At 39.2% G+C, this 235,168-nt stretch overlaps 7 protein-coding genes across 17 annotated transcripts; 3 read left to right on the plus strand and 4 right to left on the minus strand.

Annotated features, from left to right (window-relative positions):
• The first annotated feature begins 2,233 nt into the window (after positions 1-2,233).
• On the plus strand, positions 2,234-10,923 carry LOC120734065 (myeloid protein 1-like). Of its 2 annotated transcripts, XM_040032626.1 has the most exons (6): positions 2,234-2,298; positions 2,551-2,624; positions 5,881-6,187; positions 6,623-6,710; positions 7,040-7,185; positions 10,218-10,923. In XM_040032626.1, exons 3-6 carry the CDS (start codon positions 6,181-6,183, stop codon positions 10,382-10,384), a joined length of 408 nt encoding a protein of 135 aa, XP_039888560.1. In that variant the 5' UTR covers positions 2,234-2,298; positions 2,551-2,624; positions 5,881-6,180; the 3' UTR covers positions 10,385-10,923. The 2 variants fall into 2 exon arrangements, with proteins under 2 accessions (XP_039888560.1, XP_039888561.1); XM_040032627.1 differs by lacking the exon at positions 2,551-2,624 and having other exon boundaries at positions 2,240-2,298.
• A 1,526-nt stretch (positions 10,924-12,449) lies between these two features.
• Positions 12,450-47,921, plus strand: sh3pxd2b (SH3 and PX domains 2B). Of its 4 annotated transcripts, XM_040032212.1 has the most exons (15): positions 12,450-12,899; positions 15,660-15,740; positions 22,913-22,988; positions 29,386-29,462; positions 33,273-33,364; positions 36,114-36,139; positions 36,509-36,544; positions 38,480-38,611; positions 39,537-39,638; positions 40,399-40,482; positions 41,877-41,994; positions 42,129-42,337; positions 42,629-42,675; positions 42,790-42,915; positions 43,009-47,921. In XM_040032212.1, exons 1-15 carry the CDS (start codon positions 12,828-12,830, stop codon positions 44,530-44,532), a joined length of 2,802 nt encoding a protein of 933 aa, XP_039888146.1. In that variant the 5' UTR covers positions 12,450-12,827; the 3' UTR covers positions 44,533-47,921. The 4 variants fall into 4 exon arrangements, with proteins under 4 accessions (XP_039888146.1, XP_039888148.1, XP_039888147.1 ...); XM_040032214.1 differs by lacking the exon at positions 40,399-40,482 and having other exon boundaries at positions 12,454-12,899; XM_040032213.1 differs by lacking the exon at positions 36,509-36,544 and having other exon boundaries at positions 12,456-12,899.
• Positions 47,267-86,796, minus strand: stk10 (serine/threonine kinase 10). The gene is made up of 20 exons (XM_040032211.1): positions 86,250-86,796; positions 75,073-75,237; positions 70,650-70,698; positions 69,915-70,064; positions 67,100-67,172; positions 66,108-66,302; positions 65,395-65,476; positions 61,057-61,191; positions 57,390-57,743; positions 56,919-57,299; positions 53,819-53,943; positions 52,949-53,072; positions 51,604-51,783; positions 51,254-51,346; positions 50,632-50,761; positions 50,376-50,500; positions 50,067-50,255; positions 49,860-49,985; positions 49,587-49,700; positions 47,267-49,047 (listed from the first exon to the last, which is right to left on the minus strand). Exons 1-20 carry the CDS (start codon positions 86,406-86,408, stop codon positions 48,907-48,909), a joined length of 3,090 nt encoding a protein of 1,029 aa, XP_039888145.1. The 5' UTR covers positions 86,409-86,796; the 3' UTR covers positions 47,267-48,906.
• Positions 86,797-88,855: 2,059 nt separating this feature from the next.
• Positions 88,856-91,282, minus strand: zmp:0000001268 (CYTL1 domain-containing protein). The gene is made up of 4 exons (XM_040032217.1): positions 90,945-91,282; positions 90,663-90,707; positions 90,284-90,430; positions 88,856-89,627 (listed from the first exon to the last, which is right to left on the minus strand). Exons 1-4 carry the CDS (start codon positions 91,095-91,097, stop codon positions 89,583-89,585), a joined length of 390 nt encoding a protein of 129 aa, XP_039888151.1. The 5' UTR covers positions 91,098-91,282; the 3' UTR covers positions 88,856-89,582.
• A 2,246-nt stretch (positions 91,283-93,528) lies between these two features.
• Positions 93,529-158,014, plus strand: stk32a (serine/threonine kinase 32A). Of its 3 annotated transcripts, XM_040032218.1 has the most exons (13): positions 93,529-93,853; positions 94,811-95,321; positions 100,195-100,250; positions 102,142-102,293; positions 114,475-114,648; positions 130,050-130,087; positions 136,865-136,954; positions 139,667-139,770; positions 141,895-142,011; positions 143,077-143,202; positions 144,561-144,689; positions 152,556-152,620; positions 155,333-158,014. In XM_040032218.1, the coding sequence occupies exons 2-13, from the start codon at positions 95,270-95,272 to the stop codon at positions 155,448-155,450; spliced, it is 1,221 nt and encodes a 406-aa protein (XP_039888152.1). In that variant the 5' UTR covers positions 93,529-93,853; positions 94,811-95,269; the 3' UTR covers positions 155,451-158,014. The 3 variants fall into 3 exon arrangements, with proteins under 3 accessions (XP_039888152.1, XP_039888154.1, XP_039888153.1); XM_040032220.1 differs by lacking the exon at positions 155,333-158,014 and having other exon boundaries at positions 152,556-152,624; XM_040032219.1 differs by lacking the exon at positions 93,529-93,853 and having other exon boundaries at positions 93,884-95,321.
• A 2,513-nt stretch (positions 158,015-160,527) lies between these two features.
• Positions 160,528-202,040, minus strand: dpysl3 (dihydropyrimidinase like 3). 3 transcript variants are annotated; one of them, XM_040032222.1, is made up of 14 exons: positions 201,660-202,040; positions 180,623-180,711; positions 179,258-179,442; positions 177,718-177,882; positions 177,503-177,564; positions 176,459-176,539; positions 174,278-174,346; positions 173,060-173,180; positions 172,133-172,289; positions 171,580-171,721; positions 170,588-170,758; positions 167,446-167,625; positions 165,668-165,821; positions 160,528-162,332 (listed from the first exon to the last, which is right to left on the minus strand). In XM_040032222.1, the coding sequence occupies exons 1-14, from the start codon at positions 202,023-202,025 to the stop codon at positions 162,238-162,240; spliced, it is 2,037 nt and encodes a 678-aa protein (XP_039888156.1). In that variant the 5' UTR covers positions 202,026-202,040; the 3' UTR covers positions 160,528-162,237. The 3 variants fall into 3 exon arrangements, with proteins under 3 accessions (XP_039888156.1, XP_039888155.1, XP_039888157.1); XM_040032221.1 differs by having other exon boundaries at positions 165,650-165,821; XM_040032223.1 differs by lacking the exon at positions 201,660-202,040 and adding an exon at positions 192,710-192,933 and having other exon boundaries at positions 165,650-165,821.
• Positions 202,041-208,926: 6,886 nt separating this feature from the next.
• jakmip2 (janus kinase and microtubule interacting protein 2) lies at positions 208,927-233,509 on the minus strand. 3 transcript variants are annotated; one of them, XM_040032227.1, is made up of 24 exons: positions 233,376-233,509; positions 222,049-222,296; positions 221,592-221,846; positions 221,197-221,439; positions 219,743-219,952; positions 219,225-219,323; positions 218,925-219,071; positions 218,677-218,817; positions 217,045-217,101; positions 216,619-216,741; positions 216,255-216,383; positions 215,533-215,616; positions 215,349-215,411; positions 215,159-215,257; positions 214,017-214,118; positions 213,832-213,885; positions 213,683-213,748; positions 213,526-213,594; positions 212,930-213,007; positions 212,670-212,720; positions 212,094-212,246; positions 211,901-211,966; positions 211,502-211,578; positions 209,624-209,730 (listed from the first exon to the last, which is right to left on the minus strand). In XM_040032227.1, exons 2-23 carry the CDS (start codon positions 222,175-222,177, stop codon positions 211,528-211,530), a joined length of 2,469 nt encoding a protein of 822 aa, XP_039888161.1. In that variant the 5' UTR covers positions 222,178-222,296; positions 233,376-233,509; the 3' UTR covers positions 209,624-209,730; positions 211,502-211,527. The 3 variants fall into 3 exon arrangements, with proteins under 3 accessions (XP_039888158.1, XP_039888160.1, XP_039888161.1); XM_040032224.1 differs by lacking the exon at positions 211,502-211,578 and having other exon boundaries at positions 208,927-209,730; XM_040032226.1 differs by lacking the exons at positions 211,502-211,578; positions 233,376-233,509 and adding an exon at positions 222,602-231,909 and having other exon boundaries at positions 208,927-209,730; positions 222,049-222,104.
• Between the last annotated feature and the right edge of the window lie 1,659 nt (positions 233,510-235,168).

The raw sequence follows: 235,168 nt of genomic DNA on the forward strand, positions 1-235,168 counted from the left end.
TTGTGAGATGTTCTTTCTACCTAAGCAGCAAAGAGGTGCTAAAGAAATCAAATGAAAGAGTAAGAGTCAGGCTCATGCACATTAACCGCTCACCGTGTAAAAGGTAAAATATTGCTGCATTCTTTTAGTACTTTGTCTGCCAACACTTCTCAGTTGCAGTGCCTTCAACCTTCACAGGGAATAGCCTGGCTGTATGCTTTTTCTTTACAGATGACAGCGGCCTGAATGTCATTTGATGCAGGCCTGGCAGCGTGCTGAAGGGAACTGGAGGGAGAGGGAGGGAGGGTCAGGAGAATTAGAATGTATTTCAGGTCTAAAGCAAGTGCTGCATTGCTGCAACTCGTATCTCAGGGATGGAGGGAGTTCTAGGGGGAGGCGAGCGGAGGAGAGAAGGTGGGAGGAGGAGGAGGAGAAGGGTTTTGCAGCGAACTGTTGCTAGGAAACACTTGTGGCATCTCTTCTCTGTCTCCTTGAAATGCCAGAACTAACTGACAGAGAAGCAGGAGTGAAATGTCAGTTCTGTCCTCCCAGGAGTTTGAAGAATGTGATACATGTTTTTATTTAAGCAGCCATGTTTATCAAAGGGTTTTCACTGAGTCAACACCAGCCTTTCTTTCATGTTTGAGATGCAGATAGGCTAGCTGGAATTTCTGCTGCTTCATTCTCATTTTCTGTTTGCCCAGTCGACTGTCTTTGCTATTTCCCTCACTTCCCTGTGTTTTTTTTTTTCACTTGTTCCCTCCCTCACTCGCTCAGTCTTGAGCACTACCACTTCAGCTCTAATTATTCTCTCCTTTTCTTTTCCCTTGTCTTTTATTAGTCTCCCTAATTCCCTCTCTTCTTTTTCAAATTCCAAGCCATATGGTCCATCAGTGTAATCCTCTGCCCAGATATTTGATTATCAAAGCTGTCTGGCTGCAAAAGGCTCAACTCTTTACCGGCTGCTATTGAATCCATTCCTCTGCTCTCAGTAAATTGTAAATTCAGAGAGAGCAACCAGCTGACCACAATACATCAGTAGAGAAAAATACACTTGGACGTACATACAGAGATATAGCCCTTCATTTTTGAAATTAATTTTGACTGGTTGCTGCCACGAAAGAACCACACATTTATCTCTGTGACTCATTTAAACAGATGTTTGAGTTGTACATCTGTTAACTCAATTACTAATTATTTATTATGAATCAACTCTAAATTCATCACAGCAAGGCCTATTCTGAGGGCTTTTACTAGTTTTTGTAAGTGCAGTAACCACATTTTGGGCATTCCCAGTTACTCAAGACAGAACACTTAGCTCCTTTCTTTGGCTTGAATACAATGTGTGTAACCTCAATTAAACCCTTTTTTCTCATCTCTGGCTTTCCCATTCTCTATTCTGCACAAAGCAATGTCTAAAATAGCCTACATTCACGTGTTTATCCATCCATCATTCATCCATGTACGTCTTTTTCACTCTCCCGGAGGGAGAGGAAGAAATTCATCATTGATTAACTTCCATTGCCTCGTGGAGGCAAATTATGCAATGAAAGATGCCAGTCTCACGGTATGAATATAATAATTTTTCTTTCTCCTTCTTTTTTTTCTTTTTTCTTCGTTGTTGTTGTCTCATTAAGCTTGACACAACAGTCAAGCACCTGCTGACTGCACCACATATACTAATGAGTTTATTGGAGGGGTGTAATTGGAGCCATGCTAGGAGTCAGAGTTCAGTGCAACTATGCATAACCTAATAGTGCCAGCGGTTGTTCCCACTACTGTGAAATTGGCAAAACAGTATAAACTTTATTTCTTGGAGACAATAAAAAGAACTTTAAAACAACATTTTTTAAATATTATAAGCATTTCATTGTTATATCACCTGTTGTATATTTAGATTAGCCATAACAGCTGGTGCTTTTCCCAAGTTACTGTTTACTGTCTAATACATAAAACGAGTTTTTAACTGAAAGTTCTCAAGTAGATTTAATGTTTACTGAAGCCCAGCTGTGTGTGTGTGTGTGTGTGTGTGTGTGTGTGTGTGTGTGTGTGTGTGTGTGTGTGTGTGTGTGTGTGTGTGTGTGTGTGTGTGTGTCCTAATCTTTAGCTTTTAGTGTAGCAGTAGAAAGTAAGTAAACTTGAGCTTTTTGAGCCAGTAAAAGGGTATGCTTTCTAGCAGCCAATGTCAATATTGACAGTTGGGGGATGTCCTGTGGCTCAGGCGTGTAGCTTCCACAGCAGGCTGGTTTTCCAACAGTCCCTTCTTTGTGTTCCTTCCCACTGAGCTGGGAGCCACTCTTCAGCATCTGCACATGACTGGTAAGTCTAGTTCAATTTTCTATCTCTAAAAAGTCTCAGTATTATTCCATCATTTCCGTGTGTTCCTTTGAGATTTGAGACAGATTTCCTAGTATTATATTTTTTTAAAAAAACAAAACCCAAGCTATATTTTTAACTTTTTTTATTGAAGGATTTAGCCAGCTAGTTGATATTAATACAAAGATTACATTTATCGGACACTTGTTTGATTAGATTAAAAACATTTTCTGTTGTTCATTCATCATTCTACAGATTTTTTTTTATTTCTGACCTGATGATGGGAAGACTGTTTAGGATCTGTGTCATATCTGCGCTCTTATTATGCTGTACGTAAGTCACTTTCGTATAAAATTGCCACCTGCAAAATGCACACTATTCTAGCGTGCATCATAGTGTATGGAATATGTCTGGGATATATTAGTAATTGTATTAAGTAGATCATACAGAAATGGACACGTGCATTCCCACAAAATACTTGAATCCACATGCTAAAAGTATGCATTGGGGTACATAGGACACAAATTTTCATTCAGCAGTGTAATAAGATTCCTATTATGGAAACAATAAATGGTGCATAAACATCTGCTTGGCCCTGCAAATTACCATGAACTGAGCCCTATTAGGAGACTGTAAACTCCTGTAAACATGAACCTTGGGGGGTTCGAGCCTATTGCCAGAGAGACTATGAGTTGGCGCAAGTGGATGACACATTTAAAGCATGACTGAGTGCTTAATGCAACATTACATCATTGCATCTAACTAAAAAGCTTAAGGCACAGTAACTCTGGGGGATTGCTGAGCGACATGAAAATGAGACAGCCATCTTTCTACTGAGATGAAAATGATTCGTGCGCCACAGTGGACACAACCCTGCAGTTCCATGAGAGGTATCCAGTCAAGAGGAGTTAATGGAAATGTGCTTGCCAATCAGTGCTGTGTCTGTCTTTGCATGTGTTCATCTCTTCAGGTTAACTGTTAGTACCTTAACTGTTAACAGCCTAACACTGCAGCTGCTTTAAAATGTAGTAGAAGCCTGGCAATACTTAAAAACAAACATTTAGTAAAACTGCAGCAAACCTTTAATGCTATCTAATTTTGCTGAGGCAAAAGGCACACTTGCACATGTCAAAAAAATTTAGTCTTTTCTAATTTAGTTCACATGCTGAGGAAAATTGCTTTTCCATGCCACAGCCAACCATTCTGCCCACTCATTAAGGCCTTCTAGTGATAAGCAGCTTCTTTCAATCACTGAACCCAATGTGTGTTCTTGTGCCAGGGCAGTGTGATTGAAATATTTTATGTGCTTCTGAGGTTAATGAAGATCAAAGACTCATGCCTGGGCAGGATAATTAGTATGCTGTCAGAATTAAACATACTATGAATAACTGAACTATGACTCTGTCTGTCTATATAGACAAGTAACACCATTCAACCCTGAAAAAAGGCGTCCTACAGTGTGTTAAGACTTACTTGGTGACTTTATTAACTAATCAAGAAAATGCAAGAAAAGTTTTTCCCTTAATACCTAAAAACTGCAATTTTGAAGGTGATCCTTTTAAAATAGTGTTTTTGTGGGGGCATTTTGAAGCAAACATCTATGTGAAGTATGACAGAATGTAACTGGTATCCCTAATATCTAAATCTAGTTGTAATATAAATAAACAGTCCAGTGAAAAAGTATTTATCCCCCTTCATGATTTCTTCTTTTTTTGCCATAGTTGTCACTCTTATGTGTTTCGTATCATCAAGCAAATTTTAATATTAGACAAAGGTACAAAACAGTGGACTGGACCGAACAGGTTTGAGCTGTGAAGTGATGTGAAAGACATTGTGGATTTAATCTGGGCAGTAGTCAGATGGGACTACAGGTGGGACCGAGGGTGAATGGGAGTCTGAAGAAGTGGGGAAGGTGGGGAGCTGGAGGACTTATTTCCCGCTAAGCATTCCCTAATAGAGACTTTATTTCCCAAGCCAAGGAACTGATGATGCAAATAAGTGGAAGGATGGTTTTATTCTCTGAGGTGGAATCAGAGGTGGAGAATTAATGGGACATTGTGTCAGGCTTTAAATTATGGGAGCCAGGTCTGTAAGTGATGGTTAGGCTGAATCTGGTAAAAGCAAAAGTTTCGATGTTTGGTGGTCTGAAGGTAATGGGGGTTGTCATGGTCGGTAAATACAACAAAGAGATGCTCAGCTTGCTCCATCCAGTGTCTCCGTTCTTTGAGGACTAACTTGATGGCCAGCAGTTCATGGGCGCCAACAATGCACTGAGTGAATTTTGCCATTTTTCTGTTGAAATAAGACAACTCCTACCTCAGAATCTGACGCGTCCACTTCCACAATGAACTGCTGAGATGGGTCTGGTTGAATAAGAACAAGGCCATGGCAAAGAGTTTGACTGGAAGGCAAACTTTGGAGAAGTCAGTAATAGACAAGGAGGTTTTCCTTAGGTCATGGATAGAGTGGCAACATTCAAAAAGCATTAGAGCTCTTCTCTCCATTAACATACAGCTTCTCCAGAAGGCATTGGAGGAGCTGCTGGACTTACAGTGTTCTGAGATGGACTTAAAAAATCAAATTGTCATCCAGGTAAACAAGAATAAAACAAAGAAAATCACATTTCAGAAAGTCACAGAGAATGTCATTGACAAGCATTTGGAAAACAGTAAGACCATTGGTAAGACCAAAGGGCATTACCAGGTATAAGAAGTGTCACAGGTGAGTACTGAAGGCTGTTTTCCTTAATGCACAACAGATGTTATGCATTATGGAGATCCAGCTTGGAAAAGAAAACTGTAGCCCACTGCAGGAGTTCAAAGGCAGATAAAAGGAGCAGTAATGGTACTTATTTTGTGCAAATCTCTGAAATCAATGCAAGAATGGAGAGTTTTCTCTTTCTTCTCGACAAAGAGGAAGCATGCGCCAAAAGGAGAAGAAGACGGATGAATACTTCCATCTACAAGAGAGTCCATGATGTACTTTTCCATTGCTTCACATTCTAGTTTAGTTAAACTGTAGAGTCAACTAGTGGGCAGTGAGGCTTCTGGAAGTAAATCTGTAAAACAATCAAAAGGATGGTGAGGAGGGAGAAAGAAAGCTAGATCGTTTCCGAACACTTCTGCTAAATCATGGTACACTTCAGGAACAGATTATAGGTTAGGTGGTTCAGACTGAGGAGAGAGATTTGGAGGTGAGGCATACTTTAGGCAGTTTTGGTGACACCATGGACTCCAGCTTGAGATACTTTGCAGCCCCGGTCTATATTGCAATTATAAGTTTTGAGCGACTCTGAATTGGATAAGCAGATGCAAATGGATGTAGCAAAAATGAAAAAAAAAAAAAAAAAAAGTAGAAATCAGGAAGGGAGCGTATACTTTTTCACAGACTGTAAGTGGTATTAACTGAACAGAAAGAAAATCTGCTGCTTCATATTCCAAATACTGCATAACTCATTCCAAATATCAGTCTCAGAAAAGTTTGATTTAATCCTTCAACCTGGAAATTTTCTAGCCATTCTCTTTTTTAATCCTTTCTCCATTACACTCTTAACTCTAACTCTCATTACATTTCATCTCTCCCAAGATGTGGTGTTAAGTGGCGCTTTAGAACATGGAGAGAGAAAAAAGGAACAAATTCAAAGCCCTGACAAGAACAGCAGCAGACTCAAGGTGAAGGGAAATTTCACAAGTTCTAATGACAGGAGGCCAAAGGCTGTGACTCCAGGAAAGAAAGTCAAATCAGGAAGCAAAAGAGTGTTCATGGGACTCTAGAAGTGACATCAGCTGCACTAGATTGGGAGGCATCTGCCAGCCAGTCCGTTACATCTGCCAAGACCGATACCTCAAAGACAAGTGTTCAGGGGCCAAGACGCGCCAGTGCTGCATGCCAGGTATGATAGAAATATGCATCTGCCCATATCGAAATGTTACAATAACACAAACCTCCTGCAAACTTCTTCAGATGGTCACAAACACACAGTTCGTTCTTTTTTTCTGCCAAGAAGGAATTAAAATGGATTTGCAGAGTTTTTTTCAAGTCTGACTCATGAAAACGTTATTGTGGAGTGAGGCTGTATGTGTGGGTAACACAAAACTGATGGAGAAGACATCAGTAAATGACATTTGAATAGTGCCTTTCTGCTGTAATTGGCCTTATTTCCACATGAATAGAGCATGAGTCACAGTCAGTGGATGTTAAAACATATTTTTAAAAATATCGTCTTTATGCTTGGCCTTTTGGCGTGCAGTGCTGCAGCTTTTAATATGGTGCCTATTTTGGAAGGAGAAGTATTATCTAACCTATTTCATTTTCCCTCTCTCTGTAGTCCAAGCCTGGAGCATGCTTTGTGCCGGTCACCACAACAGAGTGAGGGCCTGTGATGCGTACGGCTGTGGAGCTTTTAACTCCCAAAGGTGACTAATCCTGATCAGATCTTTATCTCAGAGCCCTCAGAGGATTACTCATACTGCAACATGCAGACGCTGATACTGCCCCATGTCTAGTTTTGTATAGTATCCAAGCCTGATCCCTACAATGACAAAGCACATTTTTACCAAACCACTTGGAATTAATGATGAGTGAAGCTTTGTCTGGGTAGAAGGCTGACTTTCTGTAGACAAAGATGATGTCCAAATAACTAATCAGACATTTTTGTTCTGGCCAGATTAAGATGACTAATTGAATCTAGCCTTTTCTGATGGCAAACTAATGCCAGTCTCCTCTGTCACATGTCTTTTTACAGAGGTAATGGCCTTTATAAAGCCGTGGACCTTGTATGTGATGACTATTCGATCATCAACACACCATTTTCAGGCTCTCTGGCCGGTCCAGTGAGTCGGAAAGACCCAGCTGGTTATCAGTTTGATGGAGTCAAACTCCTCAGTGATGGTAAGAGGGACAAGATGCTAGCACAATACCTGAAAGTTAGCAAAGCAAGGAAAATTAGTGTTTTTAAAACTGTAGATGTGAGTCTCAATCAAAATAAACAGGACAAAGATTTGCGGGTCTTTACCAGTGTTGGTCAAGTTACTTGAAAAAAGTAATCAATAACTAATTACCAATTACTCCCCCCAAAAAGTAATCCCGTTACTTTACTGATTACTTATTTATTTTCAAAAGTAATTAATTACTTAGTTACTTAGTTACATTTTAAAAACACGATTTACAACCTGAATAGGTGATAAAGTGATAGCTCTTTCAGCCCAATTCTACTTTTTCTGCATAATCCATCATATAAAATGTAATCAAATGGAAAAGTCTCTTTTTAAAACTTGTTTTATTAGTTTTAATCTTTTAACTTTATGCATCAAGCAAAAATTGAATTATATGCAACATTCTCTGACTGGAAGAAATTAGTTTAACATTTAAACCTATTTTCTGCACATTCCAGCACATAAAATATATTTTTTGTGTGTGTGTTTACACTCAGTCTTTCAAATAGATGCAAGTAAAACACAGCAGAAAATAAATAAAGTCAAAGACTCAGCGGTCCTGTTGCTCTATTTTCACCTGTAAAGCAGGAGTTAGGTAGGCGGAGGTTTACCCTGGTGCAGGTGTGCCGCAGCGGTCAGTGGAAGGATACGGCAGTTTCTCTGAGTTTCCCATTATGTCGTAGCTACTCGGTGCTTGCTCAGAAGTTTAGAGGTTTTTTCGCTTTAAAAAGAAGTTTTCTTCCCACGCACAACGGACACTAATGTTTTTGTCACTTTTTATGGAATCAAACTCAAAGTAAGGTCAGTACTTCCACGCTTTAAACGCTGCATGCTCATACTCTCTCCCACACTCGATATATGATCATTGTTGATCTGCACACAGCTGTTGTCACAAACGTCACACTCGCTTACGTCACTGTCCTGAGACATTCTTGCAAAAAAAAATCACGGTTTTAGTAACGCAGTAACGCAGCGTTCCTACGGGAAAGTAACGGTAATCTAATTACCGTTTTTGCAATAGTAATCCCTTACTTTACTCGTTACTTGAAAAAAGTAATCAGATTACAGTAACGCGTTACAAGTAACGCGTTACTGCCCATCTTTGGTCTTTACCGATTCCTGTACCAGATAAAGACCTATTTCAGTAGATATTTAGCACATCATTAGGACGAATCAGTGACTGCATGAATAGCTGTACCCAAACATACGTCAAATCATCCAGTACTTGTCTAAATATTTCAGTTGGAACCAAAGTGGCAGACCAGTCAAATGGCCTACCAGAATATCATTCAAAGACCCATGTTGTTAGTATGGCCATAAGTCGGTGTGCAAGTCTGTTTCAATTTCTAAAAAATTCAATTTAGAAGTCCATTGAGATATTTTTATAACTGAAAATAAGCATAAACCAGGTTTAATTAAATCCTTGTAACCTTGTAGTGTTGCCTGTGAATTCCTTTAATCTACTGTATAGTTCCATGGCTAGGGCAAAGGCGAGGCTATGCTATTATGATAGAGGCATTGCATGAGAATGAAAAGGAATGATTTAAAGGGATTAGTTAAGGTGCTGAAAAGCGAGCGGAGACTGCACTGACCTCCTGATAGCCCCTAAGATCGGGGTCTATGTGAAACCCCACTAAAGGCTGTTCATGAGTAATGACCCCCCATAAGGGCCATCATTAGAGAAAAAAGGGAATGCATCTGTGTATGTGCCGAAAATACCCATGTATTCCTTTGCGGTGTATACCTATTTGTATGTGTATATGTGCTCATGCGTGGTAATGTGTTTTGAGACCATCCTGAGCTGATAAGGTGCTGGAATGATGAGTAAACATCATTAGTCCTCATTCTGCCTCTCGCTTTATAATTGAACTGTATTATCAGAAGAACACATGTACTGTCAGCTCCTTTCATCTCTGGGTAAAGCACAGACATGATTAGACATCACAGAGACACATTACCTCACCGTGATGCCCACATTAATACTGAGACACTGATCATTAAGTGCTTTTAAGATTTAATGATGTTGGTGAGTTTGCTGTAGAACTACTTTTAGGTTGTTTGTTTCTAGGTTGGCAGCCAGCTTGTTTAGGTGGATGGTAAAGGCGAGATCTAAGGTTTTTTTTAGGGTCTTGAGCCTGCATTTGTAACATTTGTAAATGCTGGAAGAGGATTTTAGCTGCACAAGTGAACTATTCATATGCCATCGATAAAGTGAATGCTAAACCCACCTTACCACAGCTATATCCTTCAGCCAAACTAGGGAAATAAGCTAACAGGGTAAAACCACAAGTTGAAAGTCTTGGAGTTTCAGGCACGAGCTTATTACCAAGCCAACCTTCTTCCATCTTGGGAATATTGCCAAAATCCACCCTTTGCTCAGTCCGAAAAACTTGTTCATGCACTCATCTCTTTTAGTTTGGATTACTACAATGCACTTTTTTTCTGGTCTGCAACTTAATCAGAATTCTGTTGCAAGCTTAGTAACTAAAATGCATAACAGAGGGCACTAGTTTTATTAGAGCTACACTGGCTTCCCAATTCTACAGACTTGATTTAAAAATGCTCTCACTTATATAAAATCAAAAAGCCAGACTCACACTCATATCCCCCACACCCATCTGTCAGATATCCAATACTCCTCACAGAGAAAAACTGGAAATACAGCCATTTTGCTCTCAATTTCTGGATCAGACTGCTGGAAAACATTAAGGAAGCAAACTCTACAAATAACTAGAGTTAACAAGCTCAAAATGAGGCCGTCACATTCTGACAGATACAGAGCATTTTCCTCAGTTTCATATGATTGACATGTGATTGATAGCAAGTTATAAAACAGTAAACTCAAACTCTTTGGTGTGTAGTCAATAAGCACTTTATTCAGCTGAGTTAGCTTAAGTCATTGATTTGTCTGAGCATTTTTTAAAGGGTGATATTAAGGGATTAATGCCCACAAAATAATTCATTTATATTTGTTTTGGTCCCATTTAGTACACTGCGTGAAGATCTTCAACATCCGTCCTTATCGTTACTCCGGCCCGGTAACTCAAGGAGAGGCCTTGGGCTATTTACTGCCACTGCAAGAACAGTTCCCTGGCATCACATCACACCTGGAGCTGCAAATGTGTGATGGTACTGATCCTTCACCCTTCATATAAACCTTTATTTCCATGTGTTATACAACTGAGGCACCATGCGTCCTTGTCTTTTTTACGTGGTGCATGCCCCTGCATATAAAATCCCTAATGCTAATAAGAATTTATATAGACTTATTTGCTTTCCGATTTCTTACTATGAGCAACTTTTACTTGGCTACTCTGACACTTTTTGTAAGTGTTAATTCTTCTTATTCTCTATTATAGCCATAAAAAAATGTTGGTCTCTATTTTTACAATAACTTAACAAAGATGCATTGTGTTGTTTTTCTTACAATAACACTTATTTAAAACACATTTCTACAAACTTGTGATGACCAGCGTTACTATACTTGATAACTGTCTGTCTCCATTTCTCAGTTTTTACAACCATTTAAATTTTTTGTAATACTTTATATCGACTACAAACAAAAGGATGTTTTCTAAAAAGTCACGAGTCATATGTTTAACATTTTCCTTCTCCTTTTCTGTGAAAAATGTCCCATCTCACATCCCATCACTCATAACCGTTACTTTATTTTTCAACAATGGAATAAATATAAAGTTTCATTTCTTCTTTTGTCTGAAGTGCTTTCTATTTCAAAGTTAAAAATGAGGCTGTCAAATATTTTCCCCATCTTAAAAATAGCAAGTTTATTCAACACAAACTTTATTCAATTTTTTTTAATTATATTACCAATATCTTCCATCATAGTCATCTGATATCTACAGATGGGGAGATTTCCACATGTACAGTACTAATGTAATGAGTATGGCACACCAAAAGATGGAGCTATTTTAAAACAAACCTGACACTGGCCCTCAGCAGTCATCCTGGTCACATATCAGCAAAGAAATGTTGACCGTAACTGCAAGTATTCTGAGTTTGTACAAATCTAAATACTAAACAATAAACCATAGAGTGATAGTGTTGTGTTACCAGGATGGAAAAATAAATATTAACACATTTCCAGTTTACTAATCACATCATCTTATGACTAATAATCACATCGAGACACAGGATATCACATCATGTTTTAAAGTCTGATGTGTGCGTGTTAAGGCATTTCCCACTAACATATGACTCATTCAAGCATTTAAGGGTTTCTACCTTTGCATTAACAACTTGTTGGTGATTTCCAAACATGGCCTCCCCATGTTTTACACCTTCTCTGTACCTGCTGACAAGGATTTCATACAAAAGTGTTCAGTTTAGGTTCATAATGCCATAAGGCCTGCTACCACTGGTTTTCAGAGTAATTCTTGTGTTATTTGGCATCCCTCAGCCTTTTCTCCCCGGTGCTCTTTCTCACCTTTCCACTGAGATCATTTCTTGCGAGACCTCTGCAGACAGTAGATGTATCAAGTGAGGGCCAGATGGATTTCCCACGACCTGTGTCAGGTCTTTTATGGATTTCTTTCTTTTTTTCCCCTGTTTCCTAAAGACATAACTTTCAGACACTCAAGTCGAGATATTTCTAGGCCTAACACTTCAATTTTGTGTTATCTTTGGCAATTTTCAGAGATTTAACTAAAGAAATGGAAGAAAATTATGTTTTGCTAGTAACTAAGTGTCTTAAAAATACAATTTAAAACTGTTTTTTTTTGGGGGGGGGGGTTGCTAAATTTAGTGTTATATATAGACAGGCACTCTTGGGATGAACCAGTGCTATCTCTTTGATGATTGACTCAAGACTTTTGCACAGCACTGTATATCTGAACGATGTCCTCTGTAGTTTGTAGTTAGCATATGAGTTGAAAAGTAAGCTCAGACTCAAGCCAACTGATTCAGACATCTGCAGCTCAGCTGTACGCACAGTGAGACAACATCCACTCTTAACTGTCATTTAAATTGCATCAGTGTTATTATATTGCTAATGGAGAGCGGTTGGTCGCAAAGAAGGCGAACATTCAAAGTTGCGACAGAGAATTGAAATAAATAGAATTCCAATTTAGTGAGAAATGGGCAAAGTTCGCTCTCCTTAAGTGCTCTTGAGCACGCCGTTTTTGAGTGCTGTCATATTGATTAAAGCCTAACATCTAGCTCTAAGTGTGCAGACTGAAGCCCGAGTGTTCCTGCAGACTGTGGTTTTGCTCTGAAGCTGGAGGGTTGGTCCACGAAGCGTCCCAGTTTCTCAAATGGGAGTAGGCGAGCTGGGATAGGCTGGGAGTTTGGTCGGGGCAGTCAGCGGGTCGGGACAAGGCATGAGAAAGGGGGGGAAAGGAAGAACCGATTATTAACTTCTGGCTTGCGAGAGTCTGAATGTTGGACAGGAAATTTTGACGTGGGCAGCTTTACGGGGAGAAAAAAGGCGTTTGTTCAGATCGATCCCAGCCATTCGGATGACAAAGAAGCGTCGCAGTGTAAACTTTTTCAGCCGGGTGTGATCGCTCGAAAAAAAACCCGACAGGGATATCTGCTTCTTTTTTTTTTTTTTCAACGGATCCGTAAAAAGAAGGGGACATCATGCCACGGCGCACCGTGCAAGAAGTAACTGTTCAAGATGTCCAGAAGCGGAGGAATCCGAACAAACACTACGTAAGCCTTTTGTGTAATTACCACAACCGTGTGATTTGTTGCGTGAAATGTGCAACAGATCGCGGATATTCCGCAGTCTCCCCCTTTGTCCTGTCGGGAAAAGTAAAAAACAAAGAGAGTGTCAAATTACAGCTGACCAAATCAGCCGAAACGGTCAAGCAGACTTTATTAGAATATGATTTCTGAAAACTTCAGGTCATGCTCCGACTATTTAAATCTGTTGGGATCTTTATTCTTAAGACCAGTAACGACCGACATCAAGATTTACGCTGTTATATTTCAGCAACCTGTACAGTGACCCAAAGTCAAAAGCTCTTGTGTTGTTATCGTTTTTCAGATTGTTTTTGACCTAATAAAATGCTCATTTGAAAAAACGTGAGGATATCATTAAGAAGCACTCGAGTGGACCGACTCACGTGACCTATGACCCCTTTTCTCAGTGTGCATTTTTTTTTAAGTGACTCCCAGAATCACATGCATGTGACCGTAGCCATTGCAGCACCTTACCACTGAAGCCTGCAATGGTGGAAGAGCCCAAGAAACATAATATACAGTCAGCCCAGTCCCCTAACTATCCACACTGGCTAGTTGCCACTGGTAACCAGGAAGTAGGCTATGACTAACATTTATGACAGGGTTTAAAGGCTGAACCCCATGTAGCATTTATTGGTTTTAAGACTGTGTCAGATATTGTCATTTTTTTATTACTATTTAAAAAAAAAATAATAATAATTTTAGTTTAGAGAGTTGTGTGTTTCTTTTCCAGTCAACAGTTGGCGAAAGGGAGGGAAAGAAGACGAAGAACTTGGGAACAATTTTCTTTTCTTAATAACCAGACCTTGTGTGGGAGACGAGAATGTCACCAGGACAAAGCCTCTTTTTTTCATAAACAGTAGAGCTTTTATTAGTGAATAGTGAGAGCTAAATGTGGGTGTATTTGCCTGCAATCCTGCACTTAGTATAAAGTCACACATATGACATCACTTGGTGTAGTTGGCCGGAGAAAGAGAAAGAGTCGCAGCCAAGGCCTTAGCAGGTGTTTGTGTTAGTTCCGTGTACATGTTGTGTCACTGTGTGTGTGTGTGTGTGTGTGTGTGTGTACTTGTATGCATCCATATGGGTGTGCAAATTTAAACCGGGGGCTGAAGGACCAGCAGACCTTGTACCGCTGTGAGTGTTAGTGGTCAAGGGCGCAGAGTTCTTGTGGTCCTGTGTCTTCTCCATCTGTTCGTTCAGTCTCTGGTGTACTGTTATTTTATGCCTTTTCTCTCTTACACAGATCTCAAGGTTCCGGGAAATTTAAAGTCTCAGGTCTGAACATGTAGCTTGAATAGCAAAAAGCTGCGTAAGGCTTGTCTGCTCACCAGAGTTCAGTATATCCTATAGAATTTCTAACACAAATCTCTAATTCTTAAGCGATATCTGCAAATATCTAATGGCTGAAGTTTTTTTTTTGAACTTGGAACTTTAATTAGGAGGGTTAGTTATGTTTTTTGTATCAGCTCCTGTTTCCTATGAGTTGCTGCAAATTAGTTTGGATAACAAATATTTCTTAATTAGTTTTATCTGCAGCAAGGACACAACAGGATATCTTTGCACTGATTAGTTTTTCTTCTCATTGATGAGTAATTTAATTCTAGTAGTTGGTCAGACAGAACCTGAACTAGTCTTTTTGGGGAATCTTCTTTTGTTTAATGAAGATGGCCTTGCTGCTTGTCTGTATAGCTCCCGTAGTTGATCAGTCCATCGTAATATCGGATTCGAGTCCACCGAAAAAAGAGAATGAGGCCTGAAAGGGTCTGGGATTGGGGCCAGCAGCATTTAGCCAAACACAGCAAGCCGCAAGGGTGTTTCCAATCACCTCCCTGCCTCTCCCCTTTCATTCTTTAAAGAACCAAATCAAAATCTGCTGCTGTCCCCAAACTCTTGACATTATTTAAAGTGCATTATGATTTACTGTTTTAGATATATGTCTGATTGAAGTTGCAGCTGCACCTACACGGTCAACCTCTTTTTATCTAACCTAGTGCTGCCCATGTTAGAAAGGTAGCACAAACTTTGTGGGTTTTTTATGATTATTATTATTATTATTATTATTTCACTCTTCTGCATGTATACAATTATGACAAACAATTATGTTTTCTACAGCAGGAAGGGATGTAACTGCACTAGGAAGTGAAATCATCTGATATCCTTGTTCTTTTCATGTGAACGGATGATGACATTGGGGGCTTTTCATTAGCATGACTCCTGACTTCCCGCACTCAAGTCTGTCTTAGCTCCTCCCAGCTATGGCATGTGCTAGATGTGATGGAGGAAAGGAGAAGTTGGTGGTTTCAGGGTGTTTTAAGTGGAGCAATTTGCTCACAATGGATGGAAGTGTGGCATTTAAATGTCACGACACAAGACGGAAGACTTCTGTGTAGGATGCACCTGTGTTTCCTTGTGCAAGGTTTCTCTGAAAGCCTCCTCTTTCTTTATCTCCTTGAGGTGCATTTAAGGGACCGGAGAGCAATTCTTGGGTCGCTGGAGGCAGTGGGATGTGGGGAAGCATATGTTACAGTAATGAAAACCACTCAGTGACAGCTGCGTGATGCTGGCAGAGAAATGGGATGTCTGCTATATGCAGCCCTCTCTAGGATTCATAACACTCCCAAATAATGGTAGTGACTGAAGAGTGATGCCCCAAGGGCTTTAGTTTATCACAATAATAGCTGTGCATTAGTTTCAATGTTATTTTCCTTTATTTTGCTTTGCCAGGTTTACATCATCAAAGTGTCCTGGAGCGATGGCAGTACAGAAACCATTTACAGACGCTACAGCAAGTTCTTTGACCTGCAGGTGAGTGAGCCACTAACTGTGTGCGTGTGTGTCGTCATTTTTGAGTTTCTTTTAATAGTCTTAAATGTGTTCTTTCACTTTTGTCTTTTTGGGGGACTTTTTTGTTTTGTTTTGTGCTAGCGGACAAGTGCACAGGGCAGGAAAGGCATGGAAGCACTGTCTCAGTCATACAAGACTAGTACTTGTAGCCAGCCTCTCCCTGCTCCACCCTTATAACCCTGGTAATTATATTGTGCGAGACGAGTCGGAAAATTCCAGTGAAGTTAATAGAGGACAGTGATGAATGCGACTGTGGCACTGATGACCACAGAAATGTCTGAATCATTCTCAGACGTCATGGTGATGGTGCACGCTACACAATGAGGGAGTCTTATTAGTATCCTAGTTTCCTTTTGTCTTTTTGAAGGTAATGGATCTGAGGGAGGTGGTGGTGGTGGGGGGGGGTGGCCCTGGCTGCATCAGAGACCAGAACATGGACTCCAGGAAATTCAGAAAGGCAATTACTTTTAATGAGCATGTAGTCAATTTCGGAAAGGCGTACTGTCGGCCCTAATTGGATTAAATTCCTTTTAATTGATTAAGATGGTCAATGCATGGGTAATGAAGTACAGAACTATAGTGCCTCACTGAGTTTTCTGAGGCTGCGTGTGTAGCATTTAACATACGGATGTGAAGTATTCATTTCATTCATTTGACTTGACCCCTAGTAAAGCTGCTAATAGAACCATTATCCATTAATTTTGTTTAATCCATACCACCTTTCTGTTGTTGACACAGTATAAAAGCATGGATAAATATGAGCATAATATTACAGACAAAGTCTAAAGGCTGCTCCTTAAACATCATCTGTATTGTATAAATGACTGTATATATGTTAGTCGCATTACAGTTGTGTAATTGGTCAACTACTACACACAACAGGCAACACTTTATTTATAACTCAGACTGTATCAGATCAGTGTTTTAGAATAAGAGCGTATAAGATGTGTTATACATAACAGATAATGGCTCATCTCTTGTATCTCTGTATGGTTTGGTACTAATATATAAAAGCCACATTAAAGTTTTGGCATTTCTTGGAGACAAGTAGAAAATTGTAATACTCTAAATATCATCAGTGTCACTATAAGTTTTATATGCAAATAAAGAGGCACCAAGTGCAACTGCAATGGGTGATTCCAGCTTTTTAAAGTCACCATGCAGCATTTATTCCAAGTTTTCTTTGACCAAGTTTAAACTGTACATTTTGTCCACCGCTGCATCAGGTTACATGACCTGCTGTCATGCTCCAGGTTATTGGGCTGACATTTTTTTATACAAATAAAATTCAAAATAAATAGAAAAATGAGCTGCAGAATATTTCAATTTCTCTACCATCTGTTATAATTGCATTACTCTTTAATTACACCCCCAAAACACTAGTTGGTGGTGGTATTATTGGGATGCTGTGTGGAGTATCTTAGTGTAATTCTCAGTGTTACAATGCTGACTAAGCTAACCTTGTTGAAGTCGAATAGCTGAAATTACTACAGCACAAAAAGAGAGCAGATTTGGAACAAGCTGGGTTTATACATGGTGGCAGTGCTATGAAAACAGCAGATGGTTGCCCCAGCAGATTACTCACTGCTGTGCGAGTGTCAGCATTAGCAACATTAGGAAGCCAATCAGTCCCAGCCCATCACATATTAACATGCATTGTGTTTTAAGGAAGAAAGGTCTCTGTGGGTATTAGTATGCTTTATATTGATTTCCATGATCACACGGTGTCGGTGTATTTGTATCAACTAAAGCAATCACACTAGCTGTTGTCTGCATTGCAGCGTCATGTTGCATAGCTGGAGAGGTGCATGTCAAGCTGCAGGACATGTTAATCAGATTTCCTTGAAATTGAATATATCCAGTGACCAGTTGTGGCTAATCAGCTGGCTTATTCCGATCACTAGCACACTGATACATCCCCCATGTGTCTGATATATTTTTATATTATGTTATCATTTTTCTGTAATCTGTCTAACAGGTCCCTTCATAATGTCTTTCATTATGTGGCTTTGGCTTGTCTTGTAATGCAGATAATAATACATCTCTGGTAATTCCATAGCCTTAGTATTATGCAGGAAGTGCTAGTCACCACATCCTGTCAACATAACTGCCCTAAGCAGCTGATTCTCTTTCTGCAAACACAGCAGCATGTGCTTTTTGTGTGGCTGGCACAGACTTTGTTGATTTTGCTTCACTAAGGGCTGAAACGAGATATAAAAGCAGTTTTCTCTATTATAAATGTAAGTCTTTTGATGCATGCGCAAAATCAACAATAGCAAGGCTGTTATTTACATATTGAAAATAAAGAACAAATCTTAGGATTAACCATGCAGCAGTAACAAAATAGCAAGTATTTCTTGTTCCTGGCATTCTATCTTTGATCTGACAGATCAATAGCTCAGTTCTCTAAGGAAGAGAATAGCTGAGCAAGAGCCAGATGTTCTTGTCACTGAGGATATTTCTGCTACTTTTTTTTTTTTGCACCATCTAGAAATGGAGAATTTTTCTGTTTAATTAACAGCTTTTTTTAAATAGATTTTTAACCGTGTTCTCATCAGACAGATTCATCATACTCACAGTTTAAAAACATCAGCTGGGCTGTGACTTAAGCTATATTTACATTGAAAATTGTTACTCAGAGAAAATTAGAAGCCACAGAAAGCCTTTTTTTTTCACATACAGTAAACATCCTCTGTCTGGGTAACAAACACTGAGCATGTGCAAACAGTTACTCACTGAACAGACAGAGGTGTGCCTCCGACAGGAGAGAAAGGCCTTGCACTTGTGCTGTTTTTGAGATTTTTTTTCCTCAGAAAAACAAGAGGGTAAAGTTGTTCCAAAAGTTAGTAGTTGGCAGTTGTTCCAGAAGTGAGAGGAAGGCCAGAAACGTCAAAAACATGTTTAAAACTAAAAATTCTGTTTATTCTATTTAAAATCATGAATTGACCTAAATTCAGTCCAATTGTAAGAAGCTTAACATTCAACCACGAAACTTAATGTTTGTGTTCGGGAATGCAAGTAAACAACTTATAATGCATCTTAATCATAAATAACAATGTGCTTTACGATTGTTTCTCCGTTTTTTGTAAAACATCACATTTGAAAATGTACAGATAATAACGGTTATTATGTTTTAGCATTAAACAAAACATTAAGCAAAACATCACTTAGAGTGTACCGTCTTGATCTTTGTCAGTTAGTGTGTCTGTGTGTGTGTTTGTGGAAAATATCATCCTGGATACACAATACAGTTTAGGGGCTTTTTTTGTCTGTCTGTGGATACGTTTTTGTCAACATGATAGTGTCACAGCCATACAAGACACAATCTTGAAACATGACACATCTGCAGCTGAGCTCATGATCAGAGGGGGTGGGGGCACTGGGCCTGGTGTGAGCCCATCCCATGGTGGCTTCTAGTTTCTCTCTTTTTTTTTCAGTACATTCATCCTAGCAGCTTTTCAGTTTGCTTCCATGTCACAAAGAACAGTTTCCATTCTGCACACGTGTCCATCGAGCTCTACAGGCTTCCTGCATTCCCGCTCGCCTTGGATAGTGGATATATTTCTACTTTAAAGCTTAAGGGGGGAAGAAAAAGAAAACATTATTTGCTTATTCAGAGTTGCACAGCTGTCACATATTTTCCATCTGCAGTAATAAACTTAGCTTCTTGAAACGGGGGTTGGGGGGGGCAGATTATTTGACTTTGTAATATGAAGTTGCCTCTTGCGGTCATTTCACAAAGCAGCAACAATGTGATCATTTCTGTGTACTGTAACTATGGCGATATTTTTAATGTCCTCAACAGTTCATTTGAAAGAAGTAAACTGATGACCTGAGAGAATGAGATGGCTAAAACAAAAGAAGAAAAGTTTCATAAAAATGCTGAACTGAGTGTATCAGGATTATCTTGGGTAGATGAAAATAGACTGTTTTCATGTATATAGTCTATATAATCTTCCGGGATTCAGCTAAATGAATGCTAACAAAGCTATACCAAATGTTATCATATTTGTTAGCTTCATTATGTTCTTGTGCAGATTCATCATTCTTGATAATGGGAGAGGTTTCTTTAGCAGCATGGCACAGATCTCCAGAAAGTGAAGCTTTGAAATGGGAGCTCTACTCTGAACTTTCACCCCTGGCTTCTTGTCCATGTTGTTGTCTGTGAAATCACTATCTTTGTTCAGGATTACTCATTTTTGAAAAAATGGCCTATTGTTAACTGCTGAAGAGATGACGAGCACAATTGAAACCACTTATTTTTCCCATGTCGTGCATGTTTTCACTTTATACATTCGAGAAACTGAGGGATCAGAAACAAACAGAGCCTCTGAAAATTGGTATTGCTGTAAATTATGAATGTTTATAAGGCATTATCTGAAATTTGTTATAATTTTTTTTTTTTAAATGAGACACATCATGGTGAACATTGCATTGATACTGCACATACCTTCTATTTTGCCCATTGCCATCTTGATGTTTTTGACAAGCAAGACGAGGATCTGAATGTGAAGCTGCATGTTCATTGAGTCAGTCACAAGTGATAGGAAGCAGAAGTTACAATCATCCTTTATATTGCTTATGGCTGAGAGTGCTAACAGTAGCCAGAGCAGGTCTGCTGAGTAAACTAAGCCATCACACATAGTTACCGCATAGTCATTACCCCAAGCATCTTTTTCTGCATTAGAGAACAAGTGTTTATCTGTTGGGATTCTTCATTTGCCAAGTTACTGTGTTAACATGTTTTCCTGTAATTACTTGGTATTAATTAGTCAGTGTTAGTGCTAATTACTATCGCATAATACCGTGGTTAACTTAAATACTTAAAAAAACACCAACAGGTTAAAGAACTCCACAAATGTGGATGGTAACAGTATGTTGCCATGAGAACAGTTTCCCCCACAAAGGGTTAAAAATGGTTTCAGGCTTAATTATGCAGTGAACTGAGTCAGAGAATGTCAGGACTATTGAGACGGGCAAAGAGAGCAACAATTGTTCATGGAGCTTTTTCATGCTCAACAGGTCTTAGGTCTTCTTTATTTGGTCTTCTTTATTTGGTTTTTGATTAAATACTGGTGATGTGGTTTAAAGGGACATAGACAAGACAAATTACAGTCCCTTGAAACATTATGTGACTGTAAATCTGCAAGCAAATGCTGGATGAAATAACAGTGTTTAAAAGATTGCAGGATCATAATAGCCTGGGAATGTAGCATGTAGACAATGTAGAGTTCTGTTCAACTGAGACCTCAGAGCACTTGTGATGCTTGCAGCCGTTACCGGTGTGTTAGTTTACTATTAATATTATTATTATTCTTAACAGGGAGTCTGATTTAATAGCTTAAGAGGAAGCCTGTTACACAGTGGTCTGGATCTTGCAAGATATATTGGCATGATTGTCTGATCTGAGGGGTTCGGGTGCAGAATAAGGCATTAAGACTTTGGAGCTACAAAGTGGGGCCATTTCATCTAATGATTTACAAGTAATCAATGAAATCTTAAACGCGTCTGTGTTGTGAATGGGACGGCAGTGTAATTCTGCTAGGACTGGAGTAATGCGTTCTCTGTCTTGCTGGCTGCATTTAACTGAAATCCGTTAAATACATCAGTTAGGCACGTATGCAGTGAGTGGCAATAATCAGCAAACAGGAGAAAATGGTGCGGGGTTATGGATAGGATGTTCAAGTATGTCATTGAAGAGTATTGGTCTGACCTTGGAAATATTTCTAATCTGTACCAAAATGAACGTAAGATATGTTGTTTGAAGTCAAATTGTAGACCAAGAGAGTCAAACTGTATTCAGTGTTTCCATTAAAGAGTTTCCTGACAGAATGTTTGCAGGATTTTTCCTTAAATTGTGGAGAATCATAATATTTTCTAAACACTTTTTTTATCAGGTGAAGAAGCACGTAGATTTGGTTGGGGGTATTTTAGATTTTGAAATGAACTTTTAAGTAAATAAATGAATATATTCATTGTATTCCGAGTGCAGTGGAACAGGCACAGAAATAAAGTGCTTAATGTAGAATTTTGGACTTGCATATGTCTATCTATACAATACTAACACATGACTGAGATAAACTCCATAGCACATAACTGAAAAAAACACATTTTAGAAAGTTAAAACCATATGCAGCTTTCTTCTCCTCTGCCTTAGCCTGTCATCCTCACCACTGTCGAGGATGGATATTTGATGTTGAGTGCATGATGTAAATGGTATGTTGAAGAGATGACTTTACTCGCTCCATATGCCTTTTCTTGTTTGACTGCCTCTGATTACAGAGCAGATCCAAGTCTTAGAGTAGACACAGGGACTGGGGTGTGTCTGCACTCGCAGTCAGACACATGGGAACAATTACAGTGTGTGGGGTACTCTGTTTCTCTGTCTCCTTCCCTCACTCTGTCTCTTTTGTCTATGTCAGGCCATCTTTTTGTTTATACAATCCTACTCAAGGTGGTACTGATTCACCGACTAAGCATCTGACTATTTGTCTTGTGATGCATTTCAAGAAAGTACGGAACTCCAGTAACTTGCTTGACTCATGTTCTCTTACTATTTCTGCTTTTGTAGATGAAAGGGATCATTTTTCGGTTCCTTTTATTCGTTTTCATCATATAAAATACAGATTTAGCTTTATTGAGTAAATTAGTTAAATTGCTGTAGCACAGTATTTTGCTTTGTAATTAAGCTTGTATTTTATGAACCAGTTTTTGGATTGACCTTCTTGTGATTTCAGGTTTTAAATTAAGGAGAAAAAAAAGCTATAAGAATAGGCTGAGTTTCAGTAAGGTAAATATAAGACTGTTAAACTTCTTCGCTGCCACTGCTTTCTAGCCTTTTAAAAATCATGGCAAAGGAAATGTTCCACTATGTCAGCGGTGGTGCTCCTTAGCTACAGCTACAGCAACATGTGAAGTAGAGGGGGGAAAACCATACCATCTGCTCAGTACATTTATAATTATTGGCAGATCTGCATTTATTGGCCAAATTCCTTGTTGGAACTGCTGATTTGTTAAAAAAAAAATCATCAGTTTCTCTTAACCACCCTCAGCTGTCCTGTGTATGTATCCTGTTTGTGTGAGAATGTAAAAACCTTACATGCTAATAACTTTGATTAATCATCGCGTTTCAGATGGAATTGCTGGACAAATTCCCAGTGGAGGGAGGCCAGAAAGACCCTAAGCGCCGGATCATTCCATTCCTGCCAGGTAAGAGTTGAACACACAGTCCCTCAACGACCAATCACAGAAAAAAAAGAAGTGGCACATAACTGGGCATTATTAGGAATAAATGGAGAATACATCATTTTTACAGGCCATCCCAATTAAACTTACCTGATTTAAATTTGTCTAATCTTCCCTTCAAGGCTGTCTTCTGAAGGCCTTGTGATCCACTTCTAGTGCTATTTTTAGAGTCCTTCCTGAAAATCCCATCATGACCACTTATTTTGGGTGCTCTGTGACTTCGTCATGGACCTCAAATGTGTGCAGACAGCAAAAATTTACTTCCATTCAGCAGTTTTCAGTTGAAAGGCCCACGTTTCCCAAACCACAGTGGATCAGGAAACCAGGGTCATGCTCGTCATTTTGTTTGACATTCACTGGTTGTGCAGCGTGAATTTGTCCCTTTGTGTAAAGCTGAAGGTGTCAAGCTGTACTTCAATGTCCCGAGGCGTCCTTAGTCCATTAGTTTTCCATTTATGTCCTGACGAGTCTGGTCACGCAAACCTGTGTCAGTTCCTACCGGCCCTACTCAACCAGATTTGCTTCCCTGTCACTTTCTCCATAAAATCAAAATCACATTTAAGGATCGCTGTCTTGACATACTGACGGAGATTCAGCATGCAACACAGAGGTAAAAGTGCAAAGGCACAGAATGAGATGTCCATAAAGTGATTGAGGGATAAATCGGCCAGAATTAAATCAACAAAGTTTAGATTTTTAAGGGCTGATTCACACGGAGCGATTTAACCACAGCTCATGTGCTTATAATACGGAAAGGTTTTTGAACTCCTGTGTCGTGTCCTTGCTGCAGTGTCATGTCCTTGTATTATGTGTGCTCCCTTTGATCCTTCAACCAAACACACTGGGCAGCAATGACTTACTGATGATGACCTTTAAATGAACTGGAGGAAAGCCGAGTTAATCTTTTACACGTGCGCTTAGAAACCAACTAGAACAACCTGAAGCAAAGGTGTTGGGCATAAGCATATTGTTTCTGCCACTAAGCAAGAATATTTTAATGCATGTACTTTTTAAGCATTGGACTGAACCACATTATCTCAGGAAATGGCCTAAAGACACATTATACCATCTATGTGAATCAGTCCTGGAGCCTTTTAGAGAAACAGACTATTTGCCAGTGTTTCATGTATTTTTAACAGAAATCTGAATGTTATACTCCATATTCATTATGATAATCCCAACTGAGCTCCATCATTCTCCTGGCTGAATCATCATTGAGAGAACTGGCTAAAATAACTTCTTCTCTTTAGTTTTCACTATTTTTCTTTCTCAAATACAAATGGCAACAAAGTTTGTTTTGAAAAGGGGGCTTTGGGTGTACTTGACCAACTTTTGAGATCCTGCTGAAAGTAATCCTTTATGAAAGGAAGAAAATCCTTAATGTCAACCCCACCCACATCTTCCCCACCAGGCTTGGGATGTGTGGGGGTTAGGGTTTTCTTTTTTTTTTTTTTAAATGCCCATGCAAGTCTGGAACTCATTGAGAGAATGCTCATACAAAAACACACACGCATTCACCCCGTTTGATGAAATATAAGTAGGAAAGGAAGGAGAGGGAGATTTTTTTTTTTTTTAAAGATTGCTTTTCATACCATCCTTTTTACATCTAAGCACCCCATACTCCATACTGATACATTAAACATCTACATTGAACTCTGAGCGTGTGCTTCCTGTTTTTATTGCCTGAATAAATTTTGTGCCACTGAGGATGGCACTAAAGTGCTGCTTCTTTGGTGCTGCTAAGGCACCACAAGTAAAGGTCTGATTGGACTCATGGACATTTGCATGGGACGTCCTCTAGGAATGCTGCTGTGAAGCTGTTTGCATGCTATATGAAGGTTTTTATCCCGAGTGGCTGAATACATGGAGATTCAAATGAAGGACCATTACTAGCATCAGATCACACCTCTGTCTGAGAGGGATCCCAAGCAAACAGTCTTCTGAACTGCACAGTATTCATTGACAGCCAAGGAGAAATAAACCCTAAAACATTCACTTACAAAGCAAAAGTCTGGAAAAAAGACGGGGGCCAATCTCACAAGGTACGGAAGTGGTTTTCCCTTTCTGGTTTGGTTTGTTCAAGGCCCCAAGTTGTTTTTACTCCTTGGTATCTCTGCATCAGCAAAGTGGTTTGTCAGTAAGAGTACACACTGTAGAACTTGTGCTTTCTTCTCTTTGACAAGCATTGACAGCATTTTTACTCGGAGGTCAGATTTTGGCCTTTGGAAGGAATATGTTAGAAGTCCAATAAATACATAACTTTATGTATTTTTCATTTACGAAGTCAACTCTTTATCTTTAGATAGATGGTGCCATCATGGTTTTGTAGATTAGTTCATAAATGACATAAAGATAAAATGATACATTTGATGTGTTAATCCCACCATTCAGAGTCAGGTTGGCTTTTAAAAAGTTAAGATAAATTGTGGGTCTGCTAATTCAAGCTACTGAATATGGACATAGTTGTTCACAGAACTGCATAGAGTCCTTTCGAAAACATTCTTTTTTATGTTTTGTATTCTCTGCGCACTCTATTGCCTGAGGAGCTATCTGCCTGACATGGCAGGAGGTGCTGCATGCTGCACAGGTCACATACAATTCTGGAGCCGAGTAACTCACGTTTCCTCCTAAGTATGCTGTGAAATGCAAAGAAGCGCAAAAAGTTGGGGCTTACTTTGTCTCTGTCCTCCTCTTCCACCAGTAACACACCTGTGAAGGAATGTGCACCTGTGTAGTAATTACAACATAGGCGCAAATCAGTATTTCTTCTTATACTCTGTACACGCCTAGATGTTGTGTTATTTAAAACCTTAGTGGCCAAGTCATTTTGTACAAGCCCGATTTAAATACAAAACAAAAAAAAGTCACAGAAATATCCTCAGTTTTCTTAGCAACTAAAGTGATGTAAGCCATGTCCAAGCAAAGTCCAGAAAATTTCCATTTAGTATGAAAACACGTGGATTTGGAACATTTTCTTTCACGCCGTTGGTGTGCATAGGTAGAGAATAGTATTTATTTAAAAAAATTTAAAATATATGCCTTTTTGCTGCTTACTTAATTTATTTTTTCCTCAAGACCGACCCTACTTTTACTAAGTCCCGACTGAATATATGCACGTGTCAAGTAAAACCCGAATACGGTCTCGAGTACGCAGTTTTGTCACAAGATCCCAAGTCCTTTTGTGTTTTATGAAAGTATAAGCAGCTCAAAATCTCCCCAAAAAGGCTAATTAGGTTGGTGAATGTAGTCATTAAGATGTGAGGGATTCTGAGAACAGCTTTCTTTGGGTGAGGTAACAATAACCTCTCTATGTATGCCCATCTTAGCCTGCCTTTTTTCTCCATCTAGTTCGCTCAGTTTTCCCAGGAAACAAAAGCTGTTTGATACTTTTGGTCACTACTGACTCTGAGATTTGCCAAAATGTCCACCGTGCCTCAGCCATGGCTCCAGGGTAGCAGCATTCCACCCTGCCCAAATAAGCCCTTTTCATCGGCTGCATCCATGAGCTGCCGTGCATACAAAGTGGGCAGTGTTGAGTCAGTGCTTCTCTCCTGACCCCAGAGAGCTTTGGAAAACCTTCAAGAACACTTTCTGCTTGAGGAGTGATGAGGGGAGGAGAGGAAGAAAGAGACAGAAATAGAGAAGGAGAAGTGTGTCTGAGGGTTGACTTTCAAATCTCTTTAGTTTTTCAGTGCTGTCCCGACAGCGTCCCCTCGACTGCTCTGGCAAGAGCTTGCCAATGCCATAGAGATTCGGAATGTCTTCTCTAATTCTTCTTCTAGTTAATCTCATTTGTAACAGTCTCCCTTATGTAGTATGATCTTGTTGTCCTTTGCAGTGTGGTAAAATATTAAAGTCTACTGTTAATCAGACCACGCTCGTTAACACTAGATTTCATGTCTTTATTTATTGTTGCGATGCATTTATCTGCAGTATGGGAAGCAGTAGTAGCATAATAGTTAACAGCCTTGGTAAAAAAAAACATTATGGATGCATTGCTTATTGTACACATTTTTAAACTCTGCCCAAACACTGAACCTGTGGGATTCACCGAGAGAGATGAACACACCGTTTTTAATAACTGTTGTTTTAGTAGACTAAAACTTACAACTGACCATTGGCATTACAGCAAAAAAACTGCCAAAGTTACTATGCTGTGGCTATCTATTAATTATGTACAGCTTCCATACTGTCCTCATGGGCATGAATGTCGTGACAAATTTAGGATTTTTAATGAATTCTCTGAACTGTTCTTTTTCCAGAGCGGAATGATTTTACAACAAGAATTGGGTGGACAAGCTTGTGTTTATTTTGGACTTTCTCTAATCCACACAGGGTCAGAAAGAAACGTATAGGCTCAAATATATACATACATTCACTTAAATCTTTTTAAAAAGTGGTACTATTCTACAATGTCTTTTAACTTGACTAGACCAACTAATTGTTAGTGATCTTGATTGACTATAGCTTGTAGCTTGTCTATGCCAACATAAAAAGGATTTGTTTGGCAGCACTCATTGGATTGACCAATGCTCACTACAATGGGGAAAGTCCAAGGAACTCTGTGAAGATCTAAGAAGAAATTGGGAAGTTCTAAACAACTGCGGATTCCAAGATCATCAGTCAAATCATTCAAACAATTATACATAAATACAAGGTATTTGGATATACAGTATTACCACTTTGCCAGGGTTGGGAAGGTAAATAGTAAATGGCCTGTATTTGTATACGCTTTACTAGTCCCTAAGGACCCCAAAGCACTTTACACATCCAGTCATCCACCCAGTCACACACACATTCACACACCGGTGATGGCAAGCTATAGCCACAGCCGCCCTGGCGCGCACTGACAGGCGAGGCTGCCGGACACTGGCGCCACCGGGCCCTCTGACCACCACCAGTAGGCAACAGGTGAAGTGTCTTGCCCAAGGACACATCTGGTAATCATACCAAATCACAACAACAGTCGCCTAAAGACGCTTTAAATTGTAAGGTAAAGTTAAGGTAAAGAGCCTACAATCATACAGAGAAAACCCCAACAATCAGACGAACCCCCCTTTACTTATTATTCCCTGATGGTTAAATTAATATCCACACAAATCAATTTTCCTTTTAACTGATCATCCGCAGGTTTTTTTTATTTTTTTTATTTTTTTATATTATAGTAAGCTTCACTGTCTTACTTTTGAGCTTCCTTTTATTGTGTTCTTTATACAATATCCTGGGGGGGTTTCCATTTGTTTTGTCTACCACCTGAGTCAGCTTGTAGGTTGTAGTGAGAGCAGGGATAGCTGGGTAGGGTGTGGAGGTTGTTTCTTTGAACGTTGGGTGTTGGTAGTTTTCTGTAAAATGTGCAAGATCTACTTTTTGTTTGGTGCGAAGTCACCACAAATATCTACTCCAGTCAGCAGTATACACTTGTACAACCTTTTATACTTCTGTCTCACCTTGGCCCTTCCTTTCATGATTACTTCTTTTCTTGAATGCTTCAGATTCACAGAATAAAGAGAAAAGTATTAGCATAAACAGTTTTAAGCTGCGTGGGTTAAAGAAGCAGCCACTTTTTTTTGTAACAATAGAGCTTTTATATATGGATGGATGGATGATGTGTCAGCAAGTCTGTTTCAAAAGCAAACACCAGGACTCCTTGATGGCGGTAATATTGTAATCTGTCACCTGCATTTAGGATCTCATTACATACACAACCTTTTGCCCTGCTATACTGTATTTTTTAATTAATATGTCTCAGTGTGTCTATTGCCAAATGAGAACGAAGAAAATATTCACTCTTAAGTTTTTCACATGCCTTTGAATAGAAAAGAGGGCTATTTGTAGCCCTTTCTTGTTATTGTTATGGTGAACTAGCTTGCCCGTGCCTGTGGTAATGCGTGCCTAGCGATAAGAATAAGGGAGCAGTGTTTAAACTGTCAAACGGGCACTCTTTGCCTGTCCTAAATCATTTATTAACTTGGAAAGGCCAGCTATTCACCCACCTCCTTAGCCTCCTCATTGTGCTGTCACTGTTATTGATGATGCGACTGTGTTGTGTCTGCATGCTAATTCACTAACTACATTTTGGAAAAAGCCACGGTTTTCACTGTCCTTCAGTCTACCTGCAAGTTTTTCTTTTAAGTCACTACTTAAAGAAATCAATCAAGGTTTTGTTTGGGTGGGGGTTTTTTTTTGTTTTTGTTTGTTTCGTTTTTCAATATAGCTTTTGTGTATTTTATATGAACACTTGCTGTGGAAAAGATTAGAATTATTATTTTTTTCTAAGGTATATGCACATGTTAACTTGACATATGTAAAGGTAGGTTGCAGTATTTAAGTTCCTAAATCTGATTTTCCTTGTTTGTTCCAGGAAAGATTCTGTTTAGGAGGAGCCACATCAGGGATGTGGCAATGAAAAGGCTAAGACCTATTAATGAATACTGCAGGGTGAGTATTCGTTATGCAATTCTCTACTTATTGCTAAGCATCAACATATATACGTTATAAAATGCATTTGTCAAGAGAAAAGAAACCACAATCTGTGTACATTACATCACAGCTAGCTGGGTTTCCCCCCCCGTTTTTTTCCTCCATCACATTCAGGCCCATTTTTAGTCGTCCAAACACATGCTTATATTAAGTAAAGTCAAGCTTGTAGTCAAACTACAGCATTTGCATAACAGAAAGATTTATACGTTCACTTTGTTGCAGCTTTATGAATAATGCTGCTGCCCTTGCGATCTAAATTGGCACTGTGCGGTGTGTGGCATGCTAAACATCCCGGAGCAAGTCTTTGTGACCGCAGGCATCCACTCTGCCGATGTGTTCTAAAAGGTCCCCAGGTGCTCTGTTGTAGACTCTGACCTTCCTGCAAAAAGAAACACGCCAAAGGAGAATTTTTCTCAAGGGATAGATGTGTATAAGGGGGGAAAAAAGTTTCTATGTAGCTAAATGAGAAGAGAATGTCGTTACACCACACAAAATGTAGGCCTTATGACCCCCTAGAGCAAGACAATTGATGAATGTTGCCAGGGTGCAAGCATGCTGTAATGTATGTATGTGTGTGTGTGTGTGTGTGTGTGGTGTCTGTTTTGTCATTTTGAAATACCGCAGCTCATTCCATAAGTGAAAAAAAAGGATGATGCAAAACTTGTGCCTTGTCCAGCCCATTACATTGCTTTTTACCAGAGAGATTATTATTCACTTAACCTCAAGAAAAGGAAAATCATGCAACTCTACATTCTCAAGCTCCACTGTAGATGAGGTTAAACCGTATAACTGCCAACAGCTAGCAAGTAATTGCTTCATTTCAACAGGAACGCAACCACCACAGCCTACATAAAATAATCATGATTGATACTCATCTTTTTAGCCTCTGAAGTAAAGTCGAATAGCAGTTTAAAGATTTTCATCTTTCTCAGTGAGGTGCTTTTTTATGGATACATATCTTCAAGGCAGATATCTTCTGGAGTTGTGGTGGTTGCCACAGGCAAAGCATTTTCCCGTTGCTGAGCTAGCTCCAGTCAGCATATCCACACAACCACGGGCTATGTTTTTGTTAAATTTTACAGGCGTGACTTGAGGCTTTAAAACATGCACAAACATTTCCTTATGTCTCTCTCTACGAAGGAAACTTTGCTTCTGACTTAGCCTGTACTCGCGCTTTTACGATTTTCAGCTGCCTTATATTTTAACTGCTTTACTTCTCTTACTCCATCAAGACCCTTGTGAAACCATTACGGGAAAAAAATTGCTTCCTAAGGTGGAACTGACTGGTCACTTCTACACCAGTAAAAACAGCAATTCTTCAGGCCTGAGAGTAAAGCTTTTATGTATGATGAACAATGCAGAGGACCGAAGGGGCTCTGTGTCATCAGGGGTTAAAGGAATGTGCAGCTGGTAGGCAACATCTTTAACCACTTATGTGAAAAATAAAGGTAGGGGAGGAAAGGGTAGAGTTGCTGGTTCATGTCTGAGGGTGTGGGTGTTTTATGGGAATGGCTGAGACAATTTCAGTGGAATTGCCACAGTCAAATTTGAAGTTGTGCAAATGTATGAAAAGCCATAAAATACACCTGCTTAGCATTATTGGTTTAAGGATGCCTGCCTTTAAAATGTTTCAGTGCATATAAGCTTTGTTAAAGTTATGTTTAAAGACAGAAGGGAAGCAGAGTGAGACTTAATGTGGTCCAGGAGTGACTGTGGCTCAGGAGGTAGAGAAGGGCATCTACTAACTGGAAGGTTGATGGTCCAATCCCCAGCTGCTCCAGTCTGCATGCCCAAAGGGTCCTTGGGTAATTGCTCTTGATGCGTTCATCAGAGTGTGAATGTTAGCAACACTGACTTGCAGTGAAAAGCACTAAATAAGAGTCAGTCCCTTTACCATATTGCTTTTAAATTCAAGCAATATGGTATCTGTGTCCCACACATTTGTTAGTGATTTAAAACATCCATCAGTCCTTTGGCAGTATCATACATGTCAGAGCTAAGCACTGCCAGCGAAGAAGTTATCGTAGTAGCGGTAAAAACAAGTCAAAACTTTACTGGAGGATCAAAAATGGCATTTCATCCACCCCCACATGTAGTCAGATTGACAAGGTACAACTTTGTTGTTCTTACAGAAGAGCTGAGTCATCTCTTCTGTTGTACAGCTGAGGCTTTGTACTGACTCATTTCAAATTTCCCTGGTTATGAAACCTTGTTTTTCATATTGGGAAGCAAAGTTGGATGAAAGGTTGGATTAAAAAAACAGAAAAAAAGAGATCACTGGGAAGGTCAAATAGCTGATAAAAAAACAATCACATAAAAAGTCTCTTTAGAGATTTATTTAGACCTCGCTTATACGTGTGGAACAGTACAAAAATCACTTATGCAGATAACATGAGCATCAAGATTTTTTTTTAATATATGGCTAAGATGCCCTTTATTCTAATTAAACATTCACTATATGTATGTACATGTGAGAGGATACTATACACTGACCCACACTGCCACAGTGTATTGTACCTTCTGAGAGGTTGGTCTTGCATTTCCATTATATATTTTTCCTTGGAGAATACACACAAACACACACAGACACACACACACACACACACACACACGCGCGTGCAATTACCTTAATGCTGCCTTCTATAAAGAACACCCATAAAGTCCATTTGCCGTAATGTACCCTGAGCCTCCCTCTTGTCTCCTCCCTGGGGAGAATTGTAATGAGCGGTCAAGCCACATGCTCACACGTGGATGGAAATAAATCTAAGGATTGCATCCTCTGCAGCAGGCAGAGATTTTGCACTCTGACCTCAGTTACGGCTCAACATCCTGGGCTGCATGACTAAACGTTGTGTGGGTCCTCTGAAAGTCTTAACAACACAAGATTTTTTTTTTTGAAGCCTAATAGTTTTGAAGCCTAATATTTACCATGAATCAGCAAACAGGAATGAGGACACAAATCTCATCTTTTCTTTAACACAAGCTGCCGGACCCATAGTCCTACATATGACAAGGAAAACATAGTGCATGGGACAAGGACACTCTGGTTACGTCTTTGGCTTCCATTCCACATCCGTCAGTCCTGACGTTACATCAGCATGTGTCAGAGAGTCCAGGAGCTAGGCTGTGCTTCCTGGAAGGACAAAGCTGAAACACTTAGGAGTATTAAAATTAGAGGTAGAGACCAGAAGAGGAATCTTGATGGGTAGCACGGAGCTGATCTTGCCAGCAAATGGAGGAGTTGCATATTTTCTTCATAGCTAAGAGGGATAGTCTCCACAAGGTCATTGATGGGAGTTGTTTTTTTTCTTCTGGTTTGCCACATCAAGCTGGTGAGGTGATTATTCGTTCTCCTGCTCCCCCTTTAGAGGGTTGATTGAGAGCAAGTGGAAAACAGCCAGATAAAAAAAAATGAATAGCTGCGCATGAGTAATGACTAATAAAGAAAACTGAATGTGGATGTTTGTCTTTTATCTGTTGTCAGGACTCATCTCTCTGCTGCCGGTGATCCTAAAAAGAGGAATAAAGATTTTACCAAAAAAATAAAGAATGGAAGATTGCGATTTTAGGATTTTTTTAATACAGCTTTTGTTCTTTCTATTGGAAACCAAGCGTTGCAGGGTAAAATAAGTATGAGAACAGACATAAAAACTTGAGGCCAGGTCAAATGAACACCGTTTTTATCCTCTGGTTGACCTCCCTGTGCACTGAAGTGATTATGCGTGTCAGTTTGTGTGTTTAAGTTTCCTGAAATCTTTGTGCACGCAGGCCCTCATTCAGCTGCCAGTCTACATCTCCCAGTGCGAGGAGGTCAGAGTGTTTTTTGAGACCAGACCTGAAGACCTCAACCCACCCAAGGAGTGAGTAGCACACATGTACCCAAACACACCCTCACATATCTCCTTAACTATTAAAAATCCCTTCCTCTTGTATACAATGGTAAATCATTGTTCCACTGGCTCATGGTATGCCATGTCCTGTGAGATCTGCTGGTAATGAACATTCATTATACCCTCTAATGAATATGATTTCATACTCCCGCTCAGCCTTCTGTTGGGGTTTTCTAGCAGAAACACACTTAATAGGTCCTGTTTTTAAAGCTGAGCTTGCATTTTTGCTGGAGCGGAGTGCGGACACCAGCCTCTACACAGCTGAGTCCACATAGTTTCTTGATAATCTCACTCTCAACACATTAGCGCAATATCCAGCACTAAAAGTAACGCAAATGTGTCGTTATTAAGCTTACATTTAGGGCTGTAGGGGTTATGGATGGCTGCCTTCAGCCAAACCGTAGACCCTAGAGATGTTTTATTTAATTAATTAACTTTGCTAACAGCTGCAGAAAGGCAGCGTAGTTATGTCCTCTCCGTCGAAACATCTTGACGTGTGTTGTCAGCTGTTAGGAAATCCACTAGATAAGGCCTGTGACTATATTTATGTATAAACCTATCACATCCTGATGTTTTATAAATGCCATAATGCCATTCAGGAGTGGCATGCACTGAGTGAGCAGCTGGGGGTTCACGCCCAAGGACAATTAACAGGACAAGAAGCTGTTATGAAGATTGAATGTGAAATGAGCTCCTGCAACAGCCTGCCATGTTGTCATATATAATGTGGACAGATTTAATCTTCCTTTGAAGTCTGCTGTGTGCTGCCGTCAAGTACTTTACTGGGGCCAGGTTTTAGGAAGACTGCTTGATTATATTTACTTCACTCTTTTGACAAGATGAGCCACTTTCAGTATAAAATGTGATGAACGTTAGCTAAATAACTGGAATTTAAAACAGCCCTAACTTGTGTGTACTTACTCTTACTTTAAATAGTGAATTCCAGTAAATTTGTGGGGGGAAAAGATCTCTCCCAAAACTGGAATTATCACAAGGATTTGGGTGTTATTTTCCACATGCAGCCCCTCTGTATGAAGAGTTTGCATTTGTGTTCTCTGATATTGGAAAACTTTTCACTCTATTGGTGGTATCAGGATAGCAGATCATGGCAACTGTAAGCTGATACCAAACAAAAAGTGTGTCTAAAAGTTTCCGAAGCCTGTCGGTGGAATATGAATCTATATTTATAAGTTATGACACCCAGTCCGCACTCTTGTTTGTTCTCACACATCTCCACATCTTTTTTTTTTCCCCTTTCTTACCTCGGGGAAGGTTGCCAAGGACCCATACTTCCCTACTCCTCATACAAAGCCCCAAGCATGTATCAGTAGAGACGGGGGAGAGAGAGAGAGAGAGAGAGAGAGAGGGAGATGTGATTCCTTGAGGCAGATGAATATAGGAAGGACCTTGGTTTGTCTTTATTGAAATTGGATTACTGCTTTCTGCTAGTGCAGCCTGTTGCTTGGCTGACTGACAACAAGGCTGCTGTACAGCAGCTGTAGGAGAAGATTTATCATGGCCTATAAATCTACTGCAACGAGTAAGACATGTTATACTTTCTTCTTAAGAGCAGCAGAGAGGAGAGGAAAGGAGAGGAAAGGAGAGGACAGGAGAACTCAATTGTAAAGAGGAAGTAGATGGTCAGTGAGTAAAAAGGAAGAAAGAAGTACAAAAGAGGAAGTGTTGCAAGAAGAAGGCAAGGAAAAGGAAAGAAAATGCAAGGAAGATCGTTATAGAAAAAAAGGACGTCATATAACCTAATCCAGAGAGAAGATTAGGCACAGGGAGGGATGGAGCGATTTTCTCTGAGCAGTTGTTTACTGTAAAGTTTAGTTTGAGGTTTCAAAACTTCTTCACCTTTATTCTCTGTATGAAAACAAAGTATACACATGCAGTGCACGCGCAGATTCATCTGTTGTAGTCCATTTAGTCGGTCGCCCTGAGTATTTCTTTTCATAATACCCTAATTGGCAAGCTTGGAGGTAAACATTCACAGAGATGAGGTCTCTGCAATTAACAGTTCTATCAATCCAATAATCCTTTATGTGGCTGAGAGCATTGATGTTGATGCAGAGAAATGGACACAGAGTGGCTGCCAAGGAAAACAATCAAGGGAGATAAAGCAGTAGGTTGAGCAGACGTGGAAGATGTGAGATGGAAAAAAGGAAGGCACTGGTAGGCTATAAAGTAAGGGTGCGACGTTTAGATAATGAGGAACAAACAGAGCAAATGCTGAGCATTAGCCACCAGTGACTTTTTGAGGCATCTGGCCATTGAATCAGTTCCTGACTCTTGCTGTGGAGTGATGGTCTATTTATCTGGATAATGTCTAAACCAGACACAGCAGATGCTGTATTGAATTTAACATCAGCCCGGATTTTCGGGATCAGCTATCTCAAAGCTTTTTATTCACATTAGCCTGCGTTGCAGACATGGATCTGTTTTCTCTTGCGTGACAGTTTGTAGATCTGATGGGTAAAGATCCTTTCTTTTTCTCTTGTATTTAATTCCTCCAGCAGTACACGTGTTAAATGATAGTGAGATTAAGTATAAATGAATAATTGGGGATGCTGTTCTATTGCTGTTGATGTTTGTTTTTAAGTTATTTAAGTGGGACCTTCATGAATTTGTGAATTATGTTAAATATTATTAGTATGCTGGTTCCATTCCATTTTGGTATGTATGGTGTGGTCATGTAATGTTTTCTTTTCTTTAACAGGGAACCCATTGGGAAGAAGAAATCAGGTGAGATAGCTTTGATTGTGTATTTGAAATGAAAGGTAGGTTAGTTAATCATGAGAATCTTGGCTTTTCTCTGATAAACTATGTATTGAAAAGAATAAAAGCAAGTCTTCAGTAATTACCTCTGTGTCATATGATAGGACGTTATCTCCATCTAGTGGTCACAGGTTGAACAAACCAAAACAATGACTTTATTAGAAGACATTCCTTCTATACTGATGTTACAGTACTGGTGAACCAAGAAACAAACATTGTCCTTCTCTGTTCCTCTTTATATATACTCTGTATCCCCTCAGTTCATCTTTTATTCTTAATTTTGCATCCATGTTATCTTTTTCAGTTTTCTTCTCCATTCATTTTCCTTTCCCTCAGGGTTTGTGGAGAGAGCAACTACTTTCCTAAAGCGAGGTAGTAAACACACTGTCATGCTTGGTCGTGCTGTGTGTGTAACCCCAGTGGGTCGTTAGTGGCCCGTCCCCCCTCTCCTTCCCTGGTCTGGGCAGGTGGGATGTGGCTCTGTTGAGGCTTGGGGCTTGCATTGGTTCTGTTAATGATAAATTGTTGGTGATTGATTTTTGGAACTGGTGTGGGTCATATCTCAGCTCTATTTATATATGTTGTGTTGGTACAGGGTAGTAAAGTTATGCTCTACTATGAATGTATGACCCTGTATAGTAAGCTTGGTTATGCTAACAGCAATACATTGAATCAGGGAGTTAGAAATAGAAAAATTATATTTTAATCGCTAGATTTAAAGATGCATTGAAATGTAAAGGATTGAAGAAGTTGATATTATAAAGGAATCCTTTAAAATTTATACCAGTATGTTTCAGGATGCCATTGTCATTAATTAAGAAATTACAATTAATACATTTGTCACTTACATTTTTAAATATGGCTCTGTTTCAAATATATCAAATATTATGTTTAAGGTGAGCTAATTACGCTAACCGACTTAAACTGGTTTAGCTAGTGGCGCCATAGTGTAGTGATTTACAAATTTGCCAGAGATCTTTGGTTTGATCCTGGGAGGGAAAAAAAAGGTTTGAGGTTTTGTTTGGAAAGGCATCTGGAGTAAAAAATGGGGAACTCAAACATACAGTGACTAAGGGAATAGTTGAAAATAGCTTGTGTTAAAAATGGCTAGTGTTCCTCCAGTTCTGCTTTAGAGAAATTTGCATTACTAATATTCAAATCTTTAACTGGCATAATGGAGAAATTGCAGATTAAGCAGTACTAAATTTGGCTTTGATCAGATTATTTTCTTAGCTAGCTGCTGCTCACTGAAGGAGGCTAATGTTAACGTATTTTTAAGCTGTCCGATCAAGAAAATCTATTTTGTAATTACTGTACATACTTAATGTTATTATTATTTTGTTATTTTAAATCTGAACTTTTTGTGTGCCATAAACGCATTACTTTAGAATGTGTTTGATAGCACCTTCAGTGATTAGCATGCTGCGATTGATGCTAATGTCCCTTCATCGTGCATTTTATCAGTCAGCCAAGTTTTAGTGTGTGCATTTTTACACAACAAACGTCAATAGAAAAAGCAGAGTTGTTAGAGTTTTTATTTATACATTTTTTAAACAGTGATTATATTGTGAGCCCTCGTTTGTTACTTTATTTTTTTAGTGATGTAGCGCTAACATTGGTGGTGGGTCTTAATGATGCTGGTTTGTTTCTATAGACATGTCACAGTCATGGTGAGAAATAAATTAACCATCTACGCTTTTCAATCCATCCCCTTCACTCCCATTCTCCAAATCTTCCTTTATTTCTCTCTCAGCTCGTTGTTTCCCCTCACGCTCCTTTCCAATCACGTACACTGCCTCCTCCGTCTGGACTCTGAGGGAATCTCAGTAATGTACATAAGCCCCCTCTAACAAAAAAACTTTTTACTTAATAGCTTTTGCACAAATTGCGACCTTGGAATTATTCTTGGCATTTCATCAAAAGGCAGTTTTTTTCCCTCCCACTTAGCCTAAAATTGAATTCTGGCTGTTTTGTAAAGGCCTGCTTAAATTGGGTTTTAGTGAAGTTATTCAAAGCCCATATAAAGTCTGACATTTTAAAAGGTCATATTACATTTGGTCAATGAAATGCAAAACCTTTAAAGGTCAATACCTTAAACCCACACTGATGCAATCTTATAATTCCAAGTTCATAGACAGTCCTTTGATATTATGCACATATGAACAGAGCTCTTCAGCGAAGAACAAAAGATATTGAGTGGAGGCTTTTCTCACATTATTGAGATTTCATTCGTGACTTCCCTAAGAAAGATCAAAGAAGATGTGCTAAACTTCTGTTATGATTTTTTTTTTATTCTTCCCTTAATAGGAGACTCCTCCTCAGCAGACCCTCTTGTACTCGACCAGTATGTGGCAGTAACAGACTATGAGAAGCAGGAGAGCTCTGAGATAAGCCTGCATGTGGGGCAGGTGGTGGAGGTCATTGAGAAAAATGAGTCTGGCAAGTTTCATACAGAATTAGAACATATATTCTGTACATTTCTCTGATGTTTTCATTGTGGCAGATTGCTGCTTTCACTGTTCAGCAAACCTGTTACGTTAAGTGTTGATGTGGAACTATGCAATTACTTGAAACATTATGGGGGTTTGTGGGATTGTTGCTACTGCTGGACTTGGTCTGTTGCCAGCTATTAAGGTTGAGTTAAATAGGTTTGCTAAAAATACTCAAGAGAAATAGCAGTTGATATATTAATAAAAATATATATTTTAAAAACCTCAGAGTATGCCAGTAATGTCATCTTGTTTTGTAAATCATAGCTATTTATTAACTTTTTTAAATTAATTAATCAAATTACTAAAACAAATAGTCATTCAAATATCGGAATATCTGCAATGGTAACATGTACACCCAAGAACAGCGGTCCCCAACCTTTTTTGCGCCACGGACCGGTTTATGTCCGACAATATTTTTACGGACCGGCTTTTAAGGTATCACGGATAAATACAACAAAATAAAACCAGTACTGGTACCAAAAAAAGATTTATTCATAACATACAGGAAAAGACCCAGGGAATCCAAGTTAAGGATAAAAACATTAAAAAAATAACGATAAAAAACCCGAAAACCATAAATTTCACACCCGAGCCTCAACTCTCTCGTACCAAACAACGCCTGGGGGTTGGGGGCCGCTGCCCAAGAAGATTAATAGCAATGCATAATAAAAGAATAATTGTAATACATCACATAAACTATAGGTTACGCATACTTAAAAAAAAAGCAACATATAGTGGTGCTTTGCAACAATCGCAGCAACAAGTCAAATATCAGTCGTGCGTTTTACTGATGCATATAATCCCTTAACTGAATAAGCATTGCATGAGGTGCAGTATCTTGTATATCAGTTTTGTTTTTCCTGCCTGTTTAGGGTGGTGGTTTGTGAGTTCAGAAGATGCTCAGGGCTGGGTCCCTGCCACCTGCCTTGAGGCCCAGGATGACCCTGATGACTTCAGTCTTCCAGGAGAAGAAGGTACATCAAGCTTTACATTTGGGTGCTACTGTTTAGATTCAATGTTACCACAAGGAAAGGTTTAGGGTGCAGTGCAGAAGTGCAGAACACACCACGTCAGAGGCACATCTTTTGTTACACACAACGTTTAACTCCTGTAACTCACTCAGTACTCTGTTGATGGTTAAAAGTCAGTCTGACAAAATAGGTTTGCTTATTGAGTTGAAGACTGTTGCTGCTAAGACTCTGTGTGTGTTTTGCATTCTAGAGAATTGGCAAAAGAAAATCCAAAAGGATCAGTAGAAAAAAATTACAATTTCATTGCCAAAGCCCTGGTAAGGATATGCTAAAGAAAGGAATATTGTACAGTAAATGACAGGATCTCAAAATAGGGTGCTCTGCCAATATGCAAATTATAGATCTTAAAAGCCTGAGATGTATGAGGTGGCTGGCTGCCCTATCAAAGTCTGGAGAGTTTGTTTGATTCAAACATTCACAGATTTTATTCCGTAAGAGAACAATACAAAATCAACAAACTTCATTATGCTAATCAGCATTCAATTTAAAATGCCACATTAATAAGAAAAATTTTAAAACACCCCAGAGATCCCTATTAACCATTAGATGAAGGAACTATTTGTCAGTTCAAGTAATTAAAAATACCAATTATTTCCCCATAGATCCATCAATACCGAAAGTGTTTTAGGATGAAAATATCCTCCAGATTGCATTTGTAATGTTCACTTCCTATTTTGCCCCAATTACTGTGCTGGGATGTCAGTGCCACGGAGATTCTGGTCACTGCCAAGGCATATGGGTCGTCGCAGAACTTTAGGGGATCTATTCAGCACAGGCTTTGGGCAAGGTGGAGCGCACGCCTTTCTTTTCCCCCTATAATGAATATATGCGTGTGTGTGTGTGTGTGTGTGTGTGTGTGTGTGTGTGTGTGTACACACACGCATATAAAACTGTGTGCACGTTTGTCCATGTGTGCGCATGAAGAAATGTTGCATGAGTGACCTCAGCATGTAAATAAATCCTCGCATGCAAAGTGAACTGCATATTTGTGTATAAATGTATTTGTTATAAATAATATATATGATAAAAATATATATTTATTTATATATCAAATAAACAACTAGAACAATTTAACCAGCATTAATAAACGCGTGATTGTTCACTGTGTGTAGTATGTAATAGTAGTAGAAATGGTGTTGACAATAGACAAGGCTTCGTTTGATGTTGTAACAAGTTTGTCCTGTGTGTGCGTTTTTGTGTCTTACATTTTCACTCCACAAGATGTTGCTCAAGCCTTGCCTCACTAGATAAGTTATAACAGGTAAAACTAATGTGTGCCTATAGCAACCACAGTATCTCATCTGAAATCTCAATATTAAATTGCTGAGCAGTTTCTGTTAATCAGAAAGAAGTTCCTGTGGTTTTTGCCCTAACAAGAATCTTCGCCAACTTTGTGGGGGGAAAAAAAGGATGATGGTCTTTGTCTGGTGTTTTTGAAGTTTTGGTCAGAAGCAAAATTCCTCATTTCCTTCTGTTTTCAGTCTTAAAAAGAGAAGGTTTAATTTAAAGTCTGTTGAGGAAAAAGTTGGTCTCAAAAGGCAGCTCAACATCCAACCACCCAGTGCTTGCTTCTGCGTAAATATGTGAAGCTAGAGCTTGTTGTGCCAGTCGTTAGCAGTGGCACAACAAGCTCCACTTTCAGCTTTGTTGGCAGTGTGTCACTCGATCTCCAAGTAAAAGTGGCAACACACTTTTACTTGGAGATCACACCCATTAACCTATGTCGACTGCCAGTACTGCCATTAGAGGCGAGTGGGAATAACAAAGATGGCATTCACTCCTATTAAATCCTTTTGAACGCTTTATTTTATTTTAGACTGGTTGCATTATTACTTGAATTAATTTTTTTAAAGTGCTGTAACTTTTACTGTCATCTTTGATTCAGTTTCACATTGAGAAAAGTAAAAAAAAAAAACAGATCCAGGTAAAGGAAATCCCAGACAGTTGACTCTTTTCCAGTCACTTGGTTAAGTGACAAAATGTTTCTTCCACTGAAAACGCTGCGTCCAGATGACCAGAATCAGCTCTCTGGGGATAAATACTTTAGGCCATTGTAGTTTAAGTGTGTCATTATGTGCTATACGTACCCAGCCTACATTATGCGTTTATTTGTGGCACCCTAACTGTGAACTGATAACGTGTTCTGATACACGTAACAATATTTCCTTTTTCCACGTTCAGAAGAGAAGTATTCAGTGATTTACCCGTACTCGGCCAGAGACCAGGATGAGATCGACCTGGAGAAAGGCATGATTGTTGAGGTTATTCAGAAGAACTTGGAAGGCTGGTGGAAGATCAGGTAACAACAGCCACATTTTTGTTATACAGTGCAAAATGTTCAAATACTTCTTAGTATTACTTCTTTTTTTGTTTTCGTCCAGCTTTATGTTCATTATATATCAGCCACTAACTGTCCATCTCTCCTCCATTTAGGTACCAAGGCCGCGAGGGCTGGGCCCCAGCGTCCTACCTGAAGAAGGCTGACACGCAGAAGCAGTCAGCAGGCGCTCCTCCTCATGCCAGTACAAATGACCTAGATGGGCTTTCTAAACAACTCCAGCAAAACAACGCCGCTAGAGAAAACCGAGAGAATAGCCAGAAGGAAAACAGGCTCTCGGTTTTCTCTGAGAACAACAAAATCAGTAAGTGAATTTAACAAAACAGTGCCTCTGAGATTTAGTTTTAAAATATTAAAGCAACCAAAGCATGCAAAAGCTTTGCAAAGATAAGCTTGCACACAAGTGACTAAAACCTTTTTTCTGGCAAAGCAACAATGTGCCAAATAATACAGTTTTACCTAATGACAGTCAAAATATTTATTGTGCCAGTGGAGAAAACCTGAATGGAGACGTGTAACAATTTCCCAGAACACATATTGCTAGTTTTCAGTTGGGCTGCGAGCTACTAGTGTGATTTTGTTTTGTTTTTTGCAGAAGTGGGATCAAGACACAGACCTCCTCCACGCAGAGATCTCACCATTGTAAGAATATACCCAGTGGTGATTCTGTATATCTGAAGATAGCTTTCAGTGGCTTAATAAATAAATAAGGTTTTCACCAGTGCGACCTTTATGTGTGCCTCTCACATCCCACAGCCACGTGGTACAAACTTACCCAAGCCACCCGTCCCTCCCCAAGTTGAGGAAGAGTTCTACACCATAGCAGACTTTCAGACCACCATCCCTGATGGTATCAGCTTCCAAGCTGGAGTCAAAGTTGAGGTGGGTTAGACACGGCCTAAAGTTTTGCTCCTCTGAATTAAGAAAAATGGTTTTTCACTAACATTTGGTTTAAACTACATTGATACATTCTAGGTGATTGAAAAGAATGCAAGTGGTTGGTGGTACATCCAGATCGATGACAAAGAAGGCTGGGCACCTGCCACTTTTATTGACAAGTACAAGAAGACCAGCAATGCCTTGCGACCCAATTTCCTCGCCCCGTTGCCCAATGAGATGGAGAAGCTGAGGCTGGAGGATGGTGGTTGTTCGAATGTTTCAGGTACAGATGACAACTGGTCCAAGCCTTTACCAGATGAGCCAAATGCAGCCTCTGAGTCCTCTACGCGCCCTAAGCTCAGAGATTGGAAGTCCAATGCCAGCAAGGGGCCCTCTTTCTCTGGGCCTTTGCCCCCAGCCCCAACTGCACCTCCCGCTGAGGAGAAACCTGCTTTGCCGCCTCGAAGAGAGTCTATTAATAAGAGCTTTGAATTGGAGGTAGCAGAGAAATCAAGGTCAGATAACTCCAAACCTTTGCCTCCAAAACCCCCAGCTCCTGGGGTCATCATGCCACTGGTTACACCTAAACCTCCCCCCTTCAAATCAGACAAACCCCCAGAGACCAAGAAAGATGAAAAGAGCAAAGCTCTTCACCTTCGAAATGAGATGGGTCTTGAATGTGGCCACAAGATCTCTGCCAAAGAGGTGAAGAAGTTTAATCTGAAACCTGTACCTAAACAGCCACCAAAACCCAAGCCAGAATCACAGGAGGAGAAAACCGAGGCACCAGGCCCAGCTGTGTTTATGAAAGCAAAGCCAGTGGTCCGACCTAAACCCGTTACAGCTGCCAAGCCAGATCCCCCAGGGGAGAACAAAGTAGACATCACCAACTTGAGAAGCAAGTTGAGACCATCTAAGCCGGCAGATGCTAGCTCAACAGAGGTGAACCATCAGAATGACGCCTCGCCAGCAGTAAATAGTTCCCACACAAGTTCACCCCCTAGCTCTCCTCCAGTGAGCATCCCACCTCTGAATAACGGTAAGTATTCTAATGAGCCAAAACTTCCACCAAAACACATCAATGGTCATGGCCAGGAGAGCTCATCGCCTCTTGCAAAACCAGCAGTGCCTCCCCACAAGGAACCCCCTCAGAGACCGCCGGCCACGGTTCCAAAAAGACCACCCCCTCCAAAGAAAACTGTTCCATCAAGTCCAACTGAACTTAAATCTCCACCAACTCTTAAAGAAACCCAGGACGTTCCCAAGGCTGGACCACCACAGCTCAGCAGACCACCTCCCCCAAAACCCAAAGGGTTTCAGGCACCAGCAAGCAAAGAGAAGGAAGAGCCCAAGGTGAATAAAGTCCCAATTCCTCCAAAGCCCCAGCTGAAGCCTGGGCCACCCAAGGATAGGCTTCCACCTTTACTCAAGGAGCCCAGCAAGGATGAGCTGTATCTTGCTGTGGCAGACTTTGAAGGGGATGAGCAAACATCCAGCTTCAAGGTGGGCACAGTGTTTGAGGTTCTGGAAAAAAACAGCAGTGGCTGGTGGTTCTGTAAAAACGTAGGAGAAGAAGTCGAGAGCTGGATCCCCTCGAATTACCTGAGCAAGAAACCTTAGGAAGTAAATGTGCTCGCACACATCGCCATATGAACATATAAGTAACTTAATGATCTAAATGAACAAGATCTCACTAATTTCTTGCTACTTAGCCTGTTTTTTGTTTTTTTTTTTAATTTATAGGTACATTTTTTTTATTGACACATTTTGTTTTGTTTCATTTTTATACAAATATTTTACCTACCAACTGAACCAGCAATAACACATGACCTTGTTGGGTTTTGTAATGTTTACTTTTTTTGTTTTATGTCAACTATATATGAAATCTTAGGTTTAAAAAAAAAAGTATCTTGCCTTTGCTGCCGTATGTTAGTCACCGTGTCAGTCTCGCCATTTCTCGGGCTAGAAACTAGAAGAGCAGTAAATGTATCTACACCCTTGCCTTTTAATATATGGTGCCTCAATATTATATGCGAAGTGCTTCAGCGCTTATTAAACGGTATGCAATGGTAGACATAGTCCTTGTTGGAGTCTTGGAGTCATTTTACTATAAAATCAAGAATCGCATTATACATCGCAAGAGTACAGAGTAGACGTTTAAATTAACTCACTGGGGGAGTTCATTGACTACATCTGAACTTTCAAGCGCTAATAGTTGGTTATCTCTTTGCCCAGTGCTGTTTGTTACCTTGGAGACGTGCATATTAGCGTTTCTGTGTTGTATTGCTTTTATTCTGACTGCATAATTAATGTTGCAACGAATTGTAACAGATGTGCACTTTCAGTCATTTCAGCTGAAGTTTAAGGTTTGCACACACTGAAAGAAAGGGGAGAATGCCACGGTGCATTTAGTTTTATAAGCCATTTTCAGACTGCTTTCTTTATTTTTGTTATCCTCACTGTAGCAAAGAGGCTATATTATCCAAACTGAGAAGGCAAGAAGGGTCTATATATCAAAGTATTTTAACATAACTGTTCTCAGAGCCATCAGTGGGATTTGCAAAATGTGAACGGCAGAGCACATCTGCCTATCTGACATAGCAATTGAATACCTACAGTCATTTGTGCAATGATTTACAGTATTGTAAATGTACAATCTGTTCGTAACCGAAGTGTGGTGCTCAGATAACAAAGTATGACCGTTGTATAAGAATAATGTTTTACATTGACGCTTGACTGGTCTCAAGTATGGTCGGTGAAACAAATTATTTTTTATTGTACAGAAATGAGTCATATCTTAACTATTGTCACTTTTTTTTTGATGTTCCATCTATTTTATCCCCCTCTGTGCTGATCAAAAGGTTAGAAGAAGAAAGTTTCAAGAAGGTATTTGGTTGTTGATTTGGTTGATGATAGGATTTAAGTAATTAAGGAAAGGTTTGGGGAAACAACTGGCTGGTAATCTAACAATTGGTCCATATCTCAAGTGTTTACAAAGTACCAATTGTCTGACACTAAAAAAATAAATCTGTTCATAGTTATGAAGATAATTAGACAAGGCTGCAAGCTGTATAACACTAATTCTGTTCTGCTTGTAGTTGCTATAATGTTATACCATCTTCCAATCATACCAAAGTATGTTACAAACTTTAAAAAAAAAAAAAATCCTAAAGTGAAATTGTGGGAAAGGACAGAAGTACAGTACAATGCAAGGCAAGTGTATAGGTGGATGGGGTTATTTCAGTATTGTAAACTGTTTACTTTTTTGCTATGTGTTTTCATTACAGTGTATCTGCTTTTGCTTTAAGTCAATAAAAGTTTTGTGATTTTTCACTTCAGATGCCCCACTGCTTCCACTCAGTGTTTAGAGTTTGATTTATTTGGGTTGTAGCTCCTTCAGAACTGCTTAAATTCTTCATTGCACAAATTCTCAGAGATTTTGATCCGTGTCGACATGGTAACATCAGTCATACTTCAGATTTGTCAGCTTCACATCTGTGATGTGAATCTCCCATCGCAAAATGCCATCTACTGATTTGAGATCTGGTGATTGTCGAGGGATTTTCCTGTTCAAGAAACCCTCACCACTATGTGTCAGACAGTATGGATCCATGATTTTGTGGTGTTTAGACCAAGTTTTGTAGCATAATTGAGACTCCTTACAGCAGACAATGTTCCTTCAATCTTCTAAATCTGTGTGAATTGTAGCCTCAGTTTTCTGTTCTCAGCTGGTGTGCTCTTCTGCTGCAGTAACCTATTTGTTTCAAGGTTACATGTCTGAGCTACTGTTGCTCTATCAGCTCAAAGGAGTCTGGCCATTCTCTCACCTCTGGCATCAGCTGGGCATTTTCTCCCAGAGTACTGCCGCTCACTGGATATTGTCCTCTGTCCACTCTGTAAATGCTAGAGATGGTTGCATGGGAGATTATATGCTACCATGTGATTGGCTAATTAAACATTTGGATTTACAAGCAATTGAACATTTGTATCCAATGAAGTGCGTGGTGAGTGTAACAAACTGGAATGTTCTCGCTTCAGTTCCAAGCTTAACCACTGCTACAATGAATGACTGAATTTGCTATACTATCTAGCATAAGTTACATAAAAACATCCTGTATATAGTCACACTCCTGCGTTCTCCACAATACTTTCTTTTTAATAACCTTTCCTTGTGTGTGTGTTTATATATAGAGGAGTTGACACTGGATTTTTAATCCCATAAATCTTTTTTAACCAACTGTTTAAAAAAATAAAATAAAAAAAATAAAAAATTATATCATCTGACAGTCTTGATGTGTTTTCCAGTAGAATAGGTGGGATCATGTTACAAAGAATCTCCACAACAATCCAGCAATTATAAAATCTGCATTTATTTACAACAGTGGTTCCTTCTGAAAAGAAATTTATTCATACAGTCCCTCCACACAAATAATGTTATGTAAACTAAGGCAGAGAGTCAGAAATACAGAGCCAGTAAACAGTAAGAAAATTGTAAATGTAAATACTTCTGATATAAGAGAGATTAAGCTGTACCTGATTGTGGACCTGATTCAGTGTAAATCTGCAGGCCAACTGCAGTTAGCTGATGCAAACTGCTCCAATAAAACCACTCCTCACTCAAGAAATCATGATTTTGAGCTGCAAACTTTAAGTAGAAAATTAAACAGCTAGAGGCATCTTACAGCAGACTGAATTGTTGCACCCCCTTCAAATGATGTGAAGAACTAATGTGTAAAAACCTAAATTATTGCTATTGAATACCTAAAAATTATAAAATGGTTAAATCACTCTTAACCAAAGGCTTTTATTCACCTCCCAAAAAAAGTTAACATATATATTTTTGGGTTTAAGCTCTTCATGTTATTCTCGCTCTCAGTGCAAAGGAAGGCAAAGTTTATTTTTCTTAAACCTCTGTAAGCTTAGCAAAAACATATAATATTGCACATTGGTTAGCATTTACTGCATGTTGCATAACAATTCAAATTTAACTCCCCTCTATAACATCCTGGGGGGAAAAAAAAAAAAAAAAAAAAAAAGCAAACAGCTCTGGCTTTGTCAGTTCCCATCCAGTGTGACTGATTTCTACAGTAATGATACAACAGAAAAAAAATAACTGAGCAATACTGAAAAAAACAAAAACAAAAAACAAAACTTGAGTTCCCTTATTAGTTAACAACGAAATCTTAAGAGAAACCATTAAATTCAAAGATACATTGTATTCAGCCTTATCCCTCATTTAAAACAAAAAAAAAGATACAAAATCATCGCATCCTTCATACCATGATTAAAAGACAAAGTAAATCAAAACTATATAGGGGTAAGCTGTATAATGTCCTTTGAGTAAAAATAAATAAAGGCAAACTTTGGCAGCAAAGGCAAAGTAAGGCACAGAACAGGAAATAAAAAAAAAAAAAAAAAAAAAAAAGATTCAGTAAATCAAAACATTTCTAGAGGAGTTTTTGGTCTTATTTGAAGGATAACCTTGAAAAATTAAGGTAAGCAAGTACTCATTTACTAGGTCGTTAATATTTATAGCATTCCTTGTTATCGTGGAAAAAATGATCTCTGGCTGGGTGCTTTGGAAAAAAACAAAAAAACCTGTTGCCTAATCATAGGGTGGTTTTTCTGAATATTTAATCATTAAAACAGATAATTTGGTATCTTCAGCTCACCCCAATAAATGGCCTTTGTATCACATTATTGAGAAATCTGAAGCATGCTTGAAAAGAAAAAGAAAGCAAACACTGTATGGGAGTAGATATTATGTCAGGGTGTCTAATGACGCACATCAGAACATGAATAAAAACATAAATATTTACTAAAACAATAAAGAAACCTAATGGAAGGATCAGTATTCTGCCATTACTGGTAAAGCAAGAGAAAAGAAAAAAAAAAAAAAAAAAAAAAAAAAAAGGCCAGCAGGCAATGGTACCAGTGGGTGTGTATACGTTAGTGGGCAGAAGATAATCTTGTGTAATGTCACAGCAGCTGTTCTCATGTGGTAGTCTCGTCTTGATACGGCATAAATTTGGAGACTCTGTTGGGAGAACTGGGGTTTGGACAGTCGGAACTGTCACTCATCCTGAAGAAAGCCTCCTGCTCCCTTTTCCTGGCATTCAGTTCATCTTCAAGGGCCTGGGAATGTAAAATGCACAAGTTTACCTCACAAAGATGTAAACTTTTGCAATGTGAACAAAGTAGAAAACAAAGAGCACTAAAATCATGAATTATTTGATATGTCAACGTTCCTGTTATATGATTGGGAAAGCAGTTATTACATTGTGTCTTGTACATTTAAGTACTTAACTACTATTTTGCTTATTGAATTGCATGGCTACAGCAAAATATGTTTTAAGAATGAGCCTGGAACCAGAAAAGTGGAGCTCAGAATGAAAACACTCCCAAAACACCCGAGCAAAAATACTGTAACCATAAATGTTTTACAATTGTTTGCATTTATTACAACTTTAGTAAGAAAAAGGGGGCATTTTTTTATCTGTATCTCAATTCACACAGAGCACATTTCAGTGTGTTTTTGATGAAAATTCCCAGTAAGCCTGCTCTTAAAAATATAGAAATTACTATGATGGTAGTATTTTGGGAGTATCTGAGCCACAAAATAGACTCCAATACATTTTTTTTTATGTAAGAAATTGTGAGTGGAGACAACATACCTTCTTTTTGGGCTTCAGTTGTTCCCTCCAGTCCTTCATCATATAGTTGTGTTGCTCATCCAACATTTTGAGCCTCTGAGTCTCATTCTCAATCAACAGGTGACATTTTTCATTCTGCAGCAGAAAATGTGCTTGTTAAGCAATGTGGGCTAGTTATTATGTTCATTAAGTGTCCTCTATATTCTTGAAAAGAAAAAAAAAAAAAAAAAAAAAAAAAAAAAACTACAAATAGATTTGTAATAAAAATGTTTTATTAAATTTGCCCTCACTCACCTGTAGCTGCAGCAGCTCTCTGATATTGCTTTCACACTGACCAGTCATCTCCCTCATCTGGTTCTCGTGCTTCTGCTGCTGATGCAGCCTCTCCGCCTTCTGCCGCTTCTCCTCCTGTTGAGAAAACTGGAGAGCCATGCATGGAGAAAGTTAATAAATAGTTAACTGAATGTGTGAATATGGAGTAAGAAAGCCCCTCTGTCTCACCAGTTTGATCTTCTCCTTGTCCTCTGCAGCACTGCCCGATGAGGTAATGCGAAGGCTCTTTTTGAACATGGTCATTCGAGTCTTTGACTCACTGCGCTGAATCTTAGGCAGTCGGCTCTTCTCCAGCTGCTGGTTAGTTTTCAGGATCTCAACCATTCGCTGATTGTAACTCTGCATCTGTTCCTTTTCCTGCAGGAAAAAACAACAACACAGAATTGGTTAACTTGATTTTGTCATGTAATCATGATTTAGGTGTTACCAAGTTGTGTGTGCAAACTTATTGTGGCAAGATGATATCCACTAGTGTACCTTCTCATGCTTTTTGAGAAGCTGATGCCTCTGGAGGAAGTACTGATCTTTCATCTGCTGCTTCACCAACTGATGTTTCTCATAAAGGTTCTTCTGCTCCATGTCCCACATCGTATTTTCACGCTCTAATCAAATTTAAAAAGTTGACACTGAATGAAATCAAACGGTAACTACAGCAAGGATGGAATAAACACAAAATGAAGAAAACAAAGCTGAAATTGTTACTGTGATTCTGTTTGGTTTACAGATGCTGTACCTCTGATTAGGCTTTGCTTCTTGTTAAGACAATCCCTCTCCAGGTCTGCAATCTCTCTCTTGTTGTTGGAAATGATATTCCTCAGTGTGATGTGCAGATAGTTTTTCTGAGCTACAAGGAATTTCTCTTCCTAAACAAAGGAGGAGGAGGAGAAATTGAGGAGTGGGTGAATAATCAGACAAAAATCAGCAGTGTCATGCAGGTGCCGTTTCCCTTCAAACAATCTACACATGCCAATTACCAGAAGCCTGCAACCAACATAACTCAACTGAGAAGCATGCCATCAGTGTTTACATCTAGTCTATTTCCTGGTAGATGTATACTTCTATTTGCAGTGATAAAGTTGGTAAGTAGTTTGATAGCAAAAGAGTAGTTCTTAGATATAGCAGCCATTTAACCAGGTTCATTGTTTCTGAAAAAGGAGCTTTCTCCAGTGCATTCAACATATTTTTTATGATCACGTCACAATTGTAAATATTTCCAAAACTGAGCAACTTGCACCACCAAAGCAATATAGACTGAAAAATAATACTAAATTTAAGAGTTAAAAAAAAAAAAAAAAATTTGTTTTAACTGAGCTGTAATTATGCATCAAAATGGCACAAATGACCTAGCATCATACCTCTGACATCTTCATTTCTTGGAAGGAATTCATCTTCTGTTTTAAGGTTTCTTTACGCTGACTTCTGGGCAGCTTATCAACAGATTGTTTTACCTAAAAAGAAAATACACTTCAGTAATTAAACCTCAGACATCAGAACTTCAGAAAGGTATACAAAAATCAACACAGCTGTGCAGTCGTTGAGGTTGAGCACTGAAAGCTTCCTTTGACTTGCACCCTTTCTTTATGTCCTATTGTGAATCAAGTGGGCTTAAATAAATGCAAGAATATGTGAACTGATTACTGGTTATTTTGCTTAGGTGCACACACACACACACACACACACACACACACACACACACACACTTTACCTCCTTTTTCTTTAGTTTTACTTGGTCCAGGAATTTGTGATAGTCTCGTTCCTGTTCTGCTTTGATACGCCTGGTTTCTTCTTTCAGTTTAACTTTGTGTTCTTCCTCCATTTTCTCAATTGCCTGCTTCTGGTTCCTCTCCAGATTCTCCAGCTCTGTATCAAAGTGCTTCTTCTTGGTCTAGGACACACCAACAGGAGATATGCACATTATAATTTTAGCTGATGGCAAACAAGGAAAAAGTTTCTAGTTCAAAAGTTTATTGCAACTGAAACCATCCCGATTTCAGAGTGTTTTGCATATTTGTCACACTTACATGTTTCAGATCGTCAAACAAATTTTAATATTAGATAAAGATAAGCCAAGTAAATACAAAATGCAGTTTTTAAAGGATTTCATTCATTTATTAAGGGAGAAAAGTTATCCAAACCTGCCTGGTCCTGTGTGAAAAAGTAAAAAAGTAATTGCTCTTTGACCTTCTTAAATCATGATTAACTGTGATTAACCACATTTTTTGGAAAATACTCTGGAGTGACGAGACAAAAGGTTTGAGTTCCATTACATCTGGCATAAAACCAACAAAGCGTTTTACATCCTACCAACAGTAAAATGTGATTATAGTGTGAAGGTCTGGGGCAGTTTTGCTGCCTCAGGACTTGGAAGACTTGCTGTGGTAAACAGAACCAGAATGAATTCTGCCGTCTACCAAAACATCCTGAAGGAGCATGTGTGGCCATCTGTTTGTGACCTCAAACTGAAGCACACTTGGGTTCTGCAGCAGAACAATGATCCAAAACACACCAGCAAGTCCACTTCTGAATGGCTTAGGAAAAACAAAAAGCTTGTTTTTCTTGAAGACTTTGGTGTGGTCTTGTCAAATTTCTGGCCTGAATCCGATTGAGATGCTGTGGCACGACCTTTAAAAGGAGGTTCATGCTCAAAAACCGCAATGTGGCAAAATTACAACAATTCTGCAAAGGTGATTCCACAGTGCTGTAAAAGACTCACTGCTAGTTATTGGAAATGCTTGATTTTTGTTGTTGCTGCTAAGGGTGGCTCAACAGTTATTAGGTTTAGTAAACAATCACTTTCTCCCCCCACACACAGGGCTATATAGGTTTGCATTTTTCCCCCTTAATAATAAAACACTTTCATTTAGAAACTTCATTTTGTGCTTTCATATGGTATATTTGTCTACTATTTAAATTTGCTTGATGACCTGAAACATTTAAGTGTGACATACATAAATACATACGACCATAGAATTAATGCAACAACTGTCTGACTAAGTTTTAGCTAAAGACGAAAATGCTGTTGTTAAAGCTGTTAGAGTAATGTGACTCACATTCATCTCCTGGTCAAAACGTCTTTGTATTTGTTCCCTTTGTGTTTCCAGTTTGGCATTCAGAGCAGCCAGGGCTCGCTGCTCTTCCTTCTGCAACAGACGGAGCTCGCGCAGCTCCTGCCGCCTACAAAAAAAACAAAACAAATGTATGTATGTAGCTAAGGACACCTAAAATAAATGAAACTATGTCAGGTAAGATCTACTATAACTGGTATCAAAATAACAAGTGCTTAAATTACAGGTTAGAACTTTATCACAGGTTAGATCAGGCCACGGCAGCAGAAAAGTAATGAATAAGAGTAGAATAAATTGAGCTTACTTTATAATAAAAACAATGTTTATGCTGGCAGACCACTAACAACACTCTGAATGGTGCAAACCCAATGGAAGCAAAAGAAAATGCAATTTTTGTTCAGCACCGAGTTTCTGAAGATTATTTTCACCAAATTTAAACTAAGAATGATATCGAAATATTACTGCAGCCATAGGTGCAATATCATAGTCCCACCACTAGATGGCAGGAGTAAAACACAGGAACTCACTATGCTTCAAAGGAAGTACAGAAATCAGTTGTTTCAAATGCCAAATACAGATCACCTGAACTTTGACTTAACGAATAAGTAATTTCAGAAATTAAATTTTCCTCTCAGACCAGAGACCAAATTAGACTTTTTCCAATAACAGTTCTAATCTCAAGGGACTAAAGTCCCAAAGAGCAGGATGACTTAAATAGTAAGAACTAAAACATAAAAATAAATAAGTCCCAATCCAGTGTTCACTGTGTCCTGAGAACACAAGAGTCCATGCCTCTCATTTAGAGTGAATGAAAAATGGCTTAGCTACAAGGGAATAATAAGATCACCCACATACCTGAGGAATCTCATCTCCTCATCCTTCTTCTCATCGTCACTGATGATCTTGGAGGTGGTCACACTCACCTCCACACCGTCAACAACAAACTTTCTGGTCCGCCTCAGAGTCTTATCTGAAAAGTTCTGATAGGTAGACAAAAAACACAGAAAAGCCTGGTTTTAAACTCAGAATTGAACCTTTTTTCATGTACTTTGAGTTTAAATGCTGGTTTTTTTTAGTAGTTAAAAGGTCAGTACTACCAGATTCTTTCACTTCCATAGCATAATTAGACTCTCGCAATAGACAGGTTTTCTTTTTGTGTGTGAAAAACAATTTGCAACTTTACTTGTACTTGTGCTTATATCAACCGCAATATAATTTAGTCACAGAGTTGTTTTGTGACTCTTGTGTACTGTGACTGTAAGGAACTACAAACACCCCAATATCGCCCCCCCCCCCCCAAAAAAAATCTTCAGATCACTCATAGAAACTATTTTCATGCAAATTCCTACGAATTAACTTCAAATATTTCAAATGTGTCAAGGTTTATCTGTAGTGTAGTCTTTATCTGTTAAAGGAGAGGCTGAGTAAGTATGTATGACAGTGTGTATGTTTACATGGCACTAATATCCTGTAAGGCAGGTTCTACTGTAACAAGAAGCAAGATGCTGATCTGTTAGCATAATGGAGAGCGCCATGGAGGTAGTAACAACATCGTATACCAAATATGGCACCATGTGACTTGACTTCTCAACCTTCTTCAACAAGAATACTGGTTAAAGGCCTTCTTTATCCAGACTTGTGGATCTTCACATTGTCTGAAAGGACATTTCTAGACATTCGCCCACAGAGCAGATGACCTTTTTCTTAGCCAACGAAGGTTTGTTCAAGTTTGCTCTAGCTCAAAAAGCACAAATCAGGCAGTTCAACCAAACAATGTGCGGTGATGTAAACACACATTTCCTTTCAGTCAGTGCATGAGCCATAGCATATTGTAATTGCAATGCAAAACTGTCACGGTTAACTGGAGCATGTGTAACTGAGAAGTTACGCCTTCTTTGTCCCCTGTCCAAGTCATCCTCCAGGGACAATATTTGCAAAATGATATGACGGGGTTTACTCAGCAAACACTGGGAAGTTCTGAATGTCGTCACTTCCTGGTGTATAAATAGTTCATATATAATGAAGAGGAGATGAGACCAGAGAACTAAAGAGAGCGTGAACGCAAGACAGAAGGTATGAAGACAGTAAGAGAAAATCCCAATACTCTCAAAGTTATTTGTGCTTCAATTAAAATAAAAATGAATACAAAACTAAAACAAAAAGCTAATGACAGTTTTGCTTTCACTGTTACATAGTGAATAAGAAGTTATCTCAACTCTTCCTCTTGAGAGAATGATATAGATCTGCCTTGAAATTAAAAAAAAAAAAAAAAAAAAAAAAAGAATGATTTTATTACAAAAAGTAAATCAGAATTATTTTATGTAAACAATTAAGTTTGTTTTATCTTTTAATGTAACAGGAACTTTCTTGTTTGAAGTACTTGTCTTAGATGTAGGCGAGCAGTTTTTTTTTGTTTGCTTTTTGTATTTGTCGGCTTATTTCTGGTCTTTTCTCCATTTTGTTCGAAGAAAACAAAACATTTGGCTGAAGATTTTAAAAAAGAAAAAAAAAAAAAAAAAAAAAAAAAAAAAAAGTGTAAATATATTAGGACAGAAGGACCCTAGGAAGGTGTTCCCCACTCAGAGGGAATTATTTTGGTTTGCACAAACTGCTGTTCACCATAACAAAGCTTCCCCATGAAGCCAACACAGCTGAGCAAACACGCTCCATATGAATCTGTGTGAGGCTCCTGTCATAGCTGGCAGCTACCAGATGCTAATGTCGCACTGCTGAGTACTGTTGAATCGTTTTCTACGCAACTGACACACTAACGATGACAATAAGTCTATGTGCTTGTGTGTTCTGGTGTGTTATTAATCGCACATTTACACCAAGATGAAAGGATATATATTCATCACTCTGCATTTCAGCTGTGGCGTTTATGTTTGAGTTCATCTGTGACTGTGCTGACTCCCTGTCACTCTTCATTCACACAAAAACAAAAAGAGTAAACAAACAAAAGAAAAAACATGTAGCTTTCACACACGCCCCATGGATTTATAAGTGCATGTGCACACTGACGTTTGCACTCATTCTCTCATGCAGAAACATAGAAATCATATTAAAAAAACAAAAAAAAAACAAACAAGAAAATAATAAAAAGAAAAAAGCTTACAGGCAGACTCACCTGGTACATAATCTATTATTTAAAAAACAAAAACAAAAAAAAACCCTGACATGTCGAACAGCCATGACTCCACACCCAGTTAATAGGATTTTAATCATGCTCAGTCCATAAGCCTCCAGAAGCAACTCACTGACAATGGGCTGCATAGAAATTTCCACTCACAATAGTGAATGCTGAACTGTGCCCACACAAAGGCCACCACTGGTCTAGATGAACTGAAAGTGTTGCATATTTGGCTTCTCTTTCCCAACGTCTAGCCTCCCAATCGTCTCACTTACAAGGACTGTCAGACATGGATTTGGTGATTCTTAAGCAGAGATAACCTAATATCCTTTTTCAAGCTGGTAAATCAAATAAATAGTCATTTTGGAGATGCCCCAATATGCTTTGTCACCAATTCAGTCCAAACTTGAGAAATAAATCCCAGCAAACCTCACAGTCAATAGAAAAAGTTACTTAAGTCCTCATGAATGTAAAACTTTGAGTTTCCCTAAGTGCAATGTGCGTGCAAACCTAATGGGAGACAGGCAATATTCTGTGTCAAACTCCCACACCCTAAAACGACACAATGCTGTTTCAGTTCCGCTATGAGTGCAAAGAAACACTTCTTTTTTTCCCCCCAGGAGGGGTTTTCCTACAGAGCTGCCCTCTGTACATCTTTAACACTTGAGCACTGGTTTTGCCATAAAGATATGTTCTGCAAAAACACTTTAGAGAATGAGGGATCTATCTTCTCTGACCATTCCTTTCTGGCATTTTAAAAAGTTTGAGTAAATGAATCATATGAATTCCTTTAAGTACAGAAAGCTTTGATCTGTGTTGGCTCACCCGTGCACTAATGGATGTGTTCTCCCTGTGGACAGACAAATCCATGCTCTCAGATGCCATGCTGCCTGAATAGGACAACTGCTCAATAATCCCTCCATTGAGATCAGATGAACCAGGGTCAGTGTTTGCTCCCATTGGTTTCTTCTCAGGGGAATCCTCTATTAGGCTGCCGTTTGCTACCTGGGTGGGAGCAGAGGAGGATGCAGGCGAAGGTACAGGAATCGAAACACCACTTGAAGTTGGCAATTCTCCATTAGCTGGGATCTTGGGGACCTCTGGTTCTGTTGAACCTATAAAGTTTATCGTATGTTCCTCAGATCTCTCAGATTCCATATCAAAGAGAGATGGTGGCTGTTCTGTCTCTGGGGTGTCTCCGGCAACCTAGAACAATGATTTTAGTATTAATACTAAAAATAAATAAATAATCCAACTTCATAAATATACACGAGCAGAACAACTTTCAAAAAATACCTTTTCCTCCTCAAGTGTGGGTGTACTCTTCCCATCCTCAATACCAGAGTCTGAGAAGGTAGTCTTGGTTGAGGACTCACTCTCAGATTTCTCAGACTCTGATTTCTCAAGGATTTCACCCATTTTGTCTCCCACCTCATCTGGATCTTTCTTATGGAGATTCTGCCGTGGCAGGGGTACAGGGACTGCCATGGTGGAGCCTGGCTCTTCCTCCGTTGATGTATCTGGCTGGTTCAGCTTCCTGGGGAATGGTACTGGTGCAGGTGAAGAAGGTGTGGTAGGGCTTGGGGTGTCCGGGGGCTGGTCACCTTCCAAACTGGTCTGACTAGTCTGGCATGGCTCCTTGGCTGAGGACTAAAGGAACAGAGAAGTGCTGTTAGGCACTGGTGTGACAAAACATTTCATGTTCGTAAGACATTAAGTCATGGGTGGTCTCCAAAATGTTAATGTTTTCAACCTTTGCTTCTGGTCCAAACACTAATGGGGAAAAAAAACATTCAGGCCGTCCACCTTTTTGCTAAGTAACTTCAATCTTTGCTTTAGTATGAATGCAGTCATTCCTGTTTTATACTTGCACATTGCTACTTTTAAGTGTGGCTTAGATAGCTATCTAATCTGCAATGGCGAGGTAATAATTACAGGAGGTGAAAAACCTGTGTAAGTCAGGACAGACTGCCAGGACCTGAGAGTTAACGGCATTATCATTGCTATTATGAAAATCTTGATGCGAAATAATTCAGTGTGCACTCTTTCATTTTTGCATACAGCAGTGCATTAAATGTATTTTATTATGCAGACAAAGCTGCACTTTACAGTGTCAAAAGTATGTGAAACACCTGCAAATATGCTGCAAAACCAAAACCCAAGACTAACAATCTTAGATAAATTATATTACTGCAGTTAGCATGTACACAGGTAAGGGAATCACATCTCAGAAGCACCCTATCAAATCAGACTAGGAAAGAATTAACTGATTATGCAGCTCAAAGAAAGCAAAAAACAAACAAACAAAAAAGCCAATCATTTAAATGATATAAATTAATTTTTTAAAAAAGAAAATTGTCATGCAACACTCTAAACATTAACCAGAAATAACGTAATGTTTATGTGCAAAAAGAAGATATTGCACAACTATGTATAACTGCAGAGTCATATCTCAGACATGTGAGACAAGAATTCTACATATGTGCACATCTCTAATCAGCAGCTCTGTATCAGGAACAGTCTCTTCTCCCTCAGGTAAAAACAAAACAAAACAAAAACCTGTCTTGATGATTCACAGCTTCACTAATGTCTCAGCAAACATCACTTTCTCACTTTGTGAGATATATATAGAAAAAGAGAAACTGTCTGGTTGTTTCGAAGTCAGCAATTTGTTACTGTATGTGTGAAAATGTTCCTGCCTGCAAATGAGAGGGAGCTTTATTTGTGCTTTCTAAAAAGAGATAAAGTAAGTAATGATTTTATAAAAAAAAAGAAAAGAAAAAAAAAAACAAAAAAAAACACAAAAAAAACAAACAGCTGGCGTCATACACAGAGAAATAATAACACAAAGTAAGATTTTAAGCAAACCATCTTGTTCAAGTACCATGAAATGTGGACCAGTGTACTTTGGCAGCATTTTAAAGGGTGGTCACACAGATCATTGATTTGATTTAGTTACTTTATATAAAGATAACTGATTCATCACACCTGCTTTTAAATAATAACTTTACTTTCAATGATTAATGTACAACAAGGTGCATAAAGAAGACCTCCTACAGAAAAGCTCTGAATGGTTTAGGACCAAAATACATCAATGACCTCCTGACCCAGTATGAACCATCCAGATCCCTCAGGTCATCTGGATCCGGTCTTTTATCAGTTCCCAGAGTCAGAACCAGACACGGAGAAGCTGCATTCAGCTTTTATGCTCCTAATATCTGGAACAAACTCCCAGAAAGCCTCAGATCAGCTGAAACACTCAGTTTATTTAAATCCAGGTTGAAGACTCACCTGTTCTCAGCTGCATTTGAATAAAGCACCAAATCCACACTTTAAGCTTAAATTTCAAAACTTACATTTAACTACTGATTTTATCTACTGTTCTGATTTTATCTGTTTTGATTTTATATACTGTTTTGTTTGTTTGTTTGTTTGTTTGTTAATTAGTTAGTTAGTTTATTTGCTTGTTTTAATCAATTTTAAATCATGCTTTTTATTTGTTCTTGTTTCTAATGTCTCTGTAAAGCACTTTGAATCACCTTGTTGTTGAATTGTGCTATACAAATAAACTTGCCTTGCCTTGCCTACAGAAAGCTATTCCAAATACCTGTCCAGGTAAGACCTACACCAGAGGTCCCCAACCCCCGGGCCCCGGACTGGTACCGGTCCGTGAGTCGTTTGGTACCGGGCCGCGAGAGTTGAGACTCGGGTGTGAAATGTATGGTCTTCAGGGTTTTTATCGGTTTTCAGCGTTATTTTGTTATCGTTTACTCTGTTTTCCTGGGTCTTTTCACGTGTGTTCTGAATAAATCTTTTTTTCGGTACCGGTACTAGTTTTATTTTGTTGCATTTATCCGCGACACCTTAAAGGCCGGTCCGTGAAAATAATGTCGGGCATAAACCGGTCCGTGGCGCAAAAAAGGTTGGGGACCGCTGACCTACACTGTTCAATTGTCTAGATGAGAGTGTTTACTGTTTAACGCTTAAAAGCTGGCAGTTTATAAATTTCCACCATTTTCCACCAATTTGCACCATCAGTATACTAGAGTCACCCAAATAAAATAAAATAAAAAGACCCTTGAATACCACAACATGTACAATAAGGAAGTACAATGTAAAAGGCCATTTGTCTTCATAGAGAAAGGACAAAAATGTATGAAAACATTTGTCTGATTACAGCATTTGCAAGAGTATTTCAAGGATCCTATAAAGACCTGCTATTGCTATGTAGAAATCCCCATGTTTTTGATTAAGGGTCAGAGTATCTTGGCTGAACAATAAGCAACCTAAAATAATTTACTCCTTTAGGGATTATGAGGCAATAGCTGTTTCTACAGGCCAAAAGCAGCACCTATATTTAACCACGTGCGGGTGTGGGTGAATGCCTGTGTTCCGTCTTCTGTTCCTTTGTTTGTGCTCAGGGCAGGCAGCAAACTGCACTTTCATCCTATGTTACTGTCTAATCTCCAGTTCTCTGTGAATTCATGAATGACTTCAGTGGAATAAACCATCAATCCTTCTGCAGAAAGGCTATATTTAGCAAAATATGCTTTAAGAGGAGGTCAACGAGTCAGGACTACAAACGTGAGGCTCGGTGGTTAAGAAGGAACCTACATGCTGGGGAACACATGCAGGTAAATGCACGCCTTTTTGTCATTATGTGTGCAAGTTGCAACTTAATTACACAGTCTGGACACTGAAATTAAGGGTAATTTCCATCTCACTGTGTGGTCTGACAGGAAAATGAGAAACGTCACAGAAATGCATTTACTTGTAAAGTCAATACCACTTCTACGTCAAAATGCATCCATTTTCTGTGCCATTATTATGTTTTTAATTTAAATCACAACATTAAAAAATTAACCTATAAATTAAACCAACTGAATGGAAGAGCATGGACTGCCCACTCTTGTTTTCGAAACACCAAAATAAAAAGGACAATGATAATGAACAGGTTTGGTACCACAGTAAGGTCCATGCCCTCGTCTTCCTCTCCTTCCTCTCTATTGTCTTCGATTTCCTCCATGACTTCAGCCTTGACCTCAGCCACCAGCTCTCTCAGCGGACGGTTGGTCGTCACCGATTTCACAAAAGGGTGCTGTAGATATGAGAAGAGACAGTTATTAAGGCTGATCAGAAATTTATTTTAGGGATAAATAATATAAACACTACGCATTTAGTTATTGCCTAAGAGTGAGGCTGACTAAAAGGCTTACAACCATGAAGCAATATTTGCACAAAACACAAGAACAGTATTTTCCACAGGTTTAAATAATTAGCAGATGACACCACTGATGAATGTTGCAGCATTCTGCAACATCTCAACTTTCAATGATATCAATTTCTTTTCAAATAATCTGTAAAACTTTAAAATACAAAATGATGGATCAAGTGAAATAAAATTCTGGTGCTTAAAAACGATACACTAAATGGAACCGGAGGAGAAGACAAGACAACATACTTTCACTGCTGGGAAATTCTATCTGACACCTGCCAGTTCCTGCGCAGCATTAACAATGGGAACATCACAATACAACTCTCCACTTGAGGCAACAGTTTATTCCAACAGAATGCACCTAAAATAGCAACCAGTCTTCAACTCTACTATGTCTAAAAAGAAAATGCATGTTTCCCCGTGCTTCAAGTAAGGCAATAAGAACACTGTAACAGGAATATAAAAAAGGCAAATTAAAAGTTGAGTGCTGCAAGGATAAAAAGCTGATCATCTATTATTTAGATGCTTTGCACTCCTGTGTAATTTAACTGGAACAGCTGACAAAGGGGAAAAGTCTGCAAGGGGTGCTGGACCATGAAGTGTGTAGAAGTCAGTGTGTGTTGTGGGCCTCCACAGTTGTAGGTTCAGGAGCTTGCTTGTCCTTGAGGACAGCATTACGCTTGAGTTTTAAGCTTCTCCAATGACAAATAACAGTCAGCTATTGCCTAATGAGATGTACACAAATGAGTGCCATTTGACTATTTGTGAGGCAAAATATGAATGCATGGATAAGTTGTATGCTTAAATGCATAGTGTCTACATTTGGATGTCATGATTCTTTCTATGTCAGCCCATTTTATGGCATCAATTGACAACATGAGCAACACAAGATAGAGTTTTTAAATCTCAAACTATTGCTTCACAGCCAGCCCTTTTTGATTTAGAGATATTTGTAAGAAGAACATCAACATGACTGATGCAGCAACGCTGGTTAATTAAAGACAAACTTCAACTGAAATGGCTCCGATTTCAGCAACCACACGGCCACATCCTCTGTAATCAGCCAACAGATTTATCTTAAAGCCATGTAAACCTGTGGCGTAAACAAGTCACATGAACATATGGTGATGGCAGTGAATGCTTCAATAATAATTCAGTTTGTCATGTTTGGTAGAGGCAGTGTTGCAATAAATGCACGTTTAAAAGTAAAAGGAGCTAAAATAAACCCAACTTCTGTTTCCACCATCTCAATTCGAAAATTGCAGAGAGAGACTTTTTGGAAGTAACATTTCAGACATGTTTTAGATTTACATTAAGCCTAAGCAAGGTGAAACGTTGGAGAAAAGAGTTTTAATGTGAGAAGCACTACATTAGAAGAAGTACTCCAATTCTGAGAAAAATAAGGCATCTTATTTTTTAATATGTTACACATCCAGCAAGGTATTTAAGGCTGGGAACTGGCAACTAGTTTCATAATCAACTCATGGTTGTTGCTTTCTAATTAAATTAGAGAACTATGAGAAATGTCCAGTTACAAATTCATGAAACCCACAGAAATATCAAAACATCTTTATATCAACTGCTTTAACTAAGAATCCAAAATTTCTGATTTAAAAATGTTTCTCAAATGTTAAGAAAATCAAAACTAACTTATAAAGCCATAAAAATGACTTGAAATAAATTCAATTATGTCAATTATCTAATCATTGTTGCTTTAGTAAAGCTCTTTATTTCATTTGAATGCCTACTGAAGATTATAAAAGATATTTTTCTCCCATTGCCATTGAACTTATATGAGGAATGAGTATGAGTAGCTAGTAACTAAAAAAGTAGGAGTAACTGTAGCGTCAAGCACCTACAGCAGTAAACCTCTGAGAAATCTGCTTTAAGATGTATAATCCAATAAATTATACCAGACCTCCCATACTCCAGGTAAACACATCCTCACTGAGGCAAAACACAGGGCAAAAAGACTAAGTGTTAGCACTGGTGCCTTGTTACACAGATATAGATGTGTATCAGTGGATATATGCACCATTTTATAAGTTTCGCATTGCTTTAGACTGAGAGAGGGGGGAGATTTGGTGCGCATGGCTTTGTATAAAGATTAAATGTGCACAATATGGACCATTAGGTGACTAGAAGAGAAACCTGCAAAAAGGTCAGGTGTACATGCACAGGAATAAAAATAAAGTGTATGCTTTTGTCCCTCCATCTTTATGGACAGTTGTAGATCTTGAATGATGGAAATTCTTTAACTAGTTATAAAATTTTCATTTTTGAAGGAGGGTTTGGCAGTTAAGACCGTTTTTAGGGTTAGTACTTTAATAAGTTAAGTTAGGGGTAAGAATTTTACTGGGCAAGGTGCAATTTTGGTACTCAACTGACTTGACTTTTATTAACCCAAATTTAGTAATTTAGGACAGATTTCTGTCTCAAAGAAGTTGTTTGCAGAATTAGAAGATTACACTTTTGTTTAAGAAGTACTCTATTAAGTTTAGACAACCAAGATTAACTCAAAGTTCAAAATGTGCTACATTGTTCTACTTCAGAAATGTTTATATGCTTTCCAGGGCAGCTCTGCCAAAAACACCATAAAAACCCTGCACATGAGAAACTATGGGAGGAGACGCTGGATTCAATATAATACTAGTCATCCAGATGGTCTCCCGGCCAGCCACACACCCACAGTGACTGATACTGTGTCATGTTTTTTTGTATACATTCCTTACAGCCGCATATGTGGGACAGACGCAGAGTAATTATGGCAAAAAAAGGGAAGAGGTTAAAAAGATGTTTATAACCAATTCTTGTTTCCTGTGAAAAGCTTAGTGACAAAGACTTTGCAAAGCTTTATTTTTATATCCCTTATCTATCCAGCACCAGGGATATTTTTTCTGACTTTTTTATTCACCTGTATTTTTCCACATCTGCTCACTTCACCCTAAAGCCTGTAACATAAACTGACGGTAACTCCCGGCAAAGTGACATGATGCAACATCCATCACAAAGCCTCAATCTGACCACGCCCACAAGTGCCTACAGCTGTTAGGAGGCAGCGGACATGATAAACATCTAAAACTTGCAGCACAGCACCAAAAACTGGGCCGCGCCTGTCTCTTTCCCTCCCCACTAGAGAACACATGGAGAATTCCCTGCAGGCCTGACTAGGGTTTTCATCTTTGCCTCGCTCTAATTGGCCAAAGGTGGCAAACTCAAGTTAATCCTCGCACACCATTGGCTGAGAGCAGGAATGTAAATAGCTGGCAGCTCCTCAGCTATGGGATGCAGACAGGAAACTGTGGCTCTGAATTTTAATAGACATTGCTCTTGTTCTGTAATCCACACCCTGCTCATGGCTTTGCTCATTCTACTGGCTCTGAAATCTAGAGTCTGATTGAAGCTCGTCTTTAGATATTTGCATTTCATTGCCACAACTTAGAATTACCATATGATGATGCCATTAACAATCAGTCAAACAGCTGCTTAGAACCATGTCTGCCCAGGATCATATGTATAGTGAAGTCTATAAAGGCATCAAATAAGCTTGCTGACGAATACAAAATATGGTCAGAATCTGAATTCTGTTTCTGAGATGAATAATGTCGAAAACATTTTTGTAGGGTAATATTTTTTTTGAGGGTAGGGTGGGGGCATTAGCGAAGAGGCCAAAGTTTCTTATTTCTTTTGTCCTTCCCATCTAAACCTTCAAGGATATTTTATGATAGTGTCTTTATTCAGGATCCTTTACCATTACATTTTGGCTACTGCACATTTTCTACCTAATAATTTTTCACTTTTACACTATCAATTTCTTATAAAGCGTTTCATTTTCACCTGCATGCCTGTGCCCGCCATGGAACACCAACCTGGCACAGATCACTGTATTCAGGTCTTAAAATAGAAGATTAAACTGATCTCTGTGTGTGTGTGTGTGTGTGTGTGTGTGTGTGTGTGTGTGTGTGTGTGTGTGTGTGTGTGTGTGTCAGTACAAGACAAAGACAGAGTATGATGTTCCATTGTATGTCAAAGTGCAGCACTGTATAATATTCACTGCTACTCAGTTACACACAGCATCAAGCCTACCTCCAACATTTGAGCTGCAGTTGGGCGAGTCTCTGGGTTTTTATCCAAACATTTCCGCAGGAAGTCATTAAATGCCTGTGACCTTGAGTAAATAAAAGAGAAAAGAAGAAGTGAAGTGAAGAAGTGAAGAAACAGTTAAAACAAAAAAATAATTTTAAGTAACATTTCCAACCATTTTAGACCATCTTTGTACGCAGCTTTGTTGTGCAAAAAAAAAAAAAAAAAAAAAAAAAAAAAAAAAAAGTCTCAGCAGGAACAATGAATCAGTGGCCCTTTCTAAATCTCCCTCTACCTGATAACTTCACTTTCACAGTAATAAATTCACTGCTACAGCGAATTTAATCTCATTAAAGAAAAAGGTAGGAAAAAATTATAGTTTGGCACTCATTTAAGTGCAGCCTCTGCTGGAGAATGGTTGGCAGGTGGAAAAAGGGAAGGGCAATTTGATGCATGACTGTCTAGAGCAGATTACAGTATACCAAGTGTGCAAAGTACTTGGAAGTGATTGAAATTAAATGACTTGTTGAAATCTAGACAGGGAAATAAAAGTCCCCGTTGACTCCACTTGCCATTTTCTATCATGTAGCTTATGAATCATGGAGGCAGGTTTCAAACTCCCCACTTTCTGGTTAACAAATTCCTCTTCGCAGCCTGTACATATTATGCTAGACAGTTGCAGGCCAAATGTGCAACAGCTGAATTCAGATTCTCACCATTTCTTTGGCTGCTCCAGGCTAGGAGGCTCAGACTTTGCGATCTTTAATAGCACCCTCATGGGATTGAGCTCGTGGTGTGGGGGTTCAATCTGCGCAAGCTCGATCAGAGTGATTCCCAAAGACCAGATGTCGGCCTTGTAGTCATATGGTGCATCCTTCATTGTCTCACACATGACCACCTCTGGAGCCATCCTGAGACAGATAAATAAGGTTAAACATTAAAGATTGTGGCATGCAAACTCCTCCACAAACGCATCACATGGTTCAGCACATAAATACTCTGTTGACTAAAAACATGCAGCTCCCCATGGGTTAAAATAATAATAATAATAAAAAAAAAACAACAACTAAAGAATCTAAAATAACCATCAAGATGTAATTAAGTAATAACACATACATAAATGTAATATAAATAAGATACAAATTTTGAGTGTAGTCAAAAAAGTAGCATTTTAGATTAAGTTTTTTTTCCCCTGATCTGATCAGGACTGTGCACAGTTATGATTTAATTGAGCTGGGATGGTGGGGATGAATGATAACCTGTTCTAGTAAATGTTTAACTGTCATATTGGTATAAAGGAAGGCTCAATGGAACAAGGTTCACTGGGAATCATTTCAATTTGGAGGAGCACTATTTGACAAGAATGAAGGACTGTAATGAATACTGACTGTATGCACAGTATCATTTTCTCTCAGGTATTAAGTGCTGTGAGCAGTCAAAAAGGGTTGACCCACCAATTTTAAAGTTCATAGATGTCTTCACAAGTGCTATGTATATGAATTATATTAAAGTAAACATTTAATATAGTTGTTTTGCATAACAGTAATAGATTTACAGATAATGTTGCAAATCAGGGAGCAGGATTGTTATATGATAATATGGGATTTAGAAAAAGTAGAGTGTAATTTATATAGTCATTGAAGGCATTGAATGTAGCGTACTAAGCCAACCCCCCGCCCCCAGTGTTGCTGACTGAAACTAAACTTACCAGTATGGTGTTCCAATGAAAGAATCTCTTCTTTGCAACGTTTTGGTATTTTTTGCAGACACACCAAAGTCAGCTGCATGAAAAAAAGAAAAACGAAAAGAAAAGTCACGTGATGGAGGAAAGATGTTCACTGGCATTTCACAAAAGGAAGGAATGAAACCAATTCAAAAACTTCCGGCTTTTTTTTTTTTTTTTTCAAAACCACACCCATGAGGTAGACAAATACTTTTTAGCTTGTAAAGCCATCCTGACTGTGTGATCTTTGGAGTTACAAATCCAGAAACAGTAAATTTATAGCAGTCCAGTTTCCTTAAAAAGGTTGCCAGATTTCCAGATTACAGGGGTCTTGTTTTCACTTTAGTTTTTTCCTCCCGCCTGTCAGAAGGAATATCATGTGTACCATGCCGGGGTTAGAGAAGTGCTTGGCAGTAGCACTTAGTTTTTGCACACAAGGCAGCAGGGTCACATCTTCAATTACAAACTGGCATGTTCTATTATGGGTTCTTAAATGACTTTTGGTTTTGTAGACTACAATTCAAAATCTTTGGCTTCACTGTCAAATGCATCACTTGAAACAGTCTGAGCTTTTGCAGCAAGGATTTCTACATCTCAGAGACACTGAAATTAAGCAGTCCTTTTATTTTACATTGAATAAGAGTTAACACTATTGTTTCGGTAAAAACAACACAAAACAGATTATATAGTTGTTCATTACCTACAACAGGGCTCTCATTATGTTCTACACTTCCAAGAACTAGTGCACAATAGCAGGTTTTAGCAGGAGAACAGAAGTAATGTTAGTGGCAACCTCTATGCTTTTATCTTTTACCACTTCAATTATGCCCATTAGTCAGAGTTTATACTCATCAAATTCGAGGGTCTTAGTGTCAGATGCTGCTTGTTGCCTCTTGAAGCCAATTTCTGAGTTTTTCCTTTGTTCCCGCTGCCGCATGTCTACTACATTAGGGTCCAAGATTAACATCACTAGTTCAGTATTCGACAAAATATGTAATATGCTCATCTTCCATTACAGTGCTGAACAATGTTTTCTTTGCATAACATTTTGATAGCAAAATGAAGTAGACCATTGACTTTAGAATTTATTATGACCCAAATAATTGTTACATGAGATCACATTGACCTTTAAACGTCAAATTCTAATCAGTTGATCCCTGGATCTAAGCCTATTTTAAAGACACGTCTCAAGGATTTCCTGATGAGAATAAAATTACAAGATTGTGATGGGAGACAGATGTAATCACTGACTCACAAGCCCTCACTGTTCACAGGTTATCATCATCATCAAAAACTGAATTGAAATCCACTGAGAACGACAAATGTGACGTTGTGTTTGAGAAAAATCTGTGTGAAGGTCATCACTGTAGCAAGTCTCTTTAAATTCTGACCAGTACTGTAGGGAGTTGTAGCGATTCTTGTGAATTGACGGACAGACGATGGATACAACAACATGGCATAACCGGATTGGCAAATCGTATAGGCTAAAAATAATGTTCCCTTCATGACGATAGCAGGAAGGCATGATACCTCTGATCCAATATTCATTTGCTTTTGTTTTTATCGTTACCTGGATACAGCAACAGGAATTACGAGCAATTTTTTTTGCCATCATCAACAATTCTTGGCACTGGTCACAACTGCTGTAAATAAGTTCATAAAAGTCAATAAAGACTTTTTTTACTCCAAAAAAAAAAAAGAACTGCATGAGTGCTGCATGAAAATCAGACATTTTAGCTGACCTCAAAGATAGTTTAATTGCTGTCTTGTTTGAATTAACATGTATTTAGATAAGTTTGAAGACTGTAAATGAGTCCATGTCATGACATAATGGGTTTACAGAGGCAACTCCCAATGATTATAGGCAACTGTGGTGGAGCTGGAGAAGAATGTAAGCAGGAAAGATTCTTGGCATGCAGCTTAATGAGCACAGTTTTTGACAAAAATGTGTCATATGAATTTTTTTTTTTGTCTTAGCTCAGTAAAAATTATCAGAGAGCCAATCAGAGTAAAGAAGGTAAAACATCACGCCACAAACAGTTATCTAAAGTTTCATATCTGAGGATCCTAAATGTTATGCAATCATTTAGACAATTCAGCACTTGCTTACCTGGCACTTAGACAAAGCACTACACTAGAACACCACACTTCAATCTAAAACAAACTAGAGTGTGGATCCAACTTTTGTCGTCCAGCCATAAAATTTGAAGAATGTGAGGAACGCTTCAAAAAGCCAATAAATGAATAAAAATATGCAATGTTCTCAGATCACAGTTTTCCAACACAGCACTTGCAATTCTCTGACAGCAGCAAAGGAGGAGTGCAGGACCTCTTACTGTGCATGTTATGTGTGGCATGCATTTATGTCAAAGAAACAATGAACCTAAAGATTAGCCAAGACCCCAGAAATAACCTTCAATGAGCAATGTGAATGATACATTAATCTGGGAATTAGTTCCACAATAATTAATTTAGCAGTAAAATGCAACAGTTGCAATTCACAAATGTTTTTTAAGAGTTAAAAAACTGCTCTTGAGTCAAATAAGAAAAGCAACCAATACTTTATATTAGTCTGTACTATATTTTCTGCCTGAATATCAAATAAAATCTGAGTTTTCAAAACAGTACTGCAGTTTTCTGACTGTTCATACAAATGTGGTTGCAAAAGCAAAACATCATTTTGTCCACCTTGATGCCTCTATAATTAAAAAAAAAAAAAAAAAAAAAAAAGGATCAATGCATTACACTCTGCTAGAAATGAAAAACCTGAACATCACAACATCTAAAACTAAACACTTACCCAGTTTGATGTCACCATCCAGCATTAGGAGGATGTTACCAGCCTTCAGGTCTCTGTGGATGATCTTCAATCCATGGAGGTAGTCTAGCGCCTCCAACATCTGGCGACAAACTACCTGAATCTGTGGCTCTGTCAGCCCCCGATCCAACTCTGATATGGGCAGGAGAGGAGGAGAGGTTAGAGCAACAGAGACGGAACACTGCATCCTTGTAATTCATACAATCATGGCAAAATAAAGAGTACAGAGCTACCGTGTGAGCTCCATGAGAAAAAAAACACTAAACCCACCATAGCAGATCAGATAGTATTACCCGATAAGTAATCCCAGATTAGAAAAACCTTCACACATCCAAGATAATCCTGCCCTGTAGACTTCGTTTCATCTCTGTCTGTGTTTGGTTAGCTGCAGATGGGGTGCAGGCAGTTACAAGGATGTGGATTACCCAGTGAAAACACCAGGGGGATTTCCCACACAGGAGGACTCCACTATGTCTGACTGTTTCAAGGCTTCAAGGTCAAATTAATAAAGTTGTAGTATGATGCTGTTTTTCAGGATTTTCTGCCTGATAAATTTGAGATTTTTAAATACATATACGGTTATGAAAGCTAAGAACTAATTTTGACTTAAAAAAAAAAAAGACAAAAAAATAAAAACACTCTCTGAGGTTTGGAAACCAACTGTTGTTGTAAAGGAAAAAGATTTTTAAATGAAAATACAGAGACAGAATGGCCTACCTAGCATGGCGGCATCCACAGCGCCTCCAGGGCAGAACTCAATCATGATCTGGGGGGGGGGGAGGAAAGAGAAACTGGTGTTAAACTTAACCCAGGAATTATAAGTAATAAAACTGACAGCTGAAAAACAGTCAGTGAAAGTCTGTGTTTCATGAGTTTGAACTTAGCTGTTGATGAAGCTTTTAATGTGTCTGTGATAGCAGAGACATCAATATACTTTAAGATGAAGGATTTTCAGTGGGACATAAAAGCAGAAAATCTAAATTTATATCAGAAGTGTGTCCTTCCTGTTAAATGATGTCATCACTCCCTGTAGAGAAAAACTGCCAAACACACATCAGTTCAGCAGTAAAGTAAAAGCAAAGGCAGATGGAGGAGGTAAAAACTGAAGACGTTTCCTAAATGGAGTCTTATTAGCCATGTCCTCAAACACACCTATTAGAAAACAATAGTAAGATTGAACTTCTTTCACAGCACATACTTCATTTATAATTATGTTTTGAATCCAAAATTGAACTCTTTGTACTACGAAGCATACCTGCTGTGTGATCTCATTTTTTTTTTTTTTTTTTTTTACAATCATCAGTCTTTCTTGCTATGACAACACTGTCAAAGCATCAGCCAGGCGCTGAACAAGGCGTGGAGTTTCAGCCCAGACAAACCCGCACAATGAATGACAAATACCAAAAGGTGAAACCACACCATTGCACATCTGACGGTATGAAACTATGCATACCTCTGTGTACACGCGGTCACGTGAAGGCGCACATACTTTGCAAAGAATCAGAATATGAGGACTGCCATTCTTGGCATTGAACACCAGGTGGAACAATGCTCTTCTGTCACGCTGACAAACTTCATTAGTTTGGGCTCTGCCATGTGTCATCAGCGATCTTCCATTTTGCTTAGTCTGTTTAAAAGTTAGTTTCATATCAGATTTTTAGTTTTTTAAAATAAACAGCTGAAAGACTGTCTGGCCTGTGTATGACGCATGTTTCCAGCTTTTATATCTTTGAACTAGATCGAAGTTTTACCACGTGTTTAAGTTGTTTTACAGTAGCTAAAAACCTGTTTTAAGATTCCACTATTTGATCATCAAAGAAGAAACAGAAATCTAACATAGGTCAGGTTTAGCATTTTATTCTTCAAGTAAGAAGATTATTAAGAAAAAAAGTTTCGCACACACTTCAAAAATTAACATTTCCTGTTGATTTGCATCCTTCCACCATTATGATCTGCTAAAGTTAAGAACAGAATGTATTATTTTAAAATGTGTACCAACTGATGTGAAGTTTCTTCCCATCAATATTATCAGTATATATACACACTCTAAAAATATTTTGTTTATTCTACATATTCTCAACACTACAGAGGGTGGTTAATCACACCTTTTATTACAAACCACATCCCTGTTCCTGCTCACCACTGCCCATTTTTTTTTCACTTCTGTTTAAAAACCACTCTCCAAGTTAAACGAACTGCACTTTAGTGGTAGCACAAAGCGCTGGCCAAACTAAACAGCTGTACATTACTCTGCTGTGACAGAGGCAACTGGTTTGTGTAGTCATCAGTGTGTCTGCAGCAAAGATTTCTACTCGCTGCGTGAAAGAATCTGGGATGACGTGTGATGCTGTGGGTAAAGAATGCGCTCCAACTGGTCAAGCTGCATGATATTCATAACCACTGTGGGCTGAACACACACATGCACTCAGTGTCCCTGTGTATCTGAGTCAGAGTGAGACTTAAAAAAAATAAATAAATAACTAAACAATAAGCCAGTGTATTTCATCCCCTGTTTAGAGATATATCTCACATTTTACTCTAAAGGGGTGATTTTTTTTATCTTCATGTGTCTTAAAAAAAAACATTAGGACAATTTATGAGTGTCTTTTTCTTCCGAGTACAGCTGGACGCAACTTGATAAAGTCTACAAACCCCTAAAAGCTTTAAAATAAATGGAGCAGGCTTAGCTGACACTGCAGTGTTCCTCCAGTTCGCCACTCTGTACCTTCACAGTGATTTCTTACCTCAATTTAACAGACGGCAAAGGAAAGTAAAAGGCTATTTGCCAGCAAAAAAATGTTATACAATCAAGGATAACTAAACCTTCAAAAACGCAGGCAAGGTGGTGTAAAAAAAAAAAAAAAAAAAAAAAAAAAAACAAAAAAAAAACCCTTAGAAAGTCTTCTTTCTTTGTCAAACAGTACAGCACTTGACTAGAGTAATGCACTTACAATTTCTCACTGTATCTAGGACTAGGTACTGTTCAATGACCTATTTAAGATTATATATAATATTATGAATTCAATATAATCCAGGCCTACAGACTGTGGGTGATCTTGATTCCCTCAACCTAGCCATAAGCCTGTCTTAATGGGCAAAACTTGAGTGTAGTGGCATTTAGGCTGCACCCGGTCCACACACACAAAAAAAAAAAAAAAAAGACTTGACCCATTACCCACTTTAAGCCTACCTCATGAGTTTCTGACCACTGACACATTTGACAGCGCCAAGTTGCACATGCCTTAAGTAACACAGATTTTTGTAGTATTAGACCGTTTAGACAGAGCGCTCATTAGGGGGAAAAAAAGAAAAAAAGAAAATTTGCATAGCTAACTATGAGTAATACTAAGGGGATAATGTACTTTTACATGCTAAATGATATGAAATATTCTCTTAGCTATCTGTTTAAATCCTCTCTTCTCCTGCGTCTTTCTTTGCCTCTCCCTGTTTGTTCTTCTCAGTGCTGACATCAGCAGTCCCATCTCCACGTTAAAGGCCCCGTTTTTCTCACGCTGTGGGCCAGACTGCCTTGCTAACCTCCAGACCAGATTGGAACAAACAGCCTCTCACTGTCTTCTCTCTTTGTGGTAGAAAGCAGAGCGGGTGGGTCGTCACTGGAATGCACTGACTTACACTGCCCAGTCCACCCAATTGGAGGTAACCAGGGCCTGACCACCAGTAACTACTGGGCTAATTGTTGTGCTTACAGCAATGAGGTGTAGAAACTTTTCCAGATTGTGCTCTTGTAAAGACTAATTACAGACAACCAGTTGTCACTTCAGTGACAATCTTTAACACAGATACTTCACATACATTTTAAAAACATTTCCAATACTTTTAAGACACTGAGTGTAATTATGTGTTAGACAGAGAAAAACATTAGTTACTGGAGACAGCTCAGAATTCACATGACAAACAAGGCCCGTTACTCTGAAGCCACAAAACACAGGAAACATGTGGTCTGAAAGCAACAGGCAGAGAGGTTTGTACATTTAACTTATCAAGCTAACCTAACAGTTGCACAGGGTCCAGCTTTGACTCATGGGCAATGTTCAACCCCCTCCACATTTTATTTAGGTCAACTACTAAATTCATTGTTGATTTAATGCATGTATGCAATAAAGCATAATTACATTGTGAATTAGCAATTTTTAGTACATTAATTCTTTATTAAAACATAAGTTTGGCTTTGTTGCGTTACACCGCTGGTAAAGTTTTGACTGATCAGCAGTTAACTTGAATTTTAATAGCTTACGAGTTCTGTCATGCTTGATTTAAGGCTTACAATTCTAATGCTTAATAATTAACTGATAACTAACAGAAGAGTCACAAACATGCCAAACTAAACATCTACATTTTGCACTTCTAGTAACCGCAATAATCTTTATCTTTAGCTTTAACACTGCCTTGTAATTCTTCAAATATTTAAAATCATGCCCCGACGTGAGGTCACCATTTGTCTTGGCCAGATAGAGTGGGAGATTACAGAGGGAGTTGAAAAGTTTACACTTGACCCAGTGTATGTGTGAGAAGAAGGAATGATTCAAGAGCAGGGGAAACATAGCTGAGATTAATCCTCATTCTTGTAGTATCATCAGGGTCATTTCTGATGCATTATGTCAGCCAGGGGTTCTTCTGTCATTCCTATTTAGGCAATAGACTCTTCTTATCACTATTTTTACAACAAATCTTGCATACGGAAGAGAAATGTACTCAAGATAAAACTGTTGCAATAAAAACAGTTGTCACAGAGTGAAACGGAACATCCCACCAGCCATTCAACATGCACAGTGAAAATATTTGTTTTGACCCTCTTCACTGACTGTTGAGGTTTGTGTGTCATGGCTTTTTTGGGTCCTGGTTATGAGTGGTTTTGAGAGGAAGACGACTGAAGTTCCTTTAGTGCATTATGCACCAATCTAATTTCAGCCTAAAATCATTGAAAAAGGTCTAATTTATTTAATTGCTTTGTTTTGTTTTTCGCCATCCAGATCATGTTAAAATGTGTAAAGATAGTGTGTCAGTGTTTGTGGTTAACCTCTTTGACAATGTTCAGCCAAAGAAAAATAAAACAAAGAGCCAGAGGGCAGCAAGTCTGTGGTTTGTCTGATTTGCTCATTCAGATTTCAGCATTACCTACCCAGAGTTTATTCTCATAATAGAAAGCATCAAGCAGCTTGACAATGTAGCGGTGGTCACATTTAGCCAAGATGTCAATCTCGACTATGTAATCTTCCAACTCTTCCTCAGATTTGGTCTCAATCACTTTGGCAGCAGCCAGAACTCCTGTCTCCTTGTTTCTGGCCTGTGAAAGGAAAACAGATCAATGTTAAATGAAACATGCATGAGTAATGGCAGACATTTTTTTAAATTCAGTTTACTCCCGTTTTTGTGCTCAAAGACTTTCAAAGCAAAAGTAACCAACCCTGTGAATTTAAGTGTTTCAGGTCTCCAGAGAGACCAATTTTTATCATTTAGTTATACAGAAAACATCAACAGTGCGGGAGGTTATTGCCAACATTTAATTTTTCATGGCCCATATAACAGGGAAAAATAAATAAATACACAGTATGACCAATGTTAAGATTAAGGGCCACATTTACAGTTCAAAGGCCCCCTTTTTCTTTGAAAATCTACAGTTGGTGATTAACTAAAGAGATGCAGTGTCATGGCGTAGTCAGAGGTAGTTTTCCAGCTAGCCATAATTAATACAAAATGTGTTGGTAGATGATTCTGTAAATTTTCCACAGTACTTAAAATCATACAAATGTGAATTTTGCAACGTGCAATTTACAGTAAAATGTGCTAGGGGCGCGTCTCATTTTGAGCCTCATGTGACTGTGATAGTTTCCTGTAAGAGTGGTAATTTATTTGGAATATCAGGCGGTGAAATTATCAAAATGAGCTCATAATTGACAAAGATGGATGGCTCAAAGCTCGGAGCTCGGTGCTAAAGCATTAGCTCCTTCCTTAAATGAGTCCCTCAATGAGTTCTCACTCTGAGTTTCTAGAGACAGAACAATGCCTGAGATTAGGCACACAGCACAGGAACATCTAATGATAAATAAGGTTTGGCTTGGACGGTCTCAGTAGTTGTGTCCTTGGGCAAGACACTTCACCCGTTGCCTACTGGTGGTGGTCAGAGGGCCCGGTGGCGCCAGTGTCCGGCAGCCTCGCCTCTGTCATTGGGGCCCAGGGTGGCTGTGGCTACAATGTAGCTTGCCATCACCAGTGTGTGAATGTGTGTGTGAATGGGTGGATGACTGGTTGTGTAAAGCGCTTTGGGGTCCTTGGGGACTAGAAAAGCGCTATACAAATACAGGCCATTTACCATTTTTATAACCCTCCTTTGGATAAATGCTGGACTCCACCTGAGTTGTCAGTTTTATGCAGAGATAAGATGAGATGCTCAACAGCGAATTCTAACAGTAGAGCTTCTTATATCAAAAACATATTGATTCTCCTTCTCCAGTTGCCTCTCTTTTATTTGAATTACAGTTTCCAGAGAGAAACACATGTGTAAAACCTGAGCATACACTATATTATCTTACTCACTACCTTGTCAGGTCTGCTCATTTTTGGCAAAACTAATTTGCTCTGCTCTTGGTAGACTGCATTAATAATCTTTTTAAATGAACTAGCTGCATTTATAAATTAGTACGTAACTTTCCACTCCCATCAATGCACTGGGGAATCATGGTAACGTGCCCTGCATAGTTTATCTGGCACCAAGAGTCTCAAGTCTTAGTTTGTTCAAAAGAGATAACTTTGATCACAATCTGTGCTGGACTTTATTGTCCATGCTGTAGCCAAACGGAAGAAGACACTCCAAGATCCACACGACAGCAATTAAAATGCTGACTAACATTCACAGGCAAAACTGGAAAGGAAGCTCCACACCCTCCCCTGAGCAACTGAGGAGTCAGAGGAACTGAAAAGAAGAAAATGCCACTTTAGCCAAACCCATCACACGCATAGACAAAGAATTCCTCATCGCTGAGTGGTAAAGAGAAGAAAATAAAGCAACAAAACATTCAAACGGTAGAGTGACTCAAACAGCATCAAACACATGACGCTCTCTCGTGTATGAGGCAGGCTTTTTTCAATGTGTTTCTACAGTCAGAAGTAAATATTCACTCCAATCATTGTTAGTGCTCAACTGGAGACAAATGAAGACTTAAAGTGAAGTCAACAACAAATAGCTAAAGGCGGGGTCATCTGCTACACCTCATTTAAACCTGCCCTAAAAAAATATCAATTCAATTTCTTTGCTGTAAAAATCTAATATCTAGGAAGTGATGGTTTCATCACAATCATGAATGTTGTCTGATTAATATGGTCAATGCATGTGCATATAATGAGCACAAGTGTTTCATTTTATGACTAAATAAGGAAAAAACAAAGAAAAAGAAACAACTGCCTATCCTGGTGAAATCTGGACCCTGTTGTGGTCTACATCCACCCAGTGGCCTGCAGAAACAGACTATATTAAGTCTGGTATCTGAATCCTTCATGGTTTACAGAGGCTGTGGGAAAACATCTGAACAAACACATGAGGTTCACAGCGACACATCCTCATCGCAGTACTCCTTGGACTATGCGCGTTTACCTAACAGAGCTCCGGAGAAGTTAAAATTTCCCCAGCAGATTAACCTAAAGTGTGACTCAACAGGATGCGATCTCTTGCCATCAAACAATCAGTCTGTTAACAAGTCTCAACAGTAAACACAGACACCAAACTCTTGCAACTGCTTTGCTAACATTACAGCTCTCTGCAATAGCGCTGTATCAGCTTCAACAAAGTCACTATCTGGGGTCAGATTTCCAAAGAAATGCATGTTTTGACAAGCTAACAATTCCAACTACATGTCTGTGGAAAACACATCTGACACACACAGTCAACACTGTGTGGGTAACCTTATTTTTAGTACAACAGATTTTTTTTTTTTTTTAATTCTTAACTTCCTTGTACAAAATGAAACTCTCCAGACACTTAAGAAATTCGAAACAAGATATTTTGTTCTCATTTAGTACAATTCTTCCTTGTCAGACCTGCCTTCCTTGTTAAGTAAAAGGTAACTTGAATTCCAGAAGGTTTATTGGAGTTCTAGTTACTAGTAGAGTGTAAAGTAAAATGATTCAGAGAAAGGTTAAACTTACACACTCCTTGAGCATTTTTTTAATCCATCTAGTCCAACTATTACCCATGTTGGGATATTTAAAATTCCAATATTTCCTTTTTTTTCTTTTTTCAGATATTTGCAACTTCCCTGTTGGCAACACAAATGGAATATGTGTTTGGAATATCCCAACACACAACAATATCGCAAACACGACAACAGGGTAGACAAGAACAGTCGGGCAAAGCATAACCGAGTGAGCAAATAGCTAAACATGACAAATATTAGGGGAGTCGATGGAGTTTTTATGTGTTTGAAAGAAAAAGAATACAAATATTGACCAATACATTGAAACATTTAATTTTTAAGTCAAATATCCATATCAATCGTTTAATTAAAAAAAAAAAAAAAAAAAAATCATACATCAGACAGACTCTACTCAGAAAGGCCTGTCTCTCATGCACACATACACACCCCTTTACATCTCAGTGGGAGCAAGGCAGAGGAATGTGCCTCTGGGCTTCAGCTGGTTGGGGGTAGACTCAATGGGCAGACTGAGAGAAGTGAGTGTCCTGCAGTTATGTGGTCCTTTTTGTGTGGAGTGAGGAATGCATTACGTCAATGAGGATCCTCAAGCATGGTATATAAACACAAACGTGTTTATATATGCACCTTACCATCTGTATACATTCCACTAAAAGGAACAAACATCAAATCTCAAAGGACAAGCTGAATTTCTGGAAACTAGCATCACATCAGTGCACAAGTGTACGCAGTCATATGTGCACGTTTTGGTGTATAAATGGTAATGTGCTTATTGCACCCAACTAAAAAATTGAAAATGTTTTCCACCACATCATCCCATATAAGAAGGATTGTACCCTTTTTTTGCACTTTATGCAACAAATATGACAACATTTTCTAACTTGTAACAGTTTTCCAACTTGCAACTCCTACACAACTCATCTGTTATAGAGCAGATGACACACACACTGATATCAGCTGGCCCAGGGGCCACCTACAGCATTCTTAACATGCTCACTCATGACATAATTAAAGTTCCTCTACTTTTTAAAAAAGCATACTCGGGCACCAGATGTTAAAGTTGAATAGGGAAAAATATCACGCTTTATTGAAAACATAAATATCTAATTTATTACATAACGACGGCACACCCACAACCCCTTAAGGAGAAGAAATATAGTCAACTTGATACTGTAGCCGTTGCCATCCCACGAGACAACACTGTTTCAAACCCGATGACTCTTTACTTCCTCTGACTCTACTCCAGAGGAGAACAAATGTCTTAGGCTTTGTTTTGGTCTGGTTTCCATGGTTTCTACCTAAAGAACTTGTTTCTTGTCTGTCCTCATGGTTCAAAGCTCTCTGTCCGTTTTACCATTTGCTCTTGTGGCATTTCAACAGACGGCCTAAGCATTTGTTCACTTTGAATTTTGTAAATTCTGAAAATATCTGATTAAACCACACATCAACTAACAGACTACAGAATGCCGAGTTATTAACCTGGACCACAGACTTATAATTTGAGCTGTTGGGCAATTAAATACTGCCATTATTTAATCTGCAGATTAATTTGGTCTATTAAAAACCAAAGAGTTGCCAAAAAATATTTCATTTACTCCAACATTGCATAACTCCAAAGAGTGCAACAGAGTTACCATTTGTGAGCCTGTTGCTATCAAATTCTTAGCATTCAGATTGGAAAAATTATTATTTCCCTATCAAAATAGTTTCTGGCAACCTTTAGATCAATAATATCTCAGAGACTGTGAAAAGAAAACATTTCTTCTGCATCTTTTCATTTTCTTTATGTTTTTTTTAATCAATCATCCACTAGCCTACTATCAGAGTGCCTCTGTACCCATCTTTCTGAAGGTGATTTAAGTCTCTCATATGGTTTTCAGTCTACTTAATGTAACACATGTGCAATAAACCCAGTCCATCCTCCTCACTTTGTACGCAAAGCTGTAAATATAAAATGTGTCTGCCAAACCTGCCTGACTTAGTTTCCCCATACTACTTTCTGAAGCTCCTGCTAGACAAAAGAATTAAAAAGGGGCAAGGACAGATGTTACTGTCCTGTGTGTCCACCTCCACACATACTGTAGGTACTGATAGACTAAGTAAACATAAACATACAAAAGCACACACTTCCAGTCTCCTGTGTTTGTGTGGCAGTCTTTTCAAAGTTAATCAGGACTGGAAGCAATAATGTTAAATATCCTGTGTTGACTAAAGTATTAATGATTAATGTGGATGTTTTGATTCAAAAGCACATGCCTGGATAATACAGCAGCTAAAACCCTAATCTCAACCTTAAAAATAAACTTAGATTAACGTTTTCCTCATTTTTAAAATGTATCTTTGTTATTGTTAAGAACATAAAAAAAAAAACTAATTAAGTGACATGTCAAGGGACGAGGTGACCTTATGTGACTGATTACACAGAGAACTTTCTCTGGGGTCACTCACCTACAGGCTGAACAGGCATTAAACAGATACAGCTCCCTTCAGGAGAATGTGTGCACGGTAGACCTTTGTCCCTTTATAAACCTGTGAACCGCCTCGCCCCTACAGGCCCTTCCCACATGTCTGCGAGCAAGAATGTGGTTCTTAGCTCACATATATAACTCACACCTCTTATTGAGATGCAAAGTATGGCACAAGCAGCACATGTTAAACAGCTACATGTAGGATGTTGACTTATTTATCTCTTGTTCTGTGATGGCCGTCTCAAGTGCCAAGTGGAACATTTGAGTATTTCTGGTTAGTCAGGCAACAGTGTCAAAATCAAAGGTGTCATTACTGCTGGGGATGCCTTTGACTCACTTTCCTTTTTATTGCCTCTGCCACCTTCACATTTCCAGTATGAATCAGAAAGCAAATGCTTCTAAAGTGGGCTTGACACTCGCTTAAAGGTGGGAAAGAAATGAGCTGATCAAAATAATTAAAGCTCGCCTGAGTCACCTTTTGCTATTGTTTGCGTACAGCAATTAGACCTTATAGGAAGTAGAAGTGACTGAATAGTGCATTTGCCTGGATTCATCCACCCAGTCAAGTCACCAGCTCTCCTATCTTCTTGGTAAAGGTTGTTTTTCGCAGCTTTTGTGAAGGGCCCAAGCCACTATCTTGGAGCCCCCCATCCCCAAGCTCCCTACACTTTAGGCCAAACTGACAAACCACTACGGAGTAATGGATTGTGTTTTTTGTGATAAAAAAAAAAAAAATAGAAAATACTGATTGGGCGTAAAGGTCAACAGTATAAATGGTTTATGTGGAAGTATGTTACCCAGTAAAGTATGAAAACTAATGTAGTCATCTTTTATTTACTGGATATGATGCATTCATGTGACATAGTAAAAATGTTCTTCCAAAAAAAAAAAAAAAAAAAAAAAAAAAAAAAAAAAAAAAAAGGCACAAGGAAGCATACCTATAACTCTCACATGACATATTTTTAACAGGAAAGGAAATTACTAATTTGCCACTGCTACTGTTTATTAGGTTTTTTAAGTTCCAAGACAGTAAAGATGAATGATAAAAAGCCTTCAGTGGGGTTGTCACTGCTCCTAAGAGCAGGGCTTCTCTGGGTCTAATCTCAAGAAGAAAGTAAAGTAAGTAAAATAAGTTTACTTATTTTTACAGCAGAGAAGAAGAAAAGTGACTAAAATGTTTCAAGGCTGCGTAGCCAGTGCTTACCTTTCACCTAGACATGTGAATGGCTCTGCAAACCCAATCATTATGGCTAACCCCTACCTTAAAAAAACAGATTAAAGACATGAATGTAGCTATGGCTCTATTGTGAAATACCAGAAGCTCTTACAGCGAAACGCATCAGTGAAGAACAAAGATTGTTTGACATATTTTCTTCTTTCAACGCCAGAGCATGACTCTTCCTCCTCTATCAAAAGCACTGACTGTAAAGACAGCACAAATGTATGAATTTAGACTACTACTGGGACTACTGGGCAAAGGATACCTGACTGGAACAAATTTGTACAAAAACTGCCTAACAATGAAGCAATGAGCCTTTTCAGGATGTGAAAGTTGTGATCAACATTGCAACATGCCCCAAATTCAACCCCAAAGTCACAAAAACAAAGCAGGTCAGGGAGGCAGGAAGTTATAACATACAATACCACAGACAGCCTTGGAAGAAAACCTGTAACACTTAATTCTTTAATCAGTGATACACCGGCCTTCAAACCTTGACTTTCATGACAAAGGAGTCAAACTTCCTGAGTGCAGACTAGAAGAATTTAAAGCACACCACAAAACCAAGCTCGGGCAAGTACTGCATGATTACCAGATTAATCAGAAAAAGTGTACAAGTGACACAAATGTAGAAAATCTGATATAACTGAAAATTCTAAATCTTTCATTTTCTCGATTGCTAATGCTGTCCGAGTATGAACTCACACATATCAGAAATTATCATGTAGATCATTAACCTCAGACCTACAACTAGAAACACAGATCACGGCTTTTGTAAATGCCGATGACAATGTCATCATGAGGATAACAGGGACTCCAACCATTCTGAGCCCACACCCAACCAGCTGGGCTCTTATCAGTCACCGTGGGCCCAGCTGCTCCCTGAGATTAGACCCAGGGAAACCCTGCTCTCGGGAGCAGTGACGACAATGCCACTGAAGTCTTTTTAAACATTCGTCTTGGAGCCATTCTTGATAACTGTGAGCATTTCATATGAACCTTGCGGCTTTCCTTCACAAAAAGGAAGTTGCAACCTTTGCCCCCTCCTACTCACCATGTGAGTTTCTCTTTGACTTCACAGTAGATGGTAATCATATTTTAAGTGATTTTCTGAAAGTCTTACAAAAAAAAACTACATAGAAGAGAAATGTCTTGTTTTATGCCTTTAACCAGTCCAGGATTTCCCACAACATTTTGGCCCGGTGTATGACCACATTTCTCCAACCTAATGTGCATAAATAGAGTTTTTTAAAAGTTTCAAAGATGATCAGATCCGTTACATTAAGTACTGTGGCCTAAACACTTGGCCGACTACCGTACTCGTTTCGTTTTTGCCATAGTTGAGGCCACCTACACACTTTCTACTACACAACATCCAGGCTGAACACACTGTCAGACCAACAGGGACAAGATTCACTGCGCTTTTCATCCCACAAAGGGAATTTGACAGCGCGTAACCTTAAAGCCTGTGTGTGTCTATGGAAACATTTCACTAGCAGCAGCAGGCTAGTGTGCTCAGTGGCACGTGGCTCATTAATTAGTGAGAAGGGCTATACAACTCAATTGTTTCATGCCTCACTTGCAGCCACAACACCTTCATACACAAGCGCAAGACTCCTTCCAACAAGTGCAAACACGCACAGAGAGACAGAGCAAAGACATCATCCTATGACACACTGGATCTGCAGGAAGTGGAATATGAGACTTGATTAGCCAGTGATGGTTTAAAAAAAAAAAAAAAAAAAAAAAAAAAAAGCCTACAGGGAGACAGAGGTGTCACAGTGTTGTGGGTGTTTGTGGGTGTGTGCATTACATTGCGAAACAAACCAGCAAGTAAACGACTGATAACAAGCATCAAAATGCAATTTAGCATTTAACTAGTGCTAATAAAATTTAACTGCAATTTGAATCTAAACGTAGCACTGATTGCACACAGATTTTTTGTGGTCAAAACTAACTTACTGACAAGTAAAATGTGCTCTAAGGTTAAAGATATGTTTGGCCCTCGAGTGATAAATGCAGTGTTAGAAACATCGGCTTTCCATTTAGCTGCTCTATAATCCCATTTAACTGCTGCTGGACAGTGATACTTTAACCTCATTAACAGAGCACCAGAAGGTGTAAACAACAGCATGTTTGAGTACATGTTTGTATCTGTAGCGTCCTGTGATACTCAGACTCATTAACAAAATGAATATTCTGCATTTAGGTAATTTATGCATCAAAGTATCAACCAACACAAGTGCACGCTTGTACTTATAGCACTTGGATGACAGATATTTGCACAATATTTTGACCCTCAATCTCCAGCAATAAAAAAGTTAGAAACACAGGCTTAAGTTTTATAGACAGTCATATTTTTTTTCCTAGCAGCCTTTCAATAATGGAAAAGTACAGTTTCACCTACAGGGAAGAATATATTCGATAACTGGGGGAGTACATTGCATTTTATGAGATCCTTCTTTCACACTGTTCCTGGGTTACAGCCACGCACACACGTAGATTGATTTGTCCTTAGCACTACCCTTAAGCCTGGGAGTTGTTATTCTCCTGCTGGTGACATTAACCTTTGGAGAATCAGCCTGTGTGGAGCACTCGGTACTCTCTAGCAAAACTGCACAATTACACAAATCTGTCCTCAATCTCAAAGACCGAAACAAAAAAAAAAAAAAAAAAAAAAAGCTCTACAAGCAGCGGTGTCCAACACATGAAATTTATACTTTCTTCTCCTGCTGCCCATTGCACATCAACAGCCATCTTTTTTGTGACTCCTGCCCTCCCCCAAACAGTTTGACAAGTAGATGATCTCACAAGTGACAGGACACAGAGCCTCCTTCCCTCACGCCTGCTCTATCAAATACTTCTAACATCTGAAAGCATGTACAATTCACCACACAAGGCCTTTCCCTCCCACAGATGGGCCAATTATTCTGAGGTTTGGGAGCTGCGAGAGGAAGCCGTCTCCTGATGCAGTCCCACAGTTTCCTCTCTTGGCCATCGTCTGCTCTTGCTCTGCCTCCCTCCACTCCATCTGACAGCTGCAGGTGTGGAGCTGTCCTCCTCCAACCAACTGAAGGAGGAGAAACAGGAACCCAGGCAAATATAGTGTGGAAGGGACATTACATGTTGTAAGCTTGCCAGTTGTCTAAGTAGCACTTAATCACACTAGATGTACCAGCCACTTTCATTTGGCTTTAGCTTTAAACACTTTGGAGCTGAAGTGGACTCTGTGTACTTCTGCACTGAGAAACCTGAGTAATCCTTAAAACCTGAGTAATAAACAGCAGCTTATTAAAGGTTTCTTCAGATTTAAAGAACCTTGTACCGGGTCCCTGCCTTAGCATCTCAGGAAGAAAACTCAAAGCACTGTGCGTTTTCATAGTATGCTTCACTGTTAAGATAAATTATGCAACTTCACTTCTAGCTATAACTTGATCGCCATGTTACCATTTTCTTTTCATTAAATTGCATCCGTGGCAATAGCTTTGCTGGAATAGTGAGCATTATGGTGCTCTTCACACCCATTTCCCCACATGTATGTAAAGTTTCCAGTAAAAACAAAAAAAAGAAAAGTCTAAACAAGGTGGGGTCCTCTGAAAAGACTGCGCTCTCTGTTCAGTGCAGAATTCTGCTTAAAGCATCACTTCTTCCACTGAGGCCCCTGATGTGTCAAAGACCTTCACTGTGCTCCACTGGGCTGTGTAGACACAGAAGGCCTGTGCCCCGCGTTGCAGAGGGCAGTGAATGTCTTACAGAGCCAGATTAAATATCTCCACTGAGTCAAAGTGCTGATGGTGGTGGTGCTGCTGCTGCTGGTGGTGCTAAGGTGCTTTCACTGTCCCTGCAGGCTGACTCAACAGTGGAGTCACATCATGGCATTTTTCTAAATCCTCCACATGGCATACATAATTTCAACTGCATTCACACAAGTTCTGAGAGGTCAGACCTGAGAGAGAAAAGAAGAGAGGTGCATCGAGGAGCCACACAGAAGTAGTAGTCACCCATGCTGATTCTAAATATTTAGCAAAACTTTCACACGACAGCCAAAGTTAACAATGTAATGACTGCATGGGTCTGTTTAACATAAGAACTCTTGACCAGCAACATAGTTCAGATATCTGTCATATTACAGCAATGCTGGGATGGTTCAGCACCCACAGGTGAATGGAACTAGTCCACACCCAAAGGATGCAAGGCTTTAAAGTGTGTGACAGGTGGGGGAAAAAATACACAGAAACACCCATTTGAAATGAAACTGGTATAAAGTGTATATTAGGACGTTTACTACATTTTGTCAGAGTAAACTTAAGTAACTTTTTGATATTCAAGGAAGTTTTCATAAGCACAAACAGGCAACTTATCAACATTTCGAGAGGACTACTTCATTTGAGGACAAATGGGGTTCTTGGTGTTCCACAGCATTGTCAGACAACAGGTGCCTCGTGTCTTTTGAGAACACACTTACCTTGTAGACCTTTCCAAAAGCACCGTCGCCCAGCTCGCCAATAATTTCCCAAATGTCGTTGGGATTGACGTCCCGGTTGACGTGCTCGTACTGTTTGGCTTTCTTTTTCATATCCATGGTGGGTAGACGAAATAGTTTACTGAATCTACCGAACGCCATTATTAACAATGTACTAACTTCAACTTTAAAAAGAAAAAAATATATTTAAAAAAAATAAATAAAAACTGTCAACAGTCTTGAGCACGCGAGCACTAGGCACGCAGAAACGTGCAGTCCGCTAAAAAGAAAGTCTTATCTACCAATTTACAGCGTCACTTTCAGCGTCCTTGAGAGAGGAAAAAGAGAACTGGGCTGGTTCACAAAAAAAGAAGAAAAAGTTAATCTATTCCGTCCATTTCAGCCCGTGGGGCTCTGACGTGAAAACTTGGCGTAATCCAATTAACAGGCTGTGGTTAAGTGCTGGGCGCGCGGTGACCACCTGCTGCTACGAAGACACGATGGAATTGCTGCTCGCCTGTCTGGCTGGGCAACTTGTTGATTCAAAATAGCCCCACCTCGTTTCTGAACAGCGCTCGCGCTGCCGACATGGAAATGTAGGAAATGTAGTTCCTTGGGTAGAACGAGTCGGTTGATATACAGCGTCGAGGCGGTAAAACAGGACTTCATGTCCGGGTTGATGCTCGGCGTGCTCTCTGACAGCGGCGGCGTCTCCTTCAACTTCAACAGCTGTGCTGTATACCAAAGTATAACCCCTGTAAGAACATTTAGACTGCATGCATGAAGTTAGGACTCCATTATATACAAATTTTGTCTTCTCGTTCTCCTGTTTAGGTGTTCTGTTTGCTTTTTAAAAATATATCATTAAAGGGCAAAAAAAGAAAACAAATTTGGGTGATTTTTTTATTACAGCTCGTTTACAGTTTTTAAAGCTCATTAATCAATATTAAAAAGAAAATGCACTGGTTTCTTCTTACTTTCGTTTGTATTTCCTTTTAAGCTGCATGCTGGTTAAACTTCACTCAACTGAAAAAGCAAGGCCACACCGCCCTCTAGTGGGAAAGTCATTGTTTTTCTGCGTAGTATGTGGGAAATTTGACGTCAGGAGATGTGCAAATGAAGAAAATGATGGACATATTATCAAGGAGACTTGTCGTCAATCTTGATATTTGTATAAATACGTAATTATATAATTGGTGTCCGTGGGGCCCTTTCCCAAAAGAAAAATAATGTAATTTATTATTATTTCAACCTCTAATTCACTGCCATTATCTCATTTTCTCTGAAGATCCTATCACATGACACATTTTCCATGACTTCGCATTATCGTGTGAAAGAGAATGTTTACAACATGGTAGTGTGAACTGTTATAATGTAAGCTTGGAGACGGTGGCACTGATAAAAAGAGAAGAGGTGGACTTGGGGGTGGCAATCAAATCACTCATAATCAAGATCTGATCGTAAATTGATATCCAAGAATTGTGCGGTCACTTTTGCAATCAGTCTGACACACAGCCAGCTGTTTACATCAAACAGAATATCAGGGAGGTTATCTATGTTCCTTTCCATGACAACTGAGCAAGATTGTTTTAAAGATTATTGTATGAGTATTGTAAAATTTCTTTGAGTGTTGAAATATCGGTGAGAAATAAAACAAGTAATATATATAAAAACGTGTAAACATACATGGAAATGCAATATTTAAGGCAAAAACAGAGTGTGTATAATTCTAACAAGCTTAAAAGTCAGTATTTTATTCATGAACTCTCTTAGCCAGACTTTCTACTAATTTCTTTAAATGGTCTTCAAGATTAGTTCTCCATGCTTCTCGCAGGACATTCAAAGCTCTTCCTTGGATATTGGCTCTCTTCTGCTCTGTTCTCTGTCCCACACAGCTTCAATAATGTTCAGGCTTGGGCTTTGGGGAGACCAATCCATGACTGATGTGTGTACCATTGTGTGTTTTTCCATCCATGTATGCTTTTACTGCAATGGCAGTGCGTTTGGAATCATGTTGAAAAATTAAACCTCTCTTGAAACCTAGTCATCTTCTTTTTTATTTGCATGGCTAGAGACATAAGGAGAATACATTTTTGGACAACTCAACTGATTTAACTTCTATTCTTAGGAAGCCAGCTTGCATCTTCTTCTTTCAGCGGCTCCCTTTAGGGGTTGCCACAGCAGATCATCTGCCTCTATCTCGCCCTGTCCCATCCTCTTCTGTCACACCAACCCTCTGAATGTCCTAGAAAACCAGCTTATATATTACAAGAAAATGTGTCTTATACTTAAAAGTATAAGAACTAAATCACCAGTTTTGAATAAATCAGCTTGTTTCACACAGTAGATAAAACAGAGGGATGTTTGTTTCAAAAATGTAATGACTTATGAAGTGAAAAAGACCGGTGCACTGTCTTACTGGGGCACAAATGATATTTTCCTGCTATGGCAAATGAAAATGACGGTTGCAGATACCTCACAATCCTTACTGTTGCATGTCATGTGTTCCAGTTTTGACTGTATTTAAAACATGTAAGGCACAAAAGAATTACTGTGATATTTCCATCGTAAGATGCAATAAAGCTTACTGCTGGATCATGCTGGAGCTTACTTTTAATACCAAACCTTATATTGTGCTGCAAAGTCCATTTTACACATTGGGAACATATAAAAGCAGAACAGTCACACCTCAGTGTCAATTTAGTAGCTTGTTTGTGGCTATTACAGATGTTTTTAAAGACGACAAAAGCAAGATAGAAGTGTCTTGGCTGACAGATCTTTTACTTGTCTGTTACTGTTACTTAAGCGCTGCCCTAATACAGTCAGTATGACCGCCACAATGCACTATGCAATATGCTTATCTGGCACCCTGTGTGTGAAAAAACCCCTGCAAGAAATATAATGAATGCTGTCTTTTATCACATTTGGCAGATCAAAGGTACTCAGAAGGCTCAGTTTTAATTTGCTTCCATAGGGGTTTAACTCATTAGTCAGCATTAAAAGTTTTTGCATAATTATTCAAACAACTGTCTATCAACCAAAAATGTGACTATATTCATTCTATAAGAAGCCTGTGTAATATTAAAAAAATAATGCATCTTATTCTGTAAAATATTTTGCTTTATCATCTGGTTGGTAATAAATGTCATTACAAAGAAAATGCATGCTTATAACATCAGAATCACAATATGGTTTACTGAGGTGATCTCATACTCATGTCTTCCAGGTTTTTTTTTTTTCTGTCATTACTTGAAGAAATAAAGAATGTCCACTGAGACTCTCGCTGTCTATCAACGTTCTCGGTGAGCAGCTTGAAATATTTCAGCATCCAGGATGTCAGCGCTCCAGGGCAGAGCAGTCAAAGGCTGTGAACACCAAGTCCTATGAAAACAAAACACACCATGGGACACCGGTGAGGGAGGTGTGAACATTTTAGCAGTGACTTGTTTTTCACTTGATAAATAATGTTTGTATATGCTTTATGTAAGCCACAGCAGAAGGTTACCTTTCTCTCTAATGTAAGTGAATTTACTCTGACCCTTCTCTGAGGCATTGTGGCCTCGGCTAGACGGGCAGATCAGTCATGTCAGGACACCAATAGCAGACCCAGATGGGTCTGACATCACAGATCAGGTGAGTGGGATCAAATGCTCACAGAGCACAGAAGGTTATTCATAATCTGCATCATAAACCCTGCTTAATCCTGCGAAATCACCAAGTGAGTGACCCAGTAAACAGCAGTTAGTTTGAATGCATCTCATCACTGTTAGCCTGTTTTCAGTTTATGAAACTATATCAGGTGCATGGGTGAGTTAAAACGCAGCTCAGTGACTACATATTCAATAAAAATCTGGTTTAATCAGAGCTATACGTTTGATCTTAACTATGAATTGTAATTTACTTTATGATGTTTCTAGAGTTTCCAGGCAAAAATGCACTACACCACACTTAAGTCCCACAAGATGGGATGTTAATATCTGATATATGATTGAGTATGGCACAGTTTACACTTATTTAGACAGCTTGTCTTGTCTTACCCCGTGGCATCTCTCTGACATGATGATGAAGAGCTGTCGCATAGTGACACCCAGCTTCCTTACGTCTCTGGTGTAAGCACAGCGGCGCTGTCGCAGGCCCTCCACCATTTGGAGGTAGGTGCTCATTTTGTACATCACACAACCATTCTGTCATGAGTAACAATTAGTGTCCCTGCGCATGATTTACTGCAGCTAAAGTTTGCAGTCAAAATACCACATAAGTGAGCGTCAAAAATGCAGGGACGGCCAGATTACTCAAAACAATGTGTGTAGATCATCGACAGAACGGAGAGCGCAGAAAACATTTTCTTTTCGGAATGTTATATGGCAAAAATCATGCCATTTTATTATTCTTTTTTAATAATAAAGACATACTTACATGAACATCAATGTAGAGATTTGGCATGCGTGCCATGCAGTAACTCTGGATGAAAAGAATGACAGCTATCAAGTCTCACAGATTTTACAACCTTTCCCGACTTTCCATGATTTCTTTGAAATGAAATCATGTTTCTTGTGTCACTAAAGCCAGCTGAAATAATATACAATTATTTATGTAAAGTACAGAATCTTTATTATTTACAAGTTTTTAAACAGTTAGAATAGTTATAAAATACCACTTAAGTGTAAAGTAAAATAAAAAATTACCAAGCTGACTTACAGTCTCTGGGTCCCTTTTCAAATCTGCTGCCCACTGGGTGAGGTCCCGGGCCATGCTCAGCACCTTAGTATAGCATGTTGGAGGGTAGAAAGGGTAGCTCAATATCAGCGGCATCAAAGATGAGATAAACAACACGTGTTTAAAGATCGCCATGACTCACTGACACCTAGTGTACCAGCAGAGCTTTGGTTTGGTTGTGTGACCAACGCTCACATGGAGCCACGTATGCATCTGGATGGATTTTAACACACCCTTTGTTTACTCCAAAATAACTGTGAAGGAATGACAGGGGAAGATCCTTTGTGATGCAATAACGCAGATTTGCATGCATTGTGTGCATTTGAGTTCAGCATCGATTCTCCTCTTCTAATGGATACAAATTTAAAATAAAGTAAAAGATACAACTTTGAAGTTGTATCTGCATTACTGCTCAGTAGCTAGAAAACATTTTTTTTTATTGTTATATATGAATCTTTAGAAACAGTGTTTTTTTTTCACTGACAGTGATAACTGTTGGGAAATGAACTACAGATTCTGATTATGTGTAGCATTTGGTAAGTGTTCTCTCCACCACAGGTGATACATTTTCATACATTTTTTTATGTCAACAATTTTTATTTGTATGATACATACAAACTGTGAAGCTAACTGCACACTATGAATTTTCCAACTCAGCATAGAGTACTTTTCGCATTAAATTGGCGCATGTCTTAGTCTATATATATGTTTTTAATATCTTCTATGCAGGAGGAGAGGAGTCCAGATAGTTTAGATGTTGAATATCCCAATGAAGACATTGAATTAGTTTTCCATTAATGGCTGGAGCATCAGCTTCACAATGATTTTTTACTAATTGCCTCATCAGAACTAAACTAAAATACCAAATAAACAAATGAATAAGTGAAGAAGCAACAGAACAAACTCTTCTTTAACAAGCTAATGTAAGAGCTAGTGATGGACTTTTAAAAAAACATCACTATATATTACAGGTTAATTTAGAAAAAAAGCATCTGTTTATGAATATGGGAACAAGTGGGTGTTAATGTCATGTGTGGTCATACCAAATAGCTTCACTGCAACAACTATCAATTTTCAAAATATAAAGCAGATGAGTTGTACACTTTTTTAAAGCTGGCATATAACAGTTACTTAGCCTAGCCTTGCCAACTACCCTTGCTGTATAAAGTTTGACTGCTGTTAGGCAACAATCTCATTTTTATCCATTAGATGGGGCTAATTTCACAGACTTGTAGGCTCTATAGTTTCTGCATAAAAGTTCTGCAAAAAAAAAAAAAAAAAAAAATCACCACTCCTCTATTCAAATCTGTATCCAGTATAAATGGGCATAACAATGACAGCTTCCCTTTTCCAAATAAAAATCTCCCATTTTCACTCACAAAACTGGGAAAACAGGGATGCATTTTATGACCTCAGGCATGTTATGTAGCTTGACTTCATCTCTGCCCCTGTGTGATCTGAGCCTGCCGTTATTCATCACATCTAAAAAACATGTAAACTTCCCAATGCTGTCAAATGCCCAATAAGGGACTGGCCTGGTTTTGAATGATATCTGCTCCCACTTCATAGCGTGGGGCGATCTTGTCAGTAAGATGGATGACCAACTCTGAGCGTCTTAGCATGACGGGCATAAAGAGGAAGTGCAATGTAAGCATGTCTTGCATGCCCCAGTCCCACTACTCAGCCATTCTCCTCTCGACCTTGGCTTGCTCAATTAGCAGGGGGAGGCAGGAAATAGTGCAGTCCTGACTATGGATGGATGTGTTTTACAGTTAGTAGTTAATGGCTGCAAATGTTAATATATAATCAGTGGCTGCACTAAAGAACTATGGCCAAAAGGAAATCCAACTGCATTGCAGTAAGCAACATACTTCACATATTTAATGAAGATCATCATCTACATCATCATGTATAGGTAAAGATGTAGGTCTCTGCATAACTATATATTATAAAATGTGGAAAGACTGTCACTACCTATGTGTCTGTTCTCACAGGTAGGCAATAAGAAAACTTATAACGCTTTTGACTATTCAAGAATATGAACTCTGTATTGATAGCTGGCATGAAACAATACAATAAAGTACACTAAGATCTGCACAGACTCAGAATGGAACACTAGAGGGACATTATACATGGAGAATTATGGACGCTAATTACTATTTCCATATAATTTTAAAAGCTATTATGGTGCAGCAGGCTCAGCTGGACTATAAAGAGACTTTCACCTGGGGCACCTGGTGGAAACAGTTCTGGTGCCAAGAAGTGGTTACAACTTCTTGTCAACACAGTATGAACACTGACTCCATGGTGGCAACTATAGGGAAATGAGCAATATGAGGCAATTTCAAAGTGATGGTCTATACAGTAAGAGAAGATCAGCATTGGGTGATTTTTAATAGCTGAGCGGGGGGGGGGGGGGACTGAATAGGAAATCTGATTTTTCTTAATGTGGAAATTCACTAGAGAAGTATTAATGAGTAAAGATTCGTGGAAAAAAACAGAGGGAAACCTCAGCCCCCGCTACAGCAGCCCACGAAACGTGCCTCTCTCAAGGCGCACGCGGGTGGCCAGCTCTTGAACAGGAGGTCAGCCGCTCATCAGTGTAAGCAGCCCAGTAGCAGCAACCCCCCCCCCCCCCGCCGCCAAAATATCTGTGTTTCGTCGGCTCTGTCGTCTGTCCTGTTGTCCTCCAGAAGCACAGCGCAGGATTTCGCATTGTCGGCACATCCCGCAAGTCACGTCTTCCCGTGTGGTACCATTTGTTTCCCGTGGCAGATGTCCCGGTGCGTCGTCGTCCGAACACGGGACTACAAGTGATGCTTTGAGCAGCACTGTTGCTCTTCACCTCTCTGCAGCAAAGCGGACTAGAAATGGTCCTATGCTCAACTAAGGTAGGTAGGTGCCCACGGCTGTCCTGCATGGAAGCGTGGGGATACTTTATATTCAGCGCATGCTTTCCTATTTGATCAGATAAGGGCTCCCGGCACAATGTCCTCTGCGGGGTGCTCAGCACTGCGGCTTCCCGCACTACTTTTTTGAATATTTCATATTTACCCAAGAGGGACATTCACCTTCGCGGTGGTGACCTTATCACGCAGTCTCAGGATGACATTCATTAACGGGCTTCCCCAAAGGACTGCATGCAGGCAGTTTACCTACATATCACATTTTAGACCCTCGTTCTTCCTGAAGATACTGACAGGCACTAAAGCGTGACATTAAAGGATTTAATGGAAAACCACTGAAATATGATACGATGTGTTAGGAAATTATCATGCCATTTAATCACTTCAAGTCACTTCTTTGCAACTCATAATTGCATTGTGCATAACTGTTCTGTAAAAACTGAATTTTTCTTTTCTTTTCTTTGTGGAAAAAAAAAAAATAGAGAAACTTTTGAAATCTCCTGTCCTAAAAAGGCATCTGAATGGATTCCATTCACAGTACATAACACCACCCTAAATCAAGCCTGCAGCTTTTTTGCTCTTAATGGAAAAAACCTTACCATTCATCACACTTGCACTGTTCTGTGGGATGTGCTTATGATTAAAATATTTAAATTCAATTATTGATAAATGATGGGATAAGTAAAGGAGGAAGGAATGAAGGGGTAGGAAGTGGAAAAGAGATCTGGATATGTAAGAAATGCAAATAGCAGTTATTTTTTTACCTCTTTCACTAACTAAGTAAATTTCCTAATCAAGCCTCAGCGAGTTGTTTATGTACTGCTGCTATTAAAGTTTGTTTATTGGTATCTTTAAAGTCTGCTGCCTCTCCCCCCTCTTCCTTTCTGTCCCGCCTTCTCTCACTCCGATGGTGGTGTCATGTTTGCCTGCCTTCCTGCACAGGTTAGACTCTCAGTCATCAGAGGGTCAGAGGCAGAGGCACATCACCCACCTGCCTCCTGGCTTGGACGAGCTGCCGGTCTGCCTGCAGTCGCCTGAACAGCAGCGAAGACAGACAGGGAACGTACGCTGTAGTTGTGCTGCCTGTGTGTGTGTGTGCGTGTGTGTGTTTATGTGTGCGTGTCAGCACTTCAGTGCCTTTAGTGTTTTCCCAAGTCCTTCACTCTCTGTGGGCGCGTGTATGGATCCAGTGATGTGTGGTTGTGTCGAGGTGGGCAGTTAAGAGGAAGACGGGACCTATTCAAGTCAGCAAAACGCAATCGAGCACGTGAGGCTGTCTGTGTGTATGTGTGTGTGTTTGGGGCCAGTTGTTGACCAGGCTATGAGTGAGTCTCAGAGGGAGAGCTGTTCGGTGCTGAGTTGAGTTGAGCACAACAGGAAAAATCCACAAGAGAAGCAACCATGGGGCTTGGCCAGTCCAGCAAGGCTCCAGTCACAGAAGACACAGATGAGGGTGAGTATTAAACCTTTAAAATAGTTCTTGTTTCACTTCTTTTCTACTTTTAGTGTCTTTGCTTTGAGATTAACATCTAAACGAAACCAAAGACAGCAGAGGATGGGAGCAGGATTCACCACCACTGAGTGATTGGCTTAACCCGTCTTTTCTTCAGCTTTTTTTGATGTGCAAAGTTGTTTCCATCCTCTTTCCAAGATTAAGAGCACTTACAGTTAATGCATAGAAGTGTAACATGCTGATTAGGTCTGCAGCCACTCCTCATCAGTAAGGAAAAAGAGGAATACCTCTTGATATACAACTGTTTAGCTTTAATATGACCACAACAGTGTATATATTTTTTTGCAAATATTCTTATAGTTAGGCGTACAGGAGAGAAAAACAAAAGCTGTTTACTGAATGCCAAAGACATTCATCTGTTTTTTTCTTTAATTCTTTATTCTTTACATCTATCATTATTGATCACCCAAGTCTTGCATGGTTAGGAATTGTTTTTCTTTTTCAGGCTGATTGCAGTCAAGGGAGCCTTTGATAGGACTAGTACTTTAACTGGGGAAGCTCCTGGTTTGAATAAATTTTCTTTTTCTTTGTGTCCTGAGTAGATAATAGTCTGTGATGTTATTGATCTGAGTCAGTCTCGGAAATTAATTCCACTCTGGCGGAACCCCAAGGCCTTCAAAAAAGTCTGTGTTACATGAGTCAGTAATTTAGTCAGAAGTGGAGTGGTTTTTCCAGGTTTTCTTACCTTCTTCTCTATATCCAGTATATCAGGTGATGTGATACATTTGTGTCTTTTTATAAAGTTGCAGACTAAGGCTGCATTTAGCCAAAGGTTTAAGCCAGGGCAGGATGCTACTCTACTCTCCTAATTATCATTAGAATTTTAGAAACGTAGCTATTATGCGACCAACCAGAGTCAGATTTTTCACTCTGGCCCACACTCTCTAATGAAATCTGTTGTTTTCTCTTTTTCAATCGAGGCAACCTTTATCAAAGATCAAGTAATTATTCATGGTTAACCCTGATGCTTAGTCATCTCGTGTGCTATTCTGGAAATGTCATTCATATCGGAGCTCCTCTGGACTCTCGAGTTAATGCCATAGTGTACCTTCTTTGACACTTCTCTTTCTCACGAATAAAGCGTGGGTTATGAAGCGCCTTGAGGCGACTTTTGTTGTGATTTGGCGCTATATAAATAAAATTGAATTGAATTGAATTGATTTCACTGAGAGAGGGTGAATATAAAACACATTGTTGAGAAACATTGTTTTGATTTTTTTTAATAGCCCTGCATCCTCGAAAAAAAGTCATCCCGTCACTGATGAAAGTCCCGTGAGCGACAGGAAGAGATAGGTGTCCCTTACTTTACTTTTGTATCCCCTCATTGCTCTATACTGTCTAGATTACCTAAGATACCTGAAACCCAGTGTAATTAGGGGAACAAGGGGGATATTAAAGAAGGTGAGGAAAGATTATTGGAGAGACAGAAAAGTGAGAGACTGCTCCACATACAATGGTACAAGTTGGGTTTTTTTGGGGTTTTTTTTGCATGGCTTAAAGGTAGGGCAAGCACGACTTCCAATATTATTCGACCTCCTAACCTGCCAAGAATCTCCACTTCTAATCTTTTCTTTTGACAATGGTCCGCATGTTAAGTATACATAATGTGCTTGCTGCTTTGAGTAGCAATAAAGATGCAAATTGAAGTGTCGCTTCATGCTTCAGAAGCGTCAAAGGTCACTGTGAGGTGATACCAGTCACAAACCAGTTTGTTTGTAAAGTGAACATTTATAAATGGTCATATTTCAAAATCTTAGACTATCATTGTGTGTCAGATAAAAAAATAATGTGTTGATTCTCTATACATTACACCTGTATATAAAGAGATAAATGATTTCTCGTTTATTCTGTTGTTAGCCTTAAGGGAGCTAACAGTAGTTTGGAACTTCTAACACTGCCAACAAATATCAGGCCCAAGGCTTCCTGTTGTGTCTGTTGTCACTGTTTGCACATGCAGCTAATTTACATTTAAAAACCTATTAAAAAACTAAATAGTTGCTAGATAACAGCTGATGGTTTCAAAAGTGCACTTAAATAGATGCAATCTGTTGTTTGCTCTCAGTTCATGCAGCTGAAGCCTGGTCAAACATGATTGGTCAGTGCAGCCCAGACTGCAAACGGAAACCAGAAACCTTCCACTTATCTACAGGTTATTTATACTCACATGCAGAGATTTATGGAGATTAGTAACTGACACAAATGAATGTGAGATTGCGCGCTTAATCGAAATACGCAGCTATGCAAATATAGATATATTTCAGTTTGTGCCATTTTCATGTGCATCCCCTTTCTTTTTCCACACTCAACCGCAAATGCATTTAAAGCAACAGTAAGAAAACGTAGAAAAAAATAGACATAAACTAAACACAAACATTTTTTAAATGTATTTTTTGCTCATTGATAAATCCGACCCTGTAATCAATTTATCTGTGGAATAATCTGTTTTCTGTGCTGGCGTCAGTGCATATTTTCTAGCTTACACTCAACCCATATTAGGTGATTTACACAGAGGTGTGTGCATGAAGGTGAACTCTGTCAAGACATGTTTATCTCCCCTGGGGAATGATGGGTGTACTTCATGTGTCCCTTATGACACGTGCACGTGCTACCTTGTGCAATCCGGAGACTCTAGTATATTGATGAGTCCTGTTTACACCTTCCCGTACTTTAGTGAGATTAGAGCAGACTGACCAGCTGATTCTGTTTCAGTTGTCAGAGCAACTGTTCTAGAAAAGGATGATATTTGAAATGTTCCCAGCCTGGGCACACTCGGACCGAGTAAGAAAGAGTACGTAGCAGTCATGCTGAGAGTGTGAGAGACTGTGCGAGGCTCAAACTGACCAAGCGTGATTATTTCAATCCAAACTGATAAGCACATGTCAGTCAGATTCAAATTGACTAGCAGATGAGTGCCAGAGTCAGTCACATGACTTCCTCAGCTAGTTTAAGTCATGGAAACGCTGTCAATTTGCCAATTCCACTCATATGCAGACTTGAATCATTACATGCTCTGTTACTCATGTGTCCATCACATTAAACCATTCAAAGCACTGCTAGTAAATTATGAGTCTCCACCTTGCTCTCACAGCCTCTCTTTCTGTGTCTGCCTTTGTCTCTATCGCTCAATCTCTTGCTCTCTCTGTAGTCTGTCTGCTTCCAACCACGATCACAGCTGTCTTTCTAAAAAAATAAAAAAATAAATAAACAAAAAGCATAAGCTCAGCAGAAAAAAATGACTATGTTTACTAAAAGCGTGGCTTTATATGCTGAGTTCATGCAAGTGCATCAGTATATCGGCTGCTACAAGCATGCATGTGCATCACAAAGCAGACCTCATATGGAATAGGTTGTGTAAACACTCCAGTGCCGATAGTGTGAGACGAGGATGTGCCAGATATACGTGACTAACAGAGCATAACATTAACTGTCACATCCAATACATCTAGTGACTGCAGGCTGAGTGAGTGCGTGTACGCACGGTACACTGCTGCAAAAGAGGCAGGTAATGTTTTAGGTCAGCGCTATATGTCAAAAAGCAAGCGTGTTTTTTATAATGATTGTGAATGCAGCCGATAATTCACGTGCGCGTGCCTCTTCCCTCTGTCTGTGTGTGAGTGTGTGACCACGCTCGCGCACAGACAGATGAGTGGAAAGAGTGGGCAGCAGCTGTTCCATCCTCGGGGAAACAGCGGAGAGGGAAAACCTTCTGTCCTGGTTGTCATGACAGCAAGAAACAAACATCCCCATCCGGTTCCAATTGGCGATAAATGTTGCTGATAAATGGATACTGAGATATGGAGTTAAGCTGCGGTTCAGGTTGCGTCTGTCTTTGTGTGTGGATGAGACACAGGGAGCGAGGGAAGGACGCAAAAGCTGGCAGCAAAGAAGCAGAGCTACTGAAATGCTTAGGTTGTCTGAAATGGGTGTTTAGGAACAGACATCATATCAGACATCTTTGTGGCTGAAGGTTATTTCATTTCTCTGTCACATTAGAAACCTGCGACTTCTGGTTGCCCGGGAGACCTCCATCTGTTTCAGCATGACTGGTGCATTGTTCTAAAATGAGCTTAAAGCAAACCTCACAGTGAACCTACTGTAACTGGTGTGACACATGCAGGTTTTTGCATTTATAATACATCAGTGACCTAGTTTTAAAGGATGCACACTTGTAATTTCACTTCCTAAAGGTTTGTATCTGCCCCTAAGTTATTTGCAAGTAGTTCACTTTTAGTCCTCCAGGAGCAAATTCATGAAGCTTTCTCAAGCACAGTTCTTATCATGTTTACTAGCCCACCTATCATGAAAACAACAAAACAGAAATGCTTTAGAAATCTGCCAAAAACAAGCTTTGAATTTTTTTTTATAAAACAACAAATTTGGAAAATTCTGGATAACTACAAATATATTTTAGTATTAAAAATAACATTTTAATTTAAGAGTGTTCGCATACTTGTGGCTTAACCTTTACAGAAAAATAAAAAAAGTTATTTTGGTAATTGTCAATACTGTAAATTTAGGGTATAAACCTTACAGGTTGTGATCCAATGACTTTCATGAACACAGCTCTGTAACCGAGGATACAATGTCATGCCACAGATTCATTTTGATAGTGAATGAGTAAAAACAACACAGGTGTCTAACTCAGGTGTCTTAGCTGAAGAATTACTGGGGTGATTTAAAGAAATCCCCTGTCACAAATCTATAACACCATCTTGTTACAGTTACATACATAATATTTTAGGTCTTAATTTCTGTTTTAGTTTTGTGTTGATTCTAAGAAACTGTTTTTTTTTCTCCTTGTTTATGCCAACAGTTAATTTCGACCATTTCCAGATCTTAAGGGCAATAGGAAAAGGGAGCTTCGGAAAGGTAAGTTTCTTTTCATAAGAAATTAGATGGAATATAAACCCAGATTAGCTGGAAACAACAGTAAAACACACACACACACACACACACACACACACACACACACACACACACACACACACACACACACACACACCTTGTTCTGGAGTTGCACTATCTGTCTTTGTTTTGTTTTCTTGCAATTTTTGCACACTTGCACTTTATGTTGTCCTGTGTTGATTGTCTGTTATATGTACCGCCATGGTCTTGGAGGAGCGTCTCGCTTCACTGTACACTGTACCACTGCACATGGTTGAAATGACAATAAAGCCACTTGACTTGACTTGACTCAACTTGACACCTTGACAATACACACTTCCAGAAGACTGGTGTTGCTTAAGATGTCGCCCAGCCAATAATTTGAGAGAAAACTGCAACAACAAATATATAATGGAACTATAAAACTATCAATTTTATGATTGGATTATTGAAATGTAAAAAATCAGTCACAAAATGAAAAAAAAATAGTTATTACATATAAAACTAAGTCTGTGTTTGTTGTGACAGCATGCAGGCAAACCTCTCAGGTTGTTCCTAAGTTCCATGTAATCCTAGACCTGCAGCCACTGATTAGTGTCATGGCTTATTAATTTGCTAATTTTCTACATTATTCACTGTGAAATTAATGGCCATTTTAATTCCCTAAAGCCAAAGTAGATGGATGTTTTTTGACCAATAGTCCATCCAGTTTACCGTCAGATTATCTGATAGAATCTGCACAATGTAGAGGCTGAAATGAGGAAAATTTGATGTTTTGCTTACAAACTGATAACAAAACTAATAATGAATTCTCAGTATGGCCCCCATTTTTCTTTCAGCAAATCAACCACTTGTTTGAGTTCTGCATGATTTAATTTCCTCTAAGCACAGAGCACAGCATGTTGTCGTAAATAAAACCACACCCCGAGACGTGGTAAAAGTTTTAACAGCAGCACCATGTTAAGCCAAGTGCCGCATAGTAATTCACATCAGCACCTACGGTACATGTAAGCACATATAGAGATGCAGGCACTCCCATGCACATGCAATAACCTTCACACACAACAGAGACCCGCACAATATCGACACTGTGTCCAGTGACAGATAAGCAGTCTAATCATAGTAGATGGCAAGCTGTTCAATGGGAGGAGTGATGTGATCAGGGTTTGGCTGATTAACTGTGCCAGCTGGTCCGCAGATCACTCTCTTAGCAGCAATCACTGGCTTATTGACGCTTGTAGCTCAGACAAACATGACAACAAAAAAGTGTAGTGTTATTACAACTCTACATGTTAATAAAAATGCATGTGTTTCTCTGTTTGAGTCGTCATATACCGTCTGTATGCATTTGATACACAACAGCAGCTTTTCACATCGTAATGGGTTGTTATATTCCGCTGTTTCTTTTTGCTGGATCATATAATTAATGCTATTTATTTGAGAAAACTGACTGCATTCCCCACTGACACACACTAGCAATTCTAATGAGTGCTAACCTGATGTTTCCCATCTCTAAAATGCTAAATATGCTGGTGTGAAAAGTTAAACATCTTAAGAGGGGATTAAATTCTTGATCACTGGCTTAAAGACAAATCTTTTCCTCCCCAACTTTCCATCCAACCTTTTTTGGTAGACTGTGTTTCTGGTTATTGCAGAAGTGTTTCAAATGGTCCACCTCTTCCTTTGTTGGTGGAAAAAAAAAGTTTTTAGATAAGTATGGATGAATGATGGAAACATAAGTCATACTGTAAATTTGTTAGTTTGAGTATTTTTAAAAACAGAATGCGGTTTTTTGATTCATATCACAAATAATGAATTAATAATCAACAGGAATTTACCTTACGCCATGTTGTCACATGTGATCTTGTCACTTAAGGTCTGCATTGTGCAGAAGAAAGATACCAAGAAGATGTATGCCATGAAGTACATGAACAAGTTAAAATGCGTGGAGCGGAACGAAGTGAGGAACGTCCTCAAAGAACTCCAGATCATGCAGAACCTTGAACATCCTTTCCTGGTCAACTTTTGGTAAGTCATCATGCTGTAATAAGTGCAGTTGTGGTCAGAAGTTTGCATGCACTCATTATGGGCAATGTCATTGTAATAAGCATGCATCAGCACACATCCTTAATGACTTTGAACAATAAGAATTGGGCGCACAAGTTTAAATTCATTTTGGATTTTCTCTAAGTCACAACGATACATTTTACTTTTATTACGTGATGCTTAAGGTTCTGCAGTGTCTTTTAACTTGTCAGGGCCGATTACAACTGGTAGTTGCTCTTTGCTAGCATAAAAAGGATTTGTTTGACAGCACTCATTGGATTGACCAATGCACAGAACAATGACAATGTCCAAGGAACTCAGTGAAGATTTATCTATATTTTATATTTAATCAAGTTGGGAAGGTATTTTAACTGGAGCTTTTTCCAAATGAGTGCCGATTCCAAGACTGAGCGCAGATGGGTGTTTCAACAGGACAATGATCTCAAATACACAAGTGGATAAAGCATTCTTATATTAAGCTTACAGACTTTTTCCAAAGCTCCGACCTGAACCCTGTTGAAAATTTGGGAATTATACTTAAAGCTGAGTCCATGCCAGGAACCTGAGCAGTTTAAATGCTGAAAGAATAGTGGTCAAATATCCAGGCAGAGTTCTGCCAGACACTTGTTGAAGGCTACCAAAACATCTAGTCAGGATGCAACATTCTAAAGGCGATCTAACCAAATAAGAGTGGAGGTGCGTGTATATATTTTGAGCCTGTATACATACTTTTGATCCAATGTGGATAAGAGAAATGATTTCAAACTCGTGCATCCAATTCGTCCTGCTTAAAGTCGGTAAAGATGCATGCTGTACAATCATTCCACCCTGGTAGAAGAACATTTCAAAGGCATCATTAAAAACCCCAAATTACCATGACATTCATGCCCATGATTAGTGGATAGAAACTTCTGTAAACAACTGTATTTAGATGCTTGGTTGGATCTTACTTTCATTCTGTATGTGTGTCTGATAGATTCATGAATGCATGAATGAATCTTCCCAGGGTCATTTCTGTCAGAGATTTTGGGGACTCTGACAGAAATGTGTTGTTGTTGTTTTTTTAATTCTGGCTCAGAGTGTATTGAATTTAGCACTAAGTGACTTTAGCAGAATACTGCTGAATTCATTAAATATGTACACAAAAGGCTGCTGTGAAATTATGAATGCTTTCCATTTCAGCAGCTGATCTCAAAGGCTTGTGTTTCACACTGGTTATTGCCTTCAGCTATAAATGCCCCGTCGTTGGTTTAGTAATGCATTCTTTCTCACTCATTTATTTTATATGGTGACTGGATCCTATCAAATCAGTAAATGCGCAGACCCAATGAAAGAGCGTCATCAATTAAACAAAACAACAAAAACAAACCCTTTTTACACAGTCTTGGAGTGAGCCTGCAGATTCATCCAGAAAGCTGTTGACCACTGAAGAACAGCAAATGTATCTCCTCTCTTGGCAGCTTCCCACTTGCCTCACCGCATCTCGGTTTGAGGAAATCTTTTACTCGACAACTGTACAAGCTCATTCAAACTGGGAATGCTAATCTAGGATGACTCATCAGGTACCTTTAACCAGCCATTCGTCATAATTTGAAAGCTTTAGAGTTTATTGAGCACCAGGAATCGTACTGAAGATGCCTGATAAGTATAGCTTGTTAAGTTTTCTTCTGAAAGGCGTCATTAATTCTTGATAAGCACTCCCACACTGCAACGTTTGAAAGGAAGCCACCCTGGTCTTCTGTCAAGCTGAGAGGCAGAAAGATGTCTTTCCAAAGACGAAGAAAAACAGCAACAACACACACAGTCTGTTTTTTAAAGATTGAAAGATAGTTGTTTGTTCAGTTCTGTTACAATGATAGTGATGATTATTATTATTATCATTTCCTCTTACATATTTTTTTGATTTTAAGGTATGTCCTTCTGAACACTTGTGAGGTATCAGGTATTTTGTTTTCTACTCTTTATCCATTGTGTCACTTTTATATAATTGATTACTAGTTTGGCAAAATTAATGCTTAATTTTTAATTACCTATATGATGGAAATAAAAACCTACTTTGGTGAGAATGAATAACAAGTCATTTAAGCACATTTTTTCAAAAAAGGAGAGGAGGAGAGGATAGATGGACACATGGAAACAGAAAAAGAAAAGAAGACACAGGCAGAGTGCAGTGCAGTCTGTGCAGTGTACGGACTCATCAGACAAACAATACCAGTGCTTGCTTTCTTGCTTGATTGCATGCTGTGTTGGATGAAAAAAAAAATTGGAAGTTAATGCTGTTGGCAGTGTAAGCCCCTCAGGGTGGGGTTGATATCCTCTAGAGATGTGCTTGGGTCAGCGCTATGCCCACTCTCTTTCTTTCCCTCCCTCTCTCTCTCTCTCTTTCATGTTGAGTTGGCATAAGTTATGATTGTCCTGAGGTAAGTGCTCAAGGTCAGAGAGAGGGAGAGATTACCTGCAAGCGTATGAACTGCACTGAGCCAGTTAGATGCAGAAAGCTGCCTCCTGGCTGTCCTCTCCTCTTCCTCTTTTCAGTCACCTCTTACGTGTCTTCTCTCACCTCTCCTATTTCACTCCCTCACCACCTGCTATACTTCCTTTTTGCTCCTCTTGCTGCCACTGCACTTGCGACTGGGCATTGCCTCAGAATGTCTGGAAACTGGGCAGCCAAACTGCAATGCATTTGAGAGACAGGAGTGAAAACAAAGCTATTTATGCCATGTTATGCATTTAAAATGTAAAAAGTATTGGTTTTGATCGCACCACAAACAGTAAAGCAGCCAGTTGGGCACGAAAGTCATACATTGTGGTGTCAACCACTCGTTGGCATTACAATCCTTTGACTAAAAGGGAAGGGATACTGTACAGTCATGCTGCGAGGAACACAGAGAGGCTGCAAGTTTCAGCTTTTAGGCTTGCTGCCTGTTTAACTGTGGATTTAGCATTCGATTTGTTTGTTGACGAGGGTATAACACAGAGGAAGAACTTTTTTCAAACAGCTTGTTTGTTGCTTAGTGTATTGGAAATGTTGAGCACTGGTTGCGCACTCGTTTTGTTTGTGAGCAACACTAGCCTCAAGCAGAGAAAGTCAGTCATGCAGTAATTTTGACTGTTGTGGGCTTACTTTAGTACTTCAGAAGTCTCCATAATGACATCTAGGGCTGATCCAATATCCCCGCAATAATACTGGTATCATTTTTTACAAATTTAATAAAAATGTCATATCGCTGTATCATTGCTATAGCAATGCTAATTCGCACAACAATGAGACCAGCCCAGGCATGTCTGAGAGCCAGAGCGGCCTCTGATGGCAGTTTAGTTGCTAAGAAGGGAGCTACTTCAATAACCTCCAGCAAACCACATTATGCTGCAAAATATGCAAGAAAATTGTTCCAGCTACAGGTGCAAACAACAAACTTGTTTCACCACTTGAGGCAAGAACACACACTAATGAGTACAGTCAGCCTACGAAGGAGGAGATACTAGCACTAGTTATACTCCATATGACAGAAAGGGCAAACAGTAGGCGGAAAATACTGCTGTGGTTACGTGGTGGAAAAACAAGGCTTCAGGCAGCTGGTTAAAAAGCTCAAACTAAAATGTAACATCCCAGGCATAGATAATATTTTTCAGTTTTATTAAATGACAATATCGTGCAGACTCCTGAAGAGTTACAAGGTTAGGCTACTGTACTTTAGATATTGAAGTGTTTGTCGGTGATGTTACAATTACTTAAAATTTCCAGGGAAACAGGCTAGGCCTTAGGCTATGTCACTGGAGATAATGTTGTTGTTTCTCCTGCTGGCACCTCGTTTCAATTACGAACTGTGTCATCAGTGACAGAAGCTCATGGGAAAGAAGAAAGGAAAATGCTCTTCATTTACTTACACTTACACCTGTAAGTTGCCTGCATCAATAAAATGTTATTACAAATTTAATACCTTGATATAAAGTTTGACCTCTAATTGACATTGCTAAATTCTGGAACCAATACCTTCATGATATAACATGCCAATTATAAAAAAAATAGTTGTATAACAGTCAAAGGCAGAAAGAAAGAAGTACATTAGCAAAAGTCTGAGACATTGTGAAGTAAAAGCTTCATTTGCTTTAGGGAGTCCCTCTTTTGCATTATGTAATCTTACTAATGCACTAGATTTCTATGCAGAAAAAGGCATCATTCATCATTTCTCATTCATGTGCATCTTTGTTCTCAGAAGCCACGATGTCCTCCCACACACACACAGAAAAAGGCAAAAAAGAGGACTATTCGTCTAAGAATCCTTATATAAAAGGTTCCGCAAACCAGACACATTGTATTCTGCAGAACTACAGTCTGCTTAGAAACAGGATGCATTTTAGAAGATTGGCACAACCAAAGAAAAGCCCAGCTCCAGACTCGAATATCACGATTACCGTAATGAGGCCTTCTTGAACGTCAGGTACAAACAGTATCCTCGTGTATCTGCGAAATTTGTGTGTGAAATCCTCAATTTACTTTTAACACTGCAGCCATCGCTGAATGCTTGAAGGCAACATGTCAGCATGTCAATTATTTGGTCTTCAGTCAAGGTGACCTGAATCAGAAAATATGATAATCAAGCACGGTTGCTGATTCCCTGAAGACTCAAGCACACAAGTAGGAAAACCTGCTGATAAAAAAATGCAAAAAAAAAGTTAGTTGATTAATATTTTTATCATTTGCTAAATTATTGAAGTAGTATTTCTTATTGCTTGTTTAAGTGTAATAGTTTATATATTTGAGGGCAAGAATTTAGCAATGCACTTCTTTTTTTTGTATGTGCTGAAGGAGCATTAGACGCAGACTGATGGAAGCTGTCAGTCACAGGGAGGTGTTGGAAGATTGGGTGGGAGGAAGGTCGGAGGGCTGTCGGCATCGATCCCGCATGTCACAGTCTGAGCGGTTGACTGTCTCTGCCCATTTCAAACAAGGTGTGGTGGTCAGATTAGACGTGTGTGCATCTGTATAGTATTTATGTCTGATCACTATAATTGCATTACTCTGTGGTGAACAACAAAGTCCTGATTAGGCATTTTATCACTGAGATTCACTGGTGTGGTTGTTATGCTGCGGGCATTCAATAGATAAATGTTAATGAGCAAAAATCACTCAGCAGTTTAGAGGGAGTTTTAGTTCATTAACTTCACAAAAGGTGCATGGAAGATGGATTACTGCAAAGACCAAAAGTCTGTTGTAAGTGCTTCAATATTAAATTTAGTGTTAGAAATACAAGTGAGGCAGTGGCTATATTATTTTTCTTTTATTATTTAAGTATGTACTAGATGAGAGTTTCATTCAATACCGTATAGAAATTCAATTCAGTTTTATTTATATGGCTCTGATTCAACACAAAAGTCATCTCAGGGCGCTTTATATTGTGATGAAAATATAAGGCCTTTGGAAACTGCAGCATATTCAGTATTATTTCATTAACTGTGTAGCCTTACATGTCATAACTGTTACCTTTGACAGAGGGAAAAGGGAGTCTTTTTGTAAGGACACGTTACCATTAGGTTGTGAGCCCCTGTGGTTTCTTCCATTACTAAAATGGCCCGGGGTGTCTTTGCTTCTAAAAGCTCCATGGCGGATGCTCTCCCATCGGACCGGCTGCCTGGAAGCCACCAAAGGGTCACATTGAAATGCATGTGTGGCACAGTAGAGCTAGGCACAGAAAGAAAGAATATTATGGAGGTGGGAGCGGTTAAAAGACAAGCTGAGGAAACAGAGAGAGCTAGCGCGCCACAGAGACACCAGGCTCGATGCCAGAAAAGCGAATGAAAAGTTTTTCACAGTTTCAACGTAATGTACAGGTGCTAATCTGCAGCCTGATGACTCTTGGCTTCTGTCAGCCCACAACTGTGGTTGAAGCATCAACAGCGTTATTTGCGTGTGGATGTCTGTTCTTTCTGCAGGTGCAAAGGCAAATGGAGACGGGACTCCCATTACTGGCTGATTATTTTCCATTTCATTCTTGTACAGCTTTTCATCTTCATGCCATTATGTTGTTTATGTCATCCATTATTAACAAGTTTTGTGAAACTTTATCTGTCTAGCTGCTATTAATCTAGGATACAACAAAAAAATGTGTTCAGAAAAGAAAAAGCAAACAACTACAGCTGTGATTGGACTACCACTTTTAAAAACAAGGTTATTTAGAAGGGGGGGGTTCTCTAAGTTGTTAGGATTGTTTTCGTTTACATACAGTGATCAGCGCAATGCACAGTTTTAATATGAGACAGCGTCAGTGGTAACTCAGGTAGCTTCTGTGACCCAGACTCTACCTGTGGCAAACAACATAATCAGTGCCATTTCTAATTCATTTTGACAGCAGTGGCAGCAGGTCACTAAAGACTTCATTCATATTCAACTGCCTTCCAAGTACCAGCTCCCCATGGTCAGAGAGCGACTGAGAGGGAGAGCACATTCACAAGCACCGTTTCTTTCTTTCTTTTTTGAAGAGACAGTGCTGAAATAGCTGAATTATAGAGCTGTATTAGTACTAAGTCAGTCGTCTCCAGATCGATGTTGATTATTTTCAACTATCATTAAAAAACAAAATACTTAATGCACTCTAATCGCAGCGCAAAAACCACAACCATAAAAACAGATAGGTCTGTGTGAGTGTACGATGGTTTGTCTCTTTTATGTGGAAGTCTTTGGCAAGTCAGTCACTCCTCCATTTCCACCCCACCCCCCAATTATGGCTAAGCCCTTTCAGTTTTTACCACCTTGTCTCTTTGACGGAAATCCTAGTGGGACAGGAAAACATGGAAACCTCAGCCAAGCGTGAGAGTTGGTTTTCTACTCGATTAAACTGGTTTCACGGACGGCTCTAGAGTGATATCGATTAACTTGATGACCTCGCTGCCCTGAAGCCAACACAAAGTTGTGAACTCATCAAGTAGTTGAACAAGTAATACATTGAACTTTCATATTAACGTATGTGTTATTACAATACATGGTTATACTGACCATTGATAATCTACCAACCAACTGAACCTATCCCTCAAAAAACTCTTGTATTTCTTTTTCCTTTAACAAATGACAGGAACATTTAAATCCTGTAATGCAGGTAAAGTGAGAGCGCCATCCACAGTTTGATTTTGAAACATTTAAAAAAATGCATTTATGCTCACACACTGCTTTATTAGATACACCTTAGTCCTTCTGTTACCTGCTTTAATTCTTCATGGCCTCGATTCTGGAAGGTGCCGGTAACATTGCTGCAGATTTTTAGCTGCACATCCATGATGCAAATCTCCTGCTCTACCACATCCCAAAGGTTCTCTGCTGGGTTGAGATCTGGTGACTGATGCCGTATGAGTACAGTGAACTCATTGTAATGTTCAATATCCAGTTTGAGATGATTTGAGCTTTGAAACATGGTGCATTGTACTGCTAGACGCAACAGAAGATTAGCACACTGTGGTCATAAATGGAGGCACATGTTCAGCAACAATACTCAGGTAGGCTGTGGTGTTTAAATGATGCTCAGTTGGTAGTAAGGGGGCTAAGCATTTATCCCCCACACCATAACCCCAACGCCAACATCCTGAATACAAGATACAAGGCAGCATGGATCAATGCTCTCATTTTGTTTTTATGCCAAATTCTGACACTGCTGTTCAAATGTTGAAGCAGAAACTAAGAATGACCAGAATATGCAACAATCTAATTTTCAGTTGTCCAGTTTTCCTTTGACGAGTAGTTATTTGAGTTATTGTTGCCTTCCTATCACCTCACTGCAATCTCATCCAGAGATCTATGCTCATTGGATATTTTCTCTTTTTTGGACCATTCTCTGTAAAACCCACAGATGGTTTTTCATGAAAATTCCAGTAGATCAGCAATTTCTGAAATACTCAGACTGGCCCATCTGGCACCAGCAGCCATGCCACATTCAAAGTCGCTTAAGTCCCCTTTCTTCCCCATTCGGATGTTTACTTTGAACTTTTGCAGGTGATCTTGACCATATCTGCATGCCTAAATGCATTTGGTATCTGGCATGTAATTGGTAATTAATGAACTATTTGGATGTATAATGAATTAAATGCAAAGAATAGGAATGTCCAATATTTGTGACCCTTTTTTCTCATATTTGTATTTTAGCCTATTAAAATATACCTAAATCGACACAAACAGAAATCCATAAGATTGGCTCATGATATCTCTAGTATACATGACATAAAATAAATAATTATTAAATAGTTAGTAGTAATGAATAAATTAGCAAGAAGCACATTTAATTCAGATGTAAAGATCAATTCCCCTGTCTTAAAAAAAGTCGCTGAACTCAGCACATTAGAAGAAATCATCTCTTTGTATACATATTAAACAAGTAACTCCTTTTCTTGTTTTGTGGCCAAGAAAAATGAGCAATTAATGTCCCGTTTGTGTCTCCTAAATACTTGTGACAGAGTCCTGTTGTATTCTTTACCTCCTTAAATTGGCTCAGTTAGAGGTATTTACACTCCATGTGTGTGTGACAGAAAGAGAAAAACACTAAGGTAGAATAAGAGAGAAGGGATGAGAGAAACAGGAGACAGCAGGAGAGCAAATGAGAAGCAAAGACAGTCAATCAAACGATTAGTAGATGGAGTAAAAATAGAGTCCATCCGACAAACACTAAAAGTTGTCTGGCGCAAAAAAAGGCCTATTTTTCCTCTATCTTGGTTTGGAGTCTTTGGCAAGATTTTCAGATTTTCAGTCATCAGTATTTCACACATTTTCAGCATCACATTTAAAAATTTGCATACTTGTTCCTGCTATTTAACTCCTTACAGTTTATTTTTCTATAATTCTTCTGTAATTGAGGTACGCAGTAACAGGATAGCACCTAGACTGGCATATCCAAATGTGTGGTTCATTAGTTCTTCACATATCTTTGTAAACAGAACTAGAGCAATATAATTAGCTAGAACATTTTTACTCTCCATGAACACAGTTGGAGTTGTGTCATCCGAAAAAACTACAAATCCTGCATCAAAGTCAAGCAATGCAGAGAGTGTGGTGTTAATATGATGCGGGTTTGATGTGTGTCTCTTCCTTCTGTGCCAGACTTAAGCGTCATATCGTTTTCCAACTCACTCTTCCTTTCTTTCATCTTTATGCACACACACAAGCATACATGCCAAACCACTCTGTCACTCTAGTTATATCTGCTGAAACTTTTCTTTTCCAGAATAAAATCTTGGTAGACTCCTTTTAAAGGTCCTCTTTTCTGAATACATTTTTATTCTCATTGTCCCAGCACAGCTATGTTTTGTACAATGCGTCATTATTCATTATGACCAGTTTTATTCTTCATCGCAACCTGAACTCTGTTAGACAAGCTTCTCTGTAATTTCTTTAAGACATCGTTCTTTAGAGTTTTTGAAGGACTTTCAAAGTACTTCTTTGACGTTTGGGTGCCTTTTGTTCTATTCTGTGCCGGATGACCCCCCACATTATTGAAGTCCAGGCTCTAGGGAGACCAATCTTTGACTGATTGCGTTCCATTGTGTGTTTTTCCATCCAGCTATGCTTTTACTACATTGGCAATTTGTTTGACATCGTTGTTATGCTGAAAAATGAAGCTGTTAACAAAGAGATACTTTCCAGATGACATTATTGTTGGATTAAAATCTGATGCGTTTCTGCCTTCGTAGTTCCATCAGTCTTAAAACTATGACAGAGCATCCACTGTGTTTTACAGATGGCTTTAAACACTTGCTGTTGTACCTCTTGCCAATTTCAAATATGGGTTTTTCACTCCATAAGAACTGTTGCACTGATTTTCACTAAAATTCTTCTGTAATATGACGTGCGTCAGCCTTTCCTACATCTACACACACTGAGACTTTCTGATGAGGCTTTTATTTTCTTATTCATAAGGACATGACTTCCAGATTCTGTTCATCTGCTGTAGATTTGTTTTTGGCTTGACACATTTTTAAGGATATGTTGCACACGATACTGAGACATGACAGGTTTTTGGCATAGATCTCTTTTGGAATCACCTTGTTGGTGCAAAAATAACATATTTTGCCTGATTCAATGTAGTTGACTTTTGGGTAAATAGGATATCCTAAAGAGAGTCAGAAATAGGATTATCTTTAGGATAAATATTTATTGTTGCATATAAATATATGCATCTCCAGGATGTCCATGCCACAGATAGTATTTCCAAACTCGGAGGCTGCGGCAATCAGATGTTGAGTGGTCTCAGCATTATCTGAGCCGTAGTAGACAGTTTGGAGTCAGCTTAATCAATCTCCATCCATCCAGTTTAGAAAAGCTTCACCTTCAGGGTGTTCACCAATACAGCCAAAAAAAGACATCCTTGGTCATTACACTTTGACTTTTAGCCAAGATGATCCTTTTCTGCCGGCAATAACAGAAATACTCTTTTCAAAGATGCAACAATTTCAGCTGTAGGCTGTTTGCATCCGATTAAATCCACATTTCAATCGAGTGTAGCAGCAGATCTGATATTTTATGCAAGATATGAACGTGGAAATGTAGGACACTGTGTTGCCAACTGTATGCAGAACAAAACCCTAGGCGAGCTTTGGAAAAAAAAAAAGCAGGCAGCTGCGATTTTTTTTATACAATTTTTGCATAAATTAGTCGTGGGTGAGAAACTAATTAAGTCATTGTTTAAATGGAGTGAACAAAAAGTGCATCCCCGGTGAGAAGCTCAGCATGTAAAATCAATTATTTGTGCAACAGCTACTCAAAGTGCAACGCAGCGGACTTCTCGCTGAGACAGGCTGGCTGTGCATGCTGGAGCTTCAGGGATGAGCAGACTGATGACCGCAGTCACACTCAGCGCATTCTTCACAGATTAACACCAATACAGGACTATATATAGGCAAATATTAACTACCGTGTACTGTAAAAACTGTAAAAACTATGCAAAATTGAGCCCACGGAAAATTTAAGAGGAAACAAGAATAGTTAGCAAGCTATTCATGATACAATGTCATGTGGAGACAACTAAGAAGGCACATTTTTTATCCTTGCCATACAAGTATAAGGATGATAGTGGCTCACATTATATTTTTAAATCGAGTGATGATGTACTTAAGTATATCTCAGGTGTATTTATATGTAATTTGAAGGCTTTGTGCAGCACTTTGGTCTTTATAAACGGAAGAAGATGGATGGATGGATGGATGGAATGATAGTTATTAAGACTGACTGACAGGTTATTATGATTAATAATTATGACCCAAACAAATAAGGTTGTAAAAGTAGACATTGTCCAATGTCTATTTTCTGTAAACTGTCATCTTAGAGGAGAATTTTGCATTTCAGCCTGGATTTTCCCATTGTTATGGCTTTTCAGTCAATCCAATAAACCCCATTCATGTAACATTTGTGCAACATAACATTTTCCTAAACATACCTGTACCCATGGAGCCACATGGATAGGGGAAACACCTGGAATTCTTCTTTAAGCTGTACAAAAGTGCTCAACCAAGAGTGTTGTTTTAGCTGTCTCCTGTGTAGCCACTTCTGTGGGATTTTCTCATTTCTCTGAGCCTTAAAAGTGTCATAACGACCTAGACCAAAGCATTCAGTTTACAGAAAGATTAGGGAACTGATCAGGGAACCATCCCAAACATCACCTGAGAGCAGCGAAAAGGGGAAAAGGCAAGAGAGAGGAAGGGAGAGAACAAAAAACCCCCAACCCTGACAGAAGGTTAATAAACTTTGCCACAGGCGTCACGTAGACAGCATTTTCTGCAATGTGAAAGACTGTGATGAGTGTTTTTCTTTAGGCCTGGACTTAGAGGAGCACCTGTCCTCTGAGAGTATGCAAGGCTTCCGAGGTTGTTTTTAATAGAGATCATGTTGTTAAAACCCCGAAAGGTTTTGCTGAACTCTTTGTTCTTGTCAAACTTTTTATACTAAGGTGTTACACACTATCTTAAAAAGGTTGATTTGCCTGAGGTGCACAAACCTGGCATGAGTTCAATTTGCGCTTGTTATCTTATTTTTTTGCTGATGGGTTTATCACCCCTTGATTCCCTAGTTCTTTTCCCTCCTCCTCTTACACGTCTCCTCAGTTTTTATTTCTTTCTCCAGTTTTCTTCGCCATTTCCCTGACTCTTTGTTACCATGTCACTCTTCTTTGTGACTTATCTTTCTTTATAGGTATTCCTTCCAAGATGAGGAGGACATGTTTATGGTGGTGGATCTGCTTCTGGGCGGAGACCTGCGCTACCACCTCCAGCAGAATGTGCACTTCTCAGAGAGCACTGTCAAACTCTACATCTGTGAATTGGCTCTGGCTCTGGGATATCTCCGCACCAAGCGCATCATACACAGGTAAGAGGTGTTTCTATAAACTGACATTTTTATAACTCAATATATAGTTTTTTGTAATTACCTTTAATGATACAGTTAAGGGTTTGTTGCCCTCTGTCTCTTCAAAAATAACAGGACGAAAATAGTCTTCAGCACGTGTCCTCCTTATGCTTCCTGCCTCATTTTTCACCAGAGCTTGGGCATTGCGTACTCCTCTTTTCTCCTTGGCTGTTTTCATCCACATAGTTTTCTAATACTGCTCCACCACAGGGCAAGGTCAAGATGTCTTGACATTAAGGTCATCCCTGACACAACAGTTTACCCTCTGCCAGAGACTACGGCCATTATCAAATGCGCCAGTTCCATCTATGTTGCTGTGTTGATGCCTTACTTAATTTTCAAAATGCAAGTTAAGTGCTTTTCAGGCAGAAATATCTGCTGTTATGGCAAAACCACAACTCAGAGAGCCAATAAAAGTGTGCCTACTGCCAAATGTTATTATTTTAAGTTGCTGAATAACTCAAAGTGCATGAGATGTTCCATTATTGGCTAACGTTTGCTGCCAAAATACATTAAGTACATTGAGTGTGCAAAATGTTAAAAAAAAAACTGCCTTACTCGTGACATAGTAACAGACAACAATACAGCAACCCTGTATCATACAAAGAACTCTCTTCATTTACCCAGTTTATGCTTTACAGGATAGTTTTTGTACATTTTATGAATTAGCAGTCCATGAAAATTAGCTATCAATAATGATGTTCACTGAAGCAATGTAATGTCTGTATTCAGAACACCACTTATTGGGAATCCACATTACCTGAGTTAATTCCCACTGACTCAGGCCTCTGTTTAGTGTTTCTGTCCTGAGAACAAGCTGTCTTCCAAAGCGGACCTTAAGGAAGGCAGCCAGACCCACTGTCTACACCAGATTGATGGAAAAATTTCCCATATAAAAACGGTTTTGATGATGGCTCAGCAGAATAAATCATCTTTTACCATTTTTCATTCATTGATTTTAGAGGGCACGACAGGTTTTAGATTGCGTGTCGATGGGCACACTTGATGAAATCCAGACACTACTGATTGACAGCAAAAACAGTTGATAAAATGCTTTCTGCGTATATTGGTCTTTAAAATTACTCCTCCACTCTGATGTCTGAGCAAAGACACAAACATAGGAAAAAGACCTTCTCAGATCATGACTAATAGGAAACATCACTGTAACAGAGAACACTAATTTATCAACACCCCCAGATAACAAATTACACCATTTAACGTTAAGCAGGCTACTTGCTCTTGTCCACGCTCTTAAACCTCCACAGGAAAGAGAGGAGGAGAAATAAGTGGGACGGATTAATAATTTGCTTATTCATTCAGCCCATTGAGGGTATGAATATTTAAATTATGTTTTCTATTTCAGTCCTGGAGAGGACAGACTTGCCAGTTGATGCGCAGGTGTTGGGGGCGTTTGTTTAGATGGAATCAACATCTTTTCAATCTGCATTCATTAGCTTCAAATAGGAAGAGGAGCTGAAAGTAACTCTCGGCTCATCTGTATGGAAATTGAATATATAATTTCCTCACTCAGACGTGGACGTGCTGACTTGGGTTCGCCGAGCGATTGCTTTTCAGTGGACGTTTGTGTGTGTATGCACCTGTCTATATGGGTATAAATACGAGACATACAGATTCTCTTTCCGTTGGTCTTTAATGATTTTGATGATAATTAGGGGAGCAGTGATGATAATGACATTAATCACATGCAACACGATCACATGTTAATTATGTCATTTACAAGTTTGATCATGCCAGAGGTAAAATACGCATGGCATTAGCTTCTTCCATATGATGGCTGGATATCAGCATACGGTACTGATGCTTCTACACACACGTGTGTATTTATATCGCTGTGGGGACATCTCATTGACATAATGCTTTCCCTGGCCGCTTACCCTAACCCTAACCATCAAAAATGAATGCCTAACCCTGATCCTTACCCTAAACCTAACCATAACCTAATTGTAACCCTGACACTAAAACCACATTTTGAGTCTCAAAAATGCCTTCAAACTCGTGGGGTCCCCACGAGGGCTGTTTGTCCCCACAAGTATAGTAAACTACCAATTTTTGGTCCCCAGGAAGATGTTAATACCCGTGCACACACACACACACACACATACATACACAAACCCCTTTACTATTACATATATTATTTAAGTTATTAGTTGGTAGAACATTAAAATTTCTCGGATTGTGTCTAGTTTGAGCTTGTGTTGCAGCTCGTATGAGCAAATATATTGTATGTTGTTATAATGTTGCTGGAACGAGACAATTCTACTACAACAGCAAAAAGCACTGGACACCAAGCAGAGCTCTTTGTTTGATCTCGTGCACGAGGGAGAGAACTGTGACGAGCGCCGTTCCTTCCGCTCGAACCCCAGTCACTCTCGTCTGTTCCCTCGTAACACTGCTGTAAACAAAGAGTACCTTGTCTGTGTGTATGTATAGATGTGTGTGTGTGTGTGGTCAAGATGTGACCCTGTGAAGACTCCCCAAAGCTGGTGCTAGGAGTCCAGCGGTCCACCTAAACAAAGGGCTCTTATACTTAAATAGATACAGAGTAGGTGTCCTCCTATACCATAAATCAGTAAGAGAAGGTACGACCTCTCTCATGACCTTAAGATATGTCTGTATGCCAGAGTGCTCTGGGAGGCACTCAGAGTCTTTGCAGGCTGCTAAGGATCAGACCTCTATCTTTATGCAATCAATTATAAAAATCTAAGCATATATGAGTATATATTTCTAAGCATAAATGACAATCCAACAATATAAACCTAACATATTTATGTTTGTTTTTTGAATCCGCAGCCAGTCAGATGCTTTCCAGATTGTAATGCATGGTGGATGAAAATCTGACAGTACTTTTATGTATTCATAATTCCATCCATTTTGAAAAGATCTCCAACACTACATGCTGAAAGACAGAGCCAACACCGTTTTACTGTTCCACTCGCTGTTAGACTTCTCTCCTGACCTCCTCTGTTATTATTACACTAATAATAATCACTAGTGAACGAAAACTTTCTAATTGGGATTCATGACTCCACATGATCTTCAGTCCAGTTCCTGTGCAATTTGGCATACCTCAGTCTTTACTTCCTCTTTCCCTTCCTCAAGAATGGCTTCTTGACAGCCGCCCTTCCACTGACAGCGTTTCTGATGAACCTTTGATGAACAGTAGATGGATAAAGAGCCAATGCATCTCTCAGGTCCCGTGTCAGATCTCTGCTGTGATATTTTACTGCTTTTTTCTTAAGATCTACCATAAATAGGCCTGGCAATTTGCCTTCCACTTGTTTTCTTACATTTTTTGAGGACAAACCGCACACACTGTTTATGATGCTAGCTCCTCGGGGATCACTTTGTTACAAAAATACAATGTGATCCCTGTAAAACGATGTTATCTTGGGCATTTTTCAAACTCAACTAAAGAAATTATTTGCTAAGATGTCCGCTATGTGTAAACACAACACTGGTTCATCCGTTGAGTTTGGACCTTTTTTTATGCTTGAATGATTCATAGGTCAGTGTTAAGTGGCTTAACAAGCAACAAAAATACATTCCCTCGCTTTGAAAGACCTTCATAACTAGAGAACTATTGATCAAGAATTACAAGAAATTACAAGAAAGTCTGATTCCTTAGAAGCTGAATGATGACATTATATTGATAACTAAATAATGGGAGGTGGCTCGAGGCTTTTGCATAGTTTATGTAGGTTTTGGTGTGGTTTGAGATCAGGGTAAATGTCTTTTATGCAGTTATGTCCCAGTTATATTCTGGGTACCATAATAACGAGACAACAATGGCAACATCAGCAGACATATCTATGTAATTTTCAATAATGAGTCCTTGCATAGTATAGTTTGCCGCTATATGGAAACATGAACGGTCCCATGGGAACATTCAATCTTAGCAACAGTCTTTCAGCTCATCCTGTAAGGAGGGAAATTAGTTCAGTGTCATCAAGGGACAATAGAGCAACCTCTGAGCATGAAACACAAAGTGGAAAAATGTTTAATGGAAAATAATATTACCTTAAAATAGACTTTGTAAGTTTGGTATTGCATATGCTATTACAGTACAGAGGTACAGGCGTTGAACAGGTTTTTAAACATGGAGCCATAAAACAGATTTGTACAATAAAATGAAGATGACACAGCTTATTCAAGTATGAGTGCTTTAAATTCCATTTGTCAGATATACCAATTCTACATTCTAGATGGTCAGATCTTGCACTACTGCATCACATCCTTTAGACATTAAACTGAAGCGGGAACTGTACCCAACTACCTGATACCTTTTACTTCTACCTTTTACTCCTTTATTTTGTTTTTAGTTCAGTATCACAGGTGTTAGTCAAAGGTAATCTTTATAAAGCAGTTAAGGGTATTTTTGCAGTTAAACAACAAAAACTCTCTACACACCTAGGCTTGTTGGAATATGTGTGTATCCATATGACTAGTTCAAAAGCACATATATAGTATATACATAGTGCTTAACGTGTTTATTAAGTCACCTGTCATAAAAACAAGCAAGCAAAAATATTTTTGAAATATGTCCAAAAAATGATTTAAAGCAAAAACTTACTTAATTTAAATTTTTATACCATACTTTTTGTATTTTAATTAAAAAACTAAATAATGGGATTTACTAGTCTATAGGCTTTATGGGCCATTAATATTTCTCATTTTCTGGTTCTCCTATATCTTGTAAACCTAATTCTGCATTGCTTACTGTTTAACATAAATCTCTGTGGGAAGTCTGAATTATTTACATTAGACTGAGTCTCAATTATATGACATCTTCAGAGACTTGACAAATCCTTCCAAACAAGTGGAAAGATAAATGGCAAGAATGCGGTGGGGGATGTGTGTGTATTTGTTTGTCCATGTGTGTGTGTGTGTGTGTGTGTGTGTGTTCTGTGGTTGTTTACCTCATCCCATCCTCTTTGACGTCAACAACAATTATCTGTGCATCCTCGGGTGCATTTCAGTGTTTCTTGGAATCCTCATAATGGAAAAACTTACATGTTGTCAACCAGTCTGTGCTCTTAACGAGTCAATATGTTGCAGTCAGGAAACAGACTTCCCATTAAAGTCGTTAAAGGATTAATTGTTTGGCTTTTTTTAAAATGCCTTTTAGGACTCCCCTAAGTTAAAGCTTCAGTTAGGAATTATAACATATAAAGTCCGATTTTTTTTAAAGTGCATTTATTGGGCTTTTAGCCTTTATTGTGTTAGGATAGTGGAGAGAAGACAGGAAAGCCCACAAGGGAAAGCATGCAGGCCAGATTCAAACCAGGCCTCTGCTTTAACACTATGGGTCACCTACTCAACTCAGTAAGTTAAACCCGAGCTACATGCAAGTTTAGTAAATAGTTACTTGACATTCAAATGAGGCATTAAGTTCAAAGGTTCTTCAGATGCTCCTTTATTTTGAAAGGGTCCCCACATGAGGCAGAACCACATGTTTGATTTGACAGAGATATTGGATCGGCACTAGGCTTACACTTGCTTGTGACCCCTTGAAGCTGGGTTTGTGTCTCATCTCAGTCTCAACTGGGGGACTTTCTGTGTGTTAACCACTACAGCGTGGAGCCACAGCTGTGCCAAAGTTGCTGAAAATTACAAGCAGTGCATGAAAACAAGCACTTATATGGTAGAACTTTAATAATATGTTATAGCACTGATTGCTGCTGCAGTGCATGCAATTATAGATTCTTTTATTAAAGTTGTCTTCATTTGCTATCTGCACTGCTTTTTTAATGTACTGAGAGATAGCAATGTGACGAACTCTGACTGAGTGAGACTGGTAGTGCAGTACATTCATCTTAAGCAACTGTAGTTGATGTTCTCTTTTCCATTTCCATCATCTTACAGCATCCGAATGTTGAAGCTTCACAAGGACACTGTTCACTTTTCTATTAAGCTTACTACAAAACTCAGTCTGTCACACCTAATCACATCTCCTCATTTCAAGGCAAAAGTCTAAATTGCATATACTTGCATCATCAGATAGGCGTGGAGCTTTTGATCAGATTGCCTAATGGCAGCCAGACTGATATAGAATGTGATGATTTATTAGCTAAGCTTGAGCCAGAACCCCACCAGGGTACCAGCTAGCTGCATTTTGAGTTTGCTGCTCACCACAATGGCAACGAGGTGCTGGACATTGGCTTTGACAATGCGCGGTTTATTAAAGGATGAACAGGAGGGTTTGTATTCAGGCCAGCATGCGTTTGCTGCTATGCCAATTGGCCAGGATGGCAGCAGAGGTTCATGGACTCAGTTAAAGGGGTATATTTGAGTGATTTTTGGGCTGTAGTCAGTTGGTCACCACCACATTTTTTTTCATCAGCCACTTCAGTTGCCCATTGTGTCCTCATGATAGCTACAGTGCACTAGAGTGCTGGGGGGATTCTAATTGTTTTGGAGAAAGATCCAAACTACAATAATGGTACATTTTGTTTGACCAAGTCACTTTTTAACTTGCAATAAGATTAACATTTTATGACATGAAACATTTTTGCTCCTTCTAATCCGGGAGGAGCACCTTTCTTTCAGACAATCTGTGCAAGGGGAAGGAGCATCTCTCACTTGCTGTGCAGCACGCTGGAGGACTGTGCTTAGTGAAAATGGTGGAAACGACTAAATTTTCAAAAGTGTGGCTATACTTAAATATAATCAATGCTGGCATTACAACAAGAAATCTGCACGTACATTACATCCTGCAATGCATGTATGGAAAAATTCATACAGGTATGTACCTCGGCTCCATCTGATGCTTTCATGGATATGCCTGGTAAAGCTGTAAGGACCATTAATATACAGATGATTTCTGTCATTCATATAGATAACTTTAAAGTTAACAATACAGTGCTCTGAGACTAATAATACAAAGTAACCAGTAATACAAAGTCTAATTGCTTTAATATAAACAATTTCTTATTAAAAGGACTTGACAAATATTAAATTGGTCTTACATTGTTATTATGTTGTATTGTTTCCTGTGGGATAGACCTTTGTTCTTGTCCAAAAAGTATTTTAAAAAGCTTCAAACTAAACTAGAGATGCAATGATCAACCAGACAGGAATTGATATTGGCAGATTTTTAAGCATTCTTGGCCCTGACCCGCTGGTTAGCCTCATGTATAACCAGTTGCTAGCTGGTCGCTTTCATGCATGCACAACATCCACACAGTACTGCCGTTAAGTAGACACAAACACACACACACTTGTAGCCACATGCTATGTTGTTAGCGGGAAAGCTCTTCCCTCTGAGTTAAGATGAACACCACAAACGAGATTGTAAGAACAAACTTAATCAGATACTTAAATTGCTTTCATTCAGCTGAACACAAACATTTGAAAGAAGCCAACAAAGGTTAAGTGGCTAAAACTATCCAGAACTTAGAGTCAGCCACCAGCCAGCAGCCTCAGAAACAGCCTCAGTATGAGCATAAGCATTGGTAACTATCAGACCAAGTGACATGAAACATCTTCTGGACCTAAAAACTAAGTCAAAAGAGTCAAAAGATGCTGAAAAAACTGACAGATCCCATTGTTTGCTTTTGCCTCTGTGTGGAAACTAACCAGTCTATTTATTGACATTACTATTTCTTATTAAATGAACTGAAGCATACTGAGACCCAGCTGTTGCAGCAGCAACCCTATTTCAGCTAAAGAGGCTCTGCAAGCTTTGCAAGCTCTGATCTCTTCCCCTCATCTCCTCTTTGAGCCTCTCTCTCACATGTATACACACATGCAGTACACTCTACCTTTCCCTCATAATCTCTTTCATTATTGCTGCCTTTTTTCACCTCTTGTGCCATTTCCTCTTCCAGCTTCCTACTGTATTTCTTATCCATGCTCTACTCTTGTACATCCTCGTTCTTTGTTTTTTCTTGTGGATGGTCTCTTTCTTTCTCAGAGGGAGTGGCACAAACATAGCTGTGCTTCAAATAATTTATTTGCTCTTTCCGCCCTCTTCTCCTCAAGAGACCTTTTGCTAAGCTGCCGAAAGGGAATATGATCTTAATTCACCTATCTGCTTAAGTGAAGGTGAAAGGAAGTGGGTCTTCTTGTGCTCTAAAAAAAGGAGAAAACATAGTAAATGGTATGCATGGTTGCAGACAAAGTCATTACTCTTACTCTCCATCAGCTGTTTGAGATGGAGAGCATTTGTCAGGTCTTCAAGTGAAGTATCCTTTATTCATGGAGCGTGTTAATGTTTTATTTCCCAGCAGATGAAGAAAAAGAAAAAAAAAACAGGAGGGAGGGAAGAGAGGGAGAGAGAAATTATATGCTCATATTTCATAAATGGAGATTAAAGTGCCAGCTGGTACTAGCTTTCCTGATTTCCACCAAAAAAAAAAAAACCAACCCAAAAACAACAACAAAAACAAAAAAAAAAAAACGGTGAATTGAGCGTTATCTTTTTCGAAAATCTCCTTCAGCTCAGCCTCAGCTCACAGTAGCAGATTAAAGGATGGGAGGAGGTTTGTGCTGTGAACACGATACTGTTTACAAGCAAGTCTGTTCCAAAAAGATCACTAATTGGCTGCTTGTGTATTTAATTCACAAGTGTTCTGTAGAATTTAAAAAAAAAAATAGAAGGAGGAAGGAGAAAGCAGCACATTCAGGAAATCTGAGGCAGACTGAGAGACAAGAAGAAGGTGATGAAAGACAAAGAAAAGAGGCAGGGAGAGAGAAAAAGATGACATTTTATTTCTTTTGCAACAATCTCTGAATGTTTCTGACTCTGTGAATTATTCATCACCAGTAATTGTGATGTGAGTTTTTAGCGCTGACTGGCTGCTTCTCGTGTCTGCTCACCGCTCGCCCAGAGTCCGGGAACTCGTCATGGCCAACTTTGTTAACCGGGTCACAGTCGGCATTTATTGTTGAATAAAGAATGAACGTCTCTCTTCTCAACTGTTGGTGCACGCCAAATATTGTTTACACATGTGGATAAACTAGAGGACAGAGACACACACACACACACACGCACACCTGTCTCTTTCTCGCACTTGTCAGAGCTGCTTGCCGTTAACAGGAAGACGAAAGGGTGGATGAGAGATGCAGCAGTTTGTTGGATTGGAGCAGTTAGTCTCTGTGGATCAAGTTGGGCTTTCAATTCACGTTCAAAGGCAGCGGCTGTCTGACTCGCTCTTCAGTGGCTGGTGGGCGTGGGTGCTGAGAACTGAGGGATTCTGACACTGTGTGAATCTGTGGTCGCGTGCATATTTCTGCACACAAACTGTGCATATCTGTGTTCATGTGTGTATTGCTTGTTGGGAGAGTGTGGGATGTAGCTGAGCTGAGGGCTTTCTGGGGCTTCCAGAGCTCCTCCACTCTCCTTTGTGACAGAGGGGGAGCGGCACGAGCTCATACAGCTCCCCGCTTTTATTCCAGAGGGGAGAAGCTACTAAAGCGGCCGAGCCATGAAAGAGCCTGTGATTAAACTGCCAGCAGAAAGCTAGTACCGCCAATTTCACCGTAGAAGCTATGAATCACTTTCTTTTTAACGTGGAAAACAGCAAGATTTAAAGGTTTCATAGCAACAAATTTTGCATTTTGTTCAAAGATTTAACAAAAAACTAAAAGGAAAAGTCATGATGCCAGGGCTGGGTGTGTAGTGATTTTAAGGTTTTGCCCCTTAAAATAGTGATTTTCATTATTTCACATTAAATGGACTAACCGACTGTTAAATAATCAAGAAGATAATGGTCAAGTTAAATTGTAATAATGTATTTGCTATGTGGCTTTAAATGTTTGATTTGGCTTCATTCTTTAGATCTTCCTGCAAATTAACAATACAATAAATACAACAATGAAGTCATAGTCACAGGATGTGCGTGTGGGCTAATTTTAGACCGACTGCTTAGTGTTTTTGTCATCGCATGTGGCAGATTGTTTGCCACTTTTACCGCAACATGTCAGAACAAGTCTGGCTTTCTTCCCCTAAAATCCCCCCAGGAGCCTTTACTGCTTCACAGTTCACATGTAAGCAGGTGTGCTTCTGTCTTGTTGGTTTCGGCATGTGTATTATTACATGTGCTTTTTTTAATGGTCTGACCTGTGTGTGGGTGTGAGTGTGCGCACAAGCCTCTGTTCTCAGGTGTGTTGGCCTGGTCGAGTATCAGCGTGGTGTCGTATGACCAGGTACAGGGCTCAGTTACTCCTCTGCCTCTCATAGCATGCTGTAATGAGGCCATTAGATCCTGCTAATAGCTTGTAGGGTCAGTCAACTGAGAGAAAAGCTAAGGGGATCAGCTTTCACTGAGCTTCTCTGGCCCTTCATCAAATTCCTCACTCAGAGGAGCCCAAAATTTTGGTCACTTTTTCTATTTCACACTTTATCCCTTTAATCCTACTTGTTTAATTTGCTCTTTGTTCCTTTCTTACTTCATTTTCCCCTAGCTTCCTATATTTCTTCCTATTTCTTATTCATACCACACTCTCTCATTCGTCCTTTGCTTCATTTTCTCTGTTTATCCATACAGAATATCAATGATCTATGCATTCTGTGTTTTCTTAAATTGCCACTGTTCCCGCTGTTTCTCCCGATTTAATACTCTAGCTCTTTAATTGCATGCCTCATTTTTTTTTAGCTTTTATGACTTAAACACTCTTTTAGTGTGGCTATTAGACCTCAAATTATTTCTTCAAATTTAGCGCTTTTATCCCCTCTATTTAAATTTGTATACAGGACTTTAGATATAAACTTAATATCTCTGTGCAGAGCGTCACAGCTGTCAAATTATATGTAAACTGTCATGATGCATGCACTTTTTACTTTTGGCTGAGAGAAGTTATTTAAAAAACACCTTGTTCATCTAAGCAACAATTCTGCAGTACTCCAGCAGTGACAAACAATGGCTGATGATTACAAGTTTTTATCTCACAGTTTAGTGGTTGTCAGTGCAAGAACGAAATATATTAGTTTTTTCCCCCCTGCAATTTCCATTATAGAAAGGAAAGGAAACAACTATAGCTCTTTCATCCCTTTTGCTGTGGATTAAGGTGTAACTTAACCAAGCAGTCCAGTCGTCACACAGTCCTGGTGTGGCTAAGGCTAAAACAGACACATGTGTTTTTTAGCACTAATAGGTGCTGCATTGCAGTTATCCTGGCTAATGCACACCTGACAAGAGCTAGCTGAAATGACCGGGTGAGATGTCTCATGTCCTCTGCAATGAAATTGGATTTTAGGCCATAGTGACCAGATACCTCACATCCAGATCACTGGAAACTAAATAATGGGAATTATTTTTCAAAATCCCAAGAATACTGAATGGGCTTCCACTACTCCAACTGTGATTATGTGGTCATAAAAACAAGGTAAATGGCAGAGTAAACATTCTCTGATTTAGTGCTGAGTCAAGGAAAAAAAACCCTGTGAATACTAACACTGCTTTTTTCCCTAGACAACATTAGTGCAGAGCCGTCTGACCTCCTTTTGATTATGTGTGATTGAATTTATGTCAGCTGCTGTGAAAGAAAACTAGCATTTAATTCATGGGTCTTTCAACTGAATGCAAATTAGAATTGGTCAATGGGTTTTTTAATCCCTAGGTTTATAAAAATATTGGCACTTCTTTTGCAAAAGCACTTTTATAAAGGGTTCAGCCCAACCAGTGTGTGGGACAATTCATTCTTTTGTTATATTTTAAACAAGAATATGTTATGTTATTAGCTTAGTTCCCTTTAGCTTGTCTAAAACTGTGACTTGAAGGTGAGTTGAAGAGTTTTAAGTAATCAGCAGAAATCCCTGTAATTGCAACTGTAGCTGGATGGATGGGTGGATTCTACGGATCATGTGAGTTTTTGAAAATACAATGGGAATATTTTCAAGTCAAAACTTGCTGTTTGCTTGCTCATTTATGTCGACTGCCAAAAGACAAAGTCATTCGTGGTCATCATGGTCATCACCTCTATCTCAGCAGCTCGGCTTTTACCATGCACCAACTCCTAATGAGACTTGCCGCTTTGCTTTATCTCTTAAGCCAGGTGTGTCGGCCCCTGCTGCTTCCCGTGGCATCACAATGACAGCTTGGCCTTTAGCGGTAAAAGATGCTCCCTTGTTCTCACTTGCAGTGTGCTTTTTTAGCGGCGACACATGCCCCTCCTCTCCCCCTCAGTGCCAGCCTTTGAGGCAAATGTCAGCTAATTAAGGGTTACATGGTCGACCTTTCTTACCCCCGCCTGGGCCTGTGCCACTCGATCTGCCAGAGAGCCAAGTCTAATGCTACAGGTTCTCCATGTCTCCAAGAGTGTTCAACACACACAGACACAAATGCACACAAAGCCACACAGAGAGCCCAGGTCAGTGTGGCCTTTGATATGCTAAGTCCTGCTGTGCTCCTATATGCAAAAGACATAATTAGATGAGACACCCACTAACAGTGAGGATGCGCAACCCAATATGTGTAAGGTATTATTCAAACACTGATAAAACTTCATTTAGCATGGACTACTACTATACTGTTTCTGTCTCACATTATGAAATACACCCATAGCCTGATTACAGATCACATTTTTACATGAAAAACACTCAGGTCAATTGATTGTGTTATCATGATCCGATTTAATGCAAACACAATATGCTCCTCTTAGATGTCTTCATTTAGTAAAGTTGATGTCAGAACGAATGCTGCTAGATCATCAAGCAACAGTGGAACATTTGAGGAGGGCTCTGAATATTGAATATCATTGCTCCAGTTCAAAGCATTTTAGAGCAGTGGTGATATGTTCCAGAGACAAGAGAACAGAGTGCAGTTGAGAACACAATGTACCCTTCCAGTCTTTGAATCCAGTCTACAGCCACACCGGCACATCAGTCTCACACAGGGAGGATGGTAATTAGCAGAATATGACACTGTTTAAGTTTGTGCTTTTGTGTGTGCCTGAAGAGTTTTAGGTTTCAGTGTGTTTGCTAGAAGGCACCAAGGTGAAAAGGTGAAATGCAAAGAAGTGTGTAAGCACATAGGATATTAGGAGTAGTCCCAGTGGAGCAGACAGAGTCATGGTATGGAAAAGACAGATGACGGTGTCAAATACAGATAAATGAAAACAAGGAAAAGTGGAGAATAACGATGCTTTGAACTTTAAAAATGGCCAGGAGGGAAATCATTGGACACTGAACTGTTCTTTGAAGTTGCTGATTGTCATCAGGGATCTTGGTATTGTTGCAGATGCCTTTGTCACTATAACAGTTTGGGAATCAGCAGTCAGTGTTTCTCTGTTCAAATTAATTTCCACCCTGACAGTTAACTTCCTGTAGTTCTATGGATTCTTTTTTTTTTAGTACACGTTACTTAGTCCTCTTGTTTTCAATGAAGAGGAGAAAAGAACGCACTATATTAAAAACATAAAACTAAAAATAGGAACAAAATCTCCTAGCAAAAATAATCTGTGTGATAAATGAATATTTTTTTCCAGTTAAAAAATAAAACAATAAGATAAATAAAAATAAAATGTAACGAAATTGAAACTTTTACTGGAAGCAGATTCTTTCTTTCTTTTTGTGTGCTTTATTTTATTTTTTGCTCATTAAATAATCTTTTAAATGCTTTGAATACCTCATAAGAGTAGAACAGGGCTATTTATATTTAAATTACAATTTAGATCTAATTCCACAAACATACATTGCTTCAGCAGGACAGTGAGGTGTTACTGTGGTGCTTCTTGATGATAAACACCCACCAGCCACTGTTGATTACACTTGTTAAGCTGCTTATTAACACAAATGTCTCATTGCTTGGCAGCAATTAAGTTTATCTGGGCATATAGAAATGTTTAAGACGACCTGCTGAGGTTCAAAGCGGGCTTCAGAATCGGGAAGAAAGGTGATTTAAGTGACTTTGAACACGGCATGTTTGTTTGTATTAGATAGGCTGGTGTTTTCCCACACAACCTTCTATAGTGTGTACAGAGAATATCTGAAAAAGAGAAAATATCCAGCGAGCCACAGTTCTCTGACTGAAAATGCCTTGTTGATTCCAGAAGTCAGAGGAGATTGGCTAGACTGCTTCAAGCTAACAGGAAGGCTCAAATAGCCACTTGTTAAACCAAGGTATGAAGAATCTGTGAGCACACAGGTCAAACCTTGTAGCAGTTGGACAAGAGCACACTGAGCGTCACTCCTGTCAACTAAGAAAATAATTCTGAGGCCACAGTTGATTGGAAAAACGGTGAGGAGTCTGAGTCTCGTCATCAGATCTCAATTCAGTATGCCATCTTGGATGGGAGGTTTGCCTCATGGATGTCAAATTTGCAGCAACTCCATAGTCCAGTACTAATCAGCTATAAAGTGCCTAGTAAGTGCACGTTGGGTTAAAAAACATATAAAAATGTCGGCCGTCCCCCCCCCAAAAAAAAAAAAAAAACGTGGTAGAAGATAGGAGAAAAACAAGCACATGGTGCGGAGAAGCTGTGACTTTTGAAAGGGTCTCGGTCCACACCTGCCACTCTTCTCAGGTTTCAGGTTTCTGCTCCCACAGTTTAACCTGACGCCCCCCGTTCTCTCATAAATAGTTAAGATTCATTTGTGTTCATCACACAGCGAATGTAAGAGATCACCATTTTAAAGTTTCCTTATTAAATATTGTTTTTTGCTTAAGTGAAATGATTCAAAAGAACTGCATGCCAGTCAGCTGTACATTCACCTCCTTTTTTAAGCAGATATAAGGCCTTTTTAGGATAAAGAAGAGAAGAATTAAGTAATTAATATGAGTAATCTCAGCTCCTTGGCAGAGATGACAGTGCCACCTACAGAAACTCAAACGTCACCAGCAGCAAATAAGACATCAGAGTACCACCCACGCTGTTTTATTCACAGGTGAACTGCGGGAATTGCTATGCACACCAGAGCCTTGTGCGCTTATCACAGTGGATGACGCAACACACCAACGTTTCAGATTTCACAGATTACTACTTTAAAGAAGACGTTATCACACAATTCCCCTGATTGCACTAAAATGACAACAGCTTCAAAGTTATAGCCTTAGTTGGATAAAATGTTTAATGTGAATGTGAAAGCGTTCTTATAATTGTGATTTTGATGCATTTGAAACTCGTAAGCTTTCATTCTCCTGATTGGATCTCGAGCATCATAGTCATTTTCTAAGGTGTCTGTTCAACAAGTAATCAGTACTTTGATCTACTGTTTATTTAAGAAACACTGTTTTTTTTTTTATCATTTTGATTATTTTGGGGTTTGCAAATCCCAATCATGCTTCTTCTACAAATTGTGCTGCATATCTGCACAACCACTTTGTGATTTACAAACACAAATCTGATTCCGATTTGTGATATCCGAAGATTAATTTTACTGTATTCTCTGTGTCCCTTTTCAGAGACATCAAACCTGACAACATACTACTAGATGAACATGGTAAGATGCCCTGTTTCTTTATATTTTTTTATTAATTAATTAATTTCAGTGTCAGTGAATGAAATTTCCATCAAAAAGACTCACCGTTAAAAATTCAACACTTCAACTGCATCTAACTAAGAATTTCACCCAACTTCTAACCTCTGGGTTGCACAATTGCACAGATCAAAGTAGCTGCAATGCACAGAGACAGCTTTCACATTTACTGACTAGATAGGTCTTGCAACACAAAGCAGCACAAAGCGGGAAAATGCCTCTTACCAGAGAAGGCCTGCACAAGTGAAATCTTATGTTTTGTCCAAACTGTCAGTTTGAGTTGGCTGAAGCTGTGTGACATTTAAGCGAAGCTTTTTTTCTTTCTCTCTGAACCATGGGATGAAATAAAATGGAGCGATGTAACGGGGAGTGGAAAACAAGGTTATATTCATCATGTCTTCTCCATGTGCGAAAAGAGAAACTTAGAATTCTTGTGTGTGTGTCAGAAGGATGGAATTATTGATAGAGTTTCATAACAGGTTTTAGTGTCAGCTCTCGATTCAGTAAGTAGACGATGTTTTATTATTCTGTATTCTTCACTGTGAAGAAAAGAATGGGAATTGTTCTTATGTAAGAACGGCAAAAATAAGCTTGAATTCCAAATGTTGTTATACGAGGGAAGACTCAGTCATGACACTATGACACACAGTCGCTTAAAGTTCAGGGATTCAATCTAGAAGCATACCGTAAGTAGATAGCTGCGAAAGAGTCCGGAGACAACATTTCAAATGCAGCATCGTCCAGGTGGATGTTATTGTGAGGTATATTCTTGACAAATGGGTTGCATAGTTGTGGATTGTGAGAACAGGTCCTACTAAAGGATATCGGGCTCTGGTGCCACCTTAGTGGATTTTTTCATCTGACACTTTGGTCAGATAATTAACCTGCTGGAGGCCAGTTTGTTGGGCTCTGGTAGTGCTCCTCCTGTTCCTCATACAAAAAAGCAGATTCTGATCCTGCTGCTGGGTTGATGGTAAATGGCCTGTATTTGTATAGCGCTTTACTAGTCCCTAAGGACCCCAAAGCACTTTACACATTCAGTCATCAACCCATTCGCACACAGGTGATGGCAAGCTACCACAGCCGCCCTGGGGCACACTGATGGAGGCGAGGCTGCCGGACATTGGCGCCACCAGGCCCTCTGACTACCACCAGCAGGCAACGGGTGAAGTATCTTGCCCAAGGACACAATGACCGAGACTGTCGGAGCCAGGACTCGAACCGGCAACCTTCCAAATACAAGACAAACTGCCAACTCTCGAGCCACGATCACACGATGGCCTTTTGTGGCCCTGTCCAGCCCTCTATGTTTGAAAGCACCCATCTTTGTATCTTCACCACTTTTTAAACTGTCCTTAGAGACACAACAAACCTTCTTGGGAAGAATGTGATGGGTGTGCAATTTTGAAAGATTTGGACTATCTGTGCAACCTGAACGGGCTACAGGTACCACTCGTACACAAGTAAAAACATGGTATTATTAAAAAAACCGATCTTATTTATGCATTAATTATATTTTTATTATTATATCATATTTATTTGCACTTGTCTTTTAAGGTCATGCTAGTTTGTTTGTCATATTCCTATTTTCTCTGTTTCACCGTGTTACAGGACTGCAAATGCATCAATTGCTCTGCAGTAGGTTTTAAATCGAACTTAACAGGGACACGACTTTTAAGGTGTTTTTGTTGGTTATCATTATAGCAAAGGCTGTCTAGCAGTGCACTGCTGATATTTAAATCAGTGCATAACTAATTCACTAACTAGACTGGAGAATTATTTCCTTTGTTTTAAAAAGCCGCCTCACATCAAAGTGTCCGTTTTGTTCATATACTGCAGTGTAGTGCACACATGCACAGACACACACCCCTAAACTCCTTAGATATCAGAGGGCATGGGGCAGCTGCTCAAGAGAGCCAAAGGGATATGTGGGATGGCAGCCCTGCTGTCACAACAGGCAGACAAAGAAAGACAGACAGAGAAAGAGCGTGAGGCGAGGATACGACACAAAGGAGGAAAGTGATGAACACACATTTCTGAAAAGATTTATCAAAGGAGAAAAAATGCAACAGACAGACAGAGATGCATAAGGAAAGAACAGAGATAAAAGCGAAAAGCAGAGAGAAAGAGCATTTGAGGGAGGGGGGGGGAGGCAGCATTGACAGCTCCTGCCTAATTTCCACAGGACAACAGACGTTCACTTGTGGTTCCTGCCTGTATGTGTGTGTGTCCTTTAAAACTCACTAAGCACTTCTCTCCTCGTCATGCATTCTGCCCACACTCTTGTTTTTTTTCCCTGCATAGACCTTTAGTTTACCTCTTCACTGAAGTCTAAAACAGCATGAGGTGTCAGAGGGGGGTAGCAAGCTGTTTGCTTCTGCATTTTGAAAGCTGGAATTGACCTGTGCTCCTGTATCCCTCTGGGAGCTGCTTCATATAGAGAAAAACAATTTACTCGTGCACATGTGACGTTGCTTTGTTAAACAGCATAGCGCTTAGGATGCTGAGTGAAGCTCCAGGAGGGCCAGGTCTATTTTATCCTCTGTGAGATTATATGCACCTTTCCTACGAAAACGAACACACAGCACATTAAAAGAATATTGTGATTGAAACCACGGGTCTCTTCTCCACAACCTAACAAACACTGATAATTGCATCTGCATACGTATGGCACGTCAGCTCACATCTGACTCATAAAAGGTAGCATGCGATCGTTCTGTTTTAGAGAAAGCAGGGAGCTTTCAAGCTAACACACACCTGCAAGCTAAAATAGTAATGACTTCCATGTGTGTGTCAACTAGCAATTTTCACGGCATGAAAAACTATCACTTGAAATTGAAATTGGTGTTCTGGAATACTGGCTTTTACCTTAATGAGGAACATTAATGATTAGTATGCTTGAGGTTACTTTAACAGTCTCTACATGTGTTGAGTGAAGGCAAAGCATGTCTTCATTAAAACAATTAGATATGCTTTATTTTTTCATTATTTCACCATTATGATTTGACAGCTCAAGTGCCTCTTGTTCATTGTGGTATTATGTGGCATAAATCAGATTGCACAACAGCGTTTCGGCACACGGGGATTTGAAAGGTGGAAAAGGTGGCACCTGATTGCAGAGTTTACACACACTGTGGTGAGACAACCTGACACCAATGTCACAAACAAAGATTAGTACACTAGCGAGATACTGACTGAGAAAAGCTTATTTCAGCAGACTTCAATCCATGGTCTTTGTTTTGGCATTACCTCAACAACAGCTCACAGATCAAAAAGATTATGAATATTAACACATTAATTCCAAATATTTCTGATGCAGAACAAAATCCTTTTTGGCTCAAATGCTTTCAGTGTAATAATATTAATATAAAAAAGACTGAAACGAGGCACCAGTGCTGATTTAGTTGAGGTTCTAGACAGTTTTATTAGGAAAAAATAGAGATGCACTGTGTTATGCTGTTTAAATAACACTTAAGAATAAACTGTAGGGGTAGTTTTCTTTCAGTCCTCAGATGGGCATTGCAACTGAAAACAGTCATTGGTTAAAAGTGTATTAATGAAGAAATCTCTGGTTGCTTACATCTCACATGTAGTGCACAATTTGCTGGATGATGTCACTTTTTGGGAAAAGTTCCCAAACTTTATGCTGTATGGCCCTGCAGTAAGTGTTAATACACATAACTGTGGCTACAAAAATGGATCCAAGAAATTGATTTGGGTGCATGTTGTGAGGTATTGGTAATGAAAGCCATACTAAAAATAGAAGCGCTATGCAGCAGCAGGATATGGCCTAAGCAAAGCTTGACAGTTGTCGTGGTAATCCCATAAAACACATTAGATAACTAAGCCACCAGGCCTCCTGCTGAACCATTGTTTAGTGGCCACTTAAACACTCACAAGCAGGGACAGTGGGAATGGTACTTTAAAATAAAAAAGAATCACCCAGGGATCCACTTAAGCTTAACTCATAATGCACCCCACGAGTCAAGAGCCGCTACTTTATTAAATCCATCCACTGTAACTGGCAAGTATTCCATGGATGCCCAACTGTTGTGACGCACCTCTTATGAGGTATTCAAAGCAATTCATTAAAATCCTGCTGCTTAACACGATCAACAATAGGGAGTTGATTGATGATTTGAGAAAAAAAAGGTACTCATACAAATACAAATACACACTCCACTGTTAAATCAATGTATACTACATTGTATACCACTTATTCATCCCAATCATTAAATTCGGCAGTTCCAACCACTTTCATGGCCACAGGTGTATAAGATCAACTACTGAGGCATGCAGACGGCTTCTACAAATATTTGTGAAAGAATGGGTCGCTCTCAGGAGCATGGTACCGTGACATGATGCCACCTGTGCAACAAGTCCAGTCGTGAAATTTCCTTGCTGCTAAATATTCCACAGTCAGCGGTTAGCGGTATTATAGCAAAGGGAGTGAGAGCAACAGCAACTCAGCCACGAAGTGTTAGGCCACATAAAATCATGGAGAAAGTCAGCGGATGCTGAGGGACACACAGGTCACCAGCTTTCTGCAGAGTCAATCACTAAAGACCTCCGAACTTCGTACACCTTTCAAATTAACTCACTCACTCATCATGGAATTGGTTTCCATGTCTGAGCACCTGCATCCAAGCCTTACAACATCAAGCGCAATGCAAAAAAGTCTAAAGCAGCAGTGTAAAGCAATTTGCCACTGGACTCTAGGGCAGTGGAGACGTGTTTTCTGGAGTGACAAATCATGCTTTTCCTTCTGGAAGCCTAATGGACGAGTCTGGGTTTGGCAACTGCCAGGGGAATGGTAATTGTTTGACTGCACGGTGCCAAGTGTAAAGTTTGGTGGAGGGGTGATTATGGTGTAGGGTTGTTTTTTAGGAGTTGGGCTCACCCCAGTTTGGGGATGGTCCCTTCCTGTTCCAACATGGCTGTGCACCAGTGCACAAAGCAAGGTTCATAAAAACATGGATAAGCAAGTTTGGTGTGGGAGAACATGACTAGACTGCACAGAGTCCTCATCTCAGTCTGATAGAACACCTTTGGGATGAATCAGAGTGGAGACTGCAGGCCAGGCCTTCTCACCATCATCAGTTTATGACTGATATTAAACCCTATGGATTGAGAACAAGATGTCAATCAAGTTCAAATGCATGTGATGGCAGACGAGTGAATACTTGGCAATGTAGTGTATGTGAAGTGGGGTAAGTTGAGCTCTCTGAGGTTCCTGGGTTTTTCTATATCACAGAGAACTTGTCATTGTCATCGCACTTCTCCATTGTTGTAAACAAAGCTCAGAAAAGACTCTAGTTAAGACAGGAAACGTAGAAAGCGAAAGTCCTTCGCCAAGTTATTGTAAACTTCTGCAGGAGAAGGATCTAAATCCCCAAACTCGTGCATAGCTCAAAGCTAGAAGGCTCTGCATCTTTTGATTAATGCTATTAACACAGTAATATCAGTGAGGTGTCTGCATAGTGCCAAAACAATGTCATCCACAGCCTGTTCACCCTGCTGCCACCATCGTCCCTGTTGATCGAGAAGTTTCTGCTAATTCTTTCCTCAGGCTATGAGACTGAGCTGAATTTATTCTCCACATTTCATCACTTATAATATGTTTTATTTTTTATAATTATTATTAATTTGTAAAATCTGCTTTTTTTTTCTTGTTATTAGCAAAAATGGAGTACTCTGCAATTTCGTTACATCCTTATGAAGCACAATAATTACTAAAAGGAATCTTCAATCTTGAGAAATTAACAATTATTAATACAAATAATGCAAAAACCATTAGCCTAAAAGCATGCGCTACCGGTTCTCAGAGACTCAACTCAGCCGAGGCAATGAAAACCCCGGTTCTCAATAAGCTGGTCTGAGATTGACAGTTTGCTTAAAGTCTATTCAAGACAAACTAGAAAATTTTGTCCTAGCAGTGCAGCATTTTGAGGACAGCTGTCTTTTTCTTCTCACTCCTGCGGTCTAAATTTCCTGTCTAAATCTGTCTCCTGTAAAGCAAAAACAGATGAAAACATAGAGAGATAATTTCTAACTGCTGATCTATTTTAGGTATACGGGGGTCTTGGACTTTTCCAAGCTGTGCTGGGGTGAGAGGTGTGGTACACCATGGACAGTTTGCCTGTCCACCACAGGGTTAACAGAGAGACACATACAACCACAAATACTCACATTCATACCCACAGCCAAATTAGGGACACCACTTGCCCTAACATGCAGACTTACAAACATGCAGACATACAGAACGGCCACATCCGTCCTCAAGCTTCAAGTCAGGAACCTTCTTTCTGGGAGGTGACGGTGCTAACCACCGTGATACTCACAGGAAAAAAGGCGGAAACACAAAGAAAAACAATAAAGCCTTACTCGTACTCAAGCATCATTTGAGTGTCAACTGCTGTTTAAGCTCTGCTACACAGCTGTCACAGTGATCCAACTTCATTAACAGAGCTCCTTTGATAATAACAGAAAACCAAATATTCGTCCATGTGCTTTAGAAAAGTCACACACCAGTACCTGAAAATACTTCAGACTGCAAAAAAGCAGCAAAAGAAATGGGAATTAATAGAAAAATACATGTTAAACTTCTTGGTTTTATAACACACTATCAGTATCTGTGTGCATGGCAAACCCTGCAGTATGTGTTATATTGCAATGCAATATGACACAGGTCAGTTGTCAAGAATGAGACATTTGAGGTAACAAAATCTCTGTGTTCTTTAGGGCACGTCCATCTAACAGACTTCAACATCGCAGCCATTGTAAAAGATGACCTCAAAGCAACATCTATTGCTGGAACCAAACCATACATGGGTAAGAAAATGACATTTTGACAAGAAAAGGCTACTGGAATTGAAACGGTTTGAAACTCTGCCCTTTAATCTTAAGAAATCAACACAATAAATCTTCCTCAGCTTTCGGTGAAGTGGGCTTCCACCGCTGGATGTTCCAAAGGCTGCTTCAATTTTCAGTTAGAAAAAGAATTGTGCAAATGCTGTTGCAGGGTCGGCTCTGAGGTCGAGGCGATTGTTTTAAAAAGAACAAAAACTCTTTTGTTTTAAAAATTTTTAAATTATACTTTCATAAAATATTTAAATACACATGAAAAAGAAATGAAAGATGGATAGTTCACAGAGCTTGACTGAGTGAATTTACATCTGTCACTTTAATAAATTATTAATAAAAACTACATCCAATAAATAAAACTTTATTTTAAGGTGAACTTTGGATGTTAAAGGTACATTTGTATTTTTTGATGGGGCCAAAAAAAACCCCAAAAAATATTTGTAGTTAATATATATGTAAATATATATGTAGTGCATTATTGAGTCTTTATTGCATACTGCAAGAATCATATAATAAAATTAAATAAAGGACTTGCTTTCACTTGTTTCCAGCACATCTTCAGTTTTGTCCTTATCATGAGTCTTAAATCAGGCTTATGTGGATTCAGCTCCAAAGATATCAGATAGGTTGAATAGGATTTGAGGCCAGTATGAATGATGACCATGTGTTTGGATGTGTTTGCATGCATGCTTAAAGGGGGCATGTGAATTGTGAGCTTTTTTGTTTTCTTTTTCCCTTATAAATTGTGCATTCAGGTTAGAAAATGACCTTGGAACAATGTGCGACCAGACTCCAGGTGAATTCTCTACAGTATAATAGATAATTCATGGCTGCTCTGGGGAAAAAAAGAACCCTTCCTCCCCTTCTCTAAGAACCTTTAGTAGATAAGCTACACTTTTTCCTTTTCAGCAAGAAGGCAGAGCAAACCTAAAGGAGAGGTGGGGGATTTGTGTGAGAGCCTGCATGTTTCTGAGTATAGTTCCTCACAGTCCTGCATGTAATATAGATAAAGATCCGCAGACGAAACGGTAAGAGATTAGCCACAGAAGGCTTTTCTACTGACTATTTAAAATCACAGATGACTAGATGATTCGCTTCCACAGAAGAATAAAAAAAGCTGTTTTATTTGTTTAATTGGATGTTTTTCTTAATCTGTTATTCATTACAGAGATAATCTAATGTAATATAGTTCAAAGAGCATGTCAATATATTTATTTTACCCCTGGGAAAAAGAATGAAATTGATGCTTTCCATCACTGAACCCTAAAAAAAATACTCAACAGAAAATGACTTAATCTCTTTTGTGCACAAGCAACCAAGGCACCGTGTACTAGACAGCTTAAATGACATGTACAGATGTTACGCCTGTGGGTATGTTGATACAGATGCTACGCCTGTTTTAAATTAGTCTTTAATTAAGTTACCTAACCCGAACCCTCTGAGAAAAAAGACCAGGAATCATTATTTTATCTGCAAGAGAATATTGACCTAAAGATTGGTAATTGTGTAAAAAAAAAAAAAGTAACAAATAAATACATCCAAGTATATAATTTACTGAACTCATTATTATTATTATTATTATTAAAGAAAAAGTAGAGAAAGAAAGAAAGAAAGAAAAAAGGAAGTGTTGAAAAAGATACAGGTACAACAAAATGATAACAGTTGAGATGATGACACTTACGTTACCTCACTTGACCACTGTTTGAGATCGAGTACAAAAGTGCTACCATGCAAAGAATTGTTAGCCTAGCAAGAGTGAAATACCTCCAAAGTGCTGACTTCACTGTTAGCTTCCTCTATGCTGTGTTAGTGCTCTTACTAGCTATCTCTTAAAAGGGGGCAATTCGGCACATGCTCATTAGGGTTCTCTCGCTACCTGTGAAAGAAATGCAAAGTTACTTTGTTTCGTATTTGTTAAAATAATATTATCATATACATACATATAAATATTAAAAAGGTAAGTAAGTATATTGTACTGCCACTTTTAAATACATGCATAAATATGTTTCCCAGTATATATGTTCTTAAGTATATAGGCTAAAAAAGATTTACATTACATTTTCTTAATTATTAGATGCTACTACAATAAACTGATTACTTTCAAAGTCACTTCTGTTTGAGTAGGTTAAAATGACTTGTTTTTTATTGTTACCATTTTACCCACCAAGTAGGCTGTTGTAGCACTCTGACTTCTTGCATTAAAATGAATAGTCTTGGAACAAAAGGTGCTCTGTGTCTTCCAAACACATTGACCCTACGATCCAGAGGCCTGGTAATGAGCTAATCATTTGATTCAGCTGTATTGACCCAGGGTAATATCTAAAACCTGCAGGACACCGGCCCTTGAGGCTTGGAGTTCCCCACCCCTAAAAAAGGGGAAATAAACAGGCTTTCCAATGGTAGAAGATTTATTGCCAATAAGCATTGTCACAGCAATGAAAGTGATCAACCAAATCTTTTTTGTGCTAAGTTTATTTATCAAACAATTCAAGTACAGATGAAAAAAAATGCTACAATATCCCTGGCCTCCCCCTATTTCATGTCTGGAGGAATCCTACAGTTAAAATAAACCCATCCAAACAGCCCGAGAGAAGGGAATGAAAAAACATTAATAACACAAGATGTCATAAAGTGTTATAATGCATTATTTATGTTGTACAATATTTTTTTGTCCATCAGCGCCTGAGCTCTTTCAGTCCTTTGAGGGGTCCCACCCCGGCTACTCCTTCTCTGTTGACTGGTGGTCACTGGGGATTACGGCCTATGAGCTACTAAGAGGACAGGTAATTTAGACACATACGGAGTACACCACAATGTCTACATCACAGATTACTTCTGTGCAGTCTGACACACTTAGCTGCATTCAATAATGCATAGGACGCTGAGTGCTAGAAAAATCCTGTTAGTAGGAGTTTAGACAGCCTCTACAAAACAAAAGGAAGATGAAGTTATAATTGAATCTTATGTTTAAGCTGACCTTACTGGGATAGATGTTTAATCGTTTAGTCGTGGTGCGAGACCAATCGCTGCAGAAGAGTGAGAAAATCGAATCGGAGTTATTCAGAGAGCCATATAATTGGAATTGATTTTCAAAATGATATTTATTTATCTTGTGCACTTCCCACCTGGAGAGTTTAGTTCTGATGTCATGGAAGCAAACACAGGACATGATCTTTTTCCTCGGTCCTCCTACTCCATTAGGCTGTGTATTATTAGAGCAGTGTGTTTGTTGTGGACTCAAATCCAACTGCAGCTGCATAATTTCTTCTCATATTTTAGGAGAATTACATAAACTACAGTAACCTCCCTCTGCAATGACAAGGATTCTAAGTCTTTGAAACTTATGGGAAACTGTCATGAACTTTTACTGAAATTTTCTCTTCTCACACATCTATGTATCTTGAACTGTTCAAAGTTATTAGATCTCGTCAATGTTATGGATTTTTTGGGACTTGACACCTCTTTTTAGTAAGGTCTCACTATTCCCAGGAGGCCTGAAAGGGTCAGGTATGATGGAGTCTTTTTTAGAACACTATGACCTGACCGTCTTCTGTTTGGTGTCATCAGTTTGTCTCTGTAGAGGCTTCAAGGACAGTCCAGGTGCTTCTTGACAGTGTAGAAACTCACTCTGTTCTCTTATCTGGAGCACTGGAACAGGAGGGGGTATAGGAAAACACCCTTTGGAAGGATAAACTGCCTTCCTTCCTTCATACCAGCTGCAACATATGTGCTTCTATCGCTTCTTCTCGATGTGAAGTGTGTCCGTGATAAGTGCATCTATATTTTATACTTCATATTTGAGTCTTCTGTAAGATTATTTCTGCATGAGGAAAATCTGTTCTCACAATATTTCCATAACAATCACTTTCCACTCCCCTTTATATAAAAAAAAGCATTCTGTCCTCTTTCTGACCTTAGAGCTGCGTCTTCACTCGGCTGTAATATCTTCTTTCTAACCCTTCCATTACCTTCTCTGAATTTTTTGTCCTTTATCTGACCTCAAAAAGTGACATATTTTTGCTGCCTTCATCATCCCACAAAGCTGTGTCCTCTGCTTTTACAACCATCACTTATTCAGCAGATTATTAATACCTAGAAATGACATAGCGTGACATAGCTTCACTTCTCTAGTCTTTGAGTAGTTCCTTTAGTTATCTCCCCTACTTTCTTCTATTCCTCTCTCTGCACATCACCTTTACCAAGACAATATATTTTCACCTCTTCCCTCTGTCTCCTCTGGGTTTTAACACGTTTTTCATTTGACTGACGCGTTCGAACATCATCCATAAAGCAAAAGTCAGTTTCTGGGTGTTGAAAACTGGTCTGTTGGATGTGACAAATTATTTGCCTGTTATGTACTTTCAGGTATCTTTTCAACTTCCATTCTCTCTCTTAAACTCCTGCCACTTCTTAATTATAATATATTACTCATAATATTGTAATAATTTAATTCAATCTTAACTTTCCCCCTGGGTTTGACCATTGGTTGAATGCTGAGAGTGCTAAATAGGTCACAGTTACTTAGCCTGTATTTCTCCAGCCTCAATTTTTTGCTAACTAGTAGCTGAGCAGCAGTAAATTTTGAAGACTGACACACAAACCTTAGCACTGCAGCCAGTGCATTTAATAAAAAAATGCAGATTTTTCTTTGAAAGCACATAGCCTCCGGTTCCAGTTTGTAAAAGTACAGGTGATCACAGCAATCAGCTAGGGACCAAAGTAATCACAAGGAGGTTTTTGCCAATCAGTTTGGCAATACACATTTTCCCCTCATGACGGTGGTTGCTGGTCTCGAGGCCTCTGTGACTGGAGCTTTAGCAATTGATTTCCCAGTGACAGTCTCAGGTTGTCATGTCAGTAACACCATATCCCCTCACCTGTCTTTTGCTCTACTTTCCTTATTTCAGAGGCCATATGTGATGAAATCTAGTACACCAGCCAATGAGATCCTGCAAACATTTCACAAGGTCCATCCTAGTTACCCAGCAGCCTGGTCTTTGGAGATGAAGTCTCTTCTCAGAAAGGTAAATAAGCAGCAAGTGCATAATAAACAGCAACATAAACAAATTATATTGTTCATGCCTTTGTTTTTCCTGGTACTCTTATTGTCAGTAGGTGTCTTTGCTATTTTGTATGACATACGCTATTTTGAATTTTTCTCCAGTGTGGGAAATCTTTGTCTCCTCTGGGAAGACCATTATCCATATCTGACACCAGCACACTGAGGCTACAGAATCTTAATTAGGAGGTCACTTTCATTGCTACAGCCTCACTTGAATGCAGCACAACTTTAGAATTATAATGGAGTAGAATCAGTATTCAAACATTTAAATTAGTGATGTAGGTGAATGACAGTGTTAACTGTTAGCGGTTACTTGCATACATAAATCAATAAGGTACTATTCCAGAACAAATGCTAAAGCTGAAAACGTAGAGAGACACAGAAAAACAGACACAGGGAAGCTTATACTTCAGTATGTGTGAATAAACACTAAATACCAGCCTAAAATTAGAATAGTCTACGTGTTATTCAGTATGTCATTCAGCTGTCAAACGTGTCTTCGTCTTGTTGTAATGCTTAAAAGATGCACGGCTGTTGTAGGATTTGGCTTTTATCTTGGCAGCGATCCACTGCAGTCAAACTGTTGCATTGCTTCGTGCTCAGACTCCTCGAAGCTCATTGGCATTCCAGTTGCATGTGTATATGTGTATGAGGGAGTGAGCAGGAGAGTATAGAGAGAGACGAAAGAGATGTAAAGAATGTGAAAATGCCAGGGAAGAATTTCAGGCCCACAAATTTGTCCTTCATCTTTTATCCTTCACAACCCACTGCGTTATCCCATCACCATTAGCTTTCTATATGAGTTTCATTTTTTTCCTCCTCCTTTTGTTTCCTCCCTCTTCCTCAAGCTCCCTCCGCATGTCCCTTCTCCAGTACTTCCAACCCCCTTTGTCCCTGTATCCTCATTCTCAGACACATCCTTAAAGGCAAACATGTGCTCATGTCTCAGTGAGACTCTCCTCCTAACTTTTCAGCCATGCCTCCCCGTGGACAGTTGTTCTTACTTTAATCCTTTTGTCGCTTTCAGTTGCTGTGCATAGATGTCCAGAAACGCATTTCCTGTCTAGCAGAGCTACAGGATCTGGACTACATGTCAGACGTCAACTGGGATGCTGTGCTCAGCAAGCAGGTCCCTCCAGGTTTTATTCCAAATGTGAGTATCAGACATAAACTCAGCACTGTGGCAGTGTAGTGCGCAGCAAAATGCTCACATCTGAATGTTTATTTTTCTGCTGTATTACATTTAAATGACACAAATACAACATTGCTGTAAATCAAGGTAAGGAGCACCTAAACAAACATATACCACACTTTAAATAATCCATCCACAGAAGTCTTAAATGGCCTTAAAGCTTATTTAGAGTATCATGACACAAGTTTGTTTTTTAACGTATTAGATTATAAATACCAAAGGTTTTTCTGCCATATTTTTCCCATACTTATTTCCATACCAGTATTTCAGGTATTTACCCTAAAGCGGGTAGTGAAAAATGAAGATGAAGCCACTGTTCAGTTATTTTTTGTACCCTGTCTGTAAACACTGCCCCCTGCTGTTTAAGTTGGCCTAACTACTTATTGTAGATATCCAGGCAGAGTGTGCAGATGCAGAACAACAGAAAGAGTCTTAGACACGACTGAAAGCAGCTAAAGAAGCTAAAATGTGTATCTACCAGCAGCTATATAGTCAATGAGTCATTGTGGCAAAGTGGATAAAGCTAATAATGCCATTAGACAGGGAGTCAAGCTGCTTGGCTGACAAGCTCATGTAGTATCTTCTGTAATGTCAGGTTCTTCCAAGCGTTACAAAAGTTACAGCTGGTGATTGAAGGGTGTAAATGAGAATCTGCAAGTCCAAAGTAAATTTGACAGGCTCACAGAAGAGCTTTTAGAAAGAAAAGAAAACCTGTACAATAATGTGATGATCAAATAACTTTAAAAGTCTCCTAAAAGGTGACAGTAACTGTTAATGCTTTGCTCCAGAATGGAATAAATAGAGATTAATGACTGTTGGAAGTAAACAGTTAACTAAATGACTTTATCTAGTTTCAGTGTATAGCAGAGCAGAGCAGCTGGTATCCCCAGCGGTCAGGCTACCACAGCAGAGGAAAGGCACAGAGGATCGATGGGGAATTGACAGTGTCTTTCTGTTTAATTATAGGCACATGCACAGTCTTTAATCCCTTCCACACTATTAATGTTTGAACACTGAGGGAAAACTCAGCCCTTATGTTTTGTTTCCTAACTTTATAGCGCTCAGCGTCTTACCTTGCTTCAGTTTGTTTTTTTATCACATATTACTGTGTTCTGAAGCACTGTTGAACATTTCATTGTCAGATATTTAGTGGTACAAAACATTTATTGATGCAAAATTCTAAATTTTCCTCATCACATTTCTAATACAACATGGAAACCTGCATTGCCATTTGTTTTTTGTCTTGTTTTTTGACACCAAAATAGCCACGTCTATGCCTTTGATTATATGTCTTTCTTTATATGAATATGTCACTGTAGAGGCGAAGGCTAAACTGTGACCCCACATTTGAGCTAGAGGAAATGATCCTGGAGTCCAAACCACTTCACAAGAAGAAGAAAAGACTTGCTAGAAAAACCAAGGAGCATGGCTCTGATGGCTCTCCGCAGGTAAGGCCATAAATTTATACATTTAGATCATATTTACATTCTGTTATGTTAGGGTAGTTAACATATGTTTGATATTGATGATTGATAATGCATTTTTTACAACTGTGTTTATCTTAGGAAACTAACATTTCACTTAATGTTTTTGGTTTAGAATATTTTTCTCTCATTATTTTCATTAATGAGGAATGAAGAAAAAGACTGGAAGGTAAAAGGTCGATTGAGATATGGGAGAACATACCCACACAATTTTTTCATGACGACAGTATGAACTCAGAAAGATCAAACTAGAATAAGATGCATATAAATTGTACAGGAATGTGTGTTGGATACGTTTATACTTTACCACACAACAGAAAAATATCAGATACGTCACACCTACAGTTGGCACACACACTTCAAAAAAAGGCCCACGATCTAACCTGTTGCACGCACGCATACAGCCGATGCCAAAGTTGCAAAGTTTGCCTCGACTCTGACCCTTTGGCACAGAGGAACAATTTATGGAATTCTTTTTTTTAATAGAAGTGAAGCAATCTGTGTGGTCTAGACTCTAGAGCACACTCTTTGCCAGTTTGCAATAAGAAGTCTGAGCTGGCTCAAAGTGCACCATGTTTTATGAAAGCTGACAGCTGCTTGTGGAGGCTTGTCTAAGTGTATATATCAGTAATATCTCACTGTGTGGCCAAACAACATTTCTAAACACTTGGTCCATTTTGTCAGAGAGTATGTCACCTGTTCTAAAGAAATAATAATAGCAGACTTTCAAAGAAATGTTTCTTCTGTCTAAGCGAAGGCTAAAGGGAAGCAACTTTTGAGTCATTCTAGTAGTATTTAGGCAAAATGAAATGTAAGATGGCTACGTTAGAGCGCTAGTGACTCCCAACAAAGGTGTCTTTGGGTTACACGGAACAATTAGCCGTAAAAACAGAAACTGCATTTTAGTTTTAAAGGACTGATATTGGAGCCAATTTTAAGAAAGTAAAGAAGCTAACTAAATAGTGTGGATTAGTAGCAGATGTGGACGTATATGTAGAAAAAAATAAGATGATAGGGTGATTAAATAAATAAATTAAACATAATAGATAAGTACTTGAAATTAGTAGCCAAATGTGGGAATTAAAAATCTGGGATGTCTTTACCAAAATGATTGGCTAGCAGTTGAGATGTTAGCCAACAGTATGGATTATGTATTAGCTGTTACAACAACCAGGTAAAATTAAAATTGTTAGCTAAAAACAATAGATAAACTGTTGTTTGGCAACTGAGTGCAATGGAATAGATAACTCTTTCATAGAAATGGATATTTCTATGTGTAGTTAGTTGTTAACTCTGCACGATTCTGCTCAGATCAGCTGATTGATCCGAGCAGAATCAACCACATCTTTCTCACATCTTTCCTTTCCTTTATTTATTTTAAGTTATTGGCTGCTAAAAATGCTGATACAGAAAGATCGGCAAATAGCTAATATCCCACTCTGCCTACTTTATTAGAAAGTAAGTAAGGGATGAATGATTGAAGTGATCATTTATGTGAGCACATTACACGAGAAAGATTGGAAAGCATTACTTTAGCCCACTGTGACGATTGTGCCATAATATCACTGAACAGTGGGGCATTTGTCTTTCCTTTTAAATTGCTTTTCAAATACCAAACAGATTTTTTTCTTTTATAAATGTTGTGTACAGAAAGCACAGGTCTTCCTGCTATTTCCCATGTAGACCCATTTCAAGTTTTCCCATCTTATATCTATTCAGGGATTCTATTTGCATGCAGTTTTTGATGTTTGGAGCCTATTCAATATGATGTGGCCAAACATCCTTTTCTGGAATCATATTTTGCAGTGTGTGCTAGCTGTCAGGCTGAATACTCACTTTACTGGCTATAAATATCAGTTTGTGTTTGTGCAGTGCTTTACCATATCCATTTACGCAGGGCTACTGGGGCCACTTGTGATGGATGCTTATAAGAGACAGACAAAAAAAGATTGTGAGTGTTTGATATATGTGTGTATGTGTGTGTAAGAGAGAGGGTCTGAAGCACAGCAGATCAATATTGCATGAAGAAAACTACCCTAATGCCTGTTCCAGCCTCTTACTCATTACCTTAAAGCCGTCTGTATTCTTTTTTTGTATGTTCCTCCTCTCCTCTTCTCCTTTCCAACCTTTGCTTTTCTCTCCTTTCCGCTGTATCCCAGCACAAAGATATCTATATGTCACTATAACATTTTCTTGTACAGAAAGTGTCCCGTTCCTCATCAATTTTTCTGGTTGAACTTTTATCTTTTTGCCTCCCCCTTCCTTTCATTGCTCTCATAATGTAGCATGGAATTAGCTCCGTTAAACCACTGATAATATACAGCAGAAAATTGGACTGCTGTGAGAACAAAATTAATTGTCACACTGAAACTTGCAAACACACACACACACACCTCGCCTAATCATAGGTGCCATTCAAGTTTATTGCATGCGTGAGATAAAGTGGAAACTTGACATATAGAATTAATTTGTATAATGTGTTCAGGGCTGGAGCTGTTTTTGCTACTCAGTATGTTCTCATTGTTTCTCCAGGCTGCTGTTACTATGTGTGCATCAAGTTGTAATTTTATGTTTGCTAGGCTAGGTTTTATTATAGGTGACATTGGTGACGTTATTTTCATAATGCCATGGAAGTTTTAAAATATGAAATGGGTGAAATCATCTTCTATCTGATTCTCAGCATATTGCAATCACAGGAGGTTTCTAGTATGTTTGAATTGCCTGATCTGGTGACAATAAGTTGACGTTTACCATAATAGTCTAGTGATTGTATTGGGTGCAACGTTTTTGCTTGTTGTAGAGTTTTTACTGCAGTGGTTATGATGATTAATTTTATATTGAGAAATGACTATATGAAGATTACTGGGTTAATGTTGAATAAGTCGTTAAAATGAACATGCAGAGAATTATCACCTACAGTATTGTGCAAAAGTTCTAAGCCATCCCTCATTTCCTTATATGTCTGTGTGTCAGTTTACATATTACAACAAAGAGCAATAAGAAGCATTAATAAGACAAGCAGACAAACACAAGCTATATGTTTAATAACTGGCTGTAAGAACTTGTAGTAAATACTACAGTATCATAGTCAATGGAGGAAAGCTGTGTGATAACTGCACAGAGGAAATTAAAACCTGTTTGTCGCTGTATACTGTAAGTTCATACAACTCTATAAAAACAAAACTATTATAGCCCCTTTTCCATCAGTTTCTACTCGGATCGACTCACCATGACTCACCTCGGATCGACTGATTTTCCATTACGATCGAGTACCACCTAATGTGTGTGGTCGTTCGTCCTGCTGCTCGGTCGACCTGATGCTTGGTCTGTGGCTTTTCGTCAGACTCAGGGACCATGGCTTTGATTTTTGGTATCAATTTCCCTTGTTGCTGGGTTTCAAAATTGGCAGTTTTTATTTTCGTGAACGACATGCTCTCGTGACTCACCGAGTGACACCACTGACCAGCCAATAGGTGGCATGAAGTCTGATGACGTCACATTTTAGTACCTGCTCGGATCGCTTGGAACCCCAGCGGAGCAGGTACCATTTTAGTACCTGGTACCAGATACTATCACCTAATGGAAACTCTGAAAACCGTGGCTAACCATACTGAGTCCTAATTAGTACTAATTAGGTACTAATGGAAAATGGGCTTCTCATTCTGCTCATCTGGATATTACTATTGTTCTTTATTATTGTTCTGTGCACGTATCTGTAGCTAACGAGAATGTAGGCATTTAGTTCGTAGATTTTTGTTTGTTTAAGATCTCTACCTACTCCCTTTCAGACTTAAAACATTCATTTACACCATTATGAGTGTGTGTATGTCTGATTCCAATCTCACTGCTGTATCTTGTTTTTGTACTTTATTTTATGATTTTGTTCAAAATAATCTATTCTTCCAAGGAACCAAACCTTGGAAGAATAGACCAATTTTTTTTAAATTGGTCTTGAGAAGCAGTGCTCCAGGCTTTCTGAAGCTCTTTCAAAGTTCTTTTCTTTGGACATTGATGCTTTTTCACTCATTTTCAGTCCGGTCCTTGTATCCGACCATTTTCAGAGGAATTTTCGACTTAAGTAATTTGCGCCATGTTTTTGGTGTTGGTTCAGTCTCACCACTCGTTGATAATTTTTGTTTACATCCATTTTCAAAAAGTGGCTAAAACCTACCACACATTATCTGTTTAGCAAAACAGCAGTTAATGAAAATGAGATATAGCTTCATGAAAATGCCATCAAATATGTAAATAGCAGGTAGTTGGTAGTGACCAATAATAAGGCTAAAAAGAGAGTGAATGCTCGATTAAAAAGTTACTGCTAAAACTGTAAATATAGTAAAAGTACATCGATTATTTTCAATGCAAATTTCAAAATAAACAGCAATTCTTTGGGTGGGGCATTGGGGGTGAGTTGGAAATAAGGCACTAAAAGGTGCAATCAGCGCCATGTTTCAGTATCACGGAGTCCCATGGAGAGAAACAGAGAGATGGGAAAGGCTGTCTTCAGGCTGACATTAAGGTTTTCACAGGATAGAAAACAATTTTTGTTCTTTGGGTACAGAAACAAAGTATAGTACAGTGACAAAATCTATATGTGCTTGAATGAAGTTTTTTTCTTTAAGTAAGAAAAAGTGAAGAACAGATTTTTTTTCAATGATCTCTTTCAAATATTTCCTATCTCTTTTAATTATAGCTTAAAAAATAGAATGTCTGGTTGTTCTGAGTAAACAAAAGCTTCATAGAAGGAGTGTAAAACCAGTTAATTAGCACTGATGTCAGATAAATTGATGGATCATTGGAATAAAGAGAGAGCTGCATGTGCATCTGAGGAAGCAACTCTGTGTGTGCCACTGATTAAAAATGCAGAGTCAGAACTTGGCTTTGGTTTAGGTCTGAGGGAATATCATCAGGAGAAGTCAAACACATGCAATTTAAGAAGTACTACTTGTACAGCAGATATTTCTACACTCAGCAGTTGAATCTGAGCTGAAGATTTTTACTGTTTAAATTATGGTTAAAGCATTCCTTCGATCCATATTTCATTATTCACCACTAACTTCACTATTATGTCACATACAGTTCCCAAATTACAGCATATCAATCTTCTCAAATGGCTGTGATTCGATATGCCATTTATGTGTCAGGCAATCTACATATTTTAATACTATTGCTCATTACCAGTCACAACAAACATCAGCCTCAGCCTTAGCAATGGACCTTGAGAAATGTTCCTGTTAGGCTTTCATCCAACAGAGCACTCCCTGTTGGTTTGTCTCATTAAATGGAAAGTTTAATCTACCATTTGGAGCAATTAGCTTCTGAACTGTCTTTTTAAAAGCATTAAATAAAGAAAGGAAGGAAGAGACAAAGAGGAGAGAAGAAGTAGTGAAATGTCAACGGTTAAAGCAAGGCCAGAGCCTTCTTCTGGCAGATTCCTTTCTGACCTTCTCACTCCTTGTCTCCATCAATTTATACATCTGCCCATATTGTACAGTTACAGAGGAATGAATCAATTTACATCTAACCCCTCGATTTTTGAATCGAGGGTTAGATGTTCTAACCCTCGTGATTGAATAAATGCACGAATAAAAATTTCCAGTGCAGAGCCTGACACACTGGAACTCAATTTGTCAATATTTTTTAAGTGATGAAAGCAAGATCTAGGACAGGATTCAAGCTGTGAGCATCCAAAATAGAAGCTGAAACAAAAGTTACCGAAACATTTCTGATAGAAGATGTAGCTAATGCTGCAAAGGCAAACGAGAGCTTAGGTACAAATCTGTAAGGGGCACAAGCAAGGACTGTTCCTACAACTTTTAGTGGAGTCTGAGTACCTCTGCAAAGTCTGTAGCTTAGAAACGTCTTGGGGCTTAAAAGAGATATATAGCCGAATGTTGTCTGCATAGAAATCATAAGAACTATGCTTAAAAGTGCTCAGAGTGTGTTGAAAAGGTATCTAATATATCAAAAAAAGTAAAGGCCCCAAAACAGAAAACATGTGGCACAGAGACAAGGCTAGACAAGTGGAGGATGCCCTATACTTAGAAGCTGCTAAAGAAAAAAGCGAAACATGACGATCAACAGTGTGTAAATGTCAAAGTGTCCAATCATAACAGTTCCTTCCTGGTTCATCATAGATGTCTATAGTTGTTTAACTTCTTATTGCTGTCACTGTTCTTGAACAGGTCAATACTGATTATCAGCACCCTGTGGACTGGCGTGACGTGGATGTATTAAGTCAAATTTGGATTTTATAAATAAATTAATAATAAATGTTCTTCACAGCTTTACAACAGGAGATCACATGGAAAAGACCAGGAGGTACCACAAAAGTCAAAAGTGTGAATCAGGCCCTGGAAATATATTTTGACATAAAAAAAAATAAGCTCACATAAAATGTATTCAGTCAAGTCTGACCGGCGGTACCCTAAGGAGGAGCTCCATGACTTTACAGCAGTGCGTTTTTTGTTCAAGCTCCCTCTGCAACTTGAACGGAAACTATATGTCCTATCATGGGTTATATCAGTACAGACAATGTTGGACAAAGGTTTTTCTTTCTTTTTTTCATGGGTCCTGTCATGCCTTTAGATCTTAGATGTGAAGCATCATTTTGACACTGTTAGAAAGAAAACAATATCTTTCTTCATGCCTCATGTCTGTTATGTATCAGATCTATAACTCATGCCTGACAAATAATGTGTAACGCTGCGTCCCCCCACTCTGAGTGTCTGCCTGTTTGTTTCTTTGTCCTTTTTTTGTCTGTATCGCTCACACAAAAGCGCACCCTGTTCTGACAGTCTCTGTCTGGGTGGTTGTGTCAGTATCTTTAGGGTTCATGCAAATCTGCCGTTTTTCTTTTCTGATACTGCACTGAAAGTGTCCCTTCACTAAAACTCAGAGGCTCGCTTGCAGTCAAGATGTATACTAATCATAGGGCTGTTTTATCCTTCTCTCTCTCAGGCATGCTTGCAAAATCACAAAATCCACTCGCAACTTTTTCTGCTCCTCCTTTCCTCCAGCTTTGCCTCTCCTCTCTCTACTCTCCAGTCTGTCTTCCTGCCCTAAATTAGTTGATGGCTTTCGGATGCCAGTTGCTCCCCCCCTACTGTGACAGCACCTGTACAGAACCTCTCTGCTAGGCTGTGTGAGTGACAGCTTTGGCAGGAAGTAAGCCATTTCGAAGTGTAGAGGGCCAATCTAACTGAGCTTGAGGGGGAAGCACCACATGCCCATACATGCATGTGCAACTTTGAGTATGATTCTTTTTACTAAGGATGAGGCCTTAAGACACCCTAAAAATTAAACAGTTTAGGAAATTCAATAAAGGTTTGAAGGTCCTACAGGGGCAGCTTTATTACACTTAATTTAGGGTTATTACATATTCAGTTTTTCTCTATTTTTCTCTCTTGTGTTGTATCTCCTAGTCTCTCTTTAGTGCCCACACACAATGAATACAGTGTGATAATGATGATGTATTTCTGTGATCTCTCCTCATTGCCTCCTAGGGAAAGTGAGAAAGCACCTGTCTCCTTGCCTTGGCATTAGAGTAGTCTAACATCATTAAGTGGGCCAAATATGTCCCGAGTAGGCCTGCATTAAGCAGGTTCAGACATGCAGTCTTATAAGTTGGGTGAATTTTTTCAACTGGCACTTTTTGGACAATTCAAACAATTTGCGCTGTACTGTGCACCAGCACATATTACAAATCCAAGTCACCAAGACAAGAAGAATAACCATGATTAATGGCTGGATGTGATTTTATTGTTGCTTCTTCACAACTGCCAGTAGTGAGTCACAGCTGATTTTTTTTTACATTTGTCTCTCCCCCAGAATGGGCAGCTGCAGCAGCGTTTGGATAATGTCCAGAGAGACTTCATTGTCTTCAACAGAGAAAAGTAAGAGCCTATTCTTTCTTCACCAGCTAATACTGCCTTCTCATGGAATAAATAGCACTGTAGCTTTCAGTAAATGAAAAATGAGAAACAATGACTCAAAATGAAGGTAACACTGTAAATACTATGCCTTTTCACCATCATTAATAATAATAATAACAACAACAATAATAATGATTGTTTGGTTTGCTGGATATGCGGTTTAATAAATATTCTAGCTGTAACCAGGAATAATAGAATAATCCTTGCTGCTTGGTGGAAGCATGAAGGAAGGTATTAAAAAAATTAACAACTGGTAAAGGCTGCCCAGTACTGAATATATCCTGTATATCAGAAGTTTCTGGAAGTAATAAGAGATATGATTCACCACCATAATTTGCATAAGGAAATGTTCAGGCAGGTGCAATGTTGACTCACGCAGTGGCATATTCTACAAGAACATAAAATAATTTCATGATTATTTCGGTCTATCTAAATCATTTATCAAACCTTAATATCCCAACCCAAGCCAATAGTACACAGAAAAGGCATAAAACAGATATTAGAGGCTATAAAATTGTTGCTTTGAGGAAATTAGTTTGACTCAATTTGCTGTAAAATAAAATGGTAATTTAGTCTTCAGCTAGCTTAACCTGAAAGTGTAAATATTTATACTTTATTTCATGAACTTCTATATTCATTATATGAAATTAAATGATATGTAGTATTATCAACATACAAATAACAAATTAAACAGTTGGAAAGCTGGAAAAAGACAACAATAGAAAAAACCTAAAAGCTTAATTTAGAAAATATATTTTAGTATTATTTCAAATGTGCCATTGTTATTTTACAGGATTTAAGGTAGGACTTAGATTACTTATGGACTTTTTGGCAGTATAATGTATGCTTAATGATGTATACAGTCCTGTGAACCGGTTCTATTAGGGTGTAGATCATCCCTCCAGTAAAGCTTTCTGTGCTCCTAAAACAAGTTGAAGTTGTCTATAAAAGTCAACTCATAGACGCCACAGAGTGAGGAGAGTCAGGTGTGCAAGCTCAGCAGGCAGCTGGAATGACCGACTCCACGGCTCAGAGTAGAAACTAGAGATGAAAAGCTCCCTCTCTTTACAATGTTGCTTCAGGTCATTAAAGTTTGCAGGCATTCTTTTATGCACAGTTCTCTTGATTTCTTGACACAACTTATCAAGTGGATCGAGGTCTTGACTTTGGCCCATTGTGCCACCTTACTTTTTTTCTTTTCAGCCATTCTTTTGTAGATTTGCTGCTGTTCTTGTGATCATTGTCCTATCACATGACCCAGTTTGGAGTTTTAATCAGACATATGTCCTCATATTATATTCTAAAATGTCTACATATAGACTCTACTGTTTATGTATAGAGTGGCATTCATGGTGGATTCAATGAATGGCTGAAAAACAGATCCAAATCATCATCCCTCCAACACCACGCTTGACTTTTGGCATAATATGTTTTCCATTTGGTCTGGGTGGGCGACCGTTGTTCAGCGGGTTGGAAAGCTCATCTTGTAACTGGAAAGTTGCTGGTTCGATCCCCGGCTGTTTTGGTCGTTGTGTCCTTGGGCAAGACACTTCACCTACCACCTACTGGTGATGGCCAGAGGGGTTGATGGTGCGATATGGCATCCTCGCTTCTGTCAGTCTGTCCCAGGGCAGCTGTGGCTACAACTGTAGCTTGCCTCCACCAGTGTGTGAATGAATAGTGGAATTGTAAAGCGCTTTGAGGGTCTCGAAAAGCGCTATATAAATGCAATCCATTATTATTGTTTGTTCGATGCAGCTTTGCAAACCTAAATCGAATTGCTGTGTTGTTTTTAGAGAGAATAAGATTCCTACTGGGAACACTTCTGAACAAACCTTGTTCTTGTTCTTTTCATGCTAACCAAGGCCTGTAGAGTCTCTCATGTAGCTATTGGCTTTTTGGGAATTTTTCTGAGCATTGTGGTCTGATCTTATAATGAAATTGCTGGGACGTCCATGCCTGAGATTGGCGAGAGTCTTCAATGTTCTTTACTTGTGAATAATCTTTCTCACTTGACTTCAAATTGGGTGGAAATGGCTTATAACGGTTCCTAGGTTGGTGGGTAGCAACAGCTCCTTCTTTAAGGTCATTGTGTTACATTTTGTGACTACCAAACTGCTAAAACCTCTGCTTTTACAGAGGTGTTCACACTTGTTGGTGATTAGCTAATCAAGTGCATTTGATTAGCAGTATCTGCTTGCTACCTACCCTCTTAATTCCTATGGACGCTAATCTAAAAATTGATGCTCCTGTAAAAACATCAATTTTTAGACTAGTGTACAAGGAGACCAAATTTTAAGGTAACAAATAGCTAAAAATTTTGGTTGATAAGGTAGGAGAAAAGGTCAGTAGGTTTAGCTTTAAAAGAACAATTACTGTAAAATAGGACCAGCTACATGTTTTTGTCATCACAGGGAATAATATCAGTACCACCAGCTGATACATGTTTCTCTCTTAAGTATCCATTTTAAAAAAATCATAAAATGCCAGGCTAGCAATTACAGGTTGAATGTCAAGATAAAATGATCCAATTTCAGTGCAATTAGTTACTAAGTCATTGCATGGAAAGACATGAAAAGATGTGTTATTGTTAACTTTTACAGTATTCTTGCAGAATATAGCAACAGACACCAGCTGACTTTATATCTACTCAAATAAATCTTTCATCAACAGGTCAAGAAAAGCAGTGGCGGACACCGAGTCCTCTGAATTGTCCACAAGTGAGAAGAACAAGGCAATAGAAGATGGACAGAACAACAACATCGAGCCAGCTGCCTACTTATCAGGATAGATCTCATGATGCGAGATCCCTGCTTACTCCCTCATCACTTGCACCTGCCCACGGCTTATATCTATCTGCAATTTGCACCCAGACACATATTATTCTATGAGCACAGGCACTCGAAACTGGCCTTCAGTGTTCCTGCACCACTTTGTTATCCACAACACAAATGCGCCACAGTATGCACTTGTGCATCTCTGTTCACTCACAAAAAATAAATTACGAAGAACTCCAGGACTGCAGGAGTGAAATGGACTCCTGGAGCAGCAGCCATGCCCGAGCGAGGCATTTTTCCTGTCACCAAGAAGAATGGCTCTCAGCAGAGTGTCACTCATATAATGTTCCCTTACATCCATCTGGTGCTCTAATATCTGCTCAGCCTCTACTCCGAGCAGTTGCTGAGGTGAAATGGTAGTCACTTCCCTGCCTGACAAAGCCACATCTGATCAGCTGGTCAGCCATGGCCAAAAGCTATATGTGCTGCTGCTGCTTGGATGGGGGACTTTTTAGTCTGTGGTGGATATGTAAGTGTAACATGGTTCACCAGTGCTACATAAAAAATGACAACAAGACGGAATTAGACCGACAACATAGCAGATGGGCAGCAGGTGTTGAAGAACACTGAGGATGACGCCATTGTACAGTGTGCTCTATTTAATATCGGGACATGAGCATGACAATAGGAGTGCAAAACATTAAAACTGAACAACTTTGAAACATAAAACAAGATATTTGATTTAACACAGCAAACACTAGTTCCTCTAAGAAAAAATTCTATGTAGCTAAATTGTAGAACTGAGCACGAATAGCTCATTTTATCAGAGCAGCAGGTACATGTTGGTAGTGGTCATGTTGCATTGCTTTGCCAGTTAACAAAGATGATAGGATTTTAGCATTTGGTTTGAAGTCCCAGTTCCAATCAACAGCAGATATAAGCAAAGCATCCCATATGTTTCCTTGACTTGCTTATGGGTCATGATGTGTATTTAAAATGCAGCTACCAAACTAGCTTTTTCTCTCAACCTTGGATGTTTATATGGAGCTTTTACGTTTCGTGCTGACTTTAATCAGTGTGTCCTGATGGAAATCTTCATCAAAACGCTGACATTTTGGACTAACCTTTGCTTCAATCTGCAAATGACAAACTGGGTCTTCACAAAAAGGTTCACTGCGATGAAAACATAGAAAAAAGCTAGAGGGTAGATGTTATATGTTCTGCACTGAACCTCGCTTTGCACATGCTTCTTCATAAAGTGTAGCATTTATGCACAGAGAAACAAAAAAAAAATAAAGATCTTATGCTGTGAGTGAATATTTATCTCCTTAGGGTGGTTTTCTAGATGATAATTAAGCTGACTCCTAGACTGCATTCATTTTTCAGTTATTGTCTGCACTCATGTCTGTTTTTGTATTTTTTACTTATGTTCTTCCTGTTTTGTGTTGGATACAACCAAATGCATATGTGCCACCAGATAAGTCTGCAAATTTGTAATCGCTCTTAATTGCTCCCATAAAAAACAGAATCCATTTGCAATCTGTCGCTGCATCAACACATTTGTGCAGCTGCTACAACACTGATATAAAATTTGGCAGCATCCAAATGAATACAAGGCGTGAAAACACCCTTCTTTCGTTCAGTAAGATTTGCCATAGACTTGTTCAATATTATATCCGAAAACCACACCTGCCTCTGAGGTTTGCAGAGGGGTGCCTTAGACCATAGATATGGCACACAGCTGGTTCCCATAGCTATATGTGCATGTTTTAAAAACCTGAGCTCTTTTCACAATCTGTAAGTCAATGTGATTTATACTAATCCCACTGTGCCACTCTATTGACCTTGAGCTTGTCTAGCTGCAGTATCACTCAATCCTTTCAAGTCTATGATCTCTTGTAATTACATTTAAAATGTAATTTAATCTCTAATTGAATGACTCTTGGCACTTTTCTACTGAAGACAGGTGCAATGTTTTTCAAATTACTTTTGTGGTGTCGTTGTTGTTGTTGTCATAGATGTGATTTTAGAAATTCAAAGGTGGGTTTCTGTAAAAGGTGTCTGTATATTATAAGGTGGGATAGTTCAGTAGATGGAATAATCCTGGATACACGTCAAGCAAACAGTATTTCAATTTGATCTTATACGGGTATCAAAATGTTGGAATTATTGCCTCAATGTGGCACATTTGCCACCTTCAGAAACCAAAAGAAAAACAACAACCCCAAAACAAAACTCAATGGCAAATGGTACTTGACCCAGGTAATATAATTTCTCAACAAAACATATGTGTTAGAAGAAAAAGAAGAAGAATTTATTCTGAGAATACACTTGTTCCACACATGTGAATCTCACCCCTCTTACGGTTTTGTTGTCCTTCAGTTGTCACTGTGTGTTTATTGTAATTAAATGTGTTGGAGTTGCAAACTGTTAAGGTGTGCCTTAAATAATAACTTTCTTTTTCTGAACCAACCTGACTGTCCTTGTGCTTTATTCCATTAAAAAAAAGAAAAGAAGTTTGATTTGGAGATTACTCTGCTCCAGTCTAAAGATAATGCTGCCCCCTAGTGGTAACTGACTACAGGTACAGTGAGTCTTGGATTGGAAACCTATGGTTAATGTGCAAAAAGGAGAAAGTTGAAAACATTTTTGGTATCACATGTGGAGAAATCAAAACCAAGCTAATGTATATTGAAAAACCTGCTTCAGTGGCCATTGTTTACTGTCAGTGCGACACTAGGCTAAATTGGCAGTGGATAAGTGTCTCAGGGAATTCCTTTAATGCAGTCAGTATCAAACAAACTCAAAGCATTTCCTGTCCCTTCTCTCACCCACATGCATCTACAAATACAGACCTGAGACCAGCCCTTCCCTAGGTTATCTCGAAGGCACAGTCCAATCTCTCCTCCATAGAAACCAGAGCTGAGGCAGCACTTTCCACATAAATGGCTGATCTGAGTTGGTGGGGATGGGACTCTCAGCTGATAAATACTTCCCCAATCTGCTGGGCATCAAAAAGATATAATCAGCAAACCTCAGCTTGATGATCTCTCTGCTTATCAAGAAGGTAAGGGAATCGCTGCCAGTTTGTTAGTGCGTGTGCAAAAATGAGAAAATGTCCACTGTGTTTGATAATAAAGGTGATTTATTACTTATAATCTATAATTTTCCAAGGCAAATAAGAGCGCATTAACGCTCTCAACTATTAATACATTTCCAATAACACTTAAAGTACAGGAAATAATAATACTACACAGTCAAACCCCTTATTTTATTACTACTGCATGACTGGCATCAGCACTACTTCACCAAGTGGGAAATGAAAGGACTGGATGAGTCTCACAGGCTCATCTGAAACAATTTGAACTCCGTAAGTTAAATGTAAATGTTAAGGGAAGGAGAGATATTCATAACTCGTCCTGTTACAGCGTTGTTTGTTTACATCAAGTGTTTTTGCAGTTTTTGCGCATGTCTGAAGATGCCTGACAAATTTCTGGAGAGTATTCTGATAATGATGTGAAATCAAACCACAGTGTGCACTTACAGCCAACACGCACACTTCTGTTTAGATTGCGGTTGCAGACTCATTGCTCCGTCTGCTTTTCCCCATCATCACAGTGATGTCATGAGACATTTACTCACTACCTAACAATCCAAGAGGGACCTCGCAGAAGTTTTACTGCTGGACCATAAAACTGAGGGCATGTGTATGTAGCCCCCCGCTATGAAAGACCTATGAGAGACTATGGACACTTTGTCCAGCCAAAGTAGTCAGATTTCATTCTTTTTTTCTCTGTCGTGGAAGCACATGTAATTTTATTATGTTATTTTCTTAACCTTTGTTTAAACAAAATGCCAACATTGCCTGGCATCCTGAGACTTAACTATGATTAAATTTCACTCGAGGTGTGAGTGGTACACCTTTCTGTACTGCTGGACCTGCACACTGTCATTGTTACAGTCCCTTCCTCGCTGCAGCGCTGACAGTATGTTTGCTGAAGTTTTACTGCAATGATTATGCTAATTCTATTGTTGACAGTAATAAGATGTATAATGCATAATAAGCTGCTTCACATTTCCAAGGCAGTGGGAAGCCTTTTAGGATTTCAGGATAGAGAAATACTGAAATCCTGCACAAACTGTGCCACAGCTATGTTTCCATACCAGCAGCTGCAGGGGGCTGAGTTTTCCATAATGAGCAAATACATGACACATGCAAATAGTTAGTTAAGACAAAAGCAGACACAGTTCTGACACTTTGACTGAGAAACCTGGATAACAGGCATCTGGCACTAATAAACTTTGCTCTTAGAATAAATGTTTTAAACCATGAACCTTCCTGGAAGTGCTTCTGTATTATTAGAGTGCTGACCATTCTTGCTAAATCATGAACACTGAGCCTAACAGAGGCAGATGAGGCTCTTTTTGCTTAATAAACAAAATCAGATTTCAAAATAGGTTTTGTATTTACTCAGGTTATCTTAATCTACTACTAACTTACTTCAGCACAGCACTGTAGATCTTGCACATGTGTAGAGATGTCAGAAGTTCTTCGATCATCCCCGGAGATATGCAGGCCAATAAAGCAGAAACTGTGGCCACATAAAGATGTTTATGCAGAGGTATAGTGCTGCAGGGCTCTAATCACTATTTATTGGGAAGTGAGTCATGGCAACTTTTCACAAAATACATAAGAATGACCTAACACGCGAAGTGCATATACCATGATGGTGCCAGAACATTTGTCCAAACAACATCCAGAATTAAAAAGTAATTATGGATGCAAAACAGATGTGAAGTGAAAGAAGCAAAGTTAATCAAAGTAGATCATTTTTATAGTGTAGCGTACAACTTTCATTTGCTGCTAGAGCATTTGTTGTAATATTTTTAATTATATATTTGCTTCAAACGATTGTTTGTTTGTTTTTAAATTTACATTTTATGCAAAATGCCAACTTTTTTGGAAACAGGGTTGTAAAAAAAACTGCCTTGAAGCCTTCCTTGCTTTACACACTCAAACTAGTCTATTAAATATTTCCATACATCTTGATGTTAAATAATTAATATTATAAAATAAAACAAGTCAGCCAATAAGTTGCAACTCATGTTTATTCTGGAAACAAATCATACGTCCAAAGCACACTGTATTTTTGACCTGCCATCTCTGGGTTTCGATACAACAGTAAAAAAGAAACAACATAAAAACAGTAACAAAGGTTGTCAAAGTAACATAAATACAACAAACCACCTGCCAGATTAAAAAAAACACAATCGTCTTCCCCTCTCCCCCCACAACGGGCCAACAACAGAATACAAAGCTTACCTTACTGCACTGCAATCCTCTGCCTTATCAAGAAACAGCAAAGACATGAAAAAAAAAACAAACGCCCCCCAACACAATCACATCCAGAGTATTTAGGTAAACTGAACTGGGCTCAGTTATATTCGTGCTGATGTTAAATGTGCTGCATTAGAGGGCTATGCTGTGATGACAGAGGGAATGACGGGCTTCCCCTTGTCCTAGTCTTGAATGAAAAAATAAAACCAGAGCTAAAGTGTTATCATAAAGCAGGTTTGTTATACTTCATCAATTCATTGCATCAGTCTTTTTTGTTGCCCTCAGTTGCAAAGCTCTTCAGTTAAAGTCGTAGTTACAAGGGACAGTTACATTTATTTTTAATTCGTGTGATCATCCTTTCATAATCTTTTTTCCCCTCCCTTTATCCTTTTCCAGATGATTCAGGATTGCAGAAACAGCCAGTAAGTTAGAAGCAAATGCAAAGGACGGTTTCTCGCAAAGCTCTTTTTTTCTAGTGACGATGGAATGCAGGAAACAAAAAACTCATATAAACGTTTTTTTGGGATTAAGAAAAAAATCTGGAAAAAAAAATGTTTCTAATAATTCTTTTTTCTATTCTTTTGTTTTCACATAATCTTTCCCAAGCAGATTTGTCCATATTCCTTTTTTTTTTTTTAAACATCAATAATCAGTACAGTACATCATGGGGATGGTAGTCACCAAAAAGCAAAGGGGAGGAGTGCAGCAGTATCATGGATCACGTCACCCATATTAATGCGGCCCATGCAGCTCCATGCCCGACAGCACTCCTGCCCTCAGATTCGATAACTACCTTTAACTTGGTCCAGGAAACCCAAACAAGCTGCAACAACATCATCCACAAAGCTACATCACATCTACCATATGTACAATGCCACCTAGAGCTAACCAAACATACTGCAAGATAATACATGGCTACCGTGGAATCTAGTGTTATGTTTTGCTGACTATGGAGCAAGCAGGCTACTGAAAAGGGGTGACATTGAAAGCCGAACAGGATGAACGAACGATAGCGTCATTCTGAGACATGTGGTATCCGTTTTCCTTTGCGAACAGAGTTTGTTTTTTTGTTTTGTTTTTGTGTGATTATACTAAGTTTTCCTGATGTTTTCACATTGCCAAAGTACCAGATAACTATTCCACATAGATGAGTAATGAGACTTAGATCAGTCATGTGAATTTGGTGGAAATTTCACACTTTCAGTAAAAAAAAAAAAAAATTCCCAAAACACAACCATCTATATACTTGACGCTGGTTCACATTCCAGAGGAAAAGGGATACTTTTCTCATATGAGCATAGTAGCATTGTGACAGGTAAGGCATGAGGATTCAGTGTTTTGCTTTTTTCTTTTGTTTGTTTTTGTAACTTTGAAATAATCATGGTCCTCTGCATCTCCTCCCCCCTCCCCTCTTCAATCCTGCACTCTGGCTGTTGTCATTTTCTTTCTGCGTGTCCTGCTGTTTAACTGAGAGATGTGATGTTGGAACGACCACCAGGGGGCACTACGATGCGCCTTCCAGCAGGCCTGATGGGGATGTCATCAGGGGTGGGAGGACCTGAAAAGAGAGAGATGGACAAGATAAAGAGACCAAAGATATCGGCTGGGGGGTGGGGGCAGAAAGCAGAGTCAAAGAGTACAAAAAGAAGACATCTGCGGGGTTTCTCTGAGAAATGAACACATAGATTTCTAATTAAACCCAATCAAATTCCTATAAATTACTTGTGCTTGCATGGAAAACACTGGCAAGCAATATAGATATGGGAGGAACATACATTTACACATTTAGTTATGCACTGATAATCTCAAGTGCATGTTCATGAAATTAATGGTAAAGTGTGAATTACATATGTCTTTGTGTAGTCTACTGTTTACTTTAAAACCCCAATTTTTCTTAAAGCTGTGAAAATAGGTAATAGGGTAAATATTTATCATACAGTCATGAGTAAAATGTTCTTTTACCATGTGAGATCTAGAGCATTTGGCCTATTATATGTTTGTTTAATCTCAACGTCATAATCCTATGAAATACTACGCTATTGGTGATGTCTCAGGAATGTATAAAAGTTATATGATTACTGTATTAAAATAAAAAATAAAATATCCCACGACAGGATTAAAATCTCACCAGACCCCTCATTTGAACCCCAAATCAGTTCTCCGGTGTAAAAAAAGTAAGCCCCTAGCATAAAGTGTTACAAAGATATATAATCATCTAATATTTTGCCCCTTCATATCTGATTGGTTAGGCTTTATGGAACTAAATTAATTTCTTAGGGTGACTGGGTTGAATTTAAGCTCTAACAATGTTAAACCATATCAAATGAGTGTAACTCGATCAGATATACAAAGCAGTCGGAGCGCCTCTGCCCTTGTACAAATTAGGTTATGCTGTGTCGTTTTGTTGAGATGAAAGTAACATAACAAAACCACCGAGATAGTCTTGTATGTTGGGACTACAGTAATGTGAAAACATGTGACAGATTAAATAAATCAGAGAACTGATGGTGGGATTTACTCCCTTTTGCCCTCCACTGGAAACCAGTAGCAGCATTTGTCAATCCTGTCAGACAGGACAGCTTTCATGTCATCACGGCACACAAATAATTGCCATGATGCACTCACGTTATTACTTTCCCAACACTAGAGGGCTTCTTGAAACACATCATTATCTATGACATATGGTATGTATCACTGAGGTGACAGGGGGATGCAAATGTGAGTAGACCTACTGCTGTACGAGGACTGTGAAACATTAACAAAAGATGCTTAAGTCTGACATAAAGAATGGTGTTTCCAAATGATAAGTCAGGTTGCCTGGTCTAACAAATGATCAGTGCGTGTATAAATGGAAAGTGGAATGATGTCAGACTATGATACACTGTGTCTAAGCAAACAATCCTTCCCAACTTCTTCCAGACAAGCAAATGTACTCTGCAGGCAACTAACAAGGAAAACTATAACAGATCAGACTCAGTGAGAGAGCATGCACACGAAGGCACATACAATTATACAGCAAACTTACTTAAACATGTTAATATTTCAAAGCCTGGGAAAGTAGGAGCAGTCTTACTCCCCTCTTAAATCATGTACTCAAATTTAGAAATTCTTTCCAGTGGAGGTCATTGTCTTTTTTCATCTCTGAGTTCAAACACTTGCAAAGACAGGTTGCTTAATACAGTAAATGCCAAACTTCATTAAGTACAGTTGTTTATCCAAATGAGTTATCAGCTTTTAAAAATGATCCATATATTTGTAACGACTTCCAAAGACTACAGTGAGCCCAGCTGTGGTCTCTCCAGGTTAACCAGAGTTGCTCTCACTGATGTAATGCTACACATGGACACGTTTAGTCAGTCAGGGAGGACAGAATCAGCTACGGTCGCTCTGTTCGATTGTAAAACAGCGCAAACACTGAGTGGCTTGGGATTTTAACACGAGTATGAAGCGTCACTGCTTGGTAGCTTGACAAAGTGCATTTCTCACATTTGTTTACTTGAAGCTAATCTAGTGCTGCCCTGACACATGGGCGCAATCATACTGTCACTCAGCAGCCCAGCAAAATTGAACAGATGTCAAATGTGAATGTTGTTGTGAGCTCTCACATTATAGTATCTTAACAAATCAGGTCCAGATGACTGCAAATGCTGTACTTTTTAAAGCTCGAAACGTAGGTTCAAATGTGGTGAAAACTTCATTTCCTGCAGCTTTCTAAAAATCTTTTCACAGTATTTTCTTTTATGCTACCTTGTTAAATGTATTTGTTGGCTTTTTGCCTTTATTTAACGGACACATTTTAAGAGAGACAGAAAAGAGGATGAGAGAGAGAACGATAGAGAGGAATTACAGGAGGTAAAGGACCCGGAGCAAAACTAAAAAACTAAATTAAGAATATAAAAAACAGACACAAATCTTAACACATATCCTGGCTTTGCAAAGCCTACAACAGTTCATGTTGCTAAAATATTAAGAGGGCTTGAATTCTATTAGAGAGGCTGTATTACTGTAGTTGATGTTAATGTCAACATGTGTTATCTTTGCCAATATCCATAGATTCGTATAAAGAAATTGCTGAAAGATACAATTTAAAAATGTCTGTTTGTTAAGTTGTCTGCTATGTGCAAACACAACACAGGTTCATCCCTCGAGTTAGGTGACTTTTTTATACTTGAATGAGTCATAGGTCAGCGTTAAGTGGTTTAATATAAACATTCCTCTGAAAATAGTCAGGTACGAGGACTAGACTGGAAATGAGTGAAAACTATGAAAGACCTTTGAAATAAAAATGACAAAACTGTCTTGCTTCTTGGGAGCAAAATATAAAGTTATATAAAGTGGATCAAGACTTTTGCACATATTTTAAACGCTTTTAACATTAAAGGCGTGCTTAATCCAGGGTCATGTTTACTTTCCATCGAACAACACTAAAGTGAAAACTTTTACTGACTGTGTTAGAAATTTAATTTAATAGAGTCTTCAATCAGACTCAAAAGAATTCAAGCAACTGCCTTAATGAAATGCACAAACAGACAGCTCTTTTTGGAGCATTATGTACTGCAAGCAAATGCATGCCATACTGTGCAAATTGTAATGCATGAAACGAGATAATAAGACATTATTGGGTTACTCTCCAGTCAGCCAAGGACTTTTAATAAATCATTGACAAAACGCAAAGACATGATGAGAATCACATGACTGTTGTCTGACTTCATATAATGAAGTAGTAACTGAGTTAAAATAGAAGAGGATGAGGGTGGTTTAGCTGATGACCATGGATGCTCCTCAAATGTTTGTACGTACAGTATGCGGACAGATACGTGGAAGAAATGACTGGGTAACACAGGGATTGTTGTTCTATTAAGAAAGTGGTCTCACCGCATGGTGCAGGGTTACCTGCTAGACTAAATCCAGACTGGTGCAGGTTTCTGACAGGCTGTTTGGTTGGAGAAGTACGGGCCGAGGCCGAGGGGGTACCGCCACGGGACATGGAGAATTCAGAAACTGGGCCATCGTACATTCCCCTGGGCACTGCCCTCAGAACAGCCAACTACAGGACAAACAGAAAGAGCAGAGATGGTGAAAAGAAACATAAAGTATGGCAGCATGTAGAAACAGAACCAACATGCAGGTACTAGGAGAAACATTATGGCATTTTGCTGTGCAACAAAAGGTTAAATGCAACTAGCTTCACACATGTTTAGCATTACATGGCTGTCTGTATAACTGTTTGTGTGTCTAAATTATATATGCATCTTTTCCTGCCAAGAATCAGCTCCAGATTTACAAATCCACACAAACATACACAGAAACACGCAAACTGAAACACGAACACACACAATCAAGCCCTTCTCGAGGTTATAGAACAGAAGAGTCACCAAAATACAGTTATGTATTCATAAGCTTTCAAATCAAGTTGAAACTATTAGCTGACTGTGAAAAGCCATTGTCTGTATGTCTGTCAGTGGCGTGACTCAGTGGAATCTTGGAAGCTCGGTCAAGACTTAAAAAGAGACATCTGTGAATGAAGAAAAGCATAACAGTAACTGCTACCAAGACAAACAGCACACTGTTACTACAGCTCCATTTTTTCATCAGCAGCCAGCTGTGAATTAAGAAACTGTTGGGCTATGAGATTTCTCGGGCCGTAAGAAAGATGGCAAGAGAGCAGTAAGCAGGGGCTGCTTTAAGTATAAGCTGCTATACATCACATGGTTAAATGGGCCCATTTCTCACACTTTGAACAGATGAGTAATACTTTAGGGTGGGTGTCTAATGAAATAGTGCTACTTGACTACAGTAGCTTTCTGGGTTTGGCCCTGACTGCACATTAACATTTAATTTACCTTTAGTTTGGGTTCTCTAAGTTTCTACATGTATATATTTTTCTATTCGGATATTTTCACAAGTTCTCCTTGATTTCCCACCTATTCAGGAAATAAATATGGACAATATGTTTTACACCTTACTGCCAACTGATACCACTCCCATGTCTGTATGCTGAGTATGAAGCATCAAGCATGTATAGCTTAGCATAAAAACAAACTCCCTATGTATCAAGAAAGCATCAAGTTCTCTCCAACCTCAGCTACTCAGTGGCTCTTGCTGTAATCAAAGCCACCTTCCTAAATGTCTTTTAAAATCGAGAGTCTAAAGTTAAAATTCAAGTTTAATAGTATGAGTAATCCTCTTAGCGTGTGGGGTAGGTCTCTCTAAAAGTGTTATCCAAATCCAAAGTCAATGTATCTTTATTAATCCGAGATGACAAAGCCATGACCACCCTCAGTGTATGGACCTTACAGCGTGTAAGCACAGTCAGTGCCCTGTGGCTGAACCTTGGAGGGTGATGTCAGAGTTATTATAACTCCCCCACATCCCACTTCATTGCCTCCTCCATGGCTGCCCTCTTTTCTCCCCGCCATCCTTACTTCCATTTCACCCTAGACTCTCCTTTCCTTTAGGTACATCCTAGAAGGCCTTAAAGTCCTTCACTGAGTTTTTTCCCCCATTTCCTTTGTATTCTATGGTTTTCTAGTTATGTTATTGTTATTCTGGCAATCTAACAGTGCAGTGAGTGCTGTAACGGAGTTCATGTTGTTCAGTTCAAGTTTTATACACTAACTATATTACCACATGTAAAATGTAGGCTGTAAAAGAAGAATAACTGCACTTACCTGCTTCCTGGCTTTAATACGCTTATAGGCAAAGTCAGGGAAGGGAGAGCAGGGAATGAAGCGGCCCACTCCGGAGGTGGCGTGAAGGTTTCCATCTTCCAAAACGATCTTACCCTGGCAAATCACCACTAGTGGGGCGCCACGCAGCTCCATGCCCTCAAAGATATTGTATTCAGCAGCCTAAAAGCACACATATGATATTGTCAAAGATGCAGCGGCAAAGAAACTAGTGTTTATCAGATAAAGTTTCCTATTAGTTATATGCTAAATGTACTCTTCAATGACTGAGGAGAAGAGGTTAAAACTTAACTCTCTTTCTCGAATTCGTTATCATTCATCACCTAGTTCTTTACACTTGTCTGTTTGGCATGTACAAACAGCTGCCCTCATCCAGCTGGGCTCAGATGCCTTCATAGCACTTTGTAGTATCACCGCCCTTCCCTTCTTCTGGCTCCGTATGCTCTTTCACTTTTCTTTCTAATGCTCTTTCCAGTTGTCCACTTCTTAATGTTTTCACTCCCTTGCCTTCTCTTGCTTGATTTCTGTAATCCTTTGCATTTTTTAACCATGTTGTGCTGTTCATCCTCCTCCATTTTTCCTTGTGCCAACTTCCTTTTTTTTTTGTATGTATGTGTAATCTCTGATGGTCCCCTCCCCTCATTCCATTGTTGCTTATTTCCTCTGCACACGGCCCTGTTTTCTACTGCCATCCAAATTCAGGCCAGAACAGGACATAACTAAGACTCGCTGCATGCCAAACATGATGTCATGACTAATCTGAGCGGGCTCTCAGTGTCCAACAGTAATGCTGCCTGTTCTTCTCTATGTATCCAAATACCCTTATGCACATCTATGTATTTTATGTTGACAACAACAAGCAATCAAAACCAGATGTGGGTTTACTGATAACACACTGAGATATAACACAGTTCAGGGAAAGCATTCCCCAACACAGTACGCTGGTAAGCAGGTCAGCTCCCGTTTGATTTTGCTGCCCATTAAGGCAAGACACTTGAAGACAATAGGATACAATGTAGACTACTTAGCTTACATTTAGACAATCTAATGAAATGTGTGCTTATGTATATTAATGTCCAGTAGACTAGTTGTCTTTGAATAAGCACTTGAACGTGTGTTTTGGAAACTTTTTTTCTCTGTAGTCTGAAAGAAAGCATGTCGCTGAAGAAAAACAGGCCCCACATTTAAAAATTGATCAGGGCACGAAAAAACAATTGTTTTGCCTGCAATGGTTCTCCTTAAGAGAGATTTATTTGAAGTGGGAGCTGCTGTGATTCTGGTCATCTGCTTCTCTCTGTGGTTTTACAGCTGGAAGGGCGACTAGGAGGAAAGGAAAGGGGTGACATCATTATGCAAGAACCCATGGATCCTCGGTGGATGTACTCCACATTTAGAGAAGGCATATTATTAGTCCACTTCTCTCTGTTTCACGTCTTGTTCCTCCATCTGGAGACAGCGCCATAGTCTCGTCTTCCAACAAAAACAAATGTCACCGAGCCTTTAAGCAAGACAAACTGAAATCTACACGTTTCAATTCATCATTCCTGCGATCAATTTAGATATTACTAGCTTTTCAGCTAATGCATACTCTCCCTGCTCGTGGACAGTGTTTATGCAAAAGCAGGATTTGTCCTAGGCTGCTGAAGCCGTAATTTCCTGTGCGGACACTTCCTCTGCTGCTGAGCGGCCCGAGAGGAATCTTTAACATCTGTGTAATGGCAGAAACCTCATTACTCATATATACCGTGCGTACTGTACACATAGTGTGTATGTGCGGAGCACAATGTGTGCGAGGCCCTCGGCTTAAACTGTAAGAGTGTACAACAGGATGCAGTTTCACATTTCTAATGTAATTTCACTTTCAGTATCGAACTCTGAACTCATAACTACACACAAAGACGCTCAGATTTCGAATGGCCTTAAGTGCAGTTTAAAAGGGTTATTCATTTACATTCTGCTGACCTTTTTACACTCGTTTCCACCCGCTCTCTTAGGAAAATGTGACAAAACATTTCTTTAATGTGAAAAAAAAAACCCAAGTGCTAACCTATAATATTATACATAAGTCAGTGCATTGGGAAGCAGGAGGAAATGCAGTGCACTATCACCTCTGGTCCAGGCTGCATATTGTGTGAGATGTTTCCCATTAAATCAAAAATACATTTCAACCAAAGTTGCTTTCTACTTATGAGACGTGCAGCTTGCCAACAAGCAGTGTATACAGATGTCCAAAATCTCCAAGGTTTTATGAAACCAGCTGAAATATTAGTGTTTACAGTAACAGAATCTCATACAATGAGAGCCATTCTTTAAACCCACTTTTCCAATTATTCATGTATTTTGGAGGATCTGTGCAAGTGAAAGTGATATAGAGGAAGGAAATACCTCTTGATTATACAGCACATACATTCTCTGTGGATTAACTTCAGTTCTGCTGAACTAGACATTTTGGCAGCATTTGCATCATTGTTTGTTTGCTGTTTGTCTGATTTAGTTGAATAAGCACGGCATAAATCTTTTTTTTTTTTTAATAAATAACTGCTTCATCATTATTAAGGAGTTCTGAATGTATTGAGTCTCAGCATTGAGACCTGGTCTTGTGGTGAGCCCAGTGTGGAGTGGAATTAGTGAAGATCCACTGAGAATTCATTTCCGTTCCGAGGTACTCAGACCTCTCTGGAAGCTGCTCAAAAATGTGCTTTTTTTCCCCTCCCTAACTTACTCCCAGTCTCCCTTTCTCCCTCTCTCTTCCTCAGTCTCTCTTTTTCTTTGCCTCTTGCACACAGATGCAGACACTTACCTCCGATCGTACATTCTACTTGTCTGTCCCCCCGCCCAAAAATACATCTCACCCTTTAAAGCACAATTTTTCTTTTTTTCTTATTTTAAAAAATACCAGATGTTTTGGGGTTTTTTTTTGTAACACAGCTGTTATATTTAACCAACTAAATCAAATAAGGTTTTTGTGAGAACTTGTGAAGCATTACAGTGCCTATGGTTTTACAGCATAAATGTAAAACAAGTAGAAAGGGAAGCAAAAAAAGTAAAAAAAAAAAAAAAAAAAAAAAAAAAGAGCCAGGACCTGCGAATTGAATTTAACTGATACTTTGGTCTGAGTACATACTGAGTTGTGTGTCTTGGCAGTGATGGTGCGAATGGCGTCTGTGTCCCAGATGACCAGATCGGCATCAGAGCCCACAGCAATCCGACCCTTACGAGGGTACAGGTTCAGGATCTTGGCTGCGTTAGTGCTGGTGACGCCCACAAACATGTTCTCATCCATCTTACCTGTAGTCTGAGAGCAAAACAAGCACAACGCACGAGCAAATATTACTGGAAATGTTGAGGCTGTATCCATTATCCATATATTAGCATTATGGAGCACACCCTACAGCATGTAGTCCTACTACTGAAGACACATTATTCAATTAGCTGAATGGTGTATTTGTAGTATTAATGTAAATGCATGGAGGACGTTTTTAAACTTTGAGAATAAACTTTGTTGTGAAAATATCCATAAAAACAGTTTCAGATTATGCATTTTTCTTACATTTAAATCTCTCAACATAAGATACTATATGTAAGTGACGCTTCCATATTTTAGCATTAAAATATGAAGCTGTCATTAATGGGGGATTTCTTAGAAGATGAGTGGAAGCAGGGAAAACAGCTAACCTTTGTCAACCTTTTAAAAATAGGCCTACTGACAGTCGGTCCAAGTTTGGTGTGAGCCAGGATTCTAAGTACTTGTGCTGAGGAAATGTATTGAGTTTTATGTTTAAAAGCCTACCCAAATTTCAGAGCCAGCAATGCACTTTACGGCAAAGCTCAACAAGGCTGCATGTTAATTATACGGACACAGTGATATAGAGAAAAAAATAAGGCTAGAGTGCTGTTTAAAGGGGAAAAACAGACATGGATGGACATGTAAAAGAGGCACAGAGAGTGACATAGTGGAGCTGCCGAGTGAAACACCACAGGTGACTGCTAAAACAAAGCTAAGGGACATAAAGTTGGTGATGTTCCTCTGGGAAAATCGTAAAAATCAAATGAATCAAGATAAAAATAAAAATCACACGTCACCATGCGCCTCTATCAGTATGTGATTGTCCTCACCACAGCTTTGTCCCAAATGAGAGCCATCCTCTCCTCCACTCCATTGACACCTTCTGGGATCTGGGTGAAGTCATCCTTGCCAATGGCCTTCTGGGCCACGCTGAAGGTGCAGTGAGCGCTGCCAGTCACACTCAGGTCTCCACTGGGAGGAGAAGAGGCATATTGAAGGTATTACACCAGGACAGTAAAGTCTGTGTACAGCATTAAAGTTCTGTAAACATAAGTAAATATGCTTCTACTTCAGCAGGAGAAGCAAAACAAAACAGAAGGGGGACTGAAAGTAAAGAAGTATGCAGCGTGCCAGAGTTTGTCCTTCCAGTGTAAACCATTACTAATGTTTCCTGTTTCCACATGAAGCAGTAACTCACTTACCAGAAGTCCATTTCTTGCACAACAATTGCTGATTTTTCATAAGAAACACAAACTTTGGATGTATCTAAATCTAAAATCTAAACTTTAATAGCTATAATTTTACAACACAGTGGTGTTCATGGCACTTACAAACAACAACGTTTCTGCACATGCAAAATGAAGTTGCAAAGGGGATGTGTACCTGGACAGGAGTGTGTTCAGATAGTCTGGAGTGGTAGGATCGGGGCTAAGAGGAGGTGATGTTACAAAAGAAGCTGCTTTGGCCCAATTCTTGCTCCAGTAATGTGTCCCATCAGTGCCCAGACTGGCTGTGATTGGCTCCCCAAACACAACATTTCCTGGGAAAAGAAAATCAGTCAAAACTTTGTTAGACGTCAACAAAGTGCCAAGTGTGAGGGTATCCATTTGCATAATCATCAATTGCGTTAATGCACCTTTATTTTTATTTTGTCAGCAGTTTAGTCTCGCTAAAAGCTTTGGCAATTCATGTGAAAGTTTCCAGCAGGGGACCATGCCAGCATTGGCAATGCACAAATTCCACTTGCTCAGTTGCAGCTGAGGTTGTTCTCTTTCATGCACGGTTTGAGTCCTGTCACTAACACGTGTGCTCTTATGCTTCTTCATAGTCCCTTGCACTAACATACATTATTATTTCCTGGTTTTCATATAACAGCTCGGGAATGGAGCCAAACAAACGTGTCAAGCTCATAAATGCTCCTAATGGATTCACCTGAGTGCAGAGAAGGCTATCTGAGGTCAGCAATCTGGTGTGTTAAAACCTCATTTGGCTTTCCACCAAAGACATTCAAACACATATTGTTCTTATCTGCTTGTTTTCATCACATTCTCAAAAACTGTTAATTTCACAATCCATCTACGCCAGGCAGGCTCTTGGTTCACATCTGTTCTATCCTCTAAGGAAAAGTGTGTGTGACAGCTCAACCACAGAAAAGACCTGAACAACAAAGCTGAATGTTACTCTAAGAGTGGGATATTTTTTTCATTATACCAAACAGAGACAACTCAGCGTGTACATTTCTCGTCTTGGAAAACACAGAAAAAGAAAAAAAAAAACATATAAAGGCCCAGGACAAATTCTGCTTTTTACCTTTTTTCCGGGCCTGTGAGATGATGTCAGCAGCACTCTTGCTCATGACCCGTGTCACGTAGAGCGGACAGTTGGTTTGGCTGGCGATGGTGATGGCACGAAATACCGCCTCTGCCTCCAGCTACAGACGAAAGAGCACAATGCGGTTGACTCGGGAATGTTTTTCCCATTAAGATTTTGTCAAACAAACTTCAAATATCACTACCGCAGCAAATTATACATTTTTGGAGCTGTATCATTTGAATAATTTATTTTGAACCCGAACGACAAGGAGAAGCTTATAATTTTAAAACTGGGCAAGTCAAGGATTGTTTCAGTTATATTGTGTTTGAGTAGTTAAATTTAATGCGATCAGCAAACAAATGTTTAAAAGAAACTTAAGTGAGGTCAGACTAACACCCAGTACTTGCAGATTTTCCAAGATGGAAGGCTTTAAAAACAAACATATTGGACACATTTTAGACACATGTCCACAATGAAAAGCACCTGGTGTTTTATTGTGATTATTGCATTTCTGAAATCTTCATCCCCATATTTGTAAATGCTGGCTAACGAGAACTAAAAGTGACTTTAAATACAAAATTCTACAAAGATTTCAAGTAGAAACGTCACTGCCTCCATATGATGCAAACACTGTTTTCTTTGAGTCCAGAGGTTCAGTCTGGCTTCAATGACCACTGGATTAGTACTGAATAAGATAGTGTACACTAATAGAGAAACACTTGTCTGACTTTGCCTGTTTAAGAAAATCATGTTACCAATTTCTAGATTCTTAAGACTCCACTCAGCTACTTGACATTATGATACTGGTGGGACAGGAACCCTCTGCAGCAGCACAGAATGGAAAATCCCAGACAAGTCGTTGAGCTGAAAGTGTGGCTTTGATTTTTGTTGTTTGCTGAAGAAACATTCACAGCAAAAACTGGATGGAACAAGAGACTTTTTTTTCACCCAGTGTCTCAAATGTATCTGAAACCACATGTGTGTAACAGGAACAACGTGTGTGTCTGAGGACCAGTCCAAAAATGTCACTGTGCAGAATGTGATTCTTTACATGTACAACCATGTTTGTACTGTTTGCACAAAAAAATGATAAATTATAACATGGCTAATTTATTTGAATACTTTTTTAGGACAGTCCCTTTCAAAATGCTTGCACATGCAAATGATGCATAGTAGCTAATATTTAATATAGTGTATGATGTGTGAATGTTAGACCTCTTCTGGCCTGCTCAGCACATGCCCCTCTGGTCCAGTGATACCCATCTGCAGCATCCGGGCCTGCTCCTGTTCAACACACATGCAAAAAGTCAACTGTTAGCTGCTCAGTTTATAGACATAATGTACAGTATGTAGAACTTTCTGGGAGGTCTTCATCAGTCTACAAACTTCAGAATGATAAACTGTTTCTGATTAGTTCTGCGTGTGTTAAGTACACGAACTGCAGTTTTAACATGTGGGTCTGTGCACGGCTCAGAGCAAGGAAAATTTCACTTTCGGAACATCACCTAAAAGCAAAAACTCTGTTTTCAGGTTAGTTTTCTTAGGCATTAGTTTGTACCTTTCCTTGCATAGTGTCATTTAGAGCGACTGTCTGTGAGTTGAAAATGTATTACGGTGACATGCTTCTGCAAATAAGGCTTTAAGCGAGCATCTCATACCAGTGGAAAATCAGTAATACTCTGTCTTAGAAGCCTACGATTGGTCAGGCAGCTAAAATTAAAGACTGAGACTATATCAGCCAAAGGCAAGACAACTTGTACTGTAACTGAAGAAACTAGTGGCATTCCTGTGGTCAGTGCTCCCCTCAGCTATCTGAGGAGAAAAACTTTGTTGCAAGGAGCAGGACCTGTTGATGACAGACACGGAAAATCTAGACATGTCTACAAATGAGAGGAATCCCAGCTGTGTTACTACACGAAACAAATTTGTGGCTCTGATCAACATTGCTGCGCTGAGACTCTTCCCCTTCCCCAAACTCACACAGAAGAGGCTGCCTGGCTGCCTACATTGGGCAAGCAAAAGCAGTTACAACCTAAGTTTTTCAAGGTGCATTTCTAATATTTATGCTGCCTTCAGGAGATGCTCATGAAGTTGTTACAATAGATGGCCCTATGGCTAAATATGTTTGGAAAAGTTTAGAAATCTAGCATTGCTGATCTCGCTCCAAGGAAACATAGAGTCAGGAAAAAGTTATAGGATATGGGAATTATGGAAGTTGCAAACCCTTTCAGGAAAAAAGTAACTGAACTTTCAGTACATGAGTTTTGAGAGGGGAGTTTATCTCAAACCGGCATTTATTGGCCATTTGAAGATGAGAAGCTGTCCTTTGGCATTTGTTTCTATGCTTTTCCATGGCTGTTGTTCTAACAGAGAGCTTCCCAAGCTAGCTGAGAAGTGGGGTCCAGCCAAAAGACCAAAACACTCACCTAGGAGGGACACTAGTCAGATACCTAATCCACCTTAACAGAGATTTTTTAATGCAGAGTAAGAAGAAAGACTGAACTCTTCTAAGGATGTGTGTGTGAAAGCTAATTTCTGCCACTTGTAACAGCAATATTATATTAATATTCTTTTGGCCATTGTTCACAACTCATTGCCAAATATGAAGAAGACCCTGCCCCAACCTGGACTAGTGAATCAAGCTGTAAAGCATATCCTCAGGTTCAGAGTTGCTACTTCTCCCCCTGCAGCTTTGCACTTGGCCACAAACATCTCCAGTGTATGCTTAAGGTTGAAGCCAGCAGAACCACATCATCTGCAAAAGCAAAGATGTGACCCACCCCTTGGGTGCATCTAGAACTTTGAGTAATAAAAGCTTGAACATAATCAGGGGCAGCTCTGGCAGCAAATCTAAACAAGACACCTCTATCTTAGGTGGTCTAAAGTACAGTACATGACATAATCAAGTGTTCAGACATGTTGGTCTTACAGATGGAAATCAGACTTCCAAGTTAAAGTTGCAAACTGGATAGGAGAGCTGGGAATTGCGATGAATCAGATCCAACACGCACCCGCATACACACACAGTGACAGAATCCAGGCATGGTCTGGAGCTCTGACTAATACCAGCCCTCTCGATCCATCACCTATTACGGTTGATTCACTTTCATTTGTCCACAAAACGGCACAGCCCTGTATAAACTACACCCACACATTACAGTCCTACAGGAAACAGTCTCCCTCTCATCAGTGACAGTGTGTTTAGTCTCTAAGTAGTGGAGATGCACTGTGATAAGACTAGAAAAGTGAACTGAAGTGAACTGAAATAAATCATACTAAACAAAAACATATCACAGAGTTGGACCGGGCACAAAAGTTCAGAAAAAAGAAAAATCAGGCAGTGAGGAAGCAATGGAGAAGAAAGGTGTCTGTTAGTGCACTCGTTTCCATTGTTACCTCAGCGATGATCTCGCCATTTTCAGCGTGGACCTGAGCGATGCCTCCCCGCTCTGCCAAGAAGGTAAAGACCTCATAGAGCTGGATGAGAAAGATAGAAAGATTGAAATTACAGTGGCACTTCTTTTATATTTCAAATCCTGCCTCGGTGTTTACTCAAAGAAAGGGCACTCCTTTTTAACTCAGAGGTCACCCATAAGCCACAATTTAAAAGAAGCCCACAATTTACATGATGTCTACTCCGACACGCTGCAATTATTGTGTGTGGTCTCCAGAAATGGTGAGAGTCATGTGGATGAACTGCAGTTGTTGTTATGTTGTTGTGCCACAGTTCCTTAGCGAGCTGCATGACATCAGTTTTTCAGGCTGGACTATTTCAGTTGAAACATGTGCTCCTTTGACCAACCAAATTAGGTACGGCTGTATGAGAAACAGAGTCCTGCCTCACACCCTCTGGCTTTCCACTGTTTTTTGAGTCCTTATAAAATCACAGTACGCATAAATCAAAAGCTGTGAACAATAATTACGTAGTCCTTTTTTAGACACTTTGCCACCATTGGAGCCAAGTCACGGCCATTTTTTTTTTTTGCATGTTGACTGTGAAGTTACAGGAAGTTGGCAATGACTCATTTTATATTGACTTCAACTGGGAGTTTGTGACACAGTGAAATAATAATAAAGGCCATGAAGTGAGCCCTTTTCTAATGTATGATGAATTGAGGACAAAAGCAACAGTCCTCAACAATTCAGTGCAAAACTAATATTAGGCCTTCGGTAACTTAAAATAGCTTTCAGAGTTAAAAAGTTGCAGCTGTGTCTCTTCAAAGGCACCATCTTGTCGCTGAGCCGAGTTGGAAAGATAGCAACACCAAAGCAAATTTTGCACTGAGCCTGGCATTTTTCAAAACTGTTGATTTTTCTCCCATCCCTGCACATCAAAGATGCGGGGAAAGATGACTGCTGAGAACAAAAAGAGTTTTAACACAGATATTAAAACAGCAAAACCTGGTCTTTAAAGTGTGTGCTACATTTAAGGCGCTCTACCTCACTGTTGCTCATCTGGTAGTAGTCCTTGTACGCCATGTACACCTGGAATGAGTTCACTCCTGCAAAAACAGTAAGTCAACATGAGAGAAAGATAAAATGTGATACGTTTTATGTAAAGTTTAATTACTTTAACTACTTTTAAACAAAATCTCCCAAAGCACTCCACCCCCACCTCCCCCACGAAGCTCTTATAGCACGCCATCAAGACCCACCCTTTTCCTTGATGAGATTATCCACCTCCTGCTTTACGCTGTCATTCCAGTGGGTGATGTCCACGTGGAGAGAGTAGTCGCAGCAGGCTTTCTCATCAGCCCACTGCCTCCACTGGTCATGGGCCTCTATCAGACTGGTACCAGGTTCTGACATCACATGGTCCACTGAAGAATAAAGGAAGACAAGTATTATCAGACAGAAAGAAGATGAATGCAAAAAGCGATATGACAGGTGAAGTGGCAAAGAGTTGACACAAGTGGGGTGGGCATAGTCACACGTAAGGAGACAAAGAGAGGGCAGCGTCAGGATCTGTCTGCTGGTGCTTTAACTTTCTCCCTGCATTGTTTATCTTGCATAATCAGCTGTCTGTCTGAATTCCTGCAGTGCTCAGCCAGTGGGAAATAACCTTGTCAGATGTCACATTGCATTTTGTACATCTCTATCTGGGTACAGGTGTCCTTGCACAAAAATTGAGCGACTTTACCTACTTTTATATTTTCTGTGTAGCCACGATCACATTTTTTATTAATAAGAATGGTGCACATTTCGATGCAAGTTCTTAAATGCATCATGAATGCTTTGCATGGATGCTGCTTGCATAAGCACAAGCACATATAATTACATACATAATGTGTATATTTGCATGATTTTCTGTGCAGATTGAAAAGCACACAGTACGAGTTTGTGTTTCTGTTTGTGGACACAACAGGATCACAGTGCACAAAATATCCTGCTACATCTAACTCAGCTCTAATAAAATAAAGCCTCCTGCTGCCTTGCCACCTGACTGCCTTCTTTATCTTATTAAAGAAAACCCAATCTGCTTATGTTAATAGGATATAGCTGAAAACAGCAGTCGCATACATACACACAGACACACACACACACAAAACAATGGCAAACGCTCAGTGTCCACACTATTTTTGTTCACCGTCTCTCAACACAACCTCATTTGCTAGTTAAGACAGACATGTACGATATAAAAAAAGCAAAAAAAACACACAAGCAGACAGCAGAGTACACATTTCCACTTTCTAACCCCCTGGAATATAATCCCTCTATGAATGGAGCTCATGAATAGAGCTTACTACAGTAGCACGCCTGTTAGTGGCTTTGTCTGTTTGAAAACAGGGCCAACAGGCAGCAGAGGAGCAGTCAGCCCAAAAGAAGTTTTAATGAAACTGCAGCATCTACCAACTGTGACAGCATCTCATCCCTAACCTACATGAAGTTCACAAATCCACAAAAGAAAAGGCTGTAGTCAAACCAGACATGAGAGTACGACACTGATGCCCTATTTCTTTGGGAGTAGTGTTTCACTCTATAACCCCCACCAGTCATCGCCCCCCACGCTCAGTCTTTTGTATGGTCCTCTTTCGTAGTGGGACCAAAACCTTTTCCCATGCCTCCCTTTCTCTTTTCCTCTGTCTGGCGTTCAGCCATCCCTCCCCTCACTGCATTTTCTTTTTAGCTTTTTTTCTGAAAAAGCTTTACTATTATCAGCTTCACTGCGTGGGTGACCTTTCCTGCAGCTCTTACCGATCATGGTTGTCCCACCAGCAAGAGCGGCCTTTGATCCCTGGGCAAAGTCATCCACAGTTGTGGTTCCACGGTACGGCATCTGGAAGTGGGTGTGGATGTCGATACCACCAGGGATCACCATCTTCCCGTTGGCCTCAATGGTTTTCACACCACCAGGCACAATCAGATTGTCACCAATCTGCCTGTCAAGTGAAGATGATGTTATCGTAACTATATTAAAACCTGTCCATAAATGTACACAAACAAAATATATGTATTACTTCCCCTTTTTGATTATTTATCAAAGCTGAGATGCCAATTATTCAAATTCAGAGAACCAAATTATTCCAGAAAGGAAGACCACATAGCAAAAGGCAAAAAAATGTTTAATGGGTATAAATCGAAAGCAGAAAAAAAACCTAACTGAAACAAAGTCAACCTAGCCTGAAGCGGGACAATGTCACCATCCCAACACATTAACATTTCGCTTCTGCTAAAAAGTATTTTTATAGAAGACACAGGTTAGACAGGCAGGCAGAAGCCAGAGTCTCTGTGAGTTTGCCAACAGTCCAATAGTGCCGCCGGCATGTGGGTGTTTATCATGCAACACCAGTCTTTCTGTGGGCTCCTCTCTCTGAGCTGCCTCACTTAGGGTCAACAGGGACAACTGGGAATTCAAGTGGCAACAGAACAACGGGGAAAGCGAGTGAGACAGTTCCACTGTCCTACCCCAGCCCGGTCAAGAACAGCTGTTATGAGTTTAACTGTTACCGCAACAAGTTCAGATTGTTAGCTTCATTCATTCAGTCTGCATTCATGTCGTAATTCTTAAATTGTTTCAGATTTCCTCATCAGTGTTTTGGAGGAAGTGTTTATAAGACTGCTATTCATTATGTAGCTGGTGTTCACTTAGACTGTAATATCTGCTCTTCGCTTAAACTTTAAAACTATCATTGCAAGTGGAGCAACCAGTTTTTAACCACTACTGTCTTAGGATCAAATAGCATTCAAAAACTAACAATCTAATCATGATTAAACTCTTGAAGGTAATCTTTAAGGCCCAAGGTGCTCTTTTCACATTTTTTTAATACCGTTTTACCCTGGTATAGATAATTATTTCAAAAGAAGCCCTTTTGATTTTGAATTTCTTCAAGAAATTTAGGATTATCTGTGTTTCAGAGTTTTGGAAAAGTAAAATATTTGAATTTCTACAGCAGCACTATGCACCTTCAGGGGAGAGAAGGATTTAAATATAAAGGGGACAAGTAAGATACCACATAGCCCAGACAGAAAATAGTTGATGAGGTGAACTATAAGTGGAGGGACGAAACCAAATGGGAAGAGGTGTGAGCAGAGCAGAAAAGAGGACAGTGGAATACTTACTTAATGAGGCCATCCTCCATGTAGATATCGGCATGGAAGGACTGATCATCATTAACAATCCTTCCGCCTTTGATCAGAAGCCTGTCGCTCTGTAGAGAAAGAGATGGGCAGAGTGGAGGGAAAAGGAGGGAGGGTGGGGTTGGAGGGGATGAAATACGATAACAATTATGATTCTATGCAACACTGTGCCAAGAAAATTTGTTTAGACATAGTAAATCATCCTCTACTGGAAATTTACTTGCCTAAGTCACAATATTACTGTACAAGAATTAGAACTGTACTCTGTTTGTCTGTAGTGAGATTATCTCCTTATTTCTTTCCACCCACAGGATATGAACAATGTTTCATTCATGGCTGCTAGAGAGGGGTACATGTGGTGGCCGTGTCACAAGCAAACACATCTCACATAGCATAACTATATGGACCACCCAGTAAGTCTGCGTGCCGAGAAAAACAAGCAAGATTTGGGAGGAAATGTCTTCATTTATTTGATGAACATCAACTAGTGTCAATTATTGCACAACTCATTACCCACTTTTCAGATGGCAGATGATTAAATGACATTCAATATCTGGATCATGTCAGATCTGTGACAAAATACTGGTTGCACTGATACATAAACTGACTATGGACCCATATATATGTGAAGAGCTCTGTGTACAGAGTATTATAACCTCCTGCATCCACACATGGGGACATTACATCCTGGCTTTGTTTGCATCACACACTCCATTCTACTTGTGTTGTGCTGTAAAATAAACCTAATGTCCCCTTGTGAGCATGTTCTCACAAGGGGACATGCATGTAACAAAGTATGTAAAAAGAATTCACACATAGCTAGAAAAAAGTAAAAAAGGCTCCCCAAACAACAGCTCTGGTGTCAGGAGGTTAAACAGCATCCTTCAGTCTTTTGCTCCTTTACTTGAAAGGGGGTCCAGTAAATCACCATAATTTGCAGACCTTTCCCTTCTTTTAAAATGAAAATTTCTCCAGACAGGGATGTCATCTGGGAGGCTGATGTCGTTGAAGCTCAAGCCGCTTTTAAGGTCATGGATTAACATCGTAACCACATTTATCCAGATTCTGTTACGCAATAATTTTAACCGTCAATGTTTTTTTTCTCAGCGTAATCGTTTTATCCAATAGACCGAATGCGATCACCAACTGATCACTCAATCATTTCATAAAGCAGACAATTTCTGATCTGTGTTACAAAATAATGCAAATATTATATAATCCCTACAGTGGTAACGAACATGTTCCAAAGTAAAACTAAAAAAGCAACACTAAATCTGAGGAGCCTTTTGCCAACACCTTTTGATGTTTTGTGGCCTGATTTGGGTGTTGTCATGGCGCCACACAGTCAGACAAGAACAATTTGCTGCTGCACCATGGGCCGACTCTAGCAGGCCACTGCCATGGCAACAGGTTGACGAGAGGGAGAGAAGCAAGAGAGGAGAGACAGGGTGCGCCTGGTTTCGCTGATATGTTGGCTTTGCTGACTGGTTGAATGTACAACTGACTGTACAACAGGGTTAAGGGTTTACAGACGTGCCCTTGCTCACAAAATGAGCAAGGGCAAGATATCTTCTTCATACAGGACTTGCTCAATAAAACAAATATGATGTAAATAATTGAACATATTAATGCCTTAGGAAATTTAGCCTTGGATAACCTTATCACAATGACTTCATGACAAAGCTCTTTTCCCTTCACTTCATTCCACCACCTCAATCTTCTCCTTATATGTGGAGCTCTACACTTATGATTTAACAATAGGGTTCAAAGGTATATTTATTTGGGAGAACCCATTCTCCTGTCCGCTTCCTCGTTGCTGCTATAAATGGTCAGTTTCTTAAAGTATGTCTGAGTTAAATTACCCAGTGAATTTCAGGCACAATCAACAAATATTTGCACTTATCTGCTTCACAAATTTTAAAAAACTGCTTTAATTATCAGGATATAGGTTTAATTCTTTTCTGTTTAGAACTGTTTTTAGGACAAAACAAGGCTTCTGCACATGTCATCCTCAGGTGTTGGAGCTTGTGATGTGAGACTTGTGACATTTTTTCGAATAGATGACAAATAAAATAATCAATACTGAAAAATTTGTTGCGACCTGCAGTATTTAACTTCCGTGTAACCTTTACGAGATAATTAGTTATTTTATTTTTTTTATTAATTAATTTTTTTAGTAAAATGAATTAGTAATCAAATTAGTTCTTATAAAAAAGCATCGACATTACACTGAAAACCAAAAAATATAGCCTTATTTATATACCCAGTCTCTAAAACGGCAAGACTTGGTCTTTCCTTGGTCTGCTAAGAGGAACACACCATATTTTCCCATCAGCAGATGTGTGCAACAATTTACAGCCCCTGGCCGTGGACCCAGAGTTTCATCATTATAATAAACTGCAGCAATTCCTTTGAACATAACAACAGGAAAAATAAAAGTATTATTGTGTACATAGCTCAAATATCTGCTGAGCTCAAAGACACACAATGTGGCTATTCATGAGTTGTGTGGTAGTGATTGCACATATTAGGTGGTGGTGGTGGTGGTAGTGATGGACTAGTGCGAACCAGAACCCAGAGTCTTCCCAAGCAACCACACCCTGAAGCAACACATTACAACACACAGTCATCAACTCCTGGAACACCACACTAGCATAGATCATACTGCAAAGCTCAATGCCTTCATTAGCTTAGAGAGAACGCCTTCCAAAGAGTGCTCTGTCATAATAATTTAACATGACAACATTACTGAATGTGAATAGGGAGTGCACACAGACAACTTTCATAGCATTCCAGTAAAGGAAACAGACGATAAATTTGTCAGTTAATCAAAAAAAGGTACAAAAGATGCCCAATGTTGTAAAACTATTGTAACAAAATCAGCCTTTGCATGTGACTAAATGGTATTTTCCTTATCGTTTTTTGACATTCTTTGACAGATCAACAACCTAAGATGACCATAACCCAGAAAAGATTTTTCAGTTATTGTTATAATGACAGCTCCTGATGAATTTGATGTTAACCAAGTTAATGATCGATTGTTGCAGCTCTACAGCTGTCAGTTTAAATGGTGGTGAAAAGCAGCTTGTAATGAGTCAAAGGAAAAATACATTAGTTGCAGCTGCCCACAAAAAATTAATGCCACCAAATCTGATTCTGCAAAATCTGAAATCTGATCTTCTGACTTATGGTGTTAAATATGAGACATTAGTTTTTGTAAAATGTCGTGATGTATCAATGAAGTTGACCTCTGATTTTTGTAGATTAAAAAAATTATTTTGTGGTCTCAGTAGCTTTGACATTCGCCCACTCAGTTCTAATCAGTTCATCCTTGAGTCCCATGCCAGACTCAAAGAAAATCCCACAAGGATTCAAAAGCTACTGAATTCAGACTACCTCGGATCTCTAAAATTGGAAGTTTTTTTGTTTTTCTTTTTTAATCACTCGGAATATATGGTTAAGAGTCACTGCTGTTTCATTAACATGAATAAGAATCACTAATATAAATATTATTGAATTAATAGTCAGATAGAGACCTGCTTACATCAGCAGCATCAGACAAGAAAAGGTTTTACCTGATTTATAATACTGCAGCGATGGGTGTGCCATCATGCATGGGTGACTTACTGAAGTGCTTACACCCCCTCCCCCGTCCTCTCTCTCTGGCACGCACACAAACACACACACTCATTTTACCCTTTTCAATTTCTGGCCACTGGCTGATGACAACATGCAGGAGACCGCAATCACTTAACAATCAATAGCTTTCCATTTCCGTTACAACCCAGTAACTGACCATTGCTGAATTGCTCAGGACTGCATTTCACATTAGATTCTTTTTACACTCAGCAGAAACCAAGATGCTGAAACGCTTCATGCCAGCAGCTCATGTCATCGGTGCAATATCTAACAAGACAGATATTTTTAAAAAGCAAAAAGCATGCCCAAAAAATTGTTTCAATAATAATACAAACCATGAACTAGACGCAAAATGCGTGGCCAAACTGTCGAGCCTTTTTAAAGACACATAATAAAAACAACGCGTTTTCCGCTGACATTTCTTCATCACACTTCATTAACAGAAACTCAGACTCAACATTTACTGTGGCTTTTACATCAATTCTGTGACAAACAGCCACAAACTGTGACAGTAACCATTTCATCTGACCACAAACAGCAATGTTGCTCATATTATTATAACAAATATATGTCATGTGACATCATGGCGGGTGAGATTGTTAAAGAATAGATATGGAATATTTCAAAATGTGTTTTCTACATCACATTCATGATTATCAAAACAACATACAAGAAAAAAAATGTAAGTAGTGAGTGAAGGGAGATAGCTCATCACCTCATTTCTGAAATTCTTAGTCCAACTTTTGTCTGTTAGTCTGTCTATACCACAAGACAAATGTGGTTTTGTAATAGTGACACTGGTGGATTCCAACCCTCTGTGCTATCCTGTGGTTACGGGAATAAACCAAAACATTTGTTACATCTTTAACGAGACAGTACTGTCCACATAATGAACTCATGCCACAGCTGTTACTTTTTGCTGCCGCTTCGACAAGAACTATTAAATATCATTCAGTGGCTAATGTGGTATTCACGAGTCCTGAGTCTAAGATTGGACTGCATAACCACAGCGGTCTTAAGATGGTGGATTCAGTGCACGGCTAATAACATGCTTTGACAGTCTTGATGCAAAAAGGAGAGTAAAGACAGCTTAATGAGGTCCTAAGACGAAGAAGACCTCATAATTTTACTTTTTTCTCTAACTTTGTTGAACAAAGTTGCCTGTGCTCACACATAGCTGAAGAAAGGTGCTGTAGACTAGTCATTGTGGATTTTCTATAATAGCCATTGATTTAAGTTTCGAAAATACAATGTCTGGCTACTGTTTTGAATTAACTTCTTCTCTTACGGGATCATTCGACTGGTGAGGGACCAGAATTTCCAGGTTGACAACATTCTTGACCCGGACTGGTGACTGGTGGGTTAGCCTCCCATGTGTCCAATTATGAGCTGGTCCATTTCATGCATGCGCAACGCGCGCACAGGGTTGGAAGCAAACAGTCATCTACCGGTACACATCATTTACAGCCACATGCCAACGTAGGCTATCATTAGGAAGCTATTCAGTACAAGTAAATGTTTCTGAGAACAAGCATAATAAGACACGTAAAATGCCTACACGGATATTTTAAAGAAGCTAACAAAGGCAAAATGGCTAACACTGAAGCTAGCTAAAGCTCAGAGCCAGGTAGAAGCAAACAGCTTCGGAAAGAGCTTCAGTATGAGCAGACAAAGGTTGAGAGCAATTACAAGGAAAACTAAGGTGTGTGAAAAAGAGAAAAGGGCCCTGTCGTCTGCTGAAGTTATAAACATAATGGAAAATGTAAGTAATTGGTATTTGTTTTGTTGTATAAATCTGTTAAACCTTCTTTTATCTGGTAAGGCAAAATATGCAAGGTATAGAAACTATTTTTTAGTTAATTATTTGTACCTCATTCCTCTTTTGTAAAGTTTCATTGTCATTTCTTTTATTATGAAAATAAAAATGTCATAATAAAAAAATATTTTTTGTTTGCATAAACTTAATTTCTCAATATGTACCATACTGGAGTTTACAGAAAACTGGGAAACAGAGCATTTTATCCATATCAGTTCTAAAATAAATAATTTAGTCACTAAGCTGTTTCCTGACTGAGTCAATGGTCATACTGAGATAAAACCACGTCTTCAAGCCACTTAAAGAAGTCCAGACGCTTTTCTTTCCAAGCTCCTTAGACTTCTAAAAATCTAATGACATAAGAAGAAAATGACCTTAGAAGGGTGATAAATGCTATTCTGTTTTGTTTTTGTTTTTGTTTGTTTTTTTTTGGGGGGGGGGGGGGGGGGTATATAAGTATATACTGCACTGTACTTGCATTGTTATATATATATATATATATATATATATATATAACAAATGCTAGGGGAAAAAACTGATTAACTTTAATGTCTCTGAACGAAAAATTAATATCGGATGATAAATTGGATTTTCAAATCACGCTATGAGAATTGGTCTTACAAATCCTGTGTCGGTTGGGTTCTAAACATACCAAATCATTCATGTATTAGAGTAACTAAGCTTTGCAGGTGCCAAAAAACATAAATCATTAAAAAAATTCAGCATCAAATCAGCAGAGCTTAAATTACATTTGTCTTAAAAAATAATACATTACAAAAGCTTTCAGATGATTCAGTTTATTTCCTGAATGTGGCATTGAAACAGCTTGAAATGAAGAAATAATATTTTATACATATAGTTTTATTGGAAGATTTTCTGGATATGATAAAATTTATAATTAATACACTGTGTTTCCCTGCGGGTGACGATGTAAGCACAATTTTTACCAGAAACTTATGCCCACTCTATGAAGTGCGCATGACCTATTCTCAAAGCTTTGGCACTGATTAAACTGCTGTCTTAATCACTAATTTAGGCCAGCTGGTGGATAAGCGTTAACACAAGAATCATGCAAACATTGCAACTATCTAAAGTCGCTCTCACAAGTAGTATTCTCAGCTCAAACAAATGTAGAGGCTGTTAATGCCTTTCTTTAAACTAAGCTGATGAAATTATGCTAGAAATCTGAATTATAAGGAAATGTGTTCCTTCCACCTGCTTTTTTTCTTTTGATACACTTCAGTCAGCAGTGAGACCTTTTGTCTGCTACAGATACAACTTCTTACAAGTGCTGATCTGTTATATTTCTGGAAGCAAAACACTGTGAAGTTCAGATGGAAAGAAATCCAAACAAACTTGTCATTCAGCTCTTAACAAAGAACAAAGTGCCAAAAATAAAACGCCTATTACTGCACGGGAAGCTGTCATTTTCTGTTACACAAGCCGGCAGTAATCAAAAATAGACGGCAGGATGTTGTTCTTACTACTATGCTGACATCGACACACACGTTTTTTCCACTTTCACCAGACTGGAGGGAGAAGCGCTCATAAAGTGGGATGCAAAGTACTAATATCTCCTTCATGGTGCTTAATGAAAGGGAACGGTCCTGGAAAACTCGAGTGCGACAAAATAGGTCAAAGGGGCTGAGGAGGAGGAGGACATTAGAGGAGACCTCCATTAGCTGTGGCAGAGATCCTCGTGTCTGTAAGGAGGGGGGCATGGGGAGGCAGGCGGGGACCAGTGGAAGAGGGAAGTCATCTTGAATCTGCACCAGTGCCTCTGCTGCAGCCCTGTTGCCTAGCAGTCAAAAATATTTACTGTTCAGCAAAAAGTGTGCAGGATTTTTTTTTCACATTCTGGAAAAGTGAAAACAATGAGACTTATCCATCTAAATTAATCGCAGGGGCCCCTGCCAGTTAAGGTCTGGAATGTTGATCTTGTGATAGGCTGGAGTAGTGTAACCGTGCAACAATCTGGATCTGATTGGGCCAGACAGGTTGAATTTTTAACTCTCTCAGTCAAGAAGTTTGAGAAATGCCTGTTTGTGCGCATGTGTGTCAAAACACATCCCCGCAATGACAAACCGAAGAAGGGCTGTATTTTCCTGCCATCACAACTGTATGTTTGTTTCCATGGTGAGTTGCGCGGCAATGTCTGGGTGGCCGTGGGGTATTTTGTTTGCACTGAAGCCCACTTTGCTGCAGTCTGCATGGTGACGGTACAGTCTGGTGTGGCAGGGAGCTGATTTGTGGAGCGTGGACAGGGTGAACGGGTTTCACCCACAGATGCTCACTCCAGCTGGAGGGGATTACGGATGACATGTAACCGCCTGGAACAACACTGTGGCTGCTGTGAGTGGGTATAAGGAATAAAAGGGACCACACCTAGAAAAGTGACAGGGCAGATCTAAAACCCAAACGAAATGAAAATGCTGTAATAGAATGGACAGGCTTGGAAATAAGGAGTCGGTGTCAGGAAGGAGCCTTAGAAATAGGTAGAGCGTTTAAGGTCCTCCTGTGTAAGAATTAATAGCGGCTTTCACACACGAACTTCAGACAGTTTCTAGGGAATCAGGTTAAGAGGCAGCACACACTACATCCACTCACCACTAAAGAATGTACCAGATAATACAATATTCACACACCAGCATACTCCAGCATCGACAACATCAAATGGACCTCTGTTGAAGTACAGATGTGAAAACAGCTTACAAACGCAATGATTCCATGGCATCAAAACTCTATGAAGAGTTGTTTGTCCAGTTACAGAGTTAAAGGCCTGGTAATGAACTAATCATCTGATTCAGGTCTGTTGACCCAGGGTGATATCTAAAACCTGCAGGACACCGGCCCTTGAGGCCTGGAGTTGGACACTCCTGGCTTACAGTGAAAAAAAAGGTTATTTTAATGCAACAGATGCCAACCTCTGGGGCAGCAATGGGGCAGAATCACCTTTTAAATCTAAACATAGTGATATGATATGCACACAAGTAGTTCTCTGGTGTCTGTGTAGCCCCCATTACTAATTAACCAACCAACTAATCAAAAGCTAACTAAGCCAAGCATAATAAATTGCTATTCATTATATTTCCATTTTTTATTGCTTGCGTATATAGTAGATCTTCCATGTAATTAGCAAAGCCTGTTGTTTCCTGTTGTTTAGGGCCATAACTGCATTTCGATCGTACACGCTGTATAAAACGTGGATGTACTCCACGGTCATGGCTCCTTTTGTTGGGGAGGTTCTGTGTTGAAGCCGCAGCCTGAACATTTTGGCTGTGGCCATCTTGTTTTTTTGAAACCAGATGGAAACTGACTGGTCATACAGTAGCAATTTGTCAATTACAAGGTAGCCATGCCTTGATGCATAACCTGCTTTATCATCAAAGAAATTTAGTTTCAGCTGCTCTCTTACTCACAAGGAGTCACAAAGCAGATAGGTCTGCATGGTTGATTTGGTAGATTTTTAAACCAGATGCAACCCCAAAAGGATTTGAAGTGGACTCTTTCACTTGTTGGGAAATATGTAAACCACTACACTGCGGAGCCACTTAATGTCTATTAACATGATGCGATTTTAATAAGACTTGAAACTAGTTTAAGAACATAAACTCATTAGGAAAGGCCAGTGGCTCATGTGAGCAATGGGCTCATTTCCTCATAAACTTCTATACAATATGACCTCATTTTGTAACTCAAGAGTTCGCCCCTTGCTGGCTATAACAAAGAATTCAAGTTCCTCTATACTGGCTTTAGCTCTCAGACAAGAAGGCTATGGCCATCTTTTATATACATGTTTATGGTTTAGATACAGAAAAGACAAAGACAACAGTGCTTCTGTTATTTATTTGAAAAACATCCATTACTTGTAACAAGAGGTTCTTGCTTTAGTCTGCTTTACTGAAACAACGTGACACTTTCAATTCTCCTGGCTTGTCTGCGTGTGAATAAACCAATAATGCAAGTATTGTGTGTTCGCATTTCTAAGAAGCTGATCAAATGGTTGGAGGGGAACTACTACTACCATAAACTCCAAATCAAACAACAACATGCGTTGTTAGTCCATACATTGTTGAACATAAAATACATTTCTCATAAAGTTATTGGAGGTGGGACTCACCAGACCCCCGACGATATGATACTATCACAATATTTCACTCACGATACAATATTATTGCAGTTTTTGACATTTGGTGATAAGCTCAGTATTGCAATAGTATTGCAATAACATCTACTGCAATTTATCACCTTTTTTCAACTGCAAATGATGTCCTCAAAATAAAAATTTGTCAATATCGGTTTTATCCAATAACATAAAGTTATCGACGTCGTTTTTGGGGGGAGGGTTTTTTTTGCTCCAAAATGACACTGTCAGGCAACACTGTCACTAAAAGCTTCAATAAATGTTGCCATAAGATGGAATCAGTCTGCCATGAATCTGATATCAGTCTGCAATTGAAAAAGATCAAGTGGAAATTTTATACGCTGTCAAGCTAAGTGTGTCCAGGGTCGTTTCAGCCAATTTATGGTAAGTTTGCTCGACTAACCTTGTCTCGGGATGACGGTGCAGAAGACGAGCCCTCTTGGTCCAGGGTCATCGCTTGTTGTTAGTCTAATATATTTTTAAGTATTTGTTATTTATTCATTTATTAATATCAATATTATCAATATTTTTATACAATATCGCCACACAAAATATTCCAATATGCCAAACTGATTTTTCCCTACATCCTTAGAGGCTATGGTTAGAACTTGGATGTAGGAAAGAACGTAGTACACCCTACCTTGTCAACTGGACGCAAACAGATTTGGGAGCAATCCACTCAGTGGTTGACCCAGACATTGTTTCAAATCACTTTTCAAAAGCACTTAAATATTGTTGGAATAGTCACCCATATGTTGAGATCAAACTATAATTAAATTCATAAAACAGTGAAAAGTGTGGTTGCTTATATCATAAATTACTCCCCTTCAACTGAAACCGCATGAAGCAGCTTTAGGACATCCATGAAAAACTTGTATTGTGGTACTTTCTGTCAGTCTGTGTTAATGTGCCGCTTACAGCTGGAGCTCTTCTAAATCCACAAAAAAGCAAGCTCAGTAACCAAACATGATATATCTTGAGGCAATCAACCAGCATAGCTTACTCATGTTACTTTTGCTGGTGATCTGCTAAATGCTTTCTGTTACTTTATTGCTGCAAGTGTGTGTATTTTTTGACACAATTAGCATTCCCTTTGTATGTTTAAAACCCCCAAACCTACAAAACATCCTTTACTTTAGCGATTATTGTCATTCAAATTGGCAGCATTTCTAGTGACTGTTAAACATGCCTTCAATATTTTCATAGATTTTCATATATTATCGACATCTCCTAATTTTGCAGTAATAATGTAATTGTGTACAATCAGCTGAGGAGATAAGAAAAAAGCAAAGTCTCCCACATCTGAGCAACACACCCCGAACTGCAGCCTGAGCTTCAACAATGAGTGCTGGAAAACAGGCGTTTCAGATGCTCACACACAGAAAGAAAAAAAGGAGAGGGAGAGGTTCCTCTGCAGTTGTAACACACACCAACACCCAGCTGGCTGGCTGTGTAACACCAGTCTGCCCTGAATTCAACCCCCCACCCCGCTCCACCCTGAATGCTCTGAGCCGACCCTGAATCTTTCTCCTTGTGGTGATGCAGAAATACAAGCACCCCTTCACAAGGCCAGCTTATCACAGATGGGCGTGTATTTCCCCCACCTCTCTTCTCCTCCTGTCCCTCTCACTCTCTGCTGCTGCACCAGCCTGAAAGACAAACCCCGTCTATGATTTCCGAGGCCCCCCTATGAAATCACAGAGAGGGCTTTTTTTCTGCAATAAAACAATTAAGGGCTTCAGGAGAAACAATGAGTTCATGTATAATAAGTGACCATTATTTTTAGGACCCCCTCCCCCCTCCTTTTTCAGTCATTTGCAAGCGTCCAGGGCATTGTGACCAGAATGTGCATTGATACTTTTATGTATGTCATGAAATCACTGTGCACCAAAATGGCAAGAAGGGTATTCGAAAAATGAGATCAACATTACTGTTCAAAATCCTCCCATGAACAAGACCAGCTGGGCCTTAAAAAGCCCCACAAGGGTTGGACACGTTCTTCTAATATCTTTACGCTGTAAATCTAGGTGGAGTGTAGGGGAATAAATCTAATTAACTGCATTATTCTAAATATATAAGAACGAGTTACATATTTTAAATCACCATAAAGTCTCCGTTAGGCACGGTGATTTTTTTTAATGGGCGAGCCGGTATCCGTTCTGCACAACGGCATGGATCGCTTCAACAAAGAGGATGCAGGACACCTTTAAGAAAACGCCTTATCTCCCTGCCTGACTGTCACTATGGTAGCCAGACATGCCATATCATTGTGCGCATTGTTCCAGCGGCTTCCTGCAGTCGGCTCTGACAATAGAAAGAGCATTTTCATGTTGCTCTGAGCTTGCATCGGTGTATGTGACAAAGATCCATCGCAGCGGCGCAAAAAAACGCTGAAACCTTCTGCAGTGATTTGAAGCAGCAGCCATCAAAGTTCCTGTAGCCAGGGAAGGAGAAATAACTCTTTACTCACTGTGATCTTTGGGATGTTCTTTTTTCCTTGATAAGACATCTTCTGTTCGATTCCACCTTTTCTTTTTTTTTTAAAAAAAATACCGAGCTTTTAAAAGCGATATTCCCCCGTTTATGGATGCTGCAGCGGCCCTCGCCTGGATGGGAGCTTCAAGGAATAGTCGCCCCTCTTGTCAGTGCGATGTGGAGTGGCTCGCAGAGTGCTATAGGAGCGTCTGTGGTCCAGGCACACGGCCCCTCCCTCAGTACGTTCAGTTTGGAAAGCGTGATGTCACAATCTTTCCACCGGAGGGCGCAGTGGAGAAGCTGGTGAACAGCCTCCAGCAGGCATCCTCTTCTTTGCGTTACACTGCTGTCACACGTTGTTTTTTTGTTTTTGTTTTTTGTTTTTTACATAAAGTGTGCTGCGTATCCAATATCTGTCATCACTGACCTATCCGAGAGAAATAGCAAAGTCCTTGAAGCAGCTGGTTTTGAGGCGCACTAGTTTGTGGTGTAGTCTGCGCCTGTGTGTTTACGGCTGAAGTCACTGAGGTCTGATTGATTAGGGGAAAATTGGCAGAACTAAGAGGAAACAAAGGAACATGGGATAGAAATCACCATCGTTATTATAAACAATATGTAATGGAAAGATTTACTCATTTTAAACATGTCCACTGACTTCACTGCCGTGTGTTAATCATACATATTGGATGTTTAAAATTTTGCCAGTCTGCTAAATAGATTTATTGGCAAGAAAAAAAAAAATTCCCTTTGAAATTGTAGATTTATATCAGCCATAACCAGGAGGTTGTGTGTTTTGTTTTGCGGGACACAGAAGAGCAAAATGGTGTGGCAGCTGTCACAGAGCTTGCCCGTAACATTGCACACACACACACACACACACACACTCTTTCTCTCTCTCTCTGCATGTTCCCACCCAGCCATGTGTCTCCATTGTTTGAACCTAAAGTGGGTCCCTCTTCGCTCTGCCACTCCCCTCCTCAGCTCTAATGCAGCCATAATGAGATCCTGAGAGTGACATGCATGTAGAAGCAGGTGCGTGACAAAGGGTGTGCCTATTTGTGTGTCTATATTACACTAGCAACTTAAAATATGTATATATATATCATACTTTCATTTGCTTCATTTTGTCTTTTTTTTTAAATATTGCTTTACAGAGTAATATAGGAAGGTTTTACAGCACAGTTCTACCCAATTGTTGTACAAAAATAAGGGTTTAAATCTTTTTTTCTTTTTTTCTTTTTTTGCTACAAGCAGACACAGGGCCTTCATCCTGGCATGTCCTTTCATGGCAGTGAGGCAGAAAGGCATTACCTCAGCATTTCCAGGACTTGGAGAATGCATCAGCGCTACACACTCAAGTTTGCAGGATTGCTACCTCTGCAGACCACATTAACCGGCTGACACTGACAGACAGACAGGGTGCAGACAGATCAGGGATGCAGAAAAGTCTCTGTCAGGTCATCAAGCCTGTTGGAGCACATTTCACACCACAGTGAATGGAGTGAGAAGCTTCCAGTTCACTACCCAACAATCATATAAAATTATATTATCAGTTTACACACAAGCACAATCATGCTGACCACCTCAGCCACTATGTGATCTCTTCATAGTAGACGACATTGGCGAATTGAAGAAGACTAAATGATCTGGAGTTGTTTTGTGGTAGTGGGACAATTCTGAAAATGCAGGGGGAGGATAAAGCAAATAGGCTACGCAGAACGCAGAATTAAACCTACTAAAATTTTGCTTAACTCTAAACATTTAAGGCTCTATCAATGCTCAGTCTTGACCGATATGAAGACATATGAAGCAACATTCTTCTTAGTGTTTATTTTTGGTCCCTTTTATGATTCATTCTCCCAAAACACTGAATATATTTATGATACAAAAGCATCTCTTTACTGCACCCAATATAATTAGAGTTATTTTTCAGACTTAACCATAGGGAGGCACAGACATCGTCTGTTTCTGTCTGCTGATTATAAAGACTAAACTGAGTGTTATATGCAACATTAGTAGAGTGCTTATTTCATTTGCTCCTAGAGTATCTCTGTGACAGCTTAAAGAAGCACGCGTGTACTTGTCAGTGTATATGTATAGTTTTATGCTTTCTGAATACATGTGTCAATGTGACTTCCACCCTGCAGGACATCACAAAAAAAAAAAAAAAGATGGGGTTGGGGCCATTTCCTCTCTCTCTGGACATCTGGTTAGCCAGTCTCCATTATTCACTCCACTGCAGCAGCTCACAGCACTAATTAGCCCACCAGACAGGAGGAAAACCAATAAAATCTATAATTATGATTGTTATTGTTCAGTATTACTACAGTGAACAGGGAACAACACAGGAACACATAGTGAGCAGTTCAGTTCACCATAGCCACAAAACAACGAATGATATTGAGAGTTTGCATGACAATGTCAATAATATCATGACTTACTGTAGTTCAAATCAAAGTGAACCAGGTGTACTCAGATAGGAAGGAGGGGTAACAACATTTGTCATAAAAATACAAACGGGCAGCTTTTCCACTCGTCATTTGTTTGCCAGACAAAGATGCTGTTAAGTTTTACTGGCACGCTAAATGTACCAGTTAATAACAAAGGGATAAACACATCCTGCCTTCCCTGTGCCCTCTAACAATTTCCAAACCAGGGGGGGGGAAACAAAAACACAACCTTACTCTATTGTCTGCTGGTTTCTGCTGAATCATCTGGTCCCCTGAAAGCAGCAATATTGCAGTTCAGTATCAGGCCACATGAGGGAAAAAGGCCACCTGCCACGCTGAAGAAATCTATGTTTATTTTTTTTTTACAGTATTTTAAGACAATTAAAGGCAGGAATGATTCAGAAGGCGGGAATCAAATATATCATAAGGATAATGTGAAGACTTAAATGCAGATAAATGTAGAGTGCAGCAGCTTAGTCTCAAACTGTCTGAGACTGAATGAATAACAGCACTAGAACCACAGAGGTGTAAACAAAAAAGGGAACACCATTTAACTGCAACGGTGGGGAAAAAAGCATGTAGAAAACCTGTACTCAAAGAGATAGAGCTCCACAGCTTCAGTCAGTTTACTTGCATTACTCACACACAGGTCTGTCAGTCTACTGCTTTGTTGCTGAGTCTCTGTTAAATGAAAGTTGGATAAGAGTGCAGATCTGCCTGTGCAGCAGAAACAACAGCAGGCAGTCATATTTTAATTAGTGACCAATCTGAAGATGAAGGACTTGCATCATCAAGAAAGACAATCTGTGTCAGAGAGTTTTGTGGTTTTAAAGTTTTTAAAGTGTAAACTGACAATCCCATTGTTTTCCAATCTTTGTAGGAAATATTAGCAGCCAGAACTTCCCCACATTCTCTTAAATGCTGTGTAGCACATAACAACAAACCTTAAAGCTGAAATTCAGCTCAAACATACTATGCGGGGATCATTTTAAAATGTTTACCAAGGTCTGCTACTAATTTCATTCTAGAGTTGACATCACCATAATGACTTTTATTAGATTCCATTTGTCTGTAATCTATGACATCTTGCTCTATATTAACTTATTGTGTAATCTGCTTAACTCTTTCCTGGTCTTTTTTAAATCTGTTTTCTCCGTCCGTGCTTTAATGAAGTACTCTTGTGTGCCAATAAATGACCACATTCTGGTGATGAAATGGCAAAATGGTAATCACACCACTTTGTCTAGTCCAGTGATTCTACTGCTCTCAGCCAAAATTGTGTGTGTGTGTGTGTGTGTGTGTGTGTGTGTATTGAACAAGAGCCAGAGAGCGAGACATGAATCATCATCTTTTGGTGCCTAGAGTGTACTGCTCAAAGCCAGTGTCAATTAAGAGTGGATGAAGTGAATTTTTAGCATAGTTGCTAGGTCACACATACAAATATTATCATCAGTTCTTGTCCCACACTTATGTTATGGCAAAAAGCAGTACTCATACATTTAGAGTCCCGATGGATTGACTTTATCCAATGTATTTATTTATTTATTTTTACAAAAAAGTAGCATTACAAGTTTCCTTTTCTTTCCTTGAATATAGAATATGGAAACACTTCAGGAACAACCTTTTTTTAAAAATAAATAAATAAATAAATTGTACTCTCTAATAGCACAGTTAGAGAGTAACTCTAATTAAATTCCAATTAGGGGTACAAGGAGTTTATGAAGTATGTGAAAAGCTTATCTCAAGTAATCTGCCAAAGACAAAATTCAAATTTATTAATTGAGTGCGACCAAAGCAGAAATGTTAAACAAAAAAGGAATAATTACAAATATAAAAAAAGCAATACAATAGCCAGCTTAAATTACAACAGCTGATTTTTTTTTTATTTAGTAGCACAGATAAAGAGTTCAAATAGACAATAAATAGCTTACGTGAAGAAAACTAATAAGTAGGAAGTAATAGCTAAGAGTCAATGGTAAGCTGAAAGTAGTACAGAAATTAGTAAAATAACTTGAATTAATTTGTTAAGAGGTTAAGTAATAAAAAAATAAACTAATTGTTGAAAAATTTATTTCCACTTTTGGGTAGTTAAGCGTAAAGTATAACTATATAAAATGAGTTTAGAAAATTCCATCTGTGAGTCCATGTGCTGTTGTGTTGTCTGGTCTACTGGGTTGATTCAGATAAATGGGTTGTGAACCACTAATATAAAGTAATTATTACCTTTACTTAGCACTGGATTCTTTCCGTGGTGCTTTTGTTTGTGTCTCTCTCTCCATGGTGCTGAAAGACTTGTGTCATTTTTAATCACACATAACAGACACAAACATACCTTTTCTCAATATCAAAAATTAAAATGTAACTGTTTAAACGGTATAGAGTTTCCCAAATAATTTGTAAGGACTTTAAGCATAATGGAAAAGGTATCAAAGATGTTCAAGTGTAACATAAGTATAAGTATTATTAAGTATAAATATAAGAAGCGTTAAGTATTAAAGGAGTATTTCACCAGACTAAGACACAGAAAACATTATTCATTTAGATACTGGTTCTTTTGTGGCGATCCAATAGAATATGGATGCTTATTACTAGCACACACTACCTTTACAAAATATATATATATATATATATAATTTTGGGAATATAAAGCATATTTAATCTAAACAAGGCTCTTAATTGCTTTCTCTGCAGTTACACCTGTTAGTAAACCATACAGTTGTTCCCAGTAACACTCCTACATTTGGTAAAATATCAATATCATCATCACTATCATAAATGGCCTGTATTTATATAGCGCTTTTCTAGTCCCTAAGGACCCCAAAGCGCTTTACACAACCAGTCATCCACCCATTCACACACTGGTGATGGCAAGCTACTTTGTAGCCAAAGCCACCCTGGGGCGCACTGACAGAGGCGAGGCTGCCAGACACTGGCGCCACCGGGCCCTCTGACCACCACCAGTAGGTAACGGGTGAAGTGTCTTGCCCAAGGACACAACGACCGAGACTGTCCAAACCAGGGCTTGAACCAGCAACCTCCCGATTACAAGGCGAACTCCCAACTCTTGAGCCACGATCGCCCCATCATCATCATAGTAAGCAGTTCTGTGGGTTTTTTTTTTTAAAAACAGGACTTATGTCTTTAGTGGCACAAGCCTGTAGTGATATGATATGATAAAAATTGTAATTTCTCCAGCTTTGAGGCTTTCCAGTCATTCTCCTTTTTTTTCTCTCTGTCTTCTACTTTATCATACAAACCTAGTTCTGAATATGATGCGTAAAATGTAAGTAAAAACAGAATGCAATGATCTGCTAATGTCATAAACTCACGATTTATTCAGAATAGCACACAAAAAACATATCTTACGGTTACTTTGTAACCTTGGTGAGTGGAGTGGAGTGAGAGACTATCTCTTCCAGCATGGGGTCCTGGTGACCTCAGGCCTCAGCTAAAGCCACAGACATAGCGCACACATGCAGGGGAAACCGGAAGGACATACAGCCAAGGCAAGTGGTGCAAGATGCTGATGGTCCCCAAGGTGAGGTAGGCCATCAATGCCAGGGACTGGTTTGCAACCACTGACCTGAAGGACACCTACTTCCAGATTCCTATCTGGCAGAAGCACAGGTCGGTTCCTGAAGTTCAGATTCGAGGACAAGGTGTTCGAATTCTGAATCCTCCCCTTCGGCATCTCTCTTGCATCCCAAACCTTCATGCAGTGCATGGACGCTGTCCTGGCTCCTATTAGGCTCAGGGGCCGCAGGGTCCTGAACTATTCAGACAACTGGCCGGTCTGTGCCACATCAGTAGAACAATACCGCAGCCATGTAGCTCTGTGTAGCATGTTCTGGCTATGGGGTTGTGCCTGAATCTGAAAAGGAGCAGGCAGCAGCCTTTAATAGTCACAACATTTCTGGGCATATCCCTGGACTCCATCAGGGACTCCATGTCCCTCACTGTGGAGCGAGAGCAGGCCTTCAGGGTGTTCCTAAACCAATTCAGGCTACACTCAGAGGTTAGCTGGGGGCTATCTCCACCTGATGGGCCACATGGCTCCCATGGTGTAGGTGGTTCTGTTAGTGCTCCTAAACATGAGATCTCTCCAACGGCACCTGCTGGGCCTGGGTCTGCTCGCAGCAGTCCCACAAGACAACAGTGGTAGTCTCTTGGGGGCTCCACCAAGCTCTCTGTTTGTGGAGAAACTTGTCCAACATGGAGTAGGGCCAAGCGGTAGATCTACTTCACAGTTAGTCTAGTTAGTCTTCACAGATGCCTTGTGCAGTCGACGAGGACTGTGGGGTCAACAGCCACTGGACTGGCTTTTGGGTGTCCCAGCACATAAATGTACTGGAGTTGCAGGTTGTTGTCCTTGGCATTACAGTAGTTTCGGCCTCAACTGGGTATCACGGTATCCTCTGCAGCTACCAGGCTATAGCGGTAGGCTCACCCCACTCACTGACTCCCTGATTGCTGGCATGGTGGCAACGATCAGGCCCGTTTGCGTTGGTCACTCAGAACTTAGCGATGCCGACTCCTCTTTAGTTTCCCAGTTCTTGAGGGGAGCCCAGCGGCTTACAGTTTGCAGGCCTGGGTACCCAGATCCACCCAGTTCCTTGGCGCCTTTTAGCGTCCTCATTTTGAACCACCATGTAGGTCTAGAAGGGTCAGTGAGCTCCATGCTCTGTTGGGCCATAGGGATTGCTGTGGGTGGTTGCCGGACTGGAAAGGGGTGGTCCTCTTGCCCATCCCTGCATTCTTGCCAAAGGCATTGACCCAATCCTACCCATCACAGTCGGTTGAGCTATGAACAGCTCTCAGTGACGGCTTGGAGCAGTTGACGGCTCAGTGCCAGGCTCCCCTTTGCCCTGTCCGTACTTTGGTGGTGTATGCTAGGTGTACCAAGCTGATTAGGAGAACAGACCAACTGTTTGTTGGTTTCCACTAGGTTTCAAAGTAAACATGGGCAGAAGTAAACAGGGGAGGTTCACAGAGGTTCACAAATCTTCTAAAAAAAATTGCCTCTACAAGTTGTGAAATGATTTCAGAATAATGCTCCTCAACACACAAACAGACTTTGATTTTCACATCATCTAATATCATGATCACAGTAAAAGAATCCAGAGAAATCTCTGTATGCAAGAGACAAGGTAAAAAAAAATTGTAGTGGATCACTGTGATCTTCGGCCTTGGCAGGTGTGATTCTGACATGGAAAGCATTGCACGGGCTGAGGAATATCCCTATCTGTGAAAAAAGTTCACTGTGCCATCCACAAATGCAGGTTAAAGCTCTGTCATGCAAAGAAGAAGCCATACGTAAAGATGCTCTAGAAACACCATCATCATCTCTGGATGATGATACAATGGGCTGATGCAAAGTGGAAAACTGTTCTGTGGCCAGCCAAATGGATATTATTATTTTTGTGAAACATGGATGCTACATACTACAGAAGAGGCTTGTTATCAGCACTGAATTAAAAACCCTGCTTTTCTGGTGGTATGATGGATGTGTCAGTGCATGTGGAACTGGTAGGTGGTACATCTGAAAAGGCACCATCAGTGCTGAAAGGTATATACAGATGGTTTCTTTTTCAGGGAAGGTCCTGTATGTTACAGCTAAACAATGCTGAACTGCATCCTACAGCTATGGAAATGGTATAACTTTAATACTCGAGGAGTCTAGGTAATGAATTGGCCTGCATGCAGTCCAGACCAATTTAAACATTTGGAGCAAATATAAGACAGAGATAAGACTGTTGAGCAGCTAAAATGGGATAACACTCCTCTCATGAAAGTCCAGCAGCTGGTCTCCTCAGTACCCATACATTTATGGACTTTTGTTAAAAGTAGAGGGGATGCTACGCAGTGGTAAGTAGTTTGTATTGCACAATTTCTCAGTTAAAACAAAAGTTAATGAATGTTGGATGGATAGTGGGCTGTTTCCCACACACAGCTGATTGTTTCTTGGTAAAATCTTACAAATGAATATTGTTTACTAAGAAATAATGCTAAGTCATAAAATCCTAATGCCATTTATTTCATGATTGTTTTACGTTCTGTGGCTTGTTCTGTGCACTTCAACACCAAGGTTATTTCTCCAAACAAAATAGTGTCTTTAATTACATAGTGATGTGGCATAATGGCACATTCAGTCAACAGAATTATGGATAACTCAGCTTCTTAAGCTCTTTGTAGATTGTAAGGACTGGACAGTTTTTGACTTCCTATTTCAGTTTTTGCTCTCATGGCATGTCATTGTGATTATTCAGTGACAAACTTGAAAACTCAACTAAAGGACACAGCGAGTTCTATAATATGGACTCTTATAATGGAAACAATTTTATCATTTTCATTTAAGCATAATTAAAAATAAAAATAAAAATTCAGGGTAGCTGCAGAGAACTTGTAGGAAAAACAGTGACACACAGTGGAAGCCACCTCTGTCATTTATGCTGAAACAGTCTGTTGCAAAAAAAAAAAAAAAGTTAGTCTCTTTACCTTCTCATCTTCCAGGTTCTGCAATATTTCTTTTCCGCCGCTGGTTCCGATCTTCATCTGAGGGGAGCCTTTGCGTTCTTGCTTGTCTGCTGTGGGACTTTCCACAGCAGGCGAGCTCTTACTGTCACTCGCCGGGCTCTTCGCTTCCAGACCGGTTAGCCGTTTGGTGCTCCGCGGGGTGCGGGATCCCCTTTGCCCGACGCTAAGGGCATCAAAGTCTATCGTTTTACTCTCGAACGCGTCCTCAATGCTGCAAAACAAGCCTCCGTGTTTCTGCCTGGGCACCTGGTCGGCCGTGCCGGGCCGGGCGAGATAAACCGGCAGGTCGTCCCCTGATTTCTCCCAGTTTCTCCTGCGCTCTGCCATAGTGGAGCCCTGCACAAGTGGCCGAGAAAGACGGGGAAACTAGTACTGAAGTGCTGTGTATCTCTTTGTGTGTGTGTGTGTGTGTGTGTGTGTGTGTGTGTGTGTGTGTGTGTGTGTGTGTGTGTGTGTGTGTGTGTGTGTTGAGCAGACAGTCAGGCAGGAAGGAGTTGAATTAAAGCCAAAGGTGGTACTGCAGTGGCTCCTGATGCATAGGTAATATATGTGTATTTGATTCATCTTAAATTTTACAATGAAATCAAGCACACTCATGGTTGTGGCTTAAGACTAATGGAAGGCTTTGTTTCTCTGAGTTTATAGTATAACACTGAAAAGAGAACGAAAGAGATCGGGACACATTTGGTTAAAGAGAACACTCGCCGTATTTATGCACACATACATATTATGTCTGTAAAGGTAAGAATTAACCTAATAATCAAAATATAATTCCTTCTAGCTGATGCACTGATACTGAGATTAACTTGAGCGGACACAGGTGTGCGCCTAGCAGGTATTACAGGTGTCCTGAAAGACGTCCACTTTGGCGCTGTCCGTTCAGCACTTGCGCGCTTAAATAACTCCCAGCGAGATCATGCTGATGTTTCTTCAAGTGCTTGTCTGGCCCCCTCACCGGCGACACCTCAGGGTGCTTAGAATACTTAGGCCAGCACAAACGAGACAAGATCGTGTCAGCAGCGCGGCAGACGCGCAGCTTTCAGGCGGCAGGTCTGCTGAGTCGAGAGGGCGAGCGAGGGAAGCAGGAGTCAACGAAGTCAGTAAACAGGAACGCAATTATGTAACGGCCAAATATCTGCATGTTCCACAAATCTCCATGGGGTCAAATTTAGGACACTGGTTCCGTTAGGACATTGTAGTATATTGATAACTGTGCCTCGTGTAAGTCTCATGAACTACATATGTCAGAGTAAAACAGCCTTCTAATAAAAAGTGGACAGAATAATGACAGTTTGGTATTTTATTTTATCCTGGTACAGCATGGGGGTGACTTTGGCTTCACAGAGAGGTGAAAGGACTGGTGAAAACTTTCATCAAGTGGATTAGAAATAACACCGACCTGCCTAACCTGTGTGTGTGTGTGTGTGTGTGTGTGTGTGTGTGTGTGTGTGTAAAAGAGAGAGGTGAAAAAAAGAGCTCTTAGACTCCACAAATCTGAAAAAGACTTTCAAGGTCAGTCACACTGTGGGCTACAGTGAAGTCCAACAAGCCACGTCCTCAGGTCTCATCTAACAGGTTGTCATCAGTGAATTAAAGCCGTGGCTGTTTTCAGCCAAAGGGCCACTTCACTGGGGCAGCATCTGAAATTCCCAGGAGCTCCTGATAAAGAAACCGACTAAGGGCACAACAGACAAAATCAAACTCAAATGACTCAAGTGACCAAGCCTGAAAAATGAAAATGAGAAAATGTAATTGTGTGTTTATTTGTTTGAGTTGTTACCAAGGCAGCCTCTATTTTTGTGCGTGGATTAAAACCACAGGAGAAGATTTTATCTGTATAAACAGATAACAGACTAGTCAAAAGGTTTCACATTGGATAATTTACAACAGGGAAAAGTCTGCCCGCAGGGATGTGCAGACATGACCATCTTTTCTTTTTTTGCATGGAAACATGAAGAAACACAATCCTACAAATACAAAAGCATATCTAACACACTGCATGATCATAGAATGCACAGGAGAAAGAGGAAAATAATGATCAAGCACGATGCTTTTAAAAGATAGCAGAGTGTATATTTTTTTTCAGTGTACTGAAGCAAAATTAAACACAAGTAGCACTGTTCTCTGCTGAGTTCCACTGTGGCAGTTTCCGTGGCTCTTTTGGCATCTAATGCAGTAACTTGACAAGGCAGAAGAAATTTCCCCTCACATGAATGTGATTAAAGCGTCAAGGTTTGCAGAGATGCCAAGAGCCTGCTAAAATTCCCTGTCTCTGTAACTCTATGACAGTGTGTTCCAAGTCTTGTGTTTCCTCCAGTATCTTACTCGATTTAGACGGTGAATAATGCTGATGGAAGAGAGACAAATGACTAACAGCGTTCCTTGGAGTTTCAACCTTGTAACAAATTTGTGTTTTGGCCGGCCACACATTCATAAGCTGACACCGACCGCTTTGAGAATTAAACGTAATGTGAGAGAACAAGGACAACGCTCTGAGGCCGGCGCAGAGTGTGTTTGTCTTTAAGTGTTCCCTGTGGTGTGGGGCATCAGCAGACTGACTGGGAGGCAACGGAGCCGTCAGCACGCAGTGTCTGGCTTTCAGTGTGTCACTGATGTTGTCATAGCTGCAAACCATAAAAACAAAACATTCAGTCGGTTGTTTGCTTTACTGTCACTGTCAAAGAAAATTCCCCGTGATCACGATCCCAATGAAAGACATTGTGTTACTTCCACACATTCTGAATTTCCTGCACAAACCCATATTTGGCACTAAGTCAATAAGTTCACAAACTAACATCATTCTGAATTAATGTGGTTTTTAAAGTAATGACTGCATCACTGGAGCAGAGCAGGAGACTCACTCAGTCATGATAGTAAACGTGGATGTAAGGTAAGCCAGCACCATACAACAATGGCCTTTATTCTGCTAGTGGGTTAAGTGCATGCTCATTCGGGCATGATTGAAGCATGGCAGGTAGGACAGAGTTTGGCAAATTCACGCCCAGTGGTCTTCATGGATTTGGCACAAGAGGCCTTACGGCGACTTAGACCTTTGAAGAAGTAGGTAAGTGGGTCACAGTTCCACAGATAAGTCGACAGGGCTCAATTCAAATGGTACACAAAAACACATAAACTCTCACATTCCACCACAGGTAGGTTTCTGGTTTGATTTTGATTTAAAAAAGATCAAATATTCACTGTCAAGTTGTCTTGGTTATGTAGCAGCCATGCTTTGATCTCGGTTATGCGTTTAGTACTGAGTCCTGCACGTCTGTTAAATCATGGGATTTTTTTTTTCCTGCCACAAAATGTCATTCCTATGGCATGATTAGAACAGCAGCCTAAAATCAGAAGCAGCAGTAAACCATCAGCATTATACATCAACTTATATAAATGCCTACTGGCCTGATGTAGCCAAATAAAAAGGAATGGCAGCCCAGGGTACTGCAGAAGCTCACATCTCGGCTGTTTTTCTTGTTTTCACTTTGCTTGTGAATTTACCCAAAAATTGCTGAATTGTGCAAATCTAAATCTATAGTTTCAAAAAGTGAAAGCAAAAGCTTGACGTGGCTATCTCACAGAAGTATGAACTATAATAATAACGGATTGCATTTTTATATAGCGCTTTTCTTGACCCCTCAAAGCGCTTAACAATACCACTATTCATTCATTCTCACATTCATACACTGGTGAAGGCAAGCTACAGTTGTAGCCACAGCTGCCCTGGGGCAGACTGACAGAGGCGAGGCTGCCATATTGCGCCATCAGCCCCTCTGGTCAACACCAGTAGGTGGTAGGTGAAGGGTCTTGCCCAAGGACACAACGACCGAGACTGTCCGAGTCGGGGCTCGAACCGGCAACCTTCCGATTACAAGACAAACTGCCAACTCTTTGAGCCACGATCGCCCCGATTGCCCCTTAGCAGTCCTGACTATGAAGTCAGGACTGCTAAGCAGCTGGGGACACCAGGCCAGGCAGCTGCATCCGCCTGGAATGGTTTGGCTGCTGACCAGCTGCGGCTGAAATAAGGTTAAAGAGCCTCCGAGGATGGATGTGTCAGACTTTTCAATCTTGTATCCCTAACAGTCAGGCCGGCTTCTTAGCACATAAACAACACTGAAGTGTTCGTGCTATCTGTAGTTTGACTTTTAAACAACCCACTCTTCCGACTTGTGTCAAATGTGCTAAAAAGGTTTGTGCTGGTAAAGCATTTATTGTGCAGAAGAAGCAGTTTTCATCTGCACCCAGCAAACGTGTCATCAAGGATTACGCTAGAAGGATAATTATCCGTCCATCCATCCAAACTTCCTCAACACAGTATCTCTTTGATGGCAAAAGTGACATTGTGACAAAACATACTTTTGGCAGTAACTATTAATGGCAATATTTCACTTTTAAAAGTTTAGTCACATGAATTGATGCAGTGATGATAGGTTATACTATGTCACTATTTGACTATGATATCTTATAGTTTTTTTAAAGTAGCCACAGACTGTGACCATACAGTTGGTAGGATTCATAGTTAGTAACACTAACATCTGGGGACACCTATAACAGGTTCATATGATTTACCACATAAATCACATGAACCTGAACAGATCTGATTTCAACTGCAATTTGAGTGATTAGCAGAGGCATACAAGCACAAAGGGGAGTTTCATTTAACTTATTTAGTAGTGTTTTCCCCCTCTTTTATTCAGTTATAGGAGACAGTTGTTCAGTCAGACGATACACTAAATATAAAAGTGACCTCTGTGTAAGCGGTGAAAGGAGGACAGATAAAAGTGCTTTCATGACAGATGTACTTTGGCAGAACAAAGCCTGGCTCAACCTCTGTTCTCATCAGGATTGTCAAGAACAGCCATGACTCCAATTTTTCTTTTTTAAAGCAGACTCCTAACCTGGACTGACTCTTCTCTTTGTACCATACAGCTTAGAATAAGCTTAGAGTATGAAAAGCCTACTATTTAGTAAACTAATGAGGAAACTGGAAAGCTGAAGCCTTCAGTGTCATCTTCTTTAAAGTAAGCAAATGACTCAGCAATGCTCAACCAGACTTTTTACCCTTTAATATTAAGCAACTTAGAGAAGCTCCAGTAAACACGATATTTCTGTCAAGGATATCTGTCCGTTTTTGAGCGGTACATGCTCGGAGAACAAAGATGTGAGAAAGCCACCCACCAGCTACAGCTCAAAGCCTACGCTCTCTTTTTATGAAGGGGAAGGAAATCTTGTTACAAACAAAACCAGTGTGAGAAAAAGATGTTTGACACGATGATACGGGGAGATATAGAAATTACTGACTTTGGAAATAGTATGTAAAAAAACAGCTTTTGCTAAACACTTAAATATTTGAAATACATAATAAAACAACAACTAATTGAGCGTGACAAAGGCAGATTACGTGTCATTAAAAAAGGAGTTTAAAAAAAAGCAACTGTTTTGCATTTAAATTTTTTTTAACAAATTTAAAGCAGGAATACAGTGAATAAATTAAGAATATTTTAGCAGTCATTCCTCTAGTAATGTACACTTACAAGACACACTCCCAATCAGTGTTTGTAATTAAGGTGCAGAAAGAAGACAAATTAGTCTTCAAGGTCATAGGCCATATTTTTTTATTTAATCTTTTTTTGTTTTTTACAGCATTACGTTTTTCTGTTTATCAAATAATCTAAATGAAATTAGGAGGGATTATATATTCTCCTTGGAAGACAGACAGAAGAAGGAGAAAAGAAAATCTCGGTAAAATAAAAATAAAAATGAATACACATTACATGTAATGTCACGCATTACATTCTCGTAATGTATATTTGTGAGATACATAAATGACCCGGAAAAGAAAAAAATAGATTAAACATGGAAATACAGGCAGAAAAAGGGGGGAAAGTGCATTTAAGGCAACTGCTGTTGAGTTTGCACAATATTTTCAGTCGCCCCCCTCGATAAGTTAAAGTGAATGTACTGGGCTGTAGTTACTGTCCGATGTGTAATGACATCCAATGAGAAGGTACCCTCGGCCTTACAATAGGTGATTCAGTGGCAGATACAGTAGCTCGGGTAAAAAGGGGAGCAGGCAGAGTATTAGTAGTAAATATTTTAGGGACTGGGCAGAGTCAGCTTGGCGGGAGAGAAGTGAAGCAGGTGTTGTGTTGCATCCACTTTCTCCTGTTTCCTTTTGGGGGAAGTGGACACCTAAGTGGCCAGCAGAGTTTAGCAAAACAGGGCCATTAGTATCAAAGATGTTTTGGTTAGTAGAAAAAGAAGAGACCTGCAGTTTTCTTGGGATAAAGGAAGGTCTGATGTTGTAGTGTTGTTTCATAATTTTTTCCTTTCATCCTTACAAAATTCAGAGTATGGAGTGAAATTTTGCCCAACAAATACAGACAACATGACTGTTACATGTTGTTTTGTGACCAGAGCTCATCGGAAACCAGTCTGAAATATTTACAAGTTTGGTAAAAGGTCATGTTTCTTTAAAGGGCAAATTGGGAAAGTTGCACAGGTCGACAGCAGCACCCCCTGCTGGCCAGCTGGAGCAACACGATATAGACAGTAGAACAACAAATCCAATACACGGTATGTGATAAAGGATGGGGGGGAAAGGAAAGGGGTGGCAAATATTTATATTATTCCACATTCATATTAAAATTATTTTTTTCATTTATAATTTTCAAGGAAACAATGTTCATCTTTGCAGCCATCACCACAATAAAACAGAGCAATTTACACCCTTGTCAAGTCATTTCTAAACTGCCAAGTACATCAACTGTTCAAGCTGCATCAGAGAATAAACAAAAGTTTCCACTATTCACAGAAAAAAGGGGAGACTACATGAAATTATTCAGACACATGTACATATTAACAATGTATATATTACAATACAGAATGGGGATGTTTTCTCTTGGGCTGTCAGTGGTAGGAGCTGTAAAAAAAAACACAAAGGAGGGGAAAAAAAGACAACCAGGGGGTAAAGCTTTTACAGTCTGCTGGCTTTTGAGAAAAAAAGAAGATGCAGTTTGACAATCCGTATGTTCTCCTGTACAGATCCAGGCTGAGTGGAGCTGAGTGGATCCAAGTGTGGCATTTCTCCCAAAATCTATTTTCACCTTCCTTCACTCGAGTCTGTTATGTGTGTCCAGTGAAGACATGTCAACCTGAGTGTCCCGTATCTCCCATTAGTGTCTGTACACACCAGCTTCTGCAGTGTAGCTGTGTCCTTTTGCAGACGTGACCTCTGGAGAGTGCAAGCAGTGTGTAAGCACCATTCTCTGAACAGCAATGTCAGGGCAGTTGGTTGAAGAAACCAGGTCCCGAAAGTTCCTTGTTATAATCTGACCTGAGACCAGCACTGTTTAAATGGCCTCTGCGTGCGTAAGGCCCTGAGTTGGCTCGCTTCAGTTCACCGGGTGGTTGCATTCAAGAACTTCTTTTCAGGTTTGAACGCCAAAAAAACAGAGGGGGAAAAAGAAGAGCGGCCTGTGGTTTGTTTTCCTTGTTGTTTATGAGCTCTCTGTCTGTTTATATTCCCACTGGGGCTAAATGTTGGTCAGTGATATATTATTACCCTGCATGGCAGAGAGAACATATCCCAGGCTTTGGTTTTTAAATTGTCAAAGCATGTGTTTGCAACTGCATATGTCTGTAAATGCATGTGTGTCTGAAAACTATTTATGTGTGTGTGTGTGTGTGTGTACATGTCTGAATGCACTATATCTGTTTTCCCAATTGCCTGCCATTCCTTGCAGTCTGTATTCTCAGCTGCTTGGAGAGATATTTAATGTCCTAAAAATATCATCCTGGGCAGCAGGATGAGAACCAACCTCACCCGGTTAAAAAACAATATTAATAATAATAATAATAATAATAAATCTGAAGTGTGATCCGACCAGCACACAATACATCCAGCTATACCGACAGCAGTCACTGATGTTATGACACGAGCAGCCACTGCTACACACACCGTTTCACACTTGTCCAGAAAATAAATAACACTGCAGTCACAAACAAGATCCCCAAGCTGACATACCACCTGAGAGAAAGAGAGAGAGAAGTCATGAAAGATTAGATTAGAACACACAAAACGTGCAGCATGTGGCACATTTTTATCATCTTTAGATATCGGTATGCTCAGTCAGTAGCAGTAGAGTAGCCCCTATGTCAAAAGATCATAATCTCTGTACTCAGCTGTCTCTCATGAGAATATTAGAATTTTACTACTATTTGTTTTTGCTTTACAGTCTACGACTAAACTCAATGGCCACTATATTAGGTATGCGTTTCTAGTGCTGCACTGTGGTCATAAAAGGATGGATATGGTAAGCAGCAATATTTAGGGAGACTGTTGTGTTGAAACAATCCTCAGTTTGTACTACAAATCAGAAAGAGTGTCAAGAAAATATCCCCCACATCATTACACCAGCAGCAGCAGCCTGTACTGTTGATATAACGCAGCATGGTATGGTTTCAAGTTGTTTACGCCAAATTTTGACCCGGACATCCAAATGTTGCAGCAGAAATCGAGTCTCGTCAGATCAGGCAATCTTCTACTGTCTACGTTTGCTGAGAACGTGCAAGATGTAGCCTCAGTTTCCTGTTCTTAGCTGACAATAGTGGCATCTAGTGTGGTCTTCTATTGCTTCGAAGTCCCTTAAATCACCTTTTTTCAGCATCCTGATGCTTGATTTGATCGTCAGCGCGCCGTCTTGAACATGTCTACAAACCTAAATGCAATAAGTTGCTGCCATGGGATTGGAACTAGTAACATATAAGGAGTTGTTTGTATCTAAACTATGTGTGACGTGTAAAGTACCAAAATAACACCTATATGAGACACATTTTTAGCTTCTATATATAAATACAGGCCATTTACCATTCTAATGTTAGAGATTCTGCAGCTGGCTTTGGGCTGTGCAGGGCTCTCTCTTCCAGAAGATGATTGAATAAAGAATTATAAATGTTTTGACCACTCCTGAGTCGGGTTTTCTCTGTTCTATCATGGGGATCAAAGAATCGGGTTTAAGATAAGTCACTTGTGTTAATGAGTGATTGAAGAGGTGTGCCTAATAAAGCGGCCGTTGAGTGTTCTTCCCAGTATTCTTTCTAGTCGAAGTGCTTTTCCTTGCTTTTACACCTCTTGTAAACCAACTGTAAAATTTCTAACCTTCCACGCACAAACAGCTGAGCAGCAGAGAACAAACCAGAGCAAAAAGGTTAGTGAACACTGGACTTGTTATCTTCAGCTAGATGGGAACATGAATTTTTTTTCTCCATATATTGTTTTTACATCAGCCATAATAAATTAATTGGTAACTTTAGTTTTAGTCTATAAAAACACGAATTGCTGGGTGAAAAACAATCATCTAGAACAATTCACAAACCTCAAAGGGTTTCTGCAATGCAGGTATAAACAATGGTAATAACCAAAGAGTTGAAAATGAAGAAATATATAATGGATAGAAAGGTGTCTCATGGTATCTGCTACCAAGACGGTAAAAACGGAATGTAAACATGGAGCGAAACACAGAAAACATGGAAAAAAATATCACGAAACTGTAACAAAACTGCATAGGTGGAAAGATGATGAGAGTACAAAGAAAAAGTAATGACAGATGAAGGAAGGTGGGAGAGTGTGCAGACCAGGGTCAAATCTTTTCTTGATTCTGAAAGACACAGAGCCACCCAGTGGTCAATTTGTAAAACTGTTTGAGGTTTATGGCTTTCCTCAGTAAAATATTTAACCAAGGTCAAAAAGAGGGATGGCAGTGATTTGAATTTTCTACCGAAAGCCCAACAGGACTCACCTCTGCTACAGGACACGCCAAAGACTTCAAGGCCAAAGGATAAAGGCAAGAGAAAAGAACAAGAACAGAAACAGAAACTATAGGAAGAAAGAAAGATGAAGGAGGGACAAAGGAAGAGAAGAAGAGAATTAGAGGAACACTTGAGACATGTTAGTCACAGAAGGGACAGGAACAGAGGTTCACTGTGCAGCGGGCGTGGCTCATTGTGAATTATGAAATCATATTTATGAATATCACATGATTTGAGATTTGAGACTGATTCCCTTTTTATCTTTTCTCCTAAACTATCAAAATTCAATTAGCGTTCCTTTATGAGTGTAAAGCCAAGCTGCTGATCATGAGAAATGAGATATTTCTGCATCCAATTGTTTTCACATTAGGCCATCAAACACATCCTACCTTTTCCTCCAGGTCTTTAATCTGCCTCCTCTGGATTTCTGTCTTATCTTCAAGATCACGAATTCTCTGCAATTATTTAGAGAGGGGAAAAAAAATAATAACAATACCAGTATAAAGCATGTGACCTACAAACCTACTTCCACGCAAAGCTCTACTGTATCATCAGCAGCCACATTTATAGACAGCAACAGACCTGATGGGCCTGGTGCAGAAGTTCCATCCTCTCCTGGAGGATCTGGCAGTCGTACTCTCGACTCTTCCTCAGCATCTGCCTCCTCAGCTTCTCCACCGCCGTCCGCAGCTCGTCCCTCTGAAGCTCATCCAGAGGCTCGCCGTACTTTATCACCTGGTGAAAAGAAGACAGGCGTGAAGCACAAATACTGGATTGTGATTGATCTGAAAGACTCCTTACACCTCCAGTGTTACTGCTCTTTATCAGCTGAGGCTTTATCAAATCATAAGAATCCTTGAGGGCTTGTAGAAGCCTTTTCTGTTTCTTTATCTCTGTTAATAATGTCACACCAGTCATTCGTTTACCAAGAACTAGCTGTGCCAACAGCTTCGATGATCCAAATTATTTGGGAGGAATTTGGCATTTCTTATCTTAATTAGATAAACCTCGCCCACTGTATCAGATGACTGTGGTGACATTTCAAAAGATGGGTGAGACTCAACAAAGCTACAACTGTTTTTGTTTTCTTTAGCCTTTTTTTGGTAAAAATATATGGCTGTACGGCAATGCATAAATGCATGATGGCAAATCAAAGACCTTGTCTTGCTGCAGGGCGTTGTATAAGGTTGCTTCCAACTCCTGGATTTGCTGTGAAGAGAAGCAATGTAGAAAAGTGTTGTTAGTTAAGTTTGTAAGAACTTATTCACTTTTCTTCAAACGGCTACACGCCTAACAATACTGTCATGATTCTAATCATAAGATTATGTGTCACCTTGGGAACTGAAATTTAGACCCCAAATAAAACGAGGCACTGTTTTCTCAGCCCCAGATGTACAAGAGACAAAAAACACACCCACCATGTATGCCTGATCCAGGGCCTGTTTTCTGTAGTCCAGCTCCTCTTCCAGATATCCTTTCTGTTTGCAAAACATCTCCTGTACACATGGAGCATATTAGGACCAGTGTTTAGCAGAGAAAGAAGTGATAACATAAACTTAAACCACATCCTAACATGTGGTTTAACTGTTTGAAACTATAGGATATGGATCTGTGAAGAAAACCCAACATCAATGACAGATTTTTTGTTTGTTTGGTTTACTAGTCATAACTTACAGGAAGGATCTGGGTACAACGTGGAATATTCAATAAACCATCGTCATTATTTCTCTTTTTTCCTTTCCTATCTATTCTTTTCTTTTTTTTTTAACTGAGCCCAGTGCCACTAAGTAACATTTAACGCCTCCCTGTTGAAGTGTCACGGTGCAAGTCTAGAACTTAATGTGCAGCAGGCACATGGTGCTTCAAATACTGGTTATGGAGACTCTTTGGGTATGATGTGACTTTATCCAAGGAATGTTAATTAAATGTTTTAAAGGCAGAAGGTTAAGCAGAAGAATCAGTCATATCACAAATGATAATCATGAAACAAAGTCTGCCCCTTGTTGTGTCCCACCATCTCTATCTCCAGGTCCATCATCTTCTGGTGCAGTGCTGCCTCTGTCCCCTCAATCTGTTGAATCCACTGGAAAATAACAAGCAACAAAACATGATTTATTAAACCACAGAACAATCTGATGTTAATTTAAACACAATGTAGCTTCCAGCCTTACCTTTTCCGCAAGTGACAAAACAGTGCTAGCCTGAATAATAGCCACTTGCTCCTCGTTCCTTAAGTTCTGCACAAAAAAGACATTTAAACCTTAATAATGTAAACGTTTTAGCGACGGAAAATGAAATGTTAAGTTCCGTATGAATTTACCCCGTTGTCTCCGAGGATATCCAGCAGTTTGATGAGATCTGGTATGCATACATCCTGTGGAAAGAAGACAATAAAACTGATTAGGGTGTAAATACATATAAATTCCTTTAACATTTAATCTTTGCTGTTTTTAGGTACTTAACGATAAACTATGATAAAGCATCAGAGTCCTTCTCACTGCGCACCTTAACTCCTTCCTTCATACAGTAGATCTGCAGTGCACTGACTCCCTCAGAGAAAGGATGCATTCTCAAATGGTTGAATGGAGGAGACCTCCTCTCGCGCTCCTAAAACAGCAAAAAAACCCACTTTTTATTATGCAAAAAGTCTTCTGCAAGCCTCCTATGAATTATAACAGCATTATAACATAATCTCTATCATAGGAGCCTAAAATTAATATTTAAATCAGGAGAGAAAAAAACAGGACGAGTGACAGTCTTACCCGGAGTTCTAATGATGGATTATATCAGTCCCTATCAGTGACTCTCTTTGCATGCTTGAGTTTTAGTACGCAGCACTGTCTTTGTTCAGCTACAAAGTTTCTAACTTGGTTCACAAGTTCATTGCAAACGCTGTCATCTGACTAGTGGCATGCCAAACCTGACAGCAGCGCTGGAGGTTTTTAGTTTAAACCGAGGCTGAATCACTTTGATGTTGCCAGAGGTGAAATCAGGTGAATGTGCACGGCACGTCCGAGCAAGAACTTTTCCTCTTTGTTCACTAGGTGGCAGTTAAAGCCTTGGTAAGGTGCTGTCAGTCACTGCACCAGAGCGAAGCCAGAACACAGAAACTGCTGTCAGCTGGTTATCGAGCTTGGAAATCAGAGACTCTTGGAGCCATTCCAAGACACGAGGCATGCACCCTGTTAAACAACGATTCTGCTCTTCTCCACAGTCCTCGAGTTAAAGCAGGGATTGTGTTGTGTTGTTCTTTTAAAACCTCACTGTATTCAACTCAAAGTTTACCTTGTACTTTTACGAAACGATATAATCCCCAGCCTTCAGAAAAAATTCGATAATTTCAGACACCACTTCTTTTCCCCTGTAAAGTGGCTACAGTCTCTCCTGATTTGCCATGAAATATTTCACTGTGGTTTAATTCACTTTAATAAAATCTATGAAATGTAAAACCAATGTGGCTGCTTTAATCATCAGAGTGTTGTTTGTGTAATAATTACACTAAAATCACTTTTTCTCAGCTCTTGGGAAAGCAAAACGTTTTTAACTCAGTAAAAAACACACAAGTTATTTAGGCTCACCTGATTATTAGGCGCAAACATTCACAGACAACCCTTATCTTACTTGGTAGAAAACCCTTTGTGACGTACCTCTAGCTCCAGTATCCTAAACTCTAACAGTTCATTTTGATCTTTGGAGTCTTGAAGCTCCTGCTGCAGCCGATTACAGTCTGACTCCAACTTTTCCACCTGGGTGCCACAAAGGATCAGAATGAATGTGTCTGTTTTCATTTCCACTATTTCATTGTTCACTGATTATCGAAAAAAATGTGAGTCCAACCTTTTCTAACAACTCCTGATTCCTTCTTAGGAACAGCTGCTTCTCTTCAACCCATTTGGAGTCCTGATTAGTGGAAAGGTACACATCATTTCATATATTTATTAAACAAATATGGTTATTTTTTCCAATCCCTTCATGCACACATGCAAACACCTTCATTCATACGTGTGTTTACGCATCCTACCTGTCCCTTCAGGGTTAGTTCCTTCTCCAAGTCCTCTATCTTGGCTTTATACCTGAGAACCTCTGCTTGGAGCTGTTCGTGAGCCTGAACCAGGAGCAAAACAGATATTCATTAGAATTTTTTACAAATCTTGTAAGACTTTAATTTTTATCTGGCGTTCACTCCTGACTGCACTCAGGCTCTATAATGGGATCTGTTTAAACCCACACCTAAAACTCTCACAAATGTTGTTTTGGTTTTTTGAGGGGTTTTTGCAGCATTTCAACCCAACATACAACGTACATAATGTCGCTATATGCAGACATTAAAAGAGAACGACTGAAAAGTCTAAAATAATGTTTTGTGTCCTGGTCAAGCATGGGACATTACCCGATCAATGATGGCAGCTGAACTAATTAAAAAGTACATCTGACATCCACATGATGTGGCCACGCTCAAAATGACTCTTTCACAGCCTCATACGATAGAATAAATGTCAAAAAATGATAAATCGTGTGTTTAGATGAATACTTCAGACTAGCGGTAATAAAATTCTCAATAACTGAATTTCTCACTGCTAAGGCAGACAGATGTAACCTTGAATGAACAGTGTTGTACCTCCAACTTAAATAATCCTCGGGGGGACATTAGAATTTTTGGGGGATTGTAACTTTACAGTTTCAGACCAGATCAGAGGTTTCCAGACTGAGCAGTAACTAATTAATTAATCTTTATACATGTACCTTAGCTTCGATTTCAGCATCCAGTAGGCCTCCTTTCTGTTCCTGCAGCAGGGCGTAAGCTCGCTGTAAGGCCTGGTATTCCCTGGTGAGCTGACGGAAACGTAGCTCTGACTCCTCGTTGGCTAGACTCTTGATTGATACACACAGGAAACAGATCAAAGGTTATGATTCTAGGAGACAGCATCATTATACTGATACATCTGATGAGCTAACATTACCCAGCTGGTATGACTGAACAAATTTGATGTTGATAGCAGAAGTTTAAAAAGTAAAAACACAATTGAAGAACCTGATGTGAATATAAATGAGATTACTGAGATTAATGCTAGACTATCTTTTGGATATGATAAATATAAGCTCATACATCATCCAGGTCTTCCTCAGGAGTAGCAGGAGTTCTGTCCATTCGAAATGAAGCCACTGAGGATGTCTCTGAGTCCATAGACTCTTCATCATACCCAAAGAAAGTATCAACCACGATATGCCTCTGCAGAAAATAAATACCAAAATCTTTCACGATAGAGCAATCAATACACTTTTTTTTCCTTTTGGTGCTTCACATTTAACAAAAAGCCATGTTTTGTGTTAAATACTGTCAATTTTTTGTTTGTTTCCTGCATTATTAACAGGTCGAGTTTCTCCTTGCACTCACTCATTTGTTTAACTACAGTTTACACTCTTATTGAAACAATCCGCTCAAACAGGACTGACTTCCATACTGTTTTTTTAATGCACACTTTCTACAAACACTTTAAATTAAGCAGCCATTAACAAATTGAATTTATCCTACCTTTATTGGCCTTGAACTTCTTTTATGCCGTTTCTTTCTTAGGAGTTTTTCTCGGTCCTGAAAAAATCAGACAGATGAACAACACACTTTAACACTACGACTAAAGACACAGTTACTTTCTTTGATTTTCTTTCTTTAGGTTACATGATCAAATTTATAGAAGCAGCAAAATTACAAGAGCTACCCCATAGCAAAAATGCTATAGGTTTGCAAATGTCATGAGCCACCCCTCAATTCTTTATATTTGTTTCCAAGGAAACAAAAAGTGGTCTAGAGCAATAGTTCTCCAGGCTTTCTGGAATGTTTCTGAATGTTTACACACTGGTTTTTAACTTATTTTCAGTCCAGTGCTAATTATTTTCAGAGAAACATTTTGTTTGTTTGTTTAAACACGTAACACTGACCTAAGAATCATCCAAGCATAAAAAAGGCACCTAACTCAATGGACAAACCAGTGATGCATTTCTTTAGTTGGATATAATAAAAAATGATGACGATAACACAGTTTGATATGTTTCAAGGTGATTCTCAAAGAGCTATTAGCAAAAAACCTAACATATCTCGCATGGTGTACCGACCGTGTATCCTTGAAAGAAATTAGGCAGCTGAACAAGTGAAGGAGAAAAGAAGAAGTGGGAGGGCTAAAAAGGTTCCTGCAACAATATGTGAAAGTCATGACCTTTGAGAAACAGATCCATCAAAGACCTGACACCGGATCTGAGATCCAGCTAGTCCTTCAGTTGATCCATCAAGCCTCATCAGAGACGGTCTCAGTGGAGTAGCAGCTGTTTCCTTCTTAAGGAAGGGAAAGAGAAATTCCATCAATTTTGATTAAAAATTGGTGGAATTATATAACTTGAAAAGTATCATCCATATTTTTATTTACCACACAATACCACCTGGAAAGGCTCAGACTGGCAAGAGCTTCATTTTATTTTCAGCATGATGACGATCCCAAACACACTACCAGTGCAGTAAAATCATATTTAGATAGAAATGTTGGCTTCCCCAGAGTCCGGACCTCAACATTACTCCAGCAGTGTGGCATCATTTTAACAGGTGAAGCAACAAAAGGCAGCCAAATCCATAAGAGATTTGGGGTGTCCTTCAAAAAGCCTGGAGAACTATTCCTGAAGACAAAATGATGGGTGGCTTGAGACTTTTGCAAAGTAGTGTACTACAGATGTAAACAACACATATGTGGTTTTAGAATATGTGTGATTGAAATACCATCAAAATCGATGATTGTAGACAAAAAACTCATCTGAAATTCCTGCTATGGGTCATATTTATCAAACCCAAACATATAAACTGGGATATGCTCTATACTGTGCTTGATTTTCTAGTTTTCTAGTAAGGATAGTCATGGCAATACATTTTCACAAGATTAACAAGCATTACACCAATTTTCAGCAAACTATGTCCTGTTTGGAGCAGGTCCCTAGTGTGTGTCATCTTGACCATGATGTCATAATAGCTCATTATCCTCTGAGATTACTTTCTTTTCATCTGAATCTATCTGACCTAAGCAGAAAGATTCAGTGTCGTATCAGGACTGTGTCAAAATGTCAGAGCATCACGGCAACAACATGGCTTACTTGATAAATTACTGAAACACTATAAGAAACATACTCTTGTCAGTTCATCAATCATGCTTTGCTGCTCCAAGACTTGAAGCTTGAGAAAGGCTATTTCCTGGTCATCATGGGCTTGGTCCAGGTCATTGAGAGACTTTAGCTTCTTCAGTGGAGGATGAGAGTTTATCCTCTCCTTCTGCAGATCCACAAAAAACACAGAGAAGTGTCCACTGAGATCACACTATTCAAGTGTAAGTCAGCGTGCGTATATACAGAATGATGCTACTGATACTTTGTGCAGACCATCTCAAGGTTTTCTTTCATCAGGCTCTTCAGCTTCTCCTCCAGCTTCTGGATCGTCTGGGTCAAATCGTCATTCCTCTTACTCAGCAGCTTGTTCTTGTCCAGCAGGGGCTTACACTGCTTCTCTGACTCTCGAACACGTTTCAGCTAGTGAGGGGAAAAAAAAATCCTAAATTTAATTTAAATGGTGATTAAGGAAGACCCGTAAGAAAAGAGATGACAACGAAACAGCAGCCTGGGAACTTTCAAGGAAAAGCAGAAACATTAAAAATGAATTAAGTTTCTTGAATTTCATCGTACCAGTTCATTCCTCTCATCCCCCAGCAGCGAGTTGCGGTCCTCCAGCTTGCGTATAGTCGCATTGAGTTCAGCCATGCGCCTCTGGTTTCTCCTCATGTCCTGAAACAAACAAAATGCAATCCAAAATGCAATTATCATTTGACCAATCAAGTCACAAGGGAAGTGTGAAGAATACGTGATGTAATGGACTGCAAAACAGAACAGTCCATCCTGTCTTATAGTGGTTTTGTTTTGCACTGATTAAAATTAAATTATAGCTTGGAGCTGATTCATGTGTGGACCGCCCCTCTCTTATAGTCTTTTATAGTTTGGCACTTACAGAAATGCCTGAGTGTGTACATGACATGGTTTCCATTTTGACTATTAGACTTTTAAAACAATCTAAACCAAGTGCACTCAAGTGCTTCAGCAAAAGTATTGAAGTGAATTCAAGAAGTAAGACAGTTTCTTTTAAATTAGCAGTTTAATATTATTTGTTTTAATTCCCTGAGCTGCTTCTCGATGGTTTCTCTACTTACTGGGCTGCCACAGTGCTCCGCACCATCTCCAGCTCTGCCTGGGATTTCTCTTTTCGGGCTTCCCAGGCCACACTCAGCCTCCTTAACAAGGAATAACTGTTCATCCAGGGCATCCTTCTGAAGCTGCAGCTTCTGTAAGTAACCCGATGTCGATTCCAGTTCTTTTTCCAGAGCGAAAATGGTGCGGTCCTTACCTTTGATTTCGTCCACCTGTGGTGTGGGAGAAGGAAATGGAAAAATCATTAAGTAATGGCTGAAAGGAAGGCGTTTTATTTCCGATGCTATCCGAATTGTTCCCATCACTCTTTATGACATTATGATCAGAATTAGGGTTTTAAATGTTAGAACAGAAAGTTTAATATGAGTTTTTCTTGTATTTTCTTTTAATGTATTTCTAAAAAACTAACAAACAACTGTAAAGAAACCAGACCGACTTATACAAGTAGAGAGGAACAACAGACCCATAAATAGTTGACCCTAACCATGTTATGCTTGAACCATGAAGCAATTATGAGAAAATTTTTTGAAAGTGCAGTGTTTATTGAGCCTTCTGACCTTAAATTTTAAAATGACATAAATGTAATATAAAATTGAATATATGACGTTTAATTTGTATTATGTTTGCTACATCTGGCATTGTCGTGCAACCTATCACTTAAAGGATGTATTGCACAAATTATTTTGCAATTATTTTGTTATTTTCAGGGCTTGACCAGTATTTTTAAAGCTTGTTTTAAAGGTGTGAAAAGATTTTATGCAGATATTTTAATACCATGTTGTTGTTGGTTTTTTTATTGGCTAAATAAAAACTAATTTTAGGCATTTCGACTGACCGATAAATTACAAAGACTGCCTTGATAGCAATTTGGAAGGAAATTTACAGCATTAGATGTGTCCATAATTAAACTCTCTCAGCACCAGGTTTCTACGTTATGCAGGTTACAAATGAAAATGTTTTCCCTGCTGCTCTTTTGTTCTTACATAGGTTGCATTAAACACAAATGTAGCTCATTTAAATAGATAGAAATCTACCCCATTCTTCTCTATTCAACTCGCACTAAAGTGCGGACTACTGTATACTCTGTTGTAGACACAGGCTAGCTAGAGAAACTATTCAAGTAATGATTCCTGTTAAAATTCTTTGAATACTTCTCGAAGTCTCGTGAGAGAGTGAATCCATTATAGAGTTGTGTCTACTAAAGCTCAAACAATAAAAGATTTTAAAGAGTATACCAACACTGATTTTTGGTGATTTAAAAATCAGTTTTCTTTCTTTCAAACACATAAAACATAAATAGATTTCCCTAACATTTTTTATGTGTAGTTATTTATGAGTCCTAAGGTCACAGATTCATGGACACAGAAATTGTGACATGCTCATTATTCATATGTTGAAGATACATGTGAAATCTGTTTCTAGTTTTATGGTGTTTATTTGCAGTGACTGTTCATACCAGTCTGCGGATGTCTTTCTCACAGTCCCATTTGATCTTAGAGATCTGCTCCTGGTGCTGCTGGTGCTCCACCCGCAGGTCCCCAGCCTTCATCTTGTCAGCCTGGATCATGTTGCTGAGAGCCTCGTCAGTCTGCTTTTTAGTAGCCTTTAGCTCTGCTATCTCCTGCAGGAGTTTAACTCTCTCCTGGTCAAAGAAACGACGTGCGTCCTCCTTGGCTTCAAGAGTCAGTGCTGTGCGTACCTGAAAAAGTGAAGGCAGAAAGAAAAAGGTTGACCAGGTTGATAAGGGTTTTATTTATTTATTTATTTATCTTTACATTTTTCTGAAACACAAGTAAGTGTAGGGTGGAATGAAAATCTTAAAATCTGTTTAACGGACATCTTTAAACTCACCTTCTCTCCACTGCCATCACGCATGGCATTCAGTGCTGCTTTCAGCCTCTGGTTTTCCTGGTCTTTGATTTTAGCATGGCGGGCCAGTTCTTGCTCGTGCTGCCGTGTCAGGTTTTCCCTGAGAGCCTGGAGCTCCTTTTGCTTTTCCTCATGCCACTTTGCCCGCTGCTCTGTTAGCATGGCAGTATGACGGTGCTGCTCCTGCTCTCGCACCCGCTTCACCTCTTGCACCTTGTCTCGCTCCAGTTTGCTCACCTTTAGAGGAGCACGAAAGGAAGGGTTTGGTTATTTTTCATAAATACATACTATAAAAATTTCTCAAGCTGTCAGTGATGGTTCTGAACATTTTAACATTTAAACTTTATTAAGGTTTTAAAAATACTGTATTTACACAGAAAGTGGTCCAAGAGATAATAGTCCAGATATATATATATGTATATGAGATGTAGTACAGTACCTTGCATTTTTCTTGGTGCAGCTCTATCTGAATGTCAGTCAACTTGGACCTGAGATCTTCATTAGCTGCCTGTAAGGCAGAAATAAGGGCTTCGGGCTTCTCGCCCTTCGTACGCCCTTTCTTAGCCATTGATTCAAGAACTAGAGAGGCTGTTCTAATGCTTTCATTGAGACTTCATATAAGCTTTCCGAGGTGCTCCCAAGGTTTCCAGTTCCTCCTCTTCCTCATTCTCCTATTAGACACAAGGGCTTGGGGTAGGAGGAGAGACAAAAGAGTGACAGAGTTAGACAAAGCAAGTCCAGATTTACTTTAAACAGAGTATGATTAAGATTCTTGTACTTTGAAATAATAAATTCCTGGAAACATAGCAACAAAACTGATGTTTTGCCCCGTCAGACTTCAGACAAGCAAACCAAAAGGTATGAAACCACTGTAGGAATCACCGATTAGGGGAAATACAGTGTTTTAGCAAGCTTGTCCTGCTACACTGTATAAGCCCAGATAAAAAACACTGGTCTCACCCAGGATTAGGACAACCATGCATTGTTAACACCGCAAGAGCACATGGAAGAGAGACAAGGGTGGAGGTGTTAATGCTAGGCTATAACCTAGCTAAAACCTAGCCCTAACGCTAAGCTCCTCAAACCAATTTCCACCACCAACTTGTTGGCTAACGAAGGCTATTTCATTTTTAGGTAATTATATAAAAATGATGAATGAAGTCTAATCTTATCTAATGTAATCTGAAATATGTAACTGAAAAATACAGTAACAAACTTGGGAATAGTGCATATTTGGGCTAAATGCTCATGCCAGTTAACAGGCTCAAAATGAAAACATGCACCACCTTAGTTTGGTAGAAAAGACAACATGCTCCAATTATTAAACGTCAGTATAAATGGTAAAAATATAAATACACTACAGTTTTGTTGGGCTTTTCAAGTCTGATTGACCACTTGGGACTTTTTACCGTATCTATCTATCTGTATCTATATGCTATCTGTTCAACATGCAGACACCACTGATACAGTTTTAAAACTACCAGCGTAGTAATTAGTGGTCAACCTCTACTTTCTGAGTAACAGTTACCCAAAAAGTCATGGACCTACTAAATTCATTAGGACTCCCCTTGGGGAGACCAGCTTTCTTGCAGTTTGGCCACATGCAGTTGAGAAGTTGTGGAATTAAAATGGTAATCCTTCAAAGCCACACTGCTAGCATGGCATAAAAAATGGAGATAAGGGGTTTTTTTTTGAAGAATTTAGTTCTAATTTGTTAATATTCAGATCTCCCAGCAACCCATTTAAGGTTAGGGATTAGGCTAATATTAGCCTCATGTTTATGGAATTTTGCACTTGGCTTACCTAAATGGAAAAGCTCATAATTATGACAATATTAACTTGAACGGCAACATCGGTTACTTTCTGATTTATTTGTTTGAAACCTCCTGTGAGCAGTTTCCTCTGCACTTATGCAGATTTATCTCAGGAGCCCCTGCCTTTTTGCTTTCAAAACCATGTGAGACACCTTGTCCCGTCCATTAACTGGGACCTGTGAAAGAAAAGCCGGAGTTGGTCCCTGTTTTTTTTTCCTCTTTTTGTGGCATAAACCAGTTTGATGCCACTTCCTAAAAGTATTTTGCTCTCAGTCTTATAGAATCTGTTATATTCAATATTTTTTTATGCCTGTAAACTGTAGTTCTTTGTGACTGTTGCTCGGTCAGCTTCTTTCATGTGCATTCGATTTCTTGTTTGACTACAACTGTTATATGCCTAGTTATAGTCACGCAAGAAATTATAGTCACTCATTAACATAACAAAAAAGCAGTAAACACAATGCACACAATGGAAACATCCTCATAATTTTTTCCTTTCAGTATGATGACCTACACGTGCATTATGTTATGGTAAATCCCTATGGTCATACAGATCCAGTGTGTCACAAGAAGCTTTGCCTAGACAGAAAGAAGCCAATAATGACAATTTCTGTGGCAAGAGATTTCCATTTGAGAAATTTTGCGGTGTAAATAAAACCTGAACAAGCAAGTAGGAAGTGAAATTGTCCTGATCGTATTGGCTGATTATCAAACCAAAGTGGTTTTGGAACAGATGGTTGTCTGGATATGCCGAGTCAGTGGTAATCCTTCCTGCCCCACAATCTGACTTCTGTTTGTGCACAGCCTGAGGTCATCTGAAAGCCAACGACCTGCTAAAAGCCACAGATAGACTTGTGCAGCAAATATAGGACATTTGGGCTAAAATAAGACTATGAGAGACTTGTCCTATCAGTTTACTGAACCCAGTCTATTTTCACACATTCACACACTAGTCTGGGGTAAAATAATGCTCAGTTCATTTCAGTATTATTTATATAGGACCAAATCACAACAACAGTCACCTCAAGAAGCTAAGGTCGCCTAAAGATGGTAATGCAGGCCTACCGCACTTACTGCATCTGCGTGTAAGATGTACAGTAAGGCTTCAATGTCTTGCTCAGTGGTAGAGAAAAATAAATGGCAAACTCATGAGCCAAAAGGACAGCTTTTAGCTCATATATATGTTGCTTTACTGATTAAAACAGACATTGTTCCTATGGCAATCAAATTAATTACACAAGAAGGTAAATATAGGCTTTACCTTGACCAATCTGTCTAAAAAAAATAATAGATAAATAATAAATACTCAAATTACCATCTGGAGTTGCAGTCTAAAGATTACAAGTTTGGTGCCTTTTCTAAGGTATTATGCATATGCTAACATGAAATATGTTAATTATGAAAAACAAAGTATGATGTATTGCGTGTGAGTGTGTGTACAACACACATGTTGTATTTAATATTAGTCGTAAAAATGTATTCTGCTGAAATTTTTAACTTTACTTTTAATAGCTTATAAAGAACACAGAAATAGATAGTCCCTTGATGATTTGGATGATGAAGGTTAGCCGTTACTAGGCTCTTGTAATGGCTGTGCTGCTAAAATTCTTCTTAAATGGCATACATATACATATAAATATGACTACCAACTATTCATGACTTTGCCTGTTCTATGCAGATTCAACCAAAGGTTTATAGATTAAACTGTTTCTAAACTCTTTGGAAACATTGTTACAAGGTCACTGTTTTAACACATTTGTAGAGACGTGCAGACTGTTTTCCTCTAATACACTACCCACAAAATGTTCATATGAAAGTGAAAAAGACATTGTCACAATGACTCACAAGGAACTGGACTACGTCCCTCATAATCTGAAGTGGAATGACATAACATTGCTTAACAGATTTGACGATGCAGATTAGAGATGAAGTAATCATCACGTTTAGTCCGCACGGGCTCCTTATTTTGCAGTTAGTTTACAGTGCGGCTTTTCAGAAGTACTGCTGACGTTATTAAGCATCACTTCAGGAGGCTGTCCAAAGTAACACTAATGAAGTAGCAACAAGTAGCAACTTCAAAAATGATTTGCAATAAGAGTGCAGGACAGTTATGTCATGTACATTACCATTTTAAAACAACTGTCTGTAATCTATGAACGAATTTGAAAATGTTTGCAGAGGAAACTTGAGCTTACTCGAGTTTGCATCTTCAGTAGATTTCTAAGTATGATGTGAAAGTATAACCAGATTTGCACCCTTAAACATGAAATATTTCAACAAATATTTTTCCTGCCAATTCAATTGTATATATATATATATATATATATATTTGTTTTCTTAATATTTAATTAATTAGATCGACTATTATGAAATAATTAAATATTTGGCCATATTAACAAGTCCCTATAACAATTTTTCCAGAGCCACAAGTGATGTGAAAAACACTTTTTGGAGGATTTATGTAGTTTTCATGTTGTTTCGAAGGCAAACCGGGTTGTTTCTTCACCCATCGCGTGTGTTTTTGAACACAGAAAAAGTAAATGTTGACTGGAAAATATACATTTGATATAAGTTTACATTGGTGTATTGTACACAAGTTTTTATAATATGGAAAATACTAAGGCAGTTGAGGTACTCTACATTTACAGGAACACTTCCTGTTTCTTTGATATTCATAATGTTGTTATACAATGTACAACACTCTCCTTTGTGGCATGAGTGCAATACCCATATATGAAAACTCTAATAATAGTAATGCTGATAATTCATTGACAAGTCATCTCTTTTCATTTTGGTTAAACTGACTAGACCATCATCATGCAAAGCCAACCGCCTCACCATGACTACTAATACTGTATTAACCTACAAACCATCCACAGAAGCCAGATACTGTTCTGAAGGAGTAGGCTAGATATGTATTTGCGATAAGCCTAAGTCAATCTGATTGCAGTTACGTTCCCCAGCAGGGAAATGATCTGTTGGCTAGCCAAATGAACATTATTCACCCACACAGAGGCATTACAGGTACCACTGCTCAGTGCAACACAAGTACCCACTTTCTAACCTTACAGACTTCTACTTCTAGTTTTCAATATATCACTTTCAGTATCAGGCATCTTTGGTGACTCTTAACAAGATTTTTAGGGAAGGATTGTGATTCATATTTCTTTGCTTGTTAACGAATAGCAAAACAATCCTTCAGAGCTGTCATTTGCGATCTATATTTCCCTCAGGAACAGCCAAGTAATATTCTTACTCAGCACTGTCCTCTTTTCCAATGAGAGCCAGTTTAATATTTAAACATGGGGTTTTATAGCGGGAAGCCTTGCATATAAAGTAAGGGATTTTTTGGAAGCTGCTAAATGGCAAGTAATGGACAATTTAAGCTAGTCTCTCAGATATATTTTAGTATTATATTATGATCAAATTATAATGCTGTGATTGGGGATCATCATCATAAAAACTGTAGCTCACTAGAACACTAAACTCTAAACATATATCTTATATTTGGACAAAGCTGACTGGTTACAAGCCATTTAGCAAATAATTCATGTTTCATTTGCATAAAAAGTTTAAATAGATTCAAATGAGGAAATAAATAAAACAATAAAGGATGCTAAGACAACACAAGACTCTTTTGTAAAGAGACAAATTTCAACCCTAATACTGCAAAAAATGACAACTTGCTATATTTTTAAAAAGTGCAATATTCATACTCAACATACTTCACACAACACAATCATTCAAAATCTTTACAACAATATTAGCAATCAACATCACACAAGACTAAGAAACTATATAAAAGAAAATCTTAGAGTATCAGTACCTTATACAAGCTTCCTGGTAGCCGTCGAAACTAACTGTAAGAAACCCGACAGCTACAGCAGCCTCTTGGATAAGAAATGACATAACTGGGTAACACTTTATGGACTCACAGACTAACACAAGTTAATGAAAATGCATCTTTCATGCCAAGAAGGGTTTAGGGAACCAAATCTTTCAAACTCTGTTGACAGTATTCCTCTAAGAACTAGTGAGCACTCAGCAGATCAAGAAGATCAAGCATCCATCACAGCAGCATCACTTGAATAATACATTTTTAACTATAGAGATTTAACCATTATCTCTAAAATGTATAACTCATGTGAGCAAACCAGGATGCTAATGCTATGAGATCAAATATATGTGGTGACCATACCTCTTTAATCCACAAAGACCACTATTTTATGCATTTGTGACCAATCACGTTCACCTTCAATTCAGTGCTGATATTTAAAACATGTTTCTTGGACTGCTGTCTATGTTCCCAGTGTTTGTACCGTATACAAGGATATCTTTATAGGTCAGTACTGCATGGTAAGCAATCGACTTGAGTTATGTGGAGATGACAGGCAAAGAGATGCCAACCAAGTATAAAAAAAACCTTTAAAATACTCAACAGCAATTTCTCCAACAATTAAATGGTCCATAATTCTAATTCAACAATTGTTTAATTGCACTTGAACAAAGATGGACATTTATTTATTTATTGTCAGTTGATTATTTTGAAGTTTTTAACAGGGTCTTAAATATTGTTGATATAATAAACATAAATGCATAATATCGATTAGAAATCCAACTTACCAAAATATTTTGTCTCACAGACAGATAGCAAAAGCAATTATTTTGTGTCATGGTACTACTGTACACCTGACAAGCAGAGGGTAAAGTGAGATTTGGCAGGCGTGAAAAGATTGTGTGTAGCAGTGTATGGGGAAAAGAACCACCTAGAAATAAGTCACAGTAATTTTCATTGTGAGATTTGTTATGTACAGGCTGTCATCGGCTGACCAGATTCTCTGCTCTTTGTGGATTTAGTCAACTGAATTCAAACAAATAAGCAAGGTTACACGAGCTACCGTGGCTGCTTTCCAACACCTAGACAGCATAAAGCTAGTGCAAAAGGAAGGATTTGGCAAGTGAATCTAATCAGTGTCATCACCTTAAATTTAAAGTGATGTCTGCAATCCTAGATGTAACCTAACACTGAACATGAACACCACAGCCACTCTGCATCCAGCATATAGTGGTGCATTACTGGAAACTTCACCGCAGTCTTTCAAGCTAGTGACTTCAGCCTGCTCTAAACGACACCCTCTGAAAAACACAAAGTTCTTATACTTCACTTTGTTTGGAATGACTTTCACAGTATAAAAAAAAGAAATTTGCAACATTATGTTTCGATCCAAACACTACAGAATCAATTAGGACATTACAAGAAGCTTTAAAATTCCAGTTTTTCAAATGTCCTTGGAGTCTCTACCTTTGAAAAATCTCTAATCTTTCTCGCCTTTCCTCACTTTCTTACATCTTTCTCCATCCCTGAAAATGTCACAGATGTTGTAATGTAATGGCTTTTTTTCCCCACTCCCTGAAAAATAAACCGACTGTATGTCTACCTAGCAGACACGCTGTGGCAAGCTACATTAAAACATGTTTTTGTGTTTGGTGATATTTGCTTTTTTATTTTTTATTTTTTTATTACCTCACTGAAGAAAAACTCCTTTTACTGTATTATGCATAAATCCCCCTATCAGGTTTAGTTGCTCTTTAAATGAAGGTGCCAGAATGCCATTAATAACTATTAGCCCAAAATCCACTTTCCTTTTGGTATAATTTTCATCAATTCCTGAGAGAGAAAAAAATCTACATCTCTAGTGTCTAAATGCTCAACTATGGTTTCGAGTTAGTTGATATTTTTGTCGGCTATTCGGTCCTAAACAAGTTCCACGTGAGCTTGAAGCTTCACTAAGAAATGCATGTAAAACAGGAAAAAGTCACAGCTGTACTGAGTGACTGCTACTGCCTTTTGAAGCTGTATGGTAAATGTGACATCTTAAAGACTTCTGGTATTCATTTCGAGGCAGATTTTAGACCACCTAAAATAATAATATTGTAACTGTCCAATTTCTAATCCAATACTGAGAAACAATATGTTGATCTAAATGTTAATGCAATTTGTTGCTGAGCAAGCAGAACAACAACCTTATCTGAGCTTTTCAATGATAGTAGGGGTCAGAAGCTTCAAACAGAGTTCATTAGAGTGTCACGACTAAGCCATGAAGTCAATACACTACAAAATACATTAGCATACACAGAACAGAGAGCTAAAATGTGAAAAAGCTCTAAGGAACTGCACAGCTGGACAATGACCTGGGAGTTTTAAAGTTTGATGGCATCATTCACATTATAAAATGTCCCTAAGTTAGGCTTCAACAACCACTGGTCAAACACACACCATGTTTGACCAGTTTGACCAGTTTGACCAAAAACAAAGCCATGTAAGTGGAACACGTTTTGTAGTAATAGTACTGTGATGACTGGGAGATACGATTGGTAAGTCTTAACTAAAACCATCCATGCTCACAGTAACTGATTAGCATGGATAGATTTTTTTAATATGAAAAAAATAGCTAAGAATGAAAAATGGTGTTGGTGTATCAATGTGAGCTTGTGTGCATTAAATACTACGACACGAAGCACACTGGCACCATGACCCACTTTTGACTCCTCAGACATTAAATTTGGCTGTCAGCGCTGGATTTTCCAGCAGACTATCAGAGGGAGCATTAGAAATACGAGCCGCAGCTTCAGTGTGACTGAAAATAGAGTTAAAACACAGAAATGATTGATGGTCACAAGGACGCATTTTTGCATTGTTTGAACAATTGCTAGTGATTTAATGTTAACCTGGACTACATGCTGATTCTGCATATAGCAGTGTGTGTTACAGTTTTGCCAAATGCATTTAAATCAATGGCAGCTAATTCACTGCCATTGATTTTATGTATCATAAAGAGATTACATACATTTTTTACTCCAAAACGGGACCCTACTGATTTCTGCAAACATTTATTTATACAGTATGTGGTAAACAGTGGTCAAGCTTGAAGATGACTGAAATAATCCCTGTATATGTAAACTTACTCTTGTGGTAAGGGCATGTAAAACACCTTATCTTTTTCAGAAAACAGGCGTCAGCACTACTTGTAGGACTATAAGCTGTTTACAGATGTGAGAATTCTGTGGATAACATTCTGAAAAGGTTCATTTTCCCCATATCGTGATTTTCTCAAAGCCTAGCCAAGCATTTTTTCCCTAACCCTGTCCAAACAGTCACATGGTTGGAAGTCTTTTGTTTAATATGTGCCACCACCAAGCCTTCCACCTATTGATGTGGATTTTTACACTGCTTTACTATGAACACTAGTAGTGCAAAACTGAAAACATACATGCCAGCCACTTTTTAGGTACACATTGCTAGTACCAGATTGGATCACAGTTTCATGCAGAAAATATCCCATTAGCATCACACCACCAGCAGCAACCTGAACTGTTGAGGATGAATGGATGCATGCTTTTATTTTGTTTACATCAAATTCAAACATTCGACAGTTGCAGCAGGAATCGAGACTGATCTGACCAGGCAACGTTATTTCCAATCTTCTATGGTCCAATTTTGATGAGCACATATGGGTTGTAGCCCCAGTTTGCTGTTCTTAGCTGACAGAAGCAGCACCTGGTGTGGTCGTCTGCACCCACAACCCATCTGCTTCAAGGTCCAAGGTATTACATGTTCAGAAATGCTCTTCTGCATACCTTGGCTGCAATAAGTGTTTATTTGAGCTATAGTTGCCTTTGTTATTAGCTCTGTCTGGCCATTCTCCTCTCTAACTTCTGGTTCAGAGAACTGTGAATCTGATAATTCAACTGTCTCGACCATGTCTACATGCAGGTACAATGTGTTTCTTGTATACATAATTCTCTGCCAAATCAAAGCACACAGGAATAAATACCCTACTGTATGTTCAGTCATTCAATATGATTCATAAATGTCACAATCCACCTAACAGTTATCACTTAAGGCTCACAGATATGATATGATATGATATGATATGTGTAATATGATTTTGTAAACACAGACTGAACACTGTTGGCAGCTCGTGTTCCAGATGTGAAGCAGAAGTCCAACCTCCTCCCTAATACCAGACCTAGACGCACAGACTGATCTCTTTAGCACTGTTATGTCCACGTGTTTTTGACTGCTCAACCAACTGTCACTTTCAGCTTTATCTTTCTGTCATGTTCTTTTTTCAGCAAACACAATCTTGCATTTCAGGACTATTTTTGATTTAGTTAATCCCCGTTATGCAACCCTCTCAGTAAAAGTTAGCCAGACCAATGCCAGTATTGCCCCAACATCGAGGGGCAAACTAAGTTTAATCAGTCTGGTATAGAGCTGTGACATAACCTGGTTCAACGTGCCATCACTTTTGCTGAAGTGAAGAAGAACTGTTCTTCTTGTTTTCAGATTACATTTCAGTCCTGACCAAAAGATGCTTTCTAATCCATTTGCCTGAGGTCAAAATACCAACCCTGTGTATAAGCAGAGCTCTGCTAATGCTGGAAATAGTGCAGGAAATGGATCTAAATGACTATGGTGTACATCTGCTCCATGTTTAAAATACTTGGTTTTCTTTTCATTTTTTTATTTAATAATTCATATTTAAACAAATTAAAGTTGAAAAAGTAAATATAATTCTAAAACAATAGTTTATTAATAAGAGTAGGAAATAAGGTGTATCTTGCAAGATTAACAAATTGAAAAATACATTTGTTGAAACAGAAAACAGAGATGGTGGTTTGCATTGTTGTTATTGCAAATTTTAATTTGTAATTTTTCCTGTATACCTGGCTAAATGTCCACAGACATTATAACATCTACAATATGGCTGTAATATGTAGTGATGGCTTGCAATTATAGTATGGCGTTAGCATTGACTGTTATGTTAAAGCTGCAAGCTTTTGTAGTTGTTCAGGACGATAAATTCCTCTTTATACCCAAAGTAATCCTTGATGATGCATGGATAAGAACTGAAAATAGGATTCTAGACTTAATGATACAGGGATATATATAACTTCCTCACCTCTGCTCAGCTGGTTCTGACAACAGCAACATATTTAACATATTTATAAAGCATTATTATTAGTAATAAGCCCACAGGCCCAACCAAAGAAAAAAAAAGGTCTTATCTCATTTTTTTCATGTTTTTGCCATCTCCTTTTGCCACATTTTGCTATTGGTGTTTTGTATTGGATGACTCTTGCATTTATAAAGTAATCTATAGACAATTAACTTGTGGTCAGTTATTAGCCTGCATCTGCCCTGGCCATGAAACAATACTGTGACAAACACCTTCCCAGCTGGGGTGATGTCTGTTAAATCAGGCCAGTGTAACACCCTGAGGCAGTTGTAGGCTACAGACTCTGAGCCTCAATCTGGAGGCCCTGCCAACCCACTGTGGACTAGCATCCTCTTGCAGCATCACTGCAGCATCCTTTCCTTTTACGACACGGCCAGCAATGTGTAACGATCTGTCAAGCAGAAGAAGAAGGGAAAAAACAGAACTCACGTCCAGAAAAACCACACGTGCCTAATAATTATAGAAAAGGATGCTTATCTGTCTTTACCAAGAGGCACAAGCAACACCACCTGGGATCCACACAGCACAACAATCACGGCTACGAAAAGCTCGAAATATGCTCGATGTAGCGTGAGCATCCGGCTCTGCATGGCGAGGAAAACCCGGACTCAGGCTCCATCCTCGTCATCTTTAAAGGGTTTGCTGGTGTAGGCCGAGCTCTGCCACTTCCGACAGGCAGGCTAGATCTCTGCTGCCGGCTAAATAAGACACGCTTTAGAGTTTTATGCCACAGAACGCGATGGTGGCCTCTCCTCGCTCCAGTAGAGGTGAGATTAAAAAAACAAAACCAGTTTATATCTCTCGCTTCGCTTCTGGGCTGATCAGTGTGAGTCAAGCCAACAGGCCCGCTAGTCTCAGGAACTCCCAGTTCAGACGGTGATAAACCTCAACTACAGCAGCCACACTGCCGACAGATTTCATCGCCTTACCTCACAACAGATTCCCATCCAATGTGAAGACCTAACGGGTGAGAAACCACATCCATGGCATGCTTCCGTTACTAACTAAGAGAAACACAATCGCCTGCTATGATCTCTGCATCAGCAGCAGCCCCGTACAATGAAGTGATGGCCGGTGGTGATGATGCTGGGAGCCCCGCCCTCCTGTCAGCGTAGCCAGAATGAGCTCACTGATTTTCAGCCCAGCCGGCTCCAGTACCGCTGCAGTCCACCAGTGCAACAGCACTGCTGTACAAAACCTGCAGCTTTTCTTTGCCTTTAATTCCCCCCCAGTAGTTTGTTTTCCGTATTTGCCAGATGACATACAACGCTTAGTTAAATTACATGCACGTCTTAAACACACAAATGTCTGTATGACTTCTAATTTTCTGCTTCTAAACTCAGACAAAACGGAGGTTATTGCACTCAGCCCTAAAAACCTTAGAAACATGGTGTCTAACCAGTCTAGATGGCATTACCTTGACCTCCAGGAACACTCTAATTAAACTTTGAGACATTTTTGATGTTCAGTTTGCATATTAAACAAATGTGCAGAACCAAAGTTTAATTTAATATCCTTCTCTTCAGTTACCAGGTCTTGAATAATCACACATCATTATATTTTAAAAACCTCATAGTACCTTATTGTTCTAAGTTCTTTGCTCTCAGACTGCTGACTTACTTGTGGTTCCTATAGTTTCTCAGTGTTGAGTTTGCAGCAGAGCCTTCAGCTTTCAGGCCCGTCTTCGGTGAAATCAGCTTGCAGTTTGGATTCAGGACACAGACACCTCCTTTACTTTTAAGATAAGGCTTAAAACTTTCCTTTTTGATAAAGCTTATAGTTAGGGTTTGGATCCAGTGACACTGAATCGTCCCTAAGTTATGCTGTCGTAGACTTAGACTGCTGGGGGCTTAGAGTTTCTTCTTCGTTCATCTGTTTTTCACTTAGTGAATATTTTTTAACTCTTTTTTTATAGTTTGTCCTTTCTCCAGTCTCCCTCTGCTCTGTTCTTTTCCCCCTCATCCCCAACCCAACGTGCCAAATGGCTACCCCTCCCTGAATCTGCTTCTTGATTTCTTCCTGTTAAAAGGGAGTTTTTCCTTCCCACTGTCACCAAGTGTTTCAACATCTGAGCAGTATTGACTGATATTTAGGGTTTCTCTCTAACATATTGGGATCTTTAACCTATTATATAAAAAGGTAACAGTTGAGGTGACAGCTGGTTTTACTTGTCACTATATAAATAAAACTGAATTAAATGAACTGACATTTTGCAAAACTTCACAGTTGGGGTGCTTCAGTGTCATCTTTCTGTCTTTGCATCATTTTCAGATCCTTGGTATTGAGTATTAGCGCAGTTTAAAGAGTAAGACAACTTATCTCGATCAGAAACTGCCAACACATGATAATTCATAATAAATAATTATAATGCATAACAAATAATTCTGCCCTGCCTTAAACAGTGAATTAATTTTAAGGAGGCAAAGTTCTGAGGCTTATTGATTTAGAGTGTTGCCCAAGCTTTTCTTCTGTTTGCAGGAGTAAACAGGAGTAGTTGCTTATTTTCTCTACAATAAATAAATAATGTGAAGATGCCTGTTAAAGTTCAAGGGCATGTCTATATCTTTACATTACTTTATTTATTAGTCAAACCAATAAAATAAGCAGAAAATTAAATGCATATTATTCTCAGTGTGACATTTGGACTTTTTTGTCTTATAGAGAGCTGTGTGGTACGAAAAATAATGTTATAAATAGTGCCACTTAAAGGTCGATCTAAGAA

The sequence above is a fragment of the Simochromis diagramma genome, unplaced genomic scaffold (assembly GCF_900408965.1).
Source record: "Simochromis diagramma unplaced genomic scaffold, fSimDia1.1 OVJJ01000216.1, whole genome shotgun sequence".
Classification (NCBI taxonomy): domain Eukaryota; kingdom Metazoa; phylum Chordata; class Actinopteri; order Cichliformes; family Cichlidae; genus Simochromis; species Simochromis diagramma.

Coding starts and splice junctions, on each gene's coding strand:
- stk32a (XM_040032218.1), top strand. CDS start 95,270: ATGGGGCTTGGCCAGTCCAGCAAGGCTCCAGTCACAGAAGACACAGAT. Junction 100,251..102,141: donor GAAAAGGGAGCTTCGGAAAG/GTAAGTTTCTTT, acceptor TTGTCACTTAAG/GTCTGCATTGTGCAGAAGAA. Junction 136,955..139,666: donor TGGAACCAAACCATACATGG/GTAAGAAAATGA, acceptor TTTGTCCATCAG/CGCCTGAGCTCTTTCAGTCC.
- jakmip2 (XM_040032224.1), bottom strand. CDS start 222,177: ATGGCTAAGAAAGGGCGTACGAAGGGCGAGAAGCCCGAAGCCCTTATT. Junction 221,847..222,048: donor TGCACCAAGAAAAATGCAAG/GTACTGTACTAC, acceptor GCTCCTCTAAAG/GTGAGCAAACTGGAGCGAGA. Junction 221,440..221,591: donor GTGATGGCAGTGGAGAGAAG/GTGAGTTTAAAG, acceptor TCACTTTTTCAG/GTACGCACAGCACTGACTCT.
- dpysl3 (XM_040032221.1), bottom strand. CDS start 202,025: ATGGCAGAGCGCAGGAGAAACTGGGAGAAATCAGGGGACGACCTGCCG. Junction 170,759..171,579: donor TCATTTGGGACAAAGCTGTG/GTGAGGACAATC, acceptor TTTTGCTCTCAG/ACTACAGGTAAGATGGATGA. Junction 167,626..170,587: donor CTGCCAAGACACACAACTCA/GTATGTACTCAG, acceptor GTGTGCTTTTAG/GCTGCTGAATACAATATCTT.
- zmp:0000001268 (XM_040032217.1), bottom strand. CDS start 91,097: ATGGCGATCTTTAAACACGTGTTGTTTATCTCATCTTTGATGCCGCTG. Junction 90,708..90,944: donor TGAAAAGGGACCCAGAGACT/GTAAGTCAGCTT, acceptor CTTTTCATCCAG/AGTTACTGCATGGCACGCAT. Junction 89,628..90,283: donor TGTCAGAGAGATGCCACGGG/GTAAGACAAGAC, acceptor TTGTTTTCATAG/GACTTGGTGTTCACAGCCTT.
- sh3pxd2b (XM_040032212.1), top strand. CDS start 12,828: ATGCCACGGCGCACCGTGCAAGAAGTAACTGTTCAAGATGTCCAGAAG. Junction 36,545..38,479: donor AACTACTTTCCTAAAGCGAG/GTAGTAAACACA, acceptor TTCCCTTAATAG/GAGACTCCTCCTCAGCAGAC. Junction 40,483..41,876: donor CAGCACAGGCTTTGGGCAAG/GTGGAGCGCACG, acceptor TTCCACGTTCAG/AAGAGAAGTATTCAGTGATT.
- LOC120734065 (XM_040032626.1), top strand. Junction 6,711..7,039: donor GGAGCTTTTAACTCCCAAAG/GTGACTAATCCT, acceptor GTCTTTTTACAG/AGGTAATGGCCTTTATAAAG. Junction 7,186..10,217: donor AGTCAAACTCCTCAGTGATG/GTAAGAGGGACA, acceptor GGTCCCATTTAG/TACACTGCGTGAAGATCTTC.
- stk10 (XM_040032211.1), bottom strand. CDS start 86,408: ATGGCGTTCGGTAGATTCAGTAAACTATTTCGTCTACCCACCATGGAT. Junction 65,477..66,107: donor CTGGAGCAGCCAAAGAAATG/GTGAGAATCTGA, acceptor TATTTACTCAAG/GTCACAGGCATTTAATGACT. Junction 57,300..57,389: donor CCACACTTGAGGAGGAAAAG/GTATTTTTTGAA, acceptor TCATTGTTCTAG/GTTGCCGGAGACACCCCAGA.